The 237,903-nt window shown below is 37.2% G+C and overlaps 34 protein-coding genes and 2 long non-coding RNA genes across 54 annotated transcripts in view; 13 read left to right on the top strand and 23 right to left on the bottom strand.

Moving 5' to 3' along the window:
• Positions 1 to 644: 644 nt before the first annotated feature.
• LOC140764171 (probable galacturonosyltransferase-like 4) lies at positions 645 to 2,660 on the top strand. Of its 2 annotated transcripts, XM_073102580.1 has the most exons (2): positions 651 to 989; positions 1,249 to 2,660. In XM_073102580.1, the coding sequence occupies exon 2, from the start codon at positions 1,374 to 1,376 to the stop codon at positions 2,217 to 2,219; it is 846 nt and encodes a 281-aa protein (XP_072958681.1). In that variant the 5' UTR covers positions 651 to 989; positions 1,249 to 1,373; the 3' UTR covers positions 2,220 to 2,660. The 2 variants fall into 2 exon arrangements, with proteins under 2 accessions (XP_072958680.1, XP_072958681.1); XM_073102579.1 differs by having other exon boundaries at positions 645 to 2,660.
• Positions 2,661 to 7,951: 5,291 nt separating this feature from the next.
• LOC140764931 (uncharacterized) lies at positions 7,952 to 9,485 on the top strand. Its single transcript, XM_073103798.1, has one exon. The coding sequence runs from the start codon at positions 8,029 to 8,031 to the stop codon at positions 9,307 to 9,309; it is 1,281 nt and encodes a 426-aa protein (XP_072959899.1). The 5' UTR covers positions 7,952 to 8,028; the 3' UTR covers positions 9,310 to 9,485.
• Positions 9,486 to 12,042: 2,557 nt separating this feature from the next.
• LOC140764662 (RNA demethylase ALKBH10B-like) lies at positions 12,043 to 17,558 on the bottom strand. Its single transcript, XM_073103344.1, has 7 exons — positions 16,841 to 17,558; positions 15,201 to 15,331; positions 14,932 to 15,049; positions 14,051 to 14,152; positions 13,257 to 13,372; positions 13,025 to 13,179; positions 12,043 to 12,897 (listed from the first exon to the last, which is right to left on the bottom strand). The coding sequence occupies exons 1-7, from the start codon at positions 17,376 to 17,378 to the stop codon at positions 12,447 to 12,449; spliced, it is 1,611 nt and encodes a 536-aa protein (XP_072959445.1). The 5' UTR covers positions 17,379 to 17,558; the 3' UTR covers positions 12,043 to 12,446.
• An 8,312-nt stretch (positions 17,559 to 25,870) lies between these two features.
• Positions 25,871 to 29,128, bottom strand: LOC140764954 (BI1-like protein). The gene is made up of 4 exons (XM_073103831.1): positions 28,789 to 29,128; positions 28,018 to 28,131; positions 27,784 to 27,941; positions 25,871 to 26,283 (listed from the first exon to the last, which is right to left on the bottom strand). Exons 1-4 carry the CDS (start codon positions 29,036 to 29,038, stop codon positions 26,071 to 26,073), a joined length of 735 nt encoding a protein of 244 aa, XP_072959932.1. The 5' UTR covers positions 29,039 to 29,128; the 3' UTR covers positions 25,871 to 26,070.
• Positions 29,129 to 32,303: 3,175 nt separating this feature from the next.
• LOC140765153 (E3 ubiquitin-protein ligase SP1-like) lies at positions 32,304 to 36,543 on the bottom strand. Its single transcript, XM_073104094.1, has 11 exons — positions 36,262 to 36,543; positions 36,125 to 36,177; positions 35,847 to 35,971; positions 35,631 to 35,726; positions 34,920 to 35,057; positions 34,779 to 34,844; positions 34,331 to 34,443; positions 34,090 to 34,200; positions 33,039 to 33,082; positions 32,845 to 32,953; positions 32,304 to 32,584 (listed from the first exon to the last, which is right to left on the bottom strand). Exons 1-11 carry the CDS (start codon positions 36,333 to 36,335, stop codon positions 32,482 to 32,484), a joined length of 1,032 nt encoding a protein of 343 aa, XP_072960195.1. The 5' UTR covers positions 36,336 to 36,543; the 3' UTR covers positions 32,304 to 32,481.
• An 864-nt stretch (positions 36,544 to 37,407) lies between these two features.
• Positions 37,408 to 40,965, bottom strand: LOC140764672 (uncharacterized). Its single transcript, XM_073103357.1, has 7 exons — positions 40,509 to 40,965; positions 40,333 to 40,412; positions 39,614 to 39,674; positions 39,142 to 39,199; positions 38,819 to 38,876; positions 38,482 to 38,554; positions 37,408 to 37,825 (listed from the first exon to the last, which is right to left on the bottom strand). Exons 1-7 carry the CDS (start codon positions 40,812 to 40,814, stop codon positions 37,733 to 37,735), a joined length of 729 nt encoding a protein of 242 aa, XP_072959458.1. The 5' UTR covers positions 40,815 to 40,965; the 3' UTR covers positions 37,408 to 37,732.
• A 50-nt stretch (positions 40,966 to 41,015) lies between these two features.
• On the top strand, positions 41,016 to 43,710 carry LOC140764671 (UPF0603 protein OsI_019212, chloroplastic). Its single transcript, XM_073103356.1, has 3 exons — positions 41,016 to 41,558; positions 42,438 to 42,630; positions 43,212 to 43,710. Exons 1-3 carry the CDS (start codon positions 41,139 to 41,141, stop codon positions 43,457 to 43,459), a joined length of 861 nt encoding a protein of 286 aa, XP_072959457.1. The 5' UTR covers positions 41,016 to 41,138; the 3' UTR covers positions 43,460 to 43,710.
• A 4,397-nt stretch (positions 43,711 to 48,107) lies between these two features.
• LOC140764669 (E3 ubiquitin-protein ligase SP1-like) lies at positions 48,108 to 53,677 on the bottom strand. Of its 2 annotated transcripts, none has more exons than XM_073103355.1 (10): positions 53,528 to 53,677; positions 53,391 to 53,443; positions 53,084 to 53,205; positions 52,877 to 52,972; positions 52,356 to 52,493; positions 52,219 to 52,284; positions 51,770 to 51,882; positions 51,527 to 51,637; positions 51,016 to 51,126; positions 48,108 to 48,390 (listed from the first exon to the last, which is right to left on the bottom strand). In XM_073103355.1, exons 1-10 carry the CDS (start codon positions 53,599 to 53,601, stop codon positions 48,387 to 48,389), a joined length of 888 nt encoding a protein of 295 aa, XP_072959456.1. In that variant the 5' UTR covers positions 53,602 to 53,677; the 3' UTR covers positions 48,108 to 48,386. The 2 variants fall into 2 exon arrangements, with proteins under 2 accessions (XP_072959456.1, XP_072959455.1); XM_073103354.1 differs by lacking the exon at positions 48,108 to 48,390 and adding an exon at positions 50,813 to 50,898.
• A 459-nt stretch (positions 53,678 to 54,136) lies between these two features.
• Positions 54,137 to 61,763, top strand: LOC140764668 (E3 ubiquitin-protein ligase SP1-like). Of its 2 annotated transcripts, XM_073103352.1 has the most exons (10): positions 54,137 to 54,296; positions 54,381 to 54,433; positions 54,619 to 54,740; positions 54,852 to 54,947; positions 55,331 to 55,528; positions 55,600 to 55,665; positions 56,182 to 56,294; positions 56,427 to 56,537; positions 56,946 to 57,056; positions 61,498 to 61,763. In XM_073103352.1, exons 1-10 carry the CDS (start codon positions 54,223 to 54,225, stop codon positions 61,499 to 61,501), a joined length of 948 nt encoding a protein of 315 aa, XP_072959453.1. In that variant the 5' UTR covers positions 54,137 to 54,222; the 3' UTR covers positions 61,502 to 61,763. The 2 variants fall into 2 exon arrangements, with proteins under 2 accessions (XP_072959453.1, XP_072959454.1); XM_073103353.1 differs by lacking the exon at positions 56,946 to 57,056.
• Positions 61,764 to 61,855: 92 nt separating this feature from the next.
• Positions 61,856 to 66,478, bottom strand: LOC140764723 (GDSL esterase/lipase At1g54790). Of its 3 annotated transcripts, none has more exons than XM_073103451.1 (6): positions 65,515 to 66,478; positions 65,127 to 65,445; positions 64,176 to 64,376; positions 63,555 to 63,721; positions 62,915 to 63,185; positions 61,856 to 62,243 (listed from the first exon to the last, which is right to left on the bottom strand). In XM_073103451.1, exons 2-6 carry the CDS (start codon positions 65,377 to 65,379, stop codon positions 61,975 to 61,977), a joined length of 1,161 nt encoding a protein of 386 aa, XP_072959552.1. In that variant the 5' UTR covers positions 65,380 to 65,445; positions 65,515 to 66,478; the 3' UTR covers positions 61,856 to 61,974. The 3 variants fall into 3 exon arrangements, with proteins under 3 accessions (XP_072959552.1, XP_072959551.1, XP_072959550.1); XM_073103450.1 differs by having other exon boundaries at positions 65,511 to 66,477; XM_073103449.1 differs by having other exon boundaries at positions 65,127 to 66,477.
• Positions 66,479 to 67,585: 1,107 nt separating this feature from the next.
• On the bottom strand, positions 67,586 to 72,408 carry LOC140764722 (protein ABCI12, chloroplastic). 3 transcript variants are annotated; one of them, XR_012105082.1, is made up of 9 exons: positions 71,969 to 72,408; positions 71,498 to 71,614; positions 70,559 to 70,795; positions 69,670 to 69,834; positions 69,458 to 69,533; positions 69,027 to 69,091; positions 68,370 to 68,539; positions 68,125 to 68,246; positions 67,586 to 68,036 (listed from the first exon to the last, which is right to left on the bottom strand). XR_012105082.1 is itself a non-coding variant. In XM_073103447.1 (8 exons), exons 1-7 carry the CDS (start codon positions 72,386 to 72,388, stop codon positions 68,390 to 68,392), a joined length of 1,230 nt encoding a protein of 409 aa, XP_072959548.1. In that variant the 5' UTR covers positions 72,389 to 72,408; the 3' UTR covers positions 67,586 to 68,246; positions 68,370 to 68,389. The 3 variants fall into 3 exon arrangements, 1 of the variants encoding a protein (XP_072959548.1); XR_012105083.1 differs by having other exon boundaries at positions 67,586 to 67,913; XM_073103447.1 differs by having other exon boundaries at positions 67,586 to 68,246.
• A 1,267-nt stretch (positions 72,409 to 73,675) lies between these two features.
• On the bottom strand, positions 73,676 to 77,233 carry LOC140765634 (glutamine synthetase leaf isozyme, chloroplastic). The gene is made up of 15 exons (XM_073104808.1): positions 77,215 to 77,233; positions 77,069 to 77,166; positions 76,708 to 76,993; positions 76,527 to 76,566; positions 76,303 to 76,406; positions 76,165 to 76,213; positions 75,876 to 75,982; positions 75,640 to 75,727; positions 75,202 to 75,330; positions 74,963 to 75,037; positions 74,759 to 74,812; positions 74,629 to 74,666; positions 74,297 to 74,456; positions 74,160 to 74,220; positions 73,676 to 74,026 (listed from the first exon to the last, which is right to left on the bottom strand). The coding sequence occupies exons 3-15, from the start codon at positions 76,965 to 76,967 to the stop codon at positions 73,887 to 73,889; spliced, it is 1,305 nt and encodes a 434-aa protein (XP_072960909.1). The 5' UTR covers positions 76,968 to 76,993; positions 77,069 to 77,166; positions 77,215 to 77,233; the 3' UTR covers positions 73,676 to 73,886.
• Positions 77,234 to 78,793: 1,560 nt separating this feature from the next.
• On the top strand, positions 78,794 to 95,552 carry LOC140764692 (uncharacterized). 2 transcript variants are annotated; one of them, XM_073103388.1, is made up of 14 exons: positions 78,794 to 79,052; positions 81,332 to 81,413; positions 82,863 to 82,966; positions 84,091 to 84,217; positions 85,628 to 85,722; positions 88,608 to 88,731; positions 89,744 to 89,824; positions 93,046 to 93,144; positions 93,255 to 93,392; positions 93,476 to 93,539; positions 93,647 to 93,717; positions 93,925 to 93,969; positions 94,098 to 94,268; positions 94,723 to 95,552. In XM_073103388.1, the coding sequence occupies exons 1-14, from the start codon at positions 79,015 to 79,017 to the stop codon at positions 95,248 to 95,250; spliced, it is 1,767 nt and encodes a 588-aa protein (XP_072959489.1). In that variant the 5' UTR covers positions 78,794 to 79,014; the 3' UTR covers positions 95,251 to 95,552. The 2 variants fall into 2 exon arrangements, with proteins under 2 accessions (XP_072959489.1, XP_072959490.1); XM_073103389.1 differs by lacking the exons at positions 78,794 to 79,052; positions 81,332 to 81,413 and having other exon boundaries at positions 82,864 to 82,966; positions 84,171 to 84,217.
• A 759-nt stretch (positions 95,553 to 96,311) lies between these two features.
• LOC140764618 (uncharacterized) lies at positions 96,312 to 100,087 on the bottom strand. Its single transcript, XM_073103277.1, has 2 exons — positions 98,351 to 100,087; positions 96,312 to 97,667 (listed from the first exon to the last, which is right to left on the bottom strand). The coding sequence occupies exons 1-2, from the start codon at positions 99,953 to 99,955 to the stop codon at positions 97,206 to 97,208; spliced, it is 2,067 nt and encodes a 688-aa protein (XP_072959378.1). The 5' UTR covers positions 99,956 to 100,087; the 3' UTR covers positions 96,312 to 97,205.
• A 1,997-nt stretch (positions 100,088 to 102,084) lies between these two features.
• On the bottom strand, positions 102,085 to 105,230 carry LOC140764619 (endo-1,3;1,4-beta-D-glucanase-like). Its single transcript, XM_073103278.1, has 7 exons — positions 104,984 to 105,230; positions 104,843 to 104,864; positions 104,518 to 104,644; positions 103,480 to 103,570; positions 103,235 to 103,324; positions 102,877 to 102,977; positions 102,085 to 102,381 (listed from the first exon to the last, which is right to left on the bottom strand). The coding sequence occupies exons 1-7, from the start codon at positions 105,132 to 105,134 to the stop codon at positions 102,241 to 102,243; spliced, it is 723 nt and encodes a 240-aa protein (XP_072959379.1). The 5' UTR covers positions 105,135 to 105,230; the 3' UTR covers positions 102,085 to 102,240.
• Positions 105,231 to 106,035: 805 nt separating this feature from the next.
• Positions 106,036 to 109,026, bottom strand: LOC140765336 (probable serine/threonine-protein kinase PBL7). Its single transcript, XM_073104370.1, has 6 exons — positions 108,444 to 109,026; positions 108,107 to 108,351; positions 107,265 to 107,656; positions 107,046 to 107,178; positions 106,657 to 106,746; positions 106,036 to 106,532 (listed from the first exon to the last, which is right to left on the bottom strand). Exons 1-6 carry the CDS (start codon positions 108,754 to 108,756, stop codon positions 106,371 to 106,373), a joined length of 1,335 nt encoding a protein of 444 aa, XP_072960471.1. The 5' UTR covers positions 108,757 to 109,026; the 3' UTR covers positions 106,036 to 106,370.
• Positions 109,027 to 113,648: 4,622 nt separating this feature from the next.
• LOC140766199 (uncharacterized protein At5g19025-like) lies at positions 113,649 to 120,666 on the bottom strand. Its single transcript, XM_073105666.1, has 2 exons — positions 119,939 to 120,666; positions 113,649 to 113,891 (listed from the first exon to the last, which is right to left on the bottom strand). The coding sequence occupies exons 1-2, from the start codon at positions 120,634 to 120,636 to the stop codon at positions 113,852 to 113,854; spliced, it is 738 nt and encodes a 245-aa protein (XP_072961767.1). The 5' UTR covers positions 120,637 to 120,666; the 3' UTR covers positions 113,649 to 113,851.
• A 448-nt stretch (positions 120,667 to 121,114) lies between these two features.
• On the top strand, positions 121,115 to 126,305 carry LOC140765708 (protein PALE CRESS, chloroplastic). Its single transcript, XM_073104914.1, has 7 exons — positions 121,115 to 121,290; positions 121,394 to 121,476; positions 122,792 to 122,986; positions 123,331 to 123,417; positions 123,818 to 123,868; positions 124,045 to 124,224; positions 125,264 to 126,305. The coding sequence occupies exons 1-7, from the start codon at positions 121,152 to 121,154 to the stop codon at positions 125,495 to 125,497; spliced, it is 969 nt and encodes a 322-aa protein (XP_072961015.1). The 5' UTR covers positions 121,115 to 121,151; the 3' UTR covers positions 125,498 to 126,305.
• A 230-nt stretch (positions 126,306 to 126,535) lies between these two features.
• Positions 126,536 to 134,294, bottom strand: LOC140765707 (uncharacterized). Its single transcript, XM_073104913.1, has 6 exons — positions 133,994 to 134,294; positions 130,624 to 130,863; positions 128,973 to 129,084; positions 128,727 to 128,901; positions 127,190 to 127,430; positions 126,536 to 127,072 (listed from the first exon to the last, which is right to left on the bottom strand). The coding sequence occupies exons 1-6, from the start codon at positions 134,175 to 134,177 to the stop codon at positions 126,771 to 126,773; spliced, it is 1,254 nt and encodes a 417-aa protein (XP_072961014.1). The 5' UTR covers positions 134,178 to 134,294; the 3' UTR covers positions 126,536 to 126,770.
• Positions 130,953 to 134,134, bottom strand: LOC140765705 (isoamylase 2, chloroplastic). The gene is made up of 2 exons (XM_073104912.1): positions 133,994 to 134,134; positions 130,953 to 133,838 (listed from the first exon to the last, which is right to left on the bottom strand). Exon 2 carries the CDS (start codon positions 133,786 to 133,788, stop codon positions 131,269 to 131,271), a length of 2,520 nt encoding a protein of 839 aa, XP_072961013.1. The 5' UTR covers positions 133,789 to 133,838; positions 133,994 to 134,134; the 3' UTR covers positions 130,953 to 131,268.
• Positions 134,295 to 135,703: 1,409 nt separating the features above from the next.
• On the top strand, positions 135,704 to 152,966 carry LOC140764788 (CSC1-like protein At4g02900). Of its 4 annotated transcripts, none has more exons than XM_073103543.1 (13): positions 135,704 to 136,051; positions 136,849 to 137,205; positions 137,748 to 137,897; positions 139,363 to 139,498; positions 141,139 to 141,240; positions 143,801 to 143,920; positions 144,061 to 144,141; positions 145,459 to 145,799; positions 147,226 to 147,471; positions 148,546 to 148,870; positions 150,943 to 151,176; positions 151,396 to 151,654; positions 152,847 to 152,966. In XM_073103543.1, the coding sequence occupies exons 2-12, from the start codon at positions 136,892 to 136,894 to the stop codon at positions 151,627 to 151,629; spliced, it is 2,283 nt and encodes a 760-aa protein (XP_072959644.1). In that variant the 5' UTR covers positions 135,704 to 136,051; positions 136,849 to 136,891; the 3' UTR covers positions 151,630 to 151,654; positions 152,847 to 152,966. The 4 variants fall into 4 exon arrangements, with proteins under 4 accessions (XP_072959644.1, XP_072959642.1, XP_072959641.1 ...); XM_073103541.1 differs by lacking the exon at positions 152,847 to 152,966 and adding an exon at positions 136,388 to 136,481 and having other exon boundaries at positions 135,705 to 136,051; positions 151,396 to 151,897; XM_073103540.1 differs by lacking the exon at positions 152,847 to 152,966 and having other exon boundaries at positions 135,705 to 136,051; positions 151,396 to 151,897.
• Positions 152,967 to 153,063: 97 nt separating this feature from the next.
• LOC140764789 (DUF21 domain-containing protein At4g14240-like) lies at positions 153,064 to 161,046 on the top strand. The gene is made up of 13 exons (XM_073103544.1): positions 153,064 to 153,460; positions 154,806 to 154,882; positions 155,366 to 155,449; positions 155,535 to 155,648; positions 155,830 to 155,916; positions 156,047 to 156,118; positions 157,520 to 157,587; positions 158,755 to 158,842; positions 158,975 to 159,048; positions 159,122 to 159,497; positions 160,102 to 160,148; positions 160,280 to 160,361; positions 160,674 to 161,046. The coding sequence occupies exons 1-13, from the start codon at positions 153,199 to 153,201 to the stop codon at positions 160,794 to 160,796; spliced, it is 1,554 nt and encodes a 517-aa protein (XP_072959645.1). The 5' UTR covers positions 153,064 to 153,198; the 3' UTR covers positions 160,797 to 161,046.
• A 1,704-nt stretch (positions 161,047 to 162,750) lies between these two features.
• Positions 162,751 to 168,631, top strand: LOC140765545 (uncharacterized). Its single transcript, XM_073104686.1, has 9 exons — positions 162,751 to 162,926; positions 163,102 to 163,163; positions 164,261 to 164,423; positions 164,583 to 165,592; positions 166,185 to 166,358; positions 166,449 to 166,565; positions 167,471 to 167,650; positions 167,760 to 167,806; positions 167,992 to 168,631. Exons 2-9 carry the CDS (start codon positions 163,116 to 163,118, stop codon positions 168,311 to 168,313), a joined length of 2,061 nt encoding a protein of 686 aa, XP_072960787.1. The 5' UTR covers positions 162,751 to 162,926; positions 163,102 to 163,115; the 3' UTR covers positions 168,314 to 168,631.
• Positions 168,632 to 171,422: 2,791 nt separating this feature from the next.
• LOC140765610 (uncharacterized) lies at positions 171,423 to 173,669 on the bottom strand. Its single transcript, XR_012105205.1, has 5 exons — positions 173,438 to 173,669; positions 173,259 to 173,335; positions 173,096 to 173,170; positions 172,320 to 172,441; positions 171,423 to 171,718 (listed from the first exon to the last, which is right to left on the bottom strand). It is a non-coding gene; the product is annotated as an uncharacterized lncRNA (long non-coding RNA).
• A 487-nt stretch (positions 173,670 to 174,156) lies between these two features.
• On the bottom strand, positions 174,157 to 180,991 carry LOC140764258 (protein ALTERED PHOSPHATE STARVATION RESPONSE 1). Its single transcript, XM_073102727.1, has 4 exons — positions 179,797 to 180,991; positions 179,378 to 179,553; positions 176,619 to 176,842; positions 174,157 to 175,137 (listed from the first exon to the last, which is right to left on the bottom strand). Exons 1-4 carry the CDS (start codon positions 180,818 to 180,820, stop codon positions 174,339 to 174,341), a joined length of 2,223 nt encoding a protein of 740 aa, XP_072958828.1. The 5' UTR covers positions 180,821 to 180,991; the 3' UTR covers positions 174,157 to 174,338.
• An 836-nt stretch (positions 180,992 to 181,827) lies between these two features.
• Positions 181,828 to 186,002, bottom strand: LOC140765939 (uncharacterized). Of its 3 annotated transcripts, none has more exons than XM_073105279.1 (4): positions 183,539 to 186,002; positions 182,929 to 183,032; positions 182,646 to 182,760; positions 181,830 to 182,568 (listed from the first exon to the last, which is right to left on the bottom strand). In XM_073105279.1, exon 1 carries the CDS (start codon positions 185,737 to 185,739, stop codon positions 184,099 to 184,101), a length of 1,641 nt encoding a protein of 546 aa, XP_072961380.1. In that variant the 5' UTR covers positions 185,740 to 186,002; the 3' UTR covers positions 181,830 to 182,568; positions 182,646 to 182,760; positions 182,929 to 183,032; positions 183,539 to 184,098. The 3 variants fall into 3 exon arrangements, with proteins under 3 accessions (XP_072961378.1, XP_072961380.1, XP_072961379.1); XM_073105278.1 differs by having other exon boundaries at positions 181,833 to 182,568; positions 184,039 to 186,002; XM_073105277.1 differs by having other exon boundaries at positions 181,828 to 182,568; positions 182,929 to 186,002.
• A 2,113-nt stretch (positions 186,003 to 188,115) lies between these two features.
• Positions 188,116 to 188,541, bottom strand: LOC140765066 (zinc finger protein GAI-ASSOCIATED FACTOR 1-like). The gene has a single exon (XM_073103983.1). The coding sequence runs from the start codon at positions 188,539 to 188,541 to the stop codon at positions 188,116 to 188,118; it is 426 nt and encodes a 141-aa protein (XP_072960084.1).
• Positions 188,542 to 191,015: 2,474 nt separating this feature from the next.
• On the top strand, positions 191,016 to 195,531 carry LOC140764291 (uncharacterized). Its single transcript, XM_073102771.1, has 8 exons — positions 191,016 to 192,260; positions 192,387 to 192,961; positions 193,053 to 193,133; positions 193,282 to 193,398; positions 193,664 to 193,729; positions 194,212 to 194,277; positions 194,460 to 194,519; positions 195,066 to 195,531. The coding sequence occupies exons 1-8, from the start codon at positions 192,182 to 192,184 to the stop codon at positions 195,231 to 195,233; spliced, it is 1,212 nt and encodes a 403-aa protein (XP_072958872.1). The 5' UTR covers positions 191,016 to 192,181; the 3' UTR covers positions 195,234 to 195,531.
• A 304-nt stretch (positions 195,532 to 195,835) lies between these two features.
• On the bottom strand, positions 195,836 to 200,915 carry LOC140765065 (uncharacterized; the record flags this gene model as incomplete). The annotated part of the gene is made up of 2 exons (XM_073103982.1): positions 195,836 to 196,166; positions 200,449 to 200,915. Coding segments are annotated over 2 exons (798 nt in total), but the record flags the coding sequence as incomplete, so codon positions are not given.
• Positions 196,770 to 200,495, bottom strand: LOC140764292 (glucan endo-1,3-beta-glucosidase 14-like). Its single transcript, XM_073102772.1, has 3 exons — positions 200,327 to 200,495; positions 198,443 to 199,476; positions 196,770 to 197,084 (listed from the first exon to the last, which is right to left on the bottom strand). Exons 1-3 carry the CDS (start codon positions 200,394 to 200,396, stop codon positions 196,998 to 197,000), a joined length of 1,191 nt encoding a protein of 396 aa, XP_072958873.1. The 5' UTR covers positions 200,397 to 200,495; the 3' UTR covers positions 196,770 to 196,997.
• A 1,148-nt stretch (positions 200,916 to 202,063) lies between the features above and the next one.
• Positions 202,064 to 206,520, bottom strand: LOC140764290 (uncharacterized). Of its 3 annotated transcripts, XM_073102768.1 has the most exons (9): positions 206,295 to 206,520; positions 206,101 to 206,147; positions 205,503 to 205,672; positions 204,832 to 205,018; positions 204,413 to 204,715; positions 204,233 to 204,313; positions 203,282 to 203,782; positions 202,638 to 203,089; positions 202,064 to 202,507 (listed from the first exon to the last, which is right to left on the bottom strand). In XM_073102768.1, the coding sequence occupies exons 1-8, from the start codon at positions 206,455 to 206,457 to the stop codon at positions 202,640 to 202,642; spliced, it is 1,902 nt and encodes a 633-aa protein (XP_072958869.1). In that variant the 5' UTR covers positions 206,458 to 206,520; the 3' UTR covers positions 202,064 to 202,507; positions 202,638 to 202,639. The 3 variants fall into 3 exon arrangements, with proteins under 3 accessions (XP_072958869.1, XP_072958870.1, XP_072958871.1); XM_073102769.1 differs by having other exon boundaries at positions 202,064 to 203,089; positions 204,413 to 204,709; XM_073102770.1 differs by having other exon boundaries at positions 202,064 to 203,089; positions 205,503 to 205,666.
• Positions 206,521 to 210,840: 4,320 nt separating this feature from the next.
• LOC140765591 (G-type lectin S-receptor-like serine/threonine-protein kinase SD2-5) lies at positions 210,841 to 214,460 on the top strand. The gene is made up of 2 exons (XM_073104751.1): positions 210,841 to 211,268; positions 211,417 to 214,460. The coding sequence occupies exon 2, from the start codon at positions 211,560 to 211,562 to the stop codon at positions 214,026 to 214,028; it is 2,469 nt and encodes an 822-aa protein (XP_072960852.1). The 5' UTR covers positions 210,841 to 211,268; positions 211,417 to 211,559; the 3' UTR covers positions 214,029 to 214,460.
• Positions 214,461 to 216,862: 2,402 nt separating this feature from the next.
• Positions 216,863 to 221,768, top strand: LOC140764701 (protein WVD2-like 5). 3 transcript variants are annotated; one of them, XM_073103408.1, is made up of 10 exons: positions 216,863 to 217,045; positions 217,139 to 217,243; positions 217,469 to 217,741; positions 217,992 to 218,261; positions 218,403 to 218,464; positions 218,690 to 218,767; positions 218,872 to 218,953; positions 219,040 to 219,111; positions 219,202 to 219,312; positions 221,142 to 221,768. In XM_073103408.1, exons 3-10 carry the CDS (start codon positions 217,553 to 217,555, stop codon positions 221,517 to 221,519), a joined length of 1,242 nt encoding a protein of 413 aa, XP_072959509.1. In that variant the 5' UTR covers positions 216,863 to 217,045; positions 217,139 to 217,243; positions 217,469 to 217,552; the 3' UTR covers positions 221,520 to 221,768. The 3 variants fall into 3 exon arrangements, with proteins under 3 accessions (XP_072959509.1, XP_072959507.1, XP_072959508.1); XM_073103406.1 differs by having other exon boundaries at positions 216,864 to 217,045; positions 217,992 to 218,300; XM_073103407.1 differs by lacking the exon at positions 217,139 to 217,243 and having other exon boundaries at positions 216,864 to 217,045; positions 217,992 to 218,300.
• Positions 221,769 to 221,960: 192 nt separating this feature from the next.
• On the bottom strand, positions 221,961 to 223,474 carry LOC140764702 (uncharacterized). Its single transcript, XM_073103409.1, has 3 exons — positions 222,696 to 223,474; positions 222,433 to 222,605; positions 221,961 to 222,341 (listed from the first exon to the last, which is right to left on the bottom strand). The coding sequence occupies exons 1-3, from the start codon at positions 223,218 to 223,220 to the stop codon at positions 222,197 to 222,199; spliced, it is 843 nt and encodes a 280-aa protein (XP_072959510.1). The 5' UTR covers positions 223,221 to 223,474; the 3' UTR covers positions 221,961 to 222,196.
• Positions 223,475 to 226,015: 2,541 nt separating this feature from the next.
• LOC140764283 (uncharacterized) lies at positions 226,016 to 232,439 on the bottom strand. Its single transcript, XR_012105003.1, has 3 exons — positions 232,082 to 232,439; positions 226,673 to 226,831; positions 226,016 to 226,361 (listed from the first exon to the last, which is right to left on the bottom strand). It is a non-coding gene; the product is annotated as an uncharacterized lncRNA (long non-coding RNA).
• Positions 232,440 to 234,016: 1,577 nt separating this feature from the next.
• Positions 234,017 to 237,903, top strand: part of LOC140764282 (CBL-interacting protein kinase 24-like) — a 9,216-nt gene continuing 5,329 nt past the window's right edge. The window contains exons 1-9 of one of the 2 annotated variants that reach the window (XM_073102759.1): positions 234,017 to 234,273; positions 234,339 to 234,561; positions 234,653 to 234,715; positions 234,816 to 234,887; positions 235,143 to 235,250; positions 235,333 to 235,407; positions 235,507 to 235,560; positions 236,376 to 236,501; positions 237,095 to 237,184. In XM_073102759.1, coding sequence (XP_072958860.1) covers positions 234,403 to 234,561; positions 234,653 to 234,715; positions 234,816 to 234,887; positions 235,143 to 235,250; positions 235,333 to 235,407; positions 235,507 to 235,560; positions 236,376 to 236,501; positions 237,095 to 237,184 — 747 coding nt within the window. In that variant the 5' untranslated portion in view covers positions 234,017 to 234,273; positions 234,339 to 234,402. The remainder of the gene's footprint in view (positions 234,274 to 234,338; positions 234,562 to 234,652; positions 234,716 to 234,815; positions 234,888 to 235,142; positions 235,251 to 235,332; positions 235,408 to 235,506; positions 235,561 to 236,375; positions 236,502 to 237,094; positions 237,185 to 237,903) is intronic. The other variant, XM_073102757.1, reaches the window with a different exon arrangement.

Genomic DNA, 237,903 nt, shown 5'->3' with positions numbered 1-237,903 from the left:
TTCATATTGAGAATAATTGAAGTCAGGCACGCAGTTTTATTGCAAGGAGTGTTCTAACTTCAAGTCTGTTGCTATTTTTGTTTCTATGTAATACAGGCATTCAAAATTGACTGCTGATTATTATATAAGTCCAGAAGTTGTAACTTTTCTTCTTTTCTAATGTAATTATTGTTGCCATCTTATATTGGTGAATATGCTAATAGGGTCTTCTGTCGCATTGCATTGTCAAGTTTGCAATGATCCTTCGGATCCTTTCTAATGAATGAGCCGAGTTAATGAAAATTGAACTGCTTTTCTATGCCTTGGCATACAAATCATTCCTAGTGTTGTGGCAATAATAAGATACTACAAATCTTGTGAAAGAAGATCATTCTACCATTGAAGCTTTCGTAGATAAATACATATAAAATACATATATCAAACTATGCCTTTACGAACATGGCAACTACAGGTGGAAAAGAGCTGGAATCACACGGTTTGATGATATGTGCACATGGTGGTGCTGATGATTGGATCACGCTTTACATTCCTTCTTTTTATTTCTTTTCTTTTTTTTTTAATTCAACATCACGTTGTTAATTGGGACTTGTCGATATCATAGATGATAGGTGAAGGAACCTTCATACCCACTCATTAGATCTGATCCCTCTCATTTCCTCCTGATCACTTAGATCGCCACCGACACGAAGAACACCACCTAACTTTGGGATCTAAACTCGCCCGTAATCTATCTCCCTCTCACTCTCACTGTAGTCAACGCGGCTTCCCAACTCACCTCCCAGATGAATACCATTGCATTATATCAATGACAAACTCTTCTCCCCTGGATATGCCTAATAATAACAACAATAATTAGCAAATTAATCATTACCATCCCGCTCTTTCCTCCCTTCCTCTCAATCCTACCGATTTGTTCAACTTTAATCCATCCTCCTAATAGTCTCCTCCTCACATCTAATTAATTCCTAAACATCCTCTCCACCGACAAGGTAAGAAGACTCCATCACCGCCCCTCCAATATTGATGCCTTCCCTTTCTCCTGAACTCCTCCTCCTGTTCCTCCTCTACTTCTTTTGAGCCCTTTCCATCCACTAAAACACAGGAGCAGGATGGCCTCTATCTCTTACCTCCACAATGGCGGCCTCCTGTCCCTGTCCCTGTCCCTGTCCTCCTCCTCGTCATCGTTGATAAAAGCACTGCCTTTGTTCTTCTTCTTGCTCATGAGTATTCTTCTTGATAATTACGCAGTTGCAGTATCCGGCATCCGCGTCGACGTCATCCGCCGCCCGCCGCAATCATTCCCGGCCTTCCGCGAGGCACCGGCGTTCCGCAACGGCGACGACTGCCTCCCGTCCTCCCGCGTCGACATCGCCATGACCCTCGACGCCAACTACCTCCGGGGCACCATGGCCGCCGTCCTCTCCATCCTCCAACACACCGCCTGCCCGGAGGACGTCCAGTTCCACTTCCTCGCCGCGCGCCCCGACCCCGACCTCCTCGCCGCCATCCGCGCCGCCTTCCCCTACCTCGACTCCCGCGTCTACCGCTTCGATGTCGCCCGCGTCCGCGGCCGCATCTCCCGCTCAGTACGCCACGCCCTCGACCAGCCTCTCAACTACGCCCGCATCTACCTCGCCGACCTCCTCCCCGCCGACGTCGCCCGCGTCATCTATCTCGACTCCGACGTCGTCGTAGTCGACGACATCCGCCGCCTCTGGGAGGTCGACCTCGACTCCCGCGTCGTCGCCGCCCCAGAGTACTGCCACGCCAACTTCACCAAGTACTTCACCGATGCCTTCTGGTCGGACCGGTCCCTCGCTGCGGCTTTCGAGGGGCGCCGACCGTGCTACTTCAATACCGGGGTGATGGTAATGGACGTGGAGAAGTGGAGAGAAGGAGGGTACACGAAGATAGTGGAGGAGTGGATGGGAGTGCAGAAGATGAAGAGGATATACCACCTGGGCTCGCTGCCGCCGTTCTTGCTGGTGCTCGCCGGGAACATAAAGGCGGTGGATCACAGATGGAATCAGCACGGATTGGGAGGAGATAACATCGAAGGGAAGTGTCGGAGTCTCCATCCCGGACCCATTAGTCTCTTGCATTGGAGTGGAAAGGGGAAGCCTTGGTTGAGATTGGATTCTAGGAAGCCATGCATCGTCGATCATCTCTGGGCTCCTTATGATCTTTATAGGTCTTCGTCACCCGCGCTAGAAGAGTGATCTTTATTATCTCCGGAGAGAGAAGAAGCAAGTGGGAAGAGAAAGTTGACGATTTAAAGCTTTCCTTCAAATAGAAAGAAAAGAATGGAAGGCCAAGAGATCGAGAAGGAGGAGGAGAGGAGGATGGAGGCCAGTGAGGAGAGAGGAAGAGAAGGATGGACTCATAGAGCTAGTTATGGAAGTCAGCGGAAGGAGGAACTTAGATTGGTCAACGCTAGAAGCGCATGAGGGAGAGTTATCTTTTATTATATGGAATTCTATCTTCTTATTTATTATTATTATTATTATTATTATTATTATTATTATTATTATTTGGGTAGGAGTTGAATGTTACTAGTTGGGTTTGTAATAGGCATCGTGGGAAAGAAACAATAAATTAGGGAAGTGGGACGAGTCCTCCATGTGTATATCATTTATACCATATAATTTTAATATTTATAATAGCACCTTACTTCTTCTAATTAAGAAATTTAATTTAACTTCTTGTTTAATTTTTGGTCTAGAATTTTGCGATCATTTCTACAAGATACGATTGAGTTGGGAGATTCAAACGAATAGTGGAGTTGAGAGCAAATGCCTCACTTGGATTTTCCGCAAGCTATGTCTCTTTCATCCTCTAGGTATGAGATTAGTGGCCAAAGAAATACTAAAAAAGAAAAGAAAAAAGAAAAACAAAATTATAAATGTGGCAGACAACATATAAAATTTGATAAAATATTTTATTTTTCTGTTATGCTATTAAGCAAATTTAAAATATAAGACGTGATTTACAATTATTTATACTGTAGTGTATAAACCCTTATAAATTGAATAGTTTAGGTGGGAGTTAAGTGCCTCACTTGGATTTTCTCTCTCCCTTTTTTTCTCCTAAATATTCAATCCAAACAAACAAGATTATATTCTATCTGTTCTCTTCTCTCCTATTCTCCCGATCCATATGTTCACTTTCAAAGCAATTATAAGTGTCACGTTGATTAAGAGGCCAATGGTTTTTCCTGCATGGATATATACATGCGTATTTGTTTTGTTCAACCACGAATTAAGGTCCTTTGTTTAGTAATATCTCGGTACGTATCATTAAAATAATATCGTTTGATGATATCTTGGGTCAATAAGATGTGCATCTGGACTGAACCAATAGTTTTTTTTTAATATATATTTATAGTCGAAAGGTACGTATGACACTGGAAGTACATCAAAGTCTCAACCAAATGAAAGGACGGACGTCCAAGAACTCAAGAAACCCTAAGGATTTACATGCTACAGTTAATTAATCATGCATATATATATATCAACAACATTGACGATCGAACAACATTAACATGTGATACAAACTAACAAAAACAAACGAGCGATGGTGATCGATGAGGAGATGAAAGGATTAAGGAAGCAAAGAGATGTATAAGTAGTATCCTGGATGCTAGTATCTACGGGCTGCTAAGGGCATCAGACGCCCGGCGAGATCTCATCAGCTCGTGCAGCACCGACCTGTGCTCCTCTAGGGTTATGTGGAGAAACTCTCCGATATTTATCATGCATATATACTGCTCCCATGGGATGCTCGGCCCCGCCTCGTACAGACTCCTCATATATATTCGGTACATCTCAAGATCATCCCGGTGACTCCATCTCCTCTCTCCACTCCCTGCAGCCCGATGATGCGGGCTATTGCTATCCACCGAAGCCATGTCGTCGTCGTCGTCGTCCATCTCCGGAACCTCATGGAGTACTTGCTCCGCCCCCTCGGCCGCCTTCGGCGGTATCTTGATCCTCAAGAGCAGCCCTTTCGTTGGAGGAGGAGGTGGTGGAAGAAGCCTCACGACCTTCCTCGGCACGCGGTCGTACGACCGCGGCATGCCCGGCGGGTAGTCGTCGTACTGGATGCGGTACGTGTGGCCATTGCCGGAGAGGACCGTCGCGCGCAGCCAGGAGCCGGAGACGACCTCCCTCCTTGTGAAGACCTCGACTTTGGTGCCTTTCGTCAATCTCATGGAGGTCGGCATGCCTGGAATGTGCAAACCCTTCGATCTTCTTATCAACAGAGGGGAAATTGGGACGAGATTTGGAGGAGGCTTAGAAGATATATATTTATAGCTATTATAGTCCGAGTCCTACTAGTATAACTGCTGCATTGCCAAAAATCCGAATCCGAATTGAGATTAAAGGAAAAAAAAAACTCCCTATTTATAAATAACACCCTAAAAATTCTGTATATATCACAGATTCGAGCTATTTATTTTCAGTTTAAGCTCCCTGCTTACCAAAAACAATTATCAACCCATACATATATCATTTATAATTAATTTTACATTTACATAATTACTTTGTCGGCTTGTGCTTAAGCTCATGTTGAAATTAATTTTGAGCGTAATTTAAGTAATCAAGCTTGGCCAAACTCGAGCTGGTTTAATTGTTTTAACAACCCTAATTGTGAGGTAGAAAGGTTGATAGCAGGTTTCAATTCCATCTAGCAGACAAGATATTAATATTGATATAATACTTCTTTCATTATGTCATCTAGATGGCGTTAGTAGCAGCATAATTAACTTCCATAATCGCAGAGTGCATTCTACAAATATTTTACAAAATATGGGGTGTGATTTATAAATATTAAAAATATTATAAACAAAAACACTTAAATTAGTATTCTATATTTATGAATATAGCCCCCTAATTGATGAAAAATACTAAGTCACATCTATGATTTTGGATATAGAGAACACCTTATAAATATTGTTTAATTAGGAACTGTTTAATAAGAATTAATTAAGGTGGTAAACGAAGCTCTTGGATTACTACATTCATGATTCATCCAAGTTATTTTGTCATACTTTATATGTTCACGGTACGTAAGTATATATAACAAGCCTAACCTAAGATGCTATCAAGCAATATTTTTAACTATACGAACCCAAAACATGTGTTACGACACAAGAGACCTTGACATAAATCAAAAGTACATCGAACCTAATATGTGTCTAACAAAAGATCATACACAATAAGGCTCGACTTATATTTATTATGGTCAATTATTTTTACGCCTTCTAAAGTATCGTTGTGTACCTTCTTTGAATATATTTTTTATGCTACATGGCTCTCCTAAATTATTGAAAATTTCTCAAACACTTGTTCTATTAGGTTTATATTACATTTTACATTCATAGATTATCATGTGCAAGTTATATGTGTAGCTAGTTATATGACATGTTATACGAATAAAGTTGAATTCAAACTTGATTCAATGGATAGTTTGTGATGGCTCTAGGAAAAGAGCTATGCTAAAGTTTAGGGTAAGGGTAAAAAATTTTCCACTAGCATTTTCTTTGTCTAGGCCAGCATTGTCATAGGAGTCATAGACTTGTGAGCCTTGAATTGTTGGATTCTTCGAATGCTAGTCAGACAATCATTAACTAGATTCCTTATATGCCATGGACATATGTTCTGTCTTAGTGTTCTAGCAAGCTCTAGTGAGTATGTCTCCACTATGACGTTTGTATTATCATCTAGCATATTGAGTCACATCCTCATTGCACAAGCTTTCACTATAATTGTCAACTCACACGACACCGGTCCCGACGCCACTGCAACCAAGGAGCTAGATCCATCACGTACAACTGCACCTGCTCCACCCTGGTTGGTTCCCCTACTAAAAGAACCATCAGTATTCAATTTAATCCAACTTGGTTCTGACTTGGCTCGTCTAATCTGCTCTCTTTTGTTAGGCTTGACTGTCACTTGCTCTTATTGACATACTCCGCAACCAATTGCATAGCCCTTCTCGCTACCGTTGTCATGGCCTCAACTTCCCCACCAAATGCCTTCATATTTCTTTGTTTCCATATGCCTCACAATGTCTAAGCAATCAAGACCTTAAAAACGACATCCTTACTCTTGTCAGGTAGACATGATCAAATGGCCCAGCTCGTTCGTGCTCGGCTCGGACCCGATTTAGGCCCGGCCTGGACCGAGCCCAAACTACCCATGGGTGGCACGGGCCAGCCCTTTGCCCGCCTGACCCGGTCCGAAAGCCCACCCGTTTGGCCCGCAACTAGGTCCGCTCGTTCTGCTACAGTAGTCCGCCTGTTACTTTACCCGTTCTGCTACAGTAACTTACCACTGCTACAGTAAAAAAAGTATTTTGGTACTATACCGTTTTGTATTATTTTAAGCACACCTTTAAAAAATTTTATTTTTTTTTAAATGGAGGAATATAATTATTTTTTAAAAAAATAAGCTAATAGTTAAAAAAATTCTAAAAATAACTAAAATATGGGTTGGGCCAAGTGATTGGTGGGTCGGGCCGGCCCGGCCCGACCGGCTAGCCCGATCTCTCACGGGCGACGGTAACAAGCTAGACTATTCTAGCCCGGTCTGAGTGATTGGTGGGTCGGACCGTGAACAAACACTTAAGTCCAATTGTTCCGAAAAGTCCAACCCAGCCCGCTCGATGATCATGTTTATTGTCAGGTAACCATCTAACAGTTAGCCAGTTATGGCTAATCCTATCGGGTTTTTTTGCTACTCAACTCCCACACCTCAAGACTGTATCTGCAGGCAAAAAGGAGATGCTTCGTGGTTTTAGTATGGAGGTTGCAAAGAGGTGCCACAGAAAATATTTCGATTTCTCCCACACCTAAGGCCATGCAAGTAAGTCCTCGTCGTTAACCATTTCTAAGCCAACTTCCAACAAAATGTTTTAATTTGAGGTGCCACAGAAAGTCTCCACATGGTCCTCCAACCATCCCAAGGCATTGGGTCCTCCGACTGAAGGAACGCATAGACAGATTTTGCTTGCGGCACTCCTGTCGGGTGAAGCCACCAGATCCAATGATCAGACGTGATGGCACCACCAACGGGGAGGGAGGCAATGGAAAAAGGCATTTTCCAACCAGCGAGCCTGCTAATACAATCTAGTTGCCAAGTATTTTCTTTCCTGAGATCTGCAACCTTTAGGCTTTCATCCATAAATTCGAGGTGCAAGGTGCACGTCTCTCGGCACCAAGGAATATTTGACATCCAAGGCTCAAGCACTGCACTAGTAGACTCCCCATTGCCAATCAGCTTATGACAGCCCATCTTTAGGTTGCAAGCCGTCTGCGTAAACTTGGTCTTAATTAGCTTGACCCACGAGTTCTCCCTGTTGTTAAGCACCTTGAACACCAACTTAATTGGCCATTAAGCCTGTACGGGTGAGGTTGAGATGCCTAACTGCTAGAACACCAGCAGCCTTACTGCCAATGACCACCTACCAATTGAGTAGGTGCAAACTTCATCCATTCCCTCTATCCCCATAAAAAAGACCTCGCTTTCTTGTTGATCTCTTCCAAAATAGTGTCGTGGAATCTATGTACAACTAAGCCAGTGTTTGGGCATAGCAAGAAGAGTAGAATTCAAGAGAATTAAGCACCCCGCTGTAGAGAGCATATTACGCTTCTGCTAACGGCGGTTGAAACTCCTTGACTTTGACTCTACGCCTTGATATGAGCGTGGCATTTTAGCCACTTGTAACCCAGATATACTACATATGGGGTCAACTTGCAGGAGGTTCAATCAACTCGGCAGGAAGAGTTGTGATTTGCTAGTATTAACCCTCTGATTAGCTAACAAGGTCTATTCTCATTCTTATCCTGTGTATTAGATAATAATAATAATAATAATAATAATAATAATAATAATAATAATAATAATAATAATAACGAATAGTTAAATCCAAACAGTTATCCGGTCCCGACTCGGGTTGGGATTCCCATCTCGACTCTTATTAATTTTTTTTATCCGTTCGAATCCGTAACGCAACTTCGATCGCCACATGGATTTCTTCAATTCCGTCCTCTCCCTCGATTCCGAGGCTGCTCCGGCTAACGGAGAGGAGTCGGGGCCGGAGACGGCTGGGAACCCTAGCGCGTCTTCTTCATCTGGCGGCGGCGGGTGGGTCTTGGGAGGTCTCGTGAGGAACTTCACGACGAAATCCGAGTCGGTGATCGAGGCCTACCGCCGGGATCTAGTCGAGTTCGGATCGGGTCTTAAGAAGGAGACGGTGGCGATCCGCGATGCCGCCACCCGCGCCGTCCACAGCCTCCCGGTGTCCCTCGAGTCCGGGGTCTCCGTCGCCCAGGCGTCGCTCGAATCCGTGGGGCAAGCCTTCGACGATCTCGGCGGCTCAGTGTGGCAAGGGACGGCCGAGATCATCGCCCAGGGGAAGGAGGCCTTGCTTGCCGTCGATCCTTCCGACGCTTCCGATCTCGATGCCTCTTCCTCCTCCGCCCCTGGGAGGCGGTACAGCCGATTCGAGGCGCAGGTCCTGGCGATCCAATCCGATCGAAGCACGTTCTCGGAGGAGCCGGAGGATGCTGAGGATTTCAAGAAGTGGAGATCTGGATTTGAATTGGCTGATAAAGAGGAGGATATCGAGTTGTTGCTGTATGAGGATGGGAATTTGGAGGAATTTCATGAGAAGCTCGTGCCCGGAGAAGTGGATTATGAGACATTTTGGTGTAGGTACTTTTATAGGGTTTATAAGCTGAAGCAAGTGGAGGATGCTCGCGCAGAGCTTGTGAAAAGGGTGATTTCGATGGAAGAGGAGGAGGAAGAATTAAGCTGGGAGGTCGATGACAATGAGGAGGATTTGATTAAGGAAGAGAAGATAGAAGGAAAATTGGGGGAGAATGGAGAAGTAGAAATAGTTAAAGAAAATAAACAAAAGGGAAAAGAAGTAGAAATCAAAGAGGGAGCTGAAGAAGAAGTTGCAAGCAAGTCTACTGATGTGCTTCAAGTTGATAAATTGGGAAGTTCAGGTGCAGAAGCTGATAATGAAGTGCCATCAACAGCAGGAAAATCTGAGAATGCTGAATCAAACAGCGAGGATAGTGATTTCTCCGTGATATCAATCCAGTCGTCTATGCCTGAGGAAGACAATATAGAGTGGGATGAGATTGAGGATTTGGGGGAGCATGATGAGAAGAAATTGGGTGATACAAGTTCTATTAGCCTTCCATTCAGTGTGGATCTGCGCAAAAGGTTAAACACTGCAGAGGATGACGAGGATTTGACTTGGGACGTCGAAGAAGATGATGAGCCTCCCAAACTTTAGTTTAAGAGTATGGCTATATTGGTCATTCGGATTAAGTTAAATCTATTTCGGCTTTCTGTTTCTTCTTTTTTCGAGTGAATGGTGCAATAAGCGTTGATTCAGACATGCTGTTCATTTCCATGTGAATAGTTATAGATAGATTAAGAGATTCAAATTGCAGATAACTGTTTATCCAATCCAATCTTCTTTACTGTGGTTCTTGATATTAATTTATTTATTCTGTCAATTCTTCATATCCTTTTCTTTTTCTCTGATGAAGTAGCTTGAGTTTCTTGTACTTATATATGGATTCTTCTGCTTAAATTCTGATTCCTTTTGAAACTCCCCAGCCTAAGATGTTTGACTCACTTTATGCCTATTTATCCATCAATATTAGGTTTCAGTATATGGCCTTCATTTTGTGAACTAATTCTTCGGCGTGAGGTATCTGTTGTTATTTTTTTTCCATTTTTTCTGCATTATGTATACAACCCCTTGACAGCCATACTTGTTACTGATAGATTTGCAAGTGGTTATTCATTAATGATCTCTCATGTTGATAAAATTGTTCTCTAATTTCATTTTGTTATATTAGTACTCTGATGTCTTCTAGGTCTGTTTGGGCTTCAAACTTTCCATTGAATACCAGAAGAATGACCCTTCTAATGATGGCCATACTTGTCGAAAACAATGTTGCATCATTTTCTTTTATTTATTAGCTCAAGTTTGAAACATTTTGGTTATAACACTTCCCTTCGGTATTCAACTCATTACTCTAGAACTGCTAGTACCTGCATCTCTGCATGTAATGTTAATTAGGCTCATACATGTTTGATCCACCGTATATCTGTCTCTGAATATTACCATTTTACAGCTGTATTGTAACCAGGTTTTTGGTGTTGTAATATCTAATGTTGACCATTGAGAACAATTACAATATTGAAATTTGGATGAGCAGTCTCTTGATGTTCAAATCATCTGAATTCATCTGGTAAATGTTCCATAAATCAGGTTTAACTTTCTTGGAGGAGCTTCATAATGGTAAATAGTTTCTTACATTATATTTCGTCCTAGGAAGTTTTGCTTTTAACTACACCTTTAGGAGGAGGCGTGCAAGAGTGGTATAAAGACTAGCGTTTTTCTTGGTTTTGTCTTATTATGCCCTATGATAGCTAGCTTGTCTTCACTTGCCACCATATGATCAAATCTAACAACTAGAGTAAGAACTATCATAATTTTATCCAATCTACTCTGTCATCTATAGAACTAAATTGAGTTCAAACTTTATATAAATATTTTGAAAAGAGAAATTGCAACTTCAAATATGCAATTTATGAGGGATATTAAAGATTTAAAGATTTCCTTTTGGTGGATGATAAAACCTTTATTTAGATTTGAATGGAGCAAAGTATCAAAAACAATGAGCATTGATGTATGGATATATAACCATGATTAAAATAAGAATGGCATAAAGGATCAATATTGATGTATTGATGAGCATGCATTTATGTATCTGTTTATTTCACATTGAGGGAAATGTATCAGCAGGTATGTTTTTTGCTATGCTAGATCTATTTATATTGTTCTAAGTAAGTACTCTCGCAATTTAACACAACAAGGAAAAGAATTTGGTATCTACAGAGCTAATCTTATCAAAAGGTTATGGTTTAAATCTTTTGATGTGAATGCTGATAGCTGTGACTCCTATTTTTTTCCTTCATTTGGTACTTGGTGCCTATCTACTTTTCATGGTCATATGAGAGGGTATTGTTGGGATGAAGATTGACGATCTCGATCTTGGCAATTGATTAGAGTATTATGTATCAATGTCTAGCTACTCATCCTTGTGCTCTTCTCATAATTATCGCGGTCCTAAAACTTCAAGCAAATTAGTTTATTACGCATTTGGACATATTACCTGGATAGAAGTGTTTCAGAAGTTGATCTGAAGGTAAATGAAAGAGAACCCCAGATCAGTTGATGTGTTAAATGAATTTGTGAGAGCAGATATTATTCTTCAGTGTTAGGCACTGTTATATGATTAGATTTTCCAGCAGAAGTTATTTATATATAATAAAATGGATAATATGTTGTTGTTTTGTGAGCTGTGAGAACTACTAAACAGAGGTCCCATGTCAGTAGGTTTGAAGTTTGGTTTGCAATGAATTCAATATATAGTAACGATAGCTAGTTTGCAACTCCTGGGAGTCCCCTCTGTTTATTCAAAATAAGCATGTAATTCTTTTTTCTTTCATTTCTTTTTCTATTAATATTTTTTATTATTTATATTTTGTTGTTAGATTGTCATAGCTCGCGGTGAAGCATTAATATCTGTTAGCCTGTACTATTTGATCTACAGCAGAGTTAGTGATTCTTGTCTGAGAATTTTCATGTCTTACGTTCGTCTTTTTTATAATTCTACCCCCTGCTTCTTCTTTTTTCTCTATTAAATCACCATAAAATACCGATAGTATTTTTCATAAAATCTCATGAAGGCTTTCTCTCCAGTTACATGAGAGAACTGCACATCACTAGTCAGTACATTGGATACAGGCACCACAATTTGCAAGCAACTTTGAAAGTTTCGCAGATAGCCAGCGATTTCTGCATAGATTTAAGTTGAAACTACCGGCATCAAAGTCTATCTTAAGCTTCCCTTGTATCTGACTGTCCTGTGATTGAGCTAAACTAGTGCTGTACTCAAGCATCAAAATTGGAAAAATAAACACATTATTGTCGGCGCCGTTCAGAAACTATGGATAAAGCTTTTAGCATGAACATTACAAAACTCTGTTCTTTACTGAAGGAAACTCTTAAAAAGTCCCTAGCTCTTCTATCCTATGTCTCTACCCATGGCAGCTATCTTTTCAACCTAAAGGAAAAGGTGAAAGAAAAAAAAAAGGAAAAAGTTAACTGCATAACGGAAAGAACTGCTTTAGCAACAAACTCTCTCTCCATAACTTTTGATTCACTGCACATCACTACAAGACATGACAGACCAACCTCCTAAATACCGACATGGATGAACCCAAAGCTCTGTAGCTTTCATACCGATGGCTCAGGCTCATCTTAGAAGGAAACACACAAAACCTACGTCCTTCTGTTTCAGAGACGACTCAAAAACAAAACAAACGACTTAGCCGATAGATTAGATACTCTTAGCCTTGCACTTCTACTGGGGATGGCAATGAGGGAAACCTCCTCTTCTGGATACGAGGTGGAAGATGCTTGATGTACTTCTTGGGGCCAACAGTCCAAGGTAAGAAGACGCCAGTGCCGCTCCGCGCCATTTTTCGACTGGGGCTCATCACCATGGGCCTCGCCGGCGCTAGCATGACGAGAGGAGCACGGAGGGCCATTCCCCATGCAGTGGGGATCATCGCATGGGGTCCGTAGCCGATCACGCCACCACTTGAGACCTTTTGTGCCGTTGGTGTCTCAGGTTGCCAGATCGTCATGGCCTTCGTCGGAGAAGGTAGAGGAGATGAATCAGATTGGCTGATGGCAGGTCTAACCTTCACAAATGTGATGCTGACCCTCCTATTGGAGGATGGGCATACGACATGCCTCGCCATGTCAGCACTGTTCCCACGCATGACTAGGAACGACCTGGAAGTAAAGATCAAATCAAGAATTAATTGGATTATAGTTCATTAGTTATTTGAGCATGATGGGTTTGACATACGATTCCTGTGTGTTTTGCTGAGTTAAAAGGAACAAAGAAGTGAGCACGTACCCTTCCTTCAAAGAAAGTGTGAGGGGGCCCTTATAATTTCCACTGTGATCACTGACAAGAGCCCTTCCAAAAGCCATATTAGTTTCAGAGAGGAGAAGAGTGGATATGGGGTTGTCCAGGTGTGGTGGTTTGAAGTATGGATGCGAGTATTCGTCCTGCAAAAGAAGCGTATATTTGTTCAGAATTATAGTTTTCCAGAGACTCTTATCCTTCCTTTCACACAAAACCACACCTCGTCAAAGAAATTGATGATGCAGCTGTTTGGTTTTCTGCTCTCTGGTATTAAACGCCATTGGACTAGGTGATCGATGACGGCCTGTAGAACCAAGGGCATTGGTTCAATGCTACCTGCAGAACAGGAATAAGATTCTTACTTGAGAACATTCATCTGTGAAGGGAAGTGAAGCAACATGTCTAAATAGATCTTATAAGAACTACTAGCCAATCTTCTAGATAGCCAAAGATCAATGCTACATATTAGACATGGTGAATGCAAATTAAGAATAATGAACATTGGAAAGTACTAACAGAAAATAAAGACTATTGGAGCATATATTAGTGAAATTTTCAACATAATAGGAGATGGCATAGGCACAGAGGGCACCGCATTCATTCTTGAATGCAGATAAAAGCACTCAAGTTTGATGCCCCTCAGAAGTTCCAAATAAATGTATTAAGGATCAGATATTGTCATAGCCCTCTTTCAGCGGTAGCCATTATTTATATGTATTGTTTTAAAACATAAAAGGTAATACTTTTGCAAAGATAACAAAAAAAAAAACAAAACAGAAGAAGAGGATTTCTTGGTCACAAGCAATTGATGTTGACCTAGAAAATCTAATTGCACCATGATACTGTTTACGACCTGAATGCAAGCGCTTACAGGAAAAAGTCAGTCATATCAGTAATGTTTACTGAACTCTTAAAGCAGTAGTTATGATTGATATGTATCATGATAATGTTTCGGACTTCAAGCTCTGAAGCAGAAGTTAAAGGAAGAACACAGTCATATCATTAAGGAATTACTTGTTGCCTCCTCACTTGTCGGCTGAAATAATGGAACACCTAGCTGAATGATCTCTCTCTTGTTTCCTTTCATCTGCTTGTTGAAGAAAATGAAGGTCTCACCTAAATGCAGAAATAGAAAGCTTTTAGCATTCAATAAAAGCATGTGACTGATTGACCTATAGCAAATAGTATACTTCATGTCCTTAAAGCAAGCACATGCACGAGTATTCTTTCTATTCCTTCTAAATGCATAGACTATAATGACCTCATTATGATTAGTAAATACCTATTTATTCATGAAACATGTGTGTTAAAATAAAAGGAACTTTTGATTGAATCAAACATTTACCAGAACTTCTCAAAACACACAAAAATCTAAATATTTTGTCGTGTAGAATTGATCTACTAAGCATGATGATTTCATGAATCCTCTCAATTTTTCCAGCACATTCCTTTGCTCCTTCTTATAAGCGCTCAGTGAATATAAGGAAATAGGAATTTTAGATTTCAACTGCTTTATTACTTGTTCCTGATCTAGGATACGTTACGTTGTAGATAATTATATCTTACTTTAATTTTGAACCTCATATCTCTAGCCAATTAGAAAAGGAAATATTTTTCTTCATTTACGGTTAGTATATTAGTCAACTTGGCTTTCTTTCAGAAACTTACTATCTTCTTCATTTATTTCTTTATTTTCAATCAATAAAGAAAACTAACAGGCTCTCAAGTCTCCTCATTCTGTTTCAATTTTAGACAACCTACAGACACAGCTTCCCAGTTTTTCTGTGGCTTGTACTTTTCTAAATTCAGCCAAACATATTCACTTTGCACCATAATAAAGGAATTTAAATTTTAAACAACAGATGAGAAACAACTGTCGATGAGGATTAGCTTACCTGAAAGTTCTCCCCTTCTTCCGGCCTGACGTAACTCACTTATGAATTCAGAAAGCCTCAGTAGCTCTGAATCTGTGAAGATATCCTCATAGACCTTCAAACCTTTTACAACATTAACCTAAACACAGAATACAAATAAGGGAACAATTAAATCATGATTTACCATAATCGAAAAAGCAAATAATCAAACAACTAATTCCTACGGCATCATCTACTGCATCTCAATACAGAGTGTGCCGAATGACGAATGATGTAAAGACGGAACTCGCCATATGCCCTTTCACAGACTCCTTGGCTACAAAACCTTTCAAGGTTTTGATCCTCTCAGGACGTGCCATGCAATCCTCATGGTCAGAACATATTTGAACATTTTCCAAAAGGTTCTGTTCTCCTTGGGAGCCTACATGCAAAGACAACTAAGCATAATTACTCTCAATTTAAAATGACAATCAGAAAATTATCAGCATGTATGTTTGACTCTTTATGAACAACATGTCTAAATTCAGCAGCCTGAACTGATTAATGTTTTCTAATAGTGACACAATGATGCCGTGGGGTAACACTGGAAACAGAGTTTTGACATTAAAGACTGCCTTACTCAAAACATTCAAATGGTAGCATCATTAATTTGATAATATATAGTAGGAATGCGACTAAGTGGACCAGTGAATCCGTACAAAAACTGTCATAAATTCTAGCTTAAATATTAATCCATTTCACGACTCCAAGCATCATATTTAAGTGAAACAAATACTATAAAAGAGATGCTTTATTTAAAGAACCGAAATAAAGTGAGATAAAGTATATATGTGTATAATTTGCATAGATAGCATCGTTCCAACCTATAGCTAGCATAGCAGTGACTAATAGACCTATTTAACTCACAGGGACGGAAGTTTCCTTCGAGAAGTGTGAGACAACTTTTATCCCCAGCCACTCAATATTTAACTACGCTCGTGTGGGGTCCAAACCGTAGTCACGGTCAACTAAGTCGACAGCTCGCCAGAACGCTGCTCGACATCGAACAGCCGATCACCCGCCGCTCCACCTGGCCCACTCATTTAGCCATATGGGCGGCGATGGGTTTGATCCCCTCACCCCCCTCAACTAACATAGACCCGACTCGTGCCGGTCCAGGACCTCCCCACGAGTCACCTACCCACCCAATATTCCACCGTAACACGTGGTCCACCACCTCGTCTGTGATCTGACCCGTCTGATGTTGATCAGGCGGCGGATTTTAGACGGCATAACCAAACTCCTACGACTGACTCCCACGCACTCCCACGCCGGTCCAGAGCTTCCGAAGTTCTTCCGGTCCCTGGATCGTACCCTAATAGGAAGAGACATGTGGACGCCTCGAGGTACACGACGATAAGTGGTAAAATTACCTTAATCCAACAGGACAAATCGAAAATTCGTCCTTAGGGCACGTTTATGTTTTATATTAAGTAACTTTCTATCAACACCCCCATCTTGTCTCTGCATGTACCCCCCGTTTGAGAAGGCGGGAGTGCAAATGCCACATAAAGTGGGAAGCATTTATCACCTATTTTATCCCCAACTCGGACGTTATGGGAAACATCAGCTGTCCGTGACTCCGGTCACGGACTCGCCTGAGTATTGACGGCTAGGATGAACGAAAGTAAACAAACAAGTAAATGTAAGATATTCAGAGCGGTCCGATCTGTTCGGTGACGGGATCCGTCCAGTGCCGGGTGTTGAAGAGTCTTCTACTCTGGCTTCAGGTGCTACCGAGGAGGTTCGTTTCAACTGAACAAGTCTAAAAACACAGACCAGATCCATAAATTTCGAAATTTTACGAATTAATTAATAACGGAATAAGATAAAATAGAAAATTAGGTGAGCATCAAAAAGTAGGGAGATTTGGGAATTTAATAATACTCACGTCCGTCAGCCCCGCCTTCTTCGTCCGTGGCTTTGCGATCCGACGAATCGCCCGAAGAATCTCCCTCGTCCGCTTCCTCAACAACGGAAACTCTAACTCCGTCAACGGCTCCGTCAGTCTCCTCTTCCATCGGAGATGTTTTGATCTCCTCCACCTCTTCCTGCTCCGCACCCTTCTCGATCTCAACCGTCTCCTCCGGGAAATAGATGGCGGACGCAGCCGCCGCCTCCGCACGGGAGGCGGCGACGCGGCGGAGCTCAGTCGCCACGTCGGCGATGGAGAAGAACTTCTGCATATGGAGAACCGGGAACCAGTTCATCCGCCGCCGGTGGAGGGCGGCGAAGGCCTCCTGGTACTCCGCGCCGCCACCGTCGCCGTCGATCTGGACGAGATGGCCGCAGAGCGCGTCGATGATCGCGTTTGCCGCCGCAAACTCGCCGCGGAACCAGGAGATGATCGCGTCCCTCGCGAACACGTCCGGCATCGCGGCGGCTGCCGCCGCCGCCGGAGTAGCCGCCCCAGCCACCGCCGTCGACATCACGCCTGAAGTCCTCACAGGTATTATATCGTCTCGAATCTTTTCGCACCACTCGCGCCGACTGCCGATACTACCAGAAGACCGTATCGGAAAAAAAAAAAATTTCTTCTGAAATCACGTATCTGAAATTTCTTCTCTAGTTTCGATTCGTTTTCTTTTCCGAAAGCGAAGAGCTGAGAGCCTCTTCTGGCCGCCTATAAATACAGGTCCCCCGGGCGTGTATCGCAGAATGGATGACGTGGAGGAAGGATAGCGCGGGAGGAGTAATCGGAGATACGAGAGGGAATGCAGTGGATCCTCGTTTAAAGACAGAGCGTAGATACGATCGAGTCACCGGCTCACGGGGAGGTTACCTGATCACGCTCTACCAAGAGGCGAATAGGGGAATATACGGCATATCGCTTTGCGATCCACGTGGTATGTTGTCCCTCTCAATCGATCGCAGCCGTCCGTTTACTGGGCCAGGCAGTTTAACCGCTCGCCCCTTTGGACCGTTCATATCAGAGGGGTAGGACCCAACGGTCTAGATTTTCTTAAGGGAGAGGGAGGAGAGATTTGCCAATGCCACTCTACTTGGCTACTTTACGTTATAAACCCTGTATTTTACTACTAAAACATAGGATCAAGCCATAAATATGCTAAACTGTAGGGTGAAATATGCAAACTTCCCTGATTAAATAGTGGTTGGTGGGCATAGGTTAAGAAGAATAATGCGGTCGATAATATGTTAACCCGAACTAAAGCATCTAGCTAATTTTAAAATAAAATTAAAAAATAAGAAAAGAGGGAAATATTTATCGAAATGCCCGCAAGGATGCGCTGCGTCTGTTCTGGTGTTCCCGTGGGGCATGGCGTCATCCAGCACGTCGCAAGAGCTAATACTTTCCACCTCTCAATGCAGAATTAGTTGACCGAGGGGGGGATAAACGGGGCCCACCGCCTATTAAACACAGGGGGGCCCACCTCGGAGACGCCAAGTGTCGTCATTCTCTTGGTGGCTCTTTTAAGTATCAATTTGGGGGTAGATTACGTAGACAATATTCTGCTCACACATGCATTATTAAGAAGAGCCTTCCCTTGTTCAAATTTTGCTTTGAGTTATATATACAAAATGGCCTCAATTAATACAGCTAGAGATAGAGATGCATCACAAGTAGTCAATAATATTTTTAGGAGTTAGACGTGTGACATTTTTGAAAGGGTGATTGATGCCTCTAAACAAATAGTATTCTTTATGTTTCTTTTATTTTATTTTCCCTTCAATTGTCAAAGCAACCATCACGGGGGCTATTCAAATTGAAGAATAACAAGTAACAGGAAGAACTAATTCCATTCCTAGTTGGCCTTTAATTAGTTTGTAATAGTTTTTATTCAATCTTTTCGTTGCCTCCAAAGATCAACATTGGCTATGAGAGAGATATCGTCAAATTGGCTACAACTGCAAGCATGACGAGGCATTTATTTATACCCATCCATCTATCCATCTATCCATCCATCCATCCATGTAAAGAGATCAAAGACATTCCTCGATATGTGGCCCTCGTATATCTCCAAGTAGGGGAAAATAATATCTATAGATATATATATAACTTAGGTCGCGTGACCGGTGCACGTCAGCATTGTGCATGTGGCAGTTGAAAACTAAAAGACCAGTATCGACGCATGATTAGATTCCAACGGGTTGCGTTCACACAGTAATTACGTGCTCGTCTTTTCCTTCTCTTCTTAAATTTGTTTTCTTTTCCCCTTGTCCCCGTGTACTTTTTGTTTCTGGTTTTATTTTTGTAGGTTCTTTTAATACGTTTGATAGGCGAGTTTGCCTGCTGGCGATAGGAAATCCGTGATGTGAAAAATTTCCTGCAATCTTGGAAGTAAGTAGATGCAATTGGTCGGTCAAAGCATTTGAGGGATCTTCTCGAAGTTTTACGTGGAATGCTAATGAGACGGTGATTTTCCAACTCACCGCTTACTAGAAGTCACATGAATCTTGCCTAAAAGTTACAAAAGCTAGAAGTTTATTTTTGTTTGGTTAATTATTTTTATATCATATAAATTTAGATACCATTTTACTCTTATTTAAAAATAGAGGTAAAATAATTATTTAACTTTTATTGTTTACTTTAAATAGTTTAGAAAGTTTTAAGTAACATAAATAAATAGGAAAATATTAAGCCTAAATTTACTCTGTTCTTCCTATAGTTTATATTTTATGATAAGAACATATTTATGTTTCTTTTGTGTCACTTTACCCACTTAAGATTGAATTCAAATTTAAATTATTATTGTTATTATTTGATTATATTTGATTAATTTACTTATCGAATTTGAAGATATTCATTAGAGATAGAATTATAAATAATTAGATAAATTTTGCAACGTATCAAAAATAATATCGACTGAATTTTAAATTATAGAAAATGATAAATATGTTGATGATAAAGATGTAGATCGGTCATTTCTCTATAATTTAAAATTCAGTCGATATTATTTTTGACACATTGAAAATCATATCTAACGCATAGTATTTTCTACATATATTTTATATGATTTAATTTATAAATAATAAAAATATAGGGTGTCGAATGCAAATTTAAAAAAAAAAAAAACAAACAAAGGAGTCAATAGGAACACGAGTTATAGTTAAAAAAAAATCTAAGTGTCATTAGTGCTCCGAGAGAAAGTAATAAGTTAGGGACAAAATAATAGTAAGGCTATTAATCAAACGAAATAATTATATGCGAAAACGATAGGGCAGATTACAAAACTGGTCTTATTCACAAAAGCGACGAGACTACCAAAAACGTAAGGTGTTATTTGAAATTTAACGAGATTATGATACAACGCTTGTGGAATTATGACGCATGCCACGGTGAGAACAAAGTGGTAATATCCAATTAGATATACACACACATACACGATGGAGAGCCATTGGGCGACCGATCTCCATCACACGGCAGTTATTAATTAATCACTGGATGAATCAAAGTCGTTGGCGTGGGAGCCCCATGCCACAGAAGATAGCCAAAGCGACGGAAAACGACGCCGTATCCGTCTTCACCCTGACGGAAAGGAAAAGAGTTTTTGAAGGGAAGCTGGACGGTAGGAGAAGGAAAGATGGATGGGTGTACATTCCCATGCCATGATGAACTAATACCTGTTCAACCTTGTTCCTAGTTAAATATCTTACAATACTGAACACATCATAGGGATGTTGATGCCTTTATTATGGTCATGGTAGTAGTCTTGGAATTATATGTACAGATTATGGGTCTTTTTTTTAAAAAAACTTAAATGGGTTGAAAACAACCATGTAAGAAAAGTTTCAACGATTTCTTCTTCATTTTTTTGTTTTTGTCTTTGAACTAGATGGTGATTGAAAGGATAAGTTAGCTCCCCTTCATTTTAGGAATAATTGTTTTGAAAATTATAAAATATAATTATTTATTTTAGAACAACAGTTAGATATCATACTGTTGTATACTATTTATACATTTTACGGCACACCGATGTACTTACTAATTTGCTCTTAAAATTTATTCTACTAATCTATTTTATATCAAATCAAATGATGTTCATAATAATTTTATAAAAAATAAAATATTAAATATAATTATTATATTTTTATTTCAGAATAAAAATGAACCTAAGAATATTATTTTAAAAATAATAAAAAAAAATATCTATGGTAGAATTAGCCACAGTCCTAGAGTAACTCAATACGACAGGTTTGCAATTAAAATCGGATCTAAGCATGCTAGATATATAGCTGCGTAATGGACAAAATATTTGATTGCTGTACTCACTATCGTATTGCGTTTGGCGATTGTTGGTTAACTTGGATTCCAAGAGGAACAGGGATGTGCATATCTTTCCAACTTTAATTAATGACTAAGCTTTCAGGTCAACCAAGAAGGGTCAACTCTATGTCTTAACCGTGGGATTGGGGTCAACCCAGGTACCGGGCAGCGTATTTTGATGTGGGTTTTAGTCAAAAAGAAGAAAAAAAACATTAGAAAGAAAGAAAAAAAAATTAAGAATATATGGTTGTGTTATTCGTAGTAGTAGGTGCATTCAAAGATCCATATTATTGGACTATAGACAAGTAGCTTTGGATTCCATTATTGTGAGAGCTTCTTAAAACTTTCACATGCTTTTTATTCTTCTTGTTTGCCTCCAAATTAGTCCACCTTCCACTTTATTTAGGTACTCTTTGTGTAATAAGAGACTAATAATATACACCTGCCTTTTGTAAAGTTGCCAGAGGTGTTCATTGAAAGTATAGATCAAAGACTTTTTTCTTTTAACTCTCCATAGATTGAGTTTTTTTTTTCTCTTTAATTTTATGGAATGTCCATAGACTGATATTCCATTGAGATTTAAGCCGATTATTATAATTTGATGTTTTAAAAAAAGGGAGAGAAAAGACAATTGCTACTCTAAATACAAATCTCAAACTTAGCGGAACACAAACCGAACAACAAAGAAGCATAAAATATTAAATAAATAACACTAAATACAAGCACTTGTATAAATATAAAGGGAGAAGAAAATGGCGACGATATTGAAAACAAGTCCAACTCTAGGTCATCAATGATATAATAATAAAGAATCACAACAGGAGGCTTAAAAGAAGACGGGTGATAGAGAGTCAGCGTTATGTAGTTCATTAAAACCACAACAGACTCGATGCTACAAACCTACAACACCTTAAATCACTGTAATAGAACCTAAGAAAATAAACAAGTAAACAAAGAGATAAAAATGGGCAAAGACCGACGACTTGAGGTGAATGCAAGATACAATACAACCAAGCCTACAAACACCTGATCACGGTACAAGGCAACAACGATAATGGGGAGCCAAAGGGGGTTTCGAATGACCACCATCCAAAAAAAACCCCACTAGAAATGGTAAAGTGAGGGGGCGATGAAGGCAACTCAAACCAGTGGAAGAGACACGATGCAATGGTGAAGAAGGACGGCAAAGACCGCAACTACACCATTAAAAGGGGATGGAGACGACAGAGGAGGAGGGAGGAGGGTCGTGTTCTAGGATAAGTTGGTAAAACTTGACAAACAGTCAAATCGAGCCCATTAGCTAGGTTGCTGGAATTAGCCCTCATATGGGACAATGCCAGCAACCTCGAAGAGGCTAGGGGAGAGGGCAATTGGGGTAGAGAGAGTGCTGAGGTTGTAGAGTACAGATTTGGTTATAGCCGATAGACAGCTAGATGATAGAAGAGAAAGAAGTGAGAGAAAAAGAGAAAGAAGAGAGGAGCAAAATAAGAAAAGAATTTCTCTGGTGAGGGGAGAAGCCCCTCCCTTCCCTACCCACTAGGTAAGGAAAAGAGAAAGAGGAAATGCTGGAAAATACCCTTGGCTAGAGGGGAGAAGAAAATCCCGAAACCCTAGCGGAGCAAACTGTTAGGGCCAGTTGCGTCACTATTTACCTAATAATAGTTTACTTTTCAAAATCTTCACTTGGGTTGAGATTCTCTTTTAGTGCACTAGGGCAAAGTAATCATAGCCAATGTCCTTGAGGAAAGCCAAGGTCCACTCTTCCATTATAGTCTTCAAAACTAGGTAGGGTAGATGTTGTGTTGGAGGTAGATATATGAACCTGAATGAGAGGTGTGCTGAAGGGCATGAGACAAAAGATAAAAACTCATAGGAAATAGAAGAAACTGAATGAGAGGAATTAAGAAAGTGGGACTCCCCCTTTTGGGCTTTCTTGAATAGTCCCACTTCCAAAGACCAATAGTGGGATAGAAAAAATAAAGGAAAGTGAGTGATTCTCATGGCCCCTCTGCTTCACTTTTCTGGGAAAATAGACTAGAGAGTTGAGGAGGTAAGAGCTCACCCTGTGGTGGAGATTAAAAGAGTTTCAGCACTAGAGCAGGCCATGTGAGTCTTGATGGATATCCACAGTGCTTTTGGTTTGTAAGAGCACTGTTGGCTTTTCTTCTAAGTAGGATTAATAACTTAGTAACTTTTTGGGCATAACTAACATTCATTACATATGTAATATTAGTGTCCAAATGCATGCAGATTAAATGAGATGGATTAAGTTGCCTTGCCAATTATGGCACCCTTGTAATCTTCCCCCTAAAGGTACAAAAGAAATTTAGATCATGAGATTCTCAAGTTATGAAATTGACACTAGTGTCTACAATATATAGCTTTTGGGTCACTAAGTTGACTTGTGAGGCCCACCTTTAGCTTGAGCTACTACTTTAAGGAGAAGTTTTTAAGAGATGACATCTCTGATTACATCTGTCTTCATAATTTATAACAAAGAGATGTTCATAAAAGTTAGTCCATCTCTAATCACTAGACATGAGCTTCAACTTGTAGCGTTCCAATGTAATCAATCTAATAAGAATTCCATATGTTAATTTCTTGTATGGAAACTTTTATATGTGACCTTCACTGCAACTTGATATTTATCTAAGATAAGTGGAGCAGTTTTGAATATTTTAGGGCTCACCAACTCGTTGTAGATCATGTTACTCCAATTGTTAATCACCATTGGATTCCATCTCAATCAGCATCAAACTTCCTAATATGGCGATTGAAATGCTTTAATAAAGTCATGCTTAGTAGATCAACAGTATAAACTAACGCACTCAATTGGATCTACTAACAAATCCAAATGAGATTTAATTTTTTTTCAAGAAAAGAAAAGTGGGTAGTGCTTCTTAGTTTACTATCTTTACCATAGAAGCACAAATAGGCTCATAGAAAAGTACCCAAAGAAAGAATCTCTTCCTTTCCTCCATCTGAAACTTTCTACTTTTGGTTCCTCACTTCTATCATGTACATGAAACCCTACTTTAAAAAAAAAAAAAAGGCTAACTAACAAGAATCTATTCCCTTTTATTTTACACTTTAGTAGTACTTTTAGTTAATAAACACTCGTTTGTCGCCATATGGGTAATAAGTTAATCTCTTCAACTTTAGTCACATAGCAAATCTATTACACTAAAGAGTGAAGAGCTCCTTTCTAACCTTTAAAAAGAGATTTGGATGGTGTAGAGTAGCCGAAAACAGCTCATGGAGGAATGATAAGTACACTGCAAATCTAAGCCAATGGATCACTCACTGTTTGTTGGCTTTTGTTAGCTTTGGCAATGGCATCAGAATCGGATACGTTCCTCCTCCTTCCAACATCCAATCATCAAAGGTGATCTCCCAGCACTGCACTTATTCAAGTGAACTTGCATGCAGGGGGAATTGGTCCCCTCCTTTCACTGGGGCAGTGGGGGACACGAGCCCACGAAAAGCTTGGCAGTGGAAGAGGTAGCAATGGCTACCATACATCTGGTGCAACTTTGTTAGAGCCACATTAGCTGCAATTAACTAACATCAGGTCATCCTGGCGCCCTGGCGAACTTTTGTAGGTGTGTCTCCTGCAATGATATCCCACTACTATAATTTGATTCTTTACATAGTTTTTTTCTTGTCCCCTTTTCTTGTGCCCCAGTGCTGAGAGAAAGCCAAACTCCAGAGACCTTAGACCTGATTGAAAAGGAAAAAAGAAAAAAACCCACCAAAGATTGGCCTGAGCCTGCTCTACTAACACGGCATGGCCTGGCTCGGCTCGAGCCCGATTGAGAACCAAGCCGGTGGGGTGGGCGATAACGAGCTAGAAAAGTCTTCTTTAATTCTTTACATAGTTTATTTTTAGAGTCCCCTTTTTTTGTGCCTTTTCTTGTGCCCCAGTGCTGTGAGAAAGCCAAACTCAGAGACTTTAGACCTGATTGAAAAGAAGAAAGAAAAAAACCCATCAAAAAATTGGCCTGAGCCTGCTCTACTAACACAGCACAGCTCGGTCTGGCTCGGCTAGAGCCCGACTGAGGACGGAGCTAGTGGGCGGTAACAAGCTAGAAAAGATTAGACTTAAGCATTATTTGGGTCGCGTCAGGTTCAGGGCAACGAATCTGGTATGGATAAGGAAATACCTGACAAGTAATGTAGATTTGTAGCTTAGCATGGACAATTCGAGATTATGTCTAATATCTGTTTCAAGCTTCCTAAGTAATATCAAAACTTACTCTAAAGGTAGCCATCATGAATAAGGTACAATTATGAAGGACAAAGATAGGGAAATAAAATGGAATTGCCAATTAGTTCTTTCCTGTGAGTTATCCCAAGACATCGGAATACTTATTAGGTTCTTCTCAGACACCGGAAAAGAGTGATCTAGCAATAGCATTAGATGTATCCGACTATTCTAGCAACAGTCATCAAATGGCCAAACAGCACCCATGCTCATAAAATCCTCATTAGATGCTATCAAATATTCACTAAGCTTTAAGGCCATGCTCATGGCATCCTCTATTTAAAGTCTAAATTGTTAACAAATTGCACCAACTTCGAGTTCCATTGTTTCATATACCGGATGTAGCCTTTCTAATGGCAGGAGCCTTGCTCACTGTGATGTCTGTTTCTCAGAGGATACAAAAAGAACGGAACATTGAAAAGGTATGATCATGCAAAAGAAAAATCTGACGGATTTGTATTTGGCAAAAATCCTCCAGGTACAATATGTTTCAATACTTGAAATTACACAAAAAATAGACAAGAGTTTGATATAGAATACTATAACAGAATCTGCATTTCCACAAACTTTATAAAACCGACATTGTTATCATCAGATGCAACGAGTATCAAAATAGCTAGTGAGGGATCCTCTAATTATCGGACTGCATGCTCCTAAGCATGTTCAGAAGAGAAAGAAACAGGTTGAGGACGTCGAGGTAAAGTACAACGGATGCCCAAATGTACTCATCATAGTTGTAGCGCTTTATTAAATTGTCAGTGTCGTAGACAAGGAAGCCAGAGAAAATCAGAGCCCCAAGTCCACCAAAGAGGGCAACTGATGAAGGACCGAGTGGGAAAAATATCTGCAGTTAATCATCATCCACCAGCAGTCAGCACAAGTCAAGCATGAATAAGTTTTAATAAATAGGTAAGGAATACATCCAATGAGAGGAGGCATTCTTCCATGTCAGATAACAAAATGTACTTCAAATAGGAGGAGCCAGCCTCTATCCAATCAATTATAGTATACCAACCCAGACATGACCATATTTAAAAGAAAAAGTGACAAAATAAAAATGGAATCTAACTTGACTAGAATACTTCTGCAGAGGAAACAAGCCTTTAGCTTTGGATTGAACAGGTCAAGTAGTCTAGATGGTATTTATTTGAGTTGAGTAAGGAGAGTTGAGTTCTACAGTGCTCCCATCAAGAGCACTAAATGATTCAGATCATAGTATCTAGAAACATGTCATTCTACCTAAATCCATCGTAAGTTAGCAGATGATTTAACCTGTCAATATATTTCTTTGCTCTATTTAATCCAAAAATTCAAACCTAACAGTCTTCCAGTTCCTACCTGTGTATACTCATATAGATGGCTTTTATGGCCACCAAACCTCAAATAGTTGCTCTATTTTCAAATGACACATAGTCAGACTCATACCCATCCGAGTATCCAAGAAATATACATGTACATGAAAAGCATCGCATTTCATTTTCACTAAAAATCAGAAAGAAAGTAGTTGTATCTATGAAATGTTAGGCTGGCTTCTATCTTGGATCAAAATAGTATATATTCTGGAAAATTCCCTTTGATAACTATATGTCATATGGAAATATGAAAAATATTCACAATTCATTGATATGTGGGTATGAAGATGGAAATCCAGATGAAGAAATCTAGAAAAGCCAATGAGATCAAATCAAGTCTTTAGCAATGTAGACAGTGACCATCACACTATGGAATCAAATACATGTTTTATTAAGAAATATTGCAGATATTTTAATATATAAACAATCAATAACCTACAGAACTCAGACATTTGCCCATTTCACAGCACGTATACTGAATGATTTACTGAAGTTCCTAAAATTTTCACTTGCATTATTTGTTTCACAAGTTTATAATTAAGAATATATTATTGGAAAATAAAATAAAATAAAAACGAGAATAAATGGCCTAAGAGTCAAATGTTATTAAAAAAAGGGATTCAAGTACCTTTTCTTCTCCCCGTGAGGATTAACTAGATGATTCACAGGAAAACCCTAATAATGTAAAGAGGAAGTTGCCAACCATTTCTATAAAAGAAAATAGCATGAATTTTGTTGAGGTTCTAGCAAGAAACAATCACCTGCCATGAATTTCTGGACCAACCTTATCAACATTCATTCATTTCACGTGAGAACTTATTGCAGTAGAGATGGTTCAAACTCATGCAATCAGTTTATATAATTCACATAAGACAAAGCTTTTACGCATCTGTGGAACTACTCTTTCTACAAAATAAATCAAAATCTATGTCACATTTATTTCCATTTTGAGCTCAAACCATGTTATCTTGTTGGGTTTAGGACTCATTTACCTGGATAAAGCTTGTCAAGATAAGAACAACGAGACCAGCAAACAGAACTGGTCCAAGAAAGCTGAAGTCCTTGCCCTTCTTTGAAGCCCAGAAGGTATATGCAGTCAAGGATGATACGACAGCAGAAGTCAAAATCAATGCCTCAAGAACAATTTTCCCTGCAAAATATCACAAATGGTATAAATTAATTTGCGAGAATGATTGCAAGTGTGCCAATAGAGCAAAACAACTAACCTTGAGTATTCGCGCAAGCCACACCAACGCTTAGGCTAAGGCATAGAGTAAATAATCCGAGAAAAACAAAATTCAGGGGATGCCTTTGCTGATAGTGATATAACGGGCACAACACTACCAAAGAAAATAATATTGGTCAGTAACTCACCATTATTATTTGATGCTTTGTTGAACTATAAGGACCATTTAGAGATAACAACTTTACAAGTATCAATGTATCAGCTGCAAAATAGGTTCATGCTCCGCTAACAGTATAATCAAACCAAAATTACACCCAAATTGAATAAACCAAATTGAGATGAATTTAATCCAATCGATCATAATCAGGAAAAAGAGAGGTCAAAAGAAGCTAAATTGCCGCAGTCGAACATGATACCCACACAAATGGGTGGGTGAAGAAACCACTATCTACATTGGTAAGGTATGGATCTGGATCTGATACGATCATATTCGACCACGACCAAACTTGATGCCTTATCCAAACCAAGACAGGGGCTGTTGTGAGAGGCAATGTTAAAGGTATACTTTTCCACAAAATCACGATCCATCTTCCGCACAAAATCATGATCTTCTTCAATTGCTTTTCATCATGATCAGGATATAAGGTAAAACTTTCCAAATCCAACACCTTCTTACAATCTCGCTCTAAGTAGGAAAATCTGAAGTCCGTACGAACCCCTCCATGCATCTCCCACAATTACGAATCCAAAGGAAGGGGAATAACAACAGAGAACAATTGATTGAACAATCGAAGGAAGAAAGAGATCTTACAAACGAAGGGGAGTATCGCAAGGCCGAGGGCGAAACCGGGGCTACCGGCGAGGAGGGTATTGATGGGAGCGTAAAGGACGGTGGCGGCGGAGACGGCGGTGGTGAGGAGCAGCTGCGCGGTGAGGATGCCGTACACCTTGCGGACAAAGCCCCACCGGAGCTCGCTCTCGCCGCGGGAGAGGCCGGGGTAGAGAGACCCACCGGCCTCCAAGTCCAACCCATCCTTCCCCACGCGCTCGTAGGTATACATCTCCGATGCTTACTCGATTCGATCTCCTCCGCGTTGTCGAAGGTCGAAGGAAGAAGGAAGCGGAAGAATTGGGGAAAGCTTATAAAACTGGGATGGGAAGTCAAATCAAGGGATTTAACTTTCCTGTCGATAGGGTCGGGGTACTTGGCAGAGCGAGACAGGCTGGAAATGGCCGTGAATGTGGTAGATTCGTACAATCTGGTTGCAGAGGATCAGCTCTGTAGTTGGTGTGGTGGTCATTAGACTGTCACGTCCTTTTATTTTATTTTATTTTATTTTTTTTAATATTTGGCTTAAAAAAAGGTTTATTTTTTTTTTATTTTCATAAAAAAAAATTTACTTTTTATTTTCGTTTATTTTGTCACGCCTGTTAATAGAGTTTTGAACCATCTACTCACTAAATAATGTGCGTGAATAAAATATTTATGAGCCAATCCTTGTATAAAATAAGCTATAAGTGGGTTAAAGTATGAAGCACAATGAGCTGCTAAAGCAAACGAACATACACAAATATCAGTGCGTTAGCATCTCTATCGTCTCATTATTTTGTTATTATTCTCGGTGTCTTTTCTTATAAAGATGGTAAGATAACACCTTGGTTAAAGGTGAGAATTGCTTGCCTTGTTGTTCAACAATTGGCTACTTAAAAGTAGGAGGAATCAATTGGCCAGCAGAATTGAGAGAGATGTAAAGTGTATATATGCATATATATATTACTAGTTGCAAATGGTTTCCCAAAAAGTCGAAGACAAAAACTACCAGAAAGTCGTATCCTTATTCCATATGGATGAGCAGGAACTAAAAAAAAGGGGTTGACCATCTTCAATCTCAAAGTCTGAAACTTTCTACTGCATGAAGTCCATAATAACAATACTATATCATTCAGGAAGAAGGAATATTTCCTTTAGTTAAAACCCACACTAAGCATATATAAGCTTTAACCACAAACATGCATAATAATAACATAAATATAAGTGTGTGTATATATATATATATATATATATATATATATATATATATCCACTCTTTCTTTCTTCTATTAATTCTACTAATATATATATATATATATCCACTCTTTCTTTCTTCTATTAATTCTACTAAACATCCTCTTATCTCAGTTAAGACTGTGGTGTTTTCCCGACCCCAGAGCCAGACCATCTGATCTTGTCCTTGGCACGAGCAATGTAATCCGTCGCCGCCTTATTTATATTCTTCTTCGTCTCCGCAGGTTCCGCTGGTCGTGGTAATGGTGCTGCGTTTGTCACTGCCGCAGCCTTTGGTGGTGCTGGGGTTGGCAAAAACTTCTCCGCAGCCTTTCTTGTAGTAGTAGTAGGCATAGAAGTTGGTGGAGTTATAACTTGAGTTTTAGCAGGTAGCTTATGCTCCACCTGGATATCAACCTTCACCGGCGCCGGCGAAGGTTTCATAGGAGTTGGACGACTCTTCTGAGGGCTTTGGTTTTTTTCTATGTTATTGTTGGTGGTGGTGGTTGCAGGATCTTGGTTGCGGAAAGTCGCGATGCGGATGGGCCGCCGGAAGGCGGTGCTGGAGTGTAAGGCATTGTAGAGCTTCTCACACACGCCCAAGGGCTTGGCGGCGCTCGTTTCCTTCTTCTCCATTTGATGAGAAGAGTAGAGAAGAGAAAGATATTTACTAGTGTGAGATGAGAGCTGAGAGATGAGAGACGAGAGAGATGGGGAGGGGAATTTATAATGGGTTACAAACTGCTGGTGAAGTAGTGTGAAAGGTGTTTTGAAATTTTAGGGAGGGTTAGCGTGAAAATCAAGTGGTCGAGTGGGGAAAAAACAAATGCTTTGCTAAGATACCATGAAGCCACTAAGTAAAGGGAGGAAATATCCAAATACTTTATTGGCTTATCATATATTCTTTAGCATCCTATTCCCAATTATGATCGTTTGAAAGCAAGATCACCACGTCTCCTTGCATAATTGCATTGCATATATTGTAATTTATAGTTTCCACGATCGAAATTTACGACAACTCACTATGTATACAGTATCATATATATATTTTGGTCTTATTAAAGCCTACTAAAACTTTATGTGAGCCTATACTATAGCTTATATACACTGATGTAAAATAAACTATTTATGAACTCTGTGTCTCGTGATGTGAAACCGAAAATGTAGCAGATGGAAAAGGAATTTAGGAAGAGAGAGAGAGCAAGTTATTACATCACATAATGACGATATCTTGCTTAGCTAGTGCCTAGCGAATAAACTTTACCTTATAGAAAAAGGAAGGCATGAAAAGACCAACAAATGCTCTGCATGATTCCAAAAGTTAGCCGTGAAGCAGCGGAATACTTGCCCAGAAAGTAATTCTAGGATGAGAATTTCTATTTATTGTTTTCAAAAGAAATTTTTTTATTTTAAGAATAGTTATTTATATATCTATTTATATATAGAATAATAGTGTATTAATATGATATAAAGTTAAGAAATAGATAGAAAAATTATCTTTTGTCTTTTATAAAATTATAATAAATATTTTTTGATTTAATTAAACGTAGATTGATGTGATAGATATTGAGAGTTATAAAATAATTAGGTCAGTATGTGATTTAAGATATAATTTTGATGATTAATATTTATATTTTAAAATAAAACTATTATGATATAATAATATATTATATTTTTGAATACGAAAAAAAAATTGGAATGATTTGTGACATAAGGCCATTACCGGTATAGCTGTTCTATTTTTTTTTTTATACTAGTATGAGAGAGTTTATAACGGTATAAACTATTTTTAACATTTAGTTATATATCTAGTACAATGTGTGGTAATTATATTTAATATAATATAAAGTTAAAAGTATAGTTTAATAAATAATTAAAGTAACTTTTATACTAAGATAGATGAGGAGGAGAGGGGTAAGAGATAAATGAAAAAAAGAAAGACAATGATTGAAATAATAATTGATGGAAGTGATTTTAGGTAAAATAGTAATTGATAAAAATAATATATGGAAGAGGAGAGAAGAGAAATATGTATTAAATATAGGTCTAAATGATTGTTTACTTACTAAGAAGACTTATATCGAAATAAATACATTCTTATTTCAGATGTGAACAAGAAGAAGCTCTTTTAGACCAACAAGGAATGGGGAAAATAATCCACAGGTAGTAAGATGAAATCGACGTCCTCAACTATGAACACAGAAAGCAGGAAATGTTTGAAGAAAAACCAGCGAATTTTTTTTGATGTTACGCAGGCGTAATCAGTTGTTAGTGGAGGACAATTGACAAACATAAGATTCCTCTTGCTAGGTCATTTACATTGTATGATACTTCTGAGAGCTATTCAGCGTAAATTACAGCAGTTTCTATACATGGATTGGCAGCTGATAACATGAGATATCAGCATCTCAGGGTCAATAGCCGTCAACCAAAGATGAATGGTTCTATCCTCTAATGGCTTCAGTGGCGGAATGTCTTTACAACTTGATCGATTCTTCTGCGGCAGAGTGGACATTGGGTCAAATGTGAAGAGCATGTTGTACAGCAACACATGTGACCGCACCTGAAAATAATAAAATCGATCACCCTAAGTTACCACAAGATTCTTTCTGATGATATTGAATTATTGGCCAATATGTGGACATAAGTTGATGACAAAAGCAGGGAGTAAAAGATAGTGCTTTTGGCAAAGAAACTAATCTAAACCCTTACGGCACTTGAACATATAAAAGGTGTTTGGGACAAACAAATTCGAAAGAAATATGCTACTTCAAAGTTTTATCAGGATGTACAACTGAAAAGAATGATGCATAGGATACTCACGGAACAAAAACAGCATTGTACTCCTGCTCAAGGCAGATAACACATATGTCTAGCACGAGATGATCCGTTCTCGTGTTATCTGGTACTATATCAGAATTCTCACTAGATCCTGCAAAAAGTAGCAATATCATGAAGATAAATTGCTCAGATTTATATTGCCAACAAAATATAATCATCAGAATATAACAAGTGACCTTCAGATTCCTTTGCTTGACGCTGTGCCGCTGCAGCAAGAACCCTGTAAAGATAAAAGATCACATAAGGCTATATTTGATAATGAAATCATGTTGATTGTTAATGGAAATGTACAATGAGTTCTAATTGTTTATCTTTCATTGCCAAACAGGAGAATTCAAATTCAAAAATAAAGTAAGATATGGCATGACTACCAATAGTACAATTGATATAAATAAATACTATTATACAATTGAATTCAACAAAATAACATAACAATTGAGAGGAGATATGGAAAAGAGAATCCTCACAGAACTGCCCAGTTATGGTTTCTATAGTTCTGTGGATAGTGATTAAAAAAAGAAATGCAAGAAAAAAAAATTTCTGTCTTAAGTTTCCTTTTGTTCATCCTAGCAAGAAACAATTTCCAGTTCTACCTGATCCTGGATATTCTAATTTAATGCCACCGCTGAACTTTAAGTGCATATTGCATGGACAAGTTATTTAAAGCTTAAATTTTGCTTCTTCACAACAATAGCCTATGTATGTCATAGAGGATATCTGATTGAACTTTCATTATTGGTCTGCAGAATGTGTAAGGAAGTTAATAGCAGTCTAGAAGTGCTCTTATTTTTCTGTTTTTGGAACATACCTTTTGTGCTAATATCCTAAAATACACTTTATTTGACTTTAAAATCTAGTTCTCAATTTTTATTACCTTAACCTAAAAAGTTTAATTTAAAAGTACCATGGTCATTTTGTATTTATAATTACATTAACTCATCTAAGTGGGGACTAACATTTAACAAAATTAATGACATGGTGGTTTTGATGCATTATAAGTTAATTGCAGAGGTCGAATGATAAATATTTATACAGTAAAGTAAACACAATAAAAACAAAAGGCAGAATATTTTTGATAGATTTTCCAAAAAAAATTAATATGTTTATTTCTAGAAAATTGTCCTATAAGAGGTGAATAACTTCAAATGTTACAATTAATTATTTTTTTTCATAAATTTCCCCATAACAGAACTAAGAATGTTAATGATTGTTCAAATTAAATTTAACCTTTTATGCAATTCCCATCGACGCTGTCTTTCCAGAAAATACTGAGCTGCATGTTTTGCAAGCAGATAGACACCAACAGCTGTAAATCCCATAGAAGCAAAATTGTACCACCTATTAAGAGTAGCCATAGTATCAGCATAATATTATTTTCTTAAAACATATCTCCTTGTATAAAATCTTAGTCACCATGTAATGCAAAGACATGAAAAGGCACATGTTTTTGTAATTGGTAAGATCCTACCTTGCCCATTGTCCTAGATATGAAATAAGTTGATCAATGCCTTTCTGGGAGACATAAAAAGGCCCTTTATGTGGTCTCTGAATTCGAACTGTCCCAATATCATCTTTAACAACCTGTCAGGAATGCAAGAAGTCAAGAACCAGAGAAGGAAGTAAGAAGAGCTAAAAACATAATATATATGTTTTTTATAAACTACACCATGGAAGTTGAATTGTTGATCAATATGCAAGAAACATGTGACCAAGAATAAAGAAAGGAACTTGTAGTACTTTAGGGAGAAAGGGATAATAATCACATCTGAGAACCACTTCAATGGTAATACCCTTTTTCTAAATCCAAATGTGACAAGTTAAAACATCACACTATTTCTTTTTGAGTTTAAAAATTATTAGTTTCTCCAAAGAAGAAATCTCATACCAGAATCCAGTTAAAAACATTTAGGTATTACCTCACCAACCACAGTCAAGAAAGTTCCAGTTGGAAGAACCCTTTCAGTTCTTCTAACGCCAAGCATCTGAAAAATGTACTTATATTAATGAGAGAACAATTGCATAAGCCTTTACATCTTCAAGATCTTGAATAGACAAACCTTGAGACCTTGCAAATAGTCCAGAGTTCCACGGACTAGAGATCGTCCTGACTCCTCAAAAACTTCACTTGCAACGGTTAGCACCAAACCAGTAGCACCACGAGCCCCCACAACATAAACATGACCAGTCCCATCATCCTGGTATTTATTATTATATTAACAGTGTGTAAGACCATAGAGCCTTATATGCACAACAACAGCTGTTTTCCTTAGAAAGGTATACATAAACCAGATTACAAATTCCTCCTATAGCAACCACCAATCCACATTAAACAAATAACTTCCACCACTTATCATCATTGTGGGTTCCTTAAAAATAAATTTAACCTCTAGTGAAGTTATTGATATGTAAAACAAACATGTCTATAATTGATGAAATTTAATACTGTTTATCAGTTATTACAGGGCACAGAGGTCATAAATAGAACACCAAAACTGGTGATATTCACAGAAAACAAAGAAGAAGCAGGAAATTGAATTAGCTTAGAGGATCACTGCAATTTTGGTCCCAAGGGCTCTCGCCAATATTGATCACATTATCAAGTATCAACAAGGTATATTATGTATGAAACAAAGGGTCTGAAAAGTGAATCTGTGGAAGGTCATAAAATTCAGAAGAAAAAAAATAAGGGCCAGGTAAACTGATGCCAACATTAGAATGATGTATTTCATAATGTAGCATGAAACGAAACCTATATAATCACATCTTACCAAATACCATGGAACCTCTTTATTCATAGAAAGCATCAAAGCAGAATCCTGTATCCATGATGCAGCATCATTATGCTTTAAGAAGTGCTGCTCTGCCTACAGAGAAAAATCAGACGATTCACATAAAACTGGAAATGACAGCCTACAAACTGCAAACTTGTAGACTTGTCTCAAACAAACAGAAGAATTAATGGTTAATGGAGATCCTATACATACTGTCTCCTCAACTATTACGCCTCTCAAACCACTTTGTTCACAATTTATTGGTGCATCCGAGCCAACTCTCCCGGAAATTGTAACAACAAGAGGAAGAACCTTACAGGCAGTATCTAAAATATCCGCTGCGGAAACCACAAAAAAGAAAAGAAAAAAACAAGAAATAAATACATTTCAACCACTCTAACAATCCAATCAAGTATAGTAGGATAATGGCTAAACATCAACTGTAGTAAAATAAAGTTCAACAAAAAGATAATCCCAGGCTCCTCACTTACCCAGATCCTTCAATTGGCCAACCCTAGTGACCGACTTGAGAACATCAGCATCCCTGAAACCAAATCGAGCTCACGATTAGAAGCACATCAAAGAAGCAACTCCGAGTGAAACCATTTGCATTAAACTCAACCAGCACCTTCCACTACTTCTTCCCAGCAGGTACAGAGCAGCTGCGCTCATGCAGCACCCAACGCCACCCCAAGGAATCATATTTGACCCAGGAACGATAAAGGAATGCCCAGGATCGAGAAGAAAGCAAAGATCTTTGCGAGGAGGGAGATAGAAAGAGACGAAACTGCAATCTAGGTATTGAGATTGGAAGAACAAACTATTTGGGCTTCGAACGACCGTAAAGGGAAGGGAACATAGATTGGAGAGACACGAAGCGATTTGGATACCAGACCTCGTTCGGGAAGTCTATATTTTTAACAAGAGCTTTTATTTCTGAAAAAGGAAAAAAATTATATTATTTATTGGGTTAATTACACTTTAACCCCCATAGTTTAGCTAAATTTTCTAAAATTCTCATATATTATTAACTTGAATATTTATACATTTATACATCATGAAGTCTTTGAGTAAAACATATCCGTTATTTTTTTAATCATATTTAATCAATGTACTAGTCTAATTTGTATATTCTCATTAGAAACAAAGCTATAGATAATTAATAGGCTTTCCAATGTATCTAAAATAATATTGATAATATTTTAGATGATAAAGATATAATAAAATTGTACATCTATTCAATATATTTCTCATATTTTTATTATTTAAAATTTAATTAATATTATTTTAGATGTATTAAAAAAGTTATTTAATATTGTACAACTTTATTTATAACGAGGGTCTTCAAATTTAATTTAAATAAATATAATTCTATTACAATCAAAAGATTTAAATGATCATAATAGCAATAGCGGAAAATAAAAAAGATAATAATTACATTGTGGCCGTAATCACATGAGAAAAATATATGTTCAATGACACTTTACTTCGATTTTCATTTTAGCTCACGAGAGTATCCATTTTATTTTCAAATTAATATTTGTAATCTCTAAATTGACCTATTTTCTTCTTTCATATCTGATAATTATATTCTCATTCTACTCTAAATATTTGTAACCTTCGTGTGGAAAAAAGGATGGCATGGGATAATTTACATACTGGAGGTTCATTAAGTACCAGATATAATTTGATGATACATTGTGAAAAACAATACAATATAGCTATGTGGTCCAGGAGCAAAATTCATTTGCAGGATGCCGTTAATAACAAATGCTTATTAATGAACTTGCTGTGTATATCCAAACTTTAGTATTCAAATCATACAAGAAAAAGGAAAATAAAGCACAGAAGCTTTTGTATATTACAAAAACTTGATTTAGAATGAATACAGCTGATTGAGTAGATACAAAATGTAGACCAGTTCGATCCGACCACCATGGTACAAACTTACTGCCGGTCATGATTCTCAGACAAGTAATGCCTTAAAAATATTTCCGTTTCAAAGCCATCAAAATAGTTGTCTAAGAAATCCTACATTGCAGACCATTGTTTAAGCTTCTTGAGGAACAGTGCAAATTCTGAACAACTCTTATAGAATTTTATGAAACTGACAGAGATATGGCGGCAGAACGTAGCTTTACACCATCATCTTCCCATTTCAATTGTGGGGCAGTAGCACCCGCTATGACTGTCTGCAATGCATGTAAACCAACTATTTCAATGACAAAATAATAGGAAGTAAACTACTATCTGATATTCATGTAGCAGAAGAGTAACAAATTAGAAAAGAATCCCCCAAAAAGGTTGAAGTTCCCAACATGTTAGATATGACATCCTTGACTTAAGAAACACTAGAAAGCCTCAGTATAAAATAAAATAATGTTTGTCAACAACTCATACATTACAAATCCATCTTTGGAGTAATACTCTCAAGTGATATGCTACTCTACATACAAAGTCTACTATAGTTCTACTTGACAGAATGGACATGCGTTAACATAGTTTATAAGTTCTGGCCAGAACTGATCCTTTTCAGCTGGAGGCAGTCCAATAGCCACAATGAAACCAGCAAATGTGATGGTTCTGGGGGACAGTAGGTTTGCTAAATTTTTTGGCTTTAATGAGCGGAAACAAGCCAAAATGCGAACAACTGAATCATGCCTATTGCATGTACGAAACCACAGCAAATTACTAAAATTAGCTAAGTGCAAAGATCACCAGAACAGAACAGCAACTAGATGAACTACAGAACAATTTATGACACTAGATGTAACAAACAAAAGGAAAATGCATAAACTCAAACTTAGCTTTTCAATAAAATTAAGGTCAAGTACAACGAACAGAGTACCTTGCCACTGTTAACAGCAGCAACCAGGGCAACACGTTGCGTATCAATGCCAAACTCATAGAAGTAATAGTTCCTGTAACATCCATAATTTCATAAGAAACAGTAGAATTTGAACATGATTTTAGTTGGTTGGAACTATCTCAGCTGGGTATGATAGCTAATTCTTGCAGAAAAAACAACAAATGATTGGTTAGTTAATCTTTCACTATCTTGAAAAGCATAAAATGGATAATTTGCAGAAGGAAATAAAGAAAGGAAAGGTTTCCAGGTCACTGATTTTACAATTGTAAATAATAAATAAATGTTGACAACTTCCATTCATGGATAACATGATTACCTAAGAGTTTCATCTTCCTTCACTTTTATTGTGCGAGCGGAGTACAAACTTGCACCCCCTGTGAAGATATCACATCAGAAAATATATATCAACCTGAATATGAACATTCAAAAAGAAGAGCTTGACAGCCAGCAGAGCATAAGGTAATTTACATGGAAATATATTACCCAGTGCTATTTTGGCATCACTAGATATGGCTAGACTTGCGCAGCCAATAATGTATTCAAAAAGAATTAAAAGAGATTTACTTGACAAACTCATCGAGCTACAAAATAAATGTATGTTAAATGAATGTTACATGATTCTCAAGTTCAAGTTATCACCAGGGACAAATATCTTTGCTGCTTCCTTCAGAGAGCCTAAATCTGTGATATCTTTCGCCTGTTCATGATGACACAACAATAAAATGAGGGCAAGAATCTTTCTGTTCATCAATAAGAAAGTTTTGTTAAAATATAGAATATTGCTATGCCAATTTGAGCAAGGGTATGTATTCTTCAGCATTAGACCTCCCAATCAAGGATTAAGTAATCCGTATGGTTTACAGTAAAAAGAGAGCAGAAGCCATACATTAAATATGTCATCCCAAAAACCAAAAGTAACCCCTTATGACAAAGCATAACTTATTGTTATTCCTTAGAGGAGACCAGACATGTTCTAAAGTCCACACTCAGTGAAAGTAGAAATTCTGTTAGCACATCTTGAAGACAACCACAAGATATGATGGATTCTCTTGGGTGAATGAAAAAGGACCAAATATATAAAGTAAAAAAGGATCAGATTTCCTCCACAAACCTCTAAAAAGGTGATCTTGAGCTGATTGGATGGCCGAACTACGACACTTAATACTTCTGATCTACAGCAAAAATAAAATATCAAGCATTTAAGGATAATAATTTAATCGTCAAAACATTGATAGAGGGAAATCAAATTAGTTGGCTCTAGCCAATATCATATGCCTTTTGAGAACAAAGAAATGCAGTTTCATCTTGCTGTGTCATACTAACATGATTGCAAGAGGACATAAGAGGTTGTTTCATACTCAATTTCATATTTTATGATAAAGTAGGATAACATCCTATTTCGTTGAATATCCAGTACAAAGGCTACATGCTAGGCATGTCATGTTGCATCGGAAGTACAAATGTATGTTCTAGTATTTATCAGACCAACAATTTTCGTCACTTTTTATTGTGTTTGACCCCCTTTCTTACTAATTGTATGTAGGACGAATATGAGAAGTTCTATAATATCTAAAGGAATTATGCGATGGGCCAATTGATACAATATAATAAATGAAAAGTTAACCAGCAATTCATAGTGTCAACTTGCAAGCACCTAAGAGACTAGATTTGCAGTGAGTCTAAAAGATTACTCAGAATTGTGAAGTATGTGTCCTTAATGTTGCAACAAAGCCCAGTCTTGTAAAGCATCTAATCAGAAACCAATATGCTATGTTATCATCAGTGTTTTCTAGAGCAAGTCATAAGTCATACAAAGGTAAGACTACCCACCCATCTGGAGATGCAAAACGAGCAGCAAAAGACTTTGGCTTTACTTTGTCACCGTAGAATGTAAACCCGGCGCTGTAGTCCTGAAAGAACCAGGAAAAATCCAAAAGATACATTCAACCTCATATAAGCAAAACAACAAACACCACGTCTCCAAACGTTCTCAAACACTTCCCTACCTCCGGCTCCATGATGTCTTCAAACAGTGGAGGCACACGGATGGAGAATCCATCACCAAAGAACTGAAACCAAGACTTGGTGTTCAAAATTCCACCAAGAATTGGCTTCCTGGGAGAAGCATTTCCGTTCGTTTCGGCAGCAGAGGACACATAAGGAGTTAAGGAGACGAGAGAGATGACCGCAGCGTGGAGACTTACTTCCCTCCTAGAGGAGCAGAAACAGTAGAAGCCCTTGGGAAGAGATCTAGGGTTAGGGTTTTGGATAGGGGGAATTGGAGTAGAAGGGAGAAAGAGTCCTACGGCCATGAGGGATGAGGCCGAAGCGAACCAGAGCAAGATGAGGTCAATCTTGTTATTTTATATGGGACTTTTTCGTCATTTTAAAAATTCTACCACAACGACTCCCTTCACCGCGCAGCACATTACTGCCGGATTTCACATGAAATGACGAAATCACCCTCAGGTGGACGGGGGAGACGTTAAAAGGCCGCTAACCCTTATCCGAATTCAAATCCAGCCACCCAATCAATATCCAGACCACCCAGACCATGGGAGAAGGAAAGGAAGAGAAATCCCCCAAAATCCGATGGAATTAAAAACTAACTCTTTCTCCATCTCGTCTTTCCTCCAATGGAGACCATCTTCTCTCCCTCTTCCTTCACGCCTCTCCTCAATTCCAAACGCCTACTCCCAAAGAGCCCTAACAAGGCACCTTCTTCACTGCTCACTAGACCCATCACTTGTAGTAGTCTGAGGAATTCAACTCCTCCACCTGCATCAAAGAAGAGTTGGATAACCCACATCCATCATGGCTTGGCGGCCGTCGCCATCTCGCTCGCCATTAATTTCTGCCCGGTCCCGCTGCTCCAATCTGCGGGGCTTGCCTCGGAGTTCGATGTGCTGAGCGAGGGGCCGCCGACAGAATCCTATGTTGTTGATGATGCGGGTGTCCTGAGCCGTGTGACAAAGTCCGATTTGAAGCGGCTGGTGTCTGATCTGGCGTCGAGGAAGAATTTGAGTATTAATTTTATCACTGTTCGCAAGCTAACAGTATGTGCTGTCTCTCTACTAACCCTTTCTGAAATGCTCACATCATGATATAGAACTCTTTTGCTCAATCAGAAGGAATCTTGATTCAATTGCTGCCATTGAATTATAGTACTGCTTCTCGTCTTGTATATTTGGTAGTTGAAACTCAGATGCTGTTGATCTTTGATTTCCTCCAATCTGCTGCTGCTAGTAATAAAAATGTTCAATTATGGCCATCTCATAACAAATTGTAGTTATCTGCTCATGACTAGACTGCTCCAGATTACTAATTGCATTGATGCCGCAGCTTGATTCATTGCCATGGCCAGACTTAAATTATCTTTGCTTGGCCTTAATTCTAAATCATAGTATTTGATGCTTTTAGATAGTTTTACTGCATGATTTCTGTGCTGTCACACTAACTGAAAGAAGAATCATTACTTAGACATTGATTGCCATACTTCAATTTATTAGTTAGACTAATCTTCTCTCGCCAAGAGGTCAGTAGATCAAGACAGCCCAAGATTGTACATGAAGTATGCAACCTTTATCATTTTAGAAAAAATTAACAAGTTAAATTGCAGGATTTTAACATACTGAATCATTAGCTATTTTCTAGAGTATCAACCAATCTCACTTTTTATGACCTCCTATTAAGTAAGAACATAACCCTTTCCTCCAGATAATAATTCAGTAAGTACAAAATATAGTTATTCATATTTTCCCTTTTAAACATCTACAAGTTTGTTGTCTGCTAAATGCATATTTGACACTGGTTTCTTCTATCTACAAGCAATCTGTACTTACTCCAATTTTCTTAGTGTGCTTTGCTTCATTCAAGGCAAGAGAAAATTTCTACGTTTATCAAACTTTGACGGCTATGTTAAACTTTCATCACAGAGCAAGGCAGACGCTTTTGAATATGCTGACCAGGTCTTGGAGAAATGGTATCCCACAGTGGAAGAAGGCAGCAACAAAGGCATAGTTGTCTTGGTTACCAGTCAGAAAGAAGGTGCAGTAACAGGAGGTCCTGCATTTATTCAGGCCGTTGGAGAAACAATATTAGATGCTACAGTCTCAGAGAATCTTCCAGGTTAGGCATTAATTTTAGTTGCTTGATTTAGATTACTGACTTGTGCTACTTGGAGAAGTTGTTTGACCCATTCACAAAATGCATGTTGAGAAATGACTGCTCGCAAAAATTACAGCTGAATCAGGGACGTCAAACTTGCACCTTCTTAATCCACTCTCTACAAAACAAAGTTTTTGAACATTTAAGAAAGTAGAGTGCTCATGAGTGTTCAGTATAATGCACAAGCCAAAGACAAAACCTTGTAAAGAAAATTTTCGTCGGTTCAAGGGTAAGGAATTTATCTCAAATATGGTTTTCCCATTCTAATCACCTAACTTTAAGTTGTAAATTATTAGATTTTCATAAAGAAATTCTGAAATCTGATTTCATCTTCATACCAGGTGTAGCTGGAGTCAATTGTTTCATGAATGTTCCTACCTTTTGTGACATGTTTCAGTTAATCTTTCTTCAAAGAAGTTGCTGCACTGAATTTTTGCATGCTTTTATATAGTAAAAGTAATTTTTTAAAAAAAATCTAGACAATATGGCCAATATTCTTCTAACAACTGGACTAACCTTGGTGCTTTTCTTCATCTTTGCAGTCTTAGCTACAGAAGAGAAATACAATGAAGCAATGTACACTTCTGCAAAGCGCCTAGTTGCTGCTATCGATGGGTTGCCAGATCCTGGTGGACCTAAATTTAAGGACAATAAACGGGAATCCAACTTCAAAACCAAAGGAGAAACCGAAGAAAAACGTGGGCAATTCACCCTTGTGGTTGGTGGTTTGCTAGTGATTGCTTTTGTTGTTCCCATGGCTCAATACTATGCTTATGTCTCTAAGAAGTAGGTTGTGCATGTAAAGTAATTACCGCGAAATTCCAACTGAGAGAAATTACTCATTAAGAAATTGAGAGCACATTTTATGAAGAAGAAAGAAAGAAAAGAAATTGAGAGCATAGGACTACGTGATCATAACTGCATTTTATATTTCTTTGAGTTTGTATCCGTAAATGTTTAAGTATCATATAATTTGTAAACTTCCGATACATGTGAAGTCACAGTTATATGGTTACTATAGTTTCCAAAACTCTAACAACAGTTGCTCATGGTTTATTACAGCCATTGACTAGCCTTCTGTAATAATCTGTAAAACAAATAATTGTTGTGCTGCACATTTTCCTTCATACGTGTAATCTATGCAATCCCAATTAACATACTCTGTTCTAACATAATGACAACACATGTAAAATAATTTATCAAAGGTTAGTTAAACATATTGGAAAGTATATATGGGAATTGCAAAAGCTAATTTAAGTTCACCAACTAAATGAGGTTTTGCAGCAAGCTTTTTGCCAATTGCAAGAACAAACTAAGCTTCCATAAGATGCAGCCACATTATATCCTCTCCACAGGAAAAATGGTCTACAGAAATTCTTTTATAAGAGGAAATTGTTTAACATAATCAAAGGATTTGTGTGAAGATCTCCTTTAAGAGTTACTAAGTAAAAATACATCTAAAGAGGGATGAAGCAATAACTTGATCCTGTGTCATGGAATAAAATGCATCAGCAAGGTCAATTTGGCATATATCAAACATGCCTTATGGCGTTGTGGAACCTGTTGACTGCCTTAACAGTATTCTTTCTTTCAGTAAAATGTTGATCCTAGTAATTTCATAGTGTGAAGTCTAAATTCCCTAAGACACTACTGAGAATGAAGACAGTTGAATTTGGGTTATAGAAGCAATTTTAAGTCTCAACCTGACAGTTTCTAGTGCCTACCACTAACTCCCATTCAGGTTTTAATTCAAACAGTTTAGGGGCACAACAAGCACATGGACATCTAGCTCCCATATTATAATGTATCACAAGATATTTCCACACAAACTCATTCTTTCTCCCACAATTTGAGCTACGCAGTCACAATCATAATTAAATTCCTTTCCCTAATGATCTAACAACTAAGAAAGAAGTAAGCAACAAAGAAAGGGAAGGAATAACATACCTTTAGTTCGGTTACAACTTGATATATGATCCTGGACATAAGCTCCACACTGAACTAAGAATAAATTGAACTACAATAACAAAATATAGTATCAACCACATAACGACATTACAATCACTCGCGCACAATCATGAGCGGAGGACGTAAGGCGAGGTGACATTGGAAATAGGCCTCTCGTTTAGCTATCTCGATACGCAACGTGTTGCCCTGGTTGTCGCTGTTAACAGTGGCAAGGTACTCAATTCGTTGTACTTAACCTTAATTTTATTGAAAAGCTAAGTTTGAGTATATCCATTTTCCTTTTGTGTGTTACATCTAGTGTCATGAATTGTTCTGTTCTGGTGATCTTTGCACTTGGCTAATTTTAGTAGTTTGTTGTGGTTTCATACATGTAATAGGCATGATTCAGTTGTTCACATTTTGGCTTGTTTCCGCTCATTACAGCCAAAAAATTTAGCAAACCTACTGTCCCCCGAAACCTTCTCATTTGCTGGTTCCAGTGTGTTGCTTTTGGACTGCCCCCAGATGAAAAGGATCAGTTTTGGCCAAAATCTTTAGGCTATGTTAATGCGTGACCATTCTGTCGATTAGAACTATAGTAGATTTTGTATTTAGAGTAGCATATCACTTGAGAGTATTCCTCCAAAGATGGATTTGTAATGTATGAGTTGTTCTTTTTCTTTTCGATTGAGGCTTTCTAATGTTTCTTAAGTCAAGAATCCCATATCTAACATGCTGAGAACTTCAACCTTTTTGGAAGATTCTTTTCTAATTCTTTACTCTTCTGCTACATGAATATCAAATAGGATATTACTTCCTATCTTTTTGTCATTGAAATAGTTGGTTTACATGCATGGCAGACAGTATTTGTAACATACAAAAGCTTCTCTGCTTTATTTTCCTTTTTCTTGTATGATTTGAATGCTAAAGTTCGGATATAGACAGCAAGTTCGCAAACTATATCTGGCTCGTAATGAACCTCCGATACGAGCTTGCAGTTTGTAGCCTGTCATTTCCAGGTATGTGAATCGTCTGATTTTTCTTTCAGGTGGGGTCATGTGTTGCTGTACGACATGCCCTTCACATTTGACCCAATGTCCACTCTGCCGCAGAAGAATCGATCAAGTTGCAAAGACGTTCCGCCTCTGAGGCCATTAGAGGATAGAGCCATTCACCTTTGCTTGACGGCTATTGATTGGCCCTAAATCGGTGTTCGAGATGCTGGTATCTCATGTTATCAGCTGCCAATCCATGTATAGAAACTTTTTGTAATATACGATGAATAGCTCTCAGAAGTATCATACAATGTAAATGACCTAGCAAGAGGAACCTTATGTTTCTCATACGTCTGTCAATTGTCCTCCACTTAACATTAAACAAATTCACTTGTTGTTCTGCAAATGCTAAACACTTCCTGCTTCTGTTTTCTAGGTTGAGGGCGTCCACTTCATCTTTCTATCAGATATGTGGATTATTTTCCCCATTCCTTCTTAGTCTAAAAGAGTTTAGTCTCAAGTGATTGTTCTTGTGGAATAAGAATATACTTAATTTAGTATAAGTCTTGTTATATTGATATAGTAAGTAAACAATTATTTAGACTCATACTAGTGTAGTAAAACTTATTAATCTTTTCTCTCATTTTTCATGGATTATTTTTACTTTTTTTTTTTGAAAAGACATCACTTAATTATTTTTTAATCACTATCTCTTGTCTTCCTTGTACCTCTATTCTTCTCATCTATTAATTATAAAAAGTATTTTAGCTATTTATTAAATTATTATTTTAACTTTATTTGATTATATCATATTAAATATAATTATTATATATTATACCAGTACACAACCAAATATTAAAATAGCTTATATGGTTATAAACTCTATGCTAATATAAAAATTAAAACAGTTATACTAATATTAGCCTTATTTTATAAGTTTTCGTTCACTTTAAAAATAATTTTTTCCTTATTCGAAAATGTACTTATTTATTATAAAATAATAGCTAAATATTATAATAATATTATTCTAGAATGTAAATACTATTCATTAAGCTCCCATTTGTTTTGAGTTTAGGAAACTCCCTTAAAACTCATTCAGAGATCCTTAATCTGGTTCAGTAACAAAACATCTTTTTATCTTTATAATATCTAATCAAGTTCACTCTCTAAAAAAATCAAGACTAAAAAATGAGACTAACTAATTGAGTTCAGAGTTTAAACTCAAACCAAACAAGTCATAAAATTATATCTTATACCAGACACTAACCTAATTATTAATTTACTCTTAGTATCTATCACGTTAACCTATTTTTAATTATTTTATTCTTAACTTTATATTACATCAAAAATAATTATTACACTCTTATTCTCCCTCTCTCTCTCTATATATAAATAAAACATCAATGCTTTCCAGCTGCTTTTAATGCCTTAAAACATCAATGCTTTCCAGCTGCTTTTAATGCCTTAAAACATCAATGCTTTCCAGCTGCTTTTAATGCCTTCCTTTTTCTGGAAGATAAAGTTTATTCGTCTATGAAGCAAGATATCGTCATTATGTGATGTAATGACTTACTTCTCTCTCTCCTCTTAAATTTTTTTTTGCATCCGCTACATTATTCTTCTCGCCTAACAGTGTAAATGAGCCGAGCCTAAGCGAGCCAGCTCTGACTCAGGCTCAGTTCAAATTATTTTTAAGCCTTATAATTCTGCTCAGACTCGACTCAACTCAACTCGAGCTAAGCTGGAGACGAGCTAGACTGAGCCTAAGCCAAACTCGAGGCTATTATTAAGCCTCCGTCTTTCCCCCCTCTCTCGCTTTTCGCAACTTGTAGATAGGCTTCCTTCATCCTTCTCTCCCCGCTCGCCTCGACGAAACCCTAATAGTTCCTCTCCGCTCCTCTCCTTTTCAATAAAATCTTGATTTAGGGCTTCGATCTGTGGGAGCCGACAATAGAAAAGCAGAAGAACTGATGGACGTAGGAGTTGCCCGAGTTCGAACCAAGGAGGTCGTTGGAGCGTGAGGAGACTGTTTCAATTACCTTCTCTCAAGTCTATGGTGGTAGTTTTCAATTACCTTTTCTTGAACTTGTGACTACATCACTCCTGATATGCTTCTAAGATTCATGTTAGCATTGGAAACATGAAGTCTTTTTTGGCAGCATTTGATAATATTCTATACTCAAGATACTAATTAAATTCGGTGGAATCAAATGTTATGAATCTTTGCGGTTTTGATCACATGATATTCAGCCATAAGAAATGCCTTAACTTCTTTAGTCTTAACTATTCCTTTAAGCAATTTACCTGTCTTCCGAATCAATGTTCATTTCCCGATGTAATGCATTGTAGCTATTACTCATGATTGTTTATCAATGAATAAAGCTTCATTTCAGTCGGACAAATGCTCAAGTGATTATTTCCTTCCGATAGAATTGCAAAAGATGCCATGATTTCATTTAAATGATTACAAGTCTTATGCACAGAAGAAACCGGAGAGATAGAGCAGTGCTTCTTAAAACAAGTCTCACAATGTTGACAATCATCAACAATAGAATAAGGAAATATACATTGTATTCAACCCAAAGGGGAAGAAACGCGCGCGCACACACACACACAACATATACAACCCAGGTAGTGACATAGACACAGAGCACCTAACATTCAGCAATTCTGTCATGACTACTGCAGACCTAGCCCCCACGCATGCACAACCTTATGGAGTGCTAAGGAAAAGCTTCGCTGATAGTCCATTAGCCATTAGCAAAAGGGCGCTCACTAGCTGAAAGGAGAAGGAACAAACTAGATAAGCAACAACACAGAAGCATGCCAAAAATAGAGAAGATTAGAACAACAAGCTCGAACGGGCTTAAAAAGCTTCCATCCTTCAAATCCAAGGGCGACCAAACAGAACAATGGGAAAAGCAATAAAAAATACTTATAAATTACACAACTAAGTACGAGCATCCATTGATCCGTGACCTAGATGGTTCCGAGATGCTGGGAATCATTATGTTTCAAAAGTAAGCCCTCTTTTGAGTTTTAACCCATCCATTGTGATCAAGGTTCCCAGTATTGGGATCGGGATCGAAATTGGTCGTCTGAAAAAACGATGCATATCGCCCGTATCGATCGTTTGTATCGAATCGAATTATTTTTTAATTATACAAAATTATAACTATTATTTAAAAATAGAGATAAATTTCTAAAAATTTAGAAAAAATGAGAGGAAAATAAAAATTACTTACATATGAAACCTAAAAACTTAAAAATGTATTAACTTACTCAAAATTTAAAACTTTGATGAATACCGAGCTGGCTTTCGTCTGTGTACGACCTCTTTTTTCTAAAAAATTTACCATTTGTCCAATATTTTTAGACTTTACTATAACATTAGGAATCAATAGGGATAGAACTGCTGCCCACATATTCTCTTTCTCATAATATATGAACTAATCTAAATCTCTGAAAATTATCACCACTGCTTCTTCTCATCCTTTCCTTATTTCTATACATATTTTTATTTTCTTTTATTGCCCTCCTTATCTGTCTCTCCTTATCATTCTACTCACTCTGCTTACTGCTATCATCATCAATGCGTACTGGAATATACATCAATTCTTTATGAATCATTGATTTTCTCTGTTATATAGCTTATTTATCCTTCTTTTTGCCAATTAAATGAGTTAACATTTGTTTTCTAACTTCCATGAACACTTTAGTACAAGCTGCTACATTTCTATGTCTTTCAGCCAAATGTTGTTTCAAACGGTTAACACCACCACTTATTTTATTTTCATACCAGTTATAGTTAACATATTTTTTATTTTGTCTTATAGTACTACAATATTGTTACCCAATGCTAGTATCATATAACTTATCTTTTGGAGCCATTGATAATTAAATATTTTCTGTTTCTCGTTGTAACTTTGTAAGTAAACATAAACAAAATTTAAAATGAAATAAAAAATAATTTAAAATTAAAAAAAGAGAGTAAAATCCTCTTAATTTTGTCTTTCTTTACTTCTTTCCCTCCTCTCTCTCTCCCTTCCCCTCTCAATTGTTGTCACTTCTGAGCAGCAGCAACACCTGGTGCTGTTGTTCACTACTCAACAGCAGCAATAGATGCTACTGTTGCTGTGAAGCAGAAATAGTAGAAACTGAAAATAAAAATCACATGTGGTCGTTGGAAGTCGAGGTTGTCAAATCTTCGTCGGAGAATATCGTCGGAGGTTGAGGTCACCGAAGATCTACTTATTCGTCGGTGGAGGAGATGAGAAGGAAGAGAAAGAGAGGAAGAAAAAGAGAGACAAAGAAAAGAGAGAGAGAAGAGAGAACAAGAGAGAAAGAAGAGAGAGAGAAGAGAGAAAGAGAGTCAAGTGGTGAGGGGAGGGGGTGCATCAATAATTGATGTCCCCCCGGGTCGGATACGACCTGTTCCCCCCTGAAATGGATCGGGTATCGATCGAAACGGCCTCGATCGAAATCGGCTAGGGCCAATCCCGAGTGAGATCGACCAAAACTGGGAACCTTAATCACGATGACACTAATGTTGCAATTTCAAATCAACTTTATATAGAGCTCTTGAAGAAAACAAAAAATATTTGTAGATAAGCAAAAGATATGGGATTGGCAACCTATTTACATACTAAAAAAGAAAATAAACACAATCGGGCAGATATTAAAAATAAAAAGGGTCTGACAACACAGTCGACAAGAGATTGTGCCGATACGGTAGGGAGGAGGGTAAAGAAATGAATAATAACCAAAAGATATTATAGGGAGTAAAGAGGAGGGAGAAGCCCTTCCCCTCTCCTCTCCTAGCCAAAATGGCTAGAAAAGGGAAGAGTAGGAAACACAAGCAACGGAGAAGACCATCTCTTGCAATTATTAGTTTTATTAACTTAATTTTATCCTATTCCTTCATGCAATTATTGAAGGGAAGGAATTAATGAAAGATTCATTCAGGTTAGAATGTACAGCGTGTTATTATGGCACAATTTTGATGGCTATGGGTATTAAGGGCAACTGGAATCCTTTGCTGCCTAATTGGATCAATCTGGTTATACACTGAGACCTAATAACACATGCTTAAGTATTTATCAGAAGCGTCCTAAAATTTCTCTTAAAACTCCAACAACTTCAATATCACAATGCACAAAGTAGTAAAAACATCCTTGAAGAACTCGATATCGTATTGGAGACTCAAAGATTGTGATACAAAAATATCAATCCCAGTGCTCCAGGTAAGCACAGACAACCTTAAATTACAAACAACTACTCGAACAACCTGCAATATAGACAATCCAAGTGAATATATTCTAATATAACAAATTAATTTTTCTTTTTCATAAGTTTCCCCATAAAAGAACTAAGGATTTTTATGATTGTTCAAATTAAATATAACCTTTTGTGCAATTCCTTCCGACGCCGTCTTTCCAGAAAATATTGAGCGGCATGATTTGCAAGCAGATAGGCACCAATAGCAGTAAATCCCAGAGAAGCAAACTTGTACCACCTATTAAGAGTAACCATAGTATCAGTATAATAATACAGTTCTCAATTTATTTTTATTTTAATCTAAAAAAATTATATTATAGTTATTTTAAATTTATAATTATCTTAAGTCATTTATATGGTAACGGATAATTAATGAAATAATGGCATGATGTTTTTGAAGCATTATAAGCTAAATGCAAAAGTCGAATGATAAATATCTATATAGTAGGGCATAAATATAATAAAACAAATGTTGAGTATTTTTGATGTATTTCCCAAAAAACTAATATGTTTAATTTCTAGATAACTTGCCATATAAGAAGTGAATAAATTCTAATGTAACAAATTAATTTTTCTTTTTCATAAATTTCCTCATAACAGAACCAAGGATTTCTATGATTGTTCAAATTAAATTTAACCTTTTATGCAATTCCCACCAATGCCGTCTTTCCAAAAAATACTGAGCTGCATGTTTTGCAAGCAGACAGGCACCAACAGCAGTAAATCCCAGAGAAGCAAAGTTGTACCACCTATTAAGAGTAACCATAGTATCAGTATAATACAAAATACTTTTATAACATATCTCTTTGTATAAAGTCGTAGTCGCTATGTAATGCAAACACATGATAAGCCACATGTTTTTGTAATTGGTAAGATCCTACCAAGCCCATTCTCCTAGATCCGAAATAAGTTGATCAGTGTCTTTTTGCGAGACATAAAAAGGCCCTTTATGTGGTCGCTGAACTCGAACTCTCCCAGTATCATCTTTAACGGCCTGTCAGGAATACAAAGAAGTCAAGAACCAGAAAAGGGAGTAAGAAGAGCTAAAACCATAATCTATGTTATTTTATAAACTACACTGTGGATGTTGAATTGTTGATCAACATGGAAGAAACATGTGACCAAGAATAAAGAAAGGAACTTGTCGTACTTTAGGGAGAGAAAAGATAATAACCACATCTGAGAACCATTCAGTGGTAATACCCTTTTTCTAACTCCAAATGTGAAAAGTTAAACATCATGTTTTTTCTTTTTCTGAGATTAAACATTATTAGCTTCTCCAAAGGGGAAATCTCGTACCAGAATCCAGTTAAAGACATTTAGGTATTACCTCACCAACCACAGTTAAGGAAGTTCCAATTGGAAGAACCTCTATAATTCTTCTAACACCAAGTATCTGAAAAGTAAGTAATATTAATGAGAGAACAATCTCATAAGCCTTTACATCAAGATCTTGAATAGACAAACCTGGGGACCTTGCAAGTACTTCGGATTTCTAGGGTCTAGAGATAGTTTTGAGTCCTCAAAAACATCACTTGCAACAGTTAGCACCAGACCAGTAGCACCATGAGCCTTCTCAACATAAACACGGCCAGTCTCATCATCCTGGAATTTATTATTATATTAACAGTGTGTAAGACCTCAAAACCTCGTATGCACAAGAACAGCTGTTTAGTTAGAAAGGTATACATAAACCAGATTACAAATTCCTCTGATAGCAACCATTAATCCCCATAGAACAAATAACTTCCACCATTTACGATCATTGTAGGTTTCTTAAGAAAAGATGTCTCTAATTGATGAAACTTATTACTGTTCATCAGTTATTACTGGGCACAGAGGTCATAAATAGAACTCCAAAACTGGTGATATTCACAGAAAAAGAAAAGTAGGAAATTGAATTAGCTCAGAGGATCACTGCAATTTTGGTCCAGGTAAAAATGATGTCTAACGTAGCATGAAATGAAACCTATATAATCACAACTTACCAAGTACCATGGAACCTCTGTATTCTTAAGAAACTTCAAACTAATGTTCCGTTCAAATGACCCAGCATCATCCTGCTTTAAGAAGTGCAGCTCTTCCTACGAAGAAAAATCAGACGATTCACAAAACTGGAAACGACAGGCTACAAACTGCAAACTCGTAGACTTGTGGCAAACAAGCAGAAGAATAAATGGAGATCCTATACATACCCTTTCCTCAACTATTACGCCTCTCAAAGCACTTGGTTCACAGTTTATCGGTGCATCCGAGCCAACTCGCCCCGAAATTTTAACAAGAGGAAGAGCCTTACAATCAGTATCTAAAATAGCCGCTGCGAGAAAAAGAAAATGCAAGAGATAAATACACTTCACCCACTCTAACAATTCAATCAAGTATAGTAGGATGATGACTAAACATCAACTGTGGTAAAATAAAGTTCAACAAAAAACTAAAATTCCATCAAGAAGAATGTAGTCATTAGGGCAAAAGCAAGATAATCCCAGGCTCCCAACTCACCCAGATCCTTCAATTGGCCAACCCTAGTGGCCGACTTGAGAACATCAGCATCCCTGAAACCACATCGAGCTCATTATTAGAAGCACATCAAAGAAGCAACTCCAAGTGAAACAATTTGCATTAAACTCAACCAGCACCTTCCACTTTTTCTTCCCAGCAGGTACAGAGCAGCTGCGCTCATGCAGCACCCAACGCCAACCCAAGGAATCATATTTGACCCAGGATGGAGAAGAAAGCAAAGATCTTTGCGAGGAGGGAGATAAAAAAAGAGACGAAATTGCAATCTAAGTATTGATATTGGAAGGAAAAGCTATTTGGGCTTCGAATGACCGTAAAGAGAAGTTAACATAGATTGGAGAGACACGAAACGAACTGGATACCAGACCTCGTTTGTGAAGTCTGAACATCACAAACTATTGAGGGAAGAAAGTATCTTTTTTCAATACGAGCTTTTATTTCTAAAATAGAAAAAAAATATATCTAGTGATGAGCACGAATCAGAGCTTTCGAAGGCGATGTCAGTTCGAAGAGATTTGTCCCGGGTGATTACTTGAACTTGAGAATCGTGTAAAATTCATTCAAAAGATATCCATTTTGTAGCGCAATGTGTTTGTCAACTAAATGTCTTTCAATTCCTTTTAAATACTTCCTAAACGAGGTCTGGTATCCAGTTCGTTTCGTGTCTCTCCAATCTATGTTAACTTCTCTTTACGGTCATTCGAAGCCCAAATAGCTTTTCCTTCCAATATCAATACTTAGATTGCAATTTCGTCTCTTTTTTTATCTCCCTCCTCGCAAAGATCTTTGCTTTCTTCTCCATCCTGGGTCAAATATGATTCCTTGGGTTGGCGTTGGGTGCTGCATGAGCGCAGCTGCTCTGTACCTGCTGGGAAGAAAAAGTGGAAGGTGCTGGTCGAGTTTAATGCAAATTGTTTCACTTGGAGTTGCTTCTTTGATGTGCTTCTAATAATGAGCTCGATGTGGATTCAGGGATGCTGATGTTCTCAAGTCGGCCACTAGGGTTGGCCAATTGAAGGATCTGGGTGAGTTGGGAGCCTGGGATTATCTTGCTTTTGCCCTAATGACTACATTCTTCTTGATGGAATTTTAGTTTTTTGTTGAACTTTATTTTACCACAGGTGATGTTTAGTCATTATCCTACTATACTTGATTGAATTGTTAGAGTGGGTGAAGTGTATTTATCTCTTGCATTTTCTTTTTCTCGCAGCGGCTATTTTAGATACTGATTGTAAGGCTCTTCCTCTTGTTAAAATTTCGGGGCGAGTTGGCTCGGATGCACCGATAAACTGTGAACCAAGTGCTTTGAGAGGCGTAATAGTTGAGGAAAGGGTATGTATAGGATCTCCATTTATTCTTCTGCTTGTTTGCCACAAGTCTACGAGTTTGCAGTTTGTAGCCTGTCGTTTCCAGTTTTGTGAATCGTCTGATTTTTCTTCGTAGGAAGAGCTGCACTTCTTAAAGCAGGATGATGCTGGGTCATTTGAACGGAACATTAGTTTGAAGTTTCTTAAGAATACAGAGGTTCCATGGTACTTGGTAAGTTGTGATTATATAGGTTTCATTTCATGCTACGTTAGACATCATTTTTACCTGGACCAAAATTGCAGTGATCCTCTGAGCTAATTCAATTTCCTACTTTTCTTTTTCTGTGAATATCACCAGTTTTGGAGTTCTATTTATGACCTCTGTGCCCAGTAATAACTGATGAACAGTAATAAGTTTCATCAATTAGAGACATCTTTTCTTAAGAAACCTACAATGATCGTAAATGGTGGAAGTTATTTGTTCTATGGGGATTAATGGTTGCTATCAGAGGAATTTGTAATCTGGTTTATGTATACCTTTCTAACTAAACAGCTGTTCTTGTGCATAGGAGGTTTTGAGGTCTTACACACTGTTAATATAATAATAAATTCCAGGATGATGAGACTGGCCGTGTTTATGTTGAGAAGGCTCATGGTGCTGCTGGTCTGGTGCTAACTGTTGCAAGTGATATTTTTGAGCCAAAACGATCTCTAGACCAGATCCGATCTCTAGATCAGATCCGATCTCCAGACCGATCTCTAGACCGATCTCTAGACCCTATAAATCTGAACTACTACATGCAAGGTCCCGAGGTTTGTCTATTCAAGATCTTGATGTAAAGGCTTATGAGATTGTTCTCTCATTAATATTACTTACTTTTCAGAGAGTTGGTGTTAGAAGAATTAAAAAGATTCTTCCAATTGGAACTTCCTTGACTGTGGTTGGTGAGGTAATACTTAAAAGCCCTGTTTGTTTTGAATTTATAGACTTCTCTTGAACTTGTTCAGGCATCTCTAATCTAATCTGATTCAGTAATCAAATATATTTTATTTTTATTATATCTAATCGAGTTTATTTTTAAAAAAATCAAGACTAATTAATTAAATTTGGGACTTAAACTTAAACCAAATAAGTCCTAAATATCTTTAACTGGATTCTGGTATGAGATTTCCCCTTTGGAGAAGCTAATAATGTTTAATCTCAGAAAAATAAAAACATGATGTTTAACTTTTCACATTTGGAGTTAGAAAAAGGGTATTACAATTGAATGGTTCTCAGATGTGGTTATTATCTTTTTTTCTCCCTAAAGTACGACAAGTTCCTTTCTTTATTCTTGGTCACATGTTTCTTACATGTCGATCAACAATTCAACATCCACAGTGTAGTTTATAAAAAGAACATAGATTATGTTTTTAGCTCTTCTTACTCCCTTTTCTGGTTCTTGACTTCTTTGTATTCCTGACAGGCCGTTAAAGATGATACTGGGAGAGTTCGAGTTCAGCGACCACATGAAGGGCCTTTTTGTGTCTCGCAAAAAGACATTGATCAACTTATTTCGTATGTAGGAAGATGGTCTTGGTAGGATCTTACCAATTACAAAAACATGGGGCTTATCATGTGTTTGCATTACATAGCGACTACGACTTTATACAAAGAGATATGTTTTAAAAGTATTTTGTATTATACTGATGGTCTGGTTACTCTTAATAGGTGGTACAAGTTTGCTTCTCTGGGATTTACTGCTGTTGGTGCCTGTCTGCTTGCAAAACATGCAGCTCAGTATTTTTTGGAAAGACGGCATCGGTGGGAATTGCATAAAAGGTTTAATTTAATTTGAACAATCATTGAAATCCTTAGTTCTGTTATGGGGAAATTTATGAAAAAGAAAGATTAGTTTGTTACAATAGAATTTATTCACTTCTTATATGGCAAGTTATCTAGAAATTAAACATATTAGTTGTTTGGGAAATACATCAAAAAATACTCAACATTTGTTTTTATTATCTTTATACCCTACCATATAGATATTTATCATTCGACTTTTGCATTTAGCTTATAATGCCTCAAAAACACAATGCCATTATTTCATTAATTGTCCGTCATCCTATAAATGACTTAAGATAATTATAAATTCAAAATAACTATGATACCCTTAAATAATTTTTCTTAGATTAAGATAAAAATAAATTGAGAACTATATTATATTGATACTATGGTTACTCGTAATAGGTGGTACAATTTTGCTTCTTTGGGATTTACCACTGTTGGTGCCTATCTGCTTGCAAAACATGTAGCTCCATATTTTCTGGAAAGCCGGCGTCGGAAGGAATTGCACAAAAGGTTATATTTAATTTGAACAATCATTAAAATCCTTAGTTCTTTTATGGGGAAATTTATGAAAAAGAAAAATTAATTTGTTACATTAGAATTTATTCACTTGGATTGTCTATATTGCAGGTTGTTCGAGTAGTTGTTTGTAATTTAAGATCGTGTGTGCTTACCTGGAGCACTGGGATTGATATTTTTGTATCACAATCTTTGAGTCTCTAATACGATATCGAGTTCTTCAAGGATGTTTTTAGTGTGATATTGAAGTTGTTGGAGTTTTACGAGAAATTTTAGGACGCTTCTAATAAATACTTAAGAACATATTATTAGGTCTCAGTGTATAACCAGATTGATCCAATTAGGCAACAAAGGATTCCAGTTGCCCTTACCCATAGCCATCAAAATTGTGCCATAATAAGACGTTGTACGTTCTAACCTGAATGAATCTTTCATTAATTCCTTCCCTACAATAATTTGCATGAAGAAATAGGACAAAATTAAGTTAATAAAAGTAATAATTGCAAGAGATGGTCTTCTCCGCTGCTTGTGTTTCCTACTCTCCCCTTTTCTAGCCATTTCGGCTAGGAGAGGAGAGGGGAAGGGCTTCTCCCTCCTATTTACTCCCTATAGTATCTTTACGATTTTATTCATTTCTTTACCCTCCTTCTCCCTACCGTATTGGCACCATCTCTTGTCGACTGTCTTGTCAGGCCCTTTTTGTTTGTAATATCTGTCCGATTGTGTTTACTTATTTTTGATTATGTAAATAGTTTGCCAATCCCATATTTTTTACTTATCTGCAAACAATTTTTTTTTCTTCAAGAGCTCTATATAAAGTTGCTTTGAAATTGCAACATTAGTGTAATCGCAATCAAGTTTCCTAGTTTCGGCCGATCCCACTCGGGATCGACCCTAGCCGATTTCTATCCTGGTCGTTTCTGTCGATACCCGATCCATTTTGGCCGGGAACAAGTCGGATCCATCCCAGGGAGCCATCAATTGTTGATGAACCCTTCCCCCTACTAGGGATGGCAAAAACCCGACCCCATAACCCGACACGATAACCCGTTAATCGGGTTTGGGTTTAGTCTAATCAGGTTCGGGTCATAAACGGGTCAACCCGCCTAACCTGATTATTAATCGGGTCGTGTTCGGGTTTATACCACTGACCCGCTTGACTCGTTTAACCCGTTTAAGTAAACGGGTCGGGTCGGGGTTGGGTCGACCCGCAAACTCGCCATATATATATATATATATATATATATACACATATATATACATATTTCTAAGTTTTTAACCCTAACCCTAATACCCAACACTACTCGAGTGAGTCCCCAAATCGGCCAAATCCCAATCCCGCAGCCGTCGCCCCTCGGCCTTTACCCATGCCCGCAACCATCGCCCCTTGGCCCTTACCCATGCCCGCAACCGTTGCCCCTTGGCCCTTACCCATGCTCGCAGTCGTCGCCTCTTGGCCCTTACCCATGCTCGCAGCCGTCTCCTCGTCGTCTTCTTCCATTAGATCGGCTTAATGGTGCGGCGACCGAGAGGGCAACAATGGTCGCGGCGGAGGTGGAGACAGCGGTAAGCTCTGGCTTCCATTAGATTGGCTTAATGGCCTTCTTCCATTAGATCCCTCCTTCGAAATCCCATCATCTCTTCCCCTCCTCCCTCTTGCCTCCACTGCCGCTAATGGTAAGCTCTCGTCGCCACCGCAGCCTTCTTTCCTAATCTCCAACGGGCCTCCCACTCTCTTGCAGCCTTGCCTCTCCTCAGACTTCCGACGGAAATCCTAAGGCCCGATCTTCTCCGATCCTCCCTCTCGAGGCCTCGCCTCCACCGCCACCCTTCTCTCCTTAGATCTCCAACGGATCACCATCCTTCTTGCACGCCCGCCGCCCCATCGTCGTCACTGTCGGTTGATTGATCTACTGCGCCATCGCCGTCGGTCTCCGATCTCTGTCGAGGAGTTGGATTTGTTACTGACTTACGGTTGTAATTAAGGATTTGTGTTAGGATTTGTGGGTTAATGTCTTGTATAACTGAGAGTTTATTGTATAATAGATTCTATTTGTGTTAGGATTGAATGCAAGGTTAATAGCTGTATAAATTTTGAGTTGAAAAGATATTATTGTATAATATATTATTTATATAGTGTAAATTAGTAAATATTAATTTTTATATGAGATTAATTAGTAAATAATTAAATATTATTGTATTATTCAGGTCATGTTAATATAACCCGTTTATTAAACGGGTTACACGGGTTAATTGTGCCATTTTAATCTGACCTATTTAATAAACGGGTTACACGGGTTGTCATGTTACCCGTTTAATAAACGGGTCGTGTTCGTGTTTACTAAATACAACCCGTTTAATAATCGGGTCGTGTTCGTGTTAGGGAAATATTGACCCGACCCGAATCTGACCCGACCCGAACCCGCTTAACCTGACCCGATTGCCACCCCTACCCCCTACCACGTGACTCTTTCTCTCTTCTCTCTCTCTCTCTCTCTCTTTACTTTCTTTTTTTCTTTTCTCTCTCTCTTTTCTTTCTCTCTTATTCTCTCTTCCTCTCGTTCTCTTCTTTCTCACCTCTTCCACCGGGACCAAGTAGATCTCCGGTGCCCTTGACCCCCGACAACGTTCTCTAATAAAGATCTAACAATCTCGACCTCCAACGACCTCGGATGAGTTATTTTTTCCAAATTTTTTTCCAGTTTCTACTGCTTCACAGCAGCAGCAGCATCTGTTGCTGCTATTGAGCAGTGAGCAACACAGCAGCGACAACAATTGAGAGAGAGAGAGGGGGAAAGGAGAAAGAAAAATGAGGGAAAGAAGTAAAGAAAGAAAAATTTAGAAAAAAACTTGAGGGTTTTATTTTTTAAAATTTTAAATTATTTTATATTTTATTTTAATTTTTATTTATGTTTACTTACAGAGTTATAGCAAAAAACAGAAAATATTAAATTATCAATGGGTCCAAAAGATAAGTTATATGATACTGACATTGTGGCAACATTATAGTACTATTGGATAAGATAAAAAACGTGTTAAATGTAACTGATGCGGAAAGAAAATGAATGGTGGTGTTAGCCATTTGAAATAACATTTGGCTGGAAGACAAGAATGTAGCAACTTGCACTTAGGTGTCCGTGGAAGTTAGAAACCAAATTTAACACCAATAACAAAGAAAATTTTAAGTCAAACTGTATTTTCATCGTAGTGTGAAAAAAATTAGATTACTTTCTTCTTGATCCACTCCACAACACGTAACCAATTAACTATAAAAAGATTAGAAAAGTTATTTTTTTTATCATTATAATATGAGATTGAGGAAGAGAAATTTAAGAGAAAAGGCAGAAAACGAACGACTGATTGATTTAAATTATGTTTTTGATGAAAAAGACCTCTTGATTCCATAGATCAGAAAAGTAGATGATAGATTACTAGATGACAGAGATAACCCATGATTAAATGAGATATTGGAAGAGACCACAATAAGGTAGAGACTGGTATGAGTCGTTTGGCAGTAAGAGGTAATATGCCGTTTAGTATCAATCATAATCCTGATAATACACTTGGTGGTGAGATTGTCTCATCTACATTTGCTAAGGAAAGTCAAGAAGACATAAGGATCGAAAACAGAGAAATTTAGGATGTATATACATATCAACAACATCGTCATAAAAATGTTGCTTCCTATGATTATATTGCATCGAGTATTTATTATTTGGAGCCATCAGAAGATTCATATGTTGGTTAGTACCCTCCTTAGACACAAGACACACAACAAGATTCATACAATATAACTGGTATTATGAAATTACTTTTTGGAGCATCGTGTCCTAGACATCATTATTAACAAACTTATGGTAATTATGATGATAAAGACTATAAAAATTTACGACAGCCAACTCGGTATTCATCAAAGTTTTAAATTTTGAGTAAGTTAATACATTTTTAAATTTTTTTAGGCTTCATATGTGAGTAATTTTTATTTTCTTATTTTCCTGACATTTTTTCTAACTTTTTAAAAAAAAATTCTGTATTTTTAAATAATATTTATAAGTTTACGTAATTAAAACATAGTTTGATCCGATACAAGCAGCTAATACGGCCGATATGTATCGTTTTTTCAAATGGTCAATCCCAATCCTGATACGGGAAACCTTGATCACAATGCATGGGTCAAAACTCAAAAGAGGGCTTACTTTTGAAACATAATGATTCCCAGCATCTCTGAACCATCTAGGTCACGTAACCATGGATGCTCATACTTAGTTGTGTAATTTATAAGTATTTTTTATTGCTTTTCCCATTGTTCTGTTTGGTCGCCCTTGGATTTGAAGGATGGAAGCTTTTTAAGCCCATTCGGGCTTGTTGTTCTAATGTTCTCTATTTTCGGCATGCTTGTGTTGTTGCTTATCTAGTTTGTTCCTTCTCCTTTCAGCTAGTGAGCTCCCTTCTGCTAGTGGACTGTCAGTGAAGCTTTTCCTTAGCACTCCATAAGGTTGTGCAAGCGTGGGGGCTAAGTCTGCAGTAGTTATGACAGAATTGCTGAATGTTAGGTTCTTTGTGTCTATGTCACTGCCTGGGTTGTATATTTTGTGTGTGTGTGTGTGCGCGCGATTCTTCCACTTTGGGTTGAATACAATGTATTTCCTTATTTTATCGTTGATGATTGTCAGCATTGTGAGACTTGTTTTAAGAAGCACTGCTCTATCTCTCCGGTTTCTTCTGTGCATAAGACTTTTAATCATTTAAATGAATCTAATGAAATCATGGCATCTTTTGCAATTCTATCGGAACGAAATAATCACTTGAGCATTTGTCCGACTGAAGTGAAGCTTTATTTATTGATAAACAATCATGAGTAATAGCTACAATGCATTACATCGGGAAATTGAGGGAAGACTGAGACTGGCCACTAAAACTCTAGTTTAAGAAGGAACGGCATCATATCTGAGAATGGTGGATCAGAATATTTTCCTGTGAGTATTTGCGATGAAATATGAAGATTTGCAGCTTCCGTGTAATGTATGCCATCCCAATTAACATACTCTGTTGTATCATTGCAGCCTAGCGCTGTTACAGAACTCCCATTAAGAGTTTTTGTTTGTCCGCATGGGATTCTACTATCGTAATTTAATGGTGGCCCCCCATATCCACAGCACGCTGCTAAAGGATCTTCAAAACCTGCAAGAAATTACGCATATCAAATATTTCCCATTTGGGGGTGTCAGCTGATTCAACTAAAAGAGCAATAAGAACATTGATTTTGCAGATGGTAAATTGCTTAAAGGAATAGTTAAGAAGTCAAGGTATTTCTTATGGCTGGATATCATGTGTTTAAAGCCCAAAAGACTCATAAAATTGGTTTTCGCCTAACTTAATTGGTATCTTGAGTATAGAATTTTATCAAATGCTGCCAAAAATGGCTTAACATTTCCAATACTAACGTGAAAGCAAATCAGGAGTAATGAAGTTACATGTTCAAGAAAAGGTAATTGGAAACTACCACCATAGACGTGAGAAACACAATCTATCACAACACCATAGCTGAGCAATTGTTGAGTAGATGTCATCTCGTTTAATCATGTAAAATGCTTCCAATTACGCAATGCAAATTGTTTAAGCAGATCAAGTTCTCATAATATATACGGTTAAAGATAGTAGTAATATTTGGAGTCACTATTATTTCTGTAGTCTTTACTAATGTTATATTAAATCCAAGAAAGAGCCACTAATGTCATCCAAATTAAAGTACATAAATAAAGGTAAAGCTACTAAAGTCTTTCCAGATGTGTGGCTCCTATGATCTAAATAAATTATAATAAATAAAATAAGCAACGGATCATTTTGCGTACCATATCGAGAGAAATTTGCAATGAGGTCATGCTTTATGGAGTAGATGTCCACATAAGTAATGCTTGCATCCGCATAATTTCCCTGCAACTTCGTACAAAGTGCATGGAGTTGTAAATTGAAAAGCTTCGCTGCACGGTTGTGGGAGCCAACACATCCGAGCTCATCCAATTTTGATGGAGTTTTACCAAAAGCAGCTATATTCTGAGCTAAGCACCCAAGAGGACCTGTATTATGAATCCAGAATTTCCTAGCACCTTGATCATATAATTTCTGGAAGTAAGAAAGAAGATGAATATCAGAATATAACACCTACTACTTACCCACGGGTAAACTAATCAGTCAAAGTATAGTTAAGCATATTGGAAAGTAAACATAGAAATTAAGGAAAAAAATCTAATTCAAATTAACTATCTAAAAGAAGTTTTGCAGCAAGCTTGCCAATTGCAAGAACAAAGAGAGCTTCTATAAAATCATAAATCACAGAACAGACAAATCTTAGTCTTTCAACAGGAAAAATGACCCTACAGAAATTTGGATACTTTTATAAGGTAAATTCTTTAACATAACCAAGGGACCTGTCTGGTAGATCATTTAACATTGACTAAGTAAAATACATTTAAAATGAGGGACCAATCATACCTTGAGTCCAGTTTCAAATTCCAACAAGATAACTGGAATAGAAGCAATAACTTGATCCTCTGTCTTGGAATAAAATGCACCAGCAAGGTCATTTTGGCCTATATCAAACATGTAGAGTCCCTGACTGAAAAAATCCACTTGAGGAATATATTTCTTGAACTTGTTCCCTGATACAACCACATAAAAATTGTGCAGGTCATATCTCACAAGGATCTGCGATTTTATGAATGCTACAAATATCGAAATAATATTGTTGATGAATAGTGACTTTATGCTTCCATGTTAAAATGCCTATTATTTCGCTTCGCAATCCTACTTGGGGCCAGCTGATGAATCAGTCAGTTACAGATTGAATTTTTGTTCTTGGTTTAGACATTTCAAAAAGTAGGGTTCAAGTTGGTTTGGATCTTTGATGGAAGTATAATATCATTAGTTCTGACTTGGACCTACTAAAAGCAAGTAAAATAGTTAGATATGCACATGCATGTTTTTTTTTTTTTTTTTTTTTCTGCTTCTCATGTTCAAATTTCACAAGTTATAACATCACTACCATATTAGGGAACAGATGCTTATGTTTTACTCTAGCAGCGAATTAGTTTTTGACAATATAAACTATCATACCTTTAGCTAGCAATTGAAGAACTCGATCTTTGAATCGGAGGAACTGAGAAACCTGTATCCCAAAGGAAAATGGGCTGACAGACGATGCTGTCGCTGGAAGTATTGTGGACCCAGCTACAGCAAAGTTACAACCTTTCTGAAAACTAGGAGCACCAACGGCATCTAGATATGCATTAAGGAATGGCATATCCATAGCGTCCACTGCAGTGAAATGACTAATCATTAGATTCAGCATCATATCTCAGCATCCAAAGAGAAATTTCAGAGAAAATGAACCACAAGGAGATAAAGTTGTAAGCAATTAGTTGTGTGTGTGTGTATCAACATCAGATAAACTTATAAAAGGCAATCCCAATTCCAAGCAATAGGATCAATATTCTATTGCCTTAGGGTCCGTGGAATTACTGGAACCTGTTTGCTATTTTAGGCAAGCAGGTATAGTAAGACGGTAGTTATAGATATCTATAATTACGTTCTATATAGAGAAGGAGCAACTGATCAAGTTGTTATAACCTTTGATAAGACTAATTATGAACAGATTTTATGGCTTTATGTAATTACCATCGATACCAACCTAACTCCTAGCACGGAAAGGACAACTGAACTCTTTCATGAAAATGATAACCTAGCAATTTTATTGTGTGAGGTTTAAATTCCGTACAGTCTACTGAAAAAGTGAAGTAGGCATACTTGAATTTGTCTCCCATCCAGCAATCTAAGAATCAAAATATTCGGGTTATAGAAGCAATCAAGTCTCAACCTGACAGTGCCTACCACTAACTCCCATTGAGGTTCTAATTCAAACAGTTTAGGGGCACGACCAGAACATAGAGATCTATTTCCCAAATCTATTCTTTCTCCCGTAAGTTGAACTATGCAGTTACAACCATAACATAAATTCCTTTCCCTAACGATTGAACAGCCAAGAAAGAAAGAGAGGGAAGGAATTACATAAGAAATCGATGACGAGCCGTCCATCGCAGAACCGGCCGGCAGGCTTGAGGAAGAAGGTCTGCCCATACGGCGGCCCGATGCTCTCAAACCCAGCAGCGACGCGCGCACCTGTGTCGGAATTCGAGTCACCAAAGTTGAACACCGCCGGGTAATTAAAATCTGGAGCAGCAGCAGCTGCAGCAACCACCAAGGCGAAAAGCAAGACGATATGGATGGCGATCCGGGTCACAGAAATAGGAAATATAGTCATGGTGAATATTTATATGTTTGATTCTTGGTTGCAAACAACTCCCTTTGAGGTCTCAATCCTCAGTTCCTAAAAGCATAGGAAGGTGGAAAGTTAATATATAAGGAAAAGAGATGGTTTTGGTGGGAACCCACCTACCAGAACCGATTGGTAATTTTGTACGCTACTCCTCCAGAATCCAGATGTGCTTCTCCGACGCAGCCATGCTTGGAAGAAACAGCTTGGAAACTTTATACTGCAATCAATCTGTGTTCCTTGTTTGGTTTTCTAATCCACCTTGAGGTCAAAGTTCAAGTTTTTTAAAATTTTACCGTGGACTTTGACAAGTAAAATAAAATTAATTATTGATATATAAGGGGGGGAAATTAAACTATCTGGAAATCGTGAGAATTAAACTTAAGAAGTCGAAATCGTATATAGTTTCTATTAAAACATTAAAACAGAAGATCAAACAAAACCTATCAGATTATTTACGATTAATGTTAACTCTAGCTTTGTCTCCTTACAAAACTAACAACCGAATAACTCGTGATAGATACGCTCCTTCTGAATATATCTCATCACCTGCCAAAGCTCCAATCTTTGCTCCTCCGGCGAGACGTGCAGAAGACGCCGGAAAGCCATCAGCGAAGCTTGTTGCTCTTTAGCCAGGGGCTCCTTCGACGAGCACACCGCCATCACGGGCTCACGGCATAGCGGTAAGCTTTCAACTCCAAAGAGCGAGTCTCCACCGCTCGTGCGTCCCGTGTCGACGTCGTCGTAAAACTTCTCTTTTGCGGCGCAGGACCTTCTTCTTTCCGACGCCTGATGAGTTTGATATCGTTCGCGCCGGTAACGAGCTTCTCTCCCGCTGCCCGCTTCGTTTCGCTTTGCGACCCCAAGCGACGGGCTTGACCGCCTCAGGAGGTCGTTTGGATCCTGGAACTGCCGGCTGCGGCGAAGCCGCTTCCGACGGTAAGGCAAGAACCGGACTGAAAAATCCATGGAAGGAATCTTGCTCGCCTTCTCTTTCGCTAGAAAACTTGCTCACCTTCGATTTCTCTTATCTCCCGCCTCCGGATCGTGATATTATTGCTAATCCTGATCCCACTTCGATTCGTTTAGACGAAATTTATCAAAAACACCCTAAATTTATTTTATAATCATTCAGACCTCATAAGGACAATTATTATTTTCACCCAACAGTAGAATACCGAATTGAGATTATTCTATTATTTTCTAATAAAAGTTAAAAAAAAAACAGACCTCTAATTTGATATTTTAATTTCATTTTACTTTTTGATTTAATCTAAAAATATTCACTCTAGAGTATTAAGTTATTTTACAACAATGGCTAATGGTTAATCAGGCTCGATCAACCTCGGCTTGTATTTGAAATCAGTCAAGCTTGATCAATTGGATCAAGCTCGAATTCAAGCCAAGTTTAAGCCCAGACCAGCTTAAGGTTCGGCTTGATGAGGCTCAGTTAATATTTTATTTTTTTAATATTATATGTTATATATAATAAAATAAGATTCAATTTGGTCATATGTATAATTTGGTTTTATAGAGTGTACACCACCAAAAATTTAATTCAAGCTTGAATCAAGTCGAAGTTTAAGTATAATTCAATTCAAACATATTTTAAACCTGAAATCAAGTCTTGAATGATGCTGAAATTTGCTTATCAAGTCGCTGAAAATAAGCTCAAAGTAAATCTAATCAATTTTCAATTTAAGCTTGATGATTTCAAAACTAATTTCAAGCCAAGTTTGAACTACTCAGTCAAACTCAATTTATTTCTAAAACTTCACTAAATATCATCTCTAATATCTACAGGGATAATTAAACTCGTGAGCTCTGTTTCTCATGAACTAATAAATAAGACTCAACTATTGGTTAAGTGATGAATTTTCTTTCTAAAAGCACTGTTTTTCTTAGTGCTTATAAGTGAAATCAAATACTGGCATCCTAGTAATCAAATAATCCGAACAAGCAAAATAGAGAGCAACTCATTATTGTACTTTTTATTCCAAGCTTAGTAGTCATCAAAATCAAGGCATTTAGTGACCCTACAGAGTGTTCAGACATATACAAATATGAGACCACTGGATAGGGAATACATTCAAAGAAACTTTTTTTTCATAAGAGATTATAAGCCCACAAGCTAACTTTTGAAATTTATTCAGCGTGATTAAAAGATCAGATGATTTTGAAGATCCATCGAACATACAAAAAGATTCAGATATTAAATTTAATAATTTATCTTAGAAATAATAGCAGCATTCTAGTCTTGCAGTTTTTGAAACTAATCAATACCTACAGAAAGGATATACGAGTAGGTAACGAGGATATATGTGGCTTACAACATGACAAGATTGAACAAGAATAGTGTCACCTAGCTTCCACAAATCACTGTAGCTCCATTACTGTAGGATCTCCATTGTTATCACCTAATATTGTTGCATGGGAGGGAGTTTCTCCTTCTGATTCATAGTAACCATTATTTGATGAAATGCTTTAGCTCTTCAGTCTTCAATAAAAAGACTTGCGGTAGACTGTTCTGATTAGCAGCATCAATTAGATCCACAAAACATGATAATATGACATGTAGAAAGATTGTAGACAGTAGCCGGCAGCAGTGCTCGAACATCATCTTCATGAGGATGTGAGGTACAAATCTAATATTTGACATGAAAAGAATAACCAGTTGTTCTGTCGAACGAGATAAATAAAGCATCTCCTACGGCTAGCTTCATTCAATTTTACCTTCTTGTTCAAAAGGGTATTCTTCAGATGTGCAAACTCCAAGTTCTGGAGTTTTCTTGGATCAACTACAAGTAAAAGCTCTTCTTTACCGCCCGTAAAGAAAGAAGCAGCATCAAGACAACCTGTAAAAGAACTATGTCGCATGTAAGAATCTTGACAAGTAGCTGAAATGACTAAGACATGTATCATGAAATTATATCAACACCATTACATCTATCATCCGCATCATCAGATAGGTTGCTTACCAAAACAATGAGAGACTACATTATATGAGCCTTTCCGAAAGAGTGGCAGCACCTACTAAAGCACAAAGGCACAGCAAGGAAAGGAAATCTACAACACCAAGCGATGAGTCGGAAAAGAGGTATATCTTGTGATTGTTGCAATCACCACGAAAACCTCTAGCAATCATGGCCTACCAACATAACAAGAGGAGATAGAAATATGGATATCAGAATAACACATAAAATAGTAAAGGATAACATTTAAACAATAATGGATACAATCATCATACTTCAGTTTTTGCATAAAATTACATATGTAATAGTAGGCTGAAACTAAAGATTTTTGTTTCCAGTATTTCCTAAATGAAATAATCCAACAAAATTAGCAATGAAGTTACCTACCCTCCTTTATAGTTTTTTAGGCTCTTATGTCATACTTGTTCCAAGGCAAAGCTATTCTCTTCTTTCTATTTCAGTCTCCTCATACTACTCATTTTACAATTCCTTCTTTTACTGTAGTTTCAGTACACCTCAGTGAAGCTCCTATGCTTATATAATTCCTTCTTGAGTCCTCTTCAGAAAAACTTTTTCAAGAGACATTCATGCATCAAGCACTTTTATGAGTTTATCGTAAATCAATAGACATCATTAATGAAATAATTCTAGAAAATGACTAACCTTTGAAATTTGTTCAGCATGATTAAAGATGTTTTTGAAGATCCGTCGAACATACAAAAAGAAAACTGCAAAAGTCATAAAAAGGAAACAATTACTTCATTCCAATTTAAACAGAGATGAAGATCTCAATGTTAAGAGAAGAGCATATTCAAACACTAAATTTATCTGAGAAACAATAGCATCATTATAGTCTTGCAATTTTGAAAATAATAATTACCAACATAAAGGATATTTGTGTAGGTAATGAGGATATATGTCTCTTACAACATGGCAATATTGAACAAGAATAATGTCACCTAGCTTCCACAGATCATTTTCAAGTAATAAAGCATATTCAGCATTAATAATCTTCAAAGTCATTCATGGATAATAAGACCAGCCCCTCACACTATAATATTTATTAATCAACAGATAAAAAGAATGCCACTTACTGTCTATTGTTTCAATAGCAGTTAATTTATGCCATTCTATTCTACGTGCCACAATTCCCAATGCTGCATTCCGAACCTAACATAAGACACAATTTTCTTAAGTCAGTAAACCATTCACAAATAGGACAGCTGATCTTTACAATTTCTATGCATATAAAATATGCAGGAAGACAAACACCATACATCTAATAGACTAATGAGCTGATACTTGCCTCATCAAACACAAGATTGATAAACCTCAACGAAAGTAATAGAGTAAGTATTATCTCAGATACTGGAACACCAATATGCCTTAAAGGAATCATAAACCACCGTAATGCTGAAGCAAGCTGCTCAGGAGTTGTTGTTGCCAAACATAAACTTGCACTTTGGAAGATCTGTCATCATAGAGAGCGTATATCAACAAGATCCTACAACTAAAAGGTAGGAAAAAACTAGCATAGTGCATATCTAGTATGCATATATAATCATACTATTTTCTCTGTCCAGTTAGAAGAAATAAGTATTTACAGAGAAAAGTATTATAAGATATTCTGCTGAAGTTAAGAACTCCAGCTAGCATAACTCATGTGAAATGAGACTCTCCACTGCCAGAGTACTTTACTGATATCAGTTCTAAAATCAGTGATATGTTTAGATTAGTGCTGGTAATGAATCTGAAAAAGTATTTCTTCTGATCACACAATTCTGAATCCCATAGGTCAGTATTTTTAATGTTGGCTACAGAGTCTGGAAAGGAATGACTGATCTAAAACCAGCTAAACAATGGAATCAGTAAAGTGAGCTTTGATAGGTTAAATAACAATTTCAAGACAAAAGTGCTCTAGTTTTGATCAAAGGGCCTTGAAAGGAAGGGGACTGACCCACTGATAACTAAAACAATAGTAGTAAGATGCAAGAAATCTGCTATGGCATAGGAGGTGGTCCCTAATTATCCAAACAATAACAAACCTAAATAGATAAGAAAGGCTTATTGGAAGAAATTGTGGAACCAGTCATGTCTAACTTCAGTTAATAGAATCAGCAGATATGGTGATGCAAAAGAGAAAACAATATTAACAATATGAAAAACTAGTATATTTGTGAAAAGATAAAACATACAGTGAAGGATAGAGATGCAGAAGTACTAGCCACAGAGAGGCCCTTCCTTGTAAGTTGCAAAGGTCCTAGTTTCATGAATGTGTAAGAATAGCCTTCCAAGGATGAAGGAATATTTGGAAGCCCCGTGAGACATGGGGGAGGAGTTCTTGACTGGACAAGTGGAGGTACACCATCAGAACCAAATCCGAGCATGATGAATAAGATCCCTGAGAGTAGAGCAACTCTTCCCAATTGATCCTACAAGTAAAATGTAATTTATTCATTCACCTTAGCATTAAAAGTTCAAGGTAATGGCTACAAGTGAATTTATATATGCAAAAAGAGAACTAGTCAATCTGGTGGTTGAAATGAGAGTTCAAAAGGTTAAAAAAACAGATTGACTATCTTATTTTGAAAATGAGATATATATGTCATGCAGTTCTAAAGCTTCTATATAACCAGTAAATGGGAGGTGAGAGAATACAATGCAGTTCAGAAGAATCAGTGCTTATATTCTTATATATTCCGATGTAGAAAACATCTGTACCAACAAATTTCTTATTTATGTAAGAATGGAATAAGACAAGGTGAAACCAACTTGACGAGTCCTACTGCACCAGAAGTCAATAGATTTACATGAATTTTTGTTTACATGTGTCAATAATAAATGAAGGGTTGAGATAAAATGATGTTTTTATTGTTCTATCACAAATTATACATGTAGATGGAAATACCTAATACTAATAGATAATCCCAGTAACAGATCATCAACACACTCATTATGTTCAACTACTCAAAACACAATCAAGTGCATCAAGCACATATTACTCATTCAAACAACATTTCATGTAACAACATAACCCAGTTCAACTTACTCCATCTGCTCCCTTGCACAGCCTCTGATGTTTAATAACCAGAGAAAATTTTGAACCAGTATAAATTGAATATTTTCAAGCTTACCATCCAAACGTGAGTTGGGAGAATCCACATTGACAGTAGAGACAGGTATAAAACCAACCCAAGCCGCATGGAAATATGCGATCTAGCTGGTAAAATAACAAGAGCCAACAGCCATACCTGCATGAATGGGATGAAATTAACTCGTAGGATGAAACTGTCTCATGCATGTCAAAATGTGGCCTCAGCAGATATGTAAAAAATGGAACTTTGTTCAACAAAACTAGTTATATAGCAACACGTCAAACCAAAAGCACCTAAAGTAATGTTAGAAGTGCATTAAATCAGTTGCATCAAGCTTGAGGAAAATACAATACCTTAATGTAGATGTAGCCAACTAGCAAATTGCAATGTTGAGTCAATATTGAACATTTTCCAAAAGAAGAAAAAGGAAATCCTACTTAACACCACAAGGTTTGCGTCTATACATCCTACTTTTAATGCCAAAAAGTAGGATTAAAGAGTACCAATTACCAATTTGACTCGTGGATCGACGGAGTGGAGAAAAGTTCGGGGCGATTCGATGAACTGGCAGATGGGGCTCGAAGTGGCACCCGAGATGAGCCTAAGAATCCTCTCGGGAGCGACGCCACCACGAGGTATCCAAGATGCCCATTTGGGAACTCCTTTTCCATCGCTGCTCTCAGCGGAGGAGGAAGAGGAGGTCACGAAGAGTCTAGTTCTACCTGGTTGTCGAGTTCCTGAACTCCATGGGAGGAGGAGGATGATTCTTGGGTTTTGGTGATTTCCATTAAGACTTCGAAAGAGAGGAAGACAAGTAGGAGGAGGAAGAGGAAGAGGGGAAGCGCGAGTTGGTAAGGGGAAGGTGTGGAGAGGAGAGGAAGAGGGGAGTTTGCTTGTCATCGGTGGAGGGATGGGGGTTTTGGAGTTCATTGGATGATATATATATATATATATCCTGAAACCACCGGATGATAAATTAGTTTTTTTTTTCTTTTTTTTTAAGACGGAACTGGCAACCAGCTAATTAGTAAAAAAGAGGTACAGTTTAGTTTGTCGCATCCTGCCTCAGGATTACCTCTATTTCCTTATCCAGTGGGGATCCTTACCGTTCTCCCCAAACAGTATACTAGCCACTCTACTACCCTTTCGCCCGGCCCAGTCCGCGGCCTTATTCACCTCATCCTAGCCGCCATGGCATCGCCTTTTTCCCTCGGAGAACCTGATTCCACTATTAAATCCTTAGTTCTGCCTGCAACCTCCCTTAGACCAAGAGCGATCGTCTGAGGCTTCGCTGAACGCCGAGGACACCTTGGCCGTGGGCTCCGCTGCCGCAACCACAACGTGCCCCCCTTTCATTACGAAGGATATAGCCAGCTCCACCTTTGATATTCATTTTCGTTACACGGCCTCGTCGGATTTTTTTTTTTCTAGGATAAAATACCAAAATTACTCGATACAAAGATTAGACCCCACCAAGTTTTTATCTAGTCTAGTCTTCACACCATATGCGTCGCCAATATTTATTACAAACTAAATGCTGTCAAGATCTATTCCAAATTATCGTACTACCCAGCTGTTCCGCACTGTCGAACCATCAACCGAATCAATCTTAGTTACCAAACTATCAAATAATTTCTCTATAATATCTGAGGTTGAAGTTGAAGCTATGACCTCTTTGGTCATGAAAAAAAATACCCATCAATTCTACCAAAGTCAATTGGTATGGTTCGCCAGAGTTGAGCTTCAAACCGGCATATGTTACAATCAATGAGATGGATCGTCTACAAACCCAAGCACATAAATTTTGTACATATTACTAGATACTTTTATATTTTTTACATAATAAATTTACATTATTTTGTTTATATTCCGAGAAAATAAAAATAGAAGTATTTGCCTATTTGGTTCGGGGCTTTTGTAATCTAATTTTTTTATAATAAGAAATTTTAGTGTGCATTGTCGATTATAGAAAACATATACACCCAATATTATATGTTAAATTGAGAAATCAAATATAAAGTGTCGTTTAGTTCTAGTTCTGATCCTTATGCTGCTTATTTATGAGAAAACGAAGTGGTATATCATGGGAACAGTATGAAGGCCACTTATTTTAATTCTTTGGACAGCTACTGAAGAATTACCTAGTTAATAAGATTTGATCCTTTGAGAGAAGCAACTACGCCACTTTTTTGCTTGAATTCAGATGAAGAAAAAAAATTAATAAGAAAATTCGCGTACCATTCATGAATTATTCTTCGTTGATACACCCCAGAAGGGAAAGAGAACAAAGAAGAAAAATACTGAAATAAAAGCAGACAAAGAAAGTTAAGCTGCACACAGAGAAATAAGAGAGGTGGTATCAAGTAAATGAGTTCTTTGGGAAGATAATGTGGTTCTGAGACCAACTTTTCATATCAACTTCCAGGCTTTACACCTGCAACTGCAACTTCTTAGCAGCAAGAGCCTCTGATTCAAGTGTTGGCTCCCAAAGAAGAGTGGTTTCTGCTAGCAGAGATGTGACCACATATGGATCCATGTTTGAAGCTGGGCGACGATCTTCCAAGTAACCTGCAGCCACAAAACCAAGCCAAAATACTCGATGATTGGTTTCATCTTAAGCTCCTGAAACAATGCTCATAGGAAAAAGTTCCATTTTCCAGCAATGGCAGAGTAATATAGACAATATAATATGGATACAAACCTTTTCCTTGTTGCTCAGTTTCACGCCCCACACGAACAGAGCAACCGCGATTCGCCACACCCTGTTGGCATATCAATGTTGCTTGTAAAGTTCCTCTAGTAGTAAGGAGAAGAAGAAAAGAGATTCAAGCACTGTACCCAAGAGAAGGAGTTTATGCTGGCTGTCTCATGTTTACCAGTCAACCTTCGCTCATTTCCTTCACCATATGCACTAATATGCTCCTTGTGGCGGAGTGAGAGGTTCAGAATTGCTTTCTTTATTACTTCAAACCCACCCTCTTCTCGCATGCTCTTAGTGCTGCATTGACAAGATTCATTTTTTGGATTGTTTTAAATGGTCGTTAGGATTTTGACATCATTGATCAGAATGAAAAAGTTTAGTAGTTAATTTACTTTAACAACTAAACCTGACATGTAGTTAATATTTTATTACATCATATGATTGGAAAGAGTATTCCAGAGGATGGTACCTGTAATTTGTGTGACATCCTGCACCATTCCAGTCACCCTAGTCGCAAAAGATCGTAAGTTATAATTGCAGTAATTTTCTGGCAAAAATTCCTTTTGTATACATATGATGCAACTAAGGAAAGGAAGTACCTCTATTGGCTTTGGATCAAGGGACAGCACAACCCCAGCTTGTTCCGTAATTCTCTAGTAAAGGAGAATAGATGATTATTACAAACTGTCAATCATGAATATTAACTAGTCTACTAATGCCTAGTATAACAAAGGGTTGGGAAAATAAATGCTTAAGATTCTGTTCATGCATTTACTGATAGACTAAGAGTCCTGCTGAATTACCTCAAGAATGTATCTTGAACACCATATGTGATCTCCTGCATCAATCCCTACACTCGGTCCAACTTGATACTCCCACTGCATGAAAGGATTTATGCATGATAAGTAGCATATTGGCACAAGGGGAATGCCTTTTAATTAAAGAAACAAATAGTGGAACAGCTTATTTAATTAAACAAGAAGGAATAAGCAGTGAAAATGAGGCTATGAAAAAAATTGCTTATGAAAGAAGAGAAGAGGACCTGGCCAGGCATAACCTCCCCATTAGTGCCACTGATGTTGATTCCAGCATACAAACAGGCCTTGTAATGAGCATCTGATATGTCACGCCCGAATGATTTGTCAGCTCCTGCCGCACAATAGTAGGGACCCTGAAATGGTTTGGCATGCTATTACCTTTCTGAAACTTTGAAATTATTCAGGTTTCTTGTTATACAGTGAAAACAGTGCTACAATTATCTCTCTGTGGACTTTATTAATTAAAGACAGCCAATCAGATGAATTAGTTACAGAAACAAGGATGAGTAGATATTTCATGTGGTAAATTGAGGCAGATCTAAATCAAGATTCATGCATGGCACATTTGCATGTTCTGCACTGATATTCTGCAGGAATTTACTTATCAATAAAATATGAAGACCACGAGATAGTAGTTTTAGAAAAACCAAAAGTGAAATTACCTGGGGGCCTGGATAACCTCCAACAGGCCAACCAAGAGGCCACTTCACATCTGTTTGGAGTAATGTGTACTCCTGTTCTATTCCATACCTAGAAAAAAAAATTTACAGTGAGAAAATCTCAAATATTAATTGTAAATCAATTCTGAAGACACATCAAGCAGACCACAAAGGAGTCTTCAATGTGTGAAAGCATATAAATGAGCATTTCTGCTCAAATATATTGTTGGGGAGTTTACCAGGGGACTTCATCGATGACCTTTTGCTCACTGAATATTTGAGCAGCCCTGTGCCTTTTGTTGGTAGGAATTGGCTCTCCAGCAGGTGTATATGAATCACAGATTACCTTGAAAAGAAAATTTTAAACAACTTCTTATTATATTTGGTGCATAAAAGAAGTCCTCTGGATCAGAAGCTGAAAACTGATGCATAAGTATATTTTTGGATATTTGCAAGATGATGATGCTGATTAATGAGTCATCTTTTCGTACAGAAATCTAATACACTTCGAAGGAAACTTTAACTAACCAAGATGTTGTTGCCTCCTCGAAAAGGATCCTTAAAGATGGCTTGAGGACTGCAAATACAAACAATGATTTGAGACAACTATTTAGAAAATAGAGAATCTTATCTAGAAAATCATATTAAAGGTGCCAATTATCTTACTATAAGATAACTTCACTATCTTCTCCAGGAGCTTGCCCTGTGCTTGATCCATCATAGTTCCACTTTGGTAGCTCCGAAGGATGTTCCACAGGCTTTGATATTGTCTAGGGTACATATTTAACGAACAGATTCATTAGCTGAATAACTAATGCCACTATACTCACCTATATGTTCAATCTTTTTCCCTCTCCGGAGAAGGTAACTATCAGCATTAAAGTACATACCCTTGATTTGCTTCGGATATCAATTCCTGTTCCTCCAACCCTACTCAAAGTGAATAGTACTATGATTTAGTAAATGTTCCATAATGATATGTAAGATACTCCTGTCATTTAATAACTATTTTCTTCACAGCTGACTAGGAAAGAGTGCAAAAAGAAGCAAGGAGTGATTAATATAACATACCAAATGTACTCAGCAATAATCTTATCAGTGAATGGGGTGATATCCATATTAAGCAGGTCTTCCAACCTTGACACAGTGCCATTACTCTGAGACTTAACTGCAAACACTTTGAATGCAGAGGAGCTCTTCCTGGACCTAGTCCTCTGAGGCTGCAGCAGAAGAGAACTCCACATCTTTGAAGTCATGATGGGCCTCGATTGAATCGATTTGGTTGGAATACCCATCTGACATTGCATTGCGGGCAATACCGTTTGAGCCATCTTGTCTCTCTACCTGCCGTCAGGATCTACAATGGTAGAACTTTAACACCTAGTTAGCTCAAAATGACATTTTTTAAGTCCCAAACAAATTGGAAACTAACCAGAGAGAGACAGAGAGAGAAAGATGGATCAACTTGGTCGGGGGTGTGCAGGATTTGCAACAGTCCTGCACAGAAGAAAAGAGAGAGAGAGAGAGAGAGAGAGAGAGAGAGAGAGAGAGAGAGAGAGAGAGAGAGAGAGAGAGAGATTGGAGGAAAAAAGACTTAAAAAGAATAAGTTGCAAGGGGCCAGGACTTAAAGAAAGGCTGACCTTTAAACAACGACGTTTATGAATCATATAAAAAAGGTTGGGAGGTTGGCTTTTGCTTAACAGATAGGGCTGGACTCAATTGGGTGGAGGAAATTTGACCCTTCACGTCTAGGGACAACCAGAGACAATGGATGATATTAAGATAAGGCTCTCTACTCTCTTTTATTTTCCTCTTCAAATATTATTACATTAAACTTATAAATAACGTAGATGAGTTGGTATATATATATATATAGACATTAGTATGGACGCTGGCAAACATATTGGGTGGTAGAGGATATTTGCGGTCGAGATTTGGTTGTTGGTTACAAAAGCAACGACAACGTGGCGGATAAATACTGGAGCTGTTAGGCTGTTTGGCTGTTTTCTTCTTTGTTTGCTTGCATGTTTGTCTAGTTTTCTTTTAGCCTGTTTGTTTAACACGATGGACATTTAGAATTGAAAACGGATCGAATTCAACTCATATTTCATATTTTTAGTCGCAATACGAATTCAGATATAGATATTGGACAGATGGCAAAATTTAAAACCATATGATACCAAATCTTAAAGATTTAAATAGATATTAATTGAATTTAAAAGAATTATAATATTTTATTTAGATATAATTAATATAAAATATTAAGAGTTTTATAACAAATAATTTTTTTTATGTCAAATATATAAAATTAGAAAAATTAATCTCTATAAATAATATATAATGTATTATTAATAACAATATTAACATTTACTATTTAAATAAGTAAATTAAAAACTATAAATCTTTCAAAAAAAAATATGCGGATAAACGGATATCCGATATCCATATCCGAATCTGAAAAATATATCCGACCAGTATCTGAATCTGTATCCAATTTTTTTTTTTAAAAAACTCTATTCGTATCCGAATCTGATAGAAATTTTCTATCCGATCCAAATTGGATCGGAGTTAATCCGACTTATTTTCACCCCCGTGGACATTGCGTTCTTCTCATTGATCCATTTGGTTGCGAAGTACCACTCGTTGGATCATTGGATGTGATTATTATCTTCTATAAAATTGATTAACACTTTTTCTTTCTTCTAGCAAGAGTTGGGGGAGAGAAAGTGTGGTAAATTAACGCTTAGATAGTGAATCAGATCAAAGGTTCATACTGTATCAATGTTTTCGAATCCATATTATATATATTTTAAAAAAATAGTAACTAAATATAAATTTTAGTCAAGTAATTTCTTAAAAAAAGAAAAATCTTAGTGGATCTATGCAACACTGTCAAAGCCCAAACTCACATAGTAAATTAATAATTGGGCTTGGCCTAGCTTGATCTCCTAAGCCAAGCCCGACCCAGAAACCCAACGAGAACAATGATCAAGTATTAAAATCCCAAACTATGTGTGTGCATAATTAATATGTACCTCTTTTAATATAGCTATAGACTAATATCGAAGTTATTTTGTAACGAAGGGATAAAAATTATTAACAAGGTTTCATAAATTTTAACGATATGGTCGAGTGATCAATACGCAATGTCGTCAGAGTACTGCAATACGCTGAAACCATCTTATGATTCCTAGCGCCTTTTTTAAGTTTTTAATCAAGTGACTTCCACGAGGCGGAAAGGAGGTGAGGGGAGAACAAGGAAGAAAGGGAAAGCTCGCTCTCCGATCAGAAAACCCGATCGAAGGGAGATAAAGAGGGAGTAAAAGGAAAAGAAACAAAATTCAAGAGATCATTGACCTGTTCTAGGGTTTGTTTGTATGGAACAGCTCGTCAATTTCATCATACGGCCACCGAGGTATGAGAAAGAATCCATCTTTCCGGATGGATCAATATGGCCTTTCATTTCCCTGTGCCCGCTTCTTGGTTTTCCTTCCTGTTCCCACATGTTTAATCTTTCCTACAATCGTCGGTGTTCTTTTATTTTTCTTGATTCTGGCGTGGTCGAAGACCTACGCGACGAGATCTAATTGCTTTGGTTGTTCACCTTTCATGTATTCTGTTCTTGATATTTGTTGTTATCTGCCTAATACTGATTAGAATTAAAGAGGCATGGTAGATTTAGCTGTGACGAATTCATTCATGAACACGAAGGATGCAAACGTGAATTTAGTTCTTTTCTGATGTTTCTTGTATGAGTATGAGGGACTATCTGTTTAATGATTTTTTAATTTCAGAGCATGTAGCTATGATTGCTGTGAACATTTGATTTCTATTGCTAGATTTATAACCGGTTGCCATGATTGTGCTTAGTGATTCAACCTCTTTATCTTTAATATGGTTAGTATCAAGCATGTCTACAGTTAATCTGTATTGAAGAAAGAAACATGAATTAGAAGACTTTTGATCCTTTCGGCAAAGAAATATATGCTTTGGCATGATGACAATAAGGAAGGTTACTCTCTAAACCTATCAAGAAAATGCTAGCATTCAGATTTGGAGAACCAACTGCTATATTCATTTAAATGCTACTGTGTAATCACCTTAGAGGTTATAGTGTCATCTAAATGACTATTAGATCACCTTATTTCTTTGCTGAAGTAAACCAGAGGAAAGTTGAAACCTTTTAGTATTTATTTCATCAGGTCCAAATGCTGGGCATTGAAGCATCACTGGCATATCTTACTGGGGACCGATATTGTGGGTAAGCTAGAAGTAGTTAATAGCAATTTATTGATAATCTAGGAGGGGTTTGTTAATAGCAGCCAGGTCAGAGTAAGTCCAATGGAGTTGCAAAAAAATTGTGTTACCTATCCTTGGTGAACTTTGGAGATTAACTCACGCCTAAGTAAGAGCAGGGCTGAAGGATCATATCTAAGTAAGAATGATGCAAAATGTGGTGGAGAGAAAACGAAGAGAGAAGAGGGATGGGGTTTTACAGCTCCACCCTTAACAATGGTTTCACACCTTTTTTCAATAGAGAGAGCAATCAAAGAGTCTTCTTGAACCTCACAAGAAAACAATGGTTTCACACTCTTTTCAATAGAGAGAGCAATTAAAAAAAAAGACTATTAATCTCAAAAGAAAATACAATGGGTTTATATATATATATATATATCTACAATAGAAATAAACAAAATACACCCTAGATAAATAAAAAATACAAAATCGATCATAAATATCACGTAATGAATAAACTCAATCAGAACCAAATTCCTATAGGCGGATCATCAAATGTTGGTGCCTCTTGGGTTAGTACACATGCAATCGTGTCCTATTAGTGATATTCGCATCAAAGAATTATGGGAATTTGGATATTTTAGCGAATTCTAGAGATGATTCATAAAGTTCTTGAAGATGAAAAATCTAGTCTTATTTGGGCTGTTTTAGATACTAATAACTTATATTATTTAATTAGTTGAATCTTATTAAATTATTATTATAGGTCAATTTGCTTGAGTTGTTATCCTAGTGTTTTTTTGACTCCTCAGTCTAGCTGTAAATACATTTTAAGTTGGATTCTAGAAATATATGTTGTGATGGTTATATGAAAATGTGTATATACTGTTTGCCTTGGTGCTTTGGATAGCATCAATGATAGAGCTGCCAAATGCTTAACTTATATTGTGAAATGTCATCTACAACCAAAGTATGGTGCAGACTAAGAATCCTGTACATTGAGCTTTCTATACTTATGCCTTGGTCCATGGTTTAGCAAAACCTTACTAGATTTATTTGTGAAGTATCCAGTCACACGATACTTTTGCTGTGCTTCTTTTACATTTCTTACTTTTTAGATCATGCTAGTGGTTTGAATATCAAAAGAACTATTCTCATATGTAATTTAGCTTGCTATCAATAAAACATCTTCCCTTCATTCCCCACTAAAATTTTGGTTTCCAGACAATTCAGTTTTGTAGATCATAACAACAGTATAACCTTGCATTTCAATCTCCATCATTGATTTTGGTTTTGGGTGGTTGTGGCCTTAATAGATTTTGTTACAGTCTTTCTTTATTTTTATAGTTAGGGAATCTTTCTTGAATTTTATAATGCACACCGTTTTAAGCAACCACTTGCAGCTTATTCCTGCAGTCCATGTTTGGAAAATATAGTAACATATATGTTGTATTACAGAGCTGATTATAGTCCAAAAGATGATTTGTTGGATCAAGAGTTCATGATAAAGGGGAGATGGTTTCAGAGGAAGGATTTGGAGGTAACGTCAGTTTTCCTGTTTTTGTATTTTAAACCTATATTTAAATGCACAAAAAACAGGAGTATAAGTATCTAACCTTAAGTCTTTGTGAAGTTCTACTTATAGCTAGTCAATACTGGATGTTTGTTCATTTGGTTACAAGAGTGCCATTATATATATATATGTCAGTAAGAACCTGGTTCTCCATTGAGCCTCCAATTTTAACCTAAGGTCAGATAGATCTGTCTCTTGTCTGATTTAAGATAATAATTGAAAATGCTGTAAACAAATTTATTTCATAATTTTGTGACAGAATTACAGAACCTCAAGAGATCTCTTTCAGAGTCTTGCAAGATAGGTAACAGGCCTAGATGTTACATATTTTATTGATCCTCTTTCTGGTGTCTGGATTCCTTTTCATCTCTTGCTTGCTGAGACTTAGTACTAATAGATGATTGCTAAATACTAACTATGTAATTTTGGATTATATCTTCATAAAATATAAATTTCATTCTACGGTAAAATTTTTAAGTAGAATTGTTGTTGAAAAGAATTTACTAGCTCTTAGGATAAAAAGGCATTCTGGAAAGACATTTTGAGGGTTTCACTATCTCACTTATGTTTAGGCTGGGAACTTTGTATATATTGGGTTCAAGGTGGATATTGATTAGAAAAGTTACATGTTCTTGTAACTGTCTACTAGTTCTGTAGTTAGAATTTTTTTTTCCAAGTACTAGGGAAAGAATGTGTCTTTGGTTGGGTTGGGAATCTTTTTATAACTGGATGATCTCCTCTTGTCTTCTTGCTAATTTTTAGATTTATGTGACAAGAAGAGGCTAGATTGGGATCTGGTTGTAGATAAATTGTGTTTCTTTTCCTTTACCATAAGGATTGCAGCTCTTTCATAAAGTGTTATGGGAGGTCTCTCTAGTATCTTAACCTTTCTTCGCTTACAATGTTGTCAAGGTATTACCTTTAATAATTTGGCATGCTATATAGGGTAGCATGACACAATCTCTTTTAGAGGTATGTGAAATCATGAAATGCTTGTTCATTTTCTGCCTTATTGTTTATCATTGAATCAAATCTCAAGAAAGACGAAGTGTTGAAGCAGTATCATTCAATGTATTCTTTCTTGCTTGTTGACTGGATGGAACCTTTCCACATTGAAGTTCAATTCCAAGGAAGAATAAGAAGGAATTGCTTATTTTTCTTCCAGAAATTTCTTTATGAAGAGTGCAACAGTGTTGTTGGACTTATTTATCAGTACTTGGCAAAAGCTATTTCACTTTCTTTTAATTATTAATCTTTTTAGTATTTTTCTACACTAAAAAACCCTAGTAGTTAACACAACTAAATATGTGCTCTAGATTCCTTTGCTTATTTTACCTCATTCATGAGAATATATGGTTCAGGTCCCTTTTTACTTTTACCATATTTATCTTCGTAATTCTGAGGTCTCTTATTCAGGTTATAAATTGTCGTGGAAAGAAACTTAAGTGCAGTCACTATTTGCCTCTTATTATTCCAGAAGGAAAAGCTCTTCCTTGTGTTATATATTGCCATGGAAACAGGTAATGAAATTATGAAACAATGTGGCAGATTAATTCGATATGTTATTGTGATATCTCAAAGTTTTGAGATCTCCAAATATATTTATTTCATTCTGTATTTTGAATATTTGTCATAACAAGTTGAAAACCAATTACTTCTACTGTAATGTAAGTTGGATTAGGGTGAAAAATACATATTACTGTGAAATAAGGAACTTATGGAATATATATATGGATCAAATAAAGTAACAAGAAAAGCTCTTTCCTCTCTCTCTCTCTCTCTATCTCTCTCTCTTTCTCTCTCTCTCTCTCTATATATATATATACATATGTGTGTGTGTGTGTATGTATGTATGTATATTTGAATGATATTTATCTGTGCACATCAAGTTATGTCTGGACGCTTTATTTTGTCCTGGATCCAACCTGGTCAGCTTGACCTCATTGGGCCAAGTGAGAGCGGGGGCCAGGGTTGCTTCTGGCTTCTAAGAATGAAAATTATACTGGCCCTACCTCCTCTCCCATGCTTCTCAAAGCTATACTAAAAATTGTTCACATCAATAAGGCAATGTATATTAAATTTGGACAGATTATATCGAAGCCTCTCTGAACCAATGACTACAAATTACTAGTATAACTTCCACGCCAAGCTCACCTTTGATATTGGAGATCATTAGATCAACTATTTTCATTTGAAGCTTTGAAGTATTGCCCGAGGAAGGAACCAAGGGAATTTCTAATAACTCAAATTAACAGAAAAACTTCCATGTTTAGATGGCCGCTGTTACAAACTTAAATGGTCTCTGTGAGCTCCTTTGGTCTGCCACCTTTTCTTATCTCAGTGCTACCACTTTCTCTTCCCAATTCTCACACACATACTTAGACTTGCGTACTTGACATGTGCATGCACACGTGCACACACAATCTGCTCATCACCATTCACCACCACACTTTAGAGTGGTATTATATTGCATTCACTTTTGGTAGATGCTGTTCTCACCGTCACCACCATTCGCTACCACATGGTTAGAGTGGTATTCTATTGCATTCACTCTGTCTGCCCCCTCAAACCTGTAGTTTTCTTGCAGCTCTTCTTCCTTGTTGCTTAAATTGTTCTATTGACGTACTAAAGGTCTATTTCACAGTGGATGCAGAGCTGATGCTAGTGAAGCAGCTATTATTCTTCTGCCATCAAACATTACCGTCTTTACACTCGACTTTTCAGGGTCTGGACTCTCTGAAGGAGAACATGTCACTCTAGGATGGAATGAAGTAAGTCCCTACATAATGACTATATGACAAAGTAAAGAGGGACCACATTAGCAAATTATTCTTATCCGTCATGCTTTTATGTATTGTATACTTGGTTGTTAATTAACATAATTTTGTGGTTGAATAGCTTTTTGAGGGAAAGTAGCTTCATCTTATGGTAATGAAGAATAGTTTGATAGTTTGGAATTTTTCTGGACTGTGTGTAAATAGAAGCCTTTTTTTTTTAAATAAAAAAAATATAGATTTCCCTGATGTTTTTCATTTTCTCATACATATAGAATTATAGATTAGAGATTTCAACAATAAATAGATGTTCCTGTCTCAATAAACATCAATTTGAAATATAAGTATCTAATAAAATGAAAATAACAAGATGACTGCAAAAGTAAGTAACATTTAGGGGATTATAAAATAAGAACCTGATCAGCCACTTTTATCATTGTTGTGGAGCATATATGTTGCCTTCCTCTTTCATTCTTTTTTCTTTTCAGAAGAATCAGTAGTTTACACAAGAAAATATACGTGTTCTTTTTCCCTCAAAAACTTATTGCATTTTCTTCATTACATGCATATTCATGAGTTTTAGAATAAGGTAAGACAACTTTAAAACTAATCAAATGGCAAGGTGTAGTTATGGCATATGCAATTGAATTTGTCTAATGGGCTTGCTGTAGTATGTCTATGCTTGCCAATGAACAAGCATTTATGCTGCAAATCTACAACAGTTCAAATTAGCTAAATGTGCCTTATGTTATGGCCATAGGTTTGAGCTGTGGAACAGAATGGTTATTGTATTGAGTCAACCATGGTTTAAATTTGCAAAGATTTTTTTGCAAACAATCCATTTCAGAGAACCAAATATTGGTTCTGACTTCTGAGTCTTCTGGCTGGTAATCTTAGTAAGTGTGAGTTGACTGAAACTTCTTTGGCCAAAATTCATTGAGTTTGGGCCAGAACTTGATGGAAGAAGCTGATATTTTTTTCCTATAAAAATCTCAATAAATGGGCTGGCTCTCCTGAATGTTTTCTTTTGCTTGTATATACTTATTTCAATAAAATAAGGCCCATTATCTGTCTAGGACAGCTAAGATAAAATTTGACTAACATGTAACTTTTTTAATTTGTTTATTCAGAAAGAAGTATACCTTTCTTGTATGTAAAATACATATAGATATCACAAGGATCACCCTGTCGCCCATGCTGATTGGCAGTTGCTCTTTGGTGCTATTTGGTTAGAAATTTAGAATTAGCTGCTGAAGTGATTTTTCTGATTCGAGTGATGGTGCAATTTGCATTTCAGTTTGTTGATATCTATATACGTACTATGTACATTTTTAATTAAGTGCTACGAATATTGTCGCTAGTGATTGTTTTCTTATGATAGGAGTAAGTTTCTTCTCTTATTCCCAGAAAGATGATCTTAGTGCTGTGGTCAATCATCTACGAACTGATGGAAACATATCATGCATTGGTTTGTGGGGTCGCTCAATGGGCGCTGTTACAAGGTGTGTCATTGTTTTCTCAAACTTACTCTTTCCGGGGCTTTAGATCACAAACATGTTAGCTTTCTTTTCCTGAAATCAGTAGTTCTGTTTTTTTGAAAATTTATTGTGGTTTGTGATTTGTTGCCTTTATGTTTAGTTATGAGTTTGAAACAGCCATACCTCTTGTTGTGGTTGATTTTCAGTAGATAATGTCATGACTGACCATGTATCCCAATAGGCTTGAAATGTATGAAGCCTTAACTAATTATTCATAATATAATGAAACTCAAACTTAAAAACCTTCAAAGACATAAAATACCTAATTATACAATTATGTCTTCCGAATATCACTAATTCAACATTTAGCTTTTTAATTCGAAACTAAGAAACTCTACTATAACTTAATGTGTAAAGGTCCAAAATTTTTAAGTGGAGGTAGTCTTGGTGCCCCCATTCATTTGTCACGCTGATCAGCAATTGAAATACAAAAGAGCTTAATGAGCTAACAACTTTAGCTCAGTGAGTGAATCTACTCAAAAGCTAGAAAATTATTATTTATCTAATATGAGATGTTAATCGAAGCTCATAATTAAAATAATAGTCAATAAATTCATGATACGAATAATAAACGTAAGTCAAAAAGATGCAATTAACAAGCTAATGTAATGCTTTATTTCATTATGCAAACCTTCTTAATCTCAATAATATCAGACTTGTTGACTGTGCTTGTGGATCCACATCAACTATAATTCATTTCGAGACGCGCTAGTCTTTTCATCCAAACTTATCCAGTTAGAATTATCAGGAGGTGACACTACGTGATAAACACAATCTATCTTTTTCACTAATTATAGAGGAAGAGATTCAAGTCATTTCAAAAAGATTTCTAGTATAATCTGAGACTGTTCTCTAACCGCGCAAGAGTCATCTAAAAGGATTATATACTGATCAAGAATAGATCTGTCTCATGAACTGATCTCTAACTGTGTTAGAGTCCTTTAAAAGGATCATGTGCTGATTAGGTATAGGTCTGTTTTCTAAATTTTAAGATAGACTTGAGTTACCACAAGGAGATACACGAAGAGTATCTAGTCTGTCTTTTCTTAAAGTCATACCATGTATCAATTATGTTTTTCCACTAGTATTCATGATCATTAACATTGATATTTGCACAAAGTATATTAATATACTGAGTCATAAATATTATACATAGAATATAATAATTAATTTGCATAAAGAAATACAATAATTATTTGTTGCACATAGGAATAATTAATTTTACTAATATCATGATTTTTAAAATAAAAATCTAATTTAATTATAAAATTGGCCAAATCTATCCTAAGGACTTAGATTTGGGCTGTTGACCTGCAGCCCACCAAAATATGAATTCGGGTTGTGCTAAGGCCCAAACCCAACAAGCATGAGGGTTGGATCTACTCTGACCTTGTCTAAGTTCACCAAATCCTAAATTGGGTTTGGGTTAGACTACACATATCATCCTCCCTCACCAACTAATCCGAACTCACCCACAGGTATCCTAACCCAACAGCTTTTTTTTCCTTTTTACGAGGAGGAAGATAACAACGCAAGGGGAGAGGACTACCAATGACCCCATAGTTGGCAGCCCCCAACTAGCGATACCAAGACCCCGCTTGCGACTCCGGCAAACCACACGAAGTGGAGAGGAGTCGATTGAAGCAGCCGATGACGAGACTCCCTAAGCCTCGAAGGCTCCTATAAATGATGACAAGGGACTCCCCATGAGATGGGAAACTCGTTCAAAGGGTTGGATGGGGTTAACGTTGAAGATGGCGATCAGATGAAGGTGGAAAAAGCCTACGAAGCGAGACCTCATGGCATAGCCACCCACTATCACCGAGGAACCAAATTTATCGAGGAAGGTGGAAGAGGATTCACCTAAAATGCTTTTGGTGTTATCTTCTCACTCTGACAACTCTCCAATGATCGACTGGGGCAATGGTAGCCCCCAGCGAGAAAGGAGGATGAAGGAAAAAGAGGAGGAAAGGGAAGAATAGCCCCTGTCCTTTCTCAAATGAGAGGATCCTTCTCCTTAAATAGGGGATAAGCCGCACAATAAAGAGATTTTGTCTCGACGAAATCATCGGGGGAAATCTCTCCCCTTCCCTGTTCGAAAAGGTGAAGGAAATGAACAATGCTGCACGTGTGAGCCCTTCTTTTTGTGAATGTTATAGATAAGCTTGCACGGTGATCTCTCCTGTAAATTTCTGGCTCTGGTTAAGGCAAGGAATCTATATGTCTGGGGACATTCTATATGTTAAGTCTGGTGGTATTCTCTTTTTTTTTTCCTGCAATCTAAGGAAGCATAGAAGATCTCTTCGCCCTTTACAAATATGAAAGATTCATGATCTTGCTACTCCATCAATTGACTTCTAGATACGTTATTGCATATTTATGTGGACATGTTTGTTGTAAATTTACAGTAGTGTTTCTGTCAAGGAATTACACATACCCAAATATATGTGGCATGATTTATTGCTTATTTAATACTTGGAACGAGAAAGGGTCCTTTAAATCCTAGAATGTGGTAGATGAGGGTGTGCATTTCATCCCTTGTGCGCTAATTTTGCTTATTATACTCTGATTTCAGGCTTACTAACAGTATTATAACACAAACAATATTTAGGATCCGTTATGTTTTAAAATGAACTTCTGGTCAATTTACATGAGGATTTAGAATACATGGAAAGTACCATACTACCACTAAGCTACTACATTACTACCTTTCCATGACTTCGTTATTTTGTTCTTTGAATAATTTTTTCTCATGCAGATATCAAACTATTATGTGCACTTTAATGTTTATGGTCAGTAGGAGTTTCAATCTTTCTATCTACCATAAACTTTATACTTATTTCTCACAGCTTAATGTATGGAGCTGAAGACCCATCCATTGCAGGAATGGTTCTTGATAGCCCATTCTCTAACTTGGTGGAGTTGATGATGGAACTTGTGGATACATACAAATATCCCTTGCCAAAATTCACTGTAAGCATTAGGATAAATTTAAGGCAGACATTCTTCAGTTTTCCCTGATTTATTTTTTATGATTAATTGTGAATATTATTTTGTTTATCTACATTGAACCAAATTAACTGTTATCTTACTACTGTTGTCTCTTTTATGTCATCCCCAACCTCTTCATTAGTAGTTGACTTTACTAAGTGTATTGTCTGAATTACTTGTATAGTTGTTATTCTAGCTTATCCTATATATATCCAATTTAAAACCAGGTTTGCTACTTGTTATCAATAGAGCGTATTTTCACTCTCTAGTTCCACAAGTTTACTATGAAGATATGGACTGAGAACATTACATAAGGTGGCTGTGCTCTAGTTCTTCAAGGCACCAAAGTTTTACTTTTTAGGTGGAACTTGGGACAGGTCATTGGCCAATGTATGCGAGGGGTTGATGGTGATAGTATTTAAATATCCTTCCTATACTCTATCATGAATGGCCATTAGCCTCCATTGTTCTCCTTCTCTCTACATCCATATGCATAGTTGATCTTTAATTTCCATTTGCTTTTACTCTTTCATCTTTAACTTCGAACATATTGGATGTTATGCATGATATCTTTCAGTAAATCTAAATGTACAAAAATTCATAAGATCAAGCAAATGTCTTCTCTTTGTCTTTCAAATATCTTATATTTTATATTTATTGACTCCATATTATGTAAAAGAAAATGCAGTCCGAGCAGATATATTTCCAACAGGTGGAGTCATGTTTTCTTATAATTTTCTCAAAATTTTCTAAACTATCTCAAGATTGTGTTCTGCGGCTCATATGGTAATTGGTTCCTGAACTGTGTCGGTTTCTAGAGTCCTCTTAATAATACCATGGTCTGGTGATTCTGAATCTGCATGGATACCTCTATTCTCAGTGAAGAATATCTGATCATGCATTTACTTCTATTGTTTTTATCTGACCAATTTTTTGTTTTACCATGATATACGCCTCTATGTGAACATCGACTAATTTCTATCGCAATGCTTAGGTAAAGCTTGCAATTCAGCACATGCGCAGGATTATCAAGAAGAAAGCTAATTTTGACATAATGGATCTTGACACAATTCAGGTTCAATTTCTCCTAAGATGATCGGAATCTGGATTTTCTTTAGTCTTTTCAATTGGTTGGTGCTAGCAATTTATTAGTTCCTACTGTCCTTCGTGTATGCTCTATGATTGATGCTTTGAATTTATTGGTTCTATATGTGGCCACTGGCCACACTAGATGTTATTTTGGGCTGCGCTGAATTTATCCTATTCACCTAATTAGTTTCCTTAACCCTTATTTCTTTAATTTCTCATTTGCATGAATTGTGAAGTTCTTTTATTGTGTTTACTATTCCTTTCCAGTTTCCACAGAATTAGTCTTGAAGTTAGTATTGATTTTCTTTATTGTGATTTTCTTTGATTTATCAGTAGTTAGGGTATAGTTGCCATTTCTATGTGTTAGCAACTATAACAGTTTATACTGTGTAGTACTTTGTTAGGGAAAGTCACTTATCTTGGATGATAGATATATTTTTGTGTTGCAAAAGAATCTTGGTTGTTGTATGTTGGATATATATATGGTTCTTCCTATTTTTGTTCACATTGTGTGCCATTCATGTCTTATGGACTCGGATAATGATGCGGATGCAATGTGTTATTGATACACTGATATGGCAATTTTTTTGAAAAGCAAGGATATGATATGTAGTACATATATGCTTTATTATACTTGTATTTTATTTTAAAGGTTTGATGCATTTTATCTCCATATACTTATACATAAAATCACTTTTACTCTTTTGTACAGATTTAACCAGTTTTTATACTTATAACTAAAGTGAAATTGTTAATTTTGTCCCACTTAATAGTGTCCTACCTAAATTACCAAAATGTCTATGTTAAAATTGTTAGACAATCTGATCGAGGAGAAGAGTAATTTGGGTGTTTTGATAATTTGATATGTTTGCTATTAGGGGGACATTTTGGTAATTTAGGTGGGCTCTATTATTTTCGACGAAAAATAATTTCACTTTAATTATAAGTATAGAAACTGGTTTAGTACAATTTATTTTTGCAAACCCTTTATTTAATCAAGAGCAAGTTGTTATAGTATGCGACGGTATATAGCCAAGAGCACCTCACATTTATTTCTTCAACAGCTAACCTACTATAAAATGTCACATACTAATATCAAGAGCAAAGAAGAACATTCTGGCATGTAACACAAAGATGGGCCTCCTTCAAATTCTCATACGCGCAAAGAAGTGAAATTCAATCATTCCCTTCATAACATCTAGTCCCAATGTTTGTTGCAAATGCAACCATCCTTCGGATTATCGTCATTTAGGACCTAATTATAAATTTTGAATTTGATTTATAAAATAGAACAGTAAAATTATTGAGCTATATCTGCCTTTTATTTTAAGAGAAAATTACAGTGAACACCATACATATTAACCATATTACAAATAAAATCCTCTCTTATCATTATTACAAATAGAACCTTCTATTTTTCAGTACCAAGCAACACCCTACCTTTTGATAAGATAGATAGATATAAGGTAGCCCAATCATTAGGTTAGCTTAAGCATAGAACCAAATCAAGCCTCTGAAATAGTTTGGACGCAAACCGAAACACTGATTTCCAACAATATAGAACTAATCAAGCCACTAAAACATCATAATTGCATCCAAACTTAATCTTGTGAGTCTAAAACTACTAGTATTTAGTCTCAAATTTCACGCATATCCTTGAAGTGTGTGATGAGTATCATAGCTAACATGGGTTCTCGTACATACATGACACTAATGTGGGAGTATCCATGCTTCCTGCTGTAGCACTAATTTGTGAGCTAAAATTTCAAAAAGAACGGGGGAAGTATCTATGCTTCTTGTCATACCATCAATTTATGAGCAAAAAATTCCTGAAATGAATAGGTATTTGATATTAGACTTCTCTAGGTTGGGCCGCCATGTCTAAAGTTGCATTGTGCTTGAAGTTCCCGTTTGGCCAAAATCAACTTACTTCTATATTGAAACTTTATGATCTGCATCTCTCTCTCTCTCTCTCTCTCTCTCTCTCTCTCTATATATATATATATATATATATATATACATACATACATATATTATAACGCTCTACTTGCTTAAAAGAGATCCTACCTTTTACTTGTTTTTTGAAACCTTGAACTTGAGTATGGTAGAAAGGTGATTTAGTGAAACAGTTACGGTTCTCATATATTAGTTTTTCATTTTTCCTATAATGTGCTAGGTTGAATAGAGTGCAATGTAATGTGAAATTCTTCATTCAACTTTTATATAATACGTAAGAATATTATTGAACACTAGCATTTTGGTGGAAAATAGTGTAGTTAGTTTGTTGATTTAAGGGCTTCATATGCAAATTGATATTGGAAATTTGGAATATCATGTGTTATGTCTTATACCTTTGATGGAGGTGATTTGTAGTAAAAAGCCTTTTAGTTTTTTAATGGGTAGAAATAGGCTTCCCTAATTATCAAATTATTATTTCTGGCATTTTTTACTGATTTAGTCATAATAAATCTTAAAAAGACTATTGTTTTCTGAAAATAAATCACGTATCACCTATGTAATTTATATGCATTGCTTATGCAAAATGTACGTTTTAATTTTCAACAATATGCGTCAAGATTTCAGAAAAAAAGGTCATGCATTACTTATGTAATTTATATATATCGCCTATGCAAAATGTACGCTGCAATTTTCAACGATATATGTATTGAGATTTTAAAAAAAATACCATGCATTACCTATGTAATTTATATGCATTGCTTGTACAAAATGTACGTTGGAATTTTCAACAATGTGCACATTAAGATTTAAAAAAAGTACCACGCGTCACTTATATAATTTATACGTATCGCCGATACAAAATATACGCTCTAATTTTTAATAATGTGCCCATCAAAATTAAATGATTGGGTTGGGTTAAAAAAAGAATAAATTAGTCTAAATCAGTGGAAAAAAAAAATCTGAATTTGTAATTTGATAATAGAGGAGCCTATTTCTACCAATTAAAAAATTGAAGAGCTTTTTGCTGTAAATTGCCCCCGTTGATGGTAGCTAATTATCCCATGATTGCAAATGGTTGGAACATGAGTCTTGGCGGTGGTGGTTGTTGTTGTTGCAACTCTAGCTAGTCATCTCAAATTTGGATAACATATGTTTGGAATTACTAGTGGCAACTTGCTCTTACATTATTGTAATGCTACATGATCACTGTCGAAGACTTGAAGTAATATCTGATATGAGGATTTGCAGGTAGCAAAGCGTTGTTTTGTTCCAGTTTTGCTAGGCCATGCTTTTGATGATGATTTTATACGTCCTCACCATTCAGACAAAATATATGAATCTTATGTAGTAAGTCTGCACCTGCCCTTCTCTTTGTTGTTAACATATGTCATAATCATGAGGGAGATGAATGATGGAAATTAATGTGAGGTTTTCTGAATACATTTTTGGACTAACAGGGAGACAAAAACATTATCAAATTTGATGGGGATCACAACTCACCACGTCCACATTTTTACTTTGATTCAATAACGATCTTCTTCCACAATGTACTAAATCCCCCTAATGATGTTTGTGATGATCACTACTTTGATCAGGTAGCTCATTCTGAAGTTTCTAGATGGCATACTCTTTTAATGTTGATCATACTACCTGGTGATAATCCTATTTTGGTGTACAGGGTCATTGGGGTTTCATGCATGATACAGAATTTCGGAATCACAGTTCTATTGGAGCACCTCTAGGCAAGAGTCCCAAACCATGTCCTATAGTCATTATGCAAATATTTTTTTCCTGATTATATATTGTCCATCTATGTTGATTCTACCTATACCTTTCCTCTATCGAGCAGTAAACGTGCAATCCACGACAGAAGATGCTATAGCTGAATTGCGTGCCAGGAGACTTATGAGTCGCACAGTGGTAGGTGCAATTCCTGCAACTTCAAGCTTCTCCAAGAAACTGGTGGAGTTTTAGTCAATTTTCCATAGTTTATGATTCATGGATTGATTGGCTAATATGAAGTCCAAAGTTCAAATAAGGAATGAAGTACAGCTTTTAGTTTAAACAGAGCAAACTATAAATTGAGCATTCTTTAATGTATATAAGTATCTCTTAATCACTTTGCAGGTTCCATCTGGTACTTCAACCCTAGAGAAACGTGATAGTGTTGAGGTATGCACTAACATAATTCTTTGTTCACTTAGTTACTGTACAGAACTTAGTTTGAACCCTGGATGAAATTGCCAATCTCTTACTTTTATGGGATGAGCTGAGCATCCTTCGGGACTTTGTTATTGCAGGAACCAGATAAGGGATGTGATGCTGGCCCATCTTCTTCCAGGCTATGCTCTAAACTTCCCAATGGTCAACCACTTAGCCCTCTTACTCCATCTGCAGAAGATGATGACTATGTTGAGTATTCTTTTAGTAGCTTACCGGAAATACCATTCAGTGTGGAGGATGAAGAAAGGGTAAGTGAAAATACAAAGCAATGAATGCTAATTATTCTTATGTTCAATTGTTTGGTGTCTTTGCTGCTCTAGCTTGATTTTTATACCCAGACCTGTTATTCCCTTGTGTCCAACTCTTTCCTATATATTTTAGGAAGAAATTACATTATTCAAGGAAAGAATTCCTTATCAATCATGCACATTATATACCTAAGTCCTGCGGTCATTTGTATTTCATAATATTCCTACGAGTAACTGTCAATAATGTAGTTTTAGGATTCACAGTTGATAGGTCAAGAAATCAAGATATGCGATTCTCATATTTGTAAGGACACTGATTAATAATCTTATTTTTGCCTCACAATATTAAACGCATATTGATCATTCGCTACTTTATGCAACTGACCAGAATCGGAACTTGAATGACCTTCTAGCCTTATGAAAAATACTTGGATTACTTTTGTTTGCAATGCAGATGATCATGGAAGCTATAATCGAGTCCCTAAAGGATTTGGAAGTGAGTCACACTCAAGGTCCTCAATCCAATGTTTGTGATGCTACTTCTCAATCACTTGATACCACAAAAGATTGTCCAGTAGGGTCTAAGGAACCACAAGAGACGGCTGAAAGCTGTATGTCAGCAAGTACTACTAATAATGACTCCAATGTGGATACAACTGTCAGCAGTCAAGAATCATCCAATAATGAGGCGGATGGTATGAACAACACTGCTATCAGGGATGCCTTGTCTAGCAAGGATTGTTCCTCGTCAGAGTATAGCAGCTTAGCAAAGGATGGTGACACGTCTAGTAGCTCATGCAAGGAAGCCACCATGTCTGGTGGCACATTGAAGGATGCTGAGGTGTCCGGTGGCACATCAAAGGATGCTGAAGTGTCTAATGGCACCAGAGCCACATTGGTAGTGCAGAAGACCTCATCCAGCCACATCCTGGATGGGTTGACACAACGGTGGGGTCTTAACTTCTTCAAAAGTAACAGATGAAAAGAAGCTGCAGTGCTACTGGGGTTGCTAAAACACATTCTGTATAATATACAGTGATGTATCACTTCTGGCAAGAGTTCATTTTCGTCTTGGATTTGCTGGTTTATTGATTATAGATCCAATAGGAAAATTACTGAAAATACTTGTCTGCCTATCTTATATGATGTCTGTGTATATTTGCACAAAAGATCACCAAATACCACTTGCAACCGATTCATGTTGTCATTTTGCAGGAATCCCCTGTAATACTGAGCTTGTTTTGACATGCTAATGAAATTTAGTCTGCTTCGTCTGTCTTGTTATGTAAGGCTGCTGGAATGCAACAATTAATGCAAATGGTGAAGGGCAGATAATATTTTGATTTTTTATTTTGAATTTGTAGCATTACCCGATTATCAATTTTGTTTTTCAGAACTATTCGAACTCTTTACTGTCTAGGAAACATGTAGTTAGTAAATAAGTAATCCATAGTCTATACTACAAACAATAATAACTTGGTGATATATAATTACATTTGGTTACTTCTGCGTGCTAATAAAATATTAACCATTTTATTTCAGCGATTTATATCTAGAAGTTATTGAATCAAAAAAAGATTTATACACAAATTTCTCATATAAGACCGTAACAATTGTTTTAGTAATTTTTAAATTTTTATATAAGTTGTCGTCTTAAAAAACAATTTATATATAGAAATTGCGGTCCTGGTTATTTGTTGTTGATGACGTGTCCGAACAAATTTAATTTCATATTTAAGTTTAACAAAAACAGACATGCAATTTTTTTTTATTTTTTTTCTGTAGACTTGAAAAGAGTGAGAAATTCTAAAGTTCCCCCGTGATGGTATCATCGGCAAGTATAGCCTTGTCAGTGTAATCCAATGAGACCTCTCCGCAATTATATTAATCTATATATATATATATATATATATATATAAATAGATAGATAGATTATGATAAACATTCTTTAATCGTATCTCTGTTCAGTCAATATTATCTGGGTTTAAGATGGACAAGCAAATAAATTGATCCAGTAAACCTTAAAAAAGTGATTGGACATCCCTAGTTTTGGATTGGCTGTCCGATTAGAACCTAGCCAAGTTGCAAATGTTCTGTCTCAGATTTAGTTGACTCCTCCTAATCGATCTCATACTTTACCTTTCTTGATCTCTTCTTGGCCATCTCATTCTCGAATCTTCCGAATCGATCTCATACTTTCCCTTTCTAAATCTCTTCTTGGTCATCTCCTTCTCGAATCTCATCATGGGTTGAGCACGCCTTTAGTAACATCTCATATCACCGCGCGGTATGATTTAGTTCTTTTGAGATATATTTCAGACTTGCAACTAGTCTTATAGTTCAGATGGACAAGATCATCGTAATGTTGCTTGTTATAACATTTTGGGTAAAAGAGAAGATGTTTTCATACAAAAAAAGATATTGAACCTCATCAGCTCCGCCTAATGCAATGCAATAAGGTGTGCCTTTGTCTAATGGTTTAAAGAAAAATTCTTACTTGGAGTTTAGAGCATGTGTCACTCTTATTCTGTCCCGCTAGAGCATCCAAATGAGTAAACCCTCTATCCTTATTCTATGGAGTCAGAAGTGAAATTCAAGAGTTCAATTACAGTAAGCTTAAAGAACTCCTTAACTAAGTACGGGATTCCTGTAATTTATGCATAGTTTCTGCCCTTTAATTTCACATTCAGAACAAAGAATATTTCTGTGTTAGCTTACCATGAAGAGTAGGGGAGAAGATTCTAAGTAAACAATAATGAGAAACTTAAGTGAATGATGATTGAAAAGTGTATCAGAATACAAATAAAATGGAACTTCACATCTCTTTAGTATCTGCAGGATGACCTGCCTGTAACACTTACATGGAAGCATGTAAGAATTTATTATATTATGTTCTCAAATAGCGTAAGTTGTTTCAATGGAGTAATTTATTTGCTATCACATAATTGGGATGGTGGACATGTTTTGTGCACTTGAACCATTGGTCAGCAACTCTAGTGCTGTGTCCAGAAGAGAAGAGACATGTTCTCTCTGCTGGCTCAGTCCAGCATTACCAGAGAAAACATGGAAGCACTCGAGATCGGACGTGGTGTCTGCCATTGTCTCTAGTAATTTCTCCATCTCAAAGTTCTTGAATACTTCAATATAGTAAGGCTCGGATTTCATCATCCAAATGGCTAGTTGAACGATAGACCTCCTTATTCGTGGAACTTCAATATCTGGATACTTATATTGTTTAAGTATATTTATTAGCCTTTTCGCAAAGTCAGTCTTTCGGATGCCAACTTGTTCTAGTTCCCCTGCGAAATCTTCAGGTCCCATGAATTTGCAGATCTGGATGGTAAGCCCGAGTGATGCCTGTAGTAATTTATCTGTCTCAATCATGGTTGATTTTAGCACCTGTAGGAAAAGGTATTAAAATTAAGATGTTGATGATAGTACCTGTTTTAGCTTTTCACTCAGTCCATGTGAAAGCAACCAGTTCTTATCAATTGCAACTGATGGACTGTTATAGGATAACTGGTGATAGGTTATGATCCAATTTGTTATAGTGGACCTTTCCTAATAGTCTAGATTGATTCAGAAAATAGCACTATAAATTGCCAGTTAGTGTGATATTTATGTTTTTCCAATATATAGCAGGCTGTTCTAACTAGGTTATGGAACTAATCTCTCTGGTTTCATATTTTTCAAGTGTGATATGAATACTTGCTGATTATTTTTTTCAGAACTGCATACTATAAATTCTTGCAATTCGGAGACTCATGCTAGTGCAGACTCGGGCTCAACTCATACTTGGACCATAACATTCTACTTATGAAGTTATGTTTGCATAAGATTCTGCAGTATAGTTGTATTCTGTTTTACTTTGGTCAAGATATGCTTCCCAGATAGATGATTATGCTTCCTGATATTTTTAATAATTTCAGTAGACTATCAATGCCAAAGTTCTTGGTTCTTCTAGATCTCTGGCTATTAGAGAGTTTTGTAGGAAAGAAATGTGCAAAAATTACATTCAATTGGAAGGTTAAAAGTACTCATGAAATTTCCTGTGAAAAAATCAAGTTGAGCTAGATGCTTACAGTGGGAAGGGCAGCAATGACTCCACTGAGGCGACCGGCGGATTCAGTTCCAGAGTAAGCAGACAAGTTCCTCAGGATTCTCAAAGCATTTAGCTGGAGCAGTGGGTCATTCAAGGCACACACTAGCCTTTCCAACACATCAGTCTCCTTCAAGATCATAATGCAGTTTTTCTTGCTTTCTAGTGCCAGCATTGCCAGGGCCTCACCTGCTTTGTCATATGTGATATCTTGTCTGAAGAAGATGGATAGCAGCAGTTTAATAATCCCACCTGTGCCTCCGATCCTTTCCTTGGCAGTCTCATCCATAGCTAGGCTGGTCAGGATCTCAATCCCCAACTTCTGCAACACCTGGTGTCTCTCTCCATGCTGCAAGATCTCCCTGATGCTGCTCACAGTGAAGACAATCTCTGATATTTCCTTCCGTAACATTTTCCCGGTGCTACCTGTTGTATTCACTAACATTTTCACCACTTGCAATGATCTCTTGACTGCTTTAATCTGGGAAACTGGTGCGTGCTCATTGCATAGCAAACTTTGGCTAGCACTAATGAAGTCTATGATCTTTGGCAGGGTGCCTCTAACGTTCCCAATCTTTTCGCAATTATTATGATCACTGGCAAGTTTCTTGAGAATCAGCAGGCCGAGATTATTGAAGTCTGAGAAATCATAGTCTGATTCATCATCTATAACTGCTCGCTGATTACTCTCATGGTTTCTTCCAACCGTGCTCCTTCCTTTATGCAACAACGACGATATTGACTGCATTGAGCCTGGAATTCCAGCAATACGAAGAGCAGTTGGCCTCTTTCCTGCAAGTTTCGACAAAATTTCTGCTGCACACCTCCTGATGTCTTCTTCTTCTCGGTTCTTCCAGTTCAGCATTTCAATCAGTCTCTCAATAATCTTGGTGGAAGACCCGATCTTCCGAATTGTCTCAAAGGCAAATTGGTTGCTCTTGACAAAGCTCTGTAGAATTCGGGCCCCTATTAGTTGCTCATCATGGGAATCAGAGTACAATAACTCTTCAGCAAAAGTCACAAAGTCCATCTTCAGGCTGTCAAAGATGCTCCCTGATATGCATTTTGTATATGCATCATAGAAGAAACGTCTGGTGCATACTACCCCAGAGGATCCAAGTCCACAGTCTTCGCTGACTTGCTCCAGCAACTTGCTTGAGAATTTCCATATCCAATAGGTCTCCTCCACCATGAAAATCAGGGCCTCTGCCAATGCCATCCCATAGAATAGATTTAGCGCCAGCTTCCAGTTGGTGGATTCTTCTTTTGCTACACCATAGTCCTGCTCGATGAGACGAATCAAGGAGAGGGTTACACAGGCAATGGCTGATGAAACTTGAAGCCATGAATATAGCCAGCTGATGTTCTTTGAAAAGAAGACCCATCCTGCATAGGGGACCAGGGGAACATCAGTAGTGTGCCATGTCCTCTGTGTTGTATATGGAATGGCTTGGTTGAGGAATTCTCTTCCCCTCTGATCATCTTGTGTGAGCTGCTGGCTGGGATGACCTTTTGGTTGGATTGTTGAAATTGGATTGCGGACAGCCCTTACAAAACGATGGACATAGCGGAAACTGGAATGGAACATTTGGATGCTGTAACATTTGGCCCCTCCTAGAGTCCATGTTGCCTGGTGCTGCCACTCGAGCTCATGGCTCCTGCTGAAGATTCTGGTGCCTTCAATTAGGAGAATTATGGTCACATACCAGAAGTCTGTCCCACTCAGTGTACCAGAAAACCCACCAAGAAGGACTACGGTAGCCCAGATGAATGCTAGTGCTCCGATGCCGCTTGCAGATTTTTCAAGGATTGCAAGGTGAATAGCAAAAAGAGTTAGCTTCTTCTCAGGTGCTTCTGTTCTGTTTCTAGTGCTCACATCTGTCTCATTCTGTATGGCAGGAATCTGCTCATTAGGTTCTCTTTGAGGCTCCCAATAGGTCAAGTTGATATGTCCTGAATGATTGCTGCTACCTCTGTTTGGATTATCAACAACCATTTGGATGTTTGACTCTCCTTGGCACCTCATTGCTGGAATATTTATGGAAAAAAAACTGTGGCCTGCTCTGAAGGCCAGCAGATGCTTCAATAAGGAGATCCGCTAAATTTGTGAAAGCAGGCTTCAATGAATTCAATGGTGCTGTTTCTAGTTAGCTGCAGGATGTTGGCCAACTGCCAAATATTTACTTATTTGGAACAAGGAAACTAGAAAGAAGGGAGAGGCAGTAGATTTGAAGATTTTCTTTTCAATTCAGTTGCAAACTGTCAAATTCAGCTCTCCTCATGGCTTTATCTATCCTAAATTCCTAATGATGCCGTGTTGATTCGATATAGATTGTTGAGATGTGGAAGAAACAAGATGAAATACTATGAGATTGCTGGCTTCTTCAGACACTTGCATGACTTCAACAACAAATTGTCAACCCCCATCTTGTTTTTTTTTTTTTTTTTAGTCTTCAAATCTTTTTAGTCAACTTCGGCCGTTTATCCTGATTATCCGTAAAATGACGTTTTGTGCTGTTTTCCTGCTTTAGATTTCTGTTGCCAGACTCCATGCCCGCTGTCTTACTTCCTTTGTGCACATCTTTTGCTTCAAATGGCTTCTACAGTCAACTTTATTTTTTTTCTCCTTTTCTTTTTTTCAGTTGTTTGCTTTCCAAGGGATCAAGAAGTTCTTCGAGTTGTTTTGCCTGCAAATGTTAAGTTCCAATAACTCGGTTTTGTTTTCTGTGATTAAATAGACTGATTGCTAATTGCACTTGTCCTTAATAATCTTGTGATTAAGAAATTATATCTGATAACTGGAGCATTTCAAATAGCAAGTCAGCATTAATTTTTCTTCCAGGCCCAACAATTGCCATGTAAGAAGTTATAGAGAAACCTTGGTACTTGAGTCAATCCTTATTCTTATAATTACTTAGATAACAGCTTTAATGAACCTTAATTAGGCGTTAACACGATGGAGAAGCCTCAAATTCTTTAATCACTTCATCCAAGCACGCAATCCGTGGTGGGATTTTTTGCCCGTGCCAATTAAGTTACCTTGGCACGCCATCAATTTGACTAAATTCTACCCAAGTTAACAAAACATTTAGTATTATAATGGTGGTTGATTATAGTCTTTTTTTTCTGAGAAAAGTTAAGCCCAAATGCTAGCGTTTAATCGTTTATAACTTTACGCTGACACTCAGTTTACAATAACACCTTATTTGAAATCCCCCAATCGGTGGAATGAATCCTAGTTTCACAAAATCTATTATTTGGCATCATTATAAGCGAGGAAAGTTCAATTGATTCCAGTGGATTTGAGTAAATTTTAGTATATGTAACAAAATCCGATGATGATTTGATGCCCGGTTTGAATAGAATTTATTTGCCACTTAAGCTAACCTTTCCAAATCTCAAAACTAGTCCTTAATTTGTAACATCTTATTGAAGTCCATGGGTAAAATAGAAAACATAAACATAATAAAATAAGTTTCATTTCTTCCTCGTTTCAAACAAGATTAGATAGATTCCATCTCATTTTCATTATTTTCCAAACAGAGAATTTATTTCTAAATGAAATCAATTGAATTATATCCAAATGAACAATTGAATTCCATATAGAATTGGTTCCAAATGTACCCTAACTACTCGAAGGCACTTAGCCTTAATCCAGCAAGGTTAATTGTGATTGATCAATGAGAAGTTGCATCTATGAAATTTAGTCAACTAATCTAGCACCTGAAAAGATACTACCATTTATTTGCTCAAACTGCCAATATTCTCAAAGTCTACAACATGAATTCTAAGACCACTTACACATCAGTTATTATTCACTAATTTTAAGATCACACAACATGCTCTTAGAAGTAGATCCTATTATCAGGAATCCTACTTGATGTGTTTTTTGAACCAGCCAAGCATATCCAGATGGGCCTCCTCGGCGCTCTTGACAGCAGATGCATCATCAATCTTGTATCTAACAGCCCATCCATGTGCAACCCCAGGAAAGATCTTGACAAAGTAATCAACCTGCAATTCGGCACAAAAATTACTCTACTGAATTCAACGTATCCAACAAAATCTTACCTAAGCTTGCAGTCAATATTCAGAAATATCCTGTAAGTGCAAACTGATGAGTGTATTACGTAGATGCATTGCCCGCTAGAATGGTGATTGTGTTACATAGAAATCAGTGGCTTCTGATTTGAGTAATGAGTTTGCCTGAATTATTTCCTAATAACGGCATGATGATAAATTACTAACATGATGACTACTTTCATGCTAATAGGATACAAAATCCTGGATTTTCATTCTTACTTATGTTACAAACTTCTATAAAGGTAGCCACGAATAAAAGTAGAACACTTCTATCATATCATTAGTTTTAGTTTAGATACAAGTATTTTCTGCTATATTAGTGCACCAGTTAATGTCAATTCTAAACCTCGGAACCTATAGAGAAAACTGTAGTGATGAAATCAAGTCCAATATTTATGTAAATTCATAAATATGAAGAGAACTAACCGCAGATTTTGCAGATAAAGCCTGCTCAAACTGTTTCACCAACTCGGGTGGAGAAAGATGATCAGATTCAGCTCCAAGTACAGCAATAGGGCATTTAACCTCTGGATATATTAGGTAAGGGATTAGTTGTACTGAATATATCAAAAAAGAAAGGCAGTCACATTCTCAGCTACATTAGGAACCTCATTCAAAAATACATTCTCATCCCTGAGAAACTTGCAAGGATCGAATTGGGTAGGGTATGGCTTAGAGAAGAGGGGGTTAGGAACCTCATTCAAAAATAGATTTCCACTCCTGAGAAACTTGCAAGGATTGAATTGGGTAGGGAATGGGATAGAGGAGAGGGCAGAGCGTTTACCTTTGAAATCATCAACAGTTACAAATGAAGGATGCAATAGGACAGCAGCTTGTATCTCAGCAGCTTTTGCTAGTTCCACAACCACCTTAGCTGAAAGAGAAGTACATGAATATACAAAATCAAGAGCAACAAGTTTAAAAAATGACTTTAACAATTGCACAGATGCTCCTTATCCAAAGAATATAAAATGTATCTATACATGGATGTGAACACTAATGCAGAGAACTCGTTTGGAGAACACTTACCGCCCCAGCAAAAACCTGCAGCCCCAACTGCAGATATCCCCTTTCCTTTAAGAGCTGCAATAATTGGTTTTGCTTCTTCAAATCCTTTATCCTTCAGAAGAAAAAAGTTTGGTCAATAACTTTCAGTGATAAATACACATATTGAGAGAAGAAAACTAGATGTTTCCTGTACAATGCATTGGCAAACACCATGCAAGTTGCTTAAGTAGTTCTACTTCTCGCCATACTGGGTGCTATTAATCTTTGAATGCTTATGAGCTTTGGATGCCTTCAACAATAAGATTCTTTTTTTTTTTGGATCCTGATTACTTTTCCAAAAAGCTCATCCTTTTAATACTCACAATATAAATTTGCCTGTTCCAACACTTCAGATAATACAGTCCTTCAGTTCCTTGTTCTGTGCTGGCAAATGACTGGGACTAGGTGTTTTATGTTCTTCACTACTTATTTGGAGTTCCACACTAACATTTTTAGATCAATTATTGCTAATAAAAATACAAATATATTTGCTGCGGTCAGAATTGCCTACTTAAAAAGATGGACAACTCCAGAAGACAAGAGACTCATGATTCAAAAGCACATCGCAAATGTATACCATACCAAAAGTCAACATGATAAAAAAAAAGCTGAAATGCTTTAGTTCCCAACTTCCCACATTGAAATATGGCTATTCAAATATTCCTTACTAAATTACGAATCGCAACTGAACATCACAGACAGATCCTTTTTATTTTTATTCTTATTTCTTACACAGACAGATTGTAAGAATAACAAAAGGCCTCCTCAGTTCTATCGTCGTATTACTCCTTTTATTAGGACTACTTTCTTTTGGTTGCCTGTACTTGGTTCTGCCTCCTTCTACAACCAATAAACGAAGAATCTAACTACTTAAAGCAACCAGATGCTTGAATAAGATAATGTTCATGGCACTTGAATACAAAATAAAGAGAGTTGCATGATTCTTTCCACTACATTGCAGTCAGAAACTAAAATCTCCCGCAAGAACTTAAATCAAGTTAAGAAAGACAAGAAACGAACCGTAGTATGAGACTGAATCCAGATTGGAAAAGGTCTCTCAGCATTATCAAGTGAAAAAGGGTCCCCATGGATAAAATCCGGAACCACCACGAAGTATCCGGAAGCCGCAACTTTGTCCGCTAATTTCCTTTACAGTGATATATTACATCGTTGATGTGTCAAATTATAAGCCAAAATTGCCCAGAAAGGAAATAAGAAATCTATGTGCATCATAGAAGACTTCAGCAAGTTCCCAGCTCACAATTCGGCTATAAGTTTAATAATAACAAAAGAAAATCAAAACTTTTGATTTTATAGTCCTAAGAACTAAAACAATTACACATACCTGAGGTTTGGTGCCTCAAATCCTGCAAAAGAAGACGATATCATAAAAGTTAGACGTAACTACAAGCAATCTTAGGACAAAAAACAAGAAAACAAAAATGATACTTTGGAGGATAAATAAAAACGGAGGTTGTTTGATCACCATAAACATCGGAGATAAGAATAATAGCAAGCTTGGAATCGGGGGAACCGGCGACGTACGCCTTGAGGCCGCCGAGAGCGTCCACGACGCAGCCTTCTCCGCAGGTGGGGCTTAGAGTGGGTGGATTCGAGCAGCACTGTGAGCTCGCCATGTCCTCCTTTGCTGTCGAAGCTCGAGAAAAGGCTAAAAAAAGTTATTTTAAGGAAATGTTTCTGGTAAATGGCGGCGGAGTGAACTAGGAAGGCAAGGCGAGAGCGAATCAGACTAATATAGCAGCCAGAGACTTTCGGAGCCGGAGGATTGCCAGGTTGATGGGATGGACGATTGGATCAGCCAATCCAATGGTTTCTATCTGACGTTGCACGATCTCGATGCATCTGAAATTTTGTAGCTAATAATTTGACTAATCATTTCTAATCAATAATAGCCAATCATTGGCACAAATATCTCTCTAACCAAGAAGATTCCGCATGCTTTTAGTCAAGAGAGAAATCCATATATTTTTGCTGTACTTTGATCCCTTATAATCTTTTCCCTTTAGATATCTATGTTTTTTTTGTTGATCGGATGGGTTTAAATCTTATTTCTCTCTAATCTTATGTGTATCATAATTTAGCTCTTCATAAGAAATCCAAAAAAATAATTGAGAAATTGATTGAAACCTAAGATGGATTTTATTGTGACAACGAATTATATTTATTTTTTGTTCAGTGAATCTGTGCTCGAATTCTACTAGGGTTTTTTTTTATCGATGTTCAGTTCCCTCCATGAATATTGGAATTGACAAGAGTCTTAATAGCTTTTTTGTCTAACCTATGATTTATTGGTAGACACTCATAATCTATAAAAGAAAATTTAATTATATATTCAAGATCAGCAATTCAAATTTCCTGATATTGAAACTTCGACTTCGATAAACATCTCAGCTGTTTTAATATCAAGAAATTTGATCTTGAATATATTATTAGATTTTTTTTTTCTTGTTTCCTTTTACTGATATATATATATATATATTGTCAGAAATCTCAAACTCCATGGTCCTTGTTTCCTAGATAATTTGCATGACAACATAATCAAATATACATTCAGACAAAGTTTAACCTGATATTCAACTACACGGTATTTATCTGTCACTAACAATCACAGTTGATCTTTCACTACACGAAAGATCCATATAACTGAATATACATAATTTCAAACTGTACAATCGAAATTTAGAACTCAATTGGACGAAAAAAGAAAAATCCTCTACATGGAAAAGAACAGAATAGTTTCTGACTGCATATGTTGTTCTGTACTCGCCAAAATATTTTACAGTTCAGTTCATCATTTGTTCATGCTTGCCTCATAACTCAAACTGATGTCTTTTGAGCTATTATAGTCTGCACTAAGGCTGAGGAATGGCAATTTGATGATGAAATCTGGAAGGAGTTGTGGGGCAAGAAGTAGCTGGGTTCCTAACTAAAGGAATCAGAGACTGTACTACGTCGGTCATGAGTGGTCGGTAGTCGGCTTCAGATTGCACACACACAGCCGCAATCGCAGCAACCTATCGTCACATGTAAAAAACAAATAAGAAACAAAAGCGAAGTTCTTGATAAATCTGAACAACCTGCAAATATAATTATAATGGTGTCATAGTCTTATGGTTTTGATGAATTGAAGTCACAGACCTGAATAAGATCTTTCCTTGAGAATTGGCCTCTCAGAATTGGATCTACCATTTCCATGACTTTCTCACGATTAGTAAGTCGAGGAAGAGCCTAATATGTCAAGATCAAGGATTGTCAATAGCCAAAACTGAAACTTAAATAAATCTGTCATGCTGACATAGATGCTGTTTTCAGTAGACAGTGATGTATCATAACATTATCATGATATTATTCACCCTGAAGCAAAACTATCTAATTGCTGAACAAGCAGCTGTAACTTTTTGTGCTAAGGTGGTTCACTTCAGCATTTTGAGTTAAATGAAGGGAAAAGAAAACCAGTTCATAATTTTGACGAAATATATGTTGCTTGAACTTACTTAGGAGCAGGAATAGAATACAAATGTACTAACCCATGAGACTAGGACATGTTCTCCAGGAGGCCTCTTTGAATCAACTGGTATCCGACCAGTCAAAAGCTCAAGAAGCACCACACCGTAACTGTAGACATCTGACTTTGTAGTCAACTTGCCAGTTGAAATATACCTACATCAACAGACTACTCTTCATGAGACCAATTCTTTTACCAAACAAACTTATGCAATGAAGAAGCAATTAATGGACAGTCTTACTCAGGTGCAAGGTATCCAGTAGTCCCAAGAACACGCGTAAGGACTTGGCCGTTGACCTTGTCAGATCCAATCTTTGCCATGCCAAAGTCCGATACCTTGGCTCTATAATTCTGGTCCAACAAGATGTTGCTGCATTTAAAATCCCTGTGGATAACTGCTGGATCTGTGTGCTCATGTAGGAATTCTAGGCCTCGAGCGCAATCGAGAGCAATCCTCATCCTCGCCCACCAATCCAGAGGCTGATGGTTCTGGTTCTTTGAGGTGGAGTGGAGGTGTTGCTGTAGGCTACCATTTGGCATGAATTCGAAGACAAGTAGACGATGATTTGAATCGGCACAGTAGCCTATTAATCCTACCAGGTATCTTGAATGCAGTCTGCTTAAAAGGTCCACCTATTTTGATCACATTTAAGATGTTATTAAAGGCAATGCTTGTAACAGTACAATTGTCTAATGGCTAGCTACTTCGTGTTTCTATTTAGAATAGAGGGGCACTGAATGAGTTTTAGGTGATCATAATGGATCTACTCAAGCAGCCTTGCTGATTTTACTAAAGAAGAGTAAAATGCCAATCTTTTCGCGGTCAGTCATGGGTTGGTGATACTGTGAGGACATCTACTGGTTCAAGGTGCCAATGATCTGAAAGCAGGAGAGTTCGGTCAACTAAAGCTAGGAGCAACTGCATAACCCTGAGAACTAGCATTATGATTGAATATTGTGGCAAATTGGTTCTACATAACACACTTAGAGATTCTCATATATTGAAAGCCCAAAAATAAGAGAAGAAATTAGCACTGAAATGAACATGACAAGAAGGTTTCAGAACTGCTTGAAATGTTTTACCTCTATCCTGAATTCTCTCTCTCCTTGTCTTCCTTCCCTGTTCAACTGCTTGATCGCCGCCACGGTCCCGTCCATCAATCTTCCTTGGAACACCGAGCCAAATCCCCCAGTACCAATCACATTGCTCTCATTGAATCCATCAGTGGCCAGCTCAAGCTCCCTGTAAGTGAACACCTGCCCCCCTCTGTTCCTAGCCTGTATAGAAATCAACTTCCCTTCCCCTCCATAGATGCAACTTCTAACATCTGTCTCAAAGACCGAGTGCACAACAGCAACAAATCAACCAATCGGCTAATAAAACTGGTAACAGATCAAAGCAAGAGTACTGTGTAATTACCTGGACTATAGCTTTTGCCATTGGCACTAACAATGCTACTACACTTGGAGATCTGCTTGTTGTCAAAGGTACACTTCCTGAAGCTGCTGTTGCAACTGCTGCCGCTACTAACGTTCCTAGACTTAGCTTTGCAAAGCATCAGTAGAATCACAAGGCCAGTGACTAGTGCCACTACTACAACAATAGGTACTACAATTACAAGGACAGGATTGGCGGCGGCGAGTCCTCGCCCGTCATGATTGTCGTACTTATGATGGTCATGATGGTGCAATGATGGCAGCAACGGAGGAGGAGGAATTGGATCAACTTCCATTACAACGCAACTTGTGGATGGAAGGGATGGAGAAGAGATAAGGAGAGGAAATTGAGCCCTTAATAAATAAGGCTGCAATAGAGGTTGGCTTTCTTCAACTGGAGGGTCAACCAGTGGCAAAGTCTCACATGAATCCAAGCCGTTTCACATGCATTGCGCCCACCAATCTCCTACCTCCCGTGATCACTGTTTCAGAGATGAGCAAACCAATCACTTTATTCATCTCATTGTCTTCAAATATAGGTGTGGAATGTGTATCTGACAATGCTATATGTTCTTCGCAAGCAATAAATGCTATGTTCCTTCTAAGCTAGTCTTGCTTCTTAATGGCTAACTGTTAAGACTTGGAATACGGTCCTCCAAATTCTAGCTTAATTTGGAAAAGCATCTACCAAGAGTTTTTTCTTTTATATATTTTTTTTATATCAAACTAGCCCTTCTCCAACCATTGTGATGGACTTTTTCTAAATTTAATATCAAAATAAATCTATTTTTAACAGCTTAGGAATGATGCCATTAACCCGTCGATAGAACATTGAATTTACCAGTGTATTACTTTCAGATTAAAATACTGATCGTTTTAGCATCTATATTTGAGGGTAGCATCTTATGTGCAGCAAGTCTATATCATTTATTCTCTACTTTATAAGTAAAATGAACTAGCATTTTTATATGACAAAATTTAAAATTAAAGTTTGTTCATGTTTTGTGATTCCAAGAACACTTGGTTGGCGAAAAATAACTACTCAATTTACACCCATAGCTATTTTCCATATTAAAATAAGATAATTATTATATCTAATAATAAATTAATAAAAACACTCATAAGATCAGCAAGTTAACCTATAAAACAGACTCTAGACTAGTCAACTATTCATCTTCTAAGTAAAATACTATTCAATTCAGCATTTTACTTACATAAATGCTCACATAGCAAAATTATACACCCTTTTGGTATTAAGTTTGGCCTGGAGTCCAATTCGGCACATAAAATTTAGAGGAGGGCTAGTTTGGCCAAATTAAAAAAATAAAATAAAACTCTATCTATATACACCAAGTAATTCAAGTAGCAGTCAGTGTCATGTTAGAACATTTTACAAGCAATACTATCATGAAGAAAATTTTCAATAAAATTGTCACTGTTAACAACAGGAATTCTACTTCCAAGACTAGCAGCATTATAGATCAGTAGGAGAAGAAGAACTTGGAAGCTATGATTAAACTGGTTTGCTGCCTTTCTACTCTCAACACAACAATGATGTTGCTATTTCTACCATGCAACTTCCAACTCCTTTTTTCTTCTGGCACAAACAAATTCGTCCAAATGGGTTTTTATCTCAATTATCTACTGATTTGACCAAGCAAGACAAACTTGGGAAGAATACTAATGGAAGTCTAAATTTCTAGACCTGGAAATGATCAGACCACAGTCCACTGTTTTGGCTCAACTTGTAACACTTTTAAAGCTCTGGAAGATGACACGTCTCTCTCTCTTTATCTCTTTCTATCTCTCTTCTCGGGTGTTGGTGTCTTTCAATGAATGTGAAATGAGGTCCGACGATAATTGAACCGTTAGCTGTTTCCATGGGTTACTTGCATTTAGCTTGTAGTTGTTGCAGAGGAGAGGACCACCCACCATGGGAGGCCACTCAAGAGCCCATATACTTATCCTCTTCTACGGTTTTGGTTGATTCGTATAGCCTTTACTGAGAATAATAGAGTAGTAGTACTCTGCAAGCATAATAGCTGTCATACTGGTACTTGTGCATAACTACTAGTTCTCTAGTATTATAGGAGTTTAGGACCACTCTGAGGCCGGAATAAGACAGCTTTACAGGACTTTTCTTTTCCAGATTTCATATTATTTTAATTTAAAATATTTTCTATACCGGTTTTAAAGTATTTATAGTATACAATGTTCCCAAATTAAAACTTTCGGTTTTGAAAATACTTGCATAGTTTTTAATTTTTTTGTTTGATATACTTAAAATTTTAGCATTTTTAATTGCGACTATCACGCCAGATTTGTACTACCATTGGGTTTTGGACTGCTTTGTGTATCTATGCTATAGCCAAATGATCTAGCACTATTAATAAAGTTTATAAAGATTTCGTAGAATCTTTTTATTTTCACATAAAATGAAAGGAGGAGACTTTGGCACATCATATGTCCCATGTAAATGTTTGCCTCTAAAGTGTCCTACATTTTTTCCTCACATCTAGATCACCACCCACATTATAGGATTATGGTTAAAGTACTAAATTTTAGAACTTGTTATGCTCTGATTAGCATCTCACTCTACAGGGATTAAATCATGTGGAACAAATTGTCTCCTCATAAAAGCGGTCTAGACATCCATATTTTCCTACTCCCTTAATGTTAAACGACGAATATCTCATTAATCTTTGAATTGTCTAAGGGGAAGAAGGAGAACAGGAAGGGAAGATTCATGCACAAAGATCGGAAAGATGACAAGAGTCGCCATTTTGTCCACTTTGTTTTCTATCACATAAATTTAACTTCTGCTGCTTAAGATCGCCTTCTTATTTTTGGGTCGTTTACATACACTCCACTTTGTTTTTCTTTTTCCCCTTAAATCTTCCAGCATTCATTCAATTCATGCAAACTAATCGTGTAAAGAAAGTCACTTTCGGAACAACTCACTTCCTCTGGCCAGTTCACGGCTCTCAACTTTGGCTGCCCCAAGGAGCAGGGCAGGTGGTCCTGTGCTGCTGCGAGAGCTATCGTTTGCTTCCTCTGTCCAATTTTTTTTCCCCTTTAGTTCGGTTGGAAGCCAAAAGGACAAGCGAGCAGCACAATGAGAAGAATGGAAGTGGAAAATAAGTACGAGAAGCAATTTATTAGGAATCAGTTTCAATTTTATATAGTTCTTTTTTTCTTCTGATAAAAATTTGTAGACATATAATTTATTAAGCTTCAAACAAACTGTCAGACATATAATTTATTAAGCTTCAAACAAACTGTCACATTCGGGTATACAAAAAGAACAAACCTCTTCCCTCTCCTAACCACTAAGGCAGCCATAAGAAAAGATCATTTATTTCGAAGTGCCGTAAGAGTTCAATTTAGACGGTTTCACTTCGACTTTACACTTATTGTGCTTTGTAAGGACATTAATGTGTTAACTTCGAGACTGCTAAACAAATAGACGCCAGTGCAAAGTATCAACAAACAAGTTTACAAGATTACAGCAAGTAAATAACATATTGGGTTCATAATCTCTGAACTTGAAATCCAAGGTATCTTTCAAACTTTATTTTGAGAATGCAGGTCAAAAGATACATAACTTTCTCACACCTTACGGAGCACAATTGGGTTTCCTTTTTCTAGGGGAGCCACAAAAGAACTATTTGATAGAGAGAGCGTTTTTTTCCCTACGACGCCGTCGGATCCCACTCGATGGACCCATAACGGAAGAAACGCAGTGGGGAAGAAAGGATGCATCCACAAAAATGGCCAATGGCATCAATATATGACAATCAGCAAACATTCTCAAGGAGTATCTGGGCCACTTTTTGCATCTCAATCAATTGTAGAGTGATACATTGACTCTAGTCACCAATGAGAAGCAAGAATCTGGATGCAAACATAGTTGGTTGTCACGAAGATCAAACGAACAATTCTCAACAGTTCACAATTTGTCCGTCAATAATGAGTAGGAAAGAGGAGGGGCGATGCATTCACACTCCCACAGTGGGAATGGATGCTGCAGTGCAGTCACCAGATTCTCCCTGCCCTCACCACGCTCACATAATATCAAGTATTGAAACGGACTTCACAGAGGAATATTGTAGTAATTAGGCAGCAGAAGTGGCAGGGAGAGGGGCCCCATCAGCCAGCCAGCTCTCGGTAGAGATCAGACATGGCAACGGAAACTAGGAGGCAAGATTAAACGGGAATACTATTAACCTGTGAAGGACAGTAGGAGAAGGAAACAAAAATTCCATCGCTGTTGTCTTCTAGATCTGTTGGGTCACATGTCATTGGAATTTTCTGACTGGTATAATATAGTTTTACCTAATAAAAAGACAAAACCTCACTCACTGCTCTTTTATCCCTTATGTTCAGCACGTTTAGAAGGCCACCCATCCTCTCAGTGCTGGAAGAGCAGCGGGCTGGCATACTGGCGACAATTCGAAATCGTCTCTAGTGGAAAGAGGGAGAAGAAAATAGACCTCACATGGTCCTATCTAAGACTACAAATGATCAAAGTGACTGTTGAAGCTTAGCTCGGCTATGATAATAATACTATATACTATACGGTTTGCATTTGTTCCAAAGGGGGAGGGAAAAAGAATAGAAGGAGACAAACTAAAATGCCTGTCTCAGTTATTCTAAATAGGGTTCTAACCCTCCACCTCTTCCCAGAAAAAGAGAGAGAGAGAGAGAGAGAGAGAGAGCTCAACAAAAGATTCGACACAATTACCTGACCAAGTACTCTGAGAGCTAGTGGGAACTGATAATTCTGAAACAACATCAACATATGCTAAATTTCTGCAGTGTTATTAATCCGTCTCTGAAAAAATAATGCAGCCCAAGGACCCACAGAAGACACGAAAAGCTCTTTTCAAAAGATAGCAACAAAATATCCTCGATAAAAACATAAATAGGATATAGCGCATATAGTAACAAACAAAACATATACGGCGAGATTCTGACAAGATTAGTTGGAAAATTTGTGCTCTCTAATGTCTTCACGTTGATGAAAGGAATTCTGAAGCAGATAAATGATGAAAATGACAGTAGAAGAAGATTGATAAATTACATCTTTATTTTTGCACCTTATCGTGTTTATTATGCATCAGCTGTCTCTCCTCACTTTATCACTCACAAAGTATGGAGAAAGAATCTCCCATGTGAGATCCACATATTGAATGCGAACATTAGCAATATCCTACATAAGATTGTCTTCTTTGTTTCATTTTGTTGTTTCTTAACATGGTGAACAGAAGTTTCAACTTGAAATACTACTCAACGTATACAATTCATAAGAAAATGAAGCAGAATTAAGTATCAGTGGCACATATGAGCCAATCGTTATCACCGATCTCCTCCCTCAAGAGCCAATCGTTATCACCGATCTCCTCCCTCAAGAGCCAAATTCTGCGTGCCCCTACAACAGTAATTGTAATGTCCAATCAGTACAACTGAAAAACACTACATTTTCCAGAAATAATGAAGATATAAACATAGCAATACGGTCGCTGGACTTCAAGAAAGAAGAAAGTAATCAAATAATCTCTGCAAGGAAGAAGACATCAAATGAAGGTCACTATCCTGCCAAGTTTTATAGCTTGACTAGCATTTTGATTTCTTAACGGTAGACAGTATTTTTTGTAGTCTTGGAAGAGTGACTATTTGGCAGTGAAGTGGACCTGGGTCCATCAAAGAATTCTGATGGCTTATTAGAGTAAAGCCACAATCTGTCTATGAGATATTTACTCTGATTATAATTAATTTGTCAACATCTCTCATTGGTAAATGCTGAGAAGACAAAACTAAACCATTCCAAATTCATGATCATCCCAAGGATTTTTCTACTTCAATTATATAGTGCGGCTTATACATGTCATGCAAACAGAATGTGTGGTAAAAAACAGTTTGTGAAGAATTGGAATGAAATTAACAGAAGATTCCTTTAAGATAAAAGTCATTAAAAAGTAAGAACATTAAGATGATTGCTGGAAGCATCACAATGTAAAGTTTCCTCATAGTAACTCCAAGGAACAAAACTCTTATGCCAATAGATATACATCTAAAGGATTTTGACAATGCCATTTGGTTTGGTTTTTCAGTAATATTGTGAAATGGATGCTTCAGCCTTGACAGAAGTGAGACATTAGTGAATATTAACAAAGCATTGGAGCAAATAGTGCAGGTTATAATTGCAAGAGACAAGATCAACCAGAGTGCTTCTTCCTTGTATGAGCACATTACAAATTAAGAAAAAAGAAAAATGAGGAATTGCAGTTTAGTCGACTCTGATTATCATTGCAAATCCCAACTCTTCTGATGAGAGAAACAGCTCTTCATTTTTGCCAATAACACTACTTCAAACAAAAAGCAAAGATTGACATATTTTCATGAATAGCTACCAATATGACATCAAACGATCTAGAAAATAATACTAAATTCCTATGCCAAGAAAAACAAGACGAGAGATCTTGCATTGAATCTGAGGCAAGGTTTGTTGATAGAATCAAGGTTCCAAAAATCGGTATCGGGATCGGGATCGGCCGTCCGAAAAAACGATACGTATCGGCCGCCTGTATCGGATCGGACTATTTTAATTAAATAAAATTCTAAATATTATTAAAAATATTAGAGAAATTTTTAAAAATTTAGAAAAAATTATAAGAAAATAAGAAATAATAATTACTCACATATAAAGCCTAAAAAGTAAAAATCTCTTTTTCTCCCTCTCTTCTTTTCTATCCCTCTAATTGTTAGTCTAAAGTATTCATTTTCTCCCACATTCTTTTTTTTTATCTTTTTCTCTCTCTCTTTCTCAACTTTTTTTTTAATCTTTCCTTCTCCCTCATTCTCTCTTCCTTTTTTCCTCTCTCTCATACCCTTTTTTTTAATCTTTCCTTCTCCCTCACTCTCTCTTCCATTTTCTCTCTCTCTTGCTTTTTCCCTCTCTCACTCTCTCTTCCTTTTTTCCTCTCTCTCATACCCTTTTTTTTAATCTTTCCTTCTCCCTCACTCTCTCTTTCATTTTCTCTCTCTCTCTCTTGCTTTTTCCCTCTCTCTCTCTCTCTCTCCTTTTCTCTCCCTCACTCTCCCTTCCTCTCTCTCCCTCTCTCTCTCTCTAGCTGCTGCTGACAGCTGACAGCAGTCTACTGCAGGTACCTGCAGCAGGCCGAAACCGAGTGGTTTCGGCCTGGATCGGGATCGGCCGAAACTCGAATCCTTGGATAGAATCATCTGCCTTCCTACCAGTAGTTTAGTTCATACAACCTATGGGTGTCCCTCCGAAAATTTCGTTATTCATAGGAATGGCCTGTAAAAAGGTAGTGGTGAGTGGTGACCTAGAAGTTCTCCTCTCCATAGGAACGGTCTGCAAGAAGGGGTATAGATGACTTTCCAATTTTGGCTTTGTCCTCATTTTTGAGCCAAATGCTATTAAGGATGTAGTATTGTAGGATGATGATGAACTAAATTCTAAATATCTACCATCTATATGAATCCTATTGATGAGTATCAGCATATAATGCAATTTATCACCTTAAACTTGTAGATACTATTAACAAATGCAACAACTTAGGTAGTCTAGTTACTATCTAGCAGCAACACACCCTTGAATGACCCGGCAATCCTCCAAGAAATAATACCTTGTCCACAGGTAGTTTGCCTATATAGTAAACCACTCGATGATGGTGCATCTAACAAGAATTATCAGATCATAACCAGCTGCCATTTCTGTTTATACTTGGGCCCAGAAACATTTGACCTACTTCCAAAGTTACACACAAGGTTGCAAGCCTACTTAAGAACTTTTACGATCTTTTTCTTCAATAATATAGTGCCTACAGTCTTGATCCACTTGTTGTAGAACTTGGATCTCCATCCACCTTATGATAATGCCATCACATGTTGCATAAAGGGACCACCTGTACCTCAAGAAAGCTGTCCATATCAATCAAATAGTCAATTGTGCCCAAGACATGAGAAATTCGTGAAAGAGGAAGGATGATATACTGGCCTAAATAGGAAGCGAGGTACCTCATATGGCAAAAGGACGATATAAGGTAAATAAATAGATTTTTCTTTTTCGCATTTTTTCTGCTGTTTACTGCTACCATAAGGTTCCATTGTAGGCTACTTTCATCTCCAATGAGAAATAGTTTAGGAGTTCCAATACAACTCAAATAAGAAAGCCAGTCAGACTCTAGGAATTTTAATGAGTCTCTGGTAAGAACGGTAAATGGTTATTCTGCAAACATATGACAACTAAAAGGGCTATTCAAGATTGGCAATGGAACTGTAAAACTGCAAGTCAGTAATGGATAAGATACAAACTACAAGTATTAATCTAGAACCAAACATATAAGAAATATACTTGGATAGACAGTACTCAGCACTACATAGACTAAAGAGTACATCTAAAATGAAGCAATGACAGTGATCTGTAAGTTAAGATACACACAAGTAAGATATTCCTTGTACTCCATATCAATTCTTACTGATACAGACATGCAGGAGCTGCAAGATAAAACTTGTTTGTAGATTTCCATCAATTCCTTCTCGTGGATTAAGCAGAACTAAATCTCTTGAAGAACTCTTTTTATCACTCACTCAAGAAGTTAGAGAAAATCATATTTCAATATTTCTATGCAAATCAATATAATGTTATCAATAACAACTGCATAAGAGTCTGGAAGGATTTTAATTTTGAAAGGAACTTTAGCAACTTGACTCATCATCCTGGATTTTAATTTAGAAAACATTGTAAGTACATGGACTCAGTTACATGCTGGTTTTCCAGTTAATTTTGGAGGTAAAACCAACCACTGGAAGGATTTTATTTTTGACGGGAAACTTAGCAACTTGATTCATCATCCTGGATCCTAATTTAGAAAACATTGTAAGTACGTGGACTCAGTTACATGCTGGTTTTCCTGTTAGTTTTGGAGGTAAAACCAACCACTGGAATAGACTCAGCTCCATTAAGTGCCTTTGCTCATACATATGCAGTGTCACATATCAATAACCAACTAATAATAGGCTTGTTACATTTTTCTTAGTGAACATTTTCCATCTGAACCTGATTCTTTTACATATTTTAGATATAGAAAGGCTACTAGTAAGCATATAGTCCTTCAAGAGAGTCCATGACACCATCATGATTTCTTGTCTTTGATAATTACTATCCTTGGGATAAGGAAAGTAACAAGAATCCCTTGCTTATTGGATCTTGAAGAATTTGATCCACCAATGCATCAAGCATCTTCAAATTAGTCAGAATCAGTTTCATAAGCCAGCAACCGTTTTCCATCTTGTGGTTGGGGTTACTTATAGAGCCGAAGGGATCGAAGATCTATAGCAAACATGAAACAACCACTCCAATCACTAACAAATTTATAATATTAATTCTGGCAGCAGTGCAATAAAAACTGCTCCATGCAGTGGCCACATAGGTGCTTGCTGCCCCTTGCACCACAAGGTAGATCAGCAATCAGGCTTGGCACCCCCTTGGTATATGGGCTGCTTGCATGGGATTAGGCAACCCATTATCCACATAAGTTGCGTGAGCCACTATTTTAGCAGGCTGAAATGGTGGCCCACTTGCAGAATTCACCCACTAAATGCAGTAGTTTGTGTTTAACATTATCCATGTTCTTCATAAAAAAATTTACTATTTTGGTTACAGTACTGAATAATTGTGTTCTTTATCAGTATTTCCTTATCAGAGGTCTCAGGCATGATAAAGGAAATGCAGATAAGGGGTCATGTGCATCCTCTTATTCGTGCATTCTTCTATTCAGGTATTAGGTGATGTTTGAATGCAATTCTTGAATAAGGAGAACCCACTCTTGAATAAGGCTCTCATATACTGGAATCAAACACCACTTTAAGTGAAAAACATCCAATCTGAAGACCGAAATCTACTGACTGAAAGCCCTAACCCTATTTTCTCCCCTCAGACGGTATGTGACAATCGTGGCTTATAAGAAGAGGTCTCCCTGTTACACACACTAACACACAAGAAGCTCTTGTGGGTTGCCACCCCCTATGTTAAATGCTCTAATCCCCTCCCCTCCTCTCCTCCCATTTCTCTTATACCACCTACATGACCTCTACCCTCTGAGACCTTTGTTAATTCCTCTAATCATCTTCACTTTGCCCTTTTCTTAATTCCTATACCCTATTGATACCCCTTACCCTTTTGCTTCAGTCTACGTCAGATATGCATGTGAGGAAATGAGAGTTAAATTAGTAGCTACAGTAGTCTGATGAATGAAATAAGAAATGATCATTTTGGTAGTTAAATTATGCATACTGAATAATGATAAATAATTAGCTACCTTTGCATACAAATAAGGCAAATACTAATCAAATGATCATTATAAAATATTCTACAACTACATATATATGTTAGAATGTTTACTTGCTAAACCATTTAGCCAGCTGCATATGTGCCCATATACCGAATAGGTGTTATGAGATTGGGTGACTGTCAGCATACCATGGCCACTTTTTAGACAATTGTCCAACAATGAACCAGAACCTACAAGCCAGTAAAATCTACACAGTCACACTCCCCTCTCACAATTTATGAATAGCTTAGAAATCAACTAGGTCTTTCTTGGGCTTCCATAGATCCAGTAGCAAAGAAAAATGTGCCATTATCCTATGCAAGACCCTCATTCCTAAATCATCCTGAAAAATCATATGATTCAAAGTTTCGGAAACATTCCCCTTTATCCCTAATATAATACAATTCTGACCTGCCAACGTCCAAAAAAAAAAATCTTCTTTTCTCATACTTATGATAAGATACAAGGTGTGCTAAAGAAGTTACTTACTGCAGTGGGAGTCCTGTAGGTAATGAGAAGCTAAAAAAATGAAGCCCATGACTTTGAATTCCAACAATCGTAATGCCTACAAAAATAGAAAATGAGAGAGCAATGTCCACTCCCTTCAACCTCATTGGTTTAATCCCCAAATATTCCATATTATGGCCTAAACGGATTAACATAAGGAATTTGGATTATTTCCCTCCCTCTGTGCACTTTCTCTCGTAGTAGTTCTAATTGAACCATCAAACACCAACCTTCCCACCTACTGCTGAGGCGAAGGACCGAGAGAAGAGATCTAAGGTCAATCATTGACAGGCACTGCGAATAGCTTAATTAGGCAAAATACTAAAGACTCGATAAGACAGGGCGCAATGAAGATAGTTAGCTGAATACAAGATGTCGCCGGAGGTGTATATGCAAGCCATGGGGACAGCATCGAAGAGTAAGCAGGCCAACTGCTGCAATACCGTTTGGTTCAAGTACCGCCAGACTGACTGAAAACCGTAATCTAAACAAGCAATGAATAAATTGTAACCCTAAATAACGTTAAACTTTATACCACACTCCTGATCTTCTGCTAAAACATAATCATATCAGGAGAGAAAATCAATGACCAATAGTAGTAGAAGGAGCTCACTTCTTGTGGCGGCGGCCACGCTTGGGCCCCCATGCCTCGAGCTTGGCGACGGGGCACCCGCATCTGGCACGGAAGAGCAACACGGCGCGCCCATTGGACGGTGCCATCCTCCGGAGCTCAGCTCGGAGGCACTCGTAATCCGGATTGTTCCCCTTCTGCCCACCCTTCCACGGCAACTCCTCGATCTCCTTCCACATCGCAGCCCCTGCGGCATCATCAATCCCACGAAGCGATTCCTCCGTCTGCAGCTGGACATCAAACTCGAGAGCTTTCTTCATCCCACGGCATCTAGGGTTCCGGCACAGCCGCCGTTTCCATCCCCGCAATAAGAGATGGGCGGCGGCGCCGGCGAGGAGGAGGAGGAAGGGGGCGGCGAGGTAGGGGAAAGGGGCAGCGATGGCGGCAGAGAAGAGGGGGGAGAGGAAGGGGGAGAGCGCGCGGGCGATGTGGGCGAGGGAGGAAGCGACCAGGAAGGCACAGGAGAAGAGGACGAGGAGGAGGATGAGGAGGTCGAGGGTGGCGGAGGGCGAATGCTTGCAAGAAGAGGTGGGGAAGAAGGAGAAGGTGAATTTAGAGTTGGAATTAGGGTTTTGCATGCGCTTGGGATGGAGGAGACGAGAGGAGGAAGAGGAGGAGGAGGAGGAGGAGGAGGAGGAGGAGGGGGGCATGGCGGTGAGAGAGGAGAAGGGGCGGAGCATGACGAGGCAAGTAGTAACAGAGTAAACTCGTTGCCGTCGCAGAGAATAAATTATTACGTACTCGTTTGGTTTTATTACCGATGGATTATTATTTTATTAATTTGTTTCCTTTTTCCTCTCTATTGCTTAGAGAGGGCAAAAAAAAAAAAAAAAAAGTGATGTAAAAAAAGAAAAAAAAGGCAACAAGGAGTTGACCTATTAATTCAAGCATCTTTTGGGATGAGATTAGGTTGGTAATAACTAATCAACGTCAAGTTTGATTCATCTAACAAAGTATTTGATTGCTTGCATCGAACGATTAGTATAATAAACCACCATAAATTCTTGCAAAAGATGCCTACTTTCTTTCTTTTTTTAAAACTTTTCTTCAAGATTTTTAATCTTCCTCAATTTAGCTCACTTGACATATATATTTATTTATCTATTAATAATTTCATATGTGATGGATGTTATATAGTTAAAGATTTAAAGCTAATAAACTCACATCACTCGTCTTACTCCTGCCTCTGGGTAAAATGACCGCGACCGCTTACGCTTTGCCCGCTCCGTTCCGCCCTCGCCCTTCTCCGCCCAATTCGATCCCAATAACCTTCCAACTCCATCCATCTCATCGTGCTTCCAAGTTCAAATATCCTATCCGTTCTACATTCTCAGGTTCCTCTCTCTTCTCCGACCCACTTCCCATTCACTCCTCTCTCTCTCCTTTCTCCTCTTTACTTGTTATGTTTTACCTAGTTGGTTGGTTGGTTTTGAACAGTGAGAGCAGTTACGAAGAGCGAGGAGGAGTACATCGTCGAAGACGATGAGCATGGCGGGCTCCCGAAAGAGTTCTACGATGAAGTATGCTTACTGGGAACATTCGTCTTTTCTTTGTTTTATTGTAACTGAGCATTGCGGAGAGTTTTCTTCATAATCTTGGTGTACTTCTTCAGTGTTTTCTTCATAATCTTTGTGTACTTCTTCAGTTCTTCTCTTAGGCATTTTGTCATATAGATTGGTGATGGTTATTTGATTCTTCTGGTATCCAGTTCCCAATTCTTCTGTCGTATTCGTAGTGCTTGCTGTTGTTAGATTAAGAGTTTCCGTGAGATCAATTGAAGTGTAACCTTAATGAAGTGATAGTTCGGGATGTCCTTGATTTTCTCATCTTGCTTTTTTTTTCTTAATTTGCATGAAGTGGTTTCATTTTAATTTTGGCCCCGCTTTTTAATTTTCGTTGTTATGATATATTGTTGTGAGAAGGAGTTCAGTTTTATAATGAAATCTGGGTAAGTAATTTCCATTATGGTTTTCTTTCACGTTGTACCCCAAATTTAATTGGTACCTTCTCAGGTACCTATTAAATATGTATCCATGGATGACATCATGATTTTGTTGAGCATTGTTTATTGAAATATATTTTAAAAAGGCTGGTTTGTTCGCTAATCTGATACCATGGAAATTCTACATGCATTTAGTTGCCTAAGGTTGCGAAACATTGTAAGAATTGTAATACTTAACATGTCATCCTTTTTCCTAGTATGAATTGACCAGAGCATAACTCAAGTTTAAGAAGGCCTTAGAAGAGTGGAAACTGACACTATGGAAAATAGTGCTAAATTTCCTGAAGAAAAAAAAAAGAGGGGGAGAAGAAACTTGCCTTTAAATTCTTTTTGGTCTAGTTAGAGATAGAGTTATCAACCTTAGAGTTGCAATTCTGGTTCATGCAATCAATGAGTTCTCTTCTAGATCGAGTAACATTATATTCAATAAGCATTTCAGTGTTTATACCATGTAAAGAATTTATCCTTATCTTGGTCAACTTGTTTCATAGTGTTTCTGTTTGAGAATGTTGTTTAGATTCATCATCCATATTTCTAATTTTCTGTCTTTTGGAATATGTTTTCATAACTTACTAATCAAAACTTTATTATTTTCCTGTTTATATCATGCTTCTTGAAACATTTCATGATGTAATTCCACCTTCCTCATGTTTCTCTTCAATATCTTACCTTTTGATCGATGAAAGGAATTATGGATAGAACATAATGGACAGAATTTCTAAGTCCTAGCTTTCCTGTGGTATTTATCTTCAGATAGCTTGTTCTTTGGTTTTTTTTTAATAGCTAGAATTTCTTGTCAAAACGTATCTCTTCATATTGTACATTGACTCTAGGAGTGGCAAGCACGTCAACGGGAGAAAACCAAGGAGTGGCATGCATATCGTCAGAAAGAGGAAGAAGAAGAGGATAGAAAGACAACTGAGTATCGAGAGATAGGCATGCGTCTAAAGGGATACCCTGAAGAAGAAATTCGCAAAGCAAGAATGCTTGTTTCAAGTTTCATAAGATCTGGTGAAGAAGTTGAAGAGGTAATTTGCCTTAAACAACACATCATTGAAAACATTCTACTCTTATAATTTTGTAAAAATGCTGAAGTAGTTGCCAGTCAAATACTCGGCAACTAAAAGAAGGATCAACTCTTTGGATCTTTCCCTTCAAGCTAAATGATGAGAGAAATTTTTTTGGCTAGCTGATGTGGAATTTTGTCTTTCCATTTATTCATGCTGAACATCCATTAAGATTAATTAAGTTTGAAGAACTCGATCTATTCAAGTATGTTAGAAGTTTATGATATTATGATGAACTTGAGCACACTGAACATATCTTGTTAACTATATGTCAAGTGATATTGATCCAATTCTTTTATAACCAGAAAATTGAGGAGGCTGCTGAGAAGGGAGAACTTACTGAACTTGTTCTAATGGTCATATGGAATCGTCTTGATCTTGCTCGACGTGATGTATGTGGATCTTTTTGTTGTATTAATATTTATCGATGTTTCATTATGTGGTACCATTGCTTATAACAATATCATCTTTCATTTGCCTAGAGTGCATAATTTATTGAATCGTATTCACCATTTTTGTTCCTCTTGTTAATATATAATTTCCATTGTACTAGATTTCTTGTTTTTCTGCAATTTGGTGACCCTAACTGTAGACTCTATCCTAATCGATCATTTACTTATATCATACTCTAGAATATGAAAGAAAAGGATTCTCACATCAGTAGAGAAGAGAAGTATAGAAGAATGGGCTAGCTGATGTTATCATGATTCATGACACCATGAAGTTCTCTGAAAGCATATTCACGATAAACGGAAATATTGCCTAATCAAGGATTCGTCATTCCATTTTCAGGATGAAAAAGATGTTATTAGAAGCCTCGATCTCTTGTACAGAAGGATTGAGGTATGACTTACTTTTAGAAGATTTACAATCTTGTCAATTTCTCACAGTGGTATACTCTCGTTATTATCTTGTTACGGTACAATTTTTTATAACAACAAAGATTAATTTTTTTTAATCCTTCGAGATTTTAGTCATCCTGTGAACACATTTATTCTTAATACACAATGTATTTCCAGACAGAAATATTGAAGAGGGAATCAACACCATCGATGAGATTGCTTAATGACCTTTTGAATCTTCATGATGGATTTGATGATGAAGGGTGGCTGAAGAAGTGTAGAAAGTGCATGATGGAGACATTTCCCCGAGAGGACCCTTTTAGTATGATTCTTCCTGCTGGTTTCGACATTGAACAAGTATGTTTCCTCTAATTAACTTGGAAATTGCTCTTTAACCACCCCCTTTTCATATATTGTTTTGATAATAGAGCTGCTGATAGTCAACAACAAATTATAAAGAACATCGAGTTGAACACTTTTTCGTGCTCCACACAAATTTGCTTATATCTTAGCTTTCTTTATTTAAAAAAATGCACTTTCTTGAGGGCTAAGATTTCAGAGTTATTGTTGGGTAAATATATAAGAAGTCTCAATAGCAGAGTACGTGTACATTCTTGACATTAGTTTGTCATGGCAGGAGCATATTCGAGCAATTTATTTTATCGGCGAGGGAACTGTTTAGCATATAGACATCTTGAAGATTGTTCTGATTGAGATTGATATTCATGTTGCATGTGATACAATTAGCATGTATCTGGTGATGAAGATATTGATGGTAGGGTTTTTACTAGACCCACACTTTTTTGCACTTGTGCACATTTGAAATCCACATTTTACCTCTTCATAATTACTGGATCCTTTGGTTAAAATAATTTTCCTGGGAAATGTATGTAGATGATGCTCAGAGTTGGAACTTGACTCTTCAGTGTAATTTCACTCTGTCACATTACCTGCTACAGTGAGTATCTAGGATAATAAATCAGCTAAATAAAAGCATGTTAGTGTTCAAATTCTAGATCAATCATGAAAGTTATGGTGATGATTTTTTACATTGGACAATGAATTGTATTGATGGTGTTACTTAGTGCGGAAGTAAGATCAACCCATTGTATCCAAGAGAATCACAGTTCAAGACTTAGTCTGAAAGTAGGATTGTGTGTATCTTTCTTCCCCAGACCCTGTTCTGGTAGTAACCTCGTGCATTGGGATGCCCGTTTCTTTAGCACTTCATTGTATGTTACAAAAGTTAAGCTTCCCGGACTGTAGCCATTGCTTAAACATGGTCAAATGATTCCCCAACCCTATTCTAGTAGCTTTTGTATTGTTAATTTATGTGCTCATTCTTTGGCTGATATTTTGAGAAATCAGGAGAATAACATTGATATGCCTTTGCCAGCATCAAGGGCGCATTGGATTACCGCCTGAGGGTGATGATGTTCTTCTAAGGATTGATTTTGTGAGAGAGGTTGACACATTGCTGCAAGAGGTCCGTGCCGAACAAGATATCATTCAGGCTCAACAGGGATTGGATCCTGAATCAGTTGCTGCCAGGTTGAAGCAGCAGGAGAAGCAGCAGACCATCCGTTTAGTGGAGGCTCTGTTGGAGTTGGCAATGTCACTGAACTGGTGATTAGTGTGGTCTAACTTCTATGTGTCTTTACAATCTCTCTATTGCTGCGGCAAATAGGATATTTCTCATGAAGGTGTGTGAATGAAGATATGTCCAACCTTCTGAAGTGTCTCCCTACTACTAAAACAAAGTGCTATGATGGCGGCAGCAGCAGCAAGCATTCAATTTTCATGACTGCACAGCAGTTCCCTACTGGCTATGCTTGTGCATAGTTCATCTGTGATCATTCTACTCCTAGAAGAATCTTCAGAAGGTAATAGTAATGTACTGACTGCAACGGCTGCTGTTTGTGCAAACTGGGATACATGACTCCTGAAAACCTCAAGAGGATCTAATATACAATCTTGTTTTCGTTAGGCTAGCCAGAGAAAGGCTAGTTGTATGCAGCAGTCTTTGGAGTTTTATCTAACGAATGTCATGATCTTTTGGTAATGATCTGCTGCCTCTCGATATCAGTGATGTTTGTGAGACTTGAATTGCGTGTTTCTCCCCTGGTGTAGTGTGTCAATTGATCTAATGGTATTGGTTAATACGAAGCAATTTAGTGGAAAGATACCAGGAAATGAGCTGATATTGATGAGCGACGTCATCCATGTGTGCTTCTGCCTGGAGTGGAGAATGCAATGTTAAGGCGACACTGTGTGTCACTTGGACTAACGAAAATCTACGTAACTTTGCTTAAATGAGAACTGCATTTCAATGACTGGTCGCAGAACCTAATCATTTGTTCTTGGTAATCCTGTTTGCAGAACCTAACATTTGTTCTTCGTAATCCTGATTGCAGAACCTAATCATTTATTCTTGGTAATCCTTGTGTTGAAGACAAGGTGACATGTGATACACGTTGTTACTTGCTATCCTGTAATTTTCTTAAAAAAAGTTTTATTTTAGAAGGCTACTCCTATAGACTGAATGTTCTTCGTTGATGCGTGATAAATAGTGAGAAATACTACAGCTTTTGATGGGTCAACTGAAATACATATTCTTACCAAACAATAGGCAACATACCCAATCGTTGCACAAAGACGAGCACTGATATTTTCCATAAGTAGCACTTGGAATCAATTATTGATTTATAGAAAGTCAACCATACAAATATTACTTTCTTTATACAGACCATGCAAGTTTTACACTTTTACTACCCTTTATTTTCTTTCGTCCAGATTACTATCATCATACGGATATCACAGGCCAGAACTTTCTACTTCGAATATGGAAATGGCAGCCAGTGATACATATCTTACATATAAACAAGAAAGTTCCAACCAGAAGTCTACGCAAATTCCCGGTCGGCCAAGACCAGAGGAGCTACAAGAGTCCAGATGTACAGAGCTGCAGTAGCCCACTCTGTGCAAATACGTATCCAAACAGTTGTCCAACCGACATCAATCAGATCTGAGCTATCTGAAGTAGAGCTAGTCCATCCAGTCAGAAGCATTGCCGAATACATACTAGCTAGGGCGAAAATAAGATGGAAGAAAGTGTACGAGTAGCTGACAGGCTGTGCTTCATTTTCTCGCTTCTCTTCTTTCCCCGACTCCGGATCACCACTTTCAAGCAATGACTTTCTTGAGCCTAAAATATTGGTTGTTTTAGGTAAAGTGAAATTAACATTTGGATGGCTTGGCTGATGATAAGAAAAAAAAAAAGAAAATGTGGACTTCAATAACTCAGGTCTCAACTTCTAATTACCTGACTTCGGGGAAGATGGTGGTGAGAGAAACGTTGTGGAAGATCCAGCACGAACAGCAGAATAGACGACAGAGAGTACTGTGGTTAGCATTCCAAGAACAAGTGTACCTATGGAAACCTGCTTAGAATGCTTGTGAAGACCATTGCATGCATAATCCGTGGGCTCACTTGACAAACCGGTGTAACAGAGGTATGCACAGTAAACAGAGATTACTGATGCAGGCAACAGGCTGCCATTCACCTGATCAAATGAAAGTCAATTGTAGTCATGAACCTTTCAGAGGTCCGCTCATTGCAAAACTAATAATAATAATAAACATGTTCAACAAGATATGCATAAAATTCAGGCATTTAATACAATCTCGTATTCTCATTAATGCATGGTTCTGAACACCTCTCTCAGACGAAGAAAATGCATCCAGGACAATAAGAGCTAACATCCTCCAAATCTGAACTTCAGCTATTCAACTGCTTACTGAAACTTTTACTGGAAGTGCATGTGTTAACAAAATTTAAGCATCAAATATTTCAGTTGATGTACAACTAGCAAATATTGTAAAGAAACAAAATATAAAATCTAATATAATCAGTGTAGACAGGTTTAAAAACTGAAGTGATAGAAGGGCTTATGCTTACAAAATTACAAAACCATGTCCTTATCCTGCATCTTAACATGCATATTGAATAAGTCAAGATGACTCAAAACATGAAATGAACTAATCACTAATACTTTTAGTGTTTAACAGGAGAAATTTTTTAAAGAACATACATAGAAACTATCAAACAATAACTGAATTTTTTCATATAACTCTATATTAGGGGTGAATGATATGTTATGACTTCATTCTATGCTAATTCTTGGGATTTATGAAGGTCATAGGAAAAAGGTCAATTTTTGTATTTGACTCATTCTTAGTTTCAATATTACAAGCAAAAAAAAAATCAGATAACCACAAATTATTGCCACTACCCATACAGATGAACAAGAGAAGATTGATATTTCTCGATTACTATCAGATAATGAAATAAACTGTTGAAAAACAAATAAGAAAAAGAAAATAAAATACCGCTGCATTTTTCCCTAAAAACACGCTAGGCTTAAAGGTTTAAAGTACAATGGCATATACAGATTACAGTATAATACTTAAATAACATTGGATTCCCTGAAAATAGACAATTACTAAGATCTATATCGTAAATTTTTGTATCCTTGAAAGTAAACTTGGTAAGTTATCATTGTTCTTCTACTACCTGTTATACACAGATAGAGACCAGAAGTTTGGTGGTCTATTTTAACATAACAGGCTATTAAATGGGTAAATGTACTTCTAATGGTGGGGTTCGATTTACCACTAAACTAGTATTACTGTTCTCTTCATATATCCAAAGCAACCAAAAGAATATCACTTTTGGCATTGTCAACATTAAAATATTGACATTTATCTCAAAAAAAAACATTAAAATATTGACTTCATTCTGCACTATAAGATTATTGATAAATGTCAATGCTTATATAAAATTTAGAAATATCATTTACCTGGGGATGTAAGGCAATAATTGCAAAGGCAAAAGCAAGAATCATTGTCATGACAATAAAGAAAATATTGAGCCCACAATCATGACCAGAGGGGTTGAACCACATGAAGAGAACTCCGGAGAATCCATATGTTGCAAGGTAGCAGACCACAGATATTGATAGCAGAGCAATATACCTGCCATGTAAAATAGGTTTAGTAAAAAATCACTTTAATTTCCACTGGAAAAGACTAGAAGAATTATTTACCATTTTTGCTCATCTTTCTCAACCCATGCATCATTCCATGTGTGCACAAAGTCCAGTAGAATGATCACTTGCACCAGAAGAAACACTCCAGACCCAAATTTTGACAGTGTTTCTGCAGTAAGGAAAAGGATACATTGAAAATATTACACTTACAGGATACTATTTCAGATGAAAAGCAAGACCAAGTGAGAACATTTTGTTCAGAATGCAATGTTTCAAAGTTGCCCATGATAAGCTGCCCTATAGCCATAGTAACAAGGATTGTCATGCGGGGTTGGCATGTACCAGCCAGGTATTATGCCAACTCTAGGCCAGCACATGGGAAGGCTGTAGAACTATTTTTGGTGGCAGCAGAAGGCCTCACAAAAGTCTTTGCAGCAGCAAAAGCATCCTCAGGGCCTCCTATAGCCACCATAGGAGGCTATGGCCATCGATCAGGCCCCCCTTATCAGACAAACTGCTTGAAGCACAGATTATGAAATAACCCACTATCTATATCGCACGGATCATCACTTAAGTTAGATCAAATAAGTGAATCCGTTTTAAACATGATCCTCTAAACATATTTCCTCCATAAGCGGAGATGATAAATATGCAAGGGCATGAGACGAGCTGTAGTAGAGCATGGGGACAATGATGATGGCTGGCTAGGGCATCTCCGCGATGACAACCTGATACAGGGAAGTATTTTATCATCCTCCCTTTCACCCACCCTCTCTATCTCTCTCTCCATTGACTCTTTTTGGTGTTGGCATGGACCTGCTGCCGACATGCCCCATGCCAAAGGCAATCCTTGGACATATGTAGGTGTAGGAGCATATACAGTATAGTGATACAAGATATTGAGGTACTATAAAAATACTCCGTAAGTTAATATCAACATCAATTTGAAAATTGATAATTCCCCTTTTAATGTTAATACTGCTTTCACTGCGCTTCATGATGAAAAAAAGTAAAAATATGCTTCATATTGTTCACTGTCCAAATAGGTAACTCTATTTTTTTTATATTCTAACATAAATCTGAGGGGGGTGATCCTACTCTGCACATGAATCTAGAAAGATCTGCAAGATTTATGTCGCATTGAAGAACTTTTGAGTTCACGCTAGTGCTTGCATTTGCACAAAAATATTCACATCTAAAGTCTTGATCTTAGTTTTGACTTACTACTGACAAAATTATGGGAATATAATGAACAATAGTGTCTTCACTACCATCTCAATGGCACTTTTCTTTTGCTCAAGAAAGCAGGCATGTCTATTTTTAGTTTCAGCATTAAATCTTTAGAATATTTAGAATGCGGACTAAATATTTGCCTTTTCTGATCTACATCAATTTAGTAAATAAAGAATTATTTTCGTCAATATGTTATGATTCCTAAAGTTTGTTAAAATAAGCTACAGAACTAAACCAGCGTATTAAAAACAATAAACACCTTGTCAGGACTCGCAATAGAAATAAATGGAAGAAGCCTGTATTACATAATTATGTAGCTTGAAATTTACCATCTTTCTTAAACATAAGAATTTGAACATTCGCCACTACTACAACAGGCAGCAGGAAATTAAAACAAGAAACTTAGTACAGAAAAATGAAATAAGCAAAATCTGGTAAACATTGTATTAATCAGTCTACAATGGAAGCAACTTACCATAGATGGTCACAACTATGTTTGGAAGGAAAAACATGAGAACTATGAGCACTGCCCAGACAGCAATTTTTGCAATCCATCCACCATGATGCCATGCATCTCTTTTGTCATTTTGATCCTTGACACCAATCATCATGAGAGCAAATATTGCAAAAAACAAGAAATTCCCTAAACTGACACGAAGGACTGCATTGCTTTGAAACCATTCCTTCGATGGGGTGTGGGCGAAAGTATTTATCCCTGCAAAGAGAATTGTTCAAGCAACTAATCAAAGAATTTATGACTAAAACTTATTAAATAGGTGTTTGCGGAAGGTAATGCTATATAACTTGAACCCAATAGTAGCCCACTCTTATAAAATTATTATAATAAACAAAGACAAAGATTGAAGAATAAGGAAACAAAAAGATAGCTGAGTACAACATTGCCAAAATGCACAGCTATTATTCTCATACTTCCAAATTAATGGAATGAACAACTTCTTAGGACATGTTTGCTAGACAAGGGAAGGTTCATCATTTTTTTTTCCTGCTTGGCTTTGAAACAGCTATTAGCTCTATAACTAGCACAACAGAAAATATCAATAGCGACAGACAACCAATCTGCAGCATACAAGACTGCGATTGATAGAGTGATTGCATCAACTCAGATTGTGCTCCTTTTTGCTTCAAATAAGGCACAACTGTGAGCCTTTATTTCATAAGACAAAAGTCCAGCAGCCTCATGGACAGGGGAATCAGAATCACTAGCAAAGAATCCTGGGAATGGAAGTGCTGTATCAACCAAACGAAGCCACACAGATCCTTCTGGTTGTTCCGGTAATGTAACACTCTCAGAATGGTCGCTAGCATTGAAAGAAAGAAACAAGTCACCCATAGCTGCCTTCAAAGCCATTGAAATAAACTTGCAAGAAGGGTCCACCCAATTTGGCTCAGATTGGTCAGTGCCATGCCAAGAAATATTTTCCACTTTAAGGAAGTCCTTTCTCTGAAATATGTCACCCCTTCTAGTTCTAAGAGAGGATAGATATGCAACAAACTGTGTGACCTGCATACCATAGGCTGTTCGCAGGCCATTCCAATCAATTGGTTCTCTATCACTGTAGGATGGTGAACCACCAGTGGAGTAGCCACATTCATCCCCCATGTTAAGGACAGGAGGACCTAGTGAAATGAAAAGGACAAACAGGAAATTCCGTATCTGTTTAAGCCGTGTTTCAAGGACAGAAATATCGTTCGTTGTGCCTTCTTTGCCACAATTCCAACTTAACTCTGAAGCAAGCTCGCTGCTACTGAAGCTAACCAAATCGACAAGAGGAAGTCCAAAGTTCTTTGCGATATAGTTAAAAGAAAATGCTGGACCCCTGGAAGAGAAAAGATCCCCACTGCCACAAAGACGGGTAGCAATATCACTAAGAAGTGTTTCGCCCCGCAAAAAGTTTCTTACATCAGTACAGAATCTCGTGTTCATTTCAGCCCACCTTTTCCAATGGGGAAACTGGATTTCCATGTATGACATATCAAGTGGGGACCAGCAGTCAGAAATAATCTTGGTCCTTGAAAGAATTGGGTCCAATGCTATAGATTCAACTAGAGGAGGGCGAGATAAATTATTTCCATTTGAACCTCGAATGAGAAAAGATGAATTGACAAAACAAAAACCATCAACATGGAACTCGACTGCCCAATAGTGGAGGCTATCCAAAATAAGTTGCTGGACAATAGGAGTATTACAGCTCAATGAATTATTTGTTCCCGATCCCAATTCCCCATCAACGACATAATAAGAAGAATTATCAATCCCACGGAATGATATCATCTGACTAGCTGCATCTCCTCCCTCACTAGTATGAGTGAAAACAACCTCCAAGAAGACCTCTATACCATGAGCATGCATAACCTTAATCATCTCCTTCATAGAATTTATACTTGAAATACCATCATGTCCACGGCCATATGAGTTCATTGGTGAAAAGAAATGATAAGGGAAGTAAGGGCCCTTTAGCTCATCAAATGGAAAAACTGGCTCCAACAATATCGCATTGATACCAAGAGTTCTAAAATGCTCTATTTTTTCAATCAAACCCCTAAAAGTCCCAGCAACATCATCAAGCAACTCACTTGACTTGTGCTTTGTGAACAGCTCCACATTCAATCGGTAGACCACCAACTTCTCCATAGGTAAACGAGGATGAGAATCATTGCTCCAGTCAAACTTTGGTTCCTTGCGTAAAGGGGCAAGACACTTTGCTGGAGACACCTTTCCGCCTTGATCAGGAACAAAATCTCCAACCACTTTGGCATATGGGTCCAAGAGTACCTGACGCATGTGAAACCTATCTCCTTTTTTCCAAAGCATCGGTCCCCTGCAGCGATACCCATAGCTGACATAATCCTCAACAGATTCCATAGAGACATGCCATATATCACCGGTGCGATTGACATAAGGATCCAACTCAATCTCCATAGCTGGTTCAATTGCAGCACCATCATACAAACAAAGAATAACACTCTCCGCATTTCTCGAATACAATGAAAAGTTAGTCATTCCATCATCAGAAATCGAAACGCCAAATGGCATGGGATGTCCTGAACTTATACCAATAGGAACACAGAAATTTGAATTCCTATGAGTTCTTATTTCTGACCCATCTGCAGTCAATAGAAATGAGAGGTAGAAAGGGGCTTGAGAAGCATTAAATTCCAACTCCACGGCATAAAATCCTAACACATTCTCCAAAAATGGCACTTTCACAAAATCAGGAACTAACAACTGGGAGGAATCAGACCTGAACATGCCCCAACATAGTACTAAGCCATCTTCCGTGCCCATCTGTGGCAAGCATGAAACTTCAATCTGTGCAGTGTATTTTTCATTCTTGGCACCCACCACAACCACCTTCACTATTCCACCGTTATCACTCCTAAAAGTATAACAGAATTCCTTCTTTTTTTCCTCTTTGACACCAATTTTGACCCCCACACGCGGCTGCAATTGTCCCATGGAACTCCGCACAACTGAGCAGCCGATCGGATCGTGAGACCTAAAATCAACCGGATTTCTTCCGGTAGCCAATTGGAATACTCTTGGGACCGACGAAATCATCATACTCGTTTTAGTTATATTACCACCGTGATAGCAAACCGGCAAGGGAAGAGCCGCCATTGATGAGTACGAGACGAATTGGATTGTCTCGTAAAATTGACGTTTTGCTTCTGTTAGACAATAAGGCGTGTGGGATTTACTACAAGGGGGAGATCAGAGAAGTAGCAAAGTAAAGGCTACCAACATCATCGGACAAGAATTAAGAACCGCATCACTATCACTACCCCGCTACTGTAGAATTGAGAGGAAAGAGGAGATATCTTACATGGAATTTTCTCGAGGAGGGGGGCGGCGACCTCGCGAAGGATCCAAGAGAGGACGAGGGAGAAAGCGAAGAGGGCGCAGTAGGCGAGGCGGGCGGAGCGCCTCGAGATCGTCGACGCCACCGACGTGCAGAGGCCGCAGGTGCAGCTCGCGCAGCAGGACGCCAAGCACGACGCGGCCCACATGTGTCAACACCCTATCCTGATCTCGACCACAGCAGACGAGACGAGATGATGGAGATGGAGAGATAACGAATTGGGGGCTTCGGGAGGACGACAAGATGTGCGAAGAGGGGTTTCACCGTTCACCGTTCACGCGGCAGAATATACTCGCCAGGCGCCACGTGTAACTCCGTCATAAATCAATATTTTTCTCCATATATTTATATAACTTGGAAATTTGGCATCCATACGGTTCCAGAACAATTCCAGCTACCGAGCAACTCGAGCTCGGTGCTCAGCTTGAGCTTAGCTGAGCTTTGGCCTAACTCGGCTAGTTTATAGTAGAGCTTCCTTTCAGAGATGGTTAACGTACGTCTGTCACTCAGCAAATGAGTCAGTTTCATCACTCAGCAGCGGTTGGGTTCTACTTGGAAGTCATGGATTAGATTAGTTGACTTTTGATGAATTTTGCCATCCCATATTATATATCTATGATTTAGATTCATTATGACCCGTTAATCTAAATGTTCAATCTACGTATCTCTAAAAAGAGTGGTTATTTTTTTGTTTAGTCTATATCTTAATACAATAGATTGAGTTATTTAATTCAGGTATTGAACAGCGATAACCCTTTTATCTATTATTTTAAAAAATGAATCTAATCTAAATATCAAAAAGGGTTAGTTAATTACTTTGTTTGATCTATAATTAGCTCAGAAGATTTGCTTAGTTGACAATATATATATATATATATATATATATATATATCAAGAAAAGCCAGCATATTTTTTATAAGAATTAAAATTAATTTTATTGTTTAATCTATATATAAAAAATGCCTATTTTTTTATTGAGCCTATAATTAGCTAAGAGTTAGTAATCCATTAAAAAAATTAAGTACAAATGAAAACGATGTAATCTTATATTGTGATAGATACACTCAAATTAGTGAGTATCTAGTGGCATATTTTATTTGAATGTGATCTAGTATATTCGAAACTGTGGTCCTTTGGCGGTGACATTAGATACATGAAATGGTTGAATACATCTAAACCCTCTCAAAATTATATATATACTGATGTTTTCCACACACAACTATATTTCTGACCTTTTAATTCAAAAACTACGTACGAGTTTAAATAAAAAATATTTATCTTTATATATATTTATCTTGTATTACCATCCCACCTTTTAACTTTATCTTTAAATAAATATTTATTTAGTCAAACGTATTTTACTTTGGCTGCTAAAGTCCTTTCACCCATCTCTGCTTTATCTGTACCGCTTGACCACTACCTATTTATGAGACTATTATGAAATTATTAAAAAATTTCATCTGAACTAAATTCTCCCACCCAAATAGATTATTATCTAATAAAAATAATGATATTACGTTAAGTTTAGAAGATTCTGGTTACTGTCGAAAAATGTATTTGAACTCTGTATGAAGGCTGAGCTGAGCACGCTTAAACATTTATTAAAATTCGTATATATATTTTTTTGTTGGAGAACCAACCGAAAGCGGACAAAGCGCGTGCCTCCTTGATTCGAGTGCGCGCGAGAGAGGGGGGGAAGAATGCGGAAGTTGGAGCGCGAGCGTAGTGGTCGCGAATGCAAACGACGACCCCTCCCTCTCTCTCTCTCTCTCTCGCTCTCTCTCTTCCCCTACGCTGCCGGCCTCCTCGTCTCGTCGAGGTAAACAAAGGAAGAGGGGGGAAAACGAAAGGAAAGAAAAAATATTCAAAACTTGCGAGGTACGAGAAAGAAATATGTTTCTTTCTTTATTAATCCATGATAAAGCTTCAGAGTAGGTTTTCTTTACAATAAAGTGAGCCAAACCAAAAACAAAAGAGAAGGCTAAACTCGAGGCAAAGAGACGCAGGCGGACCGCCACCAAGGTACATCTCCCACCTCCCTATTTCTTGTTCCTTACCTTCTCTCTTTCTTTTTCTCTCTCTCTCTCTTTTGATTTTGTAAATCTCTCTATCTCAGTTGATTACATTTTTTTTTGGGGGGGGGGGGTATACTGCTTTTGTGCTCTTCGAGGATGAAATGATGGAACGAGATCGATCCCTGTTTAGAAAAGTAGACGTTTTTTCTTTAAATATTTCGCTTTTTGTTAGAAGGGAATGACAAAAGTAAGATTACAAGAATGAGATCGGCATTGGGTTCTATGCTCTTTGATTGTTTCTTGGAAGAGTGGATATAATGGCTAACATTCATGGTTTTGCCAGGCGAATGATGAAGAAATGAGAGGGTGAGAAGCGAGAGACATCGAAATAAGTGGTTCTCTAGATACATTGGCTTCCGAACCATAAGCCAGTAAAGGTTGTGCATTAACCAATGTTGGAATTAGGACCACTTGAAATACAGAGCTCCATTGTTTTGTCTTCATTGGTGTGTAGGTGTGAGTGTGTTAGGACTGTGTAAGTATGGATGGTGGTGGATGGAGAGAAAGGTGTGTGCATGTTTGATGTTCCCATGCAAGTGCATGTGTATCCTGCTAAGTTATCGGGTTGAAAAGTAACTTCATGCTTGACTTCCAATTAGTTTTGAACACCAAAATTTAGGTCGAGATTGTCTCTAAATTGGATTATCAAGCCTGATGTAAGTTATAGTGATTATTATTTACGTCTCTACTGACTCACTTTTCTTACTCTGCCATCCCTGCACTTCTCTGTGCTTCTGTTGATAGGCCGACAGTGTGACTACCTACAAATTCGTGAAGATACAAAGATATGGGATCATTGTCAGATATTGCCATGGGTGCAGCGATAAATATTTTATCTGCACTTGGTTTCCTTGTGGCATTTGCTATACTACGGCTTCAACCAATCAATGATAGGGTATATTTTCCCAAGTGGTATCTCAAAGGAGTAAGGAGCAGTCCAAGACATTCTGGAAATGTAGTAGGCAAGTTTGTGAACCTGGATTTGAGAACTTATTTGCGGTTTCTGAATTGGATGCCAGCTGCACTGCATATGCCGGAACCTGAATTAATTGAGCATGCCGGACTTGACTCTGCTGTATATATCCGGATCTATCTACTTGGGTGAGTTCCACAGTTAATGCTCTAAGCCTCTAATATTCTCTCTCAATATTTTTGTCATTATGTTTGGGAAAAACTAAGTATACTTGCAATAATATGTTGGAATGCATCACAACTTGCCTTCCACCTATTCTACCCTGATTAAGTTCTGTCTGATACATTTTGTGTCGTCTGCCATATACCCCCTGACCCTGTATTCACTATGGTTGCCTGGTGTATAGGTTTTAGGCTTTCTACTTTTTCTTTAGAACTTGTTACAAATGTACTGCTATGGAGTTACCATTTGGAATTGTTTCAATTCGCAGTTTCAAAAGATGAAGTACTGCTTCACAAAAATAGCAGTTTAATTTGTATAGCCTGCTTGAATGTAAATTTAATTGTGTGATTAGGGGTTCCTGCTAATATCTTCATCATTCGTGATCTACAATTGCTTAGGATATTTCTCATTTTTAACCTGCGCTATTATAGATCAGATAGCTATGGAAAATTTTCCTAGCACATTCTTATCAACATACATTTTACCTTATTGCTTTTATGAATTGCAGGTTAAAAATATTTGTGCCTCTGACTGTGCTTGGATTCTGTGTTTTACTTCCTGTTAATTGGACTAGTAAAACGTTGGAAAATGCCCGAGGCTTAAATTTTAGTGATATTGACAAGCTCTCCATCTCAAATGTTGGACAAGGTTCAGAAAGGTTTGAACTTTTCCTGTTTATCTTTTACATATCAATGTTTTGCACTGGTTAACAAAGAATTGGTCGATGGCTACTCAATTCCATTGTTTAATGATAATTCCAGGGACTTAAAATCAATAGAAGAAAGTCAAAAAATTATTATCATTTTCTTATATACTGTATATTTTGTGGCATTTTGGCAACTTGCTGGTCTTGTTACTTGTCGCTCTTCTATTTTCATGCCATATTAATATAACACTGTTTGTGTGTGTAGGTGCATATATAAGGTATATGTCATGCGTATGCATGCATATACATTCAGGTCAGTTTGCATAACAATTTAGTGTAAATTTGATGACTGAAACAATCTTGGTACTTGTGGACAATGATATCTGTCTGAAAATTTTGTAGATCCATTCTAAGGTATTATTCGTGATGTATAAGATCTGAAATTAGCATTTAGATATTAATAGTCATAATGTATCTTATCAAAATATCTTATTTGGTTTCTTTAGACATAGTGGATTAGTGGTAAGTGACATGCTGGGAAGACAATTCGAGATCTCTGATATTCAACATGGAAGGACATTTTTACAGTTCTAAATGAGCCTTGATATTCAAGAATTCTAAATTATATGTGTCATACTAAAGACAGAATGACTTAAATGGGTTTACTTGAAAATGTTGACATGGTCTTTAAAGAATTATTTTACAAATGTACATTATCTCATATTATCAACATGAAGACTATGTTCTTTTATGGGTTTTCACTTTTGGAATAAGTTTCATACTAGTTTAACTATGCTCATTTTTTAAACTTGCATAAGAGAACTTATACCGATATAAGCTACTAAGGTGTTTGATTGTAAACCGATATAGTGATATAATTGTTACACTTGGCATGACATGAAAAATAGAGATATTTTGACAAATGATTAAAATACCCTTTATGATGGATAGATGAGGAGAAGAGAGAGAAGAGAAAGAGGAAAGGGAGAGAGAGCAATTAGATGATGTTTTTTCAAGGATAAAATAATAATTGATAAATATAAAAATAATGGATTGAAGAGGAGAGGATAGAAAAGTAGGTATTAGTAAACTAGTATTAGGATAAGTAGTTACTTACTTACTATACTAATATAAATAGGCTTATATTAGAACAATCTTTTTATTATTCTACAAGTGAACAAGGCCTTAAATAATAAGTTGATAAGCTAAAACTTTTTTGTTGAATTTAAATTTATACCTTTTTTTGACGACTATAAGAATCAGTCACAAGCTACATTCTTTTTCTTTGCATGTTTAAATCGTATCAAGTATCAACCTAGGTGTCTTATTAGTTCTCATTGGTTATGAATTTATATATTCTTATGAAACATGAACATGGCTGATCTAGTGCAAGTTTTTCCTAGAGTAATTAGCCTTTGAATTCAAATTTAGAATCTGAAAAAGTGTTACATTTCCTGAACCTCTGACTTTCTACTAGGTTTTGGGCACATCTGGTAATGGCTTATGTATTTGCATTTTGGACGTATTACACCTTGTATAGAGAGTACAAGATCATAACTTCTATGAGATTGCATTTTCTTGCATCTGAAAATCGCCGGCCAGATCAATTCACGGTGAGTTCTCTAATTCAGTGTTTTCCTCCTGATGAATTACTCCATTTTTCAAATGCAAGTAAATCCTGCTCTAGATTCTTTTCCCGTTTCTTTTGTCTTGCAAAAAATCTTGCTCTGCTACTTAAAATGAACTTTATGTCTAATATAGACATGTTGCCTTATTATTGCTCTACCTAAGATAAATGGTACACCAATGGTCTGGCTATATGGATGTATTAAAATTCATTAGCTTTTTGTCCCTACCTGCACATGGAATGAAATACACAGATACTTCTGGGTATTCCTTGGGTACATGTCGTGCTTGCATTCCTCCAGAACATATCAGTTGATTGAATGAGCATATGGAACAAAAGGGAAAGAGAACTCTAAATGATCTAAATTACCAGCAGGTCAGTTGTGACCCTGTTGAAACTGAAAATTTTGTCGACAAATCTTAATAGATCCATAGCTATATCTTCTGAAAAGTACATCTTGGTATAGGTGTCCTAATTCTTTTGACTCTCATAGAACAATTCCTTGACTACAGATTTCTTCTGCTAGTCCTTCGTTTAGACAGGTCAACAAGGGGATATTATGTCATAATTCTTGTCTTGCTTCATGAAATTTCAAGTCTTTTCCCACTGAGGCTAAATTTTGGCTCCACCCAGCTCAAGCGATTCCTGATTTAGTATCTTGATCTTCTTACCTGTGATTATGACAAAAGGCTAGTTGACAAAATAACTATAAACTATAAAATTATAATAAGTATAAAGTGTTAAATCTGCCATATACTGACATAACCATATTATATAGTGTTTCAAACAAATGGTCTGACTTCAATATTACGGTTTTTGGAAGTGCAGGATCAGGTCATGACATATCCTCTTTAATCGAAATATGCTCTTGCTGAAAAGAGCGCTGCATTGCAGACAAATATATGTCAGTATTGCAGATAAACATCTATGAGACTAATATAAGTCCCACAAATCATAAGAAGATGGGAGGAGATTCTGACTGCACTCTTGAGAGTGCATTCATTGCACTACTCTCAAAATGGGATTGACAGGTGCCCTACTGTTTCAACCGCTTCCAAAGTGGGCCGTGGCATTCCTCACTTAATGCACTCTTTGGAGTACTTTCAGATTCACCATTTATTCCGAGAAGATAATTAGCCTATGGAAGAATGCCCCCCTACTTATACTGCTAGAGTTCTTCCACAAAGTAAATAAAACATAATAGAAAAGAATAAAATTGTATGACCTTAAAAAATAGGAAATAGAAGAGAAGAAACAAAAGAATTGAAAGAACAATGAAAAAGAAGTGAAAGAAAGAAGAATAATTGGGGATGCGAGATAATTGAAGATAAAACAAAGAGTCAGTTGGTACACAATAAAGTATTGTATTGAACCATATTTCAGACATAATTGGATAAAGCAAGGCAAAATTCTCTTGTTAGAGTGCAATTTCAGCAATTAACATGTATAAATACATGGGAGGTTATTTGGGCTATTGATTACCTAGTTTGGTACTAACAAATGATCCAATTACAGAAGGATATTTATCATGTCAAATATATTATTGTGATTAGATTACTGAGTGAGTTGATGCTTTCTCTGTTAGCTGCTTTGCTTTCTTTTAATTTCATCTTTCTTTTCATTCAGGTTCTTGTGAGAAATGTTCCACCAGATCCTGATGAATCAGTCAGTGAGCACGTTGAGCATTTCTTTTCTGTAAATCATCATGACCATTATCTCACACACCAGGTACTGATTTGTTTTATCATGCACTTCTTTGTTTATTCTCATATAGATGAACCATAATGCACTGCATACAATTCTATCGATTAATTTTTATGCACTTAGTATTTAAAGAGACTGGCTACTGCGGCTGATAGTATGTATTAGAATCTAATTATTACTGTCTATTATTCCATTGTCATGGGAATCTTATTTGTATGCTCATTTTATGCTGCCAAGATGAGGTGTTTTATACATGACTGTGCTTTCAGTTTATATGGATGAATTACTCGTCCAGTTTCATGGAGGGTTAATTGTTAAGCTTCAATGTTTTTTTTTTAAATTAACGAAACATAGGGAAATTCTAGAAAATTTAACCTTCAGCATATCTAGATTTTGGGCCTTCCCCCTATCCAATAAAGAAATTTAGATCTTTTAAATAGTTCCAGAGTTCTACTTTATACTTGTTGAAAAGACTCTGTTCTAACTTATTGGTATGTTTTTGACGTCAAGTTAATCATTCATCAGATAATAGTAAAGACCATTATACACCAAGATTAAGGAGGCTTAACTAGTTAATTATAACTCACTATAATCTCATCCTAATGTTTTACAACAATGAATATTGTAAGAAAGTCAATACTGGATTAGCTCAACTATAAAAGCTAGACTTGTACACTGATTATATGGAGGTCATGACATTGCTCGTCCTCGATATCCAGAGCTCTTCATAGTTTTTTTATTTATATTTACTGGAAAGTGATGAAACAATAATAGATGGCTGTTGTCACATGTGAACTTTGAGTTCTTTTATTTGTGGCTGGCTACCCCCTCCCTACTTTTTTTCTGTCTATGACAGGATAGATTAACATAATGGATTCATTTAAGCATCGTTCATTCTATTATACTCATGTGCATTTTGGGTCTATTTTGTTCTACTCAGGAAAGTAATTTTAGATGAGCTATGAGAAAATAACCTAGATTTAGTATTTCCAATTATTCAACATTATTTTACCATTGTTCTTAACAAGAGTTCTGGTTCAATTTGATAGGAATTTATCTGGGATTAGTTATCAGTAATCTTCAGCTTATATGTTCTTTGAGATGAGTGACTCCATATGAGGAAAGCTGTTAAGCTTTTTCCATTTTGTATACCTTCTTTGTATGTTTAGTTTATTTTTAGACTGTCTTGCATCATATTGGCCTAAACTTTGTTTTCCACTAGTAAAAACTTTTATGTGTTAACCAAGGTTCCAAAAATCGGTATCGGGATCGGGATCGGCCGTCCGAAAAAACGATACGTATCGGCTGTATCGGCCGTATCGGCCGCCTATATCGGATCGGACTATTTTAATTAAATAGAATTCTAAATATTATTAAAAATATTAGAGAAATTTTTAAAAATTTAGAAAAAATTATAAGAAAATAAGAAATAATAATTACTCACATATAAAGCCTAAAAAGTAAAAATCTCTTTTTCTCCCTCTCTTCTTTTCTATCCCTCTAATTGTTAGTCTAAAGTATTCATTTTCTCCCACATTCTTTTTTTTTATCTTTTTCTCTCTCTCTTTCTTAACTTTTTTTTTAATCTTTCCCTCTCCCTCACTCTCTCTTCCTTTTTTCCTCTCTCTCATACCCTTTTTTTTAATCTTTCCTTCTCCCTCACTCTCTCTTCCATTTTCTCTCTCTCACTCTCTCTTGCTTTTTCCCTCTCTCTCACTCTCTCTTCCTTTTTTCCTCTCTCTCATACCCTTTTTTTAAATTTTCCTTCTCCCTCACTCTCTCTTGCTTTTTCCCTCTCTCTCTCTCTCCTTTTCTCTCCCTCACTCTCCCTTCCTCTCTCTCCCTCTCTCTCTCTAGCTGCTGCTGACAGCTACTGCTGTCAGCAGACAGCCGCCTGCAGCAGGCAGCTGTCTACTGCAGGCAGCAGGCCGAAACCGAGTGGTTTCGGCCTGGATCGGGATCAGCTATAGCCGATCCCGATCCGTTTCGGCCGATCCCACTCGGGATCGGCCGAAACTCGAATCCTTGGTGTTAACTAACCAACTACTCAAAAAGTTTTAGTCGTTAGAGGGTGATGATTTTTATCTATTACCTCTCTCATTTCTGGGTTTGAGGCATTTGATAAGCCCAAGAACTGGACTCGACTGAAATTGGTGGATTTTTTTTTTAAATTTAATTGACATGGTAGGCCTGATGGGATTCAAACTTAGGACCTTCTTTGATACCATGTTAATTTACTAATTACTTTAAAAGCTTAATTTATTAAGAATAATACCTTTTATCTTTTTAATGTTTTATATTCTAATATTATGCAATAAAATCATGCATATTTGCATGAAAGTTTGCTCTTCTTTGCTGGTTATATTATGATCCTTCTTTATGGGGGTTATTACATGTCATCTGTTACTTGGATATGACCTCACACTTTATTATGTGATTGTTGATGGGTATCTTTGTTGGCTACAAATTATTTTTTAGAAGGGTTATCATTTTTTTTTAATGTAATGAGGAACAATATTATAACATATTCTACATCAGGTTTACTTTTTATTGAAATAAAATTCCTTTGGATTTTGGCTGATAGGTTGCCTATAATGCAAATAAACTTGCAAGTTTGGTTGATAAAAAGAAAAGCTTGCAAAATTGGCTTGTCTACTATGAAAACAAGCATATTAGAGGTAACACAAAACGGCCAACCATGAAGGTACGAGTTCTCTTTAAAAGTTCAGACTCTTTCTCACTGTTGTTTTATATGTTTTTGACTTTTCCCCTTTTCCAGGCTTGAAGAATTAAGATATGTTGTTCAGATTTTAGCCTTTCTGACTCTCTTATTGTTCCTTGTAGACAGGATTTTGGGGTCTTTGGGGGAAAACTGTGGATGCTATACGCTATTATACTTCAGAGATCGAGAAGCTGTCAAAAGAGGTATCCATAATATTGCAAGCCATGCAGATTAAGTACTTTGATTTAAGATATTCCAGATTCTCTTACATAATATGCCTTATTAGTTAAACCTCTTCAAGAAATAGAAAATCATGCTAAAGGTTGTCAGATTTTTTATGTTCTTCATTGTATTAAATTATACTTATTCTCTTATTTGTGCTGAAGAGAGAACATTTTTACGGCTTCGGTCTAAGATTTACCTGTCAACATGACTATAGGAAGCTGAGATAGATGAATGATCTTTTACTTCATTTTAGAAGATAGATGAGCAACATGTCTCTAGTAAGTAGGGATTGCACCAATTAAGGATAAATCATAAATGCAACAGTCATTTGTGACTCTTGGACGTGTTCACGGTAAAATTCATGAGGAATTAGTAAAGATTTAAGGTGGAAGCACAAAGAGAAAAAAAACATTTCTTTTTTTTTTCAATGAAAAATAAGTTATCTTTACAAGTTTTTAGAAACGAACTAGTTAAGATGCTATTGGATCACAAATCATTGGCCATGCTTATAAAATTGGATGGTGGGAGCTTCTTTCATATAAGATCAATCAATGAATAATTGAAGGAACCATAAAGAACAATTTGTTTCCTAGAAGCTGGATAATGATAATAATGGTTTAAATAGTGGCACATACATCTTACCTAACTTTTGATCCAGTAAAGTCAAATCCATCAAAATTAAATTAATGATCAATCATTCTAATGTAGTTGGCAAAGACACACTTCTGCACTTCTGTGGATAAATAGTATATCTTCATCTACTTTTGGGTTGTGCATATAGACTTTCTCATCATAAAATAATTTGACCTAGAGTTCTGAGACAGATGGAGGAAAAGGATCAAATTCTGATGGATGGTTGTTACACCAGAATTGAATTCTACATAGTAACCGATCTTACATGGTTATCTAATATTTTTTTCCCTCATTTGATTGTATATCTGACCTTGTTTCTCTTATATCTATATGAGGCCGATTGAAGAACAGAGGTTGATGTGATAAAGCCCACCATAAACTTTGTATTGCCAATTAGCAAGTGAGAAAGTATAAATTGAATGTTTATCTTCATACATGCTAAGGAATGAGCTTTCTTACATATGCCAGCATGCCTTTGATTTAGTACCAAAGCTATTTTCTCTGATGTAATATATCAGATGCAATATTGTTATCTTTTCTTGAGTGCAGATATGTGAATGAAATTCTTTCTATTTACTGTGCTACTTCATAGGAGTGCTTCCTGACTTCTAACTAACTTTCTTTCTTTTCCATTATTCTAATTTATTACAATATTTGTGCAGGAAGCTGCGGAAAGGGAAAGGGTAGTTACTGATCCCAAAGCTATAATGCCGGTGGCATTTGTCTCCTTTAAAAGCCGATGGGGGGCAGCTGTTTGTGCTCAAACTCAACAATCTAGTAATCCAACATTGTGGCTAACTGAGTGGGCTCCTGAGCCTCGAGATGTTTATTGGTCCAATCTAGCAATCCCCTTTGTTGAGATTACCATTCGTAGGCTGATTATGGCTGTTGCACTGTTCTTTCTGATATTTTTCTTCATAATTCCAATTGCATTTGTCCAGTCCTTAGCAAACATTGAGGGTATCGAGAAGGTTGCTCCTTTCTTAAGACCGATAATAGAAATGTGAGTTTTCTTGTCATTGAAAAAATTGAGTTCACTCTAATCTACACAACTATTATTTAACTGGATGTTGATTTTTGACTCATTTACTCTTTGGAATGGATACATACTATGTTGCAAACACTTGTAGAGAAACTGCTTTTATTACCAATTTGAGTTATACACTTACTATTATGCGACACTTTTGAACCATATGTACAGTAATAAAATGACTCAATGAGTATACAGATACAGAAGCAATCAAGTTTATTCCAATAGTCATTCTATGAGCAAGTCCACATACAGGGTAAGCATGTAGAAACTATAAAAAACCTAAATTAACAGTATGTTTTGCATTCTCATTCATGAAGACATGAACCATTTGACATTTGCAATCTTGTTGGGATCGTATTAAAGTCTATCTATAGTGTTCATTGATGTCATTCCTTACATTGATCCCTGTTGCTTGTATAAACATTGCAATGTTGCTTGTTATAAACATTGAATATTGGAGTTAGAGGTGGCTGAGGACCAAGTTCCTTGGCTGAAAGATATATGGTGATTTGCAGAAGTATAAAGTACCTTGTTGTTGTATCAGGTTGCTTGAGAAGTAGATAAAATGGTGAGAAGGATTTACTATGTATGATGGACCACCATTTCTTTAATAAATTTGTTGCAAATATCTATGGTCTTTGAGGTAGTGCCACTGCCATGTAGAAATTGAGTCTACAAACATGTGTTCCAGTATTCTCCCCGCAGCACTACTGGAATCTCAAGCCCAGTTGATGAATGAGACTTTTTCCTTCCCGCAATTCTCTGGTGCTAGCTGATCCGATCCATAGATAAAAAAAAAAAGTTTAGGATTAGTCTGATATTTTGGAAGATCAACCTAGAAATTTGTTGAGGGAGTGGTATGCTTGCTATCTAACCTGTTGGACTTTAGGTCATAAAAATCCTATTCATATGATTATGATGTATTAGAAACATGTGGAAAACCAAGAGTGAGGACTAAGGAGTATTACAAAGATTTATGTCAAGAATGGTAAGCATGATTTCTCTGCAGAAAGATAAACAATGTTATTTAGGTGCTCTTTTATCCTTCTCTATATGATGTACCTAACCTTGGAATTCCCTACATTGCCTCATTTGACACCTTGGCTATACTAGGATGTGAAAATGTGGAACAATATATGAGAATGAAGCCATCACTATGTGCTAACCACCTTTCAACTAAAAAGATCTAAGATAGCCCATCCTTAAAGTTCCATAACATGATCTTCATCCTTATAAAGTATATTCTGCAACACTAACACTACTGTATAGTATATAATAAATTCTTGTTTAATTATATTTTGTTATCAGCAACATCATCTTTTCATTTATTTATCAGATGATGCAATCCTTCTCACTCCATAATTCAATTGCCATGTATTCTTCTTTTTTTCTGCAGGAAGGTTATAAAGTCCTTCATACAAGGTTTCCTACCAGGAATTGCACTAAAACTTTTCCTTATTTTTCTTCCATCAATACTTATGACTATCTCCAAGATAGAAGGTTTCCCAGCATTGTCAACATTGGAGAGGAAGTCAGCATCAAAGTACTATCTTTTTCTCTTTGTCAATGTATTTCTTGGTAGTGTAATCACCGGAACAGCATTCCAGCAACTTAATAACTTCCTTCATCAGCCGGCTAGCAAGTATGTTGCCTTCATATCATTTGTCACGCTTTCATCTGTTTTTACTCTACCCTACTTGTTCCACAATGCATTGTACATTGAAGCATGTAAACTTGTACTGATGGGACTAAATATTAGCTTTACATAGAAATATGTCCTCTAATTAGATAGCAACTGACCAACTGTAACGTGATTTAAAGTCTTAACACCTGCAGAAGCATAAGTGATCAGAGAGAGCAAGCTTTCTGTTTCTATTTGATTTTTTTTTTCCTTTATTGCATTTCGTTGTCTGAGATTTTAGCTTCAGATGCATGTAATGGGAATTATTTTTCCTCTTTTTATCTGTTTCCTTTGAACTCCAATAAGTTTTTTTTCCTAAATATCAGTATCTTCTAATTTTCTTCGACCAAGATCTTGTTTTGTCATGTTTGGACTTCAGAGTATGATTATTGTGTCTACCACAAACGACAAGAGAGGTTTGACCCCCAGAGAACATTGAACATCTTCAGTCATCATTCTACTTATTTTTCCTCTTTTTATCTGTTTCCTTTGAACTCCAATAAGTTTTTTTTTTTCCCTAAATATCAGTATCTTCTAATTTTCTTCGACCAAGATCTTGTTTTGTCATGTTTGGACTTCAGAGTATGATTATTGTGTTTACCACAAACGACAAGAGAGGTTTGACCCCCAGAGAACATCGAACATCTTCAGTCATTATTCTACACCGCATAGACCGTAGAAATTATTCTCAAGCTTTCTAACCGAGAAATTTTGTGACATTCCACCGAAGTAAAGTAATACTATTTTGCATGAACTTATAGATCTTCACTCAGGCCAAAGTTAGATTATCAGGAACTTCTTCTGATGTTTTCCAAATTTTCAATTCTAAGAAATAAAGATAATGTAATCCTAGAATGCAGAAAACTTGTAACAAGCATGTTTTTTCTATTCAACTGCTGGATAAGTTTATTGGTTACCTTTCTTTTTATTTTTCTCTATCTTAAAATATTAATCTTTCACATGCTATGAAAATCCTTAATTTGGAGAATCTGTTACTTTTATGAACTTTTACTATCACATCTTCACTCTGTCCAGAATTCCAGAAACCGTTGGCGAGTCTATTCCCATGAAAGCAACATTTTTCATGAGTTTTATAATGGTTGATGGCTGGGCAGGCATTGCTGCAGAAATTCTTCGAATAAAGCCATTTATTGTATTCCATCTGAAGAATACATTCTTAGTCAAAACTGAGCAAGATAGAGAGCAAGCTATGGACCCTGGAAGCTTGAATTTTGCCTCCTCAGAACCTCGAATACAACTGTATTTCTTGCTTGGATTTGTTTATTCTGTTGTGACGCCAATACTTCTTCCGTTCATAATTGTCTTCTTCAGTTTTTCCTATCTTGTCTTCAGGCACCAGGTATATATTCATCTTCAGAAATTTCATAATTGTGCCAAACTACAATATGTTTTGCACTTTTTTCTTATCTAACTAAAAAACTTCATTACATTCAGTTAGTTGCTCAACATACACTAAATATAAATTAGGATGTTAACATGCATTAGGTCTTCACCAGATGAAGCTCTGTCAACTGCCATATACAAATCATTGGATGGTTTTATTTAGTATGGTATTAGTATATTAGTTGGACATTTATAGGACATGCAAAACTTGATATGATATTGTGGTATTTTTATCATGTATGTTTCTGTTGCTGCTTAAAATTTCCTGAGTGAATGTATGCTAGACTGATCATGTTAGTAAACCTTAGTGCAATGATGGTAACTGCTGTAGCTTTCCTCTGGTATTTACATACCTTGAGAGTTGAGACAGATAGCATAACTTTACTACTCTCCAATATAGCAATCAAGAAAAGCCTTTGTCATTTATGTAAGGCATGGCTTAGAGGCATATGTGAAAATGACCTTATGTTGGACTAGGAATGCTATTTGTCCAGTCATAGATAATGAAATATTAAACCCCGTGCATTGCATTCTACATTCAATTTTAGCTAAGAAAGAAAAGATCCCCAAATTTTACTGTAGATTGTACATCAATATTTTTTCCATGAGAATGAGAGAGCACATAAACCTGTCAAATGGACCTCAAAATGTTCAAAAAAGTAAACAAGGATTTGAATATCCAGATAAAAAGTAGATGATGCGTTAGTTGCAAAGAGCTAAGCTATACAGGTACAAAGGAGGAAACTTTAGAAATTGACATGATCAATCAATAAAATACTTTATCTGACAATTGAACGTGTTGCATCAAGGAGGCATGTGATGTGCTATGTGGGAGTGAAAGGCATCATAGGCTCTCAAGTTCTAATGCTATTCTCTTGCTTGACATGTAGATTTTTTTTTCCTATATTAAATAGCAAAGTCATTGTTGCTAAACTTGGAGAAAGATATTTTACATGGGCAGATAATGGTGCTTGCATGTGCAGAAACTTTCTCATGTGATATTCACTTGTATCCAGTATCCACTTAATTAATTTCTAATGCTACACACTCACCGCTCCTACATTTCCAATAAGGGGAAGCATGATGAAGGATGAAAGTTCCATCCACTTATCTGACTCAAAATATTCTCGTATCCTTCATACATACTGGCTGAAACCACCCAAACCACCCTAAAGCGGGTGGGTATAACTCCAGAGTGGCTGAAACCACCCAAACCAACCCTAGGTCATTTATGTAAATGTTTGGTCATAATTTTTTCTCACTGGAAATTACTACGTTCTTCCCAAGTTAAATGTAAGCTGCCCTCTTTAATAATGTGTGTATCGAGTACTGTACTCTGTAAACCATATCATTTTGTTTCTGCAGATCTTGATAGGAGCCATCAAGTTATGGTTAGGAACTCTTCAGATAGAGTCTATTCTCTAATTTGCCAATCCCCTTCAAACAGTTTTGTCAACTAGATACTTTTTTACAGACGTAACATGCCACAGGTTCTCTGATCATTTTATGTCATATCTCTCATATTCACATTCACATTGGCATAGTATTCTTATTTTTCTTATGTTATGGCAGGGTCGCATTCACATACAGTAGTCACATGTAGTAATCCCTAGTCTTACATAGAGAGTGCTAGGGGACCACCTTTACAAAGAACTGTTCTCTGAACATAAACAGTTGGGTATAAGATTTAGATCACCACTGTATTCTCTGCTTGCATTGGGATTCTCAATATTCAAGCATCTTTTGCATTTCCATATTTTTCTAAATTATCAGTAATTAAACTTATGATTATAGTTCATGGACATTTTATACCTTCAAAATCTTTTTCCATTTTTTACTTGCATTGTTCAAGTCCAATAATTTTGTTCTTGGGCATAATGGATTTATCTTTCTTGTTAAATAAGATAGTTATGATGTTCATACAACAACTTCCCAGATTGATTTTAAAATTTTTTGATAACTAAATTACCATTTTGTTCCTAAATTGCATCTATAAGTTTTCTTCTTTTTTTTCCCCTGTGATGCAAGATCATCAATGTCTACAACCAAGAATATGAGAGTGGGGCTGCATTCTGGCCAGACGTTCATGGAAGATTGATTGCTGCAATGATAGTATCACAACTTCTGCTTATGGGGTTGATGAGCACAAAACATGCTTCTCAGTCTACTCCATTGCTGCTTATTCTTCCAGTGTTAACCATATGGTTTCACCTGTTCTGCAAGAGTCGTTTCGAGGCAGCATTTGTCAAGTTCCCTTTGCAGGTTTGTCAGCACTGTTTTTTGTATTTGCAATGAGAAATATTACGTCTAGAAATTCGATGTATATAAAGAATGATTCCTTTGTGTGACAACATTCTTTTGTTTAAGTTGTGGCATGCCAAATTGTTTACCACTCAGTCATCTTTAATATTACAAATGTTGTTTCTCTCTTTTGACTTCATGTATGATCACACAGATTTGTATACTGTTATTTCTTTGCAGGACGCAATGGTGAAGGACACATTAGAGCGAGCTACGGAACCAAACTTAAATTTAAGAGACTATCTCAAAGATGCATATGTTCACCCAGTCTTTCGTAGTGAGGATATTGAACGCCCAGCAGCCATTGATGAGGAAGAGAAAAGCCCACTTGTTCCCACCAAAAGGACTTCCCGTAGAAGCACACCCAGGGAGAGCAAATATGGTTCTGAAGTTGGTTCCGAAGTTGATATCTAGTAGTCAAATCCCTGCTCTTTATCCTGTAAGTTTCTCCACAGTAAGACTAGTAAATTCATCTTTCTGATCCTTGTGAGATTTTCAATGATTTTATAGAGGTTAGAGGAAAATTTAGCACAGAAGCAGACAGGATATACAAAAATGACTTGATGTCTTCTTTTTAAGAAAAAGACCACGACTCCGCATATTTACCTTAGGAATCCATGTAACCTTTACAACTACATGGATTGGTGTGAATCACTTCTTTGCAATAAGTAATTCATTTCATGTGTCATATGATTATATACTATTCACAGAACATCACATACAAAATATTAAAAAAATTTGAAAAAATTTACATTTTAAGTGCTAATTAGTTTTAGTAATCTAAATTTTTATGGTATTTAAATTTGGAGGTGGCAGCTTAAGATAGACCCCTCAGCTTTAGTTTTTGACCAAAATGGACCACCTCAGAATTTTCTTTGCAGTTCTTGTTTACCCACCAAATTTATTAACAAAGTGGACCTATTTTGTGCAGCTCATTCTGTCCTATTATAAATCAGTAGTGAAATCATTAAACTGTTTACGGCTTATATAAATAATAAAACTACTTTATTGTTCAGTGATTTTATTATTTATAAAATACTAAAAGAATACTTTTTATGATTAGGAACCAGTTTGTTCAAATGTCTCATTTTCTATATAATACTGATTGACAGTCGAGCGATTTTACTATTAATTTTTATATGACAGTTGGCCCTTCATAATAAATTTTACTAGTGAACCATTCTGATAAATAATATTAGAGGACGGTCTATATCGGTATCAAGTTGAAGCCTACTTTGGTCAAAAACTCAAAAATCTCTATATAATTCTCGGGTTTGGGGAAAAGAGCAAATAAAGTCATTATCAACATAATCCCAAGATTTTAGTTAAAACCGAAAGATTTGGGAGCGGAAACTCCAGCTTAATAAAACTACTTCATAACAAAGCTAGTTAGCTATCAATTTATGACGAGATGTATGAGTTTAATTCCACTCATAAATGTTAAGATTAGTATTTAATAAACAATTTAGTCTAATCTATAGCCTACAGCTGGTGGTTAATAGAAACAAAATATACTTCATTAGCGAGATCGAGAAGAAAACAAACAGAGTCCTTCTTTCTTCCACGTGTTGATACTTTTTTACCTATCCCAAAAAGGCCACTTCGACCATCTGATACCGTAACTCCAACAGATCGAATCTGAAGGTCAATCTCCACCGTCGGTACAACGGAACCTCTTCGTGAACTCGCTATCCTCAGCCCTCCATCAAGACTCCCGTGTCCACCCACCAATCGCGGGCCGTTTGGATAGCCCTCGATAAAGTACTCGTATAAGCTTATCTACATCTCGCGTGTACGCGTACCGTGATCTCGGTCCTGTTCCTCGTCCAACTCTGCTTGTGTAGTCAATATATTTATTCCCGATCCCAAAATTCCGTAAAGGATCCTTCGACGGATATCGTAGAGGGGCCTAACGTCGATTCCGATCTCTTTTAGCTATCTCTTGATACAGATAATTCCGGGAGAGTGAGTAGAGGGGGAAGGATGCATGCGGTTAACGTGGTGGCGGCGGGGAGGATGCTGATGACGGCGGCGGTCGGGGGAGGAGGAGGGGCGATGATGGTGCTGACGGTGGAGGATATCCCGTTCGGGTCCTTGTGGTGGTTTGTGTATGCGGGAATATCGTGCTTTTTGGTGCTATTCGCGGGAATGATGTCCGGGTTAACTCTCGGGCTGATGGCCCTCGGCCTCGTCGAGCTCGAGATCCTCCAAAGGAGTGGAACCCCATCGGAGAAGGAGCAGGCTGGTTCGTAATGTTATAGAGTTTGTTTGTTCTTATTGTTTGTTCTTTGTTGACATGAGGGCTTGATCTTGGATAGATTGGATTAATCTTGAGAATCGGGATATTATTTCGTCCTTTTTATTTTGGTAATATATGTTCTGATATGCTTAAAGTTGGTATCTTATCTGTAATTTGTTAATAAGTTGGAAAAAAGAGTGTTGGGAAATTGTCTTGTAGGATACTCCTTTTATCTTCAATAGCAAGCACTGTTGCAATCTAAATCAATCAGAAGCTGCAGCTTCTGTGGGTTTTATATTAAAAAATCTGCCATGTTGGATTCTTTAAATATAACAGGCTTTTCCATTGCTTGCTTCCTTAGGTGGAATGTGACCCTTGTTTCGCTTCCCCTCAGGGGAGTTTCCTCACCAGATTTTCCAATTTGGTTCAGGAAGTCCTGACAAAAAAAATCTAAAATGAAATGATTTGGATTTTGATGACTACTTTTTCTATATTGTGAGTTCAGGAAGTCCTGACAAAAAATCTAAAATGAAATGATTTGGATTTTGATGACTACTTTTTCTATTTTGTGATTGTAGAAACCGGAAAGTGTTGCATTCTTCAAATATTGTATTAGTATGTCATCCAACTATCTTGAAATTACATAGATATGTTAACAAACTGATATCTATTTCAACTTATGTTAGATTGCTTTGATATGATACTAGAGAAGCTTCTGACAGTAAGTAATGACAACACAGTAAAATGGTTATAAAAAAAAAAAAAGAAGAGCAAATGAAAGTGCAATTATTGTAATAATAGACCATAAAATTTCTATTGCTTAGTCCTTATGTAGCACAAACAAATACCTTCTATATTCTTAACATTGATGAGTGTGAAGATATTGCTGTAATTTTAGGCAAGCTTGTAAACCTCTTATCCCTTTAGTCTAATATGAGAAGGAACTTTATTCATTTCTTTCACAAGTAATATAATTATCTTAGACCTACAGAAGAAAGTTTATAAGATTTCACTTTTTTTATTCTGGATTTGTAAACAGATTCCTCGATTCCTCTCTCTTATCATTACCAAATATCTATTCATGGTCAGGTGTTTCATTATTCTTTTATCTGGTCCTTTTCAATTGTGTTTGTCTTGATATGCTAATTTACATATTAGATACACCACTTATTAAATGTGGATCTCTGTAGGCATGACGGTTAGTGTTATTATATTGTATATATTAGATATTATTTGTAGTGTTCCTGGTAAGTTCCTATTTTAGATGAATTTACTTTGCGCTCAGATTTCATTGAGGAAATCTGTAGTGTTGTGTTTTTCTAATGTAGCTGTTATTGGTCATTTCCTGCAGCTAAGATCTTGCCTGTTGTTCAGAAGCAACACCAACTTCTTGTCACTTTGCTATTGTGTAATGCTGCTGCAATGGAGGTAGTGTTACGTGAGATTATATTAATTTATTATGTACATTGAAGTGCTAACTGTTGAGAGAAGCATAAAGAATATGAGAAATATGAAAATCGAAATGCTCTACCTGACAGGCATAATCAACATTTAAGAACCTTCATGGTACAACATGTAATTAAGTCAGGCAACTTCTATTGAGGTAAATTGATTTTGAAGGATTTTGATACCATTATGTTATACTTCATCCAATATGTAAGTGACTTGGCAATATATGTATAGGAGCCTCGTATGTAATGTTGAGTTACCATAATTAACTTCTGGAAGAAACCTGAAAATGATATTGAATTTCAGCAATTTGCATATTAAAATCCTAGTTTGGAGCTTTTTGTTTTATCTTGTTCTGGACGGAAATCAATTTTCTTTTAATGTTGTTCCATTTCCAGTTTCTTTGCAGTCATTTATTTACAAATTTTGTTCCCATCCATCTATTTATTTTTTCCAATGCAGGCACTTCCTATATTCCTTGATAAGATATTTCATCCTGTTGTTGCTGTTATCTTGTCTGTTACATTTGTTCTAGCTTTTGGAGAGGTAAGCAGCATCCTCACTTTAGTTTATGTTTAATCTGATGTCATCCTATCAAAGCAAATAATGTCAATTTTCTTTTGTGGTTCAGGTCATCCCACAAGCCATCTGTACAAGATATGGACTAGCTGTGGGTGCTAATCTTGTGTGGCCTGTGCGAATTCTGATGATCGTTTGCTATCCTATAGCTTATCCTATTGGGAAGGTAAGTTGTTTGTACAAGGATAGCTGCTTTATTCCAGTTGGCATGTTTGTACTAAGAGATAAAATATTGCACACCAATGACTATAAGCCTGATATTTTGGTGGAAGTTTTTTTTGTTTTTTTATCTTGCCTCTGTAGACCTGATTATCGAAAGATTGCTAACTCTGTTTGCGCTATTTCAGATTCTGGACTGGGCACTTGGTCATAATGAATCTGCACTTTTCAGGCGTGCTCAGTTGAAAGCTCTTGTCTCTATCCATAGCAAAGAGGTAAGAAGATTTATTGGAATTTATCTTGATAGAGTAGATATTTTGAGGTTGAGAATAGCTAGTTAATCTGAAAGTTTCATCTTTTCTACTGTGAGGATTATGCTACAATTCCAATGCTTTGTCATTTTAGGCAGGTAAAGGTGGGGAACTTACTCATGATGAGACCACAATCATAAGTGGAGCACTGGATTTGACTGAAAAGGTATGTAGCACCGGAAGATGTTTATATAACTTATATGAAAAACATGACAATGCATAGGCACATAAGTCATTTTCCCATTTAATAGTATTGGTCTAGTAGGTGATAAATCTTTGGCTACTCTCTTGCTCTCTAGTTAGCTATATAGTTGGTTGGTTGTAAAATTTATATTAGTCTGATCCCCAATTTAGAAATACTGACAGAGGCTATGGAATATGCTAATTTCCAGAATACCCTTTTATTGAATACCTTAGCCTATGAAAGAAAAGTTCAACGTTGGCTAAGTAAGTAGCAATGCTAATTTTTAATTAGTTGTTCATAACCCAAAAGAAAGAACAGATGACTATTTTGATGGAAATTCTTTCCTCAACAGTCAACACACTATGGGATTTTGAATAATGGGACCTCTCTTAAGTACTAACCATATATCATATTCAATTTGGTTAGCCTATAGTGTTTCTCTTGTCATGCTGTTCTAAAAAGTAATATTATATTAGCTTCTCTAATATTTATTACCATGCACCTGCCCAACCAGCACTGCTCTATGAATGAGCAAGTAACACCTTTTATTACTAATTTTATCTTGATCTCAATATTGACAAAGAAAAGTAAAGAATTGAGTACTAGAGAAGCAAAAATATTAAAAACCAAAATTTACACTATCCTTCTAGGAAGTATTTGCTCAAAAAAATGTTAGGTTAGATATATTGAAGGAAAATATCGATTTTTCTTTTTACTTCTTCTTGTTTCAGTATCCATTTATTTGAACTGATTTGGAATGGGGTTACCAAATTAGGAATATAAGATTCGTGTCTACGTACAGCAGGAGGATCTGCCATTACCAGTAAAACTGCCTTCCCCACAATTGTACTTGGTTATCATCACTTGTGCTACCTAAAATTACATCAATTTCAAGTTATATTTGATGTCAAATTTTCACCAGATTTTATGGTGTTTTAGTGCATTAACAATGTCATGAGCTCATGTCTGTATTTATAAAGATGGAGCACTATCGTTCAACTGACCTACTTGCTTGATATGCAACTCATTACTAGTAGTTTCCTTTTCTGTTGATGTAAATGGAATTTCTTCTAAGTTTGACCTTTTGGTAGAGCCTGTTGCTGTTTTAATTGCACTTTCTTCCACTGATATGTACCTTTACTTATGATCCAACTTTGAGTATATCTGTACTGTAGTTGATAAGGAACATTCTTTTTCCATAAATTGTTTTGTCTTAATATTGACTTTGTTTAGTAAGCAGTTGTTCCAAGGTAAGACATGCATTTATGCTTATCCAAGAACCTGCTTGCGTATCTTACAAACATTTGTGAAACCATTACCTCGTCTGTCCTGTAAGAAGCATTATTTTGATCTAGAGTTCTAAGATTGATCTCTGGTCTACAGACTGCTGAGGAAGCTATGACACCTATCGAGTCGACATTCTCATTAGATGTTGACTCAAAGTTAGACTGGTGAGTTTCAGTACTTGATGACTTCTTGTTTAGTCAAATATTGCTTAATATATTGCAATTGTGGTTTATGGATGTGGCCATTTGAATTTTGAACATATATGTAATGTAGCAAACTCTACATGGCTTATTCATATACAAATTCTGTTCAAAATCATTACCTGTAAAAACCACCAAGTTTAGCTTCTTTACAAATTCTTAGATTTTAAGCTTGCTAAGTGGTTTGGGTTCAAGTCATGGAAACATCCAATTATTTGATTGAAGGTAGGATAACCTCATGCAGTAGGATGCCTTATCCATTGGAAATGTCAACGATCATAAACTTACGCTTCTCAGTTTACCTCAAATGAGGTTGGATTTGGAATATGTGCATCACATGGGCTTGGATATGATATGCTTTCTATATTAACAATTTTTAGGAGTTTCAACCAAAAAGTTATATCGAGTCACTTGAGAAGTGAGCTTAAGTACAACTTTTAGTAAGTTGAAACCATATTAGTTAAGTTTTCCTGTAACTTGCTGGTAGGTTCTTTTGAAATTCATAAGTTTCAGAGGAATGCAGTTTGATTCACCATAAAAAGAAAGAAGAAACGTCTAAACCAAAACAAATACTTCCATAATCTACCCGAATGCATATTGATACCATATCTGATGTGATACTCATAGGGTACTTTACAAGTACATTCAGATATATCTTTTATGTATCCAATATTATAAATAAATATAGAAATGCAGTTATGGTTTGTATCCTTTAGGAGACCTCTTTGATATTTTTGGGAGTCCAGATACAAGCCAAATTGAACATTTGGTTTTAGGTTGAGAAGGTTCTAGTAGATGTTATTTTATGAGACATTATCTATGGATCAAAGGGCAATGTTAGAATTTCATGCATCTTATCTACTTGTGAATTTTCGATTCAATTCTTTCTTTGCTCTTAACCTTAGTTCCTAACAATTTGGTATGAATGTTAAGCCTTATTGTTGAATAAGTTGGATACATGATTTTCTATATGCTATCATATGCTATGACAACAGTTTCTTAATTCTTAAAGGACAAGCATAGATGTGTATTTTTAACTTATTATATCTGTGCATAGAAATATCAGAATTGTGATATGAATCCATGCTTCATAGAATGTTATGCATCTGTTTGCTTCATTCTGATTTCCAGGGAAGCAATTGGCAAGATTCTCGCTCGAGGCCATAGTCGTGTCCCTGTTTACTCTGGGAATCCCAAAAACATAATTGGACTTCTGTTGGTGAGTGTCTACAGATCTTATAAACTAACTGCCTTCTGCTTGTGTGCTGTAGAGGATGTATCCTGAATGCAATTGCTTGAATTTTGTTTTCTACTGTTTCTCAGTTTGGTTTTTTTTTAAACTGGAATCCAGGTAAAAAGTCTTCTGACAGTTCGTGCTGAAACAGAGACACCAGTCAGTGCTGTTTCAATCAGAAGAATTCCAAGGTTTGTGCCTAACATCATTTATCATTATGATGCTTAAGTTGAGGATGGCATGCTCATATCTTGATTCTATCAGGGTCCCTGCAGATATGCCTTTGTATGATATACTGAATGAGTTTCAAAAAGGAAGCAGCCATATGGCTGCTGTTGTGAAGTCTAAAGGGAAAACTAAGAATCTTCCACCTGCTGATGCTGAGAAAGTTGAAGCAAATAAAGAATCTGCCGTAGAGTCAAACTTGACTACTCCTTTGCTCTCTAAAGCAGAAAAGGATGATAGTGTTGTTGTTGAGATCGATAATTGGGAAAAAAAACAGGTTAATGGAAACCTACCAGCCCCTTTGCAGCAGAATGCTGCACCAACAAATGTGGTGACTCGTTTGTCGGAGGATGTTGAAGATGGAGAGGTCATTGGTATCATCACCCTTGAGGATGTCTTTGAAGAACTCCTACAAGTAAGACAGAAATCTTTTCTCCCACTGCAATTAAGAATTCTTGTTTTTTCTTTTCCTTTTGGTTATTGGAAGAAGACCAAAATACTACATGTGCAGGGAACATGTTGTAGTCAGAGACTCCAGGTTATATATATATATATATATATATATATATATATATATATATATATTTCAGAAGAATATAAGAGAAACCAATATATAGTTCATACATAGCTCATACTTTTGATGATTTCCTGTGATTATACTGTTGTGTGTAAAACTTGTGACTAGAAACCCAAAGATATATCCCTTTTGGGTGCTTCCATTTCTTACTCTCTGAGGTTTTGGACAAGAACATGTTGGAATCTTTTGTTGCCATGTGTTCTATATGAGTCTCTCATGTTCATGGGTTGCGCATGGGTGATAGGGTTGAACTGCACCGCCACCCTCCAAAGTTCAAACCATGAATAGAAAATAGAGAAGTACCCTAGAAGGGGTAAATTTAACAGAAGTAGATATGCTTGAAGGCAACTTCATCTGAAAGCACAAAATTTTCTTGATATATTCAGATAAAGAAAAACCTTAAAGTGATTAAAAACTAATTATCTGACTACCTTTTGTCCAGGAGGAGATAGTGGATGAGACAGATGAATATGTTGATGTTCATAAAAGGTATTTCCTTGTTAAGTCCTAGTACTGATTGGCTAATAACTAATATATTCACATCATTCTGTTCTTTTCTGTGCTCCTATTGCACTGTCAGAAATATTTGAGCTCTTGTTTATTATTTTGAGTTCTTAAAGGATACGGGTCGCTGCCGCTGCTGCTGCATCCTCAGTTGCACGAGCCCCATCAGTAAGGAGATTAACAGGTCAAAAGGCAGCGGTAAGTGACTCGTTTAGCTTCATGACTCCTGATACACGGATTGCCTGTTTCCTTAAGGAAATTCACATCAACTTGATTCTCTTTCATTTTTTTTTTCACATTTACTGAATCATCCCATTTTCCATATATGATCACTATATATACTGGGTTTAACTGTCTCTTTGGAATCATGCCATGTCATGTTGATGCTTATATTATCAATAAATCCTCAGCAGTTATGGTTGCTCTGAAATATCATTTACATCCTAAGTTTGGTTTTAATTGTTGTAACTTTCCTCTTTTTCCTATTCTCACAAAAAATAACCTCTCCAGGGAGCTCAAAATCGGCAAGGGCAACAGCCTGCTGGAATTCTAAAGAAATCTACTGAAAGTGATTTAAATACACCTAGACATCAAGTAAATCTGGTGGAACCTCTTACGGGAAGCAAGAGATAATGCAAAAGGCACCGGATGATTTTTGAACAAAAAATTCGGAAACTCCTTGAATCACTGTGCATGTTCCTGCTAGTATATTTTCTTTTTCTTCTTTGAATTTTCTCTAAGCATGTGGAATGGATATGGTACTCTTTGCTTCAAAACGGTATCACACTGAATTTTGCCTATTTATTGAATGAAAACCTGAACCCTGTTTATATGAATCGAGCAATTATTAAAAAAAATATATATGACCAGCCTTTTGACCAAACCTTTCATTTTCATTATCATTCATAACCTATTATGTGGTAATTTATCAGTCACCTCGATGTATTTTTCTTTTAATGTCGCCATTAGTTTTCTAACAGCCAAGTTGTTGTTAGTTTTTGAAATATTAAAAGTATGTAAGAATCGGAGAATATATATCTATATTATAGGATGTGAATAATAATAAAAATAAATTATATAGGTGTCTTTGATAAAAAAAAAAATTAAATTAAATACTAATATAGACCACCCAAAACTTATTATCAATTATATAATTTGGATGCGTCTAGTTTAGCTTCTATTTTTTATGCTAATGTTTGCAATTGACTGAAAGATTGTAACGTGATCTATCTCTAGTTTATTCAATTTTCTACTTTATTCATAATAAATTAGAGATTTGGATAGAATAAATTTAACTCAAAACTCGTGACTCTCTTCAGCGTAGTATTCTTAAAAGAGAAAAGTTGTAGTAATTCTTAAACCTGACCTTCAAATTTAGAGAACGGCTCACGCTGCCTGATACATAATATAAGAGATAAAGTAACAGTTATTTGGCACGAGTTCTCCACTTGATTACAACATTAAACGCCGTGATAAAGGAAAATAAAATATTAAACATAAGGTGCAAACAAAATGCATCAAGAAGCCAACTTTGATAGATACACAAATGCAAAGCACTTAAAATTAGCATACTATCCGTTAGAATCCACCACTTATAGGTAAACAGCCAGGTAGGTGGATCTCCAAAAATCATCCCTAATCTATGATAGAAACATGCCATGGAAACAACAAAAGGAGCAAAATGCATGGACAAGATGAAGAACAAAAAGGGCTCTTAACACTCTGCGTCACGGTAGATAGGAGGAGCAAGACTCTGGTCAACAGCGGAGAGGGCTGAGCTTGGAAGGAAGAGGTCGAGTAAGGGGAATGATGCCAACTGAGGTCAACAACGATGTGGAAGCAGTTGCGAATAACATCGAGGTGGACAAGAGCGGCAAACAGTGATAAAGAGGGAGTGGTAGTAGAGAACCACAATGACAAAGAAAAAAAAAAAAAAAGCCATGAGAGATAGATAGATAGATGCCCTAGCAAAGCTAAGGCTAGGGATGCGAACGAACTCGAGCCTGAGCAAGCCTTCTCAAACTTTTTTTTCGAGCCTAGTTATTTTATTTAGATTTGGCTTGACTCAACTCAAATTAAGCTTAATTCGAACCCAAGTTTATTTTCAAGTCAAACTTAAGCTTACCGGATCAAGCCAAGCTCATCCCGAAATAAAGTTATTTTCAAACGGGTCTATTTTAAATCAAAGATCTAATAATTATAAATATATTTATATATAATACTAGTAAAAGAAAATTTGAGCAGAGCGAGCCCACATATTTATTTAGGCTTGACTCAGTCCGAGCAACTTATAAGATCAACATATCTAAAGTAGACCTGGTGGTACGTTTACTTTGTTTAAGTACTCCAGAAAACCTAGCATTTTGTTTGTTTAAATACTCCAGAAAACCTAGCATTTTGCAAAACAGAGCCACTTGTGGCGCGTTTCCTCCGGAGAAGTGATATTATTTTGCCAAAAACGAAATATTGGCATGAGATTTAAGAACTCTTATACTAGTCCTTTCACGAGATCCGAACCGCAAAGCCATAACGGGTAGCTTCGCGGGCGCATTTCCTCCGTAGACGTATATTCTTTCTATATTTCTTAATTCTGAAGTCTTCCATTTGGACGAAATCTTCGCTCCTTTTCCCCTTCGCTTCCCCTTCCTCTCTTTCTCCGTGCACTTCCACTAGGGTTTCCTCCCGCGTCTCCTCGGCTTCATCGTCCTTTTGTACCTCTCTATCCTCGGGAAGATTCCTATTCTTGGCGAGGAATATTGTAAGGTACTAAGGTTTCATTCTCGTCGATCCTTTTCCTTTTTTTATTTGAGTTAAATTTTAGCAGTTCATGTGCATTGGGGGTGAAGTATCTCTTCATTTGTCTAACTGTGTTCCCAACTTCCCATTCTTTCTTCTTCTGATCTCTTGTTTTCTTTTCAATTCTTAAACTTTGTGGCAGGTCAATTATAGGGGATGAGTTTTAAGCCAGTTTTTAATACTCTGCGAGAGGTTTTCCCGCAGGTAATATTTTTTTCTTAATCGATATATTGATGCGATTCTGGTTCCTGTTTTTGTTCACTTTTTACACTTCTAGGGTTTTAATTAATTAAGAGCATTTTTTTCCCCCAAAACGTGCTTCTTTTTTACTCTGGCGGTTGGTTGTGGTCATGTTTCTATCTATTTGTATGTTATAACCCTGACAGATAAGTAGATAACTAGTATTATGTGGACAAAAAAAAAATTATGGTTCATGTTGATTTATTCTGGTTAGAGTTTCTAAAATAACTAGCGGTCTATACACCCAATTTGTGTTCCCCTGACCACCAGCATACTATGGCTGTCTTTTAGAACAATCCTTAATATATGGGCTTCTGGGTGGAGTCGTGAGGCATGGCATGAATAGATAGGAGAAGTCCTAGTGAATAGCTTGTAGAAATATCCACTTTAAAGAACAGAGATGATCAAGTCTACATTTCTTCAGACCTTTTTACCCAATATAATAGTACTCTTCAACTGTTAGTTCTCCTTAGTGGAGTGATGTTTGAATGAAATATCATTTTCTAAGTGTTATGCTCAATATTTTGATGCTCTTTATTGGCTTTCTTTTGAAACTAAGCTAGCAATTTATTTTGATGAAAGCAATTCTTGTATTACTTAGTAGCGGTCTTGACAATGACAAGTAATGATAATATAGTTAGGATTTGACAACCCATAGGTACTGAGACTTGTATTCTATTCATCTCCTATGCCCTTTGCAATAGGTTTATATTTGAAAAGGTGTAGTGTGTTTATCTTGTACTTGAAAAGATGTGCCTAAATTGTGATATTCTACTGATAAAAAGGAGGATGATGGTATAGTAGAAAGAAATAGCAATCTGTTTCAATCAAAAGCAAATGGGAAAATATTATTAATTATTGAAGTTTCATATAAGAAGAGCATAGGTTAACTTTGCTTTATTTTGATGCTTTAGCAAGAGGTAGTGTCAATGAATCTATCTTTTCACTATTCAGTTGCAATCTCAATTATGAACTTTCACTGTCTACTACGTGACCTTTCTGACTTATGATACAAATTCTCTTGCATCTGGGCCTTACTTGATTGTTTTTATCCCCATCAGGTTGATCTTCGAATACTGAAAGCTGTTGCTATCGAACACATTAATGATGTTGATGCTGCTGTAGAATTTGTTCTATTTGAAGTAATAGAACACATTGGTACATCCCGGGGAGCTTCTTACAATATTGATGATGCAGATGAAATTAAAAATTTATCAGTTGATGGTAAATTTGTTATTCTCCTTCATAGTAGTTTACATTATCAGTTCCATGGGCATGAATGCAATGGCAGAGCATTAATGCATGTGTACATATGCACATGTATTTCTGTAGTATCTTAGGTTTGTTTATATGTAAATATAACAGTTCCCTTTCATGGTGTAGTCGAGTTAAATGAACAAGCTGCTTCCTTAGAACATCAACTACTTGAAGAAGCAGATGCTAGTCACATTTCAGCACAAACTTCAGTAGAATATGAGAACAGTTTTTCTAATAAGCACATAAATCCTACTCAGTTCAAGTCACCATTGGTGGTGGGAGCTTGCCAATATTCAGAAGTTTGTATAGCAGGTGATCTGAATGAGCCAGGTCAAGTGGCATATTATGGTGAAGTCAGCAGAGAATTAAATGAAACTCTACCTTCAGAACTAAAATTTGTGGAAAATGGGGATGATCTAGAAAATGGTTCTTTTCGTCATAAACAGAAATACCTCCAAGGAGAAATGATTGCTGTTGGTCCTTCTAATATTCAGACTATTAGTCAGTCTAGCAGCTCGAGCCATGTTGAGGAAACAGCTGGACATGAAGATTCTTTAGAAGAGGACATAGTTCGATCGTTTAATGGATTACAGGGTATTGTGGCTGACGCTTTACAAGCTGATGAGCAATGTATATCTGATTTAGATGCTAATGGAACCATATCAATTGCAAATTCCAGTCTCCAGAATAGCACATTAGCATTTAATCCTGATCTGATGGACTGTACAAGTATAAGAGTGAAGGATATCTATCATTCTTATGGTGAACCTGAAGGCAAGCATTCACAAGATTCAGCAGCACCCACTGGTAATGAAGATAATAATATGTTTGAAGTCAATGATAGTGCAGCAGTTTTTCCGACTAGTCAGGATATCACTTCATTAGATGTTCAAGAAGTTTCTGGTTATATGGATCGTGGAGTTGAAAAGGACAAGGATGTCAATAGTACCACTATTGGATATGAAGATCAGCCCTTGAGATTTTCAGTTGATAACAATGTGGATTCACCATCTTTTGAATCTGAGATGCTTTTTTCTGATGAACATAATCTGCCTGCAAATATGACCACTCGCTCAGGCCATTTTGTTAGCATTGAATTCCTTGAAGATTTTATTACTGATGCCAAAAACAACAAGGTGCAATTGTCATTTATTTATTTTAAATCAGCATCTTTGTCAGTTTATTACAGCTTGTATGACCATTTTATATTTTCCAAAGCAAAGTGGTAAATTATCATGAAAAGGTTTGCATTCTGCTGTGATACTATATGATATGTCCTTGTTGCTTGTTTGTCACTGTATTTCTCTTACTGATAAATTGTTGAGGGCCTACCTTGATTTCACGTTAGGCTTTGCTGCCCAACACTTTTGATAGGAAAAGCTTGGATGACAATGATGATTAGTGTGTAGATATTATGAAAGAAAGTAATCAATGAAGCAATAGTGCGTCAGTATTGCACAAAATTTATGTTACATCTTAAGGCAAAGTGATAGGAAAATGATAAAGAAGCTAAGATGAAAACCTTTCTGGAGTATGTAGTTGTCTAAGATACAAATTTATCTTCTTCTTGATCAATAAGATTCATATGGAAGGTTGATATCACATTTCTAAAAGTCCTGGTATTTTCAAAGGTTAATATTACATTCTAAAGTCCCGGTGCTTTTCTATACAAATTCTCATGTAGGAAAGTTGTATTGGTTAATTCTTACTTCTTTCAAAATGGTGCAGAAGAACTTGTTATCTTCTATGGAATTGATAACCAATATGATAGAAGAGGTGGAACTTCATGAGGAAAGGGCCAAACAGGCTAAGGAAGAAGCCTCCTCTGCTGGCCAGGATATCCTCATCAGGGTTGATGAACTCAAGCAGATGCTGAAGCATGCGAAGGAAGCAAACAACATGGTTGTGTACATGCTCTGATTTATTTCTTTTTGTTTGCCGACTGCATGAAAGATATCTAAACCTTTTTTGTCGGGGTGGGGGCACTTGCAGCATGCAGGTGAGGTTTTCGGGGAGAAATCTATATTAGCAACGGAAGCTCGAGAACTTCAGTCTCGGCTTATCACTTTGTCGGATGAAAGGAGTAAATCTCTTACAGTCATTGAGGAGGTATATTTGTGATACTTGTAATGTAATATGCTCTGCTTGGGGGTTTATTTTCCCTGTGCACTAATTGAAACTTTTTGGGTTTGAATATAAATTCTAAAATACCCACTTCTTGGCATAAAGAATCTTTACAAAATCAATACTAACATATTTGTCCATGTTAAATTGTTGGACTTGCATTCATGCTGCATCTAGGACAAGATCTTTGTCTAGAAACAAGCTGACTTGATCATGCAGGATTTTGCCATAGAAGGAACCCCTCAGCCTAACAGCCTAAGGATCCACTTGAGCATTTTATATGATGTATTCCAATGTAGAATGTGTTTGAGCTTTGGCTCTTAGATGTTACCAACGTGATAGATTCTAATATTTTTCTATGTTCTTAGCCAAAAAGATATAGCTCTTCAATTCCATGCATTAGTTGCGACCTCTACTTCATCAATTATTTTCTCAGAGTTAACAAGCCGCTTGACTTTTAGGTGCCTGCCTATCCTACTGCCTGGCTCCTAGGCACTAAACATTTCCTGTTTACCTATTTACCCCTGCAGTTATATAAAACCTTAGTGTCTGATTGTGAAAGATTACTTTGTATTAATTCTCATCTTATATATTATAACCTGATATTACCTAAAACATGCCCAATCTTTTATTAGTGTTTTGTTATAGTGTTATTATGTGATAACAGAAGGAATCTTTTCAAGTTTTTTCATCCTTCTTCTCTTATTGGGTTTGAGTCCTTCAAGTTTTGACTGCAACAACCAGCTTTTTATGCTTTGTTTGGAGAAAAATTTGATCAACATATTAGTACTGATCACAATAAATGAAAAGGGAAAAGATCGATATTTGGCTCTTTTGTCTAGTCCTTTTTTTTAGCTGAAAAATGCCCTGGCTTGTGTGACACTGTATAGATGCGTCAAGCTCTTGAAGCACGGCTAGCTAATGCAGAGGAAGAAATAGAAGCATCTGAGAAGGAAAAGTTTGAAAAAGAATCATTTGCTCAGGAGGCCCTTCGTGAACAGCAGCTCATGATGAATGCCATTGTGGAAGAGTCAAAGAAGCTACAACAAGAAGCAGAGGAGAACTCGAGGGTAATCAGTTGTTTTTCATAGGATTTTGATGAATTGAAAAGTAACAGTTCCACTTTCCTTACATGAAATCAGTTGCAAGAATTGTAATATGTGCGTTACCTTGATGCAGCTGAGGGATTTCTTGATGGAACGTGGTCGTATTGTTGATGCTTTACAGTAAGTTTTTATGTTGACTCTGCTCACTCAATGTACACATGCATTATAAGTAATATTATGCATAGCTTTTAGCTTTAGTGTTTGGTTAATGTGACCGTTTTGTAGACTTTTGAATTTCTTATCTTGCATTTTATGATGTCAAGTAGTCATGAATGGAATCTTTGTGGGGGTTCTTTCTCTTACAGAGGCGAAATAGCTGTCATCTGTGAGGACGTTATGTCATTGAAAGAAAGAGTTGATGGGCGTTTGCCACTGAGCAAATCACTCCGATTGTCAACCTCCAGCTTGTCCTCTGCGGCAAGCTCGTCATCTTACAAGAGAAAAAATCCATCAGATGCAGTCATCGAGCCTCTAGAGCCAGCTCAGATTGGTACTATCACAGACAAAAATAGCCCGAAGGGGCAGCAGCCAATTAGCATTAGCAGTACTGGTAAAGGAGTTACAATCGATGCCAATCACAGAGTTTCTTCAGATGATGAGTGGGAGTTGTTCGAAGCTGAGGCATAGAATGCAGCTGAACTATGAAAGAACAGCTTAAGAAGACACACACACACACACACACACACACACACACACACACACACACACACACACATATATATATATATGAGGTTTTGCTTGTTGGTTTTGTAATAGACGAGGGCCTTCTCCATAGATGGGAAAACTATGGAAGGTCTAATAAATGTTACTTGATTCTCAGCATGGAAGAGTTACAACTATATGTACATATGATAGTTCCTCCTATATTCAATGCTTTATGTGCATAGACTGACTGTATACATGGTACCTTAACTAGAATGTATTAAACGTGGTACAGAGTATCTATATACTATGATGTGAGAATGAAGCTTTAAATGAACAGAAGATCCAACACAATTACACGGTTTTATTGTCAACAAACATCGTAGCTGCTTAATCAACCTTATTGTCACTCCTTTCTTAGACCATGATAAACATTGTTCTCATTTTATTTGGAGAAGAAATGAAGTCAAAACCCAGCTAAAATTTATTAAAAACCATGAAATCAAGTACAAGAACTATGGAGTCAAGTCGCAGGTCAAAAAACAAAGAAATAGAAAGAAGTGAGATGTACTGCGTTGTTAGGCTCTGTAACTACTCCTGTCTAGTGTTGACTAATTAAAACAGGGGAGAGAATGGAACAGCATTTATATTCACAACTTACATAACTCAACAGTAGTACTACTACTTATAATAAGTCAAACTAATAATTGTCTCTCCATACCCGCCCTTCTCTTATCTTCCTCTTTTTTCTCCATATTTTTAGGCGCTTCATCTTTTGGGTCTATTAAGTACCGCCTATTCAAAAACATGAGCCAACTCATACATAAGATATGAACAGACAGACAATCATTCAAGACAATATCACTAAAACCAACTAGACAAACAATCTTTTCCAATCAATTAACTTCAAGTCCCTGCATCATTCCGTTCTAAGGTAGTTTTCCATCTCTTTCTTGTTTGAAGATATATGCATATGGCGAAACTAGATATAATATCATCACGTCTTGTCATTTCCACCTAAAAGATATTTATAATATGCTTGATCTACTTATAGATATCTACTGCCTACATTAGCATTACAGTACGTTTTAATCATATAAACATATATTATAAATATACATACATGCAGTGGCTCAACAAAGCATGCATGGGAGCTTAGCAATGGTTAAGCTATGAATACAAGATGTATATATATACATATATATATATATGTATGTTACAGCATAGATAGCTACTATGCATACTTGCGCCAGCATATGAGCATGGAGACGCAGGCCTTCATTATATAGAGCTTCCCTTTTTGCTGCCTCACCATCTTCCTCCACTTCTCCAGCCTCACCCCCATGTCTTAACTTGCTCAATTCTTAGCTTTTCTCTCATACACACAAGGAGGAGATCGAGCAAATTAAGAGAAGACGACTTACGTTCATTCATATATATATACACACACACACACACACACACACACACACAGAGAGAGAGAGAGAGAGAGAGAGAGAGAGAGAGAGAGAGAGAGAGAGAGAGAGAAGAGAAGAGAGAGAGAAAGAAGTTAAATAAGATAGAAGCAGATAGAGCAACGGAAGGCTCCTATGTGCTCTTCCCATATGTTCGTTTTACTGGCAACAGGGAAAGATTCCGTCGTCGCGTTCGACGAACAGAGGGGTCGATGTGGGTCAAATCTACCTCTTTTCACGTGACATTTGCCTCTCTCCCGCCTCACAACTACATTTATAGAAAGAGCATACGTGTGGATCCGAGAGAGAAATGTGGCTCCCAACTACTTCAATTGGTTAATCGAGTGCTTATCTAAGTTTTAGCCACTGGATAAGGGACGCGTGTGAGACAGCCTGTGGATGCATGGGCACGCTAATTAGACGTACACCATGCAGTGTTAATCCACGCACTCCGTTAATTCGATCTGTTGGTCATCATTATTGGTCTATTCATTATCTAAGTTTTTAGATTAATGAGTAAGTCAGCATAAAATTATAGAAGATCTTGTATTCAAATTCCGTTTATTTGAAGTAAAAATCCTCCACCTCCAAAGCATATTTCTCAGGCCAAGTTAAACATTTTGGAAAAGAAATATGACCCTTCTCTAGAAGATTAAATAAATATGTGCTAAATATATATATATATATATATATATATATATTATTAGTTCGTTATTAAGTATCTTACAGAACTGATCATCTCAACAATTAGGATACCAAATAAAAGATAACATATTAGATTATTACTTATTTTCTCGGTTTTTCTCAATTTTAATCTGTCACCCTCGACCATTGATATATATATATATATATATATAAACCTACGAGTTGTAACATGTGGGTCCTCGGCCACGTGTTACCTATTGAGTTGCCACGTGGGTTTGTCCCCCATGAGAAATGTAGTGGAATGATCCCCACCTTATCTGAAGCCAATATATAAGTAGAAAGAGGTCGTAGGGTGGTTGACCTTTTGTCCTAAGTTTTGTGTGGATCCAAAAGGTGGCAATTAATGCAGATGAGATGAGAAGGGAGGAAATTAATTAAAAATAATTGGGGGCCGGGGGCGTTTAGAGATGAGAGTCAGGATAATTTTGAGGAATATAGCTAACCAATTTTTGTGGCAATTACTGCTGCAATTAAGGTTTCGTAGACTTTTAATACTTCATTAAATTTAGGTTACAATCTAACTTTGATGACATATCAGTACAGACTCTAATTTTACAAACTTGAGAAGAAAGACTGGTAATTCTACAAGCCACTTTATTGTTTTTACAACTCATGAAACAGACCCTAATCCTAAGGTAAGTAGTAATCCACTTTTTACATTCAAACACTATTAGGTTAATGGATCAGTACGTGTTTTTTAGTTGTGACTCCCCTCAAAAGACAACCGAACTCCTCTACCACTTCTTATATAAGATGATCATTAAATTGATCAGCCAAAAAAATAATTAGGTAATTTTACACCTTTAATTAACATAAGCAAACCAATGGAAAGATTTATGAAAGAAAATTAGTATTTGTAAAAAAAAAAATAAGTAGTATTTGTCAAACTGACATCACTGTTTATTAATTTCAGCAATTATAGTACAGTAGTCGATAGGAGCTAATTGAAGAGCCAAATATTTGCAATAACAATTGCATATATAGCATCTCTTCCTCCAAGTGAATGAAATCTAATGGAAGTTCCAGTCTTTGATGAACTAATAACATTAAGAGAGATATATCTGTTCCAATATCGAGTAAATCTCAAAAAACCATCTTTATATTTTGATATAGATCCCAACATTTACAACAAGGATATATCACAGATAGTTACATTATATATATGTATGTCCTCCTCAAGCAATCTGGTAGTTCAGACTTCTATCTCTCCAACTGCTTTCTTGATGTCTTTCTGCAGATTTAAGTAGAACGTCAAAATGAAACCGAGTAGAAGAAGAAACACATTTCGCGAGAGGGGGGAAAGGAGAGGGAAGAAGAGGTTGCTAGTTTTATTGCAAGCATACTTCAATCGACAGCGGTGTTGTTCCATACCGTGTGTAACTTTCCCTTCCTTGTGGACAAGGAATTTAGTACAGTTCCATTTAATCTGAGATCCCATGAAACTAGGTTTGCTTGCTTTTAGAAATTTATAAAATAGCGTAGCAGTTGGACCATTTACGTGTAAGTATAAGTGATGAAACAAAAGATGAAGGTAAAAGAAGAAACATGCACAACCATTTTTGCGGAACTAAATCAAAGAAGCTGAAGAGAATTCTGCACCAACTTTTGTGAATGGATAAGGGGAAATGATTCAATCGCATAGTTATTCTAACCACTAATGAAGAACATATAGTTGCAATTTGCAAGAAGGGGAGATCAAAAGGAAGCATAAATTATGATCAGCAAGTCAAAGGAACTGTACATTACCACACACAAGAAAGAAGGCGAAAGAACTGTAGCAAGTTCTGATCTAGAGTAGTTCTATATCCATATTACATATGAAAAGCATTTACCTTTTGTAAAATTGGATACTCAGCCTTGAAATGTTGTACAGGCAAAATCTTTTATTTCTTGACCTGTCCCAGGTTCTTGTGTTGCAAGAACTGATTGCATGGAAATGCTAATATCTCACAATCTGATTATTAAGAACACATCATTAGATAGTTAAGACAAATCATGAACCTAGTAAAGAGTGTCATCAAACTTTTCCCATCATGATTTTTCCATGAATAAATCCTTATATATGGAAGAGCTTTCTCTCCGAGGTTTCATTACCGAAATTTTTCGAATACATACTCCTAAGGGTAGTCACAAAATAAGTAAGAAATAGTCTTTGCCGCTAATCAACAAGTAATAAATTAAACTTTATGTTGATAATCCAATATTCAAATATATGACATGGATATTTCCTCTCCAGAAAGAAAGAAAAAAAAAACATATGAAATGCATACAGAAGAGGGAAAAGTACTTAGCTATTTGATAAGATTACACTATGATGCAGATGCAAATAACTGCTATGCAGATTCACGACAGAGGCATTCATAAGAAAATTGGGAAATCCAAGCAATCAGCCAATCCTCTTGCTACCTCCTTGTCAAGAAGATACTATTAACTCTCTTTCTTCTTGAGCAATCTCCTTATCGAGCATAATATTACAGTAATTGATCACATTAGTGTTTTTTTTTTTTAGTTCTGTAAATATCACTGTCTTGAAATATCTAAAATGGGATTAACTTTGTGATATAATCAAAGTCATTGATGTATTGGAGGGAGAGAGAGATATATATACCTTTGCTCTTGTACATGTTTATATAATTCGGTCAATTGAGTGTATGTAATTGTCATCCGTAAGCTACTAAGCCCACTGCCATACAAATTGACAAAGAAATGGGGGAAAGGGTAAGAAGCGAATCATAATAATAGGGAACAAAAAAGAATAGAGAACAAATTACCATTTGGAAGCAACATTTACAATCAAAAGGGCCTTCCCCTTGAAATTTCCCAAATCGGCATCCTTCCCGCTGATATCCTGCAAGAAATTAAATACCAATCCAACAGATTCCCAATAAGAATAAGAAAGTTGTTCACGAGGAGAGCGAATAAGATTGAGGATAAAAAAGAAATTGCCTACCTTAGCCGTGAAATGATGGATAGAAGTCTCCTCTCTCTCTCTCTCTCTCTCTCTCTCTCACACACACACACACACACACACACACAAAATTTGAGATTAAACAATGTATTCTATTCTGTTAAGCTCGTGGAGTGCGAGCGAGCTGCTGATGTCACATTCTCTACAGCTCCTTTGATAGCCGAGGCCAACGGCTATGGCGGACACACGGAGTCTTTGACCTAACAGCACTCCCAACTAGGGCTGTCAAAAAAGGCTCGGCTCATAAACTTGGTTCGAGCTCTAAATAAGCTAAGGCGAGCTGAATTCGAGTCTCATTAAGCTGGAGCCGAGCTGAGCCGATCTTTCAGCTCGAGCTAGATTTTTTCCACCTTTCAAGCTCTAAATTATCTAGTCTCATATTTAAATTTTAAAATAAATTAAAAATATAATAAAGAAAATTTTAATAAATTTAAAATAATCAAAATCTCGATATATACGTGTATGGACGTTCGTATGCATATACTGCATGCAGGTACGTACGTGAGCTTGTATGTTTGTTTCAATATATATACATGCATGGATGCATTTTATGTCCGACTGTCTCTAATATCTATCTGTATGTTTGTATATATAACAATGACTGGAATAATATCCCAAACCCATGCAACGTTCGAGTCAACGTGCTTCATATCTGTAGTTAGCAAAAATTTTATAAGAAAAGAGTGGAGAGAAAGAGACGATCAGGTAACGTCAAATTTTCCTTAAAAGATTAAAAACAAACAGTACCTAGCATTGAGATGGATAATTTAAAGGTATAGTCCGAAAACTACAGTAGAACCAAACAAACAAGAAAGAACATTATAAGAATTTCAAAGAAAGATTCTGGAGCAAACTAGATCCCTGTACATTTTAAGTTCTTCAGCTAGTTAGCCACTGGTTCCCGCGCCATAGAGACCAACTTCAACTTAGAGTACATGTCAGAACAAGCTTGAGAAAAGTCAGAAAGAGCCCTAAAGAGCTCTGGCAAGTGTGTCTTGAGACTTGTTAGTGATTTTTCTCTGACTTGCTTGCATAAATTGTTGTGGGTTTCAACCTCGTCATCAAGCCGGCTCTTCAAAGACTCTACCATAAACTTCCTCTCTGTCACAGGATCTTTCTGATTTGTTCCTTCACTGACTTCAAGCTCGGCCTCAGATGATGCTGCTTTCCGTTGAGAATACTTCTGATACCAGTCTTCGAAAGCCCGAGACCGCCGCATGTATTCCTTCTGTGCTTCCTCACATTTTTCTTTCTGCTTCATCTCATCCTGTTGAAGCGCTAAAATTGATTTTAGGACTGCTGAAAAGCTAACAATAGCACTCTTGGCAAGCTCATCTGGGAGCTTCCCAAGATGATCATGCCAGGCAAGCAGGAGGCCTTGAATAGGAGGTTGTTGTGTCCTTGGAGGAGATGATACTTTTTCCTTCAAGCTGCTTTCAATGGGGATAAGATTCAGCTTCAACCAACTATTGAGAGCTTGCATGTACTCTCTTTGATGACTGATAAGTTTAAGAAACTGTAATTGCCACTCATTTACAATATTGGACAGCTGAATTGTACGACTGTGATGATGTTGACTTGTCTCTATGGAAGAATTTGACATGTCAAGGGCCTTGAGGTTTAATACAATCTTCAGCTGACCTTCATGATGCAAATGCATGGTTTCCCACATCTTGGCCATCCTGAAACACAAATTAAAATACAATGTAAGTACCTGAACTGAATTGAAACATCTGCAGATTTTATTTTTTATCATGATAAAGAGGCAATTATTCTTAATAAATGGTTGCTTTGCCGCTAAAGAAATATCTGGGACATAAACAATTTACATATAACAGTTCCAAATAACAAACTGATTCAAGATAAACAATTTCCTTAATCAGATTTGCCTGATTAGACCAGCATATATAGACAACAACTAGCATAATTGTGAGAAGAAGGAATTAGGGATGAGCAAAGAAGGAATAAACAATTATAAGAAGCCCACAGGACATTTCATATTTTCAACTTAATTCCTTCCGTGGAGGAAATTGATGGACAGCTTCGTGTTCCAAGTTGCCTAGTTTCATCCTCTAAAATAGATAGACGCTAATTAGGGATGAGAAAAGAAAAAAAGAACAACGACTAGAAGACAGCAGGACATTTGGTACTGTCAATTTAATTCCTTCGCAGGAGAAAATTGAAATGCATCCTGTCATTCCAAGTTGCATAGTTTCATCCTCTAATATAGCATGAGCAGGCTGTAGCTCTAATCTAATAAAGCCAAAATAAATATGATGACCAGTTGCATATCTTCTCTTATCCTCAAGTGCAAGAGCAAATACCAAGGCATTAATTTCAGCAATTGGGTTTGTTATACAAATAACTTTGTTCTACTTGGCACTTTTCTTGGACAACAACAGAAAGTTCTCTTAAACCAAATGCTATTATGTTTATCCCGTGTTGAATTGTATCTTTCCCTCCTTGACTCCAAAAGGATATCTGCTGCATCGTGTAGATCTCTACTGGGGATGTCAAACATCCGGAAAAATTTTGCAGCTTTTTTTCACCACAAAATTCTTAGTTATTCCTTACCTTTTTCAATAACCTCAGCACCTCACACATCCACCTCATTATCCTCATTCAAGGAGACTCAAGTTTTGCCTATACAGAATTCTAAGTTCCCAACATTCAGATCCAAACAGCATTGCCAAGCCTTACAACCATAATATATAACTTCCTTTGCTTAAGGAGCTCACTACGATCACATGACGCGTTATAGGAACTTCCCCACTCAAACCATCCTGTACTAATCCTTTGTAACGCAGTACTGCCTATAATGTGTTTCTTATCTATCAAGCATTAATTCTCTCCATCTCCATGTCTTGATAGAATAATGAATTGCACACTCAAACTTCATTAGAAGTTTAGAACTATTCTTTCAGAAACCCTACATTCTAAGTCTCTTGTATGATTCCAACTTGGTGTTTAAAATTTAAAAAGATCTAGAGAAGAAATGGATTGATGTATAAAAAGGGGATAACTATGTGAGTTATGAGAGGAGTATGGATGGAGAGAGAGAGAGAGTCATTTAACAATGAATTCAAAACTTCACAAAGAAGCTAAATCCTAAATCACATCTTAAATAAGCAAATGGAACAGACAGGAAGTTAACTATGCATACCCATCAACAAGTTCCATGAGTCTTGGGTACAGCTGATTATCACGAAGATGCTGAATTTCTGACACTGTTGAATCCATGGACTGCATATCTACTATGTATCTTGTGTGCAGATGACTAACAGCTGCTTTAGTTTTTTCCAGAGCTTCAGTACTAGCACCACTTCTCTTTTGCTTATTCAATAAAGTAACTTTCCTTTGATACTCAATTTTCATAAGCTCACCTGCCTGCCATTAATGATGTACATAAACACATAGGGAAAATAATAAGCTCAACTACAAATATTTGTAATGTCAAAAGTTGTCAGTCAGAAGGTCCCCTAATGTAAGCAAAGTAGATCTTGCTAGATATTGGTTACACAGCATACGATCATAGACCATTTCAAAACATTATTGCAAGACATTCCCATATCAGAATGAATGCAAGGTGTCCATGATATCCTTGTATCAATCAATACAAATAATTATGGGAAATCACTCCTTAAACTCTTAAACCACTAAAATCAAATGAAAAGGGGAGAGGAAGGTCTGAATTCCGGGTAAAACTTGGAAACTAGAATTTGCCCCACTTCTATCAAAAACTTGATCTAGAATTGCATTTTCCAATCAAGGATAATGTTATCTAGGGAGAGGTTTGTTGTCATGCAAAGATGTCCCGAGGAACATGCATGCCACTAATTATCAAATTGACATAAAAGCTGATATATATATATATATATATATGCACACACTGACTTTATTAGCACATATGACATATGACCATTTAGACACTGCTCATGTTACAGTGCCAAACACATCAAACTGACCCCAAGTTCAAAAAGCTACAATCGGAAAGGGGCAAATGTTATGCCTACAATCTCCTAACTCCTAAGAAAACCTAAACCACTCCATGCTTTCTTGTTGACAGGGTAGCTTATCATGTACTTGATAATAATATAATTCTGTAAAGCACGGATGCTTCGTTTGCCCCTCCGTACTGGTATCGGATACGGCCGGAGGAGTATTCAAATTATAAAACTTAATTTTAATTTTTCGATACGGCTTTGATACGGTAGGATACGACTCCAATACAGTGGGATACGGCTCCGATACGGTTTCGATATGGTAGGATACGGCTTCGATATGGCAAGATACGACTCCAATACGGCGGGATACGGCTCCAATACATTTCTTGAGCATTCAATCCTTTTTTTTCCTTTGTGTGCTAAAATATGATGTAAAACATATATTTTATACGTATATACGATTGTCTAATCCTTCATGATACTTTAAGGCTTTATTTATTTGATAATAAATTAAACATATAACTTAAAACCGATTTAAAGATTTAAATCAGTTGTATACTAATAGTTGAATTAGGTATCAATGTTTTACTAACATTTTAAATTTTATATCAGTTTCTATTACAATATTATTCTAAAGTTTTAGGCATGTAGATATTAAATAAGTAGCTTTCTTTTGTTTTATCGTATCATTTATGGGATAATTATTCTTTACCATATGTTATATTGTTGACAACAAATTAAAAATATATTATTTATTTATTTATTGGCGTATTCATGCTATATCTGTATCCTACTTTTAAAAATTTATCGTATCCCCGTATCCATATCTCCGTATCCCGTATCCGTATATATACTTCACAGATATGATTTAATTAACTTATCTCCTATGGCAGAATAACCAAGAACACTTTTGTTACTTTGACTGTCAAATGTAGTGATGATACCCTATTGGCTTATGAACTTTTAAAAAAGAAGTTTCCCAACTTTATTATTACAAAATGGAGAAGTTCAAGATTATATTTGGGATCACAACAAATAGATTATATTTTCCTACCCATTAATTGGTCACCTAATACCTTTCCTCTAAATCTCAGGTGAACTTTGGGTCATTAGGACTATTTTTGGTTGCAGTGTTTAGCGAATTAGGGATACTCTTCAAATATGAAGTCATTTAGGATAGAACATTCCAATGAAAGGAAAGAACATAAAAGCACTTGTTCTTACCTTTATTAGAAAGACAATTGAAGATGTGCAACCATAGGAAGTCAACTATATTAATATCAGACAACAATCAGAAATAGTCAATATCATATGAGAGGTCCGCTGTGTAGGTAAATCAGTTCCAAGAATGTTGCCTAACATACAAGTTTTCCTCATCCTAATTATTCAAGAAGCTTGGTACCTTTGTTTTTAATCAACTCAGCATTGAACATTGTATAGCTTATTTTCAATCTCATGGAGTATTTGAATCATATTTTACAAAATCTATCACAAAAGAGCTCCAAATATCATACTTATCCACAAATTTTAACTACCCTTGTAAATTGTTATGACACTTTCCATACCAAAACATTTTGGAATTTCAGATAATTTTAAATCATTTGGAAAAATCTATTATCATGATTACCTATCTTGACGAGTTGAACTTTCATAAGTATATTCATCCTTTCTAGCAGATTAACACTAACACTTATAGCACAATCGGAGTTAGTACTGTCTTAGGCATATAAGTTTTGGTTCTTTAGCAACTATCAGTCTCATCCTGAATTCGTTGTTGTTAGTGAACGAGTACCACCAGACAAAATTGATGGCAATTCAGTATCTGGGTCTCAGAATTTGTCAGCAGGAAGTCCTTCACGAGAAAATAGACAAATAAATAATCTACTCATCTCTACCATCCTTGAGCTGGCATAATGAATGAATAAGGAAAGATAGAATTAGATGAAATTAATGAAATCATATAGAATGTAAAATTTACCTTTACTTCATCATAGAGTTTCTTCTCCCATGCTAACATCTTATCTAACACTGTGGCAAGTGTTTCCCACTCATCATTATCAAAATCATCCTTCCCATCATCACAATTAGGTATGCCTTTAAATGACTTATTCCAAGTAATGACTTTCATGACTCTTGCAGAATGGTCAATATGCCCTGTACAAAAATGTTGTACAAGTATAGAAGGAAATTTAGCTAACATGATGATGAACCACAAAAAAAAAAAAAAAAAAATCCAAATGCAGCCACAGTCTCCAAGTCAATATCAAGTCTTGGTTCAAAACAAGATCCTCATAATTTCCACCATAACTTCTGACTACTCTATTCTAGTGGCACATAAATTAAAATAGAGGATAGACCAGTAGCAACACTAGCACTTAAAAGAGAAGCTTCCTCTACCTCTATTATCAGCAAAGTTAGAGTGATAATGCATCCGATTCGCCTCCAGCATCTTCAAAACCTCGTGAGAACTCTCTGACGCCTTGAGGAAATGCTCATCGAGATCCGTAAGGACCTGTGACAGATTAACACTAGGCGCTTCCGCCGGCACCATCTTGCTTCTCTTCACATCCATCGGTGGCGCAGACGCCGCATGCTGGTGATGGACCACGCCGCTGTCCTGCATCTGCTTCCTCCCCGGGGGCTTCGGCGGCAGCGGATGGAGATGACCCAACCCCGCATTCTCCGGAGTTTTGGGCTCGTCACTATCCCCTTCCCCGCCGTTTGCCATGGGCGGCGGAGGCGGTGGCGATCTGGTGACATTCTCCTCATCAAGCTCGTCTCTTTCCGGCCGGATCTCCTCGGCAGAGAGCGACGGCCCCGCAATAGTCTCATCCATGGAAAAGAAGTAATCCCATGTGTCCATACTCTTCGAGTCAGGCATCGGCGGTGGCGGTGGAGTCGGCGGAGAAGGTGCCTCCGGCCGCCGCCTCCGCCGGCGTCGGCGGTCGTCGAGGTGGTTTTCCTCAGCCTCTTCCTCCCCCTCCTCCTCTTCTTCTCGGATGGAGGCGTTCGAGGGCGGGGGAATAGACTTCGAGGGGAAGACAGTCGGCGGTAGGTCAGGCATGCTAATGGATCGCTGGATCTTAGGCGAAGGCGAGAAGTCCGGGAGAGGAGGAGGAGGAGGAGGGAGTGAATCGATAGGAGGAGGATGGACAACAGCGACGGAGGAAGGGTTTCCGACAGCAGAGGAGGGGTTTCCGGCTGCTTCCCCTCCTGTGGCGGAGGAAGAGTTGATGGGGTGCGCCTCGCCTTGGGCGAACTCGGCGAGGGCGGCGCCGGTGTTCTTGAGTGAAACAGCATAAGCAGAGTGCGCAGCGGCGAAGGCGTTGCGGGAAGACACCGCCGACTTCATCCATTGCCGGCGCTCTTTGCACCTCGCCACCGATTCCTCGTTGTCGATCCTCGACTGGGCGCAACCCATCGGTAGGGTTACTGGGCGGTGCGCCGAGGGTAGGGTATGACCGTTGTAGTAGTAGCAGTAAGGAAGTGGGATTTCCTCAGCGAGTATCTTATATCTACTCCCGAGAAAAGGCAAGAGAGAGAGAGAGAGAGAGAGAGAGAGAGAGAGAGAGAGAGAGAGAGACAGAGGGGGTCTGAGAGCAGGGCGTGCTTGTCCTTTGAGTTTGCCGCCTCGCTTAAGAGAACAAAAAAAAATTAAAAAAATAGTAATATTGCACTGTGACCCCCAACATTCTCGATATGACTGTTGAAGGCCCTTGGGTTAGTAAGAACATTTCAAACTGAAGGATTTCATTAGTTTTGGGCCTCCATCGATTCGTCGGTCTTCTCTCCTCTCAGAATTGGGTCGAACAGGGGAGGAGATTAAGAAGGGCTTAATTCGCTAAGCCCGTGGATTAACTCGACACCAAATCTGGCCCGACAGACTTGGGCCTGCTCTTATCACTTATGACTCACGAGTCCATAGACTAAATAAATACTGGACAAAAGACTTAACTTTTTCTTAATTCAGATACACTTAAACAATTAGGCAGCCTGCCTCCCGAACCACAAATAAGCTCACTATCACGCCGACCCAATACAAAGTTTCGATTTGTTGCATCGAATCAATCCTCTAAGCCAACCCACTTCAGAGATCTACCTGCATTAATTTTATTTTTCCCAGTGTCCGCCTGGAATTTTACATCACAAGCTCCCGTTGAGTGGTGTAGCAGAATACTATTTGGAAGAACTAGGAAGAGAATCTGATCATGGAACACGCACAATTCTTGTCTTCTTATTCTTTCTGCGAAATAACATAAAATATTTGAAGATCTAAAAATATCACCACCTCAACCAGGGCACTTAGAATGCAAACAAGCGCAGAAATTAAATAAAAGAATCACATTTGTGGGGGCAATCTCATTACACTACCGAAGTTAATAATAAAACCATAATAAGTTTTGAGTGCTACTGATGGCCATTACAGTTTTAGTAAATGAAACTGAACTGCACAATGTTGAAAACCTGATGGAGGTCAATTAATTAACTGACTACATCAAAAAACAATCATCTCTCTCTGTGTACAGCATCATGGGGAAACAATGAAAAAAAGTGTGAGGAACCTCAAAAGGAAGGTTCTGCAAAACATGAAAAATTTCTGTCCTGATAAATCTTAAGTACAACAAAGTAGTAAACATAATTCGCTTAACTTACATCGCTAATGTGTTTGTAACCAGCAACATGATATAATCGCTTTATGTTAATCATCTGCAGTCAAGATTGGCAAGGACTCGAGTCATATTTAAATTATGCGATCTCTGGTTTACTCTTCCTAGTCTTATAATCTGTCCTGAGAGATTCTGTGTTCTTGTACAAAAACTTATTAGTAAAATAACTTTGCTTTTCATGTCCAAAGAGCCACAGGCTGTTTTAGGGGCTAGCGCTTATGAAAGCTTGTCATCAGGAACCTCCAAGATGTGGGCACAGCTGTCTACCATCTCCTCCATGAGGCTATCCTGGTATCAGAATCAGATGGACATGTTCAAACAGACGAAATCCTAGCATCTTCTGGCAACTAGGGGTTGGGGCCCATGAAGAATTTTCTTGTAAATAAATGGCAAAATTGTACATCTTATGAGTTTTGCCGAGGGCACAGGACATCTTATGAAGGGCTTCAAACTTTTCATTATTTGTCATCATAAAAACATTCTTGGCCAGAAGTGGCTCCACCTGCATCAAATAATGTCATCATCTATTGAGAAATAGAACCTAATGTTTTAAAAAGATGTTACAATTATTGCACATACCTTGTGGATAAAATATCTGCAAATTAACAACATGTCACCCCCTGCTTGAGCAGAAGCTTTTCAGGCCATATATCAACACCTAACTGAACAGCTTAATAGCTTGGTGAGATAAAATCTGCAAATATAACCAATTAAGAGAAATGCATAAGTGCCCTGTGATAATTTTAATGAAAGGAGAGAAATAAAGAATTATTTTGTTCAGCATGTTCTGAGACTAAGAAATAAAGTTAACTATGAACTGCAATCATATATCAGTGTGCCCAAAAAAAAATCAAGGTCAAACCTCAAATGACACTTCAATTCAGAGACTGTAGCTGTTACATTTCTGTGGGAGAAGATGATCCAATTTTTTTGCATCTAGTTGTCCACCAACAGCATATTGTATGACTACAGAAAAAAGAACCAAGGATGAACAAACAACAAAGTGCAAATAGATTACTTATGAGGATACAAGAGAACTTGCAGAACTTCAGTTCCAGTAACTAGACAGGTTTTGTTTATGACAGGTGATATTTATACTCCACATCTCCACCAGGGAAAACCAAAAAGTGCATCAAACCAATCTAGCAAAATTAAATCTGAGAAATATAGGCACATTTGATTTATCGGCACATGATTATGATAGTACAAAAGGGTAGTCTGAAAACAACTTGGAATGTGTACTTCTGATGCCGAGTAATCTCACTGCATTTTTCATATATGTAGGATAAGATAAAACCATTGCAAGAAAATAAAGGCAACAAAATAGATCTATTAAAGAACCATGGACCCAATGATTGCTAAGTAAGATGGCACTCTACCATAGTCTAGAACAGTTGAAGAACAAATAATTTTGATTTAAGATGTCACCCTCCATGAACTTGCACACCGTTCAAGGCAATCAAAGATCTTACAATCGTAAGGAAGGTCTGAAACCACCATGGCACCTGACATTGCAGCCACCATGACTTCGTTTTAATACAATGCTTGCAGTCATAATTGAGTTTGAGCTAATCTGTAGATCTGATACAACCATAAAGTCAACGAGTTCTTTTGATGGACATACAATTAGTAACATAAAATACTAAAAGTTACCACATGTTGGAAGCACAACCATAATATGCTGCATGGAAGAAATTAATACAGGAAAATAAGTTATGAAATACTCTCAATACCAATGTATTGAACAAAAGGGATATTCCGCTTCTAACTTTGTTCTGCCTGATAAATCCCTCTTTATGAAAAGCACAAACGATAACATGAAATCCCATGCATAGATTAGCAAGAACAAGCTAGGGTGGTTCTACAAGCATAAATTACAATGAAAACCCAGAGAAGAAAAGAAAGCCATAAAAGCTGTAAAATAGTAGTAATTGAAACAGTTTCCAGGACATTAGCGAGGACAGGATGTTACCTTAGGAAGCAAGTCTTCTTTAGTGGTCATCACATAAATATTCAACTTATCAAGGACTATCTAAGTAAGCATTCTGTCCAAAATATAAGATACTTTGTATATATCTGGACTCTGACAATAACCCACCTCACAAAAAGCTTTGATCAACCTATTGAATATGACAATATCTAGGACAAAACCCTGTCTCTGCATCCATTCCAGCAGACAGCGTAATTCCCAAATTTTACCACCCCTAACCAACCCACAAGTTACATGTGCAAGAAGATTTGGTGAGAATCCATCCTCCAGGGATCGGTAAAAGACACCAAGAGCCCCCAGAAATCTTCCATCTCTGCAGAGACAATCAATAACAATTCTATAGGTGGTTTTATTTGGGGCAATATTCTCATTGTTCATTTTACAACAAAGGAGATAAACCTCATTTGCCTTTCTTGCCAAATAAAAGTACTGAATTAAGGTATTATAAGTCACCAGATTTGCAACAAAATCCCTGCTGCTAAAGACACATTTTGCTAGTTGAAGCTTCCCAACATTGCAGAGACTCTGGACAACAATACTGAATGTCCAGCTATTCGGGACTATGCCCTTCTTGAACATGTCAGGGAAAAGCTTAAAAGCGGACAACCATCTCCCAACATCACAAAGCCTGCTCATCACAGTATTGTAATTGACAACATTAGCATTCCAATCAAACTCCGCACTCCTCTCCAACAGGCATTTTGCCTGCCAGGCCTTCGAGCCACGGCAAAGACAATCGAGAAGGATATTCAAAGTCACAGCATTGGGACAAGCTCCATTCAGTATCATTTCATCTAACAGCATAAAACTTCTATCAGCTTTCCCTGACTTACAGAGCCCGTTCATGTAGATGCTATATGTTATTGTATCAGGCTTCCAGCCCTTAACGCTGCTAGCTTCCAAAAGCTTATCAACCTCATAGAAAAAACCAATCTTGCAAAAAGCTTCAATTAAGACATTGTACGTCACTGTACTCGGTGGGCATCCAACCGCCTCCATAGTATCCACCAACCTCTTAGCCTCTTCAATCCGTCTATCGCTACAGTAAGCATGTACAATCGGAGTGTATGTGTGGGCATTGGGCCAGCATCCATCCTCAAGCATCTGATCCAAAACACCCAATGCCTCCTCCACCCGCCCAGCCCAGCACAGCCCCGTGATCAGCGTAGAGTAGGTAACCACGTCCGGAGTGCACCCGCACCTCACCATCCATCGAACGACCTCATACGCTGAATCAAATTCCCTCAAGTAGCAAGAGTACAATTTCACCAATACCGTGTAGGCCGCAATGTCCGGGGCCATCCCAGCGACGGCCATCTCCTTAAAAACTGAAACGGCATCCCCTGGACGGTTCGCTATAACCAGCGCATCCACCACTGTGGTGTAGCACGCGACGTCGGGGCTGCAACCGAAGTCCTTCATTTCGTCGAACAGGTGGAGGACACGGTCGGCGTCGCCAGCAGAGGCTAACTCCGACATCAAGCGGTTGTACTCGAAAGGATGGGGCCAACGAGGCCTCGCGGCGATGTCCGGCGAAGGGAAAAGGGGCTTCTTGGAGAAGTGCTTGGCGATTTCGGAGAAGCGGAGGAGGAGTGGGTCGTTGCATAGGTCCGGTCTCGAAGTGTTTGATAAAAAGCGGCGAAGAGTGGAGTGAAGGAGGATTGGGGTTCCTCGGATGGGCATAAGAGAGGAGATAGATGGGAGTTAGGGGGGAGTCGGGGAGGTAGCCGAGAGGGGTGTAGGGTTTTGAGGTTGAAGAATGGCGGAAAGGAATCCATAGGTTCTTGGAGATGGAGATGGAGATGGTTCTGAAGAAGAGGCGGAGAGGAAGGAAGAGGACATCAGCACATTTCCATTTCGCAGCCGGTGGAAGATGGAGAGGAAGAGGCGTCCATCCGGCACAGGATAAGCGACGACGGCTTCGATAGCCGCTTCTTTTGTCGGACTTCAAACGAGTTCAAAGTGCGAAAATTTGTATATATTTTCTATTTCATTTATTTGCTATTACTTAAATAAATAATTTCACTTGGTACAAATTGACTCTTATCATAAACTACTATTAAAATTAACCCAAAAAAATTATTATTCCTCTGTATTAACAAAAATAAGCACATAAAGTTAAATAAACTCAAGTACAAATCAGTGATAATTTGTAGATGAAAAACTTATTGAAAAATTAAAAAAATAAAAATATATGAGGTTACAATAGTTTAGAAAATTTATGTGTATTCAGGGGGTCTAAGTATTAAAAACTTTCAAAAAAAAAGTTTTAATTTTATTTTATATATTTCTTAATTATTATATTTTTAAGTAAATACATTTAAAAAATCACGTTACCTGCTCAACTTAATTATATATCACTAGAGCTCCGAGCCTATTGATTCGATTGCAACTATAAATATGGTTAATAGTGACAATTAAATAGTTCAAATACCCTGTTTTCGTTAATTGAATATAGATTGAGAGTGAGACATCAAGATATTTGGCTACACAAAGCAAAGGTTTATAGAGGTAAAATGATTTTTATTCAAATTATTTACATTTTTCTGAAGGGGATAAAAAGGGTCGTGCATCGTGATTGAGTTCTTTCTGTATGTTTTCGATAATTAAATATCTGATTGAGAAGTATAGTCCATAATATAATTTCCAAACATCAGAATTACTGAATCTGTATCCTGATAGTATGAGTCCATTTGAATATTATATCTGAAGAAAAAAAAAACTCCATATCATCCAACCCAGTTAACAGTACTCCAATCTAACATACAAATAGCAAATGCCATAGCAAAAAAAGATACAATTCTCCACAAGGTCTTTTATTTTTAGTTTAAATAAAAGGGCAAAAAGTCCAAATTATTAAACCATCACTCATGATGGGAGTCAAACAAAATAAGGATGCAGGCCTGATTGCCTCCACAAGTACTAGATAAAACATAAATTCAAGTTTAATTTGGTATAAGCCGAATTAGTCCTTCGGCCTCAGAGCTTTTTTAGCTCCTTTTATTGCATGTTTCAAATAGTTAAAAGAGCTTGATCCAACTTTGCACTGACTTCAGAAGAAACCATCAAAAAAGCACAGGGAGTCGTCAAACTGATCCATCTCCAGCTGCTGAAACCCGGACTCATCTCCTCCAAACCCCTGGAAGTTGCTCGTCTCCCCAAACAAGCCATCACCTCCCCATGCGTTGCCCGACCCACCCATCCCTCCCATTCCCATGCTTGCTTGCTGGTCTTGGTAGTTAATCATACCTCCATTGTTGCCATTCATGTTACTGTCTCCAAGTAGTGGAGTTGAGGTTGGTACCAAGAGACTGGGATCTGGTGTAGGAGCTGGCACAGGCGGCGGCGGCGGCGCTTCGACATCGTTGGCGAATGAAGAGGACGGGCAGTAGGCGTCGGCGTCGGCGTTGGCGTTGGCGTTGGCGTTGGCGTTGGCGTTGGCGTTGACGTTGGCGTTGCTGGTGTTGGGCATCTCCAGTAGTTCCATTAGACTCTTGCACATCCTAGCCAAGCCCTCCGGCTCATCAGGCAGCGTGTCGAAATTGAAGAGAAAAGCTAGAGCTGATTCCTCTTGAGACTGCACTGGTTGATGGCCTATGGATGTTGAGGACATTGGCAGATCCTGAAGTGTTGGAAGAGTCGTTCCATTATTCATGGCAATATTATTCGCCGTTGGTAAGCTGCTCTCGCCGGCGATCATCGGAGCCGGCGGCTGAGTTTTCTTCCATGTGAACACTCCGCAGAAGGAACGATGAGTAATGTAGGTATTTTTCCTGCGTTCGAACGTGATAATGACATGAGTAATATGCAATGTTTTTCGTTAACAAAAAGTAAAGGAAAAAACAACACAACTTTCTACTTCCAGCTGCTTGGGTAGATGAAGTACACCTAACTTAAATCTTATAAGTGATGATTAATGCTGGATATTGTTGGAATATAAAATTCTATCAGACATAGCTATTGTTTGAAACATAAAACTTCCAACCATTTATATTAATGAAGCTGTCTATTAACACATATCATGGTACGTACATGAAGAAATTAATTAAGGAGCAATGCTCACCGAGCGAACACCATGCCGCAGTCGCACTTGTGAATATGGGAGTTGCAAACCTTAATGTGCGCCTTCCAGTCCAACTCCACGGCGTACTTCTTCAAGCACCGGTCGCACTGCCACTTCTTCTCGCCATGCTTGCGGCCGTAGTGCTTCTTGATCCCGGTGATGTCGCCAAGGGCACGAGCCGGGTCGTTGTAGACGCAGCTTGGCTCCGGGCAGATGTACGCCCGTTTGTATGCCCGCCTCTCGCCGAGCGGATCGACATCACCATTACTTACTGGTTGGTGGCTGCGCATGTGTAGCTTTAGATTCTGTTCACGTATGAAGCTCTTGTTGCACTGTTCGCAGACATAACGGTCCGTCGCCAGTAGAGACCTCGGTGACAATGCGATCACCTTCGCAGTTGGATCTATTTTTCGCAACATCATATGTACATATATATAGATATAGATATAGTTCGATGGGCACTATTTGTATACGAAACTAGAGTGAAATAGAACCAAGTTAGTTTATAAGATCATAATAAGAAACCTGGATTCCCTGGACGTTTTGTTCTTCTCTTTGCATGCTGCTTTTGTTGATTCTGAAGAGTAGTAGAGTTCATACTTGGAGCCGGGGCTTCTCTTGACATTCTCTGTAAATAAAACAGCTAAGATAAATGGTACACTTGTTGTTGACATTGGTAAGAACATAGAGTTGTTATTGAGAAGAACAAAGTTTTCTAAAAAAAATTGAAGAACAAAGCTAAGATAAATGGTAGATTGATGCAATTACAATTAGAGAAAATAATAAATAGAAATAATTGATTGAGTAAAAATTATTCTGAACTCAAGGTCATGACTCATGACCGCACAGTGTTACATAGTAATCTTTAAATAGGAGAATTCACAATGGATTAGTATATGTGGGCCATTATCTACTATTTTTGACAGAGAATTTTTGATAGTGGTGTCTACTTAAATAGAAGAAGTTAAGCCACATTTTCTAATAGACTAATTAAATGTTATATCCTTTGGATATTTAGTAATGTTTCTTGAGCTTCTATCTATTTATTTCATCAAGAGTGATGTACTTCCCAAAAATAGAAGTACTTAACTAGCAACTAATTAACATTAGATCCAGCACACCAACAACAACCATTTACAAAGCATCCTTCTTATGAGATATATAATTGGTTTATTCTACTTCGTAATAGTAGATGTCATGCTTTTATATGCTTGCTAGCTACTAAGAGCTCAACATAGATAGCGAGATCTAAGACCACCCGAGCTCGTATTTAGCCCTTTTATAATCTTATATAATCTTAATTGCATGGTCATTAATATGATCAAGAATAATTTATCAATTATTGAAATAAGGCATGACATCAAACTCTTCTTTCACAAGAGACGTTCTTAGATAAGAAGAAGAAGAAAACCCCATGCTTTGATAGGACAGGATAATTTTATCCTACATATGTGAATAAGTAATTTATTATTTACAAGCGAAATCCAAGACAATCATATTATAGTCCTCTAATTTTGAATCTTTAGAAATCAATATTAACAATCTCAACAAGAAATAGAAGTGAAAGGAGATTAAACCAAAATTGTAATGTTGTGAGTTGCACTTGAAGGATTGTTATAGGATCACATGCTTTTACTTAATTACATGAGACTCTTGATGTTGTCACTTAGATTGCATATAGATTGGCAAACTACAGATCTCAAACAAGATAGCAAATTTCTAATGAGATTAGTGTATAAAAAAATATCCAAACCTCTTTATATTATGTAAATCTATAGATAAATAAAAATCTATAGATCTAGGTCTAGGTAAATTCTTTTTTCCAAACTCCATTAATTAAATCATGATCGGATCATGTGATCAATGTAACAAAAAGATCACTCATTTGATTGCGATTGTAAATATAGCGTGATATCTAAATTTTGCAGAACAAATGAGAAAACAAAAATCTGTGAATATGAAACTAGTAATAATCAAAGATACCTACCAAAATACTATGTCGCGCCTTCAAGCTAGAGATTTTTGTTGTTATATTGACCACAAGAGCATCGCCCTTCTTGCTAACTGGGAGGCCTTGAAGGAATGAAATATGAAACTCGTTTTTCGGGGAAGCAAGGTATGAGTGTCGATTTTATATAAATCCTGAGCAATTTAAGGAAAGTTCTTCTATGTTGTATATCTTTTCTTTTTATTATAGATACAGTGACTCGTCTCGCGCTCCTACATCGTTATCTTGTAGGATACTACTATTAGATACGGACATACCATTAAGATATACTACGCGGTAGTTCATGTATATACTATGTAGTATTTTTTAATTAGATAATGAACCAATGTGCGTGACATAATTAGTATTTTTTGCCCTCCATTTGTTTTAGAGTCTAGAGTAGCCAACCATGCATCACAAAGTAGCATGATTTTAGAAAAAGAATCCCTCTTCTAAATTCTAATCTCATTTTTCACAGTGGAGCAACTCAATAGGAATTATTCCTACTACCATCATCAATGAAGTAATTAAATACATTCAACCCCGCTTCCCAAGTTCTCATCACTACAATTCAATTATTACCTTTAAAATTTATCTCTATCATCCCTCCTCTTTCTTTTCTCCCCCGTTGCCACAACAGTAATCAATTCTATGCTTAGAATCGCCGGAAGGTAGAAATTCTACACCGTACGACATTGAATATGAAACGGAGTCGGGTGGTTTTGGTGGAGCTCCGATAGCTAATCCGGATTTCTCGGCCGGCTCGTGCCTCCGAGAAGAAGCAGGGGCAAATCAGTCAATTCCATCGCCTCTTTCTCTGTACGTACCGTACTCGCGCCATCGCTCTTTTCTTGGCTTCTCGTGCTCGAAGGAGACAAAGCCGCCTTTTCCCATCTCCCCGTCGTAAGAAGAAGACATCTCTCCATCTTCCAATCTCTCGTTTTGATTCTTGAAATATTTTACGCAATCAATCTATCTCTTTTTGTTGCTAATATTTTGCATTTAGTCTTTTTTGTTTCAATTATGGAAGTCGTGGACTCACTCACTCATATATTTGGGTATTTTTGGTCCTTTTTTTTCTGGTACAGATTGAGTTAGGTATTTTAATGCTATTTCATGGAGTACTACCTAGATAGGAACATTTTGGAATAGTATCTTCGAGCCATCTCTGAAACGTGGATGTGCTAGGGATTGCTTTCACTGCTATACCGCGAAGAACTTATTGGTTTTTTATGTGCTTTTTGATGTGGATCAAATATAGTCGTTTGTTAAGTATTCATTTCTTTTTTCTCCCTGTTTAATTTGATGATTAGTGCACGTAAAGATTCACCATCGGTATGCTATTTCCAGTCTTATGCTGTCATTCTGTAAGAAACAAGCAAAAGAAGACAAAAAAATACTAGTGTGTTATAACTCCTGTTAGATTTTTTCTAGGCGACAATCTAGATAGTTTAGGATTTTAAATTCTTCGAGAGGATCTACATGCCCTTATCTACTTGTAATATTATAGCTACATAGAATTTCTCCGAATCCAAAACGAAATATCCTTTTTTTTTCTTTGAAATCTACCGCTAACTTAATGCATTATGGGAATTTCAAAAATTGATCTTTATATTGCTCTGTCATATCTGCCCTTGGAAGTTGCATATCACATAAAAGCTATTGTACAATAGTTTGCTACATGAATCTATCTTCCTGTTCTGCCTAACTGCATTTTGGATATAATTTAATTACAGTACAGGGTATACTTTTTAGCATTTTGCTTGATGATCCCAATGAGAACATTCAACATACTCTGTACATGTCTTCAACTGTCTGTTTGGAGACAGTATTGGCATTTCAGAACCAGGGTTCGATGTAGACCATATGACTCATAATAATTAAGAGGCCCAAAGTGACCTTGATTTCTGAAGTTTAGGAAGACCCAGAAATTACCTTTACATCTTGGAAAATTTACATATGTCTAGTGCCAGAATGTAATAGGAGCAATAAGGATAGTAGAGATCCCAACTGTGCCTAACTTGGTGTATTGAGGGCCTGTAAATTTCTCCTCCTCAGGTTCTTCAGTTAAGTTGATGTTGGTACATGGCAACTTGATATTACTGTTGATATATCCATTGGATTGCAAGCACTGTGAGCTGAAAACTTTATTTGGTATTGCTGTTTCTAATTTAATAATTGAGAAAATAACTGTCAAATTATATATGTCCTTATTTTCAATAATATATCAGCAAAATTTTCCAAACTTTTGAGTTATTCTTTCTAACCCACGAAATGCAGATCGCGTGATTATCAGTGCTTTGAAACATTCTTCCATGGATACTTCCTCTGAAACAAGTAGTAGCAGCATGGAGCCTCGTATGCCAAAGCAATTAAATGAGATTTGTAGTTTGCAGAAACTTCAGGATCAATATAGAGAGACACCAGTAAATCTTGTTTATGCCTTGCGAAATGGAAGGACTGTTACTCAACATGATTTATCACCTCAGAACTGTCGCCTTCCACTTTGTGACAAACATGTTAATGTTGTGCCCACTAGTACTATGTCGAGTGCAAGACCACTGCATAACGTTGCTCTTGCTGATAGACCTGGGGTTAATCTAGCTATCACTAACTTGGATGCTGAAAAAGGGTTCTATAATTTTCAGATGAACAATCAGTTAGACAAATCAAGTTTGTTTCCAAATCCTTTAGGAGAACTGTTGAACCACTCATCCAGTACTGACATCAGTGCCTCCTGGGCAAATGCCCTTGTCCCTGTACAGAGTAGTAACAATACAGAAATTGTAAGTAGTTTCCAAATGACCTTACATCACGTAGAGAAGAACAAACTTGAAGCTTATACAGCTCCAATGGTATGGCTGCTTACAACATTGTACATTACTTCATCAAGTAGGTCATACTTGGTGCCCACAATCTTGATCTTGAAATTCTCTGAATATACAGGCTGGACATATAATGTCAGTTACTGAAGCAGAATCATCAACAAGCATGTCTAATGATGGTGTAAATGAAATTCTGCCAGAGGTGATTCATTAGTTGTTGCATATTTATGTAAATGCATGTAATGTAAGACGCGAATTGACTTAATTTTACTCATGAAACTATCTGTGCTGAAGAAAACTTTTGTGCTAAGTTGCTGCTTTATGACCCAATCATTTCTTTCACTCAACAGAATCATGCCTTGACCAAAAGAAAGTCAGGTGAAGATATCTTTAACCCAGCCAAAACTATTTCAAAAGTAATGGTTTGCTCTGAAGAAGGAAGAATCCAAAGTTGTGCAAGAAAAAGGGTAAATATGCCTATGCTCAAGATTTATATTTTAATACAGTTTTACAAAATTGGCCTATCATAGCTAAATTAAATTCTTTCATTTCAGTTTTTCTAGTTAAGATGTTGAGGATGCATTTTGCAAATGAGATTATGCACATTGTTATTTGATCAGTTCTTATATTCTAATGTCTTTGATCATTTTGCAAATGAGTTTACTTTATCAACTGTTACTGACTTTCCATTCTCTTATGATCTTATCCTTCTCCTTAATCTACTGGTTGCAGCTCAGCCGAGCGAGGATTTCTGAGGGAATTAAAGCACTTCAAAGCAGCTTGCAATGTCCAGAGAAGGTAGGTACATGCTCTACTAAATCTTTCATGCTTATTGTTTGTTCTGGAAAAGCATACAACATGCCACTAAAGCTTTGGATACCACATCTTTCCTTTGAAAGTGCAGGCACAGTAGTGTTGAATATTGCTTCTTTAAAGGAGCGTGATTTTAGGATCATTGTAAATATTGAGTTGACTGTTCTCTTTGCAGGGTGAAGTGCTCCAAAGTGCACCTCATTTTAATTTTGGCTTGTAGTTTCTCTTCTCAGGCGAGAACTTAGGAATCACAGTATCATATTGCACTATCAAATATCTTGCTTAATGTGTGCTGGTCTGAGAGGACCTTATATAGGTCATTGATAAGAATATTCCTGTAAAGTTTTGCTTACATGAGAGAGCTAGAACTGTGTGAGGAGAAAAATATGCATTAGAAATATGTATAATCACTTTGTAGGTACATCTTGCTTTACTTGCTTACTGTGTTGTGGCATACATTCATGTAGAGTAACAAAGAAGCTGTCTTGGACGACGTCATTGACTACATCAAGTTTTTGAAACTTAAGCTCAAAGTAAGTGATGTTTCACCAGCAATTGTTGTAGTTTTCTACTTGCAAGTACAAAAGAGCACCTTGCTCAAAATATTCTCTACAGTGCATAGCATTGCTAAGTGCGTACCTATTAAAATTGGTTAAACTTATGCAGTTTAACGCTATTGGATTTGAAACTTGTTTTTATCTTAATCAAATTTCAGGCACTGAGTCAGAACCGCTTAATTGATGAAGCTAATGGTTATCCCTTTGTTCATTTTGAGGTACCATAGCATTATGTTTTCATTATTCTTTCAAACGTAGGAAGGAAATCAATGTGATAGATGGTTAATTTACCTTGTACTCGCAGCGGTTATATGGAATGGCTGAATGATGTGCTGTATTTATTCAAAAAATGCTCTTTATATTTGGAATTTAATGCAAACTGTAATATTCTTCAGATATATATGCAAAATTGAAAAGCTGATAGGGCTTTAACATGAATAGAAAAACAAAAAACAAAGTCCTACATACATGGATTTGCAATTTCTCATTACTATCTATAAGAACTACTTTTCACTTAAACAACCAAAATAGTACATCTTTATTTGGCTTACTGTGCTACTTTCATGTTGACAAAGAGGTACGAGACTGCACCATTTAAGAAATGTTTCTTTTATTATCTGCTCCTCTAATTACATAATGTAAACTCTAGAGCGAAACTCATGCGAGTTGCAAATGATTTTTTGTTGTTAATCCCTTTGGGATACATCTTGTAGGTTATGGTAAATTAAGTGCGTAAACCTGATATATATGTATACTCTTTTCAGGGTTATGGACACTATTTGCTCCATCCGCAGATGTCTGATGAACCGCTTGAAGAAATGATGGGCCAACTGATGGATTCAAATATGCAAGCTGCAAATGAGCTGTTTGAGAGCAAAGGACTGTCTATCTTACCCATGGAATTGGCATATTCTCTTCTCCTTACCAATTAAAATTTACTTCCGGTGCTCCATGCCACTCGGCTGGCTAATTTGATTTGTAAACAACCTACTTTAGCGAGTTTTTTTGAATTCAAGTTGGACATCAGCAAACCCCAGCAAGATAAAAGAGTTATACAAATTCAGGATGGTGAATTGGATGCTTTCAAACTGTTGACATATCTTAGACTGATCGAACTTACAAGTATTGCTGTGTAAAAACCAGGTAGCACGACGATGTTTTGATTAGAATTTCGGATGTTTAGATTCCTGCAGCATTCATTCTGTTCTCTTACAGACACTTCCATATTGAGGTGCACTTTTGCTCAATGGAGCATAAAGGAGCATATGTTGTTGACTTTTTTTTCCTTTATAAAAATGGGAAAATAAAAACGGAGTTATTATTAGTTAAATAAATAAGATTTACGAGTTACATATACCTGAAAAAGATCTCCAAATAAATCAGAGCTTATTTCTTTTCTTCCACATCCCAGCTATGAAATTATAAATTCACCCGCGATATTAGAACGCAAACCCACCACGATTTTGACGTTGACTAACAACAACGTAAATCTAGCTCGACATATGTGATGGTCAACTCCACGGTCCCCATATAGCTAATAAGTCGCCCTACACTTGTACCTAATCCTGCAGGCCCTCCCAATTTGCATAACGTACTTGTGCCTTGGCCTGGTAAGAAACAAAGGCAGATGAAGTAATGCCTCACATACACAGCTCCTGTCCACCTGCCTGACCCATCTGCAACAGTCTCTATACGAGCGTGGCTGCAACGCAAATCCATCTTGATCGTGATGGTGACCACCTCTGTGATGATGGCCATGATGACTGTGCTCGTGCTCATCCTCATCCTCATTCTCATCATCATCAACATCATCGTCGTTATCGTTGTCGTCCTGTAAGGTCACATTCACTGCGGCCTTAGAGGTCCTAGATAATGGTGGTAAGATTGCACACGCTTGGTTTGCCAGTGAAAACTGGGTGAGGCAATAGGCAGTGCTGGTTTGTGCATGGACTGCAGTATGCAGGAGAGAGGATAAGAGAAAGATGACGAGGGCCAACGACTGGGGTGTTGCTCTATCCATCGATTGAGTTGGAAAAGAGGTAGTTGTGATGATGTTTATAATTTCATGTTCATTCTTGTGCTATTTATTGATACAGAGCTTAGTAGGAATGCCGTCGTCTGGTGTTCATCCGCATGCTCTTTGTGCCAAGAGGTGATAGAGTAGGCAAAAGTTAGAATTTAGGTAACTCATGCTTGAAGAATGAGACCAAGATCATGCTCTTTAGATGGTTTTCATCTCAAGTGTAGGTGAGAAGTTGGTAGGATTGATTATAAAGAATAATATATGTATTAACTCCTTTGTTTCTAATACAAGTTCCTAGCTACCTTTTAGTTGCCTGGGACAATTTGGAACAATCCGGTTTGTAAGCAGACATATTTTGTTTAATCCTTTCAAGCTGCATTTGCCACTACATCAGTAGGCACTTCACAGGCATTATAAACCAATAGAAATCGATCTCTTGTATTCAATTATTAGTGTAAGAAAACCCATATACAAGAAAGTATTATCCAAATTTTGATAAACATTCCTTTATGACAAAGATGCATCAAAGAATCAGTGGTTCTGTGTATAACTTCCAGTATGAAAGCACCTAATTATGAATCGCTACTGCACAAATGGTGACAACAGAGCTTGAGAACAGATAGAGCAAATAATAGCCTTCGTTGTGCAGAAGACATGACACAGAGTTGGCAGATCAAGTTGCCAAAGCTAGAAAAAGGGCAATAGCACAGGATATGAGAGTTGCGGTGTAAGGCATAAACCAACCATGAGCTCGAATAAGCTGCAACAGATCAACAGTAAGAAAGAGTGAGTCTAAGATTCTTCTCAAAAGAAAAAAAAAAAGGAAGGAAGAAAGAAAGAGTTAGTCTGAGTTGACAGGATACTGCTATACAAAGATACAAAAGAAGATACAGACTGAAATTTTCCATGCGAAACTCATCCAAGTAAGAGTGACATGATAACTAAAAGAATGAGTAACTGACATATTTTTTTCTACTCTGCTGAAAACTGCAGTTATTTGTGTTCTTGGTCACTGGTAGTTTTATCAGTGCATTAGAATACGCATTATTCCAAAAATCTGAATTTTTGTTTAAAAAACAGGGTACCATGAAGATCGGACTGAATTGTGAAACCCTATAAACCATCTCACGAGTGTCCAAATGGGTCTTCAGACTAGAAGGTAGGACTATGTCTCCATCCATTTTTTCTTGATCCTTACTATTTTCTTCTATAGAACAGCAAAAAGGTAATAGGGTCTAGACCTTCAAATTCGTAACCCTTTAGTTCCACCATCTTGTAGGATACCTGTTCTCGTCTTTAATCACTAAGAAGAATAAGGAAGGCTTGTTCTCAAATTGTGTTAGCCTAAGTATAGAAGTACGTATGCCAACTCTAATTTATACTTGGATTAATTAGTAGATTAAGAAACAACAACTAAAGGAAAATTCATTTAGCTTTCCTGACAGATCTTATTCACTCCATAGTGAACCCACTTGATTCCAAATGAAACATTGTTTATTTCCTAACAGGAGTGTTAAGTAACTTATGTTGGTTCGTCCTCTTTCCTTCCTCAATAAACTCATTTGGTTCAACTTAACATTTGAGATTTATAGGTAGGTGCCTGCGGCAAACTCACACTAAAAGGAAAAAGATTTGTACTTTGATCAGCTTGGTTTTATTCTAGCTACCAGTTACCTTTTGCAACATGTAAGAGAAGGTATCTACAGCATAGTAACAAAGTTCTAGAACTTTATCAAGCACACAAGTAAGCAAATTAAAAGATGTTGATCAATAAGAAATTGACAATTTTCCAAACCAACACAATATTATGATGATAATTGTTAAATGCCATGATGAGAAAAAAATGGATACTTATGTCCAGAGTTCATCGATCTGCTTCCTTGAGAGAATGAGACACTGATAGTATTGTGGCAGAGTTAAAAAGGCTAATTTCATTATTTTAATACTGCGCAACAAAAAGAACATAACTTATATGCCCATTAAGTTATCTAATTGTAATTGTTTCACCAATAAAGGGCGATTAGAAATCCAAGTTTCAGGTGCAGCAAGAATATGTGTTCAAGAAACTACAATTTTCTGCTAAATAATATAAATAATGGTGAGAAGGAATTCAAATACCTTCAAGGAAAACATAGATGCAGATGAAGACTGTAGGCCTCTGAAACCAATATCATATGAAATGCTCCCATCAGCCTTGAACAGTCCAAAGTGCCTCTCAGACGTTGGCCCAGGCTTCAAATTCTCATTAAACAAGGCAAAGATATATGCCTTAACCGGAATCTTTGGTCGGAGTGGGGTCCCCTTCTTCCTTAAAAGTCGCTTACGAAGGTTGTAATTGTAAGTTCTTGCATTCTGTAATGTTGCACCTGCTTCATCTTGATCTCCACCGGAAGCCCAACCTGTCTCTGAAACTCGGACCTCCATCTTCGAATAGCCAGCAGCTTCTAAGGCTGTGTAAGCCGCATCAACTTGAGCATCAAACATGTTATCATAATGCAGATTGGTTTTTGCATCATATATTCCAGCGTTTGACTGAAAGAGAGCATATTTTATGTCGATATGCTCCGGGTCACTTTTGTAAGCCAAAAATGGATATGCATTGATATAGAAGGGAGTGCCAGTATGTGAAAATAGATCCAAAATTGGCTTCAGATTGACCAGGACGTCTTCTTTAAAAGTGCATGATGATGGAGGATAAGAATTGGCAAAAACAGCCTCTGAATGAGGTGTCGACACCTCAATAATGTTATCCAATTGGAGAATCTTGGTGGCATTATATACATTCTTAATAGCACCGAACAGAGCTTCTGCTAAATCCTGATCTGCCCCTCCCAGTACTTCATTCCCTACAGCAATTCCCCGGATATGTGTATCAGGTAGAAATGGCTGCACATTTTCCTTAAGCCAGTCGACTGCCCGGTCTTCATTCACACTCATATCTTTCACATATTCATTAGGAATTGCGACAACCAGTTCGAGCCCAGAACCTTTAAATGCATTAAGAACACTATGATCTGCATCAAAGATTTTGACATTCTTTATTTTAGCTAATTTCAGAAGTTTGACCACACTTTCAGGAGGAGGAATGTTGTCAGCTATCCTGCCATAGTTTATCCCATACGTTCCAACGAATGCCTGAACTGTCACAGTGTCTGTGCAGCAGAGAGAAATTATACTCAATCCATATCTGAGAAGTTTATCTATATCTAATTCTAGCAAGATGTATCATAAATTTCTTCAACAAAATTTCATCTGCACATCGACAATTACTTGAAAAAAGAAATGCTAGCCTACTAGTCGGCATAATATCAGAAAGAAAAGAGGAGAATCAGATGGCAGAGAGGTTCTAACAAATGAAAAAGAAAACTATACATAAAACACTGCAATTCATAAGTTTCTTAATAGTTGCAATCGGACATAGTGGCAGCCATACAAGTCTCCTTCAAACACTTTAGATAAGATACATATAGATAATTGATTATTGTCGTGGTTAATTTAATTATTCACAAAAATAGAACACAAAAAATGATTCTTAATATATTTAACAATAAGCATAGAAAAGGATTAGAAATGACATACAACTGACTCTTCCAAGTAAGAAGGCGTTAGGATTAGCCAGATAATGCAAAAATTTGACTATTGTGTTGGATGCAGTCGGTTGAGGAGCCAGGAAAGAATATATTATCCATGGCAAGCGGTTAAAGAAGAGAAGAAAGGAAGGCTAGAAGAAGCAGAAAGTCAAGCAGCAACTAAGACATTCAAGATATGACCTTTTCAGAGTTGTGATCAAATTTAAGAGAAAGATATAAATTGTTCGCCAAATTACCTAACAACTCAAGCTTTCAAGTCAATTGCTGATCCAAATATGTTATGTAACATCGCTTTATAGGTTAAAATGTCTATTTCCTAATTAAAGGCGAAAGCTTTCAGGTAAATTCGTTATCTAACAATAAAAATTCAACTAAGAAGATATGGATTCTTAGTCCGGTAGGATTCTCATACCACGAAAGGGAAGTGCGAGGAGGCAGAAGGAGAGGAGGAGGAACCGAGTCCTGACGCAGGGATGAAGCATCTTCTTCTTCTTCTTCTCCTTATTCTTCTTCTTCTTCTTCTTCGTCTATTACCGGCGTCGGAGGAGGAGGAAGAGAGAGTGGGGGATGAGAAGAAAAAGAAGACGACGAAGAAGAAGAAGTATAGAACGAGAGGATTCCAAGTCCATCAACCTTGGGTAATACAGTGGTGGGGAGAAGTATTGCTTGCTTCGAATTCTAAACCTCAGGAGAAAGGAAACCCAATAAATTCTAAACCCCCAAACCACCTCCAAGTTCAAGAGAGGTGGCGAGGAGGACGAAGAGAGAGAATGGAATCGATTCCTCTCTCGTTGCTTGGCGAAGCGAACAAGGCACCGGGGTGCCCCAGTCACCGGGCCAACCTCTTCGTCGTGCATCGGACAGTTTCCTCCACTTCCATCTCTCTCTCTCTCTCTCTCTCTCTCTCTCTCTCTCTCTCTCTCTCTCTCTCTCTCTCTCTCTCTCTCTCTCTCTCTCTCTCTCTCGTCCTCCCTTTGACTTCCTTCTTTTTCTACCTTCAGTCAGAGCTAGAGCAATGGTGGCTCTGTGTATATTATGTGCATTTTACACCCAACTTTAGTGGTAATTGATTACTTTCCATATAAAACCCTCTATTTTAGAGAATTTTTGATACAATGCCTTTTCTTCGACCAAAATGAGGCGTTAAATTAAACGGAATCTGAAATTTCTTCAAAAGCCAGGGTCCTACGTGCTAATTTTTCCAGTAATTAAAAAAGCAGGCGACGCCTATGGCAAGGAAAGAAGCACGAAGATGGAGAGGAGAGAGAAGAAAAGCTGACCACGGACCAACTGCGGCCCCCACAGAATCATGTCCAGCTCATATATGGGCCCGGCCCAAAAGTTCGACGTTAGGCCCCAACGCTCTACGACCAATACCTTGGCCTCTTTCGTTGGTTGGAGTAAGGGTTATCCGTGATAAGCTCTCATTTGTTTTCAAAATTCCTTGCCACATAAGATAAAGATATCTTTATCCCAGATTTTATTGCGGATAAGAAACTTAAAAGATATCTCTACCCATGTATCCCAACTTTTAAAATTACCTACCTCTACTAAAAAAACTAAATTACCAAATTATAATGTGATTATGATATTTATAGTGACTATATATATATATATAATATATTCAAATATATTATCAAGTTATAATATAATTATAATACGATATATTATAACATGTTTTGCACTGGAATTGTTTTGGTATGGAACGTCCGATACTATTTGTGAATTCTGTATTATGTAAAATATTTTTAGTTCAGAAATTTTAAAGCAATTATGATATAAAAATTATAATAGTTATATAAAATAAAATTAACACTTAACATATTTTAAATCAATTTCCTATCTTTCTCAAAAACATTATAAAAAGTAATAAATATTAACTTACATGAAACTAGAAAAAAATCACATCAAATGCCATCTTATTTCATACTTTTTATCAAACACTTATCATTTTTTCTACAATCAAACACCTCATAAAAAAATATTAAAAAAATTCATTTATCTCGAGATAAATCTTTATTTTATTTCAATCCAAGTTTTTTTTTAAAATAAAAACACGATAGAGGTGAGTGAAAACATTGTACTGTATAATTTGAGCGTACAGAAAGGCGAAAAAAAAGATGCAAACAATGGATCAACAAATACTGGAAAAACAAAGTAAAAGAATCACCTATTTTTCTTCCTTCTGATATTTGGTACATCAGGAGGAACGTGCTCCTGAAGTTTGAAGATATCCTTACAGATTATTAATATCTCAAGTGAGTTCATGGTAAGATCACCACTACAACAACAATAACCGAGCATTCTCAAAACAACTATCCATCAGAAAAAACTTCACAAGATATCCAATAGCAGAAGCATTCTCGTACTCCAGATATGATGTTTTATCTCCCCACAAGATCCCAGCAGAACTGGAATGTTTTATCTCCTCCAGAATGATTTGCATGCATATCAGGATCACCGTCATCAGCAAAAATGCATTAAGTAAAAGATTCCTCCTGCTGCCTGTGCAATGAATCCTGATATGATGTGTATCGCAACGAAGGCCTTTCGCAGCATCTTATGATGAAGGGGATACTGTCACCATCACATACTTCACAGCCGGAAGACAACAAAGGAGCACAAAGACAGAAAAAGTGAGCATATTTGAACTTCCAGTTGATATCTCGCAAGTACCCAACTCCTAGTTTGCAAGGTAAGCATTTAGGCAGAAGGTATGGTACCTTCAATAGCAAGTAGCATCATGGCCAACTAAGCTGAAAGATAAGCTGCGCTTCTCATCAGATCCAAACTTGAATTTTGGGGTTGTCATGTCAGTAATCAAAGAATTGCTAACAGAACCAAATGAGAAAACAAGCCGACTGCCAGATCTAGATGAGCCAAAATTGAATGTCGGAATATCTTCATCACTGCTGCTGGCCATATTATTTGCTGCTGGTTGTGAAGTGATGGTAGGAGTTGGTGGTTCAGTAAGGGCATTTGAGGCCACAGGAATAGGAAATGTGAAGCTGAAACTGCTGGTAATTATCTCAGAGGGCTTTGAACTGGATATGGAAGTCGAGACTAATTTACAACCAGAATGAGGAAAAGAATTGGATAAGTGAGACACCTCGGACCCAGTTTTACTGTTGTCTAACCCCAGTGTTGTTTCCTTACTGGAACTGCTTACCCAACCCTGCAAAGGAAATTATGTGCCTTTAGCAAGTGTGTATCTTCTAAATTTGATGCCTGTCACATATATGATCACTGTCCAATGAAACATGCACATCCACAAATAGAATATCTTTTCATCCTAAGCAAGAAGAGTTTGTAACAGTTTGTAACTAGATTAAAAATGGTTGAGATGTGATAACCAGAAAATTGATACCTTCTTTGCATCAGCACTCTCCTGGTAACCGGTATCCTTCACAGGTAAACCGATCGGTTTGTTATCAGTAGAAGATGTAACACCAAGTAATTTGTCCTGGCTATCCATCATCGAAGTAACAGAAGCAGCCTTCACACTTGCTACATCTTTCTTCCACTCTAGCGATGCTCCCACAGGGGATGGAAGAGCTCTTTCAAGGTGCTTGAGTATTTTTTTAGCTGTTTCACTAGACTGTGGATGAACAGATGAATAACCAACAGCATATCTGGACACTTCCTTCTCTGATTCAATAGATTGGAGTTTTAATGAGATATGTTCTGATTTATCTTTTTGAAGGGTTTCCTGAGAGGTGGATAGGAATCCTTCCCATGCATCTGAACTTTCTTTTGCCAGAGAGGAAGAACCAGTGATGTCATATGAATGAGCTCCTCCAGAAGCAGTTGAATGGATTCTATGGATAGGACCAACCGATGTGAACTCATAGTCCAACGTTTTCTTCCTCTGGGCGAAACAAAGATGACACAGGAATTAGGTATATGAGTAAATAAAACGAAAATGTATGAAGAAAGGGCAGTAAATTACAAAATAGACAGTAGCAGCAGAATGGCATTTTTCATTAAAAGGCCCTTGGATAAGTCATTTTACTCTCTCATGATGCTTGTCTCTCACCTCAAAAAACCACCATTATGTGCCCACTCACCCACCCCCACTAGAGCATAGTGTTTTCCCCCTATCTTCTTGCATTTATACTGTAAGGATTCTGCATAAAGCAGTAACATAACCATAAAAGAAGACTTCTCTAACTGTTTGATAAGCTAAGGATAATTGAAAGATGCATTTTGAAAGGAATTAGAAGAACCAAATGCTTTTCTCAAATATGTCAATAGTTAATGTTTTGTCATCTTCGAACAAACATTGGAAGTTACTGGAAAAGGTAAGGTGAGCGGGTACCTTATTAGCACTTGGAAGAGGTGTTAGCTGTTGTTTCTGCCCAGCCAACAAGTCAGCCTGACTGTTACTACTCCCTCGAAACTGTAAGCATTGTAAAATAAAAAAGAAAAGAACTACAAATTTTAAAAGGTAAACCTTTAGGATTGCATGAGATTTAAAAAGTGTAAAGGAAACACAAACCTTTGAAGTAGATCTTGAAAAAATTGCACCAGAGTAAGGAGCCCTGGGGGGACTGTAAAGCCCAAGCCTTCCTCTTTTAGACTGAGGCACATGGCTTTTATTACTCTGGACAACTGCGCCTGGCCAGCATATGGGCGACTTTGTAGCTGATGAAAAAAATAATTTTGATGGAGAACTATCAGCATCAACCGGACTTTCTAACCCCTTAAAGTTTCCACCTTGAGAACCATAGTCATATGCCGAAGTTTGAGCTCTCATATAAGCTTTTGCAATTTCAACTGGTGAAGAGCCAACATTCTGTGCCTATTACATGTCAATATATCAGCAAGACATAAAATATCATCACTGCATATATGTGTAAAAAGGTTAAAAGGATAAGCCATGCATCAAGTGGATTCTCCAAGAGTGTGGATACTTACAGAGTCACAAGTCATCCAAGCTTTTGGATGGTCTGACTTCCCAGCATATTTTGTCAAAGCCATCGGACCTTCAGAAACCAATGCGTTGTCTATTGCTTTCACAGCAAACTCTCCAGCACATCTATCCTCATTATAAAGATCAGGGGTCCTTGACCGTAAAAGCTCTAACATATGCTCTGCTTCATCTCTGTAGGCAAGCAAAGTGTTTAAAATTAAATAAAAGTATGAATACATGAATAAAGTATTGTAACTTCACAACTCTCAAGTGTAACCATGTAACAATTTCTTGTTGGTTGATAGTTCTGCAGTACAAGGAGCCAAGGACTTGATGCCAGCATGGTTCTTTAATTTTAACTTGCAAAAAAGAAAAGTGAAGCTCCTATTATTTCTTTGATGAGGCTCCTTGATAAATGGATACTCAGGTAAAGTATTCTCTTCATTTAGGTAATACCAAATAATTAAATAGTCGCTTCATCAGGAAAACAACGACTCCTAGAGTGACCAATCGGTTCCGTTCTACTGAAGATCAAACTACACTTTTGTCACCACATCTTGGCTGCAGCAAGTACCAGAGTTCTTCATTCTCCCACATAGAAGCCCACAGACCCACACGGCCACACACATGCACACAGGTAGAGAGAAGACACGAGTACCGAACAACACCAACTTGCCTAGAAAACAATCTCTGCTTTAAGTACTGCTCCATTTCGGCAAGACCAGTGCAGTGATTTGTATCCTTCGGATTGCCTTTGACGAGCTGATCACCTTTGCAACCAGCAGATGGTGAGCCTACTTCAGCAGAAGCATTTGGTTCTTTTGATTCTACAAATTTATTCTGCAACTGTATAGGAAAAATTATTACACAAAACTTTGCTAATTTTACAAAAGACTAAGTTTCTTGTAAATGACATCTAATGTGAAACAGAAATCTAGAGTTATGCAATTAGGGGAAGGAAGTACTACATTGGCATAATATGGACAACAAAAAAGATAAGCACGGGCCCTAATTTTCCTCTAAATGAAATTGCAACTTATCAATACTATAGACTAGAGAGTAGGAAACTAACTTAGAAACGTAAGTTGGAAACGAAGAGGTATTAAAATACCATTTATTGCCAACTTGTATGACCAAAATCAAGCAAAAGTGGTGCAGGGAATGAAGAAAAATAAATCCAATCTGTCTAAGCTGTCATATAATCTAGATTAAGAATAAACATGCTAATAATGACGAGGTATATGCGAAAGATGTAGTAAACATAAAATCCTCACATTGGACTTCACTATAGAAACTCCTAGACGCTCCTCTTGCTTGGTTTCTGTAACGAAAAATCCAGAGAAAGTCGTGATCAGAACTTGGATCGTAGGATAAAAAAAGCACCTTTCTTGGATTGAATCCATCATCAAAGCGGACGTCAAGATGCCACCTTTCATACACTATTATGCGAGGAAATAGAGGAGCGTACCGAGGAGAGGGGTTTGATAGGGTTCATTGAGAAGCTTGGAGAGCCATCTACGCGGCGTCCCACCGTATGGCGCAGCCCGCGCCGTCCGACGCAACGATCGCCTCTCCGGCCCACCAGCGCCGCCGCGCTGTTCTCCTCCTCCTCCTCCTCCCCTCTCCTCCATTGCGGCGCCGCTCCCGAGCAATGGAGGAAAGAACAAGCTGACGAGGCGAGATAAAAGAAACTCTCTCTCTCTCTCTCTCTCTCTCTCTCTGTGTGTTTAAAGATTAATCGATACTTTTTGGGCCAAATTCTTAGCCCACATCAAAGCCCAAAACCAAGCCCCAAGGAAACAATATATTTCGAAAATGTTATATTTTACACCCTTCTTTGTATTTAATATCATCTACCCCCCCACCCCGTATTTTATTTTAGAGCTCCTCTCGTGCCAAGCTGGATACAATTAATATTAAAAGCAGATCTTTCTCTGGTAGTTACGATTTTTGGAGTCCACGAAGTACAGACGTAGGATTACATACATCAACAAGATTCTTTTTTTGTGTGGAAATTTAGACTATAAACAATTATAAAAAAAATTAACGTGCGTGCAATTTGGGCAGCCAATTTAGAACGATTAGGTATTTATCAAAACTTTATTTGCAATAATATTACTTTTTAATATTCTTTTAACCAGAAAAAAAAAAAAGTACATGTGGAGGGGCATGAACGTCAACTCCACTAGGATCATTCTAAGATACAATATCTCTTCTTTTCTTAATTTTTCTCCTTTATTTTCCCCTCCTTTTTGACAATCGTGTGCACTTATTTTTACAAGAGGGTTTGTTTACATTCCACTATACCAGCTCCAATCCCTAACAAGCAAGCGGGAAAATATTCCTTCTCCTATGCACACCAGCGTTCTTTAATTAATAGTTTGTATGTATAAGAACTTTATCTTCTTTCCGGACGATATAATTTAAGTGACCTAACCTTATACTCCTCTAGTAATTAATTTGGGATTGCTCAAAACGTCTGCCAAGAAGAAGACCACGTTAATTGTTTGGAATAATATAACATCAACTCTTGCCACCTCGCATCAATGATTACTTCTTCTTGGAATCTCTCAAGGCAAACTCTGGCCTTCCATTGGAGAAGATACTAAGATATTAGCAGTAGCCACTGCGTCCTTTTAATAGATGTTTAAAATCGTCTCTACCTTCTCATTGTATTAGGCTCTACGGCCACGAAATAAATAAATAAATAAATTAGGGTGAATTATAAATCACTCCACATGCCATCTCAGAGAACCTTCTTATAATTGGTAAGAGTAGCTGTTGTGTTTCTCTATGCTTGCCTTCACCTCTCCCTCTCTAGAATTTTTAAGGTTTATAATATTATGTTATGTACAAGAGAATCTCAACCAAAAAAATATAAATAAATAAATAAAATGTGTGAGCAATTCTGACATTCTGACGTCAAGAAATAATTTTATATAAGTCTAAATTATAGGGATTAAAATGATATAAATAAAAGTTTAGAGGGTGGTTTGATTTCAAGCATAACCGTACAGCAATAATTTATAATTCATATACACTGGAACTTATGTTCTCTATAAATATGTCAAATATTCGTTCAATTAATTTATTATTTTTTTATATAAATTTATTCATGATGATCACTACATTTTAAATATTTACAATTTCAAGCATAAATTTTTATATAAACTTATTTAAAATAATGATTACGTTTGAAAAATAATAAAATATAAAATAACGGACTATATTGTTCAGAGATGCAGTGCAAACAAGATAACAGAGTCCTACCTTTCATACATATATATATATATATATATATATATATATAAAGTATTTTATTATAATAATTTTTATTTATAAGTTTAAATTGATAGGGTAAGACCGTGAGACCAAAAAAGTCTTTCATAATTGATTGGATATTTAATTAATTAAATTGGGCATTTTTCGTGGGACGCTTCATTAATACGGTCCACGTGCTACGCGAGTGTCCGTAGCGTGGCCTGACGTTACCCATTTGGAGGAGTTTGGCGTCACAAGAGTAAATAACTTTGATGTTTTAGTATTCGTCATAAAAAAGCTACATATAAATTATTATTACTATTATTATATGAATAACAATTAAAATAGCGCACTCGGTCTGAATTCTAGAAGTACCTATAGTTAATTTAATATTTATGCACGATTCAAACTTCTTAAATGTTTCATCCCAACCTCAAAGCCTTGTTCATATATTGTTATTATTATTATTATTATTTTACATTAATACTAGACTTACTCTCCTTGGGATGTGTTTGGTAAATAAGAAGTAGAAAAAACGAAAGTATTCAAAGTGTCCATTGAAGTAACTTATAATATTTAGTAAAATGTAATAATTATAATAATTATATAGTATATAAAAAGATGAAAAGTGTCTTAGTTAATTATCGTAGAGTTGGTAGATAACTTCTTTACCAATGAAGTCATTCGGTCGATTTTAACTTCAAATAATTATCGTAAAAAAAATTATTTAGTGATTCAGTGACTTAGCACAGTTCATTTAATAACTTGACGGTGAGATTAGAGAAATAGCTCAGAGCACAGTTTGAAACTTAAGCTAGATAAATTATTATATTAGCTAAAATTCGGTGAAGTCTAAGTATATCTATATAAAGAGAATCGATCTAAAATAAAAATAAGCAAACAGTATCATTTTCTCTTTTTTTTAAGTAAAATGTGAGATGAAAGAAAATTCTATTTTTCATATTTTTGGCCACATACATTCTCTTCGGTGTTAAATTACTCAATTTTGCATATTATAACTTTATTATCTGTAATATATTTTAGACATATAATATATTATTATAAAATTTTAAAAAAATAATATAATAATATTAATCGAATCTCAAATAAGGAAGTTATAAGTAAAAATATAAAAAAAAACAAGTTTGTAACGTCATAATTGTGTGTTTAGTTATCCAGTTTAGTCGTACGAAGATATAAAACATATTTATAAATTAAAATTACATAGTCATCCTCCACAACCAACTGTTCTTGAAATCGCAAAAGAAAAAAAAACCTTTTAACTCTTCCGGATTCTACTTTTTATTTTTTTTTCAGTTTTTTCTAATAAAATGCTCAATTGTTTATTATTTTTTAAAACATAAAATGTTAAATAGTTTAGAGTTTTATAAATCTAAAAGACTGCTAAAATTATCAGTGTTTTAATATTAAATTTGAAGTCTATGAGACTAGTTTGATAAAAAAGAAAAAGAAAAAAAGAACCTCTCCAAAGTGGTGACAGCTGCTAGCATCTCCTCTCTTCTGCTTCCTGAAAGCTGGAGAATGGAGATAGATGAGAACAAGTGGGAGAGCAGTAGAGATTCGAGGCAATGCATTTGGTCTCAGGTCAGGACGACAGTTGTCTCGCAAGACTGGACTGGAAATGAGAGGTCTACAACTACAACTGGCTCTGACGCTTTTACTACGTCGTACGTCGTCCCCACCTACCCCTCTCTCTTCTCTCTCTCTCTCTCTCACCATTGATGCAAACGTCTCATATCCGGAGGACGGACAGTATTTGACCCGGAAACTTTTACTGTTTTACAGTATCATAAGAGATAATTACACCACTTTTACGTAACAACCTTTTGTAGAGACAATAAAATAAAGTAAATTTTCGTTGTACCGTAATATTGGATAACTTTAAACTATTTTAAATAATTTGTATAAGAGTTAAATAATCTTCCTTTTTTTATAAGAGCGTTATAATTTTAGTGAAAATTATATTACTTTAAAAGTTTCCGGTGATAACAATGTAAAAATCTCTATTATATGTGAGTTTAATTTGATATTCTAGGTTTCTTGCATGTAGTAAATATTGATTCTTTTTTATTTATATTTGTAGTTTGTGGGGTCGAATTGGTAGTTGTTTAATCTACACGTACACACAGAGTAGGCATCTTCTTGTAAGGAGCAATTAAAGTCTAGTTGATTAATTACTACATAGAAGACTACGGAGTATGGAGGGCTAAGCTGATATAACTACCCACTTAGGCATCCACCTACAAAATTAATCATCTCAGTAACGAGGGAGGGGGTGGTGAATTAAAAAGAATTAAGAATTCTAATCGTCTCTCTCGGATGGCCCAGATAGGGTTGCTTGTCGGTCTCTGAGTCGGTTGATGCTTCGAATGCCAATACCTACTGACTTCTGAGGGGTCTTTGCGTGGTGAATAAGGAGAAGAAAGGGAGACGAAGCAGGTAGTCTTTTTTTTCTTCGCCCGCTTGCTATAGTTTTGATATTTGCAAATTGCACCTTTCTCTTTTCTTGTATAATTAAGTAAGAAAAAAAAATGTTTGATTATTTCAGAGAAAAAGAAAAGAAAAGGAACGTTCAAATAATTAATTATAAATTTTCTTTCAACCCAATGCAAGGTGTCATAGGCAAAACTTTCCTCGTGGAATTGGATAGAGTAGAAAGGTGGGCGGGAGGTGGGGGGGGGGGGGGGGGGGGGGGGGAGGGAGAAAAGGCCATTTGACTCTACTCTCTTGCGTCAAAATCTGCAGTCTGGATCTCAAGGGAAGTCCCAGCACGACAGGCAGCCTACAGTAAGGGGATGGTGATTAATGTACGCACATGCAATTTCCGCAGCTCCCCGGCTCATCCTCTGCCACCACTCTCTCTCCCATCTCCCCACCCAGCTCAGCCGTCGTCGAATTAATCGAACTACTCCCAGCCTCAAATCAAGAAAAGGAGTTTAAATAAAAATTTATCCGGACCCACTTGCCTCGTATCTCGTAGCTTCTATCCCTCGTTCTTCCAATCTAGTCACCCAACCTCAACTTCTCTCTCTCTCTCTCTCCCCCTTGTGGCGAATCCTCATTTATTCTCACCTAATTCCAGAAAGTCGAGTCCTGGAATTTAACTGGGTTGAGCTGCTTGGTGCTGCGGATTCCTGGAGTAGTCGCAGTAACGCTGGAAGTGAGCCCGTCCCCTTCTTCTTCAGTTTCTTCTTCTTCTTGCTTATTTTTACCTCGAGATCCCGGATCTCGTATGAACAGAGCTCGGTTCTTGAGGATATTAGTAGATATTAAAACTCTATACAACTTTTTGGTGTTTGTGGTTGCAGGTAGATTTGTTGGCGGCGGGTTATGTAATATGTTACCTTGGCGGCGCCTTCGGAAGCTACGATTTTGAGGATAGATTTGTTCGTGTAGCTTACTGCGAGCTTCTCCTTTGGTTTGTGATCTCATTATACTCGGTGGATTGGATATGGGAATCGGATTTTTTATCGTCTTGTACTCTGCCATCGCCCTCCTAGCCAAGTTGTGCGGCGGTAGCATTCAGAGGTCGGAGATATCCCCAGGATTCCAAGGTTCGCAAATGGATTGGATCGACAATGGCGGCGTCTTTCTGCTATCAAACAGCTCCAATTTCGGATTTGGCTTCATATCTTATAACTCGACGGACTCCACCTCCTTCCTTCTCGCCGTGAAGCACCTCGGCAGCTCCACCGTCGTGTGGAGCGCCAACCAAGGCTGGCCGGTGACGCACTCTGATATGTTTGCCTTTGGCAAGGACGGGAACGCCGACCTGAAATCCAACGGGAACCTGATCTGGTCTACCAACACTTCCGGCCAAGGGGCCGCTGCTATGAAGCTCGAGGACTCCGGCAATCTTGTGATCCTCGGAACCGATCCGTCCTCGCCGCCTCTCTGGCAGAGCTTTAGCTTTCCGACTGATACCCTTCTCACCGGCCAGAGTTTTGTCGATGGGATGGTTCTTGTGAGTAAGCCCAACAGTAACCAGAATTTGACCTTTCGTCTCCAGATTGAATCGGGCGATATGATGCTGTATGCCGACTTCCGATCGCCACAGCCTTACTGGTCTCTGCAGGAGGATAAGAGGAAAATAGTTGACCAGATTGGAGGTGACATGCATTCTGCGACGCTTGCTTCCAACTCTTGGAACTTCTACGATCGAAAAGGGTCTGTCCTTTGGCAACTCGTTGTCGCAGCAGGCCAGAGCAATGCTAATGGTACATGGGCTGCTGTTCTAGGCGAGGATGGAGTTATTTCCTTCTACAGCCTCCCAAATGGAGGATCGAGCAGTCCTTCCACCACCAAGATACCGGCGGATTCATGCGATACGCCGGAGCCGTGCAGTCCTTACTTCATCTGTTCCAGCGGACCGCGGTGCCAGTGTCCTACAGTCCTTAGTTCATATGCAAACTGTAATCCCCACGTTGGATCTCCTTGTGACTCAAACGCCGAAGTGCAATTAGTCCAATTTGATGATGGGGTTGGATATTTTGCTACCAATTTCATCGCACCTAGCGCCAAAACGAATCTAACCGGATGCAAGGCCGCATGCATAGGTAACTGCTCGTGCCTTGCCTTGTTCTACGATAGAAGCTCTGGCAGTTGTTTTTTGTTTGATCAGATAGGAAGCTTGCAACAGTTGGCCAGCGGCAGTGCCACCTACTCATCTTACATCAAGGTTGCAAGCGATGGCGGACGAGGCTTAGGTCCTGGGCAAGATGGGAATAGTGGCAGCGGTGGCAACCACTCTATAATCATTATAATCATCTGTCTCGTAACAGCAGCTGTAATAGCAGCTCTCATTTATATTGCAATTCGACTTCATCGTAGGAAGAGGTTACCAGAGCCATCTCAAGCGGGGTCATCAGAAGAAGACAATTTTTTGGAGAGTATATCTGGGATGCCAATTCGTTTCAGTTACAGGGAACTTCAAGTTGCTACAGATAACTTCACCGTTAAGCTTGGTCAAGGGGGATTTGGATCAGTCTATCTGGGAAAGCTTCCAGACGGAAATCGAATTGCTGTGAAGAAATTGGAGGGCATAGGCCAAGGAAAGAAAGAATTCCGTGCTGAAGTGACTATAATAGGCAGCATCCACCACATCCATTTGGTCAAGCTTCGAGGTTTCTGTGCGGAGGGAACACACAGGCTTCTTGCATATGAGTATATGGCAAAAGGATCGCTTGATAAATGGATCTTTCGAAAGGATGATGATAGCTTTCAGCTGGATTGGGATAAGAGGTTTAATATTGCTTTGGGAACGGCAAAAGGGCTAGCTTATCTCCATGAGGACTGCGATTCGAAGATCATTCACTGTGACATTAAGCCTGAAAATGTTCTCCTTGATGACCATTTTCTGGCAAGAGTTTCAGATTTTGGGCTCGCGAAACTGATGACTAGAGAACAGAGTCATGTGTTTACAACACTTCGAGGCACAAGGGGGTACCTTGCTCCAGAATGGATCATGAATTATGCGATTTCAGAAAAGAGTGACGTGTACAGCTATGGTATGGTCTTGCTTGAGATACTTGGGGGGAGGAAGAATTTTGATCCCGCAGAGAGCTCTGAGAAGGCCCACTTTCCTTCGTACGCATTCAAGAAGATGGAGGAGGGAAAGCTGAAAGAAGTATTTGATGCTAGCCTTATGTATAACGACAAAGATGAGAGATTTGAGGCTGCGATAAAAGTTGCTTTGTGGTGCATTCAGGAGGACTTATCCTTAAGGCCATCTATGTCGAAAGTTGTTCAGATGCTTGAAGGCCTGTCAGATGTGCCCCAACCCCCAACTTCCTCACAGATGGGATTCAGATTGTATGCTAATGTCTTCAAGTCTATCAGTGAAGAGGGCACCTCTTCAGGACAGTCGGACTGCAACAGCGAGGCATTTCTTTCAGCTGTACGCCTCTCTGGCCCAAGGTGATTATAGTCTACTTAGTGAGTTACTTGGACAAGGGGGGATTCTCTTTAGTGTTCTATCAGTTCTGTCATTTGTTCATACCATGTACAGATATCCAAGAAGTAGAAAGACATGGTAGTCCAATTTAAGAGTAGTAGATTTCTTAACAGAGATATTTTGTTGTTGCCCATTTGATTAAATTTTGAGCCTTTTTTTTTTAAAAAAAATTGAGTTGATTTTGCAGAAGTCGTTGGGTTTCTTCTCTGCAACCTTTTGTCTGTCTGGCCATTGTCCAGCATCATATTTTCAATATGTTATCGTAACTATTACTTCAGCTAGATTTAGGCTTAGCTATCTAGACTTGATAATGTGTTAATCTAATTGTAGATTTAGCTTTAATGGTCACATATATGGTATTTAATGCCAATGTTCGTTTAAATTTTTAGCCAACTTTGGCTCTTAAAAATGTATGATCATGTCTTAATAAGTTTAATTCCAATGTTCGTTTAGATTCTCTGTTCACAGATGCTGTGCTCTTCAGTTGTTTATTGTACATAGATCTCTTTATTTACTATTTATATTGGGAGCGAGGGGTTTGATTGTTGTATAGGAAGGTATATAACTACAGGAGTTCTAAACAGAAGGCTAAGTGCATTCTATCTAGTTGTTCTTTTTTTATTTTATTTTTTATTAAGGAGCTTTATAATCAAGTTGAAGTTGACAAGGATTTTAGAAGCATCAGCATTGAGGATATTTATCTTTTATATGCTAGATTCTGTGTGTTACTGGAGCATATAATTTAGTTCATAAAGCAGTACTTATTAATAAAAACTCGCATTCCGGAGTCATTCTGAGATTGTTCACATACTATTTAGGAAAGAATTAGAAATTGAGCTTGATCATTATATCCCCTGCGTCCTGCAGGATCTTCACTCCTATACAAGTCCAAGTACTGAGTTTCTTCCTATTTTCCTCTTCCTCCTTTTTATACCTTTTAGATACTCCATCTTAATTTTGGAGAGACAAATGAGGACTAGAGTGACAGAACTTTATTGTATGGTGTAGGAAAAAAGAAGAATGTTTTGAAGTTTGCCAGTACTGATGTCTAATTGTTTATCTCTACTAATTCTGCTACAAAAAAAACGAAGTACATTAGGCCAAAATTGACTATCAGCAATAGCTAACTGTATTTTAGAACAATGAGATGTGATTTGTTTGGAGGCTTTCCTGCCTGTTATTATTTTTAACAGGGTTTTCTTAAATAACCCTGTGGTTTAGCTTATTAGGCTTTGAAAGCTGCGTAATTAATGATCTCATTTTGTTTTTCATTATTTTGTTTCGAATCTTGCACTTAAGAGGCAATAGTTCACCTTTGGTCAGAGGAGAAATCATCTAACACTTGCATTGCATCATTAGATTTCTTATGTAATTACTAACCTTACAGGAAATGATCCTCCACACCCAGAAAACTCTTAGCCGTTTTCTTATAGTTTACCGTTACCTGTGAGTTATGCTTGGTTTTCTCGTTTGCTTTTCTCTTTCCTTTCGAGTTGCTTAACAGATCGAGTGATAGGCTGTGGATGCAGCGACTTCGTCAACAATCTTCTTGTCAATTGGTTCTTGGCTTCGTGCCATGGCCATCATCTATGCCTAGAGCTTGAGCTTGATATGAAACTATTTCGCCATCAAAGATTTTCTATTAGGCTATTTTTTTTTTAATTTTTTTTTTCTGCTCTCCTAGACCCTTTCATTGTTAGCAATGTTTTGCGAGATGTTTCTTAGATCGTTCTCTTTGAGCTTAATACGTACGTGTGCTTCAATTTGGTTGGACAGGTTTGGATGCTTGAGAGCTGGGCTTTGTAGAAGGGCTTCAATCCCTATCTCCTCTGTATTTTGTGTGTAGAGTTAATAAAATACTAGCCTACGTAAAAACTTCCAAGGAAAAATAATCAAGCCGTTTCCTGGTCAAATACTAATTTTTAAAATCTCTGGTGAATTCTATTTGTCATTCAAAGTAACCGTTAGTCTGATATCTAAAACGAATCTCTGGGCTATCATTTGAAATTCCTAAATTGTGCATAAGCCGCTCACTGGGATGATCACGAATAGCTCTTTATGCCTTTTTAGCCTTTATGCCATGCATGCATGATGCATCTCATGCTCTAACTCTTCAATTCTCTTAGGAGGTCTTAGGCTGATATGCTGAGAGCAACACTAAGGTCATTTAAATAATTACAAGTTTGATACATAGAAAAAAAATATATTGATGGGATAGAAGGACGATCATCAACAATACAATAAAGAAATATATTAAAGAACTCGCCGGCTCTACATAGAACCAAGAAAAAGCTACAGCGAGAATCACCGAGGCAAACACGGATTATTAAGATCGAGAGCCCACCAGCTACTCTAATAATAAAATAAAATAATATATATATATATATGTATCATAGCATTACCCATAAAAAATCCTACCATCCTATTACATTTTCATCCTTATTGGAAGAAAGAAATGAAAGAAATATTACATATTTTTTTTACGTCCTGATTTATAAATAAAAAAATTCCACTGATGTTGGTCTGCCATGAGAGAATAATATACCCGCTGTAATGACCACTAAAACACTAACAACATGTACTTTTGCATCACATCGTTGGTGCATATGATCAAGTTTTAGATATTTTAAATGATGATTATAAAATTAAATTATTTAGGAGTGTAATTTAGTAGTTGGTCATATAACTCACAAGTTCACGGTAGAGACGTTAATCTAGCCAAACTGCAATTAGACATGAGCTCATAATTGCAAATCCGGTAAAATTAAATAAGAAGAGCGAACCAACCCCTCTTCCCTTTTTGGTCGGTAGCTTCATTCTCTTCCCCCCTCTTCCTCTCTCTCTCCCTCTCTCCCTCTCTCCCCCCCTCTTCCTCTCTCTCTCTCTCTCTCTCACCCCCATACGTCCTTCTCCCTTGCCATCCCCAGTACGGTATTAGTGTTCGAGATCTGCTCCCATGGCTTCCTGAAATCTAGCTCTTTGAGGTAAGATCTCACGAAATCCGAAGCTTGTGTAGGAAATCGCATTTCTTTCTTCTTTAACAAAATCCAGTGCTTGCGATGGAGTAAACCTTGTAGATCCGTAGGCGTTTGATTTGTTGGGGGCCGTCCTTCGCTTCGATTCCTCCCTTCCTCCCATTAGAATCTGCGAGTGAGATCTTTGTGCAGTAGATCTCAATCAAGGTACATTGGCTCTGAACTCCTCAGATCCGAGCCGATCCGATCTTGCTTTGTTTGGCCAATATAATTCAACTCGTGATTACAGTCTTTTGGGATCTTGTTCTTCGTTCAACTTATTTCTATGTCTCTCGCCGGTTATTAGAATTGGATGGAGAAATTGGAACTTACTTCTTTATATGTATGAGGATTTTATGGTACAATTTTGAAACATGCTGTCATTTTTTGTAGTTCTTGTCAAGAACGGAAAGAAAGAAGTCATTTTTCAGCTGGGAAGTAGAAGTGTTCCTGCAAGTTATTGAGTCAAGAGAGTAGATGGATGCTGGCAGTGTTACAGCGAGCACAGTAAGCGCTATGAATCTTGAGAACGGGGTCCATGAGCAATCTCCATCATCCGGGGTTGAGACAATTATAGCCCCACATGAAGTTGAAGCCATTAACTCCTCAGATGCCAGAGAAGAAACTATCTCACATGTGGAAAGCAGGAGACCGCGAGCTCCTAAGGTGACATACATTTTGTTTTTCAATATATGAACTAGTCAATTTGAATTGTGATATTACTACATTACCTGTCCAACAATAGTGTTTCCAAGTTTCAATTATCCTTGGACCTTTATAAACAATTTACTTTAATTATCATGATATTTTTATACAAAATTTGAACAGTGGTCCTCAATAATTTCTTAGGTCTTAAAATTATGCCGTGTAATCTGAATATGCTAAACCTATGCCTCTTGGTATGTACTTTATCCAGGAAAGCCAAACCAATCACTCTAAGCCCATTAAAGGTCAAGCAAAGTGCCGGACTATTTCATCTGGGGGTGAAAATCCATCAAAGCCAAAAACTTGCATTGCAACTTCAGTAAAAAAGAATTACAATGGAAGTCAAATAGAAAAAGGTTCTTCTGTTTCAAATGGTTCGCTTACATCAGCTTCTCGCCCTAAGCAGCCTCTTGCAAGGGTGACCAATTTGGATCCAGACAACGCGAGACGCACTAGTGATGGTATGGATGCTGTTGGGGATGTAAGTCCAACTTCTAGCACTTCCCCTCTTGAGTCCCAGGTGAAATTATCTGCATAATAGTTGTTACTTTGAATGGAATCATTTCCAACCTCAATTTGATCAGATTTCACATAGTCATCCTTTTGTATCTAATTTGGACAGCTAGCTGGAAAGGATGGAGATGGTGCATCTGCCACCGATACATCATTTCCTCAGGACTCAAAGTATGTTGTCCACCGCATATGCATGCTCAATTCCGTTTTTATACACTTGAATAATTATTTCTCTTTCACCATACCCTTCTTTCTGTACCACTACTTTAAACTGTATGAGAGCTACTGCAAGTTTGTTTAGTAGTAATTGGTAGTGTATTTATCTCTGGATTGTTGGCTAGTTGATATCAAATATTTTAAGGTCTTATGTTGTTATACTCTTATATCTAAATGTAGGGAGGAGGGGAAAAATCTGAAGCCCATAAAGCAGCATGCATCCATCAAAGTTGAAGAAGATCCGCATTGTACATCATTGTATCCTTTTGTGACTAGAAGCCCCTAGTCAAGCAATTAGATTGTTCTCCTTGCATTGGTCTCTTTCTCTTCATTGAGTAATTTGTCCTTAAGTGGTTCTAAAGTTCAAAACCTCAAAAATTGGGGACAATCCCGTCTTATGGCTTTACCTTTAAGTGTGATGAAAGGGCTGAGAAAAGAAAAGAGGTAAGTACCTTTTGTTTCCATTTGGTTGCTCTTAAAATTGAAAAGAGTGTAAATGTGAAGTACCAAATATGTTCTTGTTTATTTAGTTCTACTCGAAGCTTGAAGAGAAGATTCACGCGAAAGAACTGGAAAAAAGTACATTGCAGGCAAAAACTAAGGTTGTTGCAGGCTTGCAGTTTATTATCTCAAATATTCTCTCTAATTGATCACTTTTAGAACTCCATTGACGTTTCTTCATCATCATATAGGAGAGTCAAGAAGCTGAATTAAAGTTGCTTAGAAAGAAGTTGGCTTTCAAGGCAACACCCATGCCTAGTTTCTATCAGGAGCCTTCACCTCCCAAAGTTGAATTAAAGAAGGTACATACGTAATCGTGGTTACTGGTTCATAATATATTACATCTCTACTGCAATTGTTTGTGTTACATTATGACTCCTATGATGATCAACTGAAAGAAAGTCTTCCTAAATATGAAGTGATTCTGCGACCCTCAACATCTGCATAATATCATTGTTTTACTTAATGTTACCTAAAACGTCTAATTTCACATGTCATCCTATTCTTGTCCCCTCTGATTTTATACAGAGAAGTTATGCATGATCTAGGGTGTAATGAACAATATTTGCCCCTTCACTTATTAAGGTATTATGCTATACTATTAATCACCGAGTTTGGCATAAATGCCTTTACTAGCTCTATTTCCAGCTTCCCTACTTACCTGTCTTTGGGTACTGGAAAGAAGGTAACCATCTTTAGATGTGTTCTCTTTGACATATATTTTAATTATCAAGAAAAATAAAAAATATATATAAATATTGTCAAATGTTTTCCTTAGGATGACTTAATTGAACTAGTAAAAGAACTATGGAACAGAGAACTAGGAGCTTAAAATATTTATGCACCCAAAGATGAAGAAGAAAACCTCCATAAAAGAGGCCAATATTAGAGAAAGAAGGGGAGATCCAATTAGAAACCAGCCTTTTACAATCCTTAAGAGGAAACCAGCTGCTAGAACACTGGGTTTTGCATGATATATAGGATTCTGAATTAAATTTAGTTCTCTTGCTTTCGGTTAGAAATTCAAACATGGACTCTACCTAGGAGCCATTTCATTTCAATGCCACCCAATGAATAAAGTTCATGAGGTGTGAAATTAATTGGTGAAAGATGTTCTTTATTTAACCAAACGTTATGCCCTTCATTAATAATATATCAGCAGTTCTGTGAAACTATTGCCTACCATTTGAAAGTACTTCCTCTTTCTTATATAATCTAGCTCAAAATAAGGTTGTCAGCTTGTCAATAGATCTCACGAAAGAAAACTGAATAATCTTTGTTCAAAGCTTTCTATTTAAACGGCAATATTCTTTTTTTCTGGTGACAAGCATGGACATACTAAAGGTGATGATGAGACATTGGGCTTGATGCACTGAATAGAGATTGAATAGAGAAGAAGGATCTATATAGCGGACCTCAAATTGTTTGGACTAAAGGCTTCATCTAATTGAAAGTCTTGCATAATTCACTTTTGATAATGACAATTAAAGACAACATGTGTTAAATGATTAGTAAACCCTTACATATAATATACCTTTGAAATCTTTAGAAATGAATATTCTGAGCATATTGGAAAATCACTAAAATTTTCAAAGCAAGGTTGATGTTGACACTTCACAGGGCATTTTCGTAGCTCGTAGTACTAACTTATGATATTGGGATTTGTTTACCTAACCTTCATAAAAAATATCTATTTGGATATCTGCCCAAATACTTATGGTAATCTTGAGCAACAATTTGAGATGCGAGAATTTTTTCAGGAAAGCAAGTGATATAGTATTGTACTCATCTTTTTTGACTCATTGAAATGTACAAAGGATCAGTCCACTCAAGGAGATGTAGTAGCTGTATGGATGTACAACTGATGTCTACTATTCTGCATCTGCTGAGATGTAATTAAACTAGCAAACCTTCATCTTGATTGTCAGATTGATACAGCTGTAACATGCATTCAACTGATTAAAGGTCTTTCTGTGAAAGGGCTACAGGATTTACGTCATCCGATTGCATCTTAAAAAACTAATCCATGATGACTTGGGATAGCAACCACATGTCTATCTGTATATTAAATAATTCCATTTGATACCTCTGTTTAAAGCTGATAAATTAATTCTTAAATGTGGCCTGACAGATTCCTCCAACAAGGGCAAAGTCACCAAAGCTTGGTCGTCAGAAAAGCTCATCATCAACAGATGTCGAAGGAACTAATAATCATACACATCGTCCAGCCCGCCTGAGTCTCGATGAAAAAGTTCCCCAAAATGGCCTAAAAAAAGACTCCATTGTTCACTCAAAGAAGCATCAGAGGAATTCTCTTCCCAAATTGCCATCAGAGAAGACAGATCCCGTTGATACCGCAGACAGTACACCTCCTGGGGAGCAGGTAGAAGATAACAAGTTAAGCATGGATTCTGTTCAAGAACCAATGCACTATGAAGCTGGTAATGATGAACCTGAAGTTGAAGAAGAGAATCTCATGGACCAAGGACCTGCTAACCAGGTTGCTTGATACATGATATCCCAAACTGCCCTGGTAACGGAAGAGTGTTATTACGAGTTGGTATGTTTGTCCTTCTCTGTTTCTATAGTGAACCTGTTCCCAGTATCTTATATTGAACTTTGAACGTCTTCTGGCGTGAAGAGTTGGATTTACACCTAGGTTCCTCGCTCTACATTTTTGTTCATAGTCAGAGAAACAAAGGCTCTACATTTCCTTTGTCAGTTGATAGATAACAACTCCCAACATTCTGTTTCCTAATTTTTGAGTTATCCTTCCGATCATTATGGAGCCTGAGACTTGGAACTTCCTCATCAAGATTTCGATCGTTTACCATGTTCTCTTAGAGACAGATGGTTTGGAATGCATATTCACTTCTCTCCTATGATCTTAAAAGGTTTTTCTACCAGTAATTTCTCGCAGATTATCGGCATGGGGGGAGGTAATATAAAATAAAAGAAATATCTAAGGCACTCCTTGATAATAATATATTACACCCGGTAAGGACACAAGAAGATTAGCGCAACAAGACCACCCAGTTATTCAACATTTACAGCCAGGTATCCTAAAACCTACGCAAAATTTTACAGTCAGATACTGGTTTCAGGATACCGCTGGACTAGCTTGCCGCATCGGCCTTAATTTTACAGGGAGGGGAGAAATTTCTCTTCAGCTTTTAGAAAGAGAGTTCACGAAGCAGCTGCGATTGGAGAAGGAGTTGCTCCCTGGATCAATGGGGATTGCAATTGGAATTGCGTCTTCTCTTCAACTCCCACACTTTCTTCATCGTCCTCAACATCCCACAGGAAACGGGCATAAGAAGCCATAACGTAGCTGCAATCATATAATAACGCCAGATGATTATAATTCTTTCTATTAAAAGAGTACGGAAATATTTATACGTACGTACGTATAGAACCCCTACCAGTCGTCAGGAGCAGCTTGGACGGCTCGGTCGTAGTAGCTCTCGGCTCGATCCGCATCCTTGCTCGTCTGCCAAACGAGATCAGCATACAGAGCGAGGATCGATCCATCTCCTGGATTAGCCAGGATTGCTCTCTCACAGTACTCCAGTGCTCTCAACTTATCCCCTAGAACCTAAAATAATCGCCAAGATACATATATATTATGTACATAGCTCAATGTTATTCATTGATTACTAAGTAGAAGATATCGAATTTTTGTTACCTCTTTCAAGAAGTTTGCATAATTTCCAAGGATAAGGGAGTTGCCAGGATCCGCTTCGATCATCCGCCGATAATAGGCATCGGCGGCGCCGTTGTTCGGGTCGGAGAATCCGACACAACCCGCATCTTCATCTCCATCTCCATATCCATCTCCCCCGCCTCCTCCGACGCATTCCTCCGTCGCGACGCCGTTGGGGTTGCCTCCCTCGAGTCCCGAGCTCGAGAGTAGGCGACTTAGCGTCGGTTTGCCTTCGATCTCCTCCTCCTCCTCCTCCCCTTCTTCCTCCAACGTGATGGTGACAGGGAGAGGGTTCCTCTTCGGAAGAACCGGCGAGATGTCCGATAGATCGCTCTCAGAGAGCGCTCTGGTCAACACGCTCCTCCGCCCCGACGGGGAATTCGTCGACGTCGAGGAGAAGGAGATGGGAGAGGACAGGTGGGTCTTCGCGACCACCAGCTCTACCTCAAGCGGGGGAAGGACCCACGAGTTACCAAGCAGCGGAGACGAGGCGCTTCGGAGAAGCATCTCGTAAGACCAACGTAATCAAAGGAAAGCAGATCCTAATTAGATCAAGTAGTAGTAATAGTAGTAGAAATAGAACAATTCCAAGAAGAAGTAGTAGTAGTAGTAGTAGAAGAAGAAGAAAGAGGAGGATTTGTTATAATCTTATACATATCCATCAACTATGCTTGTTATCTTAGAGAAATATCAACTCTAGATCGAGCTGGGGTGGGGGGTTCTTGTGATTTGGTAGCGGGGTTTGTAATCGCCCCCAATTCCAACCACGTTAAATATATAGCAGCGAGGGGGATGGGTCATGGGGGTTCATCGCAGCCGCTCCTCTCGGCCAATTGGGGATCCGTCCCGATGAGACGAATTAGATTTCTCTCCGGCACGTGAACCACGTGATACCACGTGGCGATATTTTCACCGAGACGATTTTTTTCAATATCTTTTTATGGTTCTTTAGGTTTACCTGGTCGCCAGCTAGCAAGTCACTGGACGGACCATATTAACCGGGTCCCACCCTGAGAACGAGAGCTATTCGGCATTGCTCACCTCCCATATTTCCCTTTGATTTTTTATATTTATTTTATATTTCACACCCCGTCTTTTATTTTATTTCTTAACTTTACTTTCTTATAGCTTGTTGGAAAAAAGAACAACTTACTATAGACTATATAATAAACACATAAAGCGAGGTGCAAAATGTGAAACCCAACTGTCCTATTTTTTCCTCTTTACCAGTAGTACATCGGTGGCCCAATAAGATCTCACCTCCTTTTGGCAGTATTATCTTGGAAAATTCTTTAATTTATGGTCACCAGCTGAAGAAGACGACTAGAATACATGGATCAATAATTTGTACTTGTTTGAGATTTTTAGTGGATTACTACAACGACATGGAAAAAAATCTCATCAAAGAACTGCCACTCCGTTAATTGTATACATCACATAGATTTCTTATCTACCACGGCTCGCTCTCGTAATAATCATAACAAATTACTCCCTGCTAGATGACGAACTAATAATATATTTACAGTTTTGACTGAAGATGATCGACTCACAGAGTCGAAGTAAAAAAAGGAAGATACGTAGATGTTAGATCCCTTGGCTACAAAATCCCGTAACCCTATCCTGTGAAGCTTTCTCCTTTGGAGACCAGAAGGATGATGGCCACCACTCGAAACGATAAGCCCTCTCGCTGTTAGCAGTGTCCGAGTTTGCTTATGCTACCTCGAATAACAACAGTGCTCTTACAATATTAGACAACAACATGTTAAACAATGAAGAAATTTATCATTGAAAAAAAGGGGTCCCTTTAATATAGATATTTTTACTTTTAATATTAAAAAAAAATTTTAATTTTAATCAAATAATAATTTGACAAAATAGTCATTTTGTTTTTATAGTTAAATTTACTCGTCTACATAGTAATTATCGATTGGGAAAAACTAATGTTAGAGTATATTTTTAGATATTAAAAATAAAATATTAGAAGAGGACATTGTCAATGATTGAATCTTTGCCACTAAAGTATGAGTTTAATCTCACTCTTCTGAGTGGCGTGAACTCTAGACACTCTATCTCACTGGGTGAAGGACACTATCAGCGGATTACTAAGTTTCGTAGCTCTACTTGGATAATACTCTTTTCTTACTTTTGGAAGACGCTAGTCTCATGTAGTTAGTTATATGCACATCTTGTTCACCACTGAATACATTCTGTCTACGTACTTGTCCTTCAAAAAGAAGAAAAAAGAATAAAAGAACTTGGTGGCTGAGGAAAGACCTACTAGCTCTTGGCAGGAAATACGTGCAACCTTTTCGATGCTCTTTATATAGAAAGCGATGGGTTTGTCTTGACTGAGAAAACTAGTAGGATTACAATCTCTAATCTGTGAGCTGTAACTCAGTATCACATTATACCGTTTTATAAGAAAGCTTAATTAGAACATACTTTTGGCTTATTGGACTAACGAGTAGCAATTATGAGCATACGGTTAGTCTGCCGTGAGAAAGCTTCATGGAAGCTAAAACTAGCAATTAAAGTGCATATTAGTCTATTGTTATTAATCGAGAAGTTGCTAAAAGGAAAGGCTGGATAAATGCAAAGAAAGGGGATGGTGGATGAAGGAGTAGGAGAAGGAAAGAGAGGTGGGAAGTCGAGAAACAGGGTGCATGCACGGCCCATCTACGAGCAAGAGCGAAGTACGACCGTCGGAACCGAGCAGTGAAAAGGAGAGGGGTTTGGAGGTGGGATCAAATGGAATGCCAACCTTGGGAAGGTCCGTGGAATCCGGCAGAACAAAACAAGAAACTGGAACAGTAGAAGAAGACACTCTTGACTGTGAGTGGCCTTTTGTTTTCTTTGAGTCCTCTGGGTTCACCTGGTCGAACTATTGGTTGTCTGCCAATTGCCATAGCCCTCCATAGCTCTTTGCAAAAGCATTAGCTTTCCCTTTTTCAACTTGGAGTATTTGGATTTGGGTTTGCAATGTCCTCCGCCGTTCAATTTTTGCTCAGCAACTATGCAACTTGCAACTGATGGGTTTGTGACTGAGGTCGACCATTGCAAACATGAAAAGTTGGATTGATGCCAACTTTGAGACCTTGTCTGTATATAGATATATACTTTCCAATTTAGTGGGTGATTGCATGGCCTAATAGAAACAAGAGTTTAGTGGAGTAATATCAATCGCTCCTCTGTAATAGTTCCAATCATCTTAGATGGATTCTTTTTTCCATTACTTGTTTTTTTTTTTAGTTAGTTTTTATTGAATAGTACGAACATCAGGAACGAACTTGAAATAGTGACAAACGCCACCCTAATATTATGGAATCACACTAAAAGATAAGGCAAATGTTGTCAACATTAGCAATCATTGTCTTCGATTGATGGCTAACAGCCAAACAAAATATACATAGATTAATTACACAACTATTAATTTAGTTTCTATCCTGCACCAAAAAATAAGAAAAACCAGAGAGAGAGAAGACAGCATTCTTCTTCTTGTAGGTTCTCAAATATTTGCAAAAGGATAGCAGCTAACTCAAATGTACCTATAGAAGTCACTATTTGGTGGAATTCCAACCTTCTATTATCCAACTTTATGGACTAAATGCAATTCTATGATTGCATGCCTCACGATTTGATGTAGCATTTCTGTAACAACGAAGAGAATGAGGGTAAATAGGTAAGTCAACAGAAAAAAGTAGATAAGTGCACAGGTTGTACAGAACATCATTTCACTGTTACAAAAACAAAAAGATCAGGTAAGTGCTCAAAATGGATAGCAATTCTGGTATACGAGCATAGTAGCATGAAAAACAACCTCGAAAAACCAACCAGAGGACGTGGAACACCTCAAGCATACGACAAACATTTTTTTTATCCAACATGAATAAATGTGTTCTACAATCAGGATTTTCTGTTACTCATACACAAGTCCTTTCATTTCAGGACTACATACATACCTATACTTTTGGATCACTTTCTAAATCGGGGCCCCTTCTTGTTTCTGGAATTATCTCTCCCATCCCAAGCACTTCCCCAAAAGAACAATGACATCCAGAAAAGAACAGCCAAGAAAATCTGTACTCTATCCTGGATCTTCGAGAGCCTCGTTTGCAGACCTGTTCAAGATGAATCTTGTGCACATCAAGAGACGAACGCTTTACTATCATGCATCATTGATCTAAACGAAAAGTATAATTAATAAGATCCAGACTTAAGACTATCTGCATATCCAATTAAATTTGCTACAACAGTGCAAAAAATGACACCACACACTTTCATGTATTATAATTTTATTGTATATTTCCTATGTTAAGATAACGTGGGCAGCATCTTACATATCCATTATGGTAACTAAACCCATCTTATGATGAAATATTGAACTAGAAAAAATCATCAGCTCCAAGAATTAAAGTGAAAGTTGTGGAGATCCCAATAGAATGAAGAAATACCAGACATCCTAACAGAATGGAGAAAGAATCAAATTTAAACCACCAAATAATAATTTTCTCCTCCCCAGATATCATCAAAAGCTTCAGCTTCCAACTTAATTCTAATTATACTAATTGGGACCTAACAGCCTTGTCCCATTATAAATAATGGCACACAATTAATGTAATAATAAAGCATTAAAAACAGTCCACACCATTAAATCCATTATCTAATTGTGGAAACTGTCGAATCAGCACTATTATGGTCTAACAATATTTCTAGGTCGCTAGATCATTGATATATTACCTATTCTATTTTACTTTGCACCTCCTAACCATTGTACATGTCATCCGCAAGTCTCTGTTGTGGATAAAATATTCAACTTGTTGTCATTAAATTCTAAAGGACCTGACCATGTTCATTAACAAGCAGCACAACCTCTTGCATTCTAATTTTGAAGAGGCACACTTACGCAAATTTGCAAACAACAGTCTTTGAGTGGATGCATAGAGGTACCAAATGCTAACACATATGACACATCCAAGATCCAAGAGGCTATTAAATAAAACATATGTCTTCCATCAAATTGCCCTGCATATCTGATACTGGGATCCAGCATGCGAACCAAGAAAATTCATGTAAGACTACTTTCTTCTAAGTTTCTCATGTATCTGAATGAGAACTTCTGTCAGCTGATGAGTTACAAATTCAAGCAGGCATTCCTTCAGGATTTAGTTAACTCAAATCCAAAAGAAATACATAATAGCATCTTTGGCATCAGTTGTTTCTTTAATTATCATAAAAGAAGACTTGGCTTAAGAAAGGATGATCGTTAACCAGTTAAGGAATGCCATAGGTATTATTGGACAAAGCCCCAAAGTTGACGTTCCTGGTGTTCATCGATACAGTACAGATCCCATGAAAAGATCAAAAGCAATATAATGGGTTCATGGGCTTATTCAAACTGTATCAACTTGATCTGATCCACACAAATGGAACAAGCACACACCAGTATGAAATACATTCAATGCTTCAACCCTTCACACCAAGTAATTCAAGAAACAGAAGCCCAATCAAGAGAAAAAGACAAGCACCCAGCTTAAATTTCCAGACAGTCGACAGAGGCCTTCTTTAGATTTGAATAATTAACAGTGTATATATTTTTATCGAAATAGGCATCATGATTGTACCACCTTTAAGTAACATTCAGCCGTTGAAGAAAATAAGAGGAAAACAACTGAATACATGCATCAGACATTCATTATATGGAGATCACATACAAACAATAATTTTCTCATAATATGATGGCGATCAATTAATCATTCTATGTACTAATCAAGAAGCTTACTTATTGTCTGAGTAGGATACTATCAAAATGTAGCTGAATGGAAAATACGGCACCTTTGTTATTATTTTTATAATAAACATGATAATCTTTATTTAGGTGAAGTCTTTGTAGAAATTATGATTAGACATTAAGGTCTTGCTTGGTTTGAGGTTAAGCTTCGAATTTAGTTAGTTTATCTCATTTCTTAATCTTAATTTTTTTTAAGAGTGAACTTTAGATATAATAAAGATAAAAAAAATGTTTGGTTAATGAACCGGATTAGGGTTCCTAACCAGTTCAGGGGGTTTCCTGAAAGCAAATAAGGCCTAAAAAACAGAAGAAGTTGTATGTGAGAAAAAATAGCCATGGACCACTTATTTATAGTTTTGGGCACAGTAAAAGAGGATTTCCAATAAAGAATAATTATCAGCACTTTTGGGCTCTTATAAAAGAGGATCTTCTAAGGTTGCTTTCTGATTTTTATCAAGTCTGTCTGAATTTACAGAGGCTGAACTATGATGTTATCTGTTTGGTTTTTTAAAAAAAACATGGTGCTGACCGAGTTGAAGATTTAGACCTATAGTTTGTTGGACTGCAGTTACAACTTACAAAATAATTAGAAAAAGGCTGACAAATAGGCTAAATGTGATAATTGATAAGTTGATTGGTGGTTATCAAAGTGCATTTCCCAAAAATATATTTATTTTGGATAGCATAGTCAATGGCCATGAGATAATTTATAAAACGAAGAGGAAGAAATAAAGCGGGTTGACGATTAAGTTTGACTTTGAGAAAGCTTATGACAAAATTAGATGAGACTTCTTAGAAGATGTTATAAGGTGGAGAGGATTTGATGAAAAGTGGATTAAATGGATCCTTCAAACAGTCACCACAGGATCTTCTACAGTAGTGCTAAATGGTAAAATTAGTGGCTATTCCAAATGTAGAAAAGGCTTAAGGAAGGGACCTATTATCCCCTTATCTATTTCTGCTAATTGCAGATGGGATAAATAAGATGTTGGCAAAAGTCAAGGAGTTAAGTTGGAACAGTGGTTTATTAAAGGATCTGACTCCTAATAAGCTCATAAATCTCCTGTATGCAAATGACACTTTGATGTTCATCATAGCAGAGATCAGAGATGTTAGAATTCTTAAATTCCTTCTATATTGTTTTGAAGCAACTTTTGGGCTCAAATAAAATTTGGTAAGATCCCTCTAGTCTACATGGGTAAAAATCCTGATGATGGAAATTATTTTGATAAGCTTTGAATTGGAAAAATTGCTTATTAAATTCCTAAAAAATTTTGGGATTTGCTCTTCATGACAGTACGTTGTAAGAAGCAAGATTAGTTGCCAGTTATAGAGAAGGTGGAAAAGAGATTAGCTGGTTAGAAGGGAAGTTGCATGTGTGGGTAAGATGATACACTGAGCAATTTCCTATAGAAGGGCACTGATGAAGAGAAGAAAGAAAACTTATTAATTAACTAACAAAATGTTTGTTAGAAGAAAGAATTTTGGGGTGTGAGAATTATAAATATTGAAGAGATAAGTACTGACTTGCTAGCTAAATGGTGGTGGTGGTTTTTAAATTCTAAGAATCAGATGTGCACCGATGCGTTGCTTTTGAGGTATTATGAGAGGGTTAAGGTTGAGGCATTCAATTTGAATAGCTCCACTAGGTTGTCTCGTTTATTAGGAGGGATTACTTCAAACTGGACATGTGTTTAAGACTAGTCCAAGCTGGATTGTGAAAGTCAAAAATTGGAAAATAATTTGGATTGAGAATTGTAATCTGGAAGTGAGGTTCCTTGAATTGTTTAATATCACTTAGGATGAGGAAATTAAGGTGGTTTGGAATGGAGACCAGTGGGAGTTACATTACAAATGAGGACTGGATAACTAGCTTTTGACAGAGAAACAGTAAATGTTAATTATGTGAAGAATGACACACTTATAAACACAAAAGAGATGAGCCCACCTGGAGATTTAGTAAGGATGGTGTGTATTATGTTAAGTCACTTTACAAATTCCTTAAAAATGCTGGTTTGCTCTCAAAAATCTTGCCTGGGCTTTCGGAGATTAAAATTCCTTTAAAAGTCAAGGCAGTCCAGTGGCTACCTTGTAACAATAAGATTCTAACTAGAGATAATATAGTTAGAAGGGTGTGGACTGAAAACTCTTGTGTTTTATATGGGAAGAAGGAGACTGATATACTTATTCCTAAAATGCTCCTATGATAAACATGTTTTTCAATGGATGGGTTCAGTTTTCTGAATGCAGATCTCTTCCTAAATATGTGATGGATCCCTTCAAATGGAAGGAGAGAAACTATTAAGAGGGTTGGTAAATCTTGGTGGAACATTTGGATGGCTTTGGTGCTGTGGTAGGAGAAGAGGCCAGGTTAGAAAGCAATATCAGGGCAGTGGTGAGAAAGATCCTGTTGTTCTAGATGATGAATGAATTCTCAGAGTTTTTGTTTGGTGATTTACATTTGTATATTTTTTAATAGCTGTGTTCTGGGATGTCAGTGAGACTAGTTAGTAGTAGTTATATGTTCGCCCAAGTTGGCCTGGGTGGTTGTGATGTCTGGAGTTTGATCTATGTTCTTTCGTGTTTTTTAGGTTAGTTTTTTGGAAGCAGGTTTGCTGTATTGGCCTGTCTAGAAATTAGGGTGTTACTATGTTGCTCTTTTCTGGTCTCTTGCCTTGAATAGAGCCAGTATTTTTATGTTTAAATGAAAGAGGGCCAAGGGCCTTTTATTTGTTAAAAAGAAATAGCACAAATCATGATGATTTACACAAGTTTGGAAAAGGCGAGAAAATACTTGATTACATCATGAGCTTTGACAACACTAGGATCACAAATTGATTCTCTGGTAAAGAGTGAGAGAGAGAGAGAGAGAGAGAGAGAGAGAGAGAGAGAGAGAGAGAGAGAGAGAGAGAGAGAGAGAGTAAAGGTCAGGGGTCATCAAATGGGAGAGAAAGCAAAAGAAAGAATTGATTCTTCAGAAGGTTAGGTGTAGCATAAACAACAAGATAACTGCATGAGAACTGTAGACCAAATCGCTATCTCATATAACAGAAACTATAGGAATCAAAACTACTGGAAGTCTGGAGCAGCTCAATCACGAAAAGGCTAACCCATTTTCCTGAGGTGAAATTTAAAATTTTGGGAGTTGATTTATTCCATCCAGAATTACCACTATATCGAAGGCTAAAGCACACCTCTTCGTACTCATATCCTATCCTAACCCCGCAGAAGAGCTTTGCATTGTCTGTATACTTGTACAGCAAAGATGTAAATCTCTTCCAAACAAATCATTAATCCAGTAACGATTTTCTAAACCCCATCTTCTCTACATTACTACCAACTCGCTACTCGATTGAAAGAAGACCCTAATCTCAACTCTCCTAGAGACAATCTAGATGATAAATATCACATCCCACCACTATCAATAGAAACTCAATATAACTAATTTTCCTACTAAATCCTAGGCTTAATTATCCACATACCAACAATTGATATGAAATATCGAATGGAACAAAGAGACAGTAAGTGTGAAATTAAGATATAGAAAGGGGGGAAAGGATAAAGAAAACGGAATACGAACCGTCAGGATCGTTCCCGAGAGGAGGAGGAGGAGGAGGAGGGCCGGAACTGGAGGCTCGGCAACGCCATGAGCGAGCCTTTGACAGCGATAACCGAGAGCGTCGAAGAGAAGCCCTGCGAGGGGCTAAGAGATAACGAGATCTTGGAGGAAGAGGAGGGAGATAGCAGCAGCGAAGAGGCGGCGAGGAGAGGAGGGAGGAATAAAGGAAAGCCATGTAGTAGGAGTAGAAGAGCGGGTAGGACACGCGTAACCTTGGCACGGAAGCAGGCAAACTCTTCTCATTAACCAAGTAACCTCAACCGAGAGGCTTCTTCCAGTTTCCGTCTTCCACATACGTGTTCGACTGTAAGCGAAAGACCAAACCGTATATCGAGCCAAAATATGATATAAACGAGACTACCTTAGCCTTGTTTCGTTGCAGGTTAAGTTCCAAACAGGATTAGTTTAGTCTTATTTTTTAATCTTAATTTTTTAAAAAATAAATTTAATGAGCTATAAAAAATATTTAATTATTGAATTAATTTAAAAAATTTAAACAAATAGCAAAAAAAATTAAGAGACGGTTAACGTATCAAATAATAATACGTCTATATAAAATTAAGTAATAATTTAGTCTATTTAGAGAAATTTAGGTACAATTAATCTAAACTAAAATAAAATAAATAAGAAGAATGATGCGTATCATGGTGGGGGTAGAATTCAACTATTTACGCTAATAATTAGGATCTAAATAAGAGATATTATTTAGGACAAAAAAATTATATTCTGCTCTTGCTTAAATTATTAAAAATAGTTCATTCCAATATTATGCACAGAACGAAATATGATGCAAAGATCATTGATAAATATTTTATAATCTAAATTTAGAAAAAAAATTAATCATAATAGAGAGTTAAAAAAATTTAGTGACAATTGTACTATTTTGAAAAATACAGTGATAATTATGAATTTTTTTAAAATCAGAGACTATTATGTAAAAATCCTAGAAAAATTAAGTGGGGAAGCCATAGAGTGCTGTATTTAAAATAAAATAACATAAAAAAGTGCTGCAGATAAACAGGATTTCGCATGCATATGCTTGTAGAGTAGCACTTCAGTGACTCTGATAGCGTTGTGATGGTTCGATGGACGATTAAAAACTCCACTGATGACATGATCTTTCTTGTTTTCTTCTATAAATAACTTAGAACTATCCCTAGATCCTTTAGCATATGCTACAGAGATCCAGTTAACAAGCCGTAAGTAACAGCAACTCAATATTTTTTTATTATAAAATTTTAATGTCATGCAATGCCCACAACTATTTTTATTAATCATGCTAAATCTTAACTTTGATAACGAAGTATGATATCTAAAAATACTTTTGGGTCTTTGTTTGTTTTGACGCAACTTGATGATTAAATTAGTTCACTCCGTGACATATTGAAGAAAAGGAAATAGTAACTCCCATTAGATCATCAATCTTGGGATGCTTCAGACTACTCAATGTTACATCTCTATTTATGCCCCTACAAGCCAATGCAATATGGGAAATAAAATTAAGGCTCAGGGGAAAATGGTGAGCTGATATATATGGATATCCTTACTAAAAGAAATATGGTTCACTAAAGATGTCTGAATTATTTTATATATATATATAGATAAACTGCCGAAATAATTAATAGTTTATTATATTAATTTACATATATAAATGCTGGATTTATTAAACAGAATTTGTTACAGTATTAAGTTTATGGTGGGCCCCATTCCTGTAAACAAAAATGTGTGGCGCAAAACTGGTTTGATAAAAAAAATACTCGAGAAAATGCAACGTGACATCATGGCCGACTATAATAGGAGTGGTATGTTTGGTCACAGTAGAGATTAGATATAGTGCGCGATTGTTAATGAACTATGAAGCCGGTGTTACGTTAGAGATGGCATGCTTGGCCACATCATATCCATCTGTTGCCTTTAAATCCAAATCCAAATCTAAATCGACATTAAATGCCTTTTAATTGCTAAGGGATTGATAACTTCTTCTTCTTTTTTTTCCTTTTCTTACCAGAGAAAGGGGCGAAAAAAAAGGTTATTAATTAATTTAGTAGTGAAAAGTCTCCTCATTCTTCTCCCCATTTGTATGTGTTAGCTTCGACCACTCTTCCTTCCTCGCCGCATCGAGAGGGAGGGGCGAAAAGAGACCCGGGGATCTCGTAACTTCCATTCCTTTCTCCATTCTTTGCTTCCGTTCTTTGGATTGAGATTTTAACTCTTGTAGGTGTTTGCGCTGTTAGAATCGAGACTCTGAGAGGTGAGGCGATCCGAGTAGAAGCCAATGAGCGATGGGTGCGAAGAAAGTTGGCAGGTATGAGGTCGGAAGGACGATTGGGCAGGGCACCTTCGCCAAGGTCCGGTTCGCCGTCAACGGCGAGACCGGGGAGAACGTCGCCATGAAGGTCCTCGCCAAGACCACCATCCTCAAGCACAAGATGGTCCATCAGGTCGCCTTCTTCTCGATTCCTCGTGCTACCCTAATCGCATCCCGTGTTTGGTACGATTTGCTCGTGTCTTACTCTACCTTTGGATTCGCAGATCAAGAGAGAGATATCGATCATGAAAATTGTTAGGCACCCGAACATAGTCAGATTACATGAGGTAGTACCAATCTAAATTGATGAAAGTGTTTAAGTTGCCAGATTTTATCCTTATTATTTGAGAGCTCTTCCTGATGTTGGGTTTTTGATTGGTTTCTTAGGTTTTGGCTAGCAGGACGAAGATATATATCATCTTGGAGCTCATCACTGGAGGCGAACTCTTTGATAAAATAGTAAGATTTGTTTTTGTTTCGAAATTATGCAATCTATATTTTGCGGTAGTTAACTTGTGCAAATTATGGCATGGAATGATGGAGGTTCTTATTACATAAAAGTTTTGTTTCTGAAATTACTTCTAAATAGGCGCTTGCTGTTTTCTTTTGACTCATTTCTTATATATGGTAACTATCCGTTCGTTGTTTAATTTCATAAATTTTGTTCTGCATTTCTGTTCCTTCATATCTTCATCAACTTCAAATCATTTGTAGGTTCACAAAGGAAAGCTTCACGAATATGAAGCTAGGAAGTACTTTCAGCAACTTATCGATGCAATTGATTATTGCCACAGTAGGGGTGTTTATCATAGAGATTTAAAGGTCTGTCGCATTATAAGCATCAGTTGCTACTCTGTTAAAAACCTGCTGTATTCATCTCTTGAAAATTTTCTCACATGTGTAGCCTGAAAATCTTCTTCTTGATGCCCGGGGGAACTTAAAGGTTTCAGATTTTGGACTTAGTGCATTAACCCAGCAAGTGAGTATGGTTGATTGTCCATATTGTGAAACTGCTTATATTGCTTCTATTACTCGTAATATTTGATTCTGTATTGTATGCTGACCATTTTCGTTCCAGGGAGTTGGCCTTCTTCATACAACATGTGGGACTCCTAACTATGTTGCTCCTGAGGTATAATTGAGTAGGCTTTATGATGACCAATATCTGTTAATTAGGGTAGTTCTTCATGCCACATCCAACTGATAGGACTGATGATATTTATCTTTTCATGATCGAACTTAGTTGCTAATTATCCTTTTATCTTCTCTGGCTCACTTTTTGTGTTTTAAATGCCTTCAATTTTTGGATTCTCACTGCTCCTTTTTATTTAGGGTTAGTTACACTTAGCTCACGTAGATCTTATAAACTAAGAAACTTTTTACCATGCAGACCTCTGAATTAAGGAGCTTATATGGATTTTCTTTTTTGTAGTTTAGGGAATCTGTGGATATAAAAAAAGTTCACATTGTATATGTGAAAAATAGTGATAGTTTAGAAGCGGCTAACCGTAATTATCCCTTTTGTTGATTGAAAATACTCTTATCCCTGCACTGAACCTGCATTCAATATTTGATCTTCGCTGGCCTATCTTTGACCTATTTGGCTGTAGTGTTACTCTAAACTTGCAATGATATTAGGAAGGCTTAAGTTAGTTGTGCAATTCATAGTAAACTAGTATATGCTAGTATGTCAAGTGAAAAATAACTCCAAACATCAAAAGCTCGTCTTGGATCTTTGTTATGTTATTAACAATCAGGTTATACTGAAACTGCTATGTAGGTTAGGGCAGTGAGTAGTTACATTCTCTTAACTTATTGTATGCTCTTTAAACTTTATTTTTCTCCAAAGATGAAATAAATTACTTTTATTGTTAAAATATCTTGCAAAAGTAAGGAGCATTGTGCTATCTGTATAATGTATTCTTAGACTCAGAGGTGCCTCTGTAGGTACTCAGTGATCAGGGTTATTATGGATCTTCAGCTGATATTTGGTCATGTGGAGTAATCTTATATGTTTTAATGGCTGGATACCTTCCATTCGATGAGACTGATCTTCCAACCTTGTATAGGAAGGTAATTTAGTTTCTTCTTCTTTTTCTTTTTTAAGTGATTTTTTAAACTAACTGAAGGGTCTAGTTTATGGATTTGTTCTGTTAGTCACTATTTCGGAGATCTCTTATAGCCTTAAACTATTTTTCCTCATATAATTTTGTTATTTATATATAGATTGCTATAGAAATTAGGGCTATTTTGAAAACTAAAAGCCTTTTTTTTTTATGCAAATGCCCCATAGAAATTGAAAATTTGGCTTTTCTCAAAAAAGAAGAAGAAAGACGTAGGTTGCTATATTAAGTATCAAGTCTGTTTGCACCTGAGACTAACTGGATAGCAAGGTGTTCTCAACCTTGAATATTTAGAAGCTTGTAATATTATTTGCTTAGATTTAAAATCAATTTGGAACGTGGAAAAGAAAATGATAGCTGAAGTGTGGAAAGAATGTATGGCTGTAATTATATATCAAATTCAGTAGCTAATGCTATGAAGTAGACATTTCAATTCTTCTAACATATTTTCTACTAAATCCAAGTATCTTTTCTTTTTTTTCTGAACTTTGTCGGTAAATTTTCCATGGGCATAGATTGTTACCACATTTTATTGCTTTATAGATTACTGCAGCAGAATTTTCTTTCCCAGCCTGGTTCTCTTCAGGAGCTAAATCGTTGATACAGAGAATTATTGATCCAAATCCAAAAACTGTGAGTATGAACAGCAGAGTTCATTTGATGAAATTATTTTCTTATCTATTAGCATGGAAAAAAGTGGTGTTTTGGCTCACACTTCCCACTTTAGTTTTGCAATTTTTATTGCTAATGCTTGGTTTGATGCTCCAGTTTGTTTTTCTGCGGGGATTGATGAAAGAGGACATTAAGAGAGGTGTCAGTGTGTCACTTAACCTATACCTGCAGAAATTCACTCAGTTTGTCTCATAATGTCTTCATGCCTTGTCTGATAATCTCATTGGCTTTTGTGATCTGGAATAGCATAATCTGAAAAAGAAAGCATAAGGAAGTTTAGTAGCAGATATTGTAATAGATGATTCAGGGTTTTGATGTGCAAAGATTCCATTAATCATAGCTGCAGTCTACTCTTCTATCAAACAGTAACTATCCACAGACTATGTAATTGAGTGCAGTTCTAGTTCATGTCATATAAAAAATGAGTTTTCTGCTACTTGAAGTTGTCATTTAGTCTAAGTTACTCTAATGGCTCATAATTGACAGATGCAAAGAAGATATCAAGTCTCAGTAGCTTGAATTGCTAAGCTGTCAGATATTTAATAAAAGACATCCAAGATAATGTGATTCTTATTGTTCATCTTCAGGGCCAACCCATGCAAACTAAACTGCATATTGCTTATCAGTTTATCAAAGAAATTGAATTATGGCCTTCAAAACAATCATGAATGCATTATCTG

This window comes from Typha angustifolia, chromosome 8 (genome assembly GCF_048772165.1).
Source record: "Typha angustifolia cultivar Huaian chromosome 8, ASM4877216v1, whole genome shotgun sequence".
Lineage (NCBI taxonomy): Eukaryota > Viridiplantae > Streptophyta > Magnoliopsida > Poales > Typhaceae > Typha > Typha angustifolia.
The sequence above is the reverse complement of the archived record's forward strand: the minus strand, read 5'-3'. Positions and strand labels throughout refer to the sequence as shown.

What these genes read in the sequence shown, in the direction of transcription:
- LOC140765707 (XM_073104913.1), bottom strand. Translation starts at nt 134,177, where the DNA reads ATGTGGGCCGCGTCGTGCTTGGCGTCCTGCTGCGCGAGCTGCACCTGC. An exon ending in CATAGTTGTGACCATCTATG is followed by an intron (nt 129,085 to 130,623) that starts GTAAGTTGCTTC and finishes TCCTTACTGCAG; the next exon opens with AAACACTGTCAAAATTTGGG. An exon ending in ACCATCTTCCCCGAAGTCAG is followed by an intron (nt 127,073 to 127,189) that starts GTAATTAGAAGT and finishes CCAATATTTTAG; the next exon opens with GCTCAAGAAAGTCATTGCTT.
- LOC140764954 (XM_073103831.1), bottom strand. Translation starts at nt 29,038, where the DNA reads ATGTATACCTACGAGCGCGTGGGGAAGGATGGGTTGGACTTGGAGGCC. An exon ending in TGCGATACTCCCCTTCGTTT is followed by an intron (nt 28,132 to 28,788) that starts GTAAGATCTCTT and finishes TTTCTTTGGTAG; the next exon opens with TGTTGTGCCCGTTATATCAC. An exon ending in GGCTTGCGCGAATACTCAAG is followed by an intron (nt 27,942 to 28,017) that starts GTTAGTTGTTTT and finishes GATATTTTGCAG; the next exon opens with GGAAAATTGTTCTTGAGGCA.
- LOC140764931 (XM_073103798.1), top strand. Translation starts at nt 8,029, where the DNA reads ATGGATTTCTTCAATTCCGTCCTCTCCCTCGATTCCGAGGCTGCTCCG.
- LOC140764668 (XM_073103352.1), top strand. Translation starts at nt 54,223, where the DNA reads ATGATTCCTTGGGTTGGCGTTGGGTGCTGCATGAGCGCAGCTGCTCTG. An exon ending in CCTTGACTGTGGTTGGTGAG is followed by an intron (nt 55,666 to 56,181) that starts GTAATACTTAAA and finishes TATTCCTGACAG; the next exon opens with GCCGTTAAAGATGATACTGG. An exon ending in CGGTGGGAATTGCATAAAAG is followed by an intron (nt 56,538 to 56,945) that starts GTTTAATTTAAT and finishes TACTCGTAATAG; the next exon opens with GTGGTACAATTTTGCTTCTT.
- LOC140764788 (XM_073103543.1), top strand. Translation starts at nt 136,892, where the DNA reads ATGGGATCATTGTCAGATATTGCCATGGGTGCAGCGATAAATATTTTA. An exon ending in CTTCATCAGCCGGCTAGCAA is followed by an intron (nt 147,472 to 148,545) that starts GTATGTTGCCTT and finishes CACTCTGTCCAG; the next exon opens with AATTCCAGAAACCGTTGGCG. An exon ending in TTGTCAAGTTCCCTTTGCAG is followed by an intron (nt 151,177 to 151,395) that starts GTTTGTCAGCAC and finishes ATTTCTTTGCAG; the next exon opens with GACGCAATGGTGAAGGACAC.
- LOC140765336 (XM_073104370.1), bottom strand. Translation starts at nt 108,756, where the DNA reads ATGGAAGTTGATCCAATTCCTCCTCCTCCGTTGCTGCCATCATTGCAC. An exon ending in TGGCAAAAGCTATAGTCCAG is followed by an intron (nt 108,352 to 108,443) that starts GTAATTACACAG and finishes TCTTTGAGACAG; the next exon opens with ATGTTAGAAGTTGCATCTAT. An exon ending in AGAGAGAATTCAGGATAGAG is followed by an intron (nt 107,657 to 108,106) that starts GTAAAACATTTC and finishes TGATCAAAATAG; the next exon opens with GTGGACCTTTTAAGCAGACT.
- LOC140764292 (XM_073102772.1), bottom strand. Translation starts at nt 200,396, where the DNA reads ATGCTTCATCCCTGCGTCAGGACTCGGTTCCTCCTCCTCTCCTTCTGC. An exon ending in CCTCGCACTTCCCTTTCGTG is followed by an intron (nt 199,477 to 200,326) that starts GTATGAGAATCC and finishes TCTGCTGCACAG; the next exon opens with ACACTGTGACAGTTCAGGCA. An exon ending in CATCTATGTTTTCCTTGAAG is followed by an intron (nt 197,085 to 198,442) that starts GTATTTGAATTC and finishes GATCTGTTGCAG; the next exon opens with CTTATTCGAGCTCATGGTTG.
- LOC140764789 (XM_073103544.1), top strand. Translation starts at nt 153,199, where the DNA reads ATGCATGCGGTTAACGTGGTGGCGGCGGGGAGGATGCTGATGACGGCG. An exon ending in ACATAATTGGACTTCTGTTG is followed by an intron (nt 158,843 to 158,974) that starts GTGAGTGTCTAC and finishes ACTGGAATCCAG; the next exon opens with GTAAAAAGTCTTCTGACAGT. An exon ending in TATGTTGATGTTCATAAAAG is followed by an intron (nt 160,149 to 160,279) that starts GTATTTCCTTGT and finishes GAGTTCTTAAAG; the next exon opens with GATACGGGTCGCTGCCGCTG.
- LOC140765634 (XM_073104808.1), bottom strand. Translation starts at nt 76,967, where the DNA reads ATGGCTCAAACGGTATTGCCCGCAATGCAATGTCAGATGGGTATTCCA. An exon ending in GGGAGGTTATGCCTGGCCAG is followed by an intron (nt 75,038 to 75,201) that starts GTCCTCTTCTCT and finishes CCTTTCATGCAG; the next exon opens with TGGGAGTATCAAGTTGGACC. An exon ending in GTTCAAGATACATTCTTGAG is followed by an intron (nt 74,813 to 74,962) that starts GTAATTCAGCAG and finishes CTCCTTTACTAG; the next exon opens with AGAATTACGGAACAAGCTGG.
- LOC140764723 (XM_073103451.1), bottom strand. Translation starts at nt 65,379, where the DNA reads ATGACTATATTTCCTATTTCTGTGACCCGGATCGCCATCCATATCGTC. An exon ending in AATTTGAAACTGGACTCAAG is followed by an intron (nt 63,186 to 63,554) that starts GTATGATTGGTC and finishes TCTTACTTCCAG; the next exon opens with AAATTATATGATCAAGGTGC. An exon ending in TGCAAATTTCTCTCGATATG is followed by an intron (nt 62,244 to 62,914) that starts GTACGCAAAATG and finishes AATTTCTTGCAG; the next exon opens with GTTTTGAAGATCCTTTAGCA.
- LOC140765153 (XM_073104094.1), bottom strand. Translation starts at nt 36,335, where the DNA reads ATGATTCCTTGGGGTGGCGTTGGGTGCTGCATGAGCGCAGCTGCTCTG. An exon ending in ACTATTTGCAAGGTCTCAAG is followed by an intron (nt 34,845 to 34,919) that starts GTTTGTCTATTC and finishes TACATTTTTCAG; the next exon opens with ATGCTTGGCGTTAGAAGAAC. An exon ending in TACAATGCTGTTTTTGTTCC is followed by an intron (nt 32,585 to 32,844) that starts GTGAGTATCCTA and finishes TATTATTTTCAG; the next exon opens with GTGCGGTCACATGTGTTGCT.
- LOC140764671 (XM_073103356.1), top strand. Translation starts at nt 41,139, where the DNA reads ATGGAGACCATCTTCTCTCCCTCTTCCTTCACGCCTCTCCTCAATTCC. An exon ending in TCACTGTTCGCAAGCTAACA is followed by an intron (nt 41,559 to 42,437) that starts GTATGTGCTGTC and finishes CTTTCATCACAG; the next exon opens with AGCAAGGCAGACGCTTTTGA. An exon ending in AGTCTCAGAGAATCTTCCAG is followed by an intron (nt 42,631 to 43,211) that starts GTTAGGCATTAA and finishes TCATCTTTGCAG; the next exon opens with TCTTAGCTACAGAAGAGAAA.
- LOC140765708 (XM_073104914.1), top strand. Translation starts at nt 121,152, where the DNA reads ATGACCGCGACCGCTTACGCTTTGCCCGCTCCGTTCCGCCCTCGCCCT. An exon ending in TATCCGTTCTACATTCTCAG is followed by an intron (nt 121,291 to 121,393) that starts GTTCCTCTCTCT and finishes GGTTTTGAACAG; the next exon opens with TGAGAGCAGTTACGAAGAGC. An exon ending in CTGGTGAAGAAGTTGAAGAG is followed by an intron (nt 122,987 to 123,330) that starts GTAATTTGCCTT and finishes TTTTATAACCAG; the next exon opens with AAAATTGAGGAGGCTGCTGA.
- LOC140764171 (XM_073102579.1), top strand. Translation starts at nt 1,110, where the DNA reads ATGGCCTCTATCTCTTACCTCCACAATGGCGGCCTCCTGTCCCTGTCC.
- LOC140765705 (XM_073104912.1), bottom strand. Translation starts at nt 133,788, where the DNA reads ATGGCGGCTCTTCCCTTGCCGGTTTGCTATCACGGTGGTAATATAACT.
- LOC140764290 (XM_073102768.1), bottom strand. Translation starts at nt 206,457, where the DNA reads ATGGAGGAGAGGGGAGGAGGAGGAGGAGGAGAACAGCGCGGCGGCGCT. An exon ending in CTTGGATGACTTGTGACTCT is followed by an intron (nt 204,716 to 204,831) that starts GTAAGTATCCAC and finishes GACATGTAATAG; the next exon opens with GCACAGAATGTTGGCTCTTC. An exon ending in CTCTTCCAAGTGCTAATAAG is followed by an intron (nt 203,783 to 204,232) that starts GTACCCGCTCAC and finishes TGTTTCGCCCAG; the next exon opens with AGGAAGAAAACGTTGGACTA.
- LOC140765545 (XM_073104686.1), top strand. Translation starts at nt 163,116, where the DNA reads ATGAGTTTTAAGCCAGTTTTTAATACTCTGCGAGAGGTTTTCCCGCAG. An exon ending in CGAAGGAAGCAAACAACATG is followed by an intron (nt 166,359 to 166,448) that starts GTTGTGTACATG and finishes GGGCACTTGCAG; the next exon opens with CATGCAGGTGAGGTTTTCGG. An exon ending in CTCTTACAGTCATTGAGGAG is followed by an intron (nt 166,566 to 167,470) that starts GTATATTTGTGA and finishes GACACTGTATAG; the next exon opens with ATGCGTCAAGCTCTTGAAGC.
- LOC140766199 (XM_073105666.1), bottom strand. Translation starts at nt 120,636, where the DNA reads ATGCTCCGCCCCTTCTCCTCTCTCACCGCCATGCCCCCCTCCTCCTCC. An exon ending in CGTGGCCGCCGCCACAAGAA is followed by an intron (nt 113,892 to 119,938) that starts GTGAGCTCCTTC and finishes TTACTGTTGTAG; the next exon opens with GGGCACGCAGAATTTGGCTC.
- LOC140764619 (XM_073103278.1), bottom strand. Translation starts at nt 105,134, where the DNA reads ATGGCGAGCTCACAGTGCTGCTCGAATCCACCCACTCTAAGCCCCACC. An exon ending in AACTGTTGATGATTTCAAAG is followed by an intron (nt 102,978 to 103,234) that starts GTAAACGCTCTG and finishes TAATATATCCAG; the next exon opens with AGGTTAAATGCCCTATTGCT. An exon ending in CTTTATCTGCAAAATCTGCG is followed by an intron (nt 102,382 to 102,876) that starts GTTAGTTCTCTT and finishes GCCGAATTGCAG; the next exon opens with GTTGATTACTTTGTCAAGAT.
- LOC140764662 (XM_073103344.1), bottom strand. Translation starts at nt 17,378, where the DNA reads ATGTCGACGGCGGTGGCTGGGGCGGCTACTCCGGCGGCGGCGGCAGCC. An exon ending in AAGAAGGGGAGAACTTTCAG is followed by an intron (nt 14,153 to 14,931) that starts GTAAGCTAATCC and finishes TTCTGCATTTAG; the next exon opens with GTGAGACCTTCATTTTCTTC. An exon ending in TCATCAATTTCTTTGACGAG is followed by an intron (nt 13,180 to 13,256) that starts GTGTGGTTTTGT and finishes CTTCTTTTGCAG; the next exon opens with GACGAATACTCGCATCCATA.
- LOC140764672 (XM_073103357.1), bottom strand. Translation starts at nt 40,814, where the DNA reads ATGGCCGTAGGACTCTTTCTCCCTTCTACTCCAATTCCCCCTATCCAA. An exon ending in AAGACATCATGGAGCCGGAG is followed by an intron (nt 40,413 to 40,508) that starts GTAGGGAAGTGT and finishes TGGTTCTTTCAG; the next exon opens with GACTACAGCGCCGGGTTTAC. An exon ending in AAGGAAGATGAAACTCTTAG is followed by an intron (nt 38,555 to 38,818) that starts GTAATCATGTTA and finishes TGGATGTTACAG; the next exon opens with GAACTATTACTTCTATGAGT.
- LOC140764618 (XM_073103277.1), bottom strand. Translation starts at nt 99,955, where the DNA reads ATGTTCCATTCCAGTTTCCGCTATGTCCATCGTTTTGTAAGGGCTGTC. An exon ending in TCATTGCTGCCCTTCCCACT is followed by an intron (nt 97,668 to 98,350) that starts GTAAGCATCTAG and finishes CTTTTCCTACAG; the next exon opens with GTGCTAAAATCAACCATGAT.
- LOC140764692 (XM_073103388.1), top strand. Translation starts at nt 79,015, where the DNA reads ATGGAACAGCTCGTCAATTTCATCATACGGCCACCGAG. An exon ending in TGGATCTTGACACAATTCAG is followed by an intron (nt 89,825 to 93,045) that starts GTTCAATTTCTC and finishes GAGGATTTGCAG; the next exon opens with GTAGCAAAGCGTTGTTTTGT. An exon ending in GTGTGGAGGATGAAGAAAGG is followed by an intron (nt 94,269 to 94,722) that starts GTAAGTGAAAAT and finishes TTTGCAATGCAG; the next exon opens with ATGATCATGGAAGCTATAAT.
- LOC140764291 (XM_073102771.1), top strand. Translation starts at nt 192,182, where the DNA reads ATGTTGGTACATGGCAACTTGATATTACTGTTGATATATCCATTGGAT. An exon ending in TTTTGAAACTTAAGCTCAAA is followed by an intron (nt 194,278 to 194,459) that starts GTAAGTGATGTT and finishes ATCAAATTTCAG; the next exon opens with GCACTGAGTCAGAACCGCTT. An exon ending in ATCCCTTTGTTCATTTTGAG is followed by an intron (nt 194,520 to 195,065) that starts GTACCATAGCAT and finishes TACTCTTTTCAG; the next exon opens with GGTTATGGACACTATTTGCT.
- LOC140764669 (XM_073103354.1), bottom strand. Translation starts at nt 53,601, where the DNA reads ATGATTCCTTGGGTTGGCGTTGGGTGCTGCATGAGCGCAGCTGCTCTG. An exon ending in CTGGGAAGAAAAAGTGGAAG is followed by an intron (nt 53,444 to 53,527) that starts GTGCTGGTTGAG and finishes ATGTGGTTTCAG; the next exon opens with GGATGCTGATGTTCTCAAGT. An exon ending in CAGAGGTTCCATGGTACTTG is followed by an intron (nt 52,494 to 52,876) that starts GTAAGTTGTGAT and finishes AATAAATTCCAG; the next exon opens with GATGATGAGACTGGCCGTGT.
- LOC140765066 (XM_073103983.1), bottom strand. Translation starts at nt 188,541, where the DNA reads ATGATGTTGCGAAAAATAGATCCAACTGCGAAGGTGATCGCATTGTCA.
- LOC140764722 (XM_073103447.1), bottom strand. Translation starts at nt 72,388, where the DNA reads ATGAACTCCAAAACCCCCATCCCTCCACCGATGACAAGCAAACTCCCC. An exon ending in TCCCAACTCACGTTTGGATG is followed by an intron (nt 70,796 to 71,497) that starts GTAAGCTTGAAA and finishes TTTTACTTGTAG; the next exon opens with GATCAATTGGGAAGAGTTGC. An exon ending in CTGCATCTCTATCCTTCACT is followed by an intron (nt 69,835 to 70,558) that starts GTATGTTTTATC and finishes CTATGATGACAG; the next exon opens with ATCTTCCAAAGTGCAAGTTT.
- LOC140764701 (XM_073103407.1), top strand. Translation starts at nt 217,553, where the DNA reads ATGGATGCTGGCAGTGTTACAGCGAGCACAGTAAGCGCTATGAATCTT. An exon ending in GGAGACCGCGAGCTCCTAAG is followed by an intron (nt 217,742 to 217,991) that starts GTGACATACATT and finishes TACTTTATCCAG; the next exon opens with GAAAGCCAAACCAATCACTC. An exon ending in CTTCCCCTCTTGAGTCCCAG is followed by an intron (nt 218,301 to 218,402) that starts GTGAAATTATCT and finishes TAATTTGGACAG; the next exon opens with CTAGCTGGAAAGGATGGAGA.
- LOC140764702 (XM_073103409.1), bottom strand. Translation starts at nt 223,220, where the DNA reads ATGCTTCTCCGAAGCGCCTCGTCTCCGCTGCTTGGTAACTCGTGGGTC. An exon ending in ATGCAAACTTCTTGAAAGAG is followed by an intron (nt 222,606 to 222,695) that starts GTAACAAAAATT and finishes CGATTATTTTAG; the next exon opens with GTTCTAGGGGATAAGTTGAG. An exon ending in CAAGCTGCTCCTGACGACTG is followed by an intron (nt 222,342 to 222,432) that starts GTAGGGGTTCTA and finishes ATATGATTGCAG; the next exon opens with CTACGTTATGGCTTCTTATG.
- LOC140765591 (XM_073104751.1), top strand. Translation starts at nt 211,560, where the DNA reads ATGGGAATCGGATTTTTTATCGTCTTGTACTCTGCCATCGCCCTCCTA.
- LOC140765939 (XM_073105277.1), bottom strand. Translation starts at nt 185,739, where the DNA reads ATGCCCATCCGAGGAACCCCAATCCTCCTTCACTCCACTCTTCGCCGC.
- LOC140764258 (XM_073102727.1), bottom strand. Translation starts at nt 180,820, where the DNA reads ATGGGTTGCGCCCAGTCGAGGATCGACAACGAGGAATCGGTGGCGAGG. An exon ending in TAACTTTGCTGATAATAGAG is followed by an intron (nt 179,554 to 179,796) that starts GTAGAGGAAGCT and finishes ATTTTTGTACAG; the next exon opens with GGCATATTGACCATTCTGCA. An exon ending in AACTCTATGATGAAGTAAAG is followed by an intron (nt 176,843 to 179,377) that starts GTAAATTTTACA and finishes CATTAATGGCAG; the next exon opens with GCAGGTGAGCTTATGAAAAT.